Below are 288358 nucleotides of genomic sequence, written 5' to 3'. Positions count from 1 at the left end.
AATTTTAGAAAAATCTTTATATAAGGTTTTTTTTGTAAAATTTTCTGAATTTTTCCATGGTCAAGTCAGTTTTTTTCTAAAAATTATATTTTCGGAGTTATTTAAAAAACATCTAACTTCGCTGTTCATTTGTTTAATAAAAAATGAAGCACCCACTTCTCGAGTAGAACTTTTTGATATGTTGTTTATTAAACATTTCTTAATGAAATTACAAAAAGTTTTATCTTGTTTGATTTTTCCCGAAGTGAAAATCTAAATGCACTCCCCTAACAGTTATTTTTCAATTTCAGTTTAACTTCTTTATCTTTGATAGGTTTAGCAATATGCAAACTTTAAATTTTAACATACGTATATATCTGAAATTCTTTAATTTATTCTAAGATATCTATATCTAAGATATATATGGATGGATGCGTATTATAAAACGATGAACTAAAATGCGACTGAAAAGATTCGCAAGCATTCGTAGTACGAATAACAGAAGAATTTGCCTCTGCTCACAAATATGGGGAGAATATGGTATTTTCGTTCACATAAGTTTCGACTAAATAATCAACATATTATCTAAAATTTCATTTTCTGGTTTGCATGACATTAAATCAAACACAAAACAATCTGATACGTCTTCTGGTTTTATATATAATATGTAAGGCCAAAAGTCTGTTTGAGTCGCTTACCTACTTCAGAATCATTTTGTATATTCCGATGTTAAATCAAGAGACTGAATTTTTCTATACCAAGCTTGGTGTAGATGAAATCTAGAACCATGTATTTCAGTGTTCGGACACATTTGAATGATTGCATTATGTATAGCCTTTTCAAAATCTACAAAAATTTTATTAGGATTGATTGGGGGGAGGGCGATCAAAAATCTTCAAAAATTGCATTAGGTAATACGTGAACGCCCCATTACGGTGCGTTACATAGGGGGGAGGGCGGGGTCAAAAATCTTCAAAAATTGCGTTACGTAATACTTGACCGCCCCCAAACTCAATTTTGAGAGCTATAAAAATTTCTGATTTTAATAAATAAAAAAATTGTTGTAAGTTTCTGTTTTTTGTTTGGCAGTAAACAGTATATCTAATAAAGATATAATGCAAATATACATAATGCCCATTACTTAACCCAAGACTAGTGAATAATTGCAAATAATATGTGATACAGTAAGAAATGTACCATACATACGAGAGGGGCAAAATTATGAAATAAATTCATTTTCTCTAAAATGGATGATTTTGGAGAAAAATGCCGAAACAGGTCGATTTTTATTTTTAAATTACAATTTTTTGGCCTATATTTCATACTAGTGACGTCATCCATCTGAACGTGACCACGTAGTCGATAATTTTTTTAAATGGGAATAGGGGTCGTGTGGTAGCTTATTTGAAAGAGTGTTTAATTCTCTATTCAGTAATATAAACATTAACATATTTATTTGTACAGGGTGGCCAAAAAAATAATTCTTTGATTAAATTAATTGACACAAAAAGGAGAATGTATTTAATTTATTTGACTCAAAATTCAAAATACATTATATTGCTGCCAGAGAATAGAAAAAAATGTTTATTTGGCAAATGAACATTACTTTTCGCTTAAATTAAATGTTCGAATTACCAAGAGGCAGGTGAGAGGTTGTTTGAGATTTAATTTAAGTGAAAAGAAATGTTTATTTGTAAAATAAACATTTTTTTTCTACTTGCTACTCTGACAGCAGTACAATGCATTTTGAGTTAAATAAAGTACATACCTACATTCTTCTTTCTGCGTCAATTAATTCGATTGAAAAATTAATTTTTTGGTCACCCTGTATAAATAATGATGTTAATGTTTATATTATTGAATAGAGAATTATTTTACCTTTCAAATGAGCTATCAAACGTGACTAGTATGAAATATATGCCACAAAATTTTAATTTAAAAATAAAAACCAACCTGTTTCGGAATTTTTTTTCAAAATCGTCCATTTTAGAGAAAATGAATTTATTCCATAATTTTTACCCTCTCTGTATAAAATTCAATGTGGCTAAAAGTCTTATATTTGTTTCACAACTAAATACAATTATCTTACTTTTGACACAGTTTATAAAGAGAAAATTTTCCCCCTTGGTTGTTTTTTGAGCACAGCTCTTCACAAATTCTTGAACCTCATCAATATTGGAAGGAACTTGACCAGGCATCATTTTTCGTCGATAAATATATAAATATATTTTCTTATGTAACTGACATCAATCGTACTACCTAATTGTTTCAGTCCAATTACCTGCAAGCTCTTGCCGTATAATTTTTGCTGGTTTTTCAGTTAGATTCTCTTCGGATTTACGTTTACAAGAGTTAGAAACAATTTTTAGATATATCTTCTGACGATCTGGTTCATGATTATGGTGTAGGCTACTTCGAGATATTGTAAAATTTGCACCAATAGTAAACAATTTCGCACTACAAGTTGTTTTATTACACCTCCAGAACACTTCTTCACTTCTTAAAACTTTCATTTTTTTTAAAATAAAATTTTCAAATACCAGTAAAGGTTTACCACAATTACTTTCTATTAAACATGCCATTTTTGTCAAAATTCCACTAAAAATAAAATACTATAATCAATTAACTAATTATTTTTATAGGTACCTACTGTAATTTTATAGTAGATAAATAAAACCCTGAATGCATTTTAGTAAAATCTACCTGAACGAACCATTTCGGTTTTGGTGAGGAAAATACCTGTGGGATTATGACATACCCTTCCAAACGCAGGTAAAAATTTATTTTGGTGAGGAAAATACACCCGCCGCTAAATACAGTAGACTCGCGATTATCCAAGTCTGGATTATCCGAGCCCTTCGGTTAACCGAGGCAAAAGTCATAACTGGTGAGTTACAACTTTCAACTTTGGCACAACATCGCTGCCTCAAAAAGAGCAATGAAGCTTACGCAAAAATCAATCAAACACTTTTTAAAACAGTAACAATGATAAGGTAAATGTTTTTATCTTTTATAGACAGTACTGTATTAGTTTTGTCATTAAAATATCCACAGTTATGGTTATTTACGTGTTTTTCTATCAATATAACCAATCTCAGTGTTAACCGAGTTTTTCCGTATCCGAGGTAGTCACGGTCCCAGTTACCTCGGATAATCGCGAGTCTAGTATACTTTAAAGATGACACAGTAAAATGTTCAAGAGGAAATATTTACAGCGACCTAAGATACACCGAGGTAAATTTGAAAAATCATCAAAATTGATTTTTCGCATTTTTGCATAAAATTTGATTTTTGAACATGTTCCACCAATTCTAGATAAAAATAAACTTCATGTTCAGATTCAGCGATCTCGAAAACATAACGAACCATCAAAATTGTTCATTCACCCTAAAGTTGATTTTCGTGGTCGGTATAACGTGATTTTAGGGGTTGCTGCCGCTCGCCTATATAGTCCATTCTTTCACGGTTTTGGCTCTAAATTTTAAAGAACAGCTTGGATTGACATGAAATTTGGCATACGCATAGCTTACATGTCAAAGAAAAAAAGTGATATTGTGCCGATGTGTGCTTTTGCCCTGGGGGTGACTTTCACCCCCTCTTGGGGATGAAAAAATATATGTCCAAAACAAGTCCGGAAATGGGTAAACTGACTAATTTTAAGTAACTTTTGTTCTATAGAGCTTTTTCGCCAAGTCAACACTTTTCGAGTTATTTGCGAGTGAATATGTTCATTTTTCAACAAAATAACCACATTTTTAGACGGTTTTTCGCAAATAACTTAAAAAGTAAGTATTTTGTCGAAAAAAACGTTCTTAGCAATAATATAACCTATAAAAGAGTAAAAAAAATGGTGTACGCGTTAGGTCTCTGGATCTCGTAGAACCAGAGTTATAGCCAATGAAAAATAGATTCATATTCACCAAATTTCAAATAGAATATTTCGACGTGAAATATCCAAAAAATAAGGCACTTTTTGGGGAAAACCAATTATAACTTTTTTAAAGTGTTTAAAAAAGCTTTATTTCTGTTTTTACAAAAAGTTTCTAGCATTAAATTTAAGCAAGTTACGCTCAAAATAAAGTTGGTCCCTTTTGTTTTTGCAAAAAAAAAATCGGGAAGACCACCCCCTAATTAGCAACTTAAATGAAATTAATCGTTGCCGCTCCACAAATTATTTTACTTATATTGTGTTTATATGATCTGTAGGTTTCATCGATTCAAAGTGCTTATTTTTGAAAAAATTTGGTTTCAAAGTAAAATTTTTAAAAATTTAAATTTTGAAAAATATGCTTTTATTCAAAATAACTTAAAAATTGTTAGAGATACCAAAAATCTCGAAAAACAAAAAAAGTCTGATTTGCTTTTCTGAATATCATGTATTTTTTTGTTTTTCTGTTAGCCAAAAATTGATCAAGATTTGGTGTTTCTAAATTTGCATACATTCGTGATCAGTGACTCGTTCAACCCCTTTTAACTACAGCCCTTTCAATAATAAGAACTTTGAACCGATGAAACTTACAGATCATATAAACAATATATACACGAGTCAAGAAACTTGTGAAGTCGTTACGATTAAGTTCATTTAAGATACTAATTAGGGGGTAATTTTCTCGATTTTTTTACCAAAACCAAAAGGGACTAACTTTATTTTGAGCGTAACTTGTTTAATTTTGATGCTAGAAATTTTTTTTATAAAGCAAAAATGAAGCTTTTTTTAAACAATTTAAATAAGTTGTAATGAGTTTTCCCCGAAATGTGGTTCATTTTTGGTTATTTCACGTTAAAGTATTCCATTTGGAATTTGACGAATATGAACCTATTTTTCATTAGCTAAGTATAACTCTGCTTCGGGAGCGTTCAAGTATTACGTAACGCGGTTTTTGAAGATTTTGGACCCCCCCTCCCCCCTGCGCAACGCACTCTTATGGGAGTTTAATTATTGCGTAACGCAATTTTTGAAGATTTTTAACCCCCCCCCCCCCCCCCCTCAACCTGCGTTACGTAATACTTGAACGGTCCCTTCTACTAAATAAAAAGACGTGATATATACACCATTTTTTTAAATTTTTTATAGGCTATATTTTTGCTAAGAATGCTTTCTCGACAAGATACTTACTATTTGAGTTATTTGCGAAAAACCGTCTAAAAGCGTGGTTATTTTGTTGAAAAAATGAACATATTCACTGCAAAATAACTCGAAAAGTATTGACTTAGTGAAAAAACTCTATAGAACAAAAGTTACTTAAAATTAGCCAGTTTACCCATTTCCTGACTTTCTTTGGACGAATATTTTTTAACCCCCAAGAGGGGGTGAAAACCACCCTCAGGGCAAAAGCACATATCGGCACAATATCACTTTTTTTCTTTGACTTGTTAGCTGTGTGTATGCCAAATTTCATGTCAATCCAAGCGGTTCTTTAAAATTTAGAGGTTTTGCAATATTTTACCGTTAAAGAATGGACTAATATACAGATGATACAATAAAAACTACTTGAAAATAATGTTAAAATGTTAAACAACGGAATTTTTTGAGATTTTCCTGCGTAGTTTGCACCATAAAGACAGTTTTCTTGTTATTGCCTGCCCTTTCAACAATTCAGTAGTTTTTCTTCAGGTGTAAACGTTTTTATTACCCGAACCCTTTGTTGTCTTGTGGCTGTCCTATACCAACATACGCCTTGCATGGACCATCAGAGGGGCAAAACAGTAGCTACATTGGTCGGCTACCGGGTACATCAATGCCGCTTACCGCATTGGCTCGCCATCGCACATGCCCACATACTCCTTTTCCTTTTAGAACATACCGCGATGGCGTTTCTTAAAACATGCTCAAAAAATTTTCAGTTCAGATTAACAACAATAATAGGCCAGGCGTTGATGGAGGTAACAATAATTGATATCCAATTTGATATCAAATATGCAAATAATATTTTGCCATAACTGAAATTCAAGGACTTTATATGACAAATAATAAAATTATTTTTAATATATTTGAGTGTATCTATAAATAAACATTTATTAATGTAATGATATAGATTGATAATTTCCTAAAATAGTACGTTCTTTAAAGGTGAAATACATATTTGCAAAACCTCTAAATTTTAAAGAACCGCTTGGATTGACATGAAATTTGGCATACACATAGCTAACAAGTCAAAGAAAAAAAGTGATATTGTACCGATTTGTGCTTTTGCCCTAGGGGTGAGTTTCACCCCGATGTGGGGGTGAAAAATATATGTTCGAAGTAAGTCCGGAAATGGATAAAATTACTAATTCTAAGCAACTTTTGTTCTATAAAGTTTTTTCACCAAGTTAATACTTTTACAAAAAGTAAGTATTTGGTCGAAACAAAAATTCTTATCAAAATTATAGCACGTAAAAAGTGAAAAACATGGTGTATATATTAGGTCACTATACCTAGTAGAAGCAGAGTTATAGCTAATGAAAAATAGGTTCATATTCGTCAAATTCCAAATCGAATATTTTAACGTGCCATAACCAAAAAACGAAGCACTTTTTTGGGGAAAACTCATTTTAACTTTTTTAAAGAGTTTAAAAAATGCTTATTTTTGTTTTTTTTTTATTTTTTAGCATCAAAAGTAAACAAGTTATGCTCAAAATAAAGTTGGTCCCTTTTTTCGGTAAGAAATCGGGAAAATCACCCCCTAATTAGCATTTCAAATGAACTTAATTGTTACCAATTCACAAGATTTTTACTCGCATATGTATTGATCATATGATCTGTAAGTTTCATCGGTTCAAAGTCCTTATTCTTAAAAGAGCTGTAGTTAAAAGGGCTTGAACCAGTCACTTGTCACGAGTGTATGCAAATTTAAAAACACCGAATCTTAACCAATTTTTTTCTTACAGAAAAACAAAAAAATAAAGAATATTCATAAAAGTAAAGCCGATTTTTTTATTGTTCAAGATTTTTGGTATCTCTAACTATTTTTAAGTTATTTTGAAAAAAAAGCATTTTTTTCAAAATTAAAATTTTTAAAAATTTTATTTTAAAACCAAATTTTTTTCAAAAATAAGCACTTTGAATCGATGAAACTTACAGAACTTACGATGAAACATAAGTAAAGTAACTTGTGAAGCGGTAAAGATTAATTTCATTTAAGTTGCTAATTGGGGGGTGATCTTCCTGATTCTTTTTTGTCAAAACAAAAGGGACCAACTTTATTTTGAGCGTAACTTGCTAACATTTGATGTTAGAATTTTTTTTGTAAAAACAGAAACAAATATTTTTTTAAACACTTTAAAAAAGTTGTAATGTGTTTTCCTCAAGAATGCTTCATTATTTGGATATTTCACACTGAATTATTCTATTTGGAATTTTTCGAATATGAACCTATTTTTCATTAGCTATAACTCTGCTTTTGCTAGGTTTTCATAGGCTATAGTTTTGCTAAGAATATTTATTTCGACAAAATGCTTACGTTTTGAGTTATTTGTGAAAAACCGTCTAAAAACGTGATTATTTTGTTGAAAAGTGAACATATTCACTTGCAAATAACTCGAAAAGTGTTGATTTGGTGAAAAAACTCTATAGAACAAAAGTTGCTTAAAATTAGTCAGTTTATCCATTTCGGGACTTATCTTGGACATATATTTTTTCACCCCCGAGATGGGGTGAAAATCACCGCCAGGGCAAAAGCACACATCGGCACACTATCACTTTTTTTCTTTGACATGTTAGCTATGCGTATGCCAAATTTCATGTCAATCCAAGCGGTTCTTTAAAATTTACAGCGTAAAAGAATGTACTAAAACAAATTGTACAGAAATAGCAATTAATAATCGAACTAGTTTACACAATACGGAATAAAGAATACAACCTAACCCATATTAAAAAAGAAGTTGCAGAGTGACTTTCACCAGTTATAGTACCTACCATTCTTTTAATATGCCTAGCTGATTAAAATTCAATAATAAGATAATTAATAAATATTTTGATTATATTTAAATTTAGATAACACGAAAGATGTAATTACTTCTTTTTATTATCCTACCACTTCATATGCTTGATTATTGACGGATTTATACCTCTACAGTAGGTTGTCATTCCATGATTTGCGCGGTATTCCGATATTTCTTCTGCCGAATAGTGGTTTGTCTCCTGCTACGTTGCAACTTATTGAGCACTGGTTAATACAATGTGTTGTTTGTTCATTTTGGGTTCGTGAAAACTGTATCAAATTTGACATGTGTTATAAATGTGTCCAAAAAAAAAAAGAAAAGAGAAGAAAAGCAGAAAAAAAAAGAGTGGAGTAAACTATTGGTCATCATCAACTTTTGTAATGGTAGGGGAGCCCAAGCGGGGATTTTTGCAGTTACTCGAGCGCGTCAGATTATCATATGGGGAGAAACGTGGTACCCTGCAGATGTATCTCTGCCATATATTGGCTCTTAACACAGGGGAGTTCGTTTAGGGGGGCCCGAAAAAAAAATATCTCCTTAAAAATACTCGAAATTGTCAGATTAAGATAAGGTAAGTTAAGTACATGCAAAACAGTGTATATTTAAAAAATCTGACGATTTGAGCGGGGCGTAAGGGAATTGGTGAGTCACAAAGTTTCACAAGAAAAAGGCGAATATTTCGCGAAATGAACGTCAGATCGAAAAACTAAAAACTACACGTTCAATATTTTTCAAAAATTTATCGATAGATACCAAACACGACCCCTCGCAGAGAGGGGTGGGGGGTAAATTTTAAATTTTAAATACAAATCCCGCGATATTTAGCAAAATAAACATCAGATCGAAAAACTGCAAAATACAATTATTTAAAATTTTTGAAAAATATATCGAATGGTACCAAACGCGACCCCCCACGGAGATGGGGTGGGGGGTTACTTTAAAATCTTAAATGGGAGCCCCCATTTTTATTGCAGATTTGAATTCTCTGCATAAAAATAAGCAACTTTTATTCGAAACACTTTTTCGAATTATGGATAGAAGGCGCTATATTCGGAAAAAACGATTAATGGAAATGGAAAATTAAATTAAAAAATGGCAAGCGCCCGCTAAAATGGAAAATTTTTAGGACCTAATAATCACAACCCAATAGGTCCCCAAAGCGCTCGAGTGACTGCACATTTAGCATACTTCGCTCCCCTACCATAACGTACCTACAATGTGTAAGTAAATTAATTAAGTTGGTTGTGTCACTGATTGATTCATTTATAGTCTGGGCTGATTATCGGAGAATAGGCCATTTTTGGGAAAAGTTATTTACCAGCAATTTTATTGCTGGAATCGAATCTTATGATTATATATATTAATAATATAGATAAGCAAAGTCCGCAGATAGTGTGCTACTTTTTTTATAAACAAAATGGCGCCCGAAAATCGTTTTTTTTTCAATTTTTGCTCTATAACTCCAAAGATTTTAACTTTAGACCAAAAACACCCAAATAAAAATTCACCGCAATTAAATTCTGCATAGAGACGTGTTTTTTCCGATTTACTGCGATAAAAACTTTCCCCGGAAAAAGCGGGTTTTTCCAACAAAATCTTTAATTTTCAACTAAACTTTTAGATAAGTAGTTGTTAATAAATAATTAAATAACTTGGTAACGTAAAATCCCTTTCTGTATGTATTATAATTCCAGAAGCCGATGGAAATTGAATGAACAGCTTACCAACAATTGAAATGTAAATTAAAAATTTACGGTCACTATAATAACTACAATAATAATGACACATAAGAATAACTATGATTTTTTCATAAAAAGACACTATACCTATCTAATGTACTTTACAGAATTGAAATTGGACTATTTAAGCGGCCTCAGGAATATTTTAAAATTATAAACAATTTTTTGGCTTATAAACAAATAAAATATCTCGGGAAATATTAAACTAAATTAAATTGTGAAAACGGTATTCGAAAGAGAGCGGCAGAACGCTTCTTTTAAAAGAAAAAACGTTTAAATATGACGAGTGGTTCCTGAGATACAATCGGTCCAAGTTGACCGAAATTTACGGCAAAGATATAAAGAATAGGATCATAATTTTCAAACCCTCACCTTTTTATTTTTGTCCTCTTTCTCCTCACCAATTTTCATATCTTTAAAATGCTCATAACATATATTATTATAATAAAAACTATCGATAATACGTGTGAAAATTGCCAAAAATAGCAAAATTCAAAGTTTAAAATCGGTATACGTTAAAAAAATGCATTTTCTCGGCTTCCTATGGAGCAATTTCCTTCATTCTTTTTTTGTTCCCAAGTAACTCGAGTAGAGCCATCGAACTAACGCATTATTAAAGATCAAACTTGCTTTTTGTTTTGTTATAATAAATTAATTTATTTATTATAACACAATATTTTAATTTATTTAAATAAAAATTGTTTAAATAATTATACAGCTTTCAAAGGAGAATATTTATATTTTTAACTTTAAAAGGTACACTTGTAGTAAGTTTATCTAAAAAAAAGCCTACAACTGGAATAAATATGTAATTTTTTGTTCTTATAAATAAATTAATCTATTATAACAAAACAAAAGCAAGTTTGACATTTAATAATGCGTTAGTTCGATGGCTCTACTCGAGTTATTAGGGAACAAAAAAAGAATGAAGGAAATTGCTCCATGGGAAGCCGAGAAAATGCATTTTGTTAACGTATACCGATTTTGAACTTTGAGGGTTACATTTTCTCCAACCTAATTTTTGATTGGAATTTTGCTATTTTTGGCAATTTTCACACGTATTATCGATAGTTTTTATTACAATAATATATGTTATGAGTATTTTAAAGATATGGAAATTGGTGTGGAGAAAGAGGACAAAAATGAAAAGGTGATGGTTTGAAAATTATGATCCTATTCTTTATATCTGTGCCGTAAATTCCGGTCAACTTTGACCGGTTGTATCTCAGGAACCACTTGTCAAAATTAAACGTTTTCTCTTTTAAAAGAAGCGTCCTGCCGCTGTCTTTCGAATACCGTTTTCACGATTTAATTTAGTTTAATATTTCCCGAGATATTCTATTTGTTTATAAGCCAAAAAATTGTTTATAATTTTAAAATATTCCTGAGGCCGCTTAAATAGTCCAATGTCAATTCTGTACAGTACATTAGATAGGTATAGTGTCTTTTTATGAAAAAATCATAGTTGTTCTTATGCATCATAATTATTGTCGTTATTATAGCGACCGTAAATTTTTAATGAACATTTTAATTGTTGCTAAACTGTTCATTCAATTTCCATAGACTTTTGGAATTATAATATATACGGAAAGGGCTTTTACGTTACCAAGCTATTTAATTATTGATTAACAACTACTTATCTAAAAGTTTAGATGAAAATTAAAGATTTTGTTGGAAATACCCGCTTTTTCCGGGGAAAGTTTTCGTCGAAGTAAATCGGAAAAAACACGTCTCTATGCAGAATTTAATTGCGGTGAATTTTTATTTGGGTATTTTTGGTCTAAAGTTAAAATCTTTGGAGTTATAGAGCAAAAATTGAAAAAAACACGATTTTCGGGCGCCATTTTGTTTATAAAAAAAGTAGCACACTATCTGCGGACTTTGCATATCTATATTATTAATACATGCAATAATAAGATTCGATTCCAGCAATAAAATTGCTGGTAAATAACTTTTCCTTGTATTTTGCTAATTAGCCCAGAGTATTATGTTTTGCTAATTATTTATAAGTTACATTATAATTTTTTTCTGTAGAGACGTTTTATTAGAAACTGGCCTAAAACTGTGTTGCAGTAACATGACCTCTGAACCGTCAGGAGTAAGGGCAGCTCGCTACTAAAAGCCCAGAGGGTCTTTCCCAGCATTCCACCTATGGCCCTGGGAAGTTCTCAAGATGAATCACATATTTCTTCGGCGGCTGAATGTGGTTTACTGTAGGAGCGTTTCATTTTATATAGCCGATGACTAGAGGGCATTTTCTGTATTTTTTTCTTTAATCGGTTATGGGCTTCACACTGAGAAAAATTTCATTGGAATACGCAGATGAAGCGGTAATTTGCGATAATGTTTATACGTGATTGGAATTCGCCGAGTATCATTAGGGACGGTCCTTTGTGTTGATGAAAATGTGGGAAAATCGTCCCCAAAAACTGTAATCTGAACTTAATAGAAAAATTGAGGGGGACAGTCGTATCATTTACATGGCTTACGTATTCAAAAAGGCAACATGACGTTAATTTGGTTTATTGCCGTAAAATGCCAAGACCAGCTAATTGGTAGTTAAATATTTTTTCTTAAACCGATATTTTCTTTAAAATTTTTGCATTTTGTGTATAATGCGAAAAATATAAAAAGGCAAGAATGGCAGACAATACAGATAGCCTTGTCGGAAGCAGCGGAAAAGTGAATCGGAATAGTGCATATAAAGGGACCTCAAGAGTGGTTAGATGAAGAATAGAGAAAAGAAGAAAATAGAACAGCTAGAAAAGCAACTAAAAAACATAGAAGAAACCTTCATAAACAAAGAGGTAAAAAATTTTAACCATGAATTTAGGAAATCCAGAAAAACTAAAAACATACAAAGTATTGCACAAAGATTTAGTTCTAGGATATACAACAGAAAAATTAAACAGATGAGCTACTATCCAAGGATATACAACAGAAAAATTAAACAGATGAGCTACTTCCAAGATCCCCTCGAAGACGAACTAGACTGAAATGAGAATTGGCAAGATGAAGAAAGGACGTGCGAGGAACCAACTTTAAACGAAATCAAAGAAATAATAATAGACTTAATAGTCAAAGAAAAAAGTTACAAAACGACAGGAGAAAGTGGTATCCCAGCTGATAGCCCAGTAAATGAACGGGAAATACGGCGATACCGTGTAATTTTAAGGGGCAGCACCCAATTGCATGAAAATTAGGATTTAGGCTCTACTTGTCCTCTACTTCAAAGTTGAATTTGTGTCGTTGGTTGCTTTTTATTTTTTAGGGGAGGAAACAACCCATATTATAAAAAAATCGTATAATTGTAAATTAAAGCGGGTAATTGATTCAAATCATATTTTCAAACAAACCATGTAATTGAATACCATGTCGTTACTGATTTGCATTCAAATTTGGATTTAGGTTATACTTACCTTTTATTTCAAAATTTGAATACTGCCGTTAGTTGATTTTAATTTTTTAGGGGTGAAAACTACCCCTATGATAAAAAAATTATACGGTCACATTAAACTTATATTCCTTTACTGATTAAATTTTTTGCCACATAATTTCTACCGTTATAAAAATTACCCCTTGCGAAGAAATTCGAATAGTTGCATTGTGTATACAGTGTGGGCCAAAGAAAACAGTCCACCTTGATATTTGGCAGTATTTATTAGATTTTAATTTAACGAAATGACGAAACAGGTTGATTTTTGACCTAATGGGGACACATTTTTAGGGTACATACATCTGTCATTTGTCAACCCCTCCCTTCCACTTCCCCCACCCATTATCTTTAAATAGGGAATAGGACTCGTGTGGTAGCGCATTTGAAAGGTTATTCAACTCTCCATTCAGTAATGTTAACATTAACATAATTACGGAGTTCAATTGCTTGAATTATACATTATAAATTCGATGACTGAAATGATACTGCCAATATTTATGAGTTGCGTGGCTTCGACAACTTTATTGGAAGATAGTCCTTTCCTCTGTAAATCAACTTTAACTTTTGTAGTAAAAATTGTAGTATTTGATCAAAATTCTCGTGTTAGTGATCTCATAATAAGTCACGAGGGAAAAACCAGGAAAATAAACCTTATTATACTAACCCGGCATGGTAAGTATTTGGCCTTACATTAATTTACTCTCAAAATTCACTACAAACTCTGATTTTATATGTAAGTTATTTTAAAATATAAATGTATCCTCGATATGTTATGGACTTACAACGAAATGACAAAAACTATAGATAAATATCTTTTAAACTATCTCATATAATAGTACAAAATCCTTTATTTTAAGAGAAAAGATATCAAGGAGAATCCAAAAATGCAAAAATATACAGAGTATTCCATTTAAAAAAACATAGGTTTGTGTCACCCTGTCAATACGACTGGCCTTGTATATTTAAAAATATATTTAGGGTATGGTCCTATCTGTGCCCCAACTAAATAACTTTTTTCGTATCTCTTACTACAAACGAGTAATTGGACTTCCTAGCACTAATGCCCCATCCTGTATGTGGTTGGTTTTTTACTCATAACTAAGTTACTTTTTAAGCTATAAAGTGCTAAAAAAAACCAATTTGTAGGTTTTTCTAAGGGCAATAAGAGTACTTAAATATATTTTTTTAATCCCTTATTTTTTAAAATAGTTTGAGTTAAAAGAGCTTGAACGAGTTACTAATCACCAGTGTATGAAAATTTTGAACAGCCATATCTTACCCAATTTTTATCTTACATAAAATTTAAAAAAAACGGAGTGTTTATGCGAGTAAAAATTATATTTTTTTACTGTTTGAGATTTTTCGTAACACTAATACTTTTGAAGTTATTTTGAAAATAGTGTAATTTTTCCAAAATTAAAAAAAAAGTTTTTTTAATATAAAACCAAATTTTTTCAAAAATAAGCACTTCAAACCAGTCAAACTTACAAATCATATTTGCAATACATATATAAAGTCTGGTGAAGCAGTAACGATTAATTTCATTTGGCATGTTAAATAGGGGGAGATTTTCAAGACTTATATATAAAAAAACGGGCCAACTTTATTTTGAGCGTAACTCGCATAATTTTGATGCTACAAACTTTTATAAAAAATAAAAATAAATATATTTTTAGACGCTTTAAAAGAGTAGGTATTTATGAGTTTTCTGCGAAAAGTGCTTCATTTTTTCGATAAAGTGCTTACTTTTCTAGTTATTTGCGAAACACTGCCAGAAAACGTGTTTTTTTTTGTTGAAAAATGCACATTTTCACTCGCAAATAACTCGAAAAGTATTAAAGCAGTTAAAAAACCTTATAGAACAAAAGTTGCTTAGAATTAGTCAATTTATCCATTTTCAGACTTATTTTAAACATATGTTTTTTCACCCCCGAGAAGGGGTAAATTTCACCCCCCAAGTAAAAGCAACCAACGGCACAATTTCAACTTTGAAATATAGGGCAACATTTTAGTAAAACAATTTTTTGAAATGTAGATTGTAAATAAAAATAATAATAAGTCTACAGTCGGAAAAATGAAAGAATACCCATGAACGATCACATCAATCACTTATTTTATATTTGCTGTCTTTTTCTATAAATAACAAACGTTTGTTATAGAAAATGACAGCAAATGCAAAATAAGTGATTGATGTGATTGTTCATGAGTATTCTTTCATTTCTCCGACTGCAGGCTTTTTGCATAGTCCAATCACAAAAACATTTTTCTTTGTATAATTATGAAAATACATACACCTAACTAGCTCTCATAGTAATTAGTTACGAAATTTGTTATTAGTTGTTGATCTAGATATTACCTACTTCTTCTGTAGCTAAATTATAGTTTACTATTCACAGCCTACGTATCCTAAGGGGCCAATTTTAAAAAACTTACTTGCGTTATTTATATTTAATTTTAGTTAGCAATTATCGGCAAGGAAGCAGCACGATTTTTTCCAATGTTAGGTAATGCGGTAGTTTCAGATACTATTAGGTATAGTACAGTGCATGAAGGTCAAAATCAACTATTACCTTCGATTTTCGTGAACGTCCATCGATTTTTATGAAAATTGGTGAGTGGTTGGAAGATACCTATACAAACAAAAGCAGCATGTTGCCAACTTGCGCTTTTACCCTGGAAGTGGACGCCACCTCTCCTCGGGGATGCAAATAATAATTTTTTCGGCAAGTACCTACCCAAATCTAATTATTTAAGCTTAAGTAACGGGAAAACAAAGCATTCTATAAAGTAGACTTATTAAACATTTGTCAATGTACTCAGCAACACCTATCAAATGAGCTCCAGAAGGAGTTCATAGCAGCAAAATTAAGCAAGTTATGATGAAAATAAGAGAATCCTTTCGAATTCTTTAGGAAAATGTGAAAAATAAAACATACGCCATTTCTACAAAAATTAAAAAGTTATAGACTTTCCCTATAAGACTTTCTTTACTTTACCATAATTAATGACCTCAAACATTTTGACAGGTTTAGAATGCATATTTTTTTAAAAAAAATTTGGTCACAAAAAAACGAAATTTGAAGTTTTTTGTTATTAGCAAAGAGATTTTGCTTTTCTTTATTTCTGTAGAATAAAAAATAACAAAGATAGAAACGTTGAAAGTCTAAATTTTAGTTCGTGTACCATCTAGCCATCAGTAAATGACATGCATATTGAAGAAACCACCTCTTATAAGTACTTAGGGCATGAGATACGCATAGGAAGAGATAATCAAACATGCGGACTAAGCCGCCGCATAGAAATCACTTGGGTGGCATTCGGCAAGCAAAGCTATGTCCTTAAGTCATAACTGCCTATGTGTCTCAAAAGAAAAGTCTGTGATCAGAAACTTTAAGAAGTCTCTCTCTCTTGTCGTTTCACCATTACTGAGAATCGTGATTTCTTCCAATATTCATAACAATGTTTCTCCATTGGTCTCTATCTTCAGCTGCTCTAAGAGCTTCGCAGAATGAGTTTCCAGCTGAATTCTTTATTTGGTCGGACCATCTATTTGGTGATTGTCCTCTTGATCTTCTCCCCGGAACGCGTCCAGAAACTATAATTAATCTCTCCATACTATCGTCACCTCTGCGAACCACGTGACCAAAGAATTGCAGTATTCGTTGCAAGTTGCAGACATATTGTGGACAGCCTTTTTTAATCTTGAGTTGGTTTAGAATGGAAACGCTTGTCCTAAAAGCTGTCCAAGGTATGCGCATCATTCTTCTCCAGCACCACATCTCAAAGGCATCAATTTTTTGATGCTCGCATGAACGAAGAGTCCAAGTCTCTGCTCCGTATAGAAATATTGAGAATACAAGGGCATTCACCAGTCTCATCTTGATATTTTGAGAGATATACCTATCTGTCTTTCCAACCTTTAGTTAGGTGACTCATCGCATTTTTTGCCATACCAATACGTCTCCGAACTTCTGCTTCACAGTTACCATCGTTAGTTATACTAGACCCGAGATAGACAAAGGTGTTTACTATCTGGTATTCTTGTAACATGTTAGTCAGTTGAATAGTGTCCAATCTGTCGACCACCATTATTTTTGTCTTAGCTTTATTGATTTTTAGACCAACTTTATTGCTTTCGTACTCAACTCTTCGCAAGAGATCAAACATTTCTTGCTTATTTGCTGCTATAAGTGTAGTGTCATCAGCCAATGTTAAATTGGGGATTTTTCTTTTCCTTTTCCTACCAGCTATTGTTACTCCACCGGCCCATCCTTCTAAAACTATCCTCATGTCATGTTCACCATAAATGTTAAATAGGTCAGGTGACAACACTGAAACTTTAACAATAGTACCAAGAAAGTAAGAAATACAATTTGTGTTATCCAAAGAGCCATGGAACGCTCTATGTTAGGCATTTCTCGTAGGAATCGAATTACTAGCAAGGCAATAAGACGGAGACTAGGAGTGACAGATGCCATAGAAAGAATTATGACCCTAAAGTGGAACTGGGCAAGGCAGATAGCTAGAATGTCGAATAACAGATGTACACAGCGAATAATACACTGGAGACCAAGACGAGAAACATATCTAAGTAAAGGTCGTCCGCCAACAAGATATTCTAATCACACAAAAATTGTATGCAAAGCACAAAACAGAAATACATGGAAAAGACTCAGGGAGGCCTATATCCAGCAATGGATAGGTCCGGGTTAAATGATGATGATGATGATCATGTAGCCGGGGCCCTTTAACCTTTTATCTTAAAAAAAATAAGGGATTTAAATGATTCAATTTAATACAATTTTATAGCCCATGGAATTACTTTTCCAATGGTTTTTTGTTTTTTTATGAAACTGATATCTTAAAAATTCTTCTTCTTTTTCTTTTACTTCTTGGAGATCTTTTGATCTATTTAATTCTGAAGCTGACTCTGGTTAATTTCCTGGGAGGTAGATTGCCAACTATCCCTCCATCTTTTAGGTGGTATTCCGGGGGGGTCTTGAACCGGGCGGGTTGTTGTCTAGGGCAATTTTTAGGAGTATATTCTCATCCATTCGTCTTACATGGTTGTACCACATCCTCTTGCGCTGCCTTCCCCATCTTACAATATCTTGAATTTTGCATTGCTCTCTAATGTCTGTATTTCTTACTCTGTCTCTGCTTGTTTTCCCCACTATTGTTCTTAGGGTTTTCATTTCGGCAACTCTTAGCATCTGTTTCGTTTTGTTGGTGTCTTCGCGCACTTCTATGCCATTAGTCATGATCGGTCGTATGCAAGTCTTGTAGATTCTAATTTTACTATCTGTGCGCATATACGGATTTGACCAGACTATTTCCCGCAGACATCCTGACAATGCAGATGCTTTGTTGATCTGACTCCTCAGGTCCTTTACTGGGTCGTGAGTGCTTGATATATCTATGCCCAGATATATGAAATGCATCACCTGTTCTATGGGGTTGTTCTCAACCACTAACTTACATCTGAGCGGACCTTTTGCTATTGTCATACATTTAGTTTTGTTGGTAGAAATGTTCTTATTTAGTTGGCGGCTTACTTGAAAAAACTGAAAGAGCTGTCTCTGAAGATCATCTTCCGATTCAGCAATAATCGCTGCATCATCTGCGAAGCAAACCATACCAATTCTTTTGTTGCCCATTCTATATCTGAGATTAAGAGATGTTACTTTGTTTATAATTTTGCCCATGAGTAGGTTAAAGATGAAGGGGCTTAAACTGTCTCCTTGTCTAATTCCTCCCGGTGTTGGAATATTGTTAGTGAACTGGTCTTCTGCTCTAACTTTGGTTACGTTGTTGTTATTTAGGTTATGGACTACCTTTGTTATGCTGGTCGGTGTTTTATTTTCTATTAATATATTTAGAAATCTTAATAACGGATTTATTCTAACAAAACCAATACCATTTTTTGGAAAAATTTTTGGAGCTTAAGTTATGAAAAACTTTTGGAGTATAAATTTTGAATGCTATCAACTTCTTCTAGAGCTCATTTGATAGGTATTTCTGAGTACTTGGACAAGTCTTCAGTAAGTATATTTTATAAAATGCATCATTTTCCCGTTATTTACGCTTAAATACTTAAATTTGGTCCCCAGATTAGATTAGATTCCCAGGTCCAGATGGAATATACCCAGAAACGTGAAAATTAATCATTGAAGAAAATATCGAAATATTTGTCCCCTTATTCAATCGCATTTATGATACAGGAAAAATACCCCAAGTCTGGCTAGAGTCAATATTCATCCCAATACCAAAAAAGCCAAACCCACAACACTGCAATGAGTTTCGTCTGATAAGCCTTATGAGTCATGCAGTAAAAATCCTATTTAAAGTAGTACATAATCGAATCTACAGAAAGTGCGAAACACTCATCGGAGAATGACAGTTTGGATTCAGAGCCGGCATGGGGACGAGAGAAGCCCTCTTCAGTTAATACGCCCAAAAATACTAGGACCCACAGAAAGATATATTTATATGCTTTATAGACCTCGGAAAAGCATTTGATATAGAGTAAGACACGACCTACTATTAGAACGTTTGCAAGAAGTCGGTTTAAGTGGAAAAGACATCAAATAACTAAAAAACTTGTACTGGACTCAAAACGCCAGAGTTAGGATCAAAGCTTGCACATCCGCAGAAGTCGAAATAAGAAGGGGAGTTAGACAAGGACGTGTTCTGTCGCTTTTGCTATTTAATCTTAACTCCGAGTTTCTATTTAAAGAGGCACTGGAGGATTTCAAGGATGGAGACGAGATATATATATATATATATATATATATATATATATATATATATATATATATATATATATATATATATATATATATATATACAATCGGTTCATAACGTTCTACGACGTCTTCCGATTCCCAATCGCCATTGCTCTCGATCGTAGCAAATGTCTTCGTTCAAGCCTCTTTCTCTGATTTCCCTATGGATTCCTTCTATCCAGCTTTTCCTAGGTCTTCCTCTTTTCCGCCGTCCTTTTGGTGCCCATCGTAGCACTTGTTTGGGTAATCTGTCTTCTTCCATACGTTGTACGTGGCCAAACCATCTTAGTTGCTTTGTTTTTATATCGTCCATTATTGTATGCTTTACATCCATTATCTCCAATATTCTTGTATTTCTGATTTTTTGTATTCTTGATATACCAGCAGATCTTCTCCAGAAGTCCATTTCAGTTGTTCTGAGCATATTTTCAGATTTTTCTTTAAGTGGCCAAACTTCGCTGCTGTATGTTATAATGCTCTTAACAATGCTGTTATAGATGTTACGTTTATTTTCTTTGGAGATACTTTGGTCCCATAGGATTTTGTTCAATAATGCGATAGCTTTCCTTCCTTGTGTGCACCTTTCTTGGATATTCTTGTCCAACGTTCCATCTTGTGTAATTTTAAGACCCAAGTATTTATATTCCTGACCGTGATTAATAGTTATTTCATTTTCCAACGCTAGATCCTGCTGTATACCTCCAACGCACATATATTCCGTTTTCTTGGTATTCACTTCTAAACCCCAGTTCCGGTACTCTTCTATGATTTTTCGGGTCATATATTCAATATCGTGATAATCCTGGGCCATAAGAATCTGATCATCCGCAAAACATAGAGTGTATAGCATGTTATCATCATTTAGCGGTATACCCATATTCTTACATTTCCTTTTCCAGGATTTCAAAACTTGCTCTAAATATATTTTAAATAGTGTCGGCGATAGACAGCAGCCCTGTTTAAGACCCTTATTCACTTCAAATCCTGACGAGATTTCCTTGCCTAGCTTAACTTTTGCTATATTATGTTGGTATAGATTTTTTACAGCTTTAATGAGGTTCAGACTGATGTTAGTTTTTTCGAGGGCTTCCCAAAGTTTACTTTGTGGTACAGTATCGTATGCTTTTTTTAAGTCTATGTACACTAAATGCAGTTCTTGATTGTAGGCTATTTGTTTGTCTATTAACTGTGTTACACAATATAGGTGGTCAGTGGTGGATCTGCCAGCGCGGAAACCGGCTTGCTCTTCGGCCTCTAAGTCCTTGTATTCTTCTTCTATTTTATTTTTGATAATTTTTCCGTAAACTCTGCTGATGGTGCTTGTGACAGATATTCCCCGGTAATTATCGCATACATTTTTACTGCCTTTCTTGTGTATTGTAGAAATTACAGACAATTGCCATTCTTTTGGTATCACTTCGCCATTCATACATCTATTAAATAGATCTCTTAGGTATTCATACAGGGTGTTGCTACCGTATTTGAGCAGTTCTGGTGCTATGTCGCCAGGCCCTGACGCTTTTCTATTTTTTAGGGATTTGCATGCATTTCGTACTTCTTCCAGTCTTAACCGAATCGGTGAGCCACTGACAATTACATTGAAACTTTCGTGATCTTCGTTTTTAATAAAATCTTCTCTATTTTCTACTAGTAACTGCTTGAAATAGCCATCCCACTTTTCCAGAGTAATCGGTGTTATTATATCCCTTTTGGTATCTGTTCTCAACGTTTTAAGGAATTTCCAGCTCTCTGTGTTTCTTGTCCCCCCTATATAGGCGTTAAGTTGATTGCATTTTTTTGTCCACGTTTCGTTTTTCTTCTGTGTGATTTTTTTCCGCACTCTTGCTTGTGCTTCTTTGTATAAAACCTTATCGGAATCTTTCTGTGTACTCATATATTTCCGGTACTTTTCTCTCTTATCGTCTATTTCGGTGACTATTTCTAAGTCCCACCAGTATGGTTTACTTCTTATGTTGTCTTTGTACTCCCCCAATGCCTCATATGCGGCTTCGTGTATACATTGTGTTATATGTGTATGAAGATGTTCCGTATTTATAAATGTATATTGTCCTTTCAGTTTCTCGTCCAGTCGCTTTTCGTATAACGTTCTTATGCTTGTTTGTTGTAAGCTTTCTAGGTTGTATTTCTTTTTTGGTTCCAATTTGTTTCCTCCTTGTTCTCGTGGATTTAGATTTTTTTGAGATTTCATTCCGGGGAACAGTACTTCCGCTTTTAGAAGATGATGGTCACTGCCGCATGTTGCTCCTCTATAAACCCTTACATCGTTAATTTTCATTCGACTCCGTTGTTTTATCAAAAGATAATCAATTATACTTTTCTGGTTCATAGTAGGTTGGGTCCGAGTATATTTATGAATGCATCTATGCTGGAAGAAGCCGTTCATAATTCTTAAATTGTTCTGTTTACAGATGTTAATTATTCTTGTTCCATTATTGTTGAGTACTTCCTCGCCGTATCTGCCTACTACGTCATCCTGTTTTTTATTGCCTGTTCTGCCATTTAGGTCTCCTAATAATATAATTTCTCTGGCATTTCCTATTTTGACGATTTCATCGTTGAGCTGTTCATAGAACTCATCTTTGTTAGCTACCAGTGCGTCCTCGTTTACACCATATACTCCCAAAATAGTTATCCTATAGCCATATATGTTCATGTTGACCTTTATCATTCTTTCATTTATTCCTTCCCACGATGTTATGTGCTTTCTTAATGTCCTGCGTATGAAGATCGATATTCCTTGTTGAGCTCTTATGTGTTTTGGAACTCCACTATAAAAATGATCATAGTAGCCCAATTTCTGTGATCCTTGGCCTTTCCTCTTAGTTTCTGTCACTACTGCGATGTCCATTTTCATGTATTTTAGCTCTAGTATAACTTCATCCATTTTATTTGAGAGGCTTTGAACGTTCCACGTTCCAAAATTCATAGTCCTTTTTCGTCGCTTTTTTCGTTGCCGAGTGATCCGTCCATTCATCCGAGTCTGACTATTGGAGACGAGGTGAATGGCGTAAATATCAACAGCATCGATACACCGATGATACGGTGTTGAATGCGGATTCCCACTTGGGTCTACAATGACCCATCGACAAGACCAACTCGACCGGTGAGCAATTCGATACGAAAATAAACATTAAAAATCCAAACTGATGTTAATCCGAAAAAACCAAAACGCACCTCAAACTTGCACAATAAATGGGCATATTTTAGAATAAGTCAATAGATTTCAGTACCTGTGATGTTGGATGGATAAGCAGCTTAAATCCTGATCTAGAAATGAGATCGAGGGTAGAACAGGCCAAAAACTCTTTCGAAAAAACCAAAAAACCGCTTTGTGATTCTAGAATATAACTAGAAATTTAACTACGTGTGTTCTCTATGCAGTTGAGACATGGACCCTTAAAACATAAACCGTAAATAAATTGGAGGCCTTTGAAATGTGGATCCTACCGGAGAATTCTCAAAATTTTACGGATATCGCATACCACAAACGAAGAAGTTCTGCATAGAATACGCAAGGAAAGAAAAGTTTTCAACACAGTGAAAGTCAGAAAAACAGCATAATTAGGCAACGTACTGAGAAATAATAAGTACCAATATGATCAGCTTATTATTCTAAATGGGAAATAGACCACAATTTAATTTAAAAAATGATTTTATTAACGTTTCGACTTCCACTTCGGACGTCGTTGTCAAAATACAAAATGTTAATACATTAATAAAATATCATTATTATTTTTTATTTTAACAACGACGTCCGAAGTGGAAGTCGGAACGTTAATAAAATCATTTTTTAAGTTAAATTGTGGCTTATTTCCCATTTGGAATAATAAATAACATAAATTACTTAAATATCAGAAAAGAGATAGCTTCAGAACAATATGATCTGAAAGGAAAGATCGAGGGAAAGAGAGGACCAGGAAGCAAAAGACTATCGTAAGTATTGATTTACTGTAATAACAACAAATTTTTATTTTTAATAAAATAATTTTCATCCCGAGAAGGGGTTGGTATCCACACCCAGGGTAAAAGCGCAAGTTAGTACTATGTCACTTTTGTTCCTTGTGGTATCCTCTAACTACTCACCAATTTTCATAAAAATCGATGTAGGTTCGCCGAAATCGGAGGTAATAGTTAATTTTTACCTTCATTCACTGCACTAATAATCTATTATTCAGAGAGAGTGATTTATGAGATTTGTTATGGATATTTTTGCACGTTATTAAAACTGACAGCTTAAATATCTTAACTCACACCAGCTACGCATCTTACGTAATCTAATTTACTTAGTTAATGGAAGATACATCGTTCTCAAATTCCTAAACGAGCAGATATCTGCAGGCACTAAAATTATTAGCAGAATAAATAATAATAACAAGCACCCTTGACTCCCCATGGACCCCTATAAAGTATTCTAAGCAACAACTGCTACTGCACTTATAATTTGGTAATTATATAAATAATTGTTTTTTGAAGCTATACTTCTTTACGCGCAATATGAGGGTGAATTTTTATATGTTAAAACCTACGATCCGGGCGCATGCGCATTATAACTTTGTTCTGATTGGATGTTCAAATGACATGTCAAAAATTATTCAATATGGTGGCTCTGGCACAGCTGTGGTTTCATAGAGAAATAAAAAGAATGTTGTTTTTATTTCTCTATGTGTGGTTTGATTATTTATGATTGTTGCCTTTTGAAATTTGTGGGAAAAGAAACAACAAACAAAAGTTGGTTAATAGTTATACTGCCTTTTTAAATAGTTTTCATATATATTTTTGGACTTTTGGACAAGGAAAACTCATTCTAATTTGGTAAGTAGTTTTTATTATAATCATATTGTAATTATACATTTGGATTAGGTTGGAATAAATTTATTTTCTCAAGAATGGGGATCTTAGAGAGAAATCCGAAATTAGGTCCGATTTTTATTTTTAAATTATGATTTTTTGGCGTAGATTTATTTATCTAGTAGGTATGTAATGCTTTGATTTACACACTTAATTTGATTACCAACAAAAGTTCTACCAATCTTCATCTAATATATTGTTTTCTTACTGCTTTGTCATATTTTAATATTTTCTTCCACAAAAATCAAACTACATAATTTGATTAGGTAAATTCAGAACAACTGTCAAACAGTAAAACGTTCAGTTGCCCTATTTTTCCACATGACAAATAATGTGTAATTGGATGAGTGAGTCTAGGTTTCGATTACGAATCAAAGCGTCCCCAAATTCGCGGGTTTGAATCCCGATGCAAGTTTTTATTTTTTTATTTTTTTATGCATTTTATGATTGTAAGTATATTTGTTATATAATTTTTGTCAGAAAATGCGTATTTAAAATTTTTGCCAACAATTATTATCGTTCAGAAATCATTTTTTCTTTGTGGCATTTTTCAATGTGTTTGTGTGCGTTTTATTCTTTTCTTTTTAAAAATTTTTGGTATTGTCTTAATAAAAGTTTTTGGAAAGTAGTAAGTATTAAAATTCGTTTAATATTTAAATGAAATATAAATAAACTGTTTAAAGTACATTATATCAATTTCATTAAAATCACATAATATGTAATAGAAGTATAACTTCTTACGTGCGTACAAAGTACATGCACATTCTTTTTTTAAATAAAAATGTATACCATTTTTATTCAGTTGCAATGCGAAGGCAAAACAATCTTATTTTTCAATTAGAATACGGAGCGCAGTCCAGCACTCAGAATCGGCGATTTTCGACTCTTGTTGGAGTCATCCTCGGAGAGGCGTAGGCCTGCTGCTCCATACTCAAAGTGACCAACCATGAAAGCTTATCCCCACATTGCAACTGACGTGTATGACTAGCGTCATCCGGCAGTTAAAAGGTAAAGTTTTCAATCCTAATAGCAACATTAATAATATTGAAAAAAATTAAAAATATTACTAAAAGATTTTTAAATTGAAAACTTATTGATCCATTTCCTTGGTGACACCTCCAAGGCTTCTACAATATGCTTCTACAATATACCCTTCCAATTTTTTTTATTTTATTTGCTTATTCCAGCAGTAAAGACAGCAAGAAAAAAAGATATCCTCAATGTCTCACTCCCATTTTTGGTGGTGAAAATTCTGATCTTATGGTGAAAAGTAGAAGACGTTTAAAATGATATTGCCAATATTTACGAGTTGCGTTCCTGGGACGACTTTATTGTAAGATGATTAATTCGATTACATGAACAACTTTAAACTAAGAATATCCGTCAGAAAAATCGTAGCGGTTGATTTGTGAAAAAGACAACCACATGCAATGATGACAGTAAAATTCTCGTGTTAGTGATTCCACAGTAAAATCACGAGGAAAAAAACCAGGAAAAACCTCATGATACTATTCCGACATGGTAAGTATTTGGTCTTGCATTAAGTTTACTCTCAAATTAACACCAAACTGTGTTATTATCTATGTTATTTAAAAATATATGTATGCTTAATATCGTCGGCCTAATGTGAAAAATGTATAAGGCAAAAAAAACTGATTTTACAGGAGAGACAAAAAACGAACTGTGCATAACTCTACTTGTATATAATCAAATATAATGTGACAATTGCATAAGTCCCTAAACAATTTATATTCATGTTTTTAGTAACCAATTTGTTTAATTATCAAACAATATGGTGTGTCGTATTTAACTTGTACCGTTGATTGATATATTGGGGAGATACCTCTATAATATTTCCATCAACACTTGTACCCTGTAAGTACTCATCCATTTACAATGAAAAGACTTTTTATTGTACCGGGTGTCCCAATAAGAATGGCTCTCGGCCATATCTCAGGAACCGTTTATAGTACAGCTTTCAGAAAATATTTATAACAAACGTTGCCTCGGGAAAAGCCTGGAAATTATTTTCATAATTGTAGGTTCACCGCTATAGGGCGTAATTGAATATAAAAAATGAAAAAATCAAAATTTTACAAAATTTGCCTAATGAAAGGGCACTTGAAATCCGATCACCGTATTCTTCATAAAATTCTGCGCATATTTGATTTCACAAGTTTAAGTCTACCTGTGCACATAAGAGGCGGGGGTGAGTGGGAACCTTGTTATGAAAAAATGGCTGTCAGCCCAGTTTTGCTAAATCGAATTTTGCAAACTTGGTTTTGTTGAAAACAGCTCTTTTTCGTCAATGTAAGAGTTATAATTTTGAAACAGCCTATTAAGTAATATGCCAGCTAGGAGGCGTTATTTAATTAATTTCAGAAATCTAGTTTTCTTTGGAAAATATTAAATAGAAGTATGCATTTTAATCCTGTATTACAAAATTAGATTAAATTAGCAACAGAATAGCGAAAACCGCATGTCGATACCTTTTTTCTGTCTCGAGATATCTTAAGAAACGTGTAAATTTTACACCTAACCGTTACTGTCACCGGTAAACGAAGTTAAGGAAAAGTAGTGTGTTGTGGAAAAAACAAAGAAACATTTTCCAGCATAGAAATTACGAACACTCGATACGAATCGTATCCGCCATGTTTTACCGTAAGGCGCTACGGTAAAACATGGCGGACACGATTCGTACTTAAATGTTCAAATTATTGCCCATCATTTTTGATTCAAGCATTTACTCTTTCAAGAGTAGATTGAACAGCAGTCTTAATTTCTGTTCTGAAATGATTTGATTGGAGTTTCGTATTCTCTGGATCATTTTTTCTCGAGTAGGCCTAGCTGCAAAAACAAGGACTTTAATCCGTTCCCCATACCTAAATAAATGTGATATACCAAACCGTCCCCACTCCAAACAGTTAAATCTGGTGTAGCCCAGTCGGGATAGCATTTGACCTTGCATTACGAGCTGCCTCATATTTTATTTTTCTAGGCTTTAAGAAGGGTCAATATTAGTATAAATTTAAAATCTCGACTGAATCCCACCGTTGCGTTAGCCGCCATCTTGATTTTAAACGAGAACCGTTTTTGCTTAATATCTCCGCCATTTTCAATATTTCGACAAAAAGTGTTAACATTGAAATTGTTGAAAATGCGATTTTCTATAATTTCATTTATCATAATTTTTTTCGTGCGGTTGATATTTTCCGAGTTATGACGGGAAAATAGTGACAGTTGGAGCATAATTATTGAATTATTGAATTCTCTCGTTTATTGTTAGTTTTACAACAAATATCTACCTATAAAAAAATGAAGAGAATTAAATTTTGAACAATTTTGATGTCGTTCATTTTTTTGATTAAATTATTATTTAAGATAGTACGTTTGCGGTAAAAGTGCGAGCGTAAGACCTGAGTGATTTTATAGCAATTGTTTTTGTTCAATATCTCTGCCATTTTCAACTTTTTGACAAAAAGTGTAAGAACTGAAATTGTTGCAATTACGATTTACTACAATTTTTCGAGAGAACCAGTGGCAGGTCTACAAGGGGGGGCGGGAATGGGAAAATTCCCCCAACAGGCTTCAAAATAAAAAAAAATGTTGAAATAATAAAATATATTAGCACATGAACAACATTAGCAAAAACAACATGAAACTTAAAATATCGACAGAAATATTCAACCAATAAAACCCGCTACTTAATAAAATTAATTGAATTTAATGCATATAAGTTATTATTTATGTCTTTTATATACTTAGTTTGGTTGATGTTTCATTGGAAATTTCAAAAATTGTATAAAATATAATTCTCTTTATTTTTGTTTATGTATAATTATGTCGTAAAATTAATAATAAATGAGACAATTCAATAATTATGCTTCCCCTCCGCTTCCACTATTTTCCCACTTAACTCGGAGAATATTGATCACATAAAAAAATTGTGCAAAATAAATTGTAGGAAATTGCATTTCCAACAATTTTCTTTCCCACCATTTTTGTCGGAAAGTTGAAAATGGCGGAGATATTAAGCAACAACAGTTCTCATTTAAAATCAATATGGCGGCTAATGCAACCGCGGAATTCAGTCGAGATTTTAAATTTACACTACTATTGATCTATCCTAAAGGATAGAATTATAAAATTTGGGGCAGCTCGGAAACAAGATTCATTTCAATAATTATGCTCCCCCCACAACTTTTTACTATTTTCCCATGTAACTCGGAAAATATCAACCGTATGAAAAAAATTGCTTAAGATAAATTGTAGAAAATTATATTTTGAACAATTTTAGTCGAAAATGGCGTAGATATTGAACAAAAACAATTGCTATAAAATCAATCCGGTCTTACGCTCGCGCTGTTACCGCATACGTACTACCTTAAATATTAATTGTAGCAAAAAAATGAAAGAGATAAAAATTGTGTAGAATTTAATTCTCTCTATTTTTATATAGGAACATTTTTGTGGTAAAACTAATAATAAACGAAATAATTCAATAACTATGCTCTAACTTTCAATATTTTCCTCCATAACTCGGAAAATATCAACCGCACGAAAAAATTGTAATAATAAAAATTATAGAAAATCACATTTTTATCAATTTTGCTTCGTATACTATTTGTCGAAAAGTTGAAAATGGCGTAGATACTGAGCAAAAACGGTTCTAGTTTAAAATCAAGATGGCTGCTAACGCAACGGCGCAATTCAGTCGAGATTTTAAATCTACACTACTATTGACCCTCCCTAGAGATTAGAAAAAGAAAATTTGGGGCAGCTGCTAATGCAAGGTTAGGCCTGTTATTCGTCTAACCCGACTGGACTAGTGATAGTCAGATAATTAGACACTCTCTTTTCGATAATGCTAGTATTGGTGAACGCTATCTAATTTATTTAAGGAATGAATTGCCTTTTCTTCTTGAAGATGTACCGCTAGCAGTTCGTAGGTCTATGTTGTTTCAGCACGATGGTTGTCCCGCGCATTTTTCCAGAGTAGTAAGAGATCTTTTAGATGAGTCATTCGTTGATAGATGGATAGGACGTGGAAGCCTATTTTTTTCTAGCCAGATCACCAGATTTAACTGTTTTAGACTTTTATTTATGGGGCGGATTAAAGACCTTGTTTTTTTTGCAAAGCATCGCGAGAGCAGAAATTGAGACTGCTGTTGAATATACTCTTAAAGAGTAAATACTTGCATCGAAAATTATGGGCCACAATTTGAACATTTAAGTGGTCACTAAGTAGTTGTTTTTATTTCTTTGTTATATTTTATAGTGTTGTTTGTCCCATTGTTGTTTTAATTAATGCACGTTGACATCTAAAAAATGTTTCTTTGTTTTTTCCACAGCACACTACCTTTCCTTAACTTCGTTTACCGGTGACAGTAACATAACAGTTTAGTTTAAAATTTACACGTTTGTTAAGATATCTCGAAATAGAAAAAAGGAATCGACATGCGGTTTTCGCTATTCTGTTGCTAATTTGATCTAATTTTGTAATGCAGGATGAAAAATGCATACCTACTTGTATTTAATATTTTCCAAAGAAAACTAGATTTCTGAAAATAATTAAATAACGCCTCCTAGCTGGCATATTACTTAATAGGCTGTTTCGAAATTATAACTCTTACGTTGACGAAAAAGAGCTGTTTTTAACAAGACCAAGTTTGCAAAAATCGATTTAGCAAAACCGGACTTACAGCCATTTGTTCATAACAAGGTTCCCACTCACCCCCACCTCTTATTTGGAAAGGTAGACTTAACTTTGTGCAATCAAATATGCGCAGAATTTTATGAAGAATACGATGATCGGATTTCCAATGCCCTTTCATTAGACAAATTTTGTAAAATTTTGTAAAATTTTGATTTTTTAACTTTTGATATTCAATTACGTCCTCTAGCGGTGAACCTCCAATTATGAAAATAATTTCCAGGCTTTTCCCGAGGCAATTCTTATTATAAATTTTTTTCTCGAAGCTGTACTATAAACGGTTCCTGAGATAGGGCTGAGAGCCATTCTTATTGGGACACCCGGTACATATAAACATCAGAAAAGCACCGATACGTTTGAACTGTTTGGCTACTAAAAAGAGCGGACTTGTCGGTCTTTCGCAGATTTCATGGTTTTTAACATTAATGGACTTATGCAGAGTTCATTTTCACAATTTTAGCAAAATCTAGTAAACTGCATTAGAAGAAAATAGAGCCGTACATAGCTTTTGGATAATGCTAACAGATGCCATCAAAAGCCTAAAATTGAATATTTTGGACTTTGTATTTTTCATATTAGGCTGACGATATGTTATTGACTTTCTAATCGTGGTATTTTCTTTCTATCGATTTCCTCTTTTAATATCGATAACAGAATTTAGAAGGATGTGGTTACATATTAAAAGAGAAACTTAATAGAAAGAAAATACCACGATTATTCAGTCAATAACATATCGAGGTATGTTTTTTACAATAGACTTAATACTTACCCTGTCAGGATAGTATCATGAGGTTTTTTTCTGGTTTTTTTTCTCGTGATTTACTATGGGATCACTAAGACGAGAATTTTACTAATATCATTGCAAGTGTTAGACAAATCACATGCTACGATTTTTCCGATGGATATTCTTATGTTAAAGTTGATTTCATATAATCAAATGATTAAAGTCATCCCAGGAGGCCAGGAATTCAACTCATAAATACATATTGGCAATACCATTTTAAAATCGTCTACTTAAATAGTAGAGTTTAAATAAAATTAAATTATTAGTGATTCAATAAAATTGTGTTTTGACTAGGAAAGTTTTGGGGTAGTTCTGATTTCTTTCATTATATATGGATTTTGGGCTGCTGAATCCGAATATGAGGTTTGCGGACAAAATTTCTTGCCGGAACATTGAAAAAACTATTACCTTTTAGTAAATGTTCTGTTAACAGAAATATTTACTTTTTTTTTCAGATGAACAGTTCGGGCTAAAGTACAAGTTGAAAATTGCCAATTTTTAACGGTCTCGGCAAAACCCACTTTTTACATTCCAAAATTTTATTTTTTATTAGAATGCTGTCATTTGATCAATTTCTCCTAGTTTTCTGTACAAATAATAAATGTTAGTTCATAGGTATGGTATGTCTCTTGTGACAGCTTTCATGAATCCATTCCGTCCTAAGAGACCGGGAATGTCTCTGCTTTTCCCTTAGAGCCACAAAGGACCAGGCACAGATGGAGTCACAGTTTCAGTTGGTGTGAACATTTCATTCGGATCTGTTATCTTGATTTCTGATAAACCTTGAGGTTTTGTCCTTTTAAAATGAATTAGTTGAACAGCTCCCTGACTTCCATAAACCTCAGGCGCGAGTTTCTTTTTTATCCGAGGAATGGATTGCTTAGGAGTTACTGCATGTTTTGGCATGTACGTTAAAATCAGCGTTATCGTACACCTGCTGTGTAAAGCACGGCAAGCCATCTTTCTGCGGATCGCCTGCGAATGCTGACACTTCCAGGCGAACAGCTTCTGTATAGGATGAACAAAACCCCAAACAGAAAACTACATCAACCTATTTTCTTGAGCCGTACTTTTTCTAGAGAAATCGGCCAACCCTGCAAGGAATGGTGAGACCAACTATCTGGGCCTTACTGCCGCTACAAGACTTTAAGCAAGCGTGTTGCTTATCTGGAAGTGTCAGCAATCGCAGGCGATCCGCAGAAAATTGACCAGCCGTGTTTTACACAACAGGTGTACGAAAACGCTGATTTTAACCCTTTCTATGCCAGGCCTTAATTTGTATGTTGGTCTCTCAATCTCAAAGGTTTTTCATGCTTAAAGTTCCATTGCCTTATATATACGTCGAATATAAATAAACAAATAAATGACAAAAACATGTTTTTTAATGAGTTTTTTTTTAACCAACTTAAACGTTTTCTTTTCAAAGGTATACTCATCAGAGAGCAAAACCAACTTGAAAAAATGTAACTAACTTGAAAAAAATAATGTAATGTAAATTAACATTAAAAGTTTTCTTTTGTGTGGTACTCCTCAAAACATGACACTACGCAAAGGCCGACTCCGCATCTTGTACACATGTATCTCGATTCGCTTCTTTTTTTCTGGTCTTTTCTGTGGCTACAAACGCTTCACCTTCTAGCAGCTACCTATAAACGTTGCCACCAGTACTACAATATAGCATATATCTAAAATATGTGAACAAATATATACGGCAATGGGTCCGCATGACCTGTCTTAGGTGCCAACATTTTGAGGCTTTGGGAACAATAATCTAACATTTTCGGACATATTTCTACGGCATTGGGACAGCAATGAGTCTAAAATTTTATAAACAATGCATATTTTCGGCTTTGGTAAATTGAGACCATAACACCTTGAACGTATATATACGGCGGCTGGGAATACAGACCCACTTTTTCAAAAACATATATATGCAGCATTGGGACAGAAAGGGTTAACGTACATACAATCGACGGATACCACACTTTTTACGTCATGGATGGCATTTATTGTATTGCACCAAAACATGCAATGGCTCCTAACCAATCCATTCCTCGGCTAAAAACTAAACCCGCACCCGCACCTGAGGTTTATGGAAATCAGAGAGCTGTTCAACTAATACATTTTGAAAGGACAAAACCTCAAGGTTTATCAGAAATCAAGATCCGAAGGGAATGTTCACACCAACTGAAACTGTGACTCCATTTGTGCCTGATCTTCTGTGGCTCTAAGGGAAAAGCAGAGTCATTCTCGGTATTTTAGGATGGAATGGATTCATGGAAGCTGTGAGAAGAGACATACCATATTCATATTATGAACTAACATTTATTATTTGTACAGAAAACTAGGAGAAATTTATTAAATGACAGCATTCTAATAAAAAATAAAGTTTTGGAATGTAAAAAGTGGGTTTTGCCAAGACCGTTAAAAATTTATCAATTTTCAACTTGCACTTTAGACCGAACGGTTGGTCTGAAAATAAAAAGTAAATAGTGATATTTGTAGATAATTGTAAGTACTTTAATTTCTGTTAACAGGCCATTTACTAAAAGTTAATAGTTTTCGAGATTTGAGCAAAAAAGCGGAAAAAAGCTGAAATTTTTCGATTTTTTCGCGATTTTTTCAATGTTCCGGCAAGAAATTTTGTCCGCAAACCTCATTTTTGGATTCAGCAGCCCAAAATCCATATATAATGAAAGAAATCAGAACTACCCCAAAACTTTCCCACTAGGGAGCTCGTAGAGTACAAATTCACTGAATCATTAGACGAATTTTTTTACCAAGCAACAAAAACAAAATTTATTTATATACATAATTTATTTCATTTATTAATGTTTTGTATTTTGATAACCATTTCCGGAGTGGGAGTCGAAACGTCAAATAAATATAATTTCAAACTTAAATTGTGGCTTATGCCCAAATACTGTAGTTAAGTTCATAATATTAGTGCTACCTATAAGTTATACGTTCTATAAAATCTTTAAGTATATTTTGACAAAAAAAAACCTATCCTTTCTCTCAGTATGGGTGGTCTCTTCCTATCGTTACCCCTTTTACTGGCGTTTATGATTTTATTGTCGGTAAGGTGAGTTGTAGTTGTAAATGTTGGTGACTTATTTAAATCATTAAAAATAATCAAAGAACAAATGCAAAGGAATTTCCATGAAGGAGGTAAACAAGATAGTGAAAAAATTAAAAAGCTGCCTTAGTGACAGGATATTTAATGAGGTGTGTCTAACACTGTATGGCCAGGATACATGGGCGTATCAGAATGTACAGAGGTTTGATATTAATTATTTTATTGGACCTAAATGATTTTTTCATCATTCTTTTTAAATCAGGACTAATTTTTCTAAAAGTAAACATTTTATAAACGATTTAATCCGTAGGTGGTGCTAATAACGGACATGAAAATAAAAAAACAGAATGGGCTATTAATTATGTCCAAAAACAAGGGCATAAAAAAACTACAACGTTTAAAGGGTTTTATTGTTTCAAATGGTCAATGGACCCAAAAATATGGAAAACCCGCGGAGTGCTACCATTTAGTGGTGCGTTTGTGAGAAAGGGGTAAATTACTACCTCTGCACTAGGGTGTATTATGCGATATGGGTAAATTATATGCAGTTTTCGTACATATTCGTCTGAAAATTAAATTTCCTATCAGAGTGTGGATCTTCTAAAGTCATGAGTAATTTTTTTGTCAAAATAAATTTCAAAAACAAAGCAGAAAAACACGAAAAAAGCGATATTTCTTGTTCCATACAGAAAAAAAGTAATATCCTTCTTCTTTAAAATGACATTTGGCAGAATTCTTTATAATTCATAGTTTCCGAGACACAATTTATCAAAAATTGTCAGTCACAATTTTTTTTGGGACATTTTCCCTATTTTTTTTTTTGCAAACATTGAATAAGATATGAAACTCTCTTGAATATATTAAACACCAAAATCATTACTGGTAGAGACGTAAGTCTCATATAAAACGTATTGGAACCAAAAATCATTCATACAAGTCGACGGGAGTTGTGAAATTTGCCGACGGGATTCAAAGAGGTGTCAGACAGGTATGCATTCTTGCTCCGTTGATATTTAATAGATATGTATTCGAGAAATATTGAATTGCATAAGCTAGACAGGAAGGGAAATGAAAGGATGGGAAGCAACAAGATGAAAGAACTGGTATTACAGAATAATATGTCAAATAACCATTGGCAAAACTAGACAACAGACTCAGTAAAAGAAACGTTTAATTTAAATAAAAATATATTTTTGTAATCCAACAAAATAAAATAAAATAATAAAATATCTGGAAATAGGGATAAATATAATTCTCAATCTTAATTTCCTCGGCATCCTGTATGATTTATAATTTTTGAAAATCTCGGGAAGTTGTAACCAAAGAAACTATTCCACCTGTTGTCAATCTGGTGGTATGGGAACGACGTTTATTGTCGTTTTCTGTGCTACTTCGATTGATAACTTACATTCGTGACATTTCGTTCTTTGCAATTCGAAAAGGTCCAAAGTATGATGCCTGGGGAAATCGGAGAGAAGAGGATATGGGACTACTGATGAGGAGGAAAAAACCTTCGAAACCGGTATAGACTCTTCCTGCACTCTCCGATTTAACCAGAGTATTATGCAGCTGCTGCATTTTCGTGTTGCAAAGAAGTTGAAAATGTTAATACATTTTAAATATAATTTACCTACAAGACGTTAAAAGTACGGCGCTATGTTAGTTAGTACATTCACACACACTGCGGCAAAGGAAAGGAGCTGGCTATCAGGATGACGACAGGAATAACCGTTGAATAACCAGAAGATCAAATAGTTATATTCATCAAGGGTAAGAACCACTTTCGAATAGCCAGGACAAAAGAAATGGATGAACGCAGGACTCGTCTATTTTATTTTTAAACTTACTTTACATCTCGAGTTTACTTTTCTTCTTAAGCCCTTCATCTCTATTGTCTGATATTCATGGTTTTCTGGTCGTCTTCCACGACATCAGTAGTTTATTTCTCTTACTAAGATAATTTTCGGTAACATTGGTAGAATTATAATTTTGTAATTGTAATTTTGTTTAATGTAGTGTTTAATGTTGTTTTGTTTAATATAGGGCCGGCGTAGCCGAGTGCTAGTGTGCTAGGCTAGCGTGCCGGTGGTCCGGAGTTCAAATCCTACCGCCGGCAAGAACAACTAGACATTTTTAAAAATGTTTATAGGCCCCAGGTCGACTCAGCCTGAATAAAATGAGTACCTTGGGTAAAACCAGGGGTAATAATAGGCGGTTGAAGCGTAGCACTGGCCCTGTTACCTTCCTTGTATACCGTAGGCCCTAGATATAGCAGACTACCCTGCTATACTCCCAAAGCCACGTGAGCGGTATAAAATTGGAGACTATTATTATTAATTTTGTTTAATGTTCACAATATTACCAATTAACCCTTTTCCAAGAACCATAAAACGCGCCAATGTCAATCTTGCACGACCCGAAATCGATACATATAGCAAACAAAAGTGACTAATGGTGCTTTCAAAGAAGAAAACAATTTACCGACAGCTTCGTTACCTTCACAAAAGGTGTTATTTTGAAATATGTACTTACAAACCCAAAAATCATTGAAAAAATGGTATTCAAATAATGATGTAAGGAATCTATAGATAGAAGTGGGTCCTCGTTAAAAATCATTAGCCCAGTAAATGACCGTTTTGGAGTGTAAATTTTCCTCGTCATGAAGGATTTGGCCCAATTAAAACTGGCAATGGGATAAGACAGGCTATTCCCTAAGGCCTTTTTTGTTCAACCTGATTATGGATGAAATAATAAAAAATAAGAACTAAAAAAGGATACCAAATGGGAGAAAAACAACTTAAAATAATCTGCTATGCAGACGATCTCTCAAAGTGAAAATGATCTACAATGTATCATCTTCATTCTCTTTGCTTTATCCCTATGCGGGGTCGGCTTCCCTAATTGCATTTCTCCACACAATTCTATCTTGGGTCATATCAATATTAATCCCCCTTACCAACATGTCCTGCCTAATCGTCTCCCCCCACGTCTCCTTTGGTCTTCCTCTCCTACTCCTTCCAGGAAACTGCACTTCAGCAATTCTTCGTATTGGAGGATTAACGTCTTGACGTTGAACATGACCAAACCATCTCAACCTATGCTCTCTCATTTTGGCATCAATTGTTGCCACACCTAGACTTCCCCTAATATACTCATTTTTAATTTTATTCTTTTTTGTCACTCCACTCATCCATCTAAGCATTCTCATTTCTGCCACATGCATTCGTTGTTCCTCTTTCTTTTTCACTGCCCAACATTCAGTTCCTTACATCATAGCCGGCCTTATGGTTGATTTATAGAATTTTCCCTTCAACTCCATTGGAATTTTCCTATCACACAGCACACCACTCGCTTCTTTCAACTTCATCCATCCAGCCCTAAGTCTACTGCATGCATCTCCATCTATTTCTCCATTAGTCTGTAATACCGATCCCAGGTACTTAAAACTATTGCTTTTTACAATTTGTTCACCATCTAAAGATACCATTTTATTTGTAGTAACTCCATCTTTAAATGAGCATTCCAAATACTCTGTCTTTGTCCTAGTAAGTTTTAAACCTTTTTCCTCGAGAGCTTGTCTCCACTGTTCCAGTTTTTGTTCTAAGTCTCTTTTACTATTTCCTACTAACACGACATCATCAGCATACATTAAGCACCATGGAATGTTACCCTGTAGTTTCGCTGTTATCTGGTCCAAAACTAATGAGAATAAATACGGACTAAGCACCGAGCCTTGGTGCAATCCTACTTTCACATGAAATTTATCAGTCTTCCCTACACCTGTCCTAACACTAGTCGTTACTCTCTCATACATATCCCTCACAATCTTTACATATTCACCAGGGACTCCTTTCTTATTGAGTGCCCACCACAGAATCTCTCAAGGCACTCTAGCATATGCTTTCTCAAGATCAATGAATACCATATGAGCGTTTGTTTCTTTACTCCTGTATTTTTCCACCAACTGCCTTATAATGAAAATTTCATCTGTTGTTGATCTGCTCTGCATAAACCAAATTGATTCTCGGATATTTAGGTATCTTCACATATCCGTCTCACAATTACTTTTTCCCATATTTTCATGGTGTGGCTAAGCAGTTTTATAGCCCTGTAGTTTGTACATTGTTGTATATCTCCCTTGTTTTTGTAAACAGGTAGTAGTATACTGCTTCTCCATTCGTCTGGCATTTGTCTAAATTCCATAATTCTATTAAATAAACCTGCTAGCCACCTTGTTCCTGTCTCTCCCAATGCTCTCCATTCTTCCCCAGGAATATCATCTGGTCCTACAGCTTTTCCTTTCCTTGTTTTTTTTTGAAGCGCTTGAGCCACTTCCTCGTTTGTTATTTTGGTGACCATTGCTGCTACTGTCCCCGTGGACTCCACAGGCTGTCTATCAAATTCTTCATTTAATAAGCTGCCAAAGTACTTTCTCCATCTCTGTTTGACATCCATTTCGTGAACTAGTATTTTATTATGTTCATCTCGGATACATCTAATCTGATTAGAGAGGACAAGAAGATGATCTACAACGTATGTTGCACCAATTTAACATAACCGCCAGAAAATTTAACATGTTAATTTCCTTAAAAAGGCAAAATACATGGTTATAAAAGCAAATCAAATTAATAAGATGTAAATTAGAGCTGGACGGTCAGATAACAGAATAAGTGATGGAGTTTAAATATCTAGGCATCACACCATCTAGCTACGTGAAAGAAACACAAGTGGAAGATCTATTAAATAAAGCAAACAGAGCCGGAGGCTGCCTGAATGACACAATATGGAGAAATGAAAGTATCGGAAAATAAATGAAAGGCAGAATTTACATGACATACGCGGCAGAAACACGACCTGACACAGAGAGGACAAAAAGATTGCTGGAAACAGCGGAGATGAAAACCGTTCGAAAAATCGATGGTAAGACACTATGGGACAGAACTAGAAGTACAGATAGGTACACGACATACGACGGAGATGCAAGGTGGAAAACATTATTAACTGAGTAAGAAACAGAAGAGTAGAATGGAATGACCACATAAGCCGAATGACAACAAATAAAGTAGTAAGGAAAGCGAAGGCGGTTCCCCAATTGGAAGACGATCAGTGGGAAGACCACGAAAACGATGGAATGACAATTTACTGGAAGCACATTGAAAAAACCAGTGATATGGGAGAGAGGCGATATGACATGCAGTGAAGTAGATGGGATCGCTTTCACGGACACAAAGGGGAAATCAATATGGCGGAACAACTCTTTGATAGTATATTCTGTTCTATATAAAGTATATAAGTATAAAATTATATTATATATTATATTCTATAAATATACAGTGAGCACGTAAAGGTTAGAATAAATTCATTTTTTCATGAATGGGCAATTTTGGAAATAAATCCCGAAACAAGTCAATTTTTATTTTTAATTTACGACTTTTTGGCATATATATCATGCTAGTGACGTCACCCATCTGGGCGTGATAACGTCATCGATGACTTTTTAAACGAGAATAGGGGTCATGTAGTAACTCATTTGAAAGGTAATTCAATTCTCTATTCAGTAATATAAACAGTAACATAATTATTTATACACGGTATCAAAAAAATTTTTTTTTTTAATTCAATTTATTGACATAAAAAGAAGAGTGTGTGTAATTTATTTAATTCAAAATACATTTTACTCCTGTCAAAAAACAGGAAGAAATATTTATTTGATAAATAAATATTGTTTTTTGCTTAAATTCAATATTAAAGCAGCCACCCACCAGTCTCTTGACAGTTTGAACATTTAATTTAAGCGAAAAGCATTGATTATTTTTTAAATAAACATTTTTTTCTGTTTTCTGAGATCAGTAAAATGTGTTTTGAATTAAATAAATTACATACATTCTTCTTTTTATGTCAATAAATTTATTTCAAACATTTTTTTTGACACCCTGTATAAATAATTATGTTACTGTTTATATTACTGAATAGAGAATTTATTAAACTTTCATATGAGCTATCACACGACACCTATTCTCATTTAAAAAAAATCATCGATAACGTCATCACGACCAGATGGGTGACGTCGCTAGTATGATATATATGCCAAAAAGTCGTAATTAAAAAATAAAAATTGACCTGTTTCAGGATTTTTTCCAAAGTCGTCCATTCTCGAGAAAATGAATTTATTCCAACCTTTACGTGCTCACTGTATATATAATTAATAAGTTTAATAATTAATTAATAACATGTATTATAGTCCATATTTAACATATAAAAACCTGCCCGCCGCCATATTGTTTTACCATAAGTGTCAAATCAAGTGGTCCCATTTAGTAAATACAAAAGCATCGTTTATGTCATTTTCACTCCCTCCCACATCACTGGAAAAAACAGACAGAGTCACGTCTATATACAAAAAGAAGAAGAAGAAGAAGAAGATCAAAGATTTGCTTGAAACTTAGAATTTAGGTACATCTTACCTTCTATTTGACTTTTGGACTTGAGCCCATGGCTGCTTTTACTACTGTGGTAAAAAAACGTACACTCAACGAAAAAGGTACGTAATATCAATAAAAATGTTAATTCAGACAACAAACGCAATTCTTAAAATTTGTCCAATTCTTGGTTTTATTGGAACAACAAAGCGATGTTCATCAATTCATTATTTTCGTTAGTTGAGCCAATGTATTACGTTTATTGAATGGACGAACATTCATTATGTATACCATAATATCATTTTATTGATATTACGAACTCAGTTCATTGAGTCAACGAACACTATTTATTGAAACAACAACGTCGTTAATTGACCGACGAAGACCATTCGTTGTGCCAATAACAGTGTTACTTCTCCTAACGTATTTCGTTTATTTCTACAATTATTTCCGTTTATTGTTACAATTAATTCCGTTCATTGGCACAATAAATACGGTTATTCTTACAAGCAATTCTATTCATTCTTACAATCAGTTTCGTTCATTCCTACTATGAACGTATTTTATATTATTAATTACTGAATGCATTAGCCCAATGTATCATATTAGTTGATTAATAATAATTTTTTAAATCCCCTTTTTTGTCCTTAACCTTTAGGACTTTACACTGTGTGATTTCTCATAATTATTATATCGCTTATACAGTGCACTGGAATAAGTGTTACACTCCCCCCCCCTTATTAACTTATTTATTTTTAGTACATAAGCAAAACGCTCAGACAGGTCGATTTTTAAAATTATCAAAGTATATTATAACATCAATGTTTCGAACTTTACACGATCCATCTTCAGGTGACAGGCGTAACTTTGATTTTTTTTAATGGGAAAGTACATCATGTGACAGCTCATTTAAAAGTGTTTGAAATGGTGATTTCAAAAATGTATAACACTTTAATCATTTTTGAGAGCGCAGGGGCAAAATTTCGATCGAATTATTTTTAAACGCATTCATTTTTTGGAATCCTGAGAAAACTAATAAGTATTTTTGAAAAATTTAACCGCAGAATAAAAGACTACATTATTACTGAGGGCTGAAAGTCCCTTAGAATAAACAAAAAGTTTCTTTTGAATAGTATATTTGAAATAAAAAAATCATACTAAATTTTCTATTTTTCACCCCTGTGACTTATTAAAATAATCATTATAGAAGTTCTCAGGGACGTCAGACCCTCTATAATACTGTAATATTTTATTCTGCGTTTAAATTTTCAAAAATACTAATTATTTTTTTTTCATTCAGGATTCGAAAATTCATTTTCAGTTCATCTTATAAATAACATCACAAGACAATATTAAAAGTAAACACTTACAAACATAAGACACTGACAAGTTTATTTTTAATTAGAATGTTCTCCCGTATTTACCTTATCAGAAAAAACTTACTTTTATTCAAATATAAAAAATAAGTAATATCTTGTCTTTATCTTCCTTCTACTACGGACTACACTTGGAAACTAAATGCAATTATTATTCGGCACTTTCAAGGAAAAGCCGTTACATTTCAAATGGTCAAGCAAAACATTTATTGTCTCAACAACCACGATTATTGTCACAATTAACGCATTGATTGTGGGAATTAAAGGCAGTAGTAGATTAATTAATGCATTCGTTGGCACAACAATCAGTGTACATCTATTCAATAATCATATATTACTCTATATTAACAACATTTGTACATTGTTTTAATGAAATCTGTACGTTGTCACGATAAACCAAGGTAATTGCTTGTCATCTACGAAATCAAGAACGTGAGTTGCTGCCACAATTAACAGTATTTATTGAATATACGAAACTAAGTTATTGGCTGAATAAATTGAGTGTTATTGATTAATGTACTCTAGTTATTCTCACAATTATTATTCAATCATTGTGACAATAACCAAGTACATTCGTCAATGTCTAAAAGTTCGTTGAAACAACAAATTAAATTGTTGTGAGAACGAAATACTATTCAATAATCACTGTTAATCAATATTACGAACTAAATTTTTTTGAGTGTAGATACCTTCAAGATAAGTCCGGAAATGGACAAATTGACTAATTCTAAACAAATTTGTTTTATAGAGTTTTTTCACTAAGTCAATGCTTTTCGAGTTATTTGCGAGTGAAAATGTATATTTTTAACCAAAAACGCTATAGTCCAGAGAAGTAAGATTTTTCTCGTGACACATCCCCCTCTAAGCCAAAACCAAATTTTTTGAGTAGTATGGAAATCTATATTAATACCCCAGGCTGTGGGTGAAAAATACGTCGATTTCAGGATATAATTCAGGAATTTTTGAAACCTATCAGGTGTTGTAAAGGACGATGCCAGGAATAACTTCTACTAAAATGTAACCAAAAATATTGTGCGCTTTTTTTCCTATTGCGATTTTCATTTGTTAAATTTGCAATTTTTAATGATTTTTAATTTTGCAGCTTAGGATATTGATTTTAGAGAAAAACTTTTTAATAGAAAGTTGTAGTAAATTAAAAAACCTACAATTTGAGGTATCGTAGGTTTAATTTCGTTAATTGGTTATTGCAAAACAGCCCGCGAAAGGTCCAAAATGGCCGTTTTTTACAATTGCATTATTTATTGTACGAATAATTTTTTTTTATTTTTTAAAGCTTTAAAATGAAGATCTTTCAATTCCAAACATAAAAAAAATTGTAAAGCCAGATTAACGAATTTGTTGCTTAGATATTATAAATTGTTTATCCCAAGAGGTCAAATGTCGAAGGCTATAACTTTTTGAAAAAAAATCGTAGAGAGTTGGTGAAACATCCAATCTCCTTCTAATGAGTTATATTTTCATATTCTGATGTAAATAAATGCGTAAATCATTTTTAAACCTCCAATTTTTGGGTTTGAAAATAAGGGGGCAAATTTCGTTAAAAACATTTTGAGCTGAAGCGGCCCTGTATATCCTATGAGTTTTTAACTTACAGATTATTGTTGCTGAAGACGAAACGAAGATTTATAAAAAAAAATAAAAAATTTCTACGACCAACTGAAGCCGAGATAATTTTTGGGTTTGAAAATAAGGGGGCAAATTTCGTTAAAAACATTTAGAGCTGAAGCGGCCCTGTACATCCTATGAGTTTCTAACTTACATTTTATTGTTGCTTAAGACAAAACAAAGATTTATAAAAAAATAACAATTCTCTACAGCCAACTGAAGCCGAGATAATTGTTTTTTCTTTCTTAAGTCGTAGTGCCTTTATTTATAACAATTAAGAAATTATTTCACAGTCATTGACTAAAGAAAGACCTATGTTATCTTAAAATAAAAATTATTATAAAATATAATTACATTTAATTATTAAAAATTATTTTTAAAATCGGTGCTTTTGCTAGCGGCCGAATTTTGCAAATCGCCCGGCTCGCTTCAAATCCGCGCCGTCGAAAATTTTTACGTAATTTGTATTAAATTTTGACAGAACACAATTTAATAATATTACTATTATAATATACAGTCTATTTACCAATGTATTTATTTTTCTTGATAAACTTTTATATGGGAAATTTCATTTCTGAAGAAATAATATTACAAAAATGATACATAATATATGAAATATATAACTATATTTTTAATTTTTTCATTGTTAAATAAATATAATAATAATAATGTTACTTCTTACTATAATATACAATATATGATTTTTTCTTCTTGTAGTGACTATTCTTTTTGGATTTCACATATAAAAGTTTATCAAGAAAAACAAATACAGTGGTAAATAGACTGTATATTATAATGGAAATATTATTAAATTGTTTTCTGTCAAAATTTAATACAAGCTACGTAAAAATTTTCCGAGCGCGCGGATTAGAAGCGAGCCGGGCGATTTGCAAAATTCGGCCGCTCACAAAAGCACCGATTTTAAAAATAATTTTTAATAATTGAATGTAACTGTATTTTATACTAATTTTTATTTTAAGATAATACAATAAGTTTTTCTTTAGTCAACGAATGTAAAATAATTTCCTAATTGTTATAAAAAAAGGCACTACGATTTAAGAAAAAAAAAATTATCTCGGCTTCAGTTAGTTGTAGAAAATTTTTATTTTTTTATAAATCTTCGTTTCGTCTTCAGCAACAATAAGCTGTAAGTTAAAAACTCATAGGATGTACAGGGCCGCTTCAGCTCTAAATGTTTTTACCGAAATTTGCCCCCTTATTTTCAAACCTAAAAATTAGAGGTTTAAAAATATTTTACGCATTTATTTACATCAGAATATGAAAATATAACTCTTTAGAAGGAGATTGGATGTTTCACCAACTCTCTACGATTTTTTTTTCAAAAAGTTATAGCCTTCGACATTTGACCTCTTGGGATAAACAATTTATAATATCTAAGCAATAAATTCGTTAATCTGGCTTTACATTTTTTTTATGTTTGAAATTGAATGATCTTTATTTTAAAGTTTTAAAAAATCAAAAAAAATTATTTGTACAATAAATAATGCAATTGTAAAAAACGGCCATTTTGGACGTTTCCCAGGCTGTTTTGCAATAACTAATTAACGAAGTTAAACCTACCATAGCTCAAATTGTAGATTTTTTAATTTACTACAACTTTATATTAAAAAGTTTTTCTCTAAAATCAATATCCTAAGCTGCAAAATTAAAAATCGCAATAGAAAAAAAGCGCACAATATTTTTGGTTACATTTTAGTAGAAGTTATTCCTGGCATCGTCCTTTACAACACCTGCTAGGTTTCAAAAATTCCTGAATTATATCACGTTTTTTCACCCACAGCCTGGGGTATAATAACCTTTATATTTTCTGCAGCCGATTTTGATGATATACATAGTTATAAACAAATGAAGATCAAAAAACGGTAAATTTTCACTTTTTTCGTCTATTACTAAAAAGTGAAGCATTCTAAACAAATTTTGGAATAAGAAACTCATAAATCATATAAAAAAAAACTTCAATATGGCGTTCGCTGAATATGTCTATCCTTATTTTTTGCTTAGAAAATTGGAAAATAAGTAATAAATTTTGGGATTTTACAAATATTCATAACTTATGGAAAAATTAAGTTAGAACCTTCTTATTACAAGGAATGCTGAGATTTCTTATGCTTAAATTATATTTTAAATTTCAGAGCAATTGGTCAAATAGTTTAAAAGTTATTTAATTTATTTATCCTAAATTCATTTTTTTTGCAACACTATAAGTCAGAAAATTATGAGTTTACAATGATACTTCGGACAGTTTATGAAAGAAGAACATTTATACTATTACCTTAATTAAATAAAAATGACAAAAAGTAATTTTGAACAATGTAAAATTATTTTGCAAAAACATGTCGATTTTTTGCTTACTTATAAACAATTAGAATAACTTTTTAACCCTTACACGCAGAAAAATCATTTTTTATCTTTTAGAAAGACTGAATTTTTATACACATTTATAAAGAAAAACAATTGTCCTAGGACAATTAGGGACGAAGTTAGCCCCCTTTTTTTTAATTCACATGTTTTTGCAAAATAATTTTGCAATATTTAGAATTTTTTTGTCTTTTTTTTTTAATTAAATTAATAGTGTAAATTTTCTTCTTTCATAAACTATCCAAAGTATTACTGTAACTTCATCATTTTTTGAATTGTAGTGTTGCAAAAAAAATTAATTTGGGATATTCAAATTAAATAACTTTTAAACTATTTGACCAATTACTTTGAAATTTGGGGTACGATTTAAGCACCAGAAGTCTCAGCATTCCGTGTAATAAAAGAAGGTTCTCAGTTATTTTTTACATAAGTTATGAATATTTATAAAAACTCAAAATTTATGATTTATTTTGCAATTTTCTAAGCAACCAATAAGGATAGACATATTCCGCGAACGCCATATTGAAGTTTTTTTATACGATTTATGAGTTTCTTACTCTCAAATTTCTTTAAAATGCTTAACTTTTTGGTAATAGACGAAAAAAGCGAAAATTTACCTTTTTTGATCTTCATTTGTTAATAACTATGTATATCATCAAAATCGGCTGCATTAAACATATAGGTTATTATTATAGATGTCCATACTACTCAAAAAAATTAATTTCGGCCTGGAGGGGGTTGTGTCACCAACGGGATATTTTTTTCCTTATTTCTCTGAACTACTATGCTTTCAGACGGTTTTGTGCAAATGACTCAAAAAGTCAGTATTTTATCGAAAAATATTCTCAACAAAAACATCGCCTATAAAGAAATAAAAAAAATGTGTATTTATGAAGGTATTGGATCCAGAAAAGGCAAAAGTTGTAACTCATGAACAGAAGGTTCTTATTCATCAAATTTCTAAGCCAATATTTCAACGTGAAATAAGCAAAAATATTAAACAATTTTTTAAAAAATTCAAAACTTTTTTAAAGTGGTTTAAAGAAAGCTTTAATTTTGTTTTTTTTTTTGTTATAAAAGTAAAAACCTCAAAACTAAGCAAGTTACGCTCAAAATCAAATTAATCCCTTTTTTGGTAAAAAAAAAACAAAAAAAAACCCCTATTAGCATCCCAAATGAATTTATTCATTACATCCTTACAATTTCCCTACTTCTTTGTGTATTGTTTATATTCTGCTCTGTAAATTTTACCGGTTTAAAGTGCTTATTTTTAAAGAAATTTGGGTTTAAATAAAAAAAATTGAATATTTGGAAAAAAATATATCCTTTCTCCATAATAACGCAAAAAGTAGATATTAGTGATGCTAATAATCTCGGAGATTAAAAAAATGTTATCATACACTTGTAATTAGTGACTCGTTCAAGCCATTTCAACTACGACCCTTTCAAAAATAAGCTCTTTGAACAGGTGAAACTTTACAGATCATATAAACAATACGCCTAAGTAAAGTAAATTGTAAAGCAGTAACGATTAATTTCATTTGGAATACTAATTAAGGAGATGATTTTCACAATTGTTTTTTACCAAAAAAATGGGACTACCTTTATTTTGAATGTAATTTGCTTAGTTTTGTTTCTAGAAACTTTTATAAAAAAAAACAACAATAAAGCTTTTTTAAACACTTTAAAAAGGTTTGGATGACTTTTCCTCGAAAAGTAATTTTTTATTTTTGGTTAGGTCACTTTGAAATATTTGATTTGTAAGTTAACAAATAAGAACCTACTGTTCATGTTTTGCAACTCTGCTGTCTACAGACCTCGTACATATATAGGCACTGATTTTGACATTGATTTTTTATAGGCAACGTTTTTGCTAAGAATACTTATTTAAAAGAATACAAAAAAGACAAATATTTTGTCGATATAATGACAATTTTTTGAGTTTTTTGCGAAAAACCGTCTGAAAACAAGGTTTTTTGTGAAAAAATTAACATTTTCTTTCGCATATCTCAAAAAGTATTGACTTAGTCAAAAAACTCTATAAAACAAAAGTTGTTCAGAATTTGTCAATTCATTTATTTCTGGACTCATTTTGAACGTATGTTTTTTTAACACCAAGTAAAATCAACCAACGACGCAAGGTCAAAAGTGAAATGAATGATAAGAAATAAGAGGAGCCTAAGTAAAAATTTTTATGCAATGCGGCGGTGACACGGAAAATTACACGGTATCGCCGTATATCACGTTCATTAACTGGGCTAAGTGGGTCCTCGTTAAAAATAATGTGCGTCGTATCGAATTACTGACACAATGCATTAATAAAAGTGGCCGAAAACCACCCAAAATTAAAATCATCATAAACCACAGCAATTTGTTAGGCTGGACATTTATTTGAAAGTGTCGCTATTGGAAAGTTTAAAATATATGCCATGTCCTAGAGAAAATCGAGAATAATGACATAATAAAATAGCGAAGAGTATTTTTCCATAATTTTATTTTAATCAGCCATCAAGTGACATTTGCCAAGTTGTGTGACATTAATTGAACGTTTATGTGCTAATTTGGATAATTTAAAAATGGCTCGGTAGGTGGCACCAGTAACTTCTTTAAATGGTACTTTAATTTAAAAATGCGAAAAAAGTACTATAATTCCTTTTTTAATTTTTTGTTTATTTATTACAATAATAAATTATGGGGCATATATTATGTGCGAATTTCGAAAAAAATTATTTATTTTGTAATTTATTGTGTGAAATTTATGGTATCTAAGGTTTTACATTTATTTGGCTTAATATGCAAAATATGCATATCTTTTTTTTAAACCAATGATATAAATTCAGATTAAAACAAGACATGTCATTTATTGCACGGCTAGCTTTGATCCCAATAATTGTGGATCGCTTTTTATGAAAGTGTGCCAAAAAATAGTGCAAAAAAGTAAACCCCATTTAATATACATTGTTACTTCACGCTCACTTTAAATCCTTCACGCACTGCTATCTATAATGACAGTTTTCACAAACTAAAAACTTATGCATAATATGAGATAGAGTAGATAAAATAATTTTTACATATTAACATATGTTTATAATATTAGTTTCCTAATCAAATTCACTTTCTTTTTGGAACTCTAAAGCATGTTTGTAACCTTTTTCTAATGCGATTTATTGATGTTTATAATTAAATGGCAGTAGGCACTAGCAAACAGATTGAGCATATCAAATTCGAGATATTTTAATTATTTTTGCGAAATTAACAAATTATCACAAATATAGCTATATTATGTCAGAAAAAGACAAAGAAACAATAAATAGCAAATTAGCAAGATTATTTATGATCGATGCAATATTAGGAATCATGATAAAAATACGAAAACGCGTGTATAAAAATGCAGATTACAACATCCTTTACAACAGCATTAATCAAGCTTTAGCATTTTATGCCGACAATATGGTTATTATAGCTGGAAGCATAAGTCATTTAAGAAGAAGAAGAAGAATATGCGATAACTTGTAAAAAAGACATTACACTTTTATGGACTAAATGCACAAAAAGTTTCAAATTAAGTGATGATTCGCATTAATTCGTTTGGATAACATTTATTGCGATCTATAAGGAACTGGGGCTTTTTTAAGTAAAGACATAAAATGCGTTTGTGATTTAAAAATTGATCACTAGCCCTAAAGTGTTGCTATTTATCGATATTTTGCAAATCTTAGAATTTAAATGGTTTCGAATATACAGCGATGAGCGCGCTTATAATCGACAAGATGACGCAAAAGATGGAAAACATAATACGTTGAGAAATAAGAAGAGATGAAACTATTAGAGGTGGGTATCGGTATAAGCCTATAATTTACATTACCACTATGGAGAGTTTACACCTTTTAACGTTAGCTAGTTGACTTCAATCATAATTCTACGTATGTCGTTCTTTCTAACCTAGTTTTATTAGGTGATGTATGGTACCAAAAAATCCCACAAAGAATCCCTGGACAAATAATCCCCAGACAAAAAATCCCCACAAATAATCCCCGCACAAATAATCCCCGGACAAAAAAACTCCACAAAAAATTCCGGACAAATAATCCCCACAAATTTTTTTTGGACAAAATATCCCCACAAAAAATCCTAAAGAAATATTTCCTGTCGAATAGTTCTCTAATGCCTGGTTGTACGAACAGTACAACCAGGCAGTATTAAAGCCAGTGGCCCCAGTATTAAAACTTAAGCTGAGCTTAGCTAAGCTGGAGCTTAAGATCTGTTGGTGCAACCGGGCATAAAAGTTTTCCCGTGAATTTTTTGAAAATTTTTTTATGGATGCCCAAAGATTCTTAATTGCGTTTTTTTTAACCGGAAACCTAATATCCATAAATTTGTTCCCAAATGCACTAAAAAGTCCAAATAATCGAAAAGCTTTGTATAGGTAACTCTCCTAGCAATGCGTGGTTCTGGCATTGGAATTGAAATAAGTGGAAATTTCAATTGTTTTGATACATACAAAATCTTACACTGATAGCATTTATTTATTTATTTATTAATAACAGATACAAACAGGTTTCCCTACTTACATGTATCCGTATCTATAATGACAACAGTTTAGTACAACATGCAGATAATGTTGGTATGTTAAACAGTAAATGGTTAAGTTCAATTAGTTACCACTATTCGCGGTGTGCAAGTACTTGGAAGGGAATTGAGAAACGATCGTGCGCGAATAGCGGAGAAATATTGCAACTTTCTTAAATAATTCATATTGTCAATTGAAATTGTCAAACTGACGTACATTTCATATCTACTGTCATTGGAGAAGAAAAATTATATGTTGCTCCACAATATTGATATGATATGCAATTATTATATAAAGGTAAATTTAATTAATTGTATTTTGCTTGCAGTACTGCATTTTAATAACTAATTTTATTTACTACATACAATTGTTTACGTTTTAATAACATAAGCTGAATCTTATTTTTTCTTCTAATTATTTTTTTGGAGTATGGCCTTGACAATTATCCAGTAACCAGGACTAATATAATTGGCCAATACAATTAAAAGTGCGAATAAAGTTGCAGAGCGTAGAAATAGGTGTCGCTTTGCCGAACTTGCACGGTCCCAATAAACAGCCCGGATTAACCGATAATAGAGAGTTATCAAGTAACCCTAGGAGAATACGGTAACGCTATTTTACTGTATACTTTACATGTTATTTATAACGTTACCGTATTCTCATAGAGTTACTTGATATATCTCGAATAATAGTATAAAAGGCCCGGTTTCAGGTAAAATTTATTTTAGGCTTTATTATGGGAGTACCGTCTAGTCAGTGTTAATTGCAAAAGACCAACTCTGTCTACCTCGGTGGCTTATCGCTCCGGGTGGGTCTTAACAATGGGCCAGGTCAGATAAATTTAATAATATTTACGACCGCACTAATTGAACTCAAACCAATTATTGTTGAACAAACCATAATAATTCGAGGTAATAGAGACAAAAACGACAGATGTTTACCAGCAAAAACGTTAAAAATAATAAAAAAAAATCATCATCATCATCACGTAACGCTACAACCCTGGGTGGGTCCTGGCTGACTGTACAACTTTCTTCCAATTTCTTCGGTCTTCCATCAACCTACCTGCTTGGATGTTATCTCTCCATCGCATTCTGGGACGTCCGAGTGGTCTTTTGCCTGTAGAAATGGGAGGAATCTCCTCCCGTACCAGTCTTACAATTCTCTCGTTATGAAGTCTGTGCACGTGGCCTGCCCACCTTAGTCGCTGCGATTTAATTTCTTGGACAATATCGGTGTCATTGTAGAGTTCCTTTAATTCGAAGTTGGTTCTGATCCTATACTGGTTTGTGTTAATATCGTGATGAGGTCCGAAAATTTTTCTAAGTATTTTTCGTTCAAAACGTCTGAGCTTTTCTTAGTTTGATTTGGTCATGGTCCACGTTTCGCAACCATATGTTAGTACAGGTCTGACGATGGATTTATAGATTTTGATCTTGGAACTTTTTGTAAGATTTTTTGATTTTATAAGCTTATCCAATGGGAATAGACAGCGATTTGCTGATTGGATTCTGTCTTTTATTTCTTCAGTAACATCGTTGTCAGCTGTGATTACAGCCCCCAGATACTTAAAACGTTGTACTCTTTTGAAATTGAAGTTGTTGACCGACACATTTTGTCCTATCCTGTATCTTCATGTCGTTCTATTTATACACATATATTTCGTCTTCTCTTCATTAATCCTCAGCCCTACTTCGCTTGTTGCTCCTTCCACCTTGTTGAAAATGGCTTTTGTGGATAGGATGGAGTTTCCAACAAGATCAATGTCATCTGCGTATGCTAGTAATAACTTGGGACCTTGAACCGATAGCAGTTCTGTTTTTATTTCGGCCGACCTCATTTGGCTTTCTCTAATACAAGGTTAAAAAGTAGTGGAGATAACGCATCACCCTGTGGAGATAACGCATCACCGCATCACCACTTTTGATATGCCACCCTCCATACAGACTTTAGTCATCCGAATGAGTTTCTTTGGGATTGGGAACTCCGCCATGGCATTGCATACTTTTAAAGACGCCAACTTTCTACACTGTCATATGCCTGTCGAAAGTCTATAAAGAGATTGTGTATGGGTCTGTTATACTCCCATCCCTTTTCTAGAAGCTGTCTCAGCGTGAATAGTTGATATATTGTGGATCTGTTTGACCTAAAACCGGCTTGATATTGTCCTAGGACATTTTCAGCATAAGGGGTTAGTCTACTAAGAATGATGTTTGAGAGGATTTTATATGCCGTGTTTAAGAGTGAAATTCCTCTGTAATTCGCGCATTTTGTTTTGTCCCCTTTTTTGTGGATGGGCACTATGATGTTTTCCTTCCATTTTGCTGGTATCCTTTCTTCTAACCATATCTGTGTTATTAATTGGTGGATTTGGCGATGTAGTATCATACTGATATCGCAGCTCCGTAATGTTGTTTTCACAGGACCGACAAACACGAAAGGCACTAGTAAACGCGGCAAAGATTCTCGGAGACTCTCGGAGAAGAGTTATAACGCCATTGATGATGATGATGATGATGATAATGATGATAATGATGATGATGATGACTAAATATTTTTGACATTAAATTTACAAGAAAGAACAGGTTTTTTACATTACAATCAAGATTTGGTGCACGCACAAAACATATGCAAATGCAAAAACAAAATTCAATCACAACTACATATCTGGACCTAGGAAGTAAATTATACTGTCATTTCGAGCAACTGTGTTTAGGTTGTGTTTGCAACAAAGTTTAGAGCACTTAGGAGGTAAATAAAAATTCGATATATCCCATAATTGGTTGAAACACAATATGACTATATTTTAATGATAATATATAACCAATTTTTATAATCCAACTAATAAAATAAGTGTAGTTTACGTGTAGTTTACGTCCGAGGTCCAGATAGAGACTAAAATTTACAGGTCAAAAAATCCATTCAAGATGCCCATGAGCAAAAGAGATTTTAATCAAAAATCAAAAAGTTACCAAAAACGCTATTTTGATTCCTCAACAACAAAAATATATGTATCAAGGAAAACGAAGATGACAATATATGAAACAATATATAGGCCAACATTGGCGTACACAGCATAAAACTGGAACTAAAACAGAAGACCTTAGAGTAGGATACAAGCATTAGAGATGAAATACACCAGAAAAACAATAGGGACAAGAAGAAAAGACAGACTTAGAAATGAAGAAATAAGAAACATACTTAAAATCAAACTGTTATTGGATACAATAAAGGAAAAAAAATTACCATGGTTCGGTCATAACATGAATGGACAGTAACAGGCAAGTGAAAAGAGTGTGGGAAGCTAAACCGATAACAAGAAGAGGTAGACTAATAAAAGAGCAGAGGCATGGCAGATATATTACAAAATAAGGACAAATTATGGCAGGAAGCAACACAAATGGCGAAGAACAGGAAAAAATTGAGAAAATTCACAAAAGGCTAGAAGCACCTTCCTAGACACCTAACGGTAGAGGAGGAATAATTATGTATGTATGTATGTATGTATATTTGATATACAGACTTTAATAACTAGGCGAATAGATATTACATATTGCAAATCGACGAATTGCATAATCTGAATCTGAAATATTCAATAAAAATTATTGGATACTTACCTGAAATTTTAAAATATTCAATTAGACCAGGGCCGGTCTGTGGAAAAACGTCTATTTTTGGATGTGCGAGGTGGCATTCGGATTTTTGCAGATAAAGTTAGGTGACAATTTTAACAATAATAATTGACTTATGCTCCTTCTCAAATATTCCCGGAACATTAATAAAAAAATTAAAATATTTAAAAATTTCGAAAAACATCGATTTTTTTCTACTTTCTTTGCATATAACTTTAAGACGATTCATTTTGGAACAAAGTCGTATAAAAATAAAATAAAGCTAATTAAATTTTGTATGATAAACGTCTGGTTAAAAATGTCTTAAATTATTACCCTTTCTGAAAAATAGCAATATATACAAAATAAGGGGGCAAAATAAGCCTGTTTTTATCCAGTGTTTTTCAACCACTTTGGTTGCACTTAGAACTTTCGTAATTCGCTTAGAAAATTCTCACAACATACTTAAATTATTCACCAAATTTCATTAAAATTGACGTGATAGATTTTGCAGAATAATTTTGCAATCTAATTTTTTTTTTAAAAGTTCAAATTTTTTAAGAACTTTCTGAAGAAAAAGTAGATAATTTAGAAGTTTGCTAATTTTTTAACATATAAACACGAGCTCTACCTTTCTAGCACACTTTACAGAATTAAAATCGGATTATTTAAGCGGCCTCAGCACTGTTTTAAAGTTATAAACAATTTTTTGGCTTATAAACAAATACAGTGAGGACGTTAAAGCTGGCATAAATTCATTTTCTCGAGAATAGGCGTCTCTGAATTAAAAAAAAATTGGAATACATTAATTCCAATATTTAGATTACGTCATCACACCCAGATGGATGACGTCACTATTTTAGTATGATATTTATGCCAAAAAATTATAATTGAAAAATAAAGATCGATCTGTTTCGGGATTTATCTCCAGAGTCGCCCATTCTCAAGAAAATGAATTTATTCCAACTCAAACGTCCTCACTGTCTTTGTTTATAAGCCAAAACATTGTTTATAACTTAAAAACAGTGCTGAGGCCGCTTAAATCATCCGATTTTAATTCTGTAAAGTGTATAGTGTATTGGATAGGTAGAGAACCTTTTTATACATACAAAAAATTAGCAAACTTCTAAATGGTCTACTTTTTGTTCAGAAAGTTTTTAAAAAATTTGAACTTTTTTAAAAAAATTTAGATTGCAAAATTGTTATGCAAAATCTATTAGGTCGATTTTAATGAAATTTAGTGCACGGTTTAAGTATGTTGTAAGAATTTTCTAAGGGAATTATGAAGAGTCTAAGTGCAACAAAGTGGTTGAAAAACATTGACTAAAAACAGTCTTTTTGCCTCCTTATTTTCTATTTATTGCTATTTTGCAGAAAGGGTAATAATTTAAGACATTTTAAACCAGCCGTATATTACACAAAATTCAATTATCTTTATTTTCTTTTCCTACGACTTTGTTCCAAAATGAATCGTTTTAAAGTTATAAGCAATGAAAGTAGAAAAAAATCGATATTTTTCGAAGTTTTTAAATATTTAAAATTTTTTATTAATGTTCCGGGCATATTTGAGAAGGAGCATAAGTCAATTATAATTATTGAAGTTGTCACCTAACTTTAACTGCAAAAATCCGAATGCCACCTCTCACATCCACCTCAAAACAGATCCGCCCTTGACTAAATACCAAATTCAATATTAAAATATATAGAGATAATGAACTTATACGACAACTACAAAGTTTTATAGAAAAAATAGTAAACAAGGGGGCCATATTTACAAGGGTTTATGGATCGAAATAATTAAACACTGAAGTCGATAATTTTCATCATCGTTAGTATGCAATGGTTGTGCAATAAGAATTATTCATTAATGTTAATGAAGATTTCGTTTGAATTTGTTGAATTATTATAAAGTAGATTGCACTTTATAAACTTACGTCCATTGAACAAAATAGAATATGAACCTTATTTTTACAAAATTCTGTAAAAGTAATCTGTTTTCTAAAAAATGCTAGATTTGTTGTAAAAGGTATATTTTATTTTATTTTATTTTATTTTATTTTATTTTATTTAAAAAAAATAATTTAATTTTTTTAAAATATCAACAAATTACAAATCTAGTCAACAAATCTTACAACAAATCTAGTATTTTTGTGATTTATGGTATACGGCCAACTACAGGAAGTTAATTTTCCCCTTGTGAATTTTAATCTATTTTCTCTTCTTGTCTTCCATTAGTTTCTTAACTGCTGATTTGTAAGAGTTTTGTTTTTTTCTGTAAGTATTTATCTTAAGGCCCATTACATTGGAGTATTTTTCAACCTCGTCGATTTTTTCTGTATGATTGCCATCTTCGCTTAGGAGAAAAATGTCGTCTGCGAACTCAAAGTTCTCTAACTGATTGTGCAATGAGCAAGTTCCACCTATTACCTCTCTTTTATCGCTTACTTTCTTTCTTATCAGTCCATTATGATTAGGTAAAGTGTCGGGGACAGTACACTTCTTCTTCTCAGGGTGACTTGTCCTTCCGAACATTAGCGATCATTCTGGCTATGATTATTTTGTTGATTGCTATACGAGATAGTTGTGTTGAGGTTTTTCTATATCATGCTCTTAGGTTAGCAATCCAGGACATTCTTCTTTGTCCTGGGGCCACTTTTCCTTCAATTTTACCTTGCAAAATGCATTGAAGTAGCTCGTATCTGCCTTGATTTCATATTATATGTCCCAAGTACTGCAGCTTACGGCCCTTTACGATGTTGACCAAATCTGCGGTTGTGTTAATCCTCCGTAGTACTTCTCCATCGGTCACTTTGTCTGTCCGTGGTATCTTCAAGATCCTTCTGTACAACCATAGCTCAAAAGCTTGAAGTTTCGATAGAGTTTCCGCCTTCAATATCCACATTTTTGCTCCGTGTAGAAGCACTGAGTACACGTGACATTTAAGGAGCCGAATTTTTGTTTCCAGGGTGAGGTCATTGCCCTTGAATACCACTGTTGAATACTTGAATACATATTTTTGCCCTTTTGATGCGACATCTAATCTCGTGGGTATTCTCCCACGACTCATTGATGATAGTTATCAAGTAGCTATATTATGAGACGTTCAATTCTCATTTAGTTTACATACAGATTTGCTCCAGTTATGTTTTCCTTTCTTTGCTTAGGTTGGTTTTGCTTATATCCAGTAATGTTCTACTTGTTTCCGTTATTTTGTTCATTAAGTTTTGCAGTTCTTCTATGGTATTGGAAAACACTATTGTATCATCTGCATACCGCAGGTTACTGAGATGCCTTCATCAATATCTTTTAGAGCCTCTTCAAAAATGTGCTTTAAGTACAAATTGAATATCAGGGGTGAAATTAGGCACCCCTCTCTCACTCCCCTTAAAATTTTGACCTTATCTGTTTATTCTCCATCTATTCGGAGCACTGATTGATTCCAATAGAGGTTAGCTATTATTTTCAGGTCTCTTTCGTCAATCCCTGTCCTCTTCAACACTTCCATCGTTTTATCATGCCTGACTCTATCGAAAGCCTTCTTGTAGTCAATCAGGCATGCAAAAACATCAGAGCTGACATCTCTACATTTCTGAAACAACACCTGCAAGCTAAATAAAGCCTCCCTCGTACCAACGGCGTTCACAGATCCAAACTGATTGGGCATCTGTTCTTCACATTTTTAGTAAATTCTTTTGTGGATGATTTTTTAGAAACAGCTTCAGTAGATGGCTCATTAGGATTATTATGGTCCTATAGTCTTTACAAACTTTTGCTCCTGGTTTTTTGGACAATGGTACGAATTCAGATTTGAGCCACTCTTCTGGTATTTTTCATGCCTTGTATATGTCATTAAATATTTCAGCTATTGTTTTTATTTGTTCTGCATCTAATAGCTTCAGCAGTTCAGCATTAATTCCATTAAGTCTCGGTGCCTTTCCATCTTTTACTTGTCTGATGGCTGCCGCTACTTCTTCTGGTAATATTTCGGGACCTTACTTCTCTTCAATGGCGGGTTCTTGTCCTGTTCTAAGATCGTGGAAAAATTTCCCCAAGTATTCTCCCCATCTTTCTTTTCATCTTCTTTGGTTATGGCAAGATTGCCTTCATCATATGTTATTTTTCCGCTGTTGCGTTTTGGGAACTTTCCAGCTATAGTTCGATTAACATTGAAGTTATCATATCGACTCTGATACTCCTTTATTTCTTGACATTGTTCTGTTTTTTGTTTCTCTTTGGCTTCTCTTATCTTCCTTCGAAAGATGGTATGTATTCTCTTACATTCTTTGAGATTAGTACACATACAGACAGTACACGTCCTTGTTTAACTCCGCTTTGTACAGTTATATCTTCTGCCATTTCTCCCGCATGTTCCAGTCTGGTTCTGTATTCCTTCTATAGAACTATAGTTTATATAGTTTCAGAATCTTCTACATTTACTCTGTCTTTATATCATCGAAGTTCTTTTCTTAGGTCCTTAGGGCCTTACATTTATATTTCCTTGCCATTCGCTAGCTTGTTTCAAGATAATTGTTAAGTAAAGTACAAATGTGGTCAATATATATGTGAGAGATATACATTTGACTTATTGTTCCAGTGGAAGGAACAGACTGTTAAAATAAATGATATTAAATAAAAATAAAACGAAACAATATTATGTAAATGAATAGTGTTTTTATCGATTGACAACGTTTATTAAAAAAACAAGATTTCAGTAATATTTCCCGTAAAAGAATTGTAAATACCAGTATATACACCCGAACCCTTCAAACATGACACTCCTACATACACACACCCGTAGGTGCAATAAACAGTAGACAATAAATTAATGAAATGTCTTAATCTAACACTAAACTACCGTTTGTAGGTAGTTAATACAATAACACAATCATTTATTGCAACAAAACGGATAAAATTTATTCTAAATTTTTCAATATCCCACTTAACAACCACATGGATATTACCATACATTTATATGTATAGTGTAAGCGTTTATTAAACTTTTGCACAGTAGCTGTTTCCAATGTCATTTACAACTTTACAAGCGATTTCGTTTATAAATATTTATTAAATCGCTTCATCATACGAACATTTACATAAAAAGTTTCATAAATTAATTATATAGAAATATGGATGTAGATTTTTGATTTTATTTATGTTCAGAAGCTTCCGAAATTCGTAGGGATAAAAAGTTTTTCACAAGATATAACTTAAATAGGGTGTCGGAGATCTGGTAGGCTCAGGAATTGCTCAAACTCCAGGGAAATAAGATTTTTCTCGTGACACTGGCTCGACCAGGCAAACAACAGTTGTTCGGAGTACCTAGTATTATGGCAAGAACCTATAATATGTTTCCTGTAGCCGATTTTTTGGACTTAATTAGTTATTAAAAAATTAAGGTGAAGATAAATAACACGGAGATGAAGAACAACTTTGAAACTATAGAGCCATATCGCTTATTAGCAGAGCATATAAAGTTCTATCAATTATCTTGCTAAATAGGCTCACTCTGTAAAATTAGTGGAACTCAAATGTGTGTGGCAGACTCATATGCACAGGAAACATATAAATATGCATAAGAAGACCCCTTATCACCGTTGCTATTCAATTTGGCCTTAGAGTATGCAATAAGCAAGATATTTCAGCTGACAAAGGGATTTGCGAATCGAGGATCAAAACTATTGTTGGCTTTTGCTGATTATCTAGATGCAGTCGATCATTCTACAAGAGACGTGAGAGAGGTGTTTTTAGAACTCGAGGAAGAAACAAGTAGTCTGGGTCTTCGAATAAATGAAGAGAAGACAAAATACATGCTCGTAACCAAAACTCAAAGACCAAGAGTTAGGCAGAACATAACTATTAATGACCACAAATACTGGGGGTGGTACAAACAGATAATAACCACATAGAAAAAGAGGTCTCAGCAAGAATTCCTGCGGATTGTAGGGGCACAAGGGGCTTGTTGCAACAGGGGTAAGTAGTAACACGGCTTTTTCATAGGTTATTTGAACCTTTTTAACTAATTTAGCTGACTCAATCTTATTACCTTATCGCCCTGCAAATGACACTGTCCAGCAGTGGCGGCTCATGGCTTTAGGGACAGGGTCGGCAAGGTTTTTGTCTCCTCAGATAGGTATACCATCTAATTGAAAGGCTTCAATCACCATAGAAAATTTTTGATTTTTGGTTTTTGTTTTTTTTTTATTTATTTTTTTTTTGTTTTTTTTTTTGTTATTTTCACATTAGATTTAGATTTAGATCCTAAACATGTTTATAAATTAACTTTAGTCTATGTTGTTTGGACGTAGCAAAATGGGTTATAACATCATCGTAAAATTTATTAATGTGTTGGAGATATTTTAATAGTTTTTTTCTATTGACATTTGAGAAAAGATTGACATACTCTTTTGTGTCATGGTGTTTCGACAATACGTTTTAACACTTTTGAGACAAGAGAAATCCCGTTCATTTAAGAGGAAACAGTAGCGATCAACAGGTAGCAACAAACGCGTTCCAAGATTGCGGCTGTAATTTTGAATATTTTGTGGAGATATTTGGCACACTTATTCGTAATATATAATAAAGAATGACGATACAGAGCCCAATTTCAGAAATATGTGAAGTATGTGGAAATTACTCTAAAACTAAATAAAATATTGCAAAAAGGAGCATTTACCGAATGACGATACAGAGCCCAATTTCAGAAATATATGAAGTATGTGGAAATTACTCTAAAACTAAATAAAATATTGCAAAAAGGAGCATTTACCGCCATTAAGAAAGACAAAAAAATACACTTTCTTCAAATAAACTTTTTTATCCCGTGCCTAGACTTTGTGTCACATTGAAACTACCAAAAATCGATTTTTTTTTAACAAGAAATCGAACGTCACTGACTTGGCAACATTTCGCCCCTATCTGTATAAAAAATATTGTTTTTGATAGTATAAACGTCACTGTTAGTGTCGAATCACCGACGCACTGTTGCCTCACTTTTGAAAGTTCGTAGAACTTTCGGAATCTTGGACCGCATTTTTGTTGCTACCTGTTGATCGCTACTGTATCACCTTAAGGCAAAAGTTGGTAGCAATGAGAGAATTCATGATAATAATTTATTAATTTCGGGAACAGTTTGTTGCAATGAATTGCAGTATATAAAATTATACATATTTTGTAACTTATCCCATCTTCCGAAAATATTTGGATCAGCATATAAAACTTTTAATTCATTTCTTTAGTTGTCTATTTGATTAAAGAATGATGCATAGTTTTAATACACTTGTCTAATAGATATTTTGAAAATTCTTTGGCGTAACTTTTAAATTTTGCAAAGCTTCAAAAATTTGCAAATCTTCAAAATTTGAAAAAAAGGAGTATCTATTTGCACAAATAATAATAGTATCAATATAACAACATTGAATATCACATCAGTTTGGGTAAAAATATGTATCTTTCTTAAAAATATGTAAAAAAAATATTAAAAGAATAATCATTTAGTAAAGTTTTCAAACCGATTGTTTCACGAATCGAGATAATATCATCACTTGCAAAATTGTCGCCTTTTTTAATAAAATAAAATTAAAAACTTCCAAAAGCTGTTTACGAAAATCTGCTACAGTGAAAACTAACCGAGATTTAAAATTCCAAAAGCTACTTTATTTAGATTTACGTGGCTTGCCTGCTGCTGTGTCTACCTATCACCGATCGGCAGATTGTTTATGTGCCGGACCCTGCCATTCAAATACGGGTGAAATTTTGGTGAAATGTATAATTGGTTGTCTAATATTCCACAGCGCAGCGCTTCAAATCGTAGATCTAGGGACGGCTTGCCGTCGAAGCGAAGCTAATCTTATAAAAAAGAATTCATACAATCGCAATCGGATGCACGGCTGGGATTAGTTTGAAAGTTTCTTACGCGTAGGGATTACGTAACGTATCGGATTGATCGAATTCTTTTAAAAAGAATGAATTAAATTTAGTTTGTATTATCTCACAGATTTTTTTTTATTTTACAGAAACAAATATCATCAACTCTGGATTAAATTAAATATTTAGAAAATCTACAATGTGTCCATAATGTGTGGGTCGGCACTGCCGACCCTGCCGACCCTGACCGGCCGCCACTGCTGTCCAGCCAATCATCCTCCTATAGTTGCAAATAGTAGTTTGTGCATGTGCTTCATTTGGATGAGGTAATATAAAATTTGACACTTTTTTTTTCTAAATTTAGTTATACTTTGATATTGCTAAACGATTTTACGATTAGGAAGTTATTTTCACAGTTATTTTAATAAATATACAAAAGTGTGCTATGGGGTTTGTTGTAACAAAACGTTGGAGCTTGTTGTAACATGCTACAACTTGCGCTGAATCTTACTAAATTTATGATCTTCAAAATAAAAACGTATTATTTAGTTTTTTCCTCACAAATGAGACAATATTAAAGAAAATCAGAAAGGGCAACTCAAAGCCAGGAAGTAAGGTCTACTAGTTAGCTTCAGCGGAAGTTTTAGATAATCAATGTAGCATAAGACAAGCAAGTAAACCTTTGGGACTGTGTCAATCTCTGTACCGATATATAAAAAAACAAAAAACAATTAGAGTCTACAAGTGAGCTATACTAAACCAGGGATAGTTTTTACATCCGAAGAAGAACGTAAAATGGCTTCGTATATTCTGAAGTGTGCCGAAATATATTTTTGACTAATTCCCATGGAGATGCGAAAACTGGGTTACCAATGTGCCGTGAAACTCAGTGCTAAGCAACTTACTTCTTCTTGGTATCAAAATTATACAGTTGGTCCAGATTGAGTCCAAAATTTAAGCGTAGACACAAAATTTAAGCGTCTACATTTACCTTTAAGAACACCGGAAGCCACGTTATTAAGTCGAGCAACATCTTTCAACAGGACTAACGTTGGTATTCTCTTCGAAATAATCCCAAAAATTCGAATTTTCCTTCTGTTACAACCTGCCCCAATAGATGTTACAACTAGCCCCAAGCGCGGGGTAAGTTGTAACAATGCACTTTTTTTGGTAAAATGCTAGTTGATTAACAAATACCAGTCTTTTAACTTTTTTCAGATCAATTTTGTTTATAAAGAGTTAAACAAGTGTTTAGGGTTTAATTAGCGATAATTGGTAAAATCGCTGTCAAGATATATTTGATTTTATGAAAATTGTTACAAATAGCCCCTGGTCCCCTACGGCATTATACTCCTTTTCATCATTAAAATCTAAACTGCTAAAAAGCAAATCTAAATTAAGACTGTATATTATGTAAAATATTCACCCAGTTGTTATATGGAAGCGAAACATAGACTCTACATTAACGAAAAATGAATAAACTGCAGGTATTTGAAAGGAAGGTTCTCAAAATAATATTTGGCACTCAAAGAGATGGCACAGGAGGGTGTAAAAGGTACTGTATAGTAGTACCACGTAGTACTAAAAATATCGTCAGACTCAGACATATAGGTAAACGCTAACCGGTCATGTGTTAAGATCTTAGGAAGTCAGAGTGTTAAAGAGAGTATTATTTGGACGGTGGAAGATCAGTAGACGGTCCCAGGAAAAGGTGGAAGAATGATGCTGAAGCCGATTTATCTACAATTGTGGTACAACAATGGGAAATGGATAAGAAGATTGTAGAAGACGGTGAGCTATAATAGTGGTTGCGCCGAAGACTTAGGTACCCCGAGTCATCTCCGCAAAGTCAGTCAGGAAAAAGAAGAAAATATTAAGGTCAAAAACGGTCAACTCTCGCTTTTTTCGTCTATCAGCAAAAAGCGAGGTTTTTAAAACAAATTCTTTTCGAATCAAACATAAAAACCTTTAAAATGTTTTGAAATGTTTCAAAGTCGTTTTTTAAATATTTAGAAGCATGCCAATGGCCATAGTTGTCGAGGCATTAAGCTAAATAAAAAAAAATATTTAAATAATTGCAAATTCAATCAAAAATTTAGGTTTTTTTATAAATGTAAATAACTTTTTAAACAATGAACAGAACACCTTCATACACTCACCGGCACAAAAACGGGCACACCACAAAATGGGTCATTTTGATGGCTCGTATTTCCTAAACCTGTGGTCCGATTTAAGTGATTTTTTTAATATGTTATAGCCTTGTTCTTTAGTAATATCGATGTAATAATATTGTTGGTAGACAGGTAAATTTTCATTTTATACCGGGTGTACCAATTAAATTGTGTTTTTTTTCTAAAAGTTCGGAACACCCTGTGGAATATTCTAGTATTTATAAAATTCTGAAATTAAATCCCAACTATAGCCTCAGGTTTTCTTAACATTCTGCTTTTTGACTCATTTGCTTATGTGGGATGATAAAAAAGTTAGGTACTTTAACAACTAGCCATGTTCTTCATCAATACAGGTTGTTTCTAAATAAGTGCGACACACTTTAAGGGGTAATTCTTCATGAAAAAATAATGACCGCTTGCCTTGTAAACATATCGCACACCTAGTTCAATTGTGCCACAACTGCAAAAAATTCGAATTTTGGGTTAAGGCTGTAAAATATTGCCTATATAATGGCCCATCTAATGCAATACAGCCTGAACTAAAATATTGTTTTGGATAAGTATAAAGTAAGTTATTTCGGTATTTCACTGTAGAGTTTTTGGAGGTTTTGAAAATGCAATACGGCCATAACTGGGAGATGTGGCGATAATATACACTGCCACAATACAACCGATGTAATTCAATACGTTCAATACCGCCACAACTGCAAAAATCAAGAGAGATGTGGCGATAATATACACTGCCACAATACAACCGCTATAATTCAATACGGCCACAACTGCAAAAATCAATTGATTTTTTCATTATATTGCCGCCGTATCTCCTAAGTATTGTTTTATAAATGACTTTCTTCAAAATGCAATATCGCCATAACTACCAAAAAATAATAACGTTTTATTTTTAATAAATTGTAATTTATTCAGATTTGATCCAGACAATAAGTGTATAATTTACTACCTAAATTGTAATTTTGAAGCCAGTCACTCTCAAAATAAATTATTTACAGGGCATAACGCATTTACTACAGAACGTTTTGCTCATTTCTCGAGAATATTGTGTTTTGCACTTTTGGCACTATTGAACTAGGTGTGCGATATATGTCCGCAAATGATTCGTTTCCGAGATAGGTACGGGTTGTTGAATTTTTTCTTAAAAACTGACGATTTATTTATTGCTCTAAAACCGGTTGAGATATGCAAATGGAATTTGGTAAGTTTTAAGAGGTAGTTATTGCGCATTTTTTGACGTACAATTAAAAATTTTATATTCACCATTGGCGTGCATACGGGTAACATGACCGGGTAATATGACCCGTATGCACGCCAATGGTAAATATAAAATTTTTAACTGTACGTCAAAAAATGCGCAATAACTTTCTCTTAAAACCTAAAAAATTTTATTTGCATACCTCAACCGGTTTTAGAGCAATAAATAAATCGTCAATTTGTAAGAAAAAATTCAACATCCCGTATCTCGGAAACGAAGCATTTGAGTACATATGTTTATAAAGCAAACGGTCATTATTTTTTCATGCAGAATTACCCCTTAAAGTTGGTCGCACTTATTTAGAAACACCCTGAATTGATGAAGTACAGGGCTAGTTGTTGAAGTACCTAACTTTTTTATGATCCCACATAAGCGAATGAATCAAAAAACAGAATGTTAAGGAAACCTGAGGCTATAGTTGGGTTTTAATTTCAGTATTTTATAAATGATAGGATATTCCACAGGGTGTTCCGAACTTTTAGAAAAAACACAATTTGATTAATGCGCCCGGTATACAATGACAATTTCCTGTCTAGCAACAATATTATTACAGAGATATTGTTAAAGAATGAGGCTATAACATATTAAAAAAAAATCACTTAAATCGGACAACAGGTTTAGGAAACACGACCCATCAAAAATTTCCCATTTTTTGGGGTGCCCATTTTTCGTGCCGGTGAGTGTATTATATGGATTTTTTTTTTCCAAATTAAATTTTTGGGCAACAATGTAAGTTTATTTGAGGTTTTTAAGGGTGCGTATGGCATGGCCCATTCACAAAAAAGTGGCAAAATCAGATGTGAAGTCATAACGAAAAAGCTAAATCAATATACGGAAAATATGTTGAGCGAATATCAGGCAGGACTTAGAAGCACATAGGTCGACGACAAACCAAATATTTGCGGTAAAAGAAATCCAGACTACGTGCTACAAACATAACAAAGCAGCATATGTCTTATTCATCGTTAAGCAGGCGTAGGAAACAAAACAAAAAAGAATGCGTGTGTACTTTGTACGCACGTAAGAAGTTATACTTCTATTATATGATTTAAACGAAATTAATACACTTTTTATTTATATTTTGTTTAAATATTAAACTAATTTATACTTACTACTTCTCAAACATTTTTATTAGAACAGTGCCAAAAATTAAAATAATAAAAGAATAAAACACACACAAACACATTAAACAAGCCACAAATGATGTCTGAACATTAATTGTCGAAATTTTTTTTAACTAAATACGTATTTTCTGAAAATAAAATTATATAATAAATATACTTACAATCATAAAATGTATTAAAAAAAAAACAAAAAAGAAAGTTTCTATTGGGACTCGAACCAGCGCTGATAAGCGCGGTTGGTATTGGAATTCATTCGCCTTCAACGCTTAGCCACGGACACTATGTGTCATTATTTACGAAGATCGACTAACTAAACGGATTAAACTTGTGATATTTTGAAAATTGATCAAATTATTTTAATTTTGAATTGAAATGATTTAGAATTGAAAAAATACAACAAAACATACAGTAAGAAAACAATATATTAGGTGAATATTGATAGAAATGTTGATGGTAATCAAATTATATAATTAAAAGTATTACATACTATGTATTTTGGCAGATCAAATAGGTAGGTTTATACCCATGATACATTAACAATTATTACGTACCTGTTGCTTTTAAAAACTATTTAAATTCACAACAATATTACAAACTTTTTTGTTTCTGTCCTCACAACAATAAAACTAATATATTATACATTTGTTTACCTTTACCTCCAAACCACAGCTGTCCTACAGATGCCATATCGGATAATTTTTGACATGTCATTTGAACATCCAATCAGAACAAAGTTATAATGCGCATGCGCCGGGCTGATAGGTTTTAACATATAAAAATTCACCCTCTATCGCCGGTAAAGAAGTATAACTTCAAAAAAAGAAACAAAAAGTATGGAGCATTGCGATCATTAGATAATGAAACCCAAATATGTCTCAAGAAACACAAAAATTAGAATATAAAAGATAGTTACGAGGCCTACAGCTACATGCGAAACATGGGTGCTCAATCAGCATGCGAATCATGGGTGCTTAAAAAATGATAAATTGGTACTTTTAAAAAGACGGGAGAGGAAAATACAAAGAGCAATATATGAAGGTGTGAAATAGAAAATAGAAGATAGGTCAATGGAAAAGACGGAATAATAAGGAACTTGAAGAACTATGTAACGAACCAAAAATAACGACGGCAATCAAAACACGGAGAATATGATATTTAAGACACATTGGAAGAATGGGAAAGATAAGAATTCCGAAAATTGTACTATCACGAAAGCCAATACAAAAAAGGAGAAAAGGTAGACTGAGAAAGAGATAAAAGGACAGCGTATATGAAGACTTACAAAAAATAATATTAAAAATTGTAAAGAAAAAGGAAAAAGCATGGGACAGAAAATAATGGACGAAAGTTAAGAAATTTATCGAAAGTCTATACGAAATATTAACTGCATTTTATATATAAATAAATCTAAATAGTAATTGTATTGGAAAATGTAAACTTTTTAGCCCTAAGACTTCAAGGCCTGGTAAGCTTTATACATACATATTTCTAAAATCTGCTACAATAATCTGCTACAAATGAACATTTTTTAAGTTTCTTTTTCACTTTTTTTATGGTAGAGTCATTTATCAAAACTACACAGTACACACACCGGCAAAATTAAAGGAACACCTTAAAAATGGGACATGTTTGATGTCTCGGATTTCCTAAACCGGTTGTCCGATTTGAGTAATTTTTTTAGTATGTTATAGCCTTATTATTTAAGCATATCAATGTAATAATATTGTTGCTAACCAGGTAAATGTCATTTTATACCGGGTGTAAAAATCATACTGTGGTTTTTCCATAAAGTTTGGAACACCCTGACACCCTGTGGAATATTCTAGCATATTATATAAAATATTGAAATCAAAACTCAATTATACGCTTAGACTTTCTTAACATTTTCTCTTTTGATTCATTTGCTTATGTTGGATAATAAAAAATTAGGTACTTTAACAACTAGCCATGTTCTTCATCAATACAGGGTGTTTCTAAATAAGTGCGACAAACTTTAAGGAGTAATTCTGCATGAAAAATTAATAAACGCTTTGTTGCTTTATGTTTTGCTTTATAAATATATGTCCAGAAATGCTTCGTTTCCGAGATACAGGATGTTGAATTTTTTCTTATAAACTGACGATTTATTTATTGCTCTAAAACCGATTGAGATATGCAAATGAAATTTGGTAGGTTGTGAGAGGTAGTTATTGCGCATTTTTTGACATACAATTAAGAATTTTAGATTAACCATTGGCGTGCATACGGGATATATCTAAATGTTTATACCCATATGCATGCCAATGGTGAATATAGAATTCTTAATTGTATGTCAAAAAAGGCGCAATAACTAACTCCCGAATTCCATTTGCATATTTTATCTGAACTTGTTTTAGAGCAATAAATAAATCGTCAGTTTGTAAGAAAAATTTCAACATCCCGTATTTCGGAAACGAAGTATTTGCGGACATATGTTCATAAAGCAAACGGTCATTCATTTTTCATGCAGAGAGACCCCTTAAAGTTTGTCGCACTTATTTAGAAACACCCTATATTGATGAAGAATATGGCTAGTTGTTAAAGTACCTAACTTTTTTATTATCCAACATAAGCGAATGAATCAAAAAAGAAAATGTTAAGAAAGCCTATGCCTATAACTGAATTTTGATTTCAATATTTTATATATGCTAGAATATTCCACAGGGTGTTCCAAACTTTATGGAAAAAACACAGTATGATTGTTGCACCCGGTATAAAATGACATTTACCTGTCCAGCAACAATATCATTACACCGATATTCTTAAATAATAAGGCAATAAAATACTAAAAAAATCACTCAAATCAGACAACTGGTTTAGGAAATCCGAGACATCAAACATGTCCCATTTTTAAGGTGTTGCTTTAATTTTGCCGGTGTGTGTAATTAAGGCTTTTTTTAGAAACTAGTAGGTACCACTAAAAAGTTTAACTTGCAACCAGTCAAGTCACACCTTATCAGAAGCCTGAGATATGCCGAGGAAAGCTGCTGAACAATCTTTTACTATTCAGCTCCTTATTGATTTGATGTAGGTACCCATTTACCAACTTGCTCTATTGTCCCGTGTTGTGGAACCCGAATTGATGATTTGGAATTATCTTCTTTTCTCTCTCTCTCTCGTTCCATCCCTCCTTGTGGAGTATTGGGCGCTTATGCGTTTCTTGGCCAAAAGTGTAAGATTGCTGTCTGGCCGGGACAGCGCATCTTCTTTTGTTTTTATTCTCTGGATAAATTGTGAACTAATTCCCTCCACTCTCTTCTATCTTTTGCTCTCTTTTTGACTTCGCCCCATCTTAGTCCAATTTTTTCGTGTTCTCTCGTTGTTGTTCTTTTCCAGCTGTTGTCTGGTCTGCCCCTCTTTCTTTTTCCCTCTGGTTGGTATTCAAGTGCTTGTCTTGCTATGCTGCTTTGGTCTTTCCTTAAAGTGTGGCCGATCCATTTCCATTTTTTTTTTCCTTAACTGTAGTAGATACGTTAATTTGCTTTGTCCTTTCCCATAGTTCTGTATTAGTTATTTTGTTTGGCCAGTATATTTTCAGGATTTTTCTTAGAGATTTGTTTACAAATGTTTGTAGTTTTTTAGTTGTATTTTCGTCCTGTTTCCATGTTTCTGCTCCATAGAGCAGTATACTTTTAATGCAACTGTTAAAGATTTTAATTTTTGTTGTTTTCGATATTTCGTTTGTTTGCCAAATTTTATTTAAAGCGTTGAATGCGTGTTGCGCCTTTGTTATTCTCGTCTGTATATCCTTTTTACACCCCCGGCTCCTTTCCATGACAGATCCCAGATATGTGAACTTGTCTACCTCTTCTACTTCTTTACCGTTTATCATTATTTTATTATTTGGATGGTTATTATTTTTTAGAAGTTTAGTTTCTTCTGTGTTTATTCGAAGTCCGATCGTGTCGGAGTACTGTGCCAATTTGTAAATTTTTGCTTGCATATGATTTCGGTGTTCAGTTATCATGCAGATGTCATCTGCAAATTCGAGATCTTCTAGCTGTTTGAAAAGGTTCCACCTGATGCCTGTTCGATCGTCGATTACTTTCCTCATTACCCAATCTATCATAATAAGAAATAGGGTAGGGGATAGTACACAACCCTGTTTGACTCCACTTTCTATGGATATTTCTTCTGTTACTTCACCTGGATGTTCTAGTTTGGCTTTGTATCCTTCGTAGAAGAGTTTAATAAAGTTTATGATTTTTTGTGGTATCCCATATAAGCTAAGGATTTTACACATCTGTGCCCTATTTACACGGTCAAAGGCCTTTTCGAAGTCGATAAAACTCACATCTATATCTTTATTCCATTCATTTGTTTGTTCCAAGATAATTCTAAGGGTGCAAATGTGATCAATAGTGGAATGGTTGGAACGGAAGCCTGCTTGATTGTTTCTCAGTTTTTTATCTAGTTCCAGCTTCAATCTTTCCAAAATGATTTTGGTCAGCACTTTGGATGTGGCACTTAGTAGTGTTATTGCACGCCAATTGTTGCATTTGCTCAGGTCTCCTTTTTTGGGTATTTTTATTATCAATCCTTCTTTCCACTCCTTTGGCAATTCTTCGTCCGTCCATATTTTATTCAAAAGTGTATGTAGCATCTCTACTGACTGCTCGGTGTCTGCTTTTATTATGTCAATGGGTATATTGTCGATTCATCTTCTATGATTTGAGTTATTTCATGCTTCATCTTCTTTTAGTCTATTATAATTTTTTATCTTTTAACATAAAGCTTTTCAAAAACCATGGGAACCTTCTCTGGTTACACCTCCGAGGCTTCTACAATTTGCAAGCCATACGGATGCTGAGACTAAGGAAGATGAGGGAATTCTACAATTTACAATTCACGTCCCATCTGCTCAGCGTGGTAAAGTTCCAACGAGACTGGTTCCCTTCATACTCCACACAGAGTAAATGTAAATAAAAAAATGAATAACCATTTTCAATTTCGTTGCAAAACGAAAATACAGCCTAACCATATTCCAGTCCAATCAGAGAGTGCTGCAAGCACCTCTACCGGTTTCGAAACTTATTAGTCTCTCATCAGGAGGCACATATGCTGCTCTCCCTGATCCAACCAAAACAAACCCCAGCGTGCAGTCCCGAATTGCAACGAACGAAATGGCATAGATGCCGCTAGGGCATCTATGCCAAGGGCATCTATGCCATTTCGTTCGTTGCAATTCGGGACTGCACGCTGGGGTTTGTTTTGGTTGGATCAGGGAGAGCAGCATATGTGCCTCCTGATGAGAGACTAATAAGTTTCGAAACCGGTAGAGGTGCTTGCAGCACTCTCTGATTGGACTGGAATATGGTTCGGCTGTATTTTCGTTTTGCAACGAAATTGAAAATGGTTATTCATTTTTTTTTTTATTTACATTTACTCTGTGTGGAGTATGAAGGGAACCAGTCTCGTTGGAACTTTACCGCGCTGAGCAGATGGGACGTGAATTGTAAATTGTAGAATTCCCTCATCTTCCTTAGTCTCAGCATCCGTATGGCTTGCAAATTGTAGAAGCCTCGGAGGTGTAACCAGAGAAGGTTCCCATTGTTTTCATTCTGGTGGGATATGCTATATGCCATTAGAGTGAAAACTTAGTCTTTTGCTAGCAGTTGCCGCTAGGGCATCTATGCCATTTCGTTCGTTGCAATTCGGGACTGCACGCTGGGGTTTGTTTTGGTTGGATCAGGGAGAGCAGCATATGTGCCTCCTGATGAGAGACTAATAAGTTTCGAAACCCGTAGAGGTGCTTGCAGCACTCTCTGATTGGACTGGAATATGGTTCGGCTGTATTTTCGTTTTGCAACGAAATTGAAAATGGTTATTCATTTTTTTTTTTTTTTCTTTTCAAAAACCTTGGGAAAAATTGGCAGTAGAATTATCGGTCTTTTGAAGACAACTCGTCTATTTTCTTCCCGGGCTTCGGTATCATAACGATCTGAGCAATTTTCCAGATAGGGAAATAATTTAGCCGTAATACCTCTATATAAGTCTGCAGCGCGTTTCAGATAGTTCTTGGGGAATTTTTCCAGATACCAAATTTAGGAAACATCAGAAGCCTCTTTAGTCTAATTTGACAATCTTTCAACCTGTAAGTCGATACGAAAGAGAGTCTATGCACTTTAATGCTCCATTTTGACATCGTTTCAACTTGTAAGTCGAAACAATATAAAATAGTTTATTTCACAGATATTTTTGACCGGAAATAAGCAGCGACCACTACTTATTAGAAGCCAAAATAAAACATACCCCAGGCTGTGGGTGAAAAATAGGTCGATTTCAGGATATAATTCAGGAATTTTTGAAACCTATCAGGTGTTGTAAAGGACGATGCCAGGAATAACTTCTACTAAAATGTAACCAAAAATATTGTGCGCTTTTTTTGTATTGCGATTTTCATTTGTTAAATTTGCAATTTTTAATGATTTTTAATTTTGCAGCTTAGGATATTGATTTTAGAGAAAAACTTTTTAATAGAAAGTTGTAGTGAATTAAAAAACCTATAATTTGAGGTAAGGTAAGTTTAATTTGGTTATTTGTTTATTGCAAAACAGCCTGTGAAAATTCCAAAATGGCCGTTTCTTACAATTGCATTATTTATTGTACAAATATTTTTTTTATTTTTTAAAGCTTTAAAATGAAGATCTTTCAAAACCACACACAAAAAAAAATTGTAAAGCCAGATTAACGAATTCTTTGCTTAGATATTATAAATTTTTTATACCAAGAGGTCAAATGTCGAAGGCTATAACTTTTTGGAAAAAAATCGTAGAGAGTTGGTGAAATATCTAATCTCCTTCTAAAGAGTTAAATTTTCATATTCTGATGTAAATAAATGCGTAAAACATTTTTAAACCTCTAATTTTTGAGTTTGAAAATAAGGGGGCAAATTTCGTTATACACATTTAGAGCTAAAGCGGCCCTGTACATCCTATGAGTTTTTAACTTACAGATTACTGTTGCTGAAGATAAAATGAAGATAAAATTAACAGAAGTAAAACTCCCTAGTGTATTCGGGTATTATCCCGTTTTATTTTTTATAAAATGAAGATTTATAAAAAAATAAAAAATTTCTACGGCCAACTGAAGCCGAGATAATTTTTGGGTTTGAAAATAAGGGGGCAAATTTCGTTATAAACATTTAGAGCTGAAGCGGCGCTGTACATCCTATGAGTTTTTAACTTACAGATTACTGTTGCTGAAGATAAAATGAAGATTTATAAAAAATAAAAAATTTCTACGACCAACTGAAGCCGAGATAATTTTTGGGTTTGAAAATAAGGGGGCAAATTTCGTTATAAACATTTAGAGCTGAAGCGGCGCTGTACATCCTATGAGTTTCTAACTTACAGATTATTGTTGCTGAAGAGAAAACGAAGATTTATAAAAAAATAAAAATTTTCTACAACCAACTGAAGCCGAGATAATTGTTTTTTTTTTTAGTCGTAGTGCCTTTATTTATAAAAAATAAGAAATTATTTTACAGTCATTGACTAAAGAAAGACTTATATTATCTTAAAATAAAAATTATTATAAAATATAATTACATTTAATTATTAAAAATTATTTTTAAAATCGGTGCTTTTGCGAGCGGCCGAATTTTGCAAATCGCCCGGCTCGCTTCAAATCCGCGCGCTCGGAAAATTTTTACGTAACTTGTATTAAATTTTGACCGAAAACAATTTAATAATATTACCATTATAATATACAGTCTATTTACCACTGTACTTGTTTTTCTTGATTAACTTTTATATGTGAAATCTCATTTCTAAAGAAATAATATTACAAAAATGATACATATATACGAAATATATAACTATATTTTTAATTTTTTCATTGTTATATAAATATAATAATAATAATAATGTTACTTCTTATTAGACAATATAAAACTTTTTCTTCTTTTAGTGACTATCCGTTTTGGATGTTCTCGACCATCATGGCAATTTGGCAAACCCCATTTGGAAACTATTATTATAACAATTAAGAAATTACTTTACAGTCATTGCTTTTTACAGTCATTTTTTTACAGTCATTTTACAGTCGGTGCTTTTGCAAGCGGCCGAATTTTGCAAATCGCCCGGCTCGCTTCAAATCCGCGCGCTCGGAAAATTTTTACGTAACTTGTATTAAATTTTGATAGAAAACAATTTAATAATATTACCATTATAATATACATTTTATTTACCACTGTATTTGTTTTGTACAAAAGAAAATCTTCATTTTAAAACTTTAAAAAATAAAAAAAAAATATTTGTACAATAAATATTGCAACTGCAAAAAACGGCCATCTTTTCGCAGGCTGTTTTGCAATAACCAATTATAGAAATTAAACTTACCATAGCTCAAATTGTAGGTTTTTAATTTACTACAACTTTCTATTAAAAAGTTTTTCTTTAAAATCAATATCCTAAGCTACAAAATTAAAAATCATTAAAAATTGCAAATTTAACAAATGAAAATCGCAATAAAAAAAAGCGCACAATATTTTTGGTTACATTTTAGTAGAAGTTATTCCTGGCATCGTCCTTTACAACACCTGACAGGTTTCAAAAATTCCTGAATTATATCACGTTTTTTCACCCACAGCCTGGGGTAATAGGATAGAACCCCAAACCAGAGCAACAGAAAATAGAAAAAAGATGGAGTTCGAAACAATTAAAAACTATAAGCTTAGAGACAAACAAATAGCTCAAAAATATGAAGAACTGACAAACTTAAAAATAACAAACTTGATGAGACCAATAGAGATAAGCAATTTGGAACAAAAATGGCAACTACTCAAAGATATATTAATTGAAACGGCAAAAGAAACGTGTGGGGTTTAAAGGAAAAACAACAAAACTAAACAAACAAGCTGGTGGAATGATGAAATCAAAAACCATGTAAAAATGAAGAAGAAAATGTGGGAAAAGTATTTAGGGAACAAAACCGAGGAAAATTACGATAGATACAAAGAAGAAAGAAAGAAAGTAAGAGACATGATAAAAATAGAAAAAGAAAAGACCTGGATACAATTCGGACAACAGATGGAATACAATAGTAAAGAAAATCAGAAACTTTTCTATCGAACAATGAAAAATATAAGAATAGACAAACCAACAAGAGATACAAAAATAAAAAACACAGATGGAACAATAATAACAGAAGATCAAGAAATAATGGAACCATGGAAGCAACACTTTCAAGAACTACTAACTAGTAATGAAGTAAACAGAGAAGAAAACAACGAAGAAAGTGAAGAAAGAATAGAACAGGAAGAAAACACAGAAGAAATAACAAACGACGAAATAGAAACAGCAATAAAGAAACTTAAAAATGGGAAATCTCCTGGACATGATAGAATAACACCAGAAATGCTGAAGTATATGGGACTGGAAGGTAGGAAATTGCTCAGAGAAATATGCAATGAGGCATGGAAGAAAGAAGAAATACCGTCGGACTGGGAGATGGAAGTAATACTGCCCATACATAGGAAAGGAGATACCAAAGAATGTAACAATTATACAGGAATTACACTACTATGTAGGTACGGCACTGAAAGTGTACGAAACAGTATTAGAACAAAAGCTGAAGAATATAATAGAAACGACACTAGAAGAAGCCCAGAGTGGTTTCCGGAAAGGACGAGGGGTGCAAGACCACATATTCACAGTGAAGCAAATAACAGAAAAAACACTACTGACTAAAACCAAAGCGTACATGGCCTTCATCGACCTAAAAAAAGCATTCGACAGAGCAAAAAGAGAAACAATATGGAACAGTCTAATTAGAAGAGGAGTAGATAGAAAACTAATAGAAGTCATCAAAAGTCTATATAAAAGGAACACGAATTACATAATGCATAAAAATTTGAAATCGCAACAATTTAAAACATCTGACAAGGAGAAGTCATGAGCCCTACACTCTTTAACATCTTCATGGACGAAATAATGAAAGAATGTATACCACAATTAAAAAAGCTACATGTAGGTTACCGAAACCTAGAAAGAGTAGGAATATCAGAATGTGCATTTGCTGATGATGTAATTGTCATGGCAGATAAAGAGGAAGATCTAAGAAATAACCTACAAACATGGACTGAGGTATTAAATAGGCATGGGATGAAAATAAACACACGCAAAACAAAGATTATGGTAGTAGCACAAGAACAACCCGTATTAAACATACAAATCAATGGAGAAACAATAGAACAGGTAAACCACTTCCAATACCTGGGAGTAACAGTGGAAAACAACGGAAAACAACACAAAGATATAGAAGAAAGGATTAACAAAACGTCTAAGATATTCCACGCAATTAACAACAAATTTTTAAATAAAAAAGAAATATCCAGAAAAACCAAAATAACTGTCTTCAACACGATATACAGACCAGTACTTACATACGGGTGCGAGTCTTGGGTATTAACAAGAAGAATGAGGAGTAAGATTCAGGCACTGGAAATGAAATACCTAAGACGAGTAAAAGGAGTAACAAAAGGAGACAGAATAAGAAATATAGATATACGAGCGAAGCTCAAAACTAAACCACTCCTAGAATACATCGAAGAAAAACAGCTGAGTTGGTGGGGCCACATGAAAAGAATGAGAAGAAACATACCAGTAAGAAAAGTATGGGAAGCAAGAATACAGAAAAAAGAAACAGAGGAAGACCAACAGAAAACTGGGATACAACTGTTGCGAAGATTATCCAAAAGAAAGGGAAAACCGTAGTAGAAGCAAGCAGACTAGCGCAGGATAGAAAACAATGGTCAAAGTTTGTGCACACTTGAAGAGACATTAGTCCCGACACTGAAAAGTAAAAGGGACTTAAAAGACTATATATAGATATATATACAAATATTTTTGTAACGTTTTCAAAAATCAACTTCAATAATCTGGTACAAATAAAATCTTTAAAATTTTTGAAATTTTCCACGTTTCTTTTTCACGTTTTTTATGGTACAGTCATTCATCAAAAACAATTAAGGCCTTTTTTCAGAAACTAGTAGGTACCACTAAAAGCGTCCAACCCACATTCACCTAAACACAAATCCATAAGGCGCAAAATAAAGTGCCTACCTACCATAATTATTCTGAATTATTTTAAAAACTCAATCAAACCTCAACAATGTCATCCTCCTAAAACAAGTCTTTATAAGATCCATAATCCCTTACCGGCCGAGTGACTTCTGGTATCTGTTACCTGCTAACTTCGCCTTAATGTCAGAGGTTCTTAAGGTGCACCGCGCAGTAGGCAGTACCAGTGTCGGGAGGGGTACTTTGGTTTCCCATTCTACTCACTACTTGTTAGAATCATTGAGCTACCAGCCATAGTTTGGTACAGAAGCAAAAGTCAACTATCTCAGTCACTTTGTTATAGACAACCTGACGGTTAATTACATATTTTTGCCAGAAATCTACACTACCGGCCGCTGCTGATTAACAGGTTAGTGCATTTTCTGTTTTATAGTGATTGTGTTATGTATATGTGCCCTTTTACGATGATTTTTTAAGGTATTTCTCTACAAATTTTCAATTTATATATATTTTTTCATAACAGTACGTTTTTACATTAAGATTTGCAGCAAAAATTCTTACTTTTATACTCCGTATCGGATTTCATTATTTAACTATTTAATAGCTTTACTTAAACACACTAAACTTTGGCATTTACTTTGTAAATAGTTAAGTGTTACGTCCTTTAAAAAGGATCCTTATTATAAACGTACTTTATAGCTATTTTGATCATCAGTACGTTATGGTTTGTTTGCTCTGACATCTTTATTAGTAATAACTATTGTTTGAATGTTTGCTAATGTTTTGTTATGCGACGCTTGAAACTGTTATTCAATGACACTTTCTACAGTACTAATGACACAATTGGTCTGTTGTAGTTAATGTTTTAAAGCATTTTATTGTTATAAACGGTCAAATCTCTGTGAGTCTAGTAAAGGACTGTACAGAGATATCAACGCTCGGTTGGGACAGAAACCTGAAAACTTAATACTAATGAAGAAACTTTAAAAACTTGTGACAACTTGAACAAGACTTCAAAAGTATTTATTAGTAATATATATTTAAATTTTTATATGTACATCTTGATTTTCTATAATATGTAAAGCTTTCTTTGTTATACGTTTATGAGAAAAACATTAAATGTCCTTGCAATACGTATTTTTGTCGATAACACAAATAGATATCGTATTTAGTAAATTTAATCTCAAAATATGAAAAATTTGTTTGTTTATAGTAATAAATACATATATCTGCAAAATAGATAGCAATATTTCACAAAAAACTTATTGTACCAAAGATAAATACCAACATTAGATGAATAAATGATTTGACTTTTATAAACGTTTCGAAAACGGATTGATACATGAAAGATGGTGTTGCAAACAAGAATATTTGTCACAAAACAACTGTAAGTTTTACAAACTTACCTTTTAGAACTAAATTAAAAGTGTAGCATCAATTTTCAGTTCCAAAATTGATTTTCATAATAATTTCAGGTATTTAACGATACGCACATCATTTTTTTATATAAAACTTCGTATTACTGTGAATGTATTTTCTTAAAGACTATATACTGATAAATTTTTAAAACGAAATGTCCTAAATTAAGAATGGTGTCATTTATGCTTACAGTCTGTGTTTAAACACGATTCTTAAACAATTTGAAGAAAAAAGCCATTCAAGGTTTGAATTGCATTATTATAGTGATGTTTTTTGTGGATATGTTTTGAGCATCTATTTTTTACTGCCAAGAAACTGATTGTTGTCAGTTATTACAAGATGTTTTTATTTAAATTTTAATTTTATTTTTTTTTCTTTATTTTGTTTTTTATGCTATTTCCTCATATATGAAAAGAGATTTAGTGAGCTTGCTACTCACATTTAGTGTTTCGTCTATAATGGGAACAACATGGTTGTTTATACAATGTTCCCTGGGACTAAAGGTTGATAAACCAAGTTTCCAATTGATCACTTGAAGACTATTTAGCAGATAATAATTGTTTACCAGGAGTATGTTTTTCGGATATCGGCTAAAACACTATGATTGGCCTGTAATGGCTTAATCCTTGATTTTTCTTATTTCTCCCTAATTATGATGTTCCAGTTTGATGGGTGTTGTTTATATACAAAATAAGGATCAGTAGAATACGATTTTTACAACTACTAAATAGTATGCATATCTATTTGATCGATTTTTGACCTAATTTATTTTTTGGTGTTTTTTTAATTCGTATCTTGCCGTTTGATACCTTTGCTATAGAAATTGTAAGCTAATATTTATTGATGTGCTTATGTTTATTAGCACCATAATGTCTAATGGAATTACAATAACTACCAAGTTTTTACACCAAGTTTAGTTTTTAAATCTTTAAAAATATTCTGTTTGTATTTTTAAAGTTAAACGGTTTAATTTTGAAAATAAATGGGAACATAAGACTAAATGTGTTATTAGAACGTATTCTAGTATTTAACACAAAGCATTCATGAAATCCCCAACCACCAATTTTCTTTGAACAGATTCATTCAAACTGCCAAAAATATGGTTTTTGGTACTTATTATCTATATTTTCTATATTCTATATGTTTTGTTCCTAAAACGCGTTCGAAAGAACTTATTTTTGTTTAAAAATCTTATGATGAGCTCTAGATAACACAATAATTATTAAATGTATACCGTTGACCATTTATTTATCTCTAAATATTAATTTATTATCTTCCTCCTAACTTTATATAGGTACCTAAAAATTCAAAACTTATCTAATATACCTTCAATCCATCAAAAAGTCATTAATTTATTCGAAAAATACTTTTTGGCGACACTGTCACAAAAGTCTTCTTTATTTATTTATATCGTTAACCGTATCTTCTGTTCTTCGGTATATTTTCTCACACTTCATTTCAAAAATGCCGATTCCATAATCTTCCAAATTGAGCCATTATGTTGAAATACATATTGGAATTATTATAGTATAAAATGAATAACAATTTCTGACTTTCTGAGTATCTTTTTTGAATGCGAGTTTTCTTTTTATTTTGTAAACAATTACGAAACACATATTGGACATTCTTGTGTCTTGTGTTCTTTTTAATCCTCATTCGTTTGATTTTTTAATTCCTCTCCGTCGCGTCGGTCGCATAGGTCCTACAATGTATTCATATTCTTTTACCTATCTCAATCTACAGCATCACCTTATTATTTTAAGAGCTTCAGTTATTTTGTGCTTTTTATTTATTTATATTATTCCTTAATTTTGACATGTTTTTTTTCGAACTATAATTTTGATTGTATGTTCTATCTGCATAAATTATACTACTCCAAAATCTTTTGTTTCGGAGTTTCTACGTAAAATCAGATTAAAAATGTCAATAAATGATCATTTCACTAAAATTCTAACATTTTTCTTACACAATATCCCACTGCACATTCTGAATAACTACAGATTTTCATCATATAAAGCCCATCTTTATTTACCTTACAATTAAAATATATTTTAAATACAAATACTAGAAAGACAGTAGGTAAAAGTTATAATACAATGTCCAAACATAAATTATTAAGGACGTTGACATAAAGTGAAACCAAAATAAAGCGTCGCAAACATAATACACTGAAGACAACTCAACAGAAGAAAGAGAAATCTTCAAGCAGTGTCAGAATGAAAGCTCACACGACGACTGAGCTATAAAAATTAGAGATGGGCGGGAGCGGACAATTTTGAACCAAATAGGAATGGATATTGAGCATGTGTAATGTTAGAAGAGTCGTTATAAGTATGTTAAACATGATCATGGAGGTCGTGGCAAATTGTAGAAAAATCTTCTTTTAATTTGAGCTTGGTGTTACCAAGCTCAAATGGAACTGGGCAGAAAACGTCGTCAGGCTGAAGGACTCAAGATGGACACGAAACTAAGAAAATGAAGACCAAGAGAAGATAAACGTAGTAGAGGAAGGCCGCCCACACGATGGATAGATGATATCAGGCGGATTAGTAAAAACTGGCAACAATCAGCACAAAACCGTGAAGTGTGGAAACAATTGAGGGAGACCTATATCCAGTAGTGGACGTAAATTGGTTGAATGATGATGATGATGATGTCTGTTAATTTGCAATTTGGTTTTGTATGAAAATTCTGCAATGAGCTAATAAACATCATTTTATGTGACATAATGGATTTTTGACTTCATATCTGTCGCGTTTCGTATTGCGTGTAGTCCGCGTATCTGATGTTATTGATACATTTTTCGTTAATTTGAATTCCGGTCTCAACATCCTGTAACGTTTTTTAAAAGATTTCCTTAGAGTATATGTTGAACAGCAGAGGTGATAGTATACATCCCTGTCGGACCCACGCTTGATTATGATATTATCCGATTCTTCTGCCTCTTGACCGATATACTATGCTTGATGCCAGTAAATATTCATAATAATTATTGGATCACTGGTGTTTATTCCAATATTTTTAATATCTCCATCAGTTTCTCGTACTTCACTGTATTGAACATAGTTAAAATAGCACTTGTATGCTAAAGAAAGCTTCTCTCGTACTCACTGCATTTTGAAAACCAAACTGTTACCGCTGATTTTTTCTTCTTATTCTTCATCTTCTTCTTCTTCTTAAGGTTCCATTTTCTATCGAAGGTTGGTTATGGTTATCTACATGGCAATTTATATTTTACTTACAGCAGTCCTAAATATTTGGTTAAAGCTCAGAGTAAACCATTCCCTTAGATTTCGTCTTCTTCCTACAGCTCTTTTGCCTTTTATTTTGCCCTCTATAATCAAACGCAGCAGACTATAACGAGGACCTCTTACAATAAGTATAACCGAAATATTCAATTTTTTCTTCGCATAGTCTATATTATAACCTTTGATGTATGATTTTTGGAAATAACTTTAAAATATGGCTCATTAAGCTGATGGTCTGGAACTAACTGCAGGATACGGATTTTGTTCTTTGGTAAAGCAATAAACTTCGACTTTTGCTATGTTCTTGGTACATATTACTTCGCCTGATTATATGTCATTAAATATTTTTGTTAGGCGTTGAGGACCGACGGTGTTAATTAGTTTTGGAAGTTAAGCCTATGTATTGCCAGGTTCAGGAGCTTTACCATGTTTTAGTTGTGATATTGCTTTTTCCACTTCATCGGGTGTGATTGGCAAGTGGCCATTTATTACATATGTAGGATGGAGATTGTTCGGGCCTATTATCATCTCTCTCGATTGTCGTTTCCCCTTTACTGAGGATCGTGATTTCTTCCAATATTCCTAACAATGTTTCTCCATTGGTCTCTATCTTCAGCTGCTCTAAGGGATTAGCAGAATGAGTTTCCAGCTGAATTCTTTATTTGGTCGGACCATCTAGTTCTAGTTGGTGATCGTCCTCTTGAACGAATCGTCTTCTCCCCGGAACGTTTCCAGAAACAATTATTAATCTCTTCAAACTGTCGTCACATCTGCGAACCACATGACCAAAGAATTGCAGTATTCGTTGCAGACATATTGTAGACAGCCTTTTTTTAATCTTGAGTTGGCTTAGAATGGAAACGTTTGTCCTATGAGCTGTCCAAGGTATGCGCAGCATTTTTCTCGAGCACCACATCTCAAAAGCATCAATTTTTTGGCGCGCGCATGCGCGAATGGTCCAAGTCTCTGCTCCGTATAGAAATATTGAGAATACAAGGGCATTCACCAGTCTCATCTTGATATTTTGAGAGATAGATCTGTCTTTCCAAACTTTAGTTGCGACTCATCGCATTTTTTGCCATACCAATACGTTTCCGAACTTCTGCTTCACAGTTACCTTACCATCGTTAGCATGCTTACTAGACCCGAGATAGACAAAGGTGTTTGCTATCTGGTATTCTTGTAACCTGTTAGTCAGTTGAATAGTGTCGAATCTGTCGGCCACCATTATTTTTGTCTTAGCTTTATTGATTTTTAGACCAACTTTATTGCTTTCGTACTCAACTCTTCGCAGGAGATCAAACATTTCTTGCTCATCTGCTGCTATAAGTGTAGTGTCATCAGCAAATCTTAAATTTGACATTTTCCTACCAGCTCCTGTTACTTCATTGGCCCATCCTTCTAAAACCATCCTCATGACATGTTCACCATAAATGTTAAATAAGTCAGGTGACAACAAGCATCCTTGTCTAACACCTTTCTCGGTCTTGAATTGGTTTGAAACCTTATGATCTAGTCCTAGATTTATCCAGCACAGATTTATCCAGCTTACACAATCAAATGCCTTTTGATATTCAACGAAGCATATAATCATAGGTACTTGAAATTCGAAATTCTCTAGAATTGTCATCAAAGGGTTCTTTTATGTATTTGATCCACATGCAAGACTAGCTGCTTGTTTAAACCTTTTTATCCATAATCAACTTATCGTTCTGTAAATCCATCTCTTCATACTGTGATTTTAACCAATTATTTTTTGCCTTTCGTATCTCGGTTCTTATTTGTCTCAGAATATTGTTGTACATTCTTTTGATGTTCTTTGATTTTCTTGTTTCTTCTATGAGTTGCAACATATTGTCAAATACTAACTTTTCCTCTTTTCTTTCTTTTTTATTAGATGTTCTTTCCTGATCTTGTTAAAGGTTTCAAACATATTCTGTAGTGAAGACAGTCAATGTTCTGTAGTCAATGCTCTGAAGATTGCTTTGTGAGCCGAAAGCGCTCAGCTAGGGAGTTAAAAAACTTTACACACTTCAAAAATACTTTTCTTTTTCCATTCTTTCAGTTGTCATAAGTGTGTACAAATCATATCGTCTTTTTAATAGAAACATTAAAGAAGAGGTTCAAGAACAAATCAATGGCGGATCAACTGGGGGGAAATGAGGAAATTTCCTCCCCTTACAAGGCCAAAATTAAAGAATAAAACTCTTTAAAAAACTATTACCAGAGAACGGCAGTTCTCGTCAGTGGCGGACAATACCCCTACATGCCAAACCATATTATATACACGGAATTTTCGTTTTTCTAAATCTGACTGAATTGAAAATCGGACCAAATCTAAACTTAAAGTTTAGGAAAAGACTCGCCCATACGTATGTCAACTCTCCATTTTGGTCCAAGGTTGTCGATTTTACGGCCCTTCCCATTTAGGATCTGTTTTTCGTTCTCGTCCCTAAAACTCTCAAAAGTTTTAATAATTTAAATCCGACCTTTGCGGCTTCTAATAGTATAGTACTGTTCATTGCCTTTCCAACGCATGTCTAATTTTGAAAATCGGTTATACCATTCAAAAGTTACCGAGCTCAGAAGTATGACTCAATTTTTATTTAAGAAGTGGAAAATGTTTGTGTGTATGTACATATATGTGTGGTAAAGTTACAGCGATCTGAATTTTTTTTCTGTGTTTCATGGAGGGCTCAGGGCTGATTCAGAACCGGTGTAGTTTGTGACTTTTGACACCCATAAGCCAGCTATAGGGCTTGGTAGATACAAAATGGCATATTTTTTGGACGCATATATCTAAGGTTCAAGAGCAGACAGGAAAACCGCAAATACACCAAATCAATAGCGTTGAGTTAAGCTTTTAAATGGTGGCTAAGCGGTTAGGATCAGACATACACACGGCTTAGTATAGCCGAAAAACTGAAAAACTAAACTTTAAAAATTTTGGTTTTTTGACAATTACTCAAAATTTCAACCTACGAATTGCGCCAATAACTAAGCGTTTGTAGGAGGACTCTAGACGCGTCTAACGGTTTATATCTCATATCTGGGAAAATTCGAATTTTTAAGTTATAGGCTTCATAAATATGATCAAATCTATTTCTTCTGAGGAAACGGTTTTTCGAGTTCAATAATTCCTGTAATAGCTTCAGTTATCATACTTGACCTTGGATGCATCAGATACTATTTGTCAATACGTTTCAAACTCATGTTTATTGATCAAAATCGGTTAAGCTGTTCAGAAGTAATCGAGCTCCAAAAGTATAGTCCATTTAACTATTATCGCCGAAATGGTTTATGTAGTTGTAGTGGTTACGACGCTAATATTGATCGTGCAATCCGAGTTCATTTTCTGGCCATAATTATTAGGATAGCTGGGATATGAACGCGGATTGTCTTATCACAAGTCTGGTGTCGTAACTACTAGATCATTTGGAAGAGAATGCGACAAAGGCGACCATTTATAACGCTAAACGTGTAATCGAGAAACATTACATTTTACTTCATAAATTTAATTTATAAAAAACTTTGAAAAACTCCTGATACAAGAATAAAAAAACCGCCAAACGCCGTAAAAATGAGTGGCGCATACAATATTCCAGCTACAAAAGAGCTGATATGAGTATTACGTGGCGCGAAAATGTATTTTCATTTTGATTCTAGTTTTATTTTGAAAGATTTTTTCCATAATATTTGCTAAATTTGAAGTAAAACGCGCCACAAAAGAGCCTCAAAATGCAAACTGTATCAAAGTTACTCTTTTGTGGCGCGTTTTATTTAAATTTAGCAAATATTATGGAAAAAATTTTTTAAAATAAAACTAGAATTTTATTTTCCATCAAAATGAAAATACATTTTCGCGCCACGTAATACTCTTATCAGTTCTTTTGTATTTTGTAGCTGGAATATTGTATGCGCCACTCATTTTTACGGCGTTTAGCGGTTTTTTTATTCTTGTTGTTTATATGTGTACAGAAATGAAACTAAACTGAAAATGTGTGACATATCCGCTCATATGACTTATATCGTTACCGTAAAATCGACCATCTCTAATAAAAAGGTTCCAGACCTCGGGCTGTGCGTAACGCGGTAGGTAGTTCAGATGAACCGTAGGCGTAACTCCGGTAGCTCGACGATCACGTGTTCAACAACAGTTTATATAAATAATAAACGCTTGGTTCGGTTTGGCGCGATTTTTGTGCTGGATGGAGCGCTACGCTACAGTTACGCGGGGATTAGAGGAGAGTTGAGTACCTGGTTATTAGCGGCCGATTGGTGATTGGAATCTAATTACTGTTATTATTTTTAATTGCGTTACGCGGTAGAGCTTTATTAAAACCAGAAATTAGTGGTCGGGACAATTATTCTACTTAAAGATTTGGAACCAGTCAACAGAAGTATAAGGGAATAAAAAATAGTCCACACTTTTGTTAATCATGATAGATTTATTCTAGTTAAACCGTATTTTTCTTCTTCTAAAATGGCAATACGTAACTGCTGAACCATTTGCTTGGTCTCTATTTGACTGGTTAGTTTCTGACCATTATCACATCATTTTTTTAAGTGTTACTTATCTGTTTTTATCTAAATCCATTGATTTATATATAGACCAGTAAGGATCTGCGGAAAAACGTCTATTTTTGGATGTGAGAGGTGGCATTCGGATTTTTGCAGATAAAGTTAGGTGACACCTTCAGTAATAATAATTTTGACTTATGCTCCTTCTCAAATATGCCCGGAAAATTAATAAAAAAATTAAAATATTTAAAAATTTCGAAAAACATCGATTTTTTTCTGCTTTATTTGCTTATGACTTTAAAACGATTCGTTTTGGAACAAAGTCGTAGAGAAATAAAATAAAGATAATAGAATTTTGTATAATATACGACTGGTAAAAAGTGTCTTAAGGTATTACCTTTTCTGCAATATAGCAATAAATACAAAATAAGGGGGCAAAATAAGTCTGTTGTTATTCAATATTTTTTAACCACTTTGGTGGCACTTAGAACCTTACTAATTTGCTTAGGAAATTCTTTGTAACATACTTAAATTGTGTACCAAATTTCATTAAAATCAACCTAATAAATTTTGCATAATAAATTTGCAATCTAAATGTTTTTAAAAAAGTTCAAATTTTTTAAAATCTTTCTGAACAAAAAGTAGACCATTTAGAAGTTGGCTAATTTTTTTACATATAAAGAGGTGCTATACCTATCTAATACACTTTACAGAATTAAAATCGGATTATTTAAGGGGCCTCAGCAATGTTTTAAATTTATAAACAATTTTTTGGCTTATAAACAAATAGCTTTATTTAATAATAAAAAAATTAATTTTTAGCAATGCAAATGTTCTGTCAGCAGAATTGCTATTTTATTTTTTAATCAAACGTTATTCGCGTTCAAAAATTGCAATTTCCACCCCGTTTATCTCGAAAACTATGCATCCTACGAAAAAACTTGTCAGAACATTTTTTGCTGAGAATTACCCAAAAAATACAAAAAAATGTATTATTTTGCTAAAAATCGATGTTATGTAATTCCTCAAGTTCTTTGTTTATAACAATCTTATCGACATCCGGATCAACCGTTACCCAAAAAATTCGTGTTCTACGGGTCAAAATACATAAAAAAACTTGGGTAAGTCCATCTAAATAAAGGAGCCCGTAGCACCCCCTCCTGGTCACAGCAGTAATTTGTTTATATGCCAAAAAATTGTTTATTAACTTTCAATTCTGTAAAGTGCATTAGATAGGTGGAGTACTTCTTTATATGTAAAAAAAATGACAAATCTTTGTATGTTCTAGTTTTTGTTGTGCAAGATTTTAAAAATTTTTAATTTTTTAAAAAAAGTTTAGATTGCAAAATTATTATGCAGAATCTAGTAAGTCAATTTTAATAAAATTTGGTGTACGGTTTTAGCACATTACAAAAATTTTATAAGCGAATTAGGAAGGTTCCAAGTGTAACCTAAGTGATGGAAAATCATTGAATAAGGACAGGCTTGTTTTGCCCCCTTATTTTATATTTATTGCTATTTTGAAGCAAGGGTGATAAATTAAGACATTTTTAACCAATCACATCTGATAGAAAATTTAAATATCTTTTTTTTTATTCCTATACGACTTTGTTCTCAAATGAATAGTTTTTAAGTTATAATCAAAAAAAGTAAAAAAAAAACGAAATTTTTTGAAATTTTTAAATTATTTATTTTTTTTATTAATGTTCCGGGCATATTTGAGAAGGAGCATAATTCAATTATTATTAACGACGTTATAACCTAACTTTATCCGCAAAAATCTGAATGCCACCTCTCACATCCGCCTAAAAACAGATGCTTACTGGTCTAATACTGCCATTGCAATTCCACCTTATTTTTTATATAATTTTGTTGTTACTTTCCGTAGGATTGTTAGTTGCACTGAATCTTTTCTTAAACTTATTTTTGTGATTTTTATTTAATTTTTACTTTTTTTATTATAATTTTGTCTCAGTTCTTAATAATATAACACTGGTTCAAATAGCGCCCTACGCCGTCCGGTTCCTATTTTCCAGCTGCGTCGATCCATCTGATCTCCTGGTCCTAAACCTGGAGCAATGTCTCTCAGACATTGCTTTCTGGATTTCACTTATCCAGGTAGTTTGCGGACTGCCCCTTTTCCTGCTTTACGGGGGTTGCCATTCCATTATCAGCTTTGGGAGTGGATGTTGTCTCAGTTCTTCGATGTTTGTTTCTGTAGACAGTGTCTCTCTACATCTACATTGGAACATCTAGCTACTCTATTCACATTACTTATTGCACATAATTTGGTTATATATCTCTTGCTATTTTGAGGCTCTCCCATTCCATAACCATCATATGGTTATTCCATTCTTTTTCCTATTTAGTGTTCATTTGGATATACACTAAACGTTACATTTTATTCTAAAATCTTCACTCCTCGTTAGATCTGTCACCGTATTTTCTGTATTTCTTTTCAGTACCCTCGTTCCTGCCGGTTCTAGAAGTCTTTCTGATGTGACTCTATCTGATCTTGTTTCTGATTGGTTTTACACTGAATTTATAGATTCTTGACTTCATCTCATTGTTAAAATGTCGGTTTCGCCATATTATATTGTTATTAAAGTATACTGCCAGTCTATTTGCTTTCAGTACTTAATCCCTCACTTTCTTGTCAAGGTCTTGATAGCTGGATAGTCTAATACCAAGGTATTTTATTTTCGGTAGGTACTTGTTCAGTACTGATGCCATCGATTTCTGTTTACACATCTGATTGATTCTTGATTACTATTAATCTGATTGATTACAGTTATTTTAATTTTCTGAGTTAAGATTGACATATGTACTAAATTATTTTGCTCTTATGTTAAATCTGTGGACTAGTCATTGCAAACCATCTTCATCTTGGGCTTGGGCTATATTGCGTCGTCTGCGTAGCAGTATATTTTTATTTCTTTGTTTTCCATTATGTACTCTCTTTTGTTTAGAACACTCTTGATGATTTCATCCATGAATACATTGAAGAGCATAGGGCTCAATGAGTCTCCTTGTCTTATTCCGCTGCCAATGTCCATAGATTCCTTACGTTGTCCATCTACTCTGATTTTCATTTTGATATTTTGGTAGATGGTTTCAATAGTTTTTATGATATTTAGGGAAACTTCTCTATTATTCAGAAGATGGATTACAGCTTTGAGTTTTAGTTTGTCAAATGCTTTCTTTAAGTCAATCTGACACACAAATGCTTTTCTATTATACTCAAGAGATTTCTCAGTACAGTGGAACCCCGTTAACTCGGATTAATTGGGACCGCGGCCGATCCGGGTTATCGAAAATCCGGGTTAGCCGGAGAAAATGGTAAAAATTAATAAAATATGGTATGCTTACAGATAAACTCCGTCATAATTGTCACACAGACACTGGTAAACCACGTTCGCATTCCACACAAAACCACACATACAAAGCGTCGTCAAAAGTCTCATTCTTAGCTTTATTAGCTTTGCACCGATTAAACTGTCTTTTGTTATCATTTTGAAAAAAAAATTCTTCGATTTTAGTTCTATTTTTCTTCCAATCCGATACTGTAGATGTTTTTTTTTATAGCCTTTTTTTTCTATTCGAAATGTCGAATAAAGGCCTCTCCCATACTGTAGATGTACCGACTGTAGATGTACCGACACCATAATATAATGCTGCAAGATTCACCTTTATCAATTCTACTTAATGCTTCTAGTTTCTTTTCCATTGTCACTACAACATTTTTACGTTTTGTTGCCCTTATAGACAAAAGACACGCAAACACAAAATCTGAATAAATTTACGAACGATTACAAAACGGAAGCGAACAATAATACGACTTTACTACACACAATACCGTCTCTGATGTTATGTTATTTAATAACAGTGATGACTAAGACCATTGTTAAAAAAAGAATTTTAATAGTCTTTTCTAAACAATGCTAACACAGACAGTTTCAAAAAAATAAAGGATAATTCAGGTGCCTGTGGTTTTCGACAATGAATGTGGTGTACCATGAGTCATTTTTACTATAGTATATGTAGTTCAATCCGGTTCCATTATCTCTCAAATATTATATTACATAGAGTTGGTACAAAACCTCGTGAACCTTGAAAATGCGTATGTATAACCGAAATAAAATGAAGCCAAAAACATACGACTATTTTATTTGCTGCGAATTGCGCGACAGGGTCCCATCTGCACCCTGATATTTTCAGTAATGTCGGATTCATCAATCGTTTCGTTCGTATATTGACGTCACCAAATGAATGAATTAGGTTCACGAGATTTTGTAACAGCAATACATTTTTATTGTTGAAATGTTTGTCTGATAAAAATCGGTCCGGGTTAGCCGGAGTTCCGGGTTATCGGGGGCCGACTTATCGGGGTTCCACTGTAATTTGCTTTATGACGAATATTGCATCTGTACACGATATTCGAGAACGAAAACCCTGTTATTCATCTGCTAAACTTATCCTCTGATTCTTTAGTTATTGAAAAATTTTAGTTGTCAGTTTTAGAGTAGTATTTAACAAGTTTATACCTCTGTAGCTTTCTGGCTGCTTTTTGTCTCCCTTTTTGAATACATAATAGAATTAGTTCGCTCGTTCTCCATTCTTCCGGTATTTTATTGTGTTTTATGATTTTGTTAATTAATAATTAATAGTGTTAATTGTTCTGTCATTCTCCTCAACAATATTTCAGTAATGCGTTTGGTATTCCATCCTCACCTGCAGCTTTTCTGTTCTTCAGATTTTCAAGTATTTTTCAAACTTCCTATGTAGGTATTTACTTATAACATCTTCATTTGTGGTAATTACTGGTATTTCCGGTTCTAGCATCATCTGTTCTTCCTCTGCGTAGAGCTTTTTTAGATAGCCAATCCATGTATCCTTTTCTGTGTGTTTTGGTTCTATTAGTTCCTTTACCTCTGTTCTTTGACCTCTTATAAAGCGCCATATTTCCTTTTGCAGACCATAAAAATCATGTTCCATTTCTTTCGAAAAACGTTCCCAGTGATCATTTTTTATTCTTTTTACGACTGAATGTGTTTCGTTTCTTATTGTTTTATAATTATCGTATTCCTCTTGTGTCTTAGTTGACATGAACAAAAAACCCGTTTCTCTAAATTGTGACTGTGTTTCCTTCGTATTTTAAGTATGTACATTCGCCACATCTTGGATTACAAATTATTTCGTTTTAACGTCTACCGAAATGGAAAATCGTCTTACCGATTCCTACCACCTTTTAATCTTAATCCCACAACATTCTCACGCTATTCTTTACTGGCAACACGAGGATTACTCAAAACATTATTTTTATTCGTAAAAATCCCAGTAACTACGTGTATTTACCTGAGACAACAAAGTTAATGCCCACACAGACCGAACGCCGAACCAAAAAATCAAAATATTTCATAAACAAACTTGTTAAAACCGCATATATACGTGCATTCTTCTTAAGTCCGGTTATTATATCAAAAAAGAGGTGTCACCACTGTCACTCAGTCTTAACTGAAGAGAATATTCCCGAAAAATTTCCTCCGGAGATAAGATCTTGCTTGCTGTGAGGATTACTCATTATTTTCTAAATACGCTAACCGCTGTGGTTTTGACTACTGGTATTGTTTTGTTGTTCTTAGGCAGGTAGGAAGAAGCCCTACTGGCTAATGCTATTAGCTTTGATTTAGAATCCTATTATTGCAATATATACATCCTTTTTAACAGTAAATAGAAGATTTTGGGATTCTGAGAAAACCGAAAGTTAATTAACTTACGAAGGAGATTAAGGCGGTTGTCATTTTGAGACTTTTTGATTTGAGTTTCGGCTTTTTTGAATATACATATTCACAGTAATAATTTTAAAAAATGTCAAAATTTTGACGTAAATTTACAATATGATCAAGTTATTTTTCCTGTTCTTTAAGTGCCGCCAATTGAAGGTTGGATATAATCATCACTGTCTTTACTCTATCTACCATTGCTCCTAAGAGATCTACTGAACTGCATTGAATCAGTCCCCTAAGTTTTTCAACCATGGTATTCTCCTTCTTATATACTCCTTCCTTTTCTTATTGTTATCTGTATTATCAATCTTAGCATTTCTTATCGCTGTTCCTTTCCCATATCTGTATCTTTTTCTCCTCTTGTTGATTCATTACCCACGTTTCGCACGCATACAACACTGTGTATTATTGTTTCATACATTCTGATTTTCGCGTTTCTTGATACATTTTTTGCTTTTAATATCGTGTTTAAGGCACCCACAACTCGACTTCCCTTCAATAATCTTTTATCTATTTCTTTTTCTTCCTTTCCAGTATTGGTTACAGTCACTCCCAGGTATTCTAATTCTGATAGTTCCTTAAATTTATATTCATCTCCTTCTCCTTTCATTTTTATATAGTTATACTCTTTATTTATATCTCCTTTCATTACCATGTATTGTGCTTTCCTTGGTTGATTCTTAATTCATACCTTTTTGCTTCAGCTTCGAACTTTTGGAAGATTTTTTGGAGGTGTTCCTTTGTTCTTGTTAGGATGACTAGATCATCAGCGTAAGCTATAAACTGCTGTCTGTTGTTAAATATGGTAAAGACCTCATTGCTTCATATAGCATATCTCGGTCTACTGAGTCGTAAAGTCGTAAGCCTGTTTAAAGTCAATGAACAACAAGTGTAGTCCCAAGTTTTGTTCGTAGCTGTTATTCGGTATTAGTTTTAATAAACATATTTGATCTGTTGTTGATCTTGCTGGTCTAAAACCTCTTTGGTATTCTCCAATGCTCTTATTTACCTCCTTCTGCAATCTATTTCGGATGATTTTTGCAAGTATTTTATAGGCCACTTCTAATAGCGATATTCCTCTATAATTTTCGCAATTTGTTTCATCACCTTTTTTGTAGATTGGACAGATGAGTGCATTGTTCCATTGTTGCGGCATTCCCTCTTTTTGCCAGACAGTTAATATTAGTCGGAAAATTTTTTCTTGCAGCTTTTCTCCTCCTGCTTTAAAAATCTCTGAAGAAGACATTTTCCAAACTACTCGTTGGCCGTTTTGGTGATTAATTCTGCAGTTCTGTTTGTCTAAAATCTAAAATTTAAATTGATCAAGTTGAATAAAACAGTCTCTAATCTTCTTCTTCTTCTCATATCTGTTTGCCCTCTCAGTCGTCGAATTGGGTTTGCGGTTCTTGCTTTCCCCATTTTTACAGCATTTCTATTTTTGACCACGGTCTTTGATTCTTCAATTATTTTTCGTTTATTTCTTCCTATTTCTTCGATCTGATCTATTCATTACCTTCTGGGTTTTCCACTTTTTCTGTTCCTTTTAAGTCCCAATTCGAATATTTGCCTTATAATTAAGTATTTTTGCTTTCATTCTATTAATATGTCCAAACCACAACATTTGCTTATATGTATTTAAGTCTGCATATTTGATGATTTCTGCTTTGTCATTTATCTGATAACTTCATTTCTTATCCTGTCCCATTTTGTTTTCCCGCACAATTGCTCTCAAATTTTTCATTTCAGTTGCGTTGATTTTTTATTCACGTAATACGTAATTTCACGTTCACGTAATTCGTTTTTTATGAATTGTCCAGTTTTGGCTTACGTTTGTTATTATCGGCACTGTTATCGTATTGTGAATTTTTCTCTTGATTTTCATTTTTACATCTTTATGTCTTAGTTTTGTTGTATTACTTGTGTAGTATAATCGTGTAAATTTATTTTCTCTATATTTGTTCTGTCTGAATCTATTTTGCCATCATCAGTCACAATGCTGCCCAGATATTCTTATGTTGTGATTTTTTTTAATAGTTTTCCATTACATTTAATCTCCTTTTGTTTTGGTCTTAATTTGATTAACTATCATCGTTTTTGTTTTATTTATATTCACCTATGTTTTCATTTTTAGTATTTTTTCAGTCCACGAATATTTGCTAGCATTAGTATTTTATTTTTCGCTACCAGCTATATCATCAGCCTAGAGTAAATTCTGTAATGTTACCGGTTGGAAGTTCCTGTATTCTGTATCCAATTATTGTATTTATGCTTCTTCTTTACCTTTGAGATTTTTTATAATTCTGTCAATTATTATGACGAAAACCAATGGGTTTAAACTATCTTCCTCTTTTATTTGTTTAGTTATTTTGGGTTCATTAGATCTTTGGCATCCCACTTTTACTATTCCTCTGACTGTCTTGTATGTATTTTCTATGATTCTGACTGAATGCTTTAGTAACTTCTAGTTGTTCTAGACATTTCCGTATTTTTTTCTTGTAAAAAAGTCTTTCATAATTTGAATACTATCTAACTATTTGGATTATTGATCTAATAGAGTAAGAGCCGCTGTAGGTGAAACTTATGGACAGGATAAATAAATTAAAAGTTACCCTCCCTTACTACTAGAATTCAATTTTTTTATTTTATTAAGTTCTATATAATTAACACATAAGATTCAGCATAATTTTAACCCACCACCTCCTTCCCCCTGGCAGCACCATCAAAAACTTATTTTTTCACTTTTATTTTTTTTGTAAGATGCAATTAATTTTAAAATTTCAAAAAAATTAAAAGGTTAGTTGAGGCTTTTATAAAACATGTCTATTTTTTATAGACCCGTAGCTTAAGTGTACCTAACCTCAAAAAAAATTTTTTTTTTTTGGAAAAAGCCTACCTATAACTTTTTTTTGGGACAGTTGTAGATCTAATTTTTTCTTAATCTTGTGTATTTTATTAAACACTATTTTTAATTTTTTTCAGAAATTTCCGTAAGGCTCGCCACCTTCAAAAATCCGAAAAACTGTTTTTTTAGGGGGTTTTGGGGGATTTTCCCTATTTTATAGACTTCATTATAGATCAAATCAATTTCTTTTTTATAGGCTTTATGTAAATTGAAGTAACTTAGTCCTTTAGAAACTTAAAATTTAAAAATGGGAGAAACACGTTCAAACATCCCAAAGTCCCCTTAAAAAACATTTTTTTGGATTTTTGAAGGTTTGATAAAACACACAAGATTAAGAAAAAATTAGACCTGCAGCTATCCCCAAAAAAAGTTATACGCTTTATAAGTTTATACGCCTCAAAATAAATTTTTTTTTAAGTTATGAACACTCAATCTACGGATCTATAAAAAATAGACATGTTTTATAAAAGCCTCAGCTATGCGTGTGAATTTTTTTAAAATTTTAAAATTGATTGCATCCCACCAAAAAAAAAATAAAAATGAAAAATGAAGTTTTTGATGGTGGGGGCAGGGGAAAGGGGATGGTGGGTTAAAATTATGCTGAATCTTATGTGTTATTCATAAAGAACTTAAAAAATGAAAAAAATTGAATTCTGGTATTGAGGGAGGGTAACTTTTAATTTATTTATCCCGTCCATAAGTGAAAAGTTGGTTGCGCCACTGTCGACGCATGTGCCACTGAAAAGTGACGGCACAATGTTCCAACGTTTTCTTTTAGGTTCTACTATTTAAGTTATAGGCTCTTATCGTGCCTAAAATGATTAAGAAATTTCACCTTTAGCGGTTTTTACTCTATAAATTATTAACGTAAAAATCAGCAACACTTCTTGTTGTTTATTATTGTGACAGGCAAGTTTTAAATATAGTATAAAAAATAGAAGTCTTAATTGATATGCATAACTGCATAATTATATGAAATACCGAAAGAAAAAACATACGTTAAAAACATTTAAATCATTTTTTGTTCTCTACGTAAAAACTTTCAGGTAGTAAATTGTTTATAACATTTAAACAACCGTACATTTTAGCGTTAATTTATACTTGCTTGCATACTTTTTGCTTATTATTTATTTTATGGACTTCGTGTTTTGTGAATAATTATTGTGAGGTGAAATACAAAGGGGACCTTATTTACAAAAACACCGCGAACTGACATGTTACGGCTTGTCTAATTTTATCCTTCTTTAATCGATACATGCATGATTCATGTGTTTTTGTCTTCGGAAGTTTAATCAAAAATCAACATAATTATATATTCTGAGTTTAAAATTAGTCTGTCTCAGGTATTGGTATGTTCGCGATATTTATTTGTTGTAAATTACTTCGTTAGTCAGTTTAAATTTAGTTTATTATTTAATGAACCGGTAACGGTAGCTTATTACTCATTAAAGTGAAGTTTAGTATGCTAATTATTATTCTACCATCAATGATGGTAGTTTAAAATTACAAAATATAAAAATGATCTTTTTTATTTTATTAGTTGTTATAAAAAATTTGATGGTTCTATTATCATTTTTACGCAGATGGTTGGAATATTTTTGTTGCTTCATGCAAATATTTCTAGAGGTATATCTACAATTTTTTTAAAATACCATTGTCACGTGGCCTCAAAAAAAGAGTGTGTGTACTTTGTACACACGTAAGAAGATTTACTTCTATTTTTATGACTTCAACGAAACAAATATATTTTAAACAGTTTAAGTTTAATTGTATTTTTATTTAAATATTAAGCTAATTTTAATACTTAAAATAATACAAAAAATTAAAAATAACGTAAATACCTTATTTTTTATGAACTGGAGCGTCCCCACAATTGCTTTTCTCGTAGGGAATCGTATAAACTCTTAAAAACTTCGTTTCTCGACAAAAAAATTTATACTATAATTTTTTCTGGGCTTTCGATTTTCTGCTGTATTTTCGTCAAATTTTAAAATTATTAAAAATGGTAAATTCTCAATAAATAATATTAATCTGTTATTTTTTGCTTTTCCCTTGAGGAATCCTAGATTATCTAAAAAACGTCAGATTTTCTACACAGTTTTAATAGAAATATAACTTCTAACGTGCGTACAAAGGACACACACTTTTTTTCTATATTAATAATTCCAAAAATATACAGAAGGTAAATCGTTCAGCCGGACATATAACACAAAATTTTACGAAAACCTCAAAAAAAAATAAAGGAAGGATGAAAATTTGGGAATATTATATATTATTATATAATAAAAAGTTTACAATTCTACATCCCCTCCATTTTACAAAAATTGGGAAATACGGAGTGAAAAATATTTTCTCGGGAGTGAAAAAATATACGTTCAAACTACGCCCGGAATTGGATAAAATGACTAATACTAATAGGTCTGGATCCCGCGTATGAAAAAAAAGTTGATTAATAGCAAGCTGAAAATTTGTTAATAGCTTAAGGGTATCTAGTCGGACAAACTTTGATATATAGGAACACTGGAACAGGGGCAGTTTTAATTGTGGAACAGGTTAAAATTTTGGAATGGTCAGACCACGAAAACGGCCCATTTATTTTGTCCAACAGAATAGAATTAAACTCTCCGAACAGAGATTAAACTCTCATGCAAAAATCAGACTGCTATTTATCACCTGTCATAATTCCTGTCATTTGACATATTCTACATGTTCCACTCATTAAAACGCCCATTTGGTGATAAATAGCAGTCTGATTTTTGCACGAGAGTTTAATCTCTGTTCGGAGAGTTTAAGTCTGTTCTGTCGGACAAAATACATGTGCCGTTTTCGTGGTCTGACCGTTCCAAATTTTTAACCTATTCCACAATTAAAACTTCCCCTGTTCCAGTGTTCCCATATATCAAAGTTTGTCCGACTAGACACCCTTAAGCTATTAACAAATTTTCAGCTTGCTATTAATCAACTTTTTTTTCATACGCGGGATCCAGACCTATAAGCAACTTTTGTTCTATAGAGTTTTTTCACTAAGTCAATACTTTTCGAGTTATTTGCGAATAAATGTGTTCATTTTTAACAAAAAAAAAAAACATGTTTTTGGACGGTTTTTCGCAGATAACTCAAAAAGTAAGTATTCTAGCTAAAAAAAATATTCTTGGTAAAAATATAGCTTATAAAAAGTTGAAAAAAATGGTGTACGCGTGAGGTCTGCAGACCCAGTAGAAGCAGAGTTATAGCTAATGAAAAGTGGGTTCTTCTTCGTCAAATTCCAAATCGAATATTTCAATGTGAAATAACCAAAAAACAGAGCACTTTTCGGGGAAAATTCATTACAACTTTTGTAAAGTGTTTAAAAGAAGGTTTATTTTTGTTTAAAAAAAACCTCTAACATTAAAAATAAGTGAGTTACGCACGGCGTGCGGAAAAGTAAAATACCTTGTAATATGGCATTTTAATATATTTATAATACATGTAATAGGTAAACTAATATCTAGATATTATTTACTAATTTATTTCAAATTTATCTTATTGTGTTCGTCTTTTAATGAAATTAGCGCGATTATTTCATTCATACGAGATTCTGACCAATAGAAAGCTACAGAAATCTAAATTAGACTGATAATTTTTGATGATTTCCCGTCGTCAAGTATATTACGTCAGACGCCCTTCGTTGCTATGAAAAAATACATTCAGTGACATTAATGTCAATGTATGTTTTAAAAATTATAAAAGTGATGCCTTTCAACCGTCAAAAATTTCTAACTGTGTGTTTAATTGTACTAATTTGTACTTACATATAGTTATTTTCCTAACAAGTGCAGAAAGTCATTTTTTTCCGCACGAGACTTTCTGCAAGAGTTAGGAACAATATTTTTTCTAAGAGTCTTTAAAAAATTACCAAATCTTAATCAATTAATTTAATTAATATGAAAATACATACACAAATTAATTCTTTGACAAGGTTGTCAAAACCAAACTTTCAATATAATTAGTTAGCATGACGACGATCTTGATGTCCATGACGATGATTCAAAACGGCTGTTATTGTCTACCGATTTGACTTTCGAATATTATGTCAAAATAATTTTATTTCATCGAATTGTCGCGTTAATTTCATTAAAACAGGAACACAATAAGATATATTTGAAATAAATTAGTAAATAATATCTAAATATTAGTTTATTGCATGTATTATAATTACTTTAAGGCCATATTAACATATCTAAATTAACACGCGTGCGGAAAAGTAAACACCGCGTGCGAAAAAGTGAAACTTTCTAAACTAAAATGCGTGCGCGAAAGAAGAAATTTTTGCACGCTCGTAGAAAAAATAAATTACAATAAAATTTTGGTTTTGAACAGTTTTATTCATGAAATAATCGCAACAAATTGCACTCGATCTCTAAAATTAATATGGAATTTTAGAGCTCTTGTACAATTACTACTGATAATTCGATGAAATAAGTTATTTTGACATAATATTTAAACGTCAGATCCGTAGACAATTACAATGGTTTTGAATCATCGTCATGGAACATCGTCGTCGTGGTAACGCATTATATTGAAAGTTTGGTTTTGACAACCTTGTCAAATAATTAATATGTGTATTTTCTATTTGTGTATAACTCTATTTTTTGTGGCTTTTTTTCAAACGTACGGCCCTAGAAAAAATATTGTTCCTAACTCATGCGGAAAGTGTCTTCCCCGCACTCGACTGCTTGCCCGCACTCCGCTATCGCGTCGTTCGGGTCAACGGCAGTCTCGTGCGTGAAAGTATCACTTTCCGCACTAGTTAGGAAAATAACTATAAACCTTATAATGAGCAGAACGAAGTAGGAAAAAAATCAGAAGAGGTAGTAGAGAATAAATAAAAATAAAAAGAACCAAAAGTCAATATTTTTGTAGAAAATTTTGAAAACAAATCAGAGAAAAATTTGGTAAGATTAAGACTTCATTAATATAAAATTGTCTGCACTAGGTAAGGGCGGCTTCCTGAAAAAAGACTGTGTTATGTTCAAGAACATAATATCTTTTCTAAATATATATGCCTAATTTTTCCATATTTATGTCCATATTTATAGTTTTTAAAGAATTTTATAAGTACATACCTACTATGAAATCCGGTACTTACTAAGTCCGTTCCTGTTAATCAGATATACGACTCCACACCTCGGCCTCTGCGATGATCAAAACAGGTAACGAGAAATCAATTACCGCGAATGAAGACAGAACACTTTAATTTTTATTCAATCAAAATTGGATTGTTTGTTCATAGATGGCGATGATTGTACTTGGTAAAAAGAAGTACCTGCTTATGATATGACCTGCTGCTTGTGCTTATGATTTTGTGATTAGAAAAACTAGTTTCTTGATTAGATACACTGAACATTATATATTTAGATAATATAGATCAATTATTTTTAAACAGCTGAATAAATATGACATAAGAAACTAGTAAGGCTTTAACTTAATAAAAACCATAGAGTATAGGTACCTACATACGTACTGAAAATAATAAATGGCAAATATCAAAGATAATGAGTTTTTAACATTAGGAGAGTACAGGGACGTATCTTGCCATTCGTGCGCCCTTGGCGAAATTCAATGCACCCGCCCCCCCCCCCCTTCCCACAAAAAAAAACGAGATTCCCATTAATTGCACCCACAATTCACAGGACTGTAATGTAACAATTTTTAAATAGTTGTAGGCAAATTACTACAACTACTACTTTAAAATGTATTAGGCCTGGTAGCCAGATCAAAGAATCCAATATAAACCTGATCTGACCCCAAAAAATATAAAGGAAGGATGAAAATTTGGGAATAGGTAGTTGAAATTGTCTATTATTATATAAGAAAAAGTTTAAAAATATACATTCAAAATAAGACCGGAATTTAATAAAATGACTACCTAATTCAAAACCACTTTTGTTCTATAGAGTTTTTTCGCTTAGTCAAAAATTTTCGAGTTATTTGCGAGTGAATATGTTCATTTTTAACAAAAAAAAAACATGTTTTTGGACGGTTTTTCGAAGATAACTCAAAAAGTATTTTATTGAAAAAAATATTCATAGCAAAAATATAGATTATAAAAAATTGAAAAAGCCGGTGTATGCATGAGCTCGGTAGACCCAGTAGAAGCAGAGTTGTAGCTAATGAAAAGTAGGTTCTTCTTCGTCAACTTTCAAATTGAATATTTCAATGTGAAATAGCTCAAAAAACGGAGCACTTTTCGGGGAAATTCATTTTAACTTTTTAAAGTGGTTAAAAAAAGTTTATTTTTGTTTTCTAAAAAAACTTTTAACATTAAAAGTCAGTGAGTTACGCTCAAAATATTGTTGGTCCCTTTTGTTTTTTGGTAAAAAAATTCGCGAAAATCACCCCCTAATTAGCATCAGAAATAAATTTTATCATTACCACTTAACAAGTTACTTTGCTTATGTATTATTTATATGATCTGTAAGTTTCATCGGTTCAAAGTACTTATTCTTGAAAAAGCTGTAGTTAAAATGGCTTAAACGAGTAACTAATCACGAGTTTAGGCAAATTTTGAACAGCCTTAGCATATCCAATTTCTGTCTAGAAAGAAAACAAAAAATCAAAAATATTCAGAAAAGCAAGACGAACATTTTATTACTCTTAGAGATTTTTTGGTAGTACTAATAATTTTTAAGTTAATTCCATAAAAAATTCCATTTTTTTCAAAATTAATAAAAAATGTTTTATTTTAAACCCAATTTTTTTTTCAAAAATGAGTGCTTTGAACCAATGAAACTTATAGATAATATAAAAAATAGCGAGGTAAAGTAACTTGTAAAGCGGTAACGATTAATTTTATTTGGGAAACTAATTAGGGGGTGATTTTCGCGATTTTTTTAGCAAAAAATAAAAAAAGACCAGAAATATTTTAAGCGTAACTCACTTACTTTTAATGTTAGAAGTTTTTTTAGAACACACAAATAAACCTTTTTTAACCACTTTAAAAAAGTTGTAATGAATTTTCCCCGAAAAGAGCTCCGTTTTTGGGTTATTTCAAATTGAAATATTCGATTTGGAATTTGACGAAGAAGAACCTACTTTTCATTAGCTACACCTCTGATCCTGCTGGGTCTACAGACCTCATGCATACACCATTTTTTTCAGTTTTTTATAAGCTATATTTTTGCTAAGAACATTTTTTTCGCTAAAATACTTACTTTTTGAGTTATCTGCGAAAAATCGTCCAAAAATATGTTTTTTTGTCAAAAATGTACATATTCACTCACAAATAACTCGAAAAGTATTAACTTAGTGAAAAAACTCTATAGAACAAAAGTTACTTAGAATTAGTCATTTTATACAATTTCGAACTTATTTTGAACTTATATTTGTTCACTCCCGAGAAAATATTTTTCACCCCGCATTTCCCAATTTTTGTAAAATGGAGGGGATGTAGAATTGTAAACTTTTTCTTATATAATAATAGACAATTTCAACTACCTATTCCCAAATTTTCATCCATCCTTTATTTTTTTTGAGGTTTTCGTAAAATGTTGTGTTCCCTGATCGGGCTATGGGTTCAAAAAACAATAACAATAAAGGAGGTATTTTTGAAACATTATTTATTTTACTTACTTATAAAATTATTTTACTCACTAGTACTTTACATGTAATATTGTGATTCACAATTTGTGAATCTGTTAAATACATTCATGAGAAAATGTACTTACATACTTACATAAACTATCATAACTATGCACTTATGTTACATTACTTTAAGCGAAAACATATTGATATATAATAATAAGTAATAGCCTACAACAGTTCATGAAGTTTTGATTTAAAATTAAAATTTTTAGTCAATTTAATTTTGTTGAATTAACCTGGTATCTTTTATTATTGTTAAAATTTCACTTTGCGTGCTTTAATAGATGCTAATTCATTTATGACATCGTCAAAGTTAAGTTTTGAAGCTTAAAATCCTTTATATGTTACAATTATTTTTATAATATTACTGACACCGTACCGGTATTTATGTAGTCTCTTATCTTTTTAATTTTGCTAGAATACGGATCATATTTTTTTATCGAAAGTATGAAAAATGCTTAGTTTATAAAATTAAAATCTTGGATTTCCTAAAAGTTTTTCTTCCGCTAATTTTGCGCCCCCTCACTCTTGCGCCCTTGGCGGGCGCCTCTTTCGCCAACCCCTAAATACGTCCCTGGGAGAGTAGGCCTACCTAAATAAGCCTTTAATTTTGTTAATTATTTATAAATTTTATCGATCTCAATAGCCAGATAATTATTATAAAAATGCCTACAATAAAATGAATCGTTGAGTGATTTTGAACTCAAAAAAAATGTTCGACAAACTTACAGTGGCGGTTCTAAACCAAAAAAACGGGTGGGGGGCAAGGGAACACAACCGGTGAACAAGATAACGTGCCTTTTTAACGAAGATTATAGTACAAAAGTCCTGTAAAAACTGGGGGGCGGTCGACTCCCCTGCCCCAGACTAGAACCGCCACAAACTTAAACTCATAATTTATATAATAAATTAAAAGAACTCTCCAGGTACCGCTGTCGTCTAATAAAATAAATCTACAGGGTGTAACAAAAATACAGGTCATAAATTAAATCACATATTCTGCGACCAAAAATAGTTCGAATGACCCTAACTTACCTTAGTACAAATATGCACATAAAAAAAGTTACAGCCCTTTGAAGTTACAAAATGAAAATCGATTTTTTCGAATATATCGAAAACTATTGGAGATTTTTTATTGAAAATGGACATGTGGCATTCTTATGACAGGACCATCTTAAAGAAAAATTATAGTGAAATTTGTGCACCTCATAAAAATTTTATGGGGATTTTGTTTCCTTAAACCCCCCCAAACTTTTGTGTACGTCTCAATTAAATTATTATTGTGCTACCATTAGTTAAACTCAATATTATTAAAACTTTTTTGTCTCCTAGTAATTTTTCTATAAGGCAGTTTTTATCGAGTTGAGGCTTATTTTTCAATATGTTTACATAAAAATTTTATGGGGGTTTTGTTCTTTTAAACCCCCCAAATGTTTGTGTACGTTCCAATTAAAATATTACTGCGGTACCATTAGTTAAACACAGTGTTTTTAAAACTTATTTGCGTCTTTGTATTTTTTCGAAAAGGCACCTTTTATCGAGATGTGACTTCTTTTTTAATATGGTTCAAAATATCCCTAATAATGTAAATCCTAAATTAATGTTCATATTATTACCAAGTCTCCATAATCGTACTTAAATCATACAAATATGTGGTGGATTTGACAAATATTCGAAATATCTCGATAAAGACTGACTTTTCGAAAGAGTACTAAGAGGCAAAAAAGTTTTAAAAACATTGTGTTTAACTAATGGTAGTACAATAATAATTGAATTGGAACGTACACAAAAGTTTGGGGGGGTTTAAAAGAACAAACCCCCACAAAATTTTTATGGGGTGTCCAAATTTCACTATAATTTTTTCTTAAGATGATACTGTCATAAGAATGCCACATGTCCATTTTAAATAAAATATCTCCAATAGTTTTCGATGCATTCGAAAAAATCGATTTTCATTTTGTAACTTAAAAGGGCTGTAACTTCTTTTATGTGCACATTTGTACTAAAGTAAGTTAGATTCAATCGAATTATTTTTGGACCCAGAATATGTGATTAAATTTATGAGCTATATTTTTGTTACAGCCTGTATAATCTCTAATAAATATAAATGATCGTGTATGATTGAATAGATATCTTGATACGTAAATAAAATATCTTACACAAATTGTCCCGTCCGTTTTGGATTACAGACTTTCCCAACTCATTCAATCGATTTCTCTCTCGAGAAACATACTTCAAACTTTGTTCCAGCTATTTTTTCATCTCATCTCTACCATCTCTACCATCTCATTTTTGTAGCCATTTGGGCCATTGTAGCCATTTTGTCTCATTTGGGTTTGTCAATTTGTCTTGTGATAAGCTCGATTTTTGTTTTTGATTTATATACTAACAAGCCCCCTTGTGACGTACGGGCATGAAATCAGAGTTATGCCTATGCCCAGTCCGGTAGAATACACGTGTAAAATTTCATAAAAATCTGTTGAGCCGTTCTCGAGTTATTAACTCGACTAACTTAACTCGGTGTAACTAACATAACTCGACTTTCTTTTATATACAGTATGTCCCTGTAAGTTGTATCCATATGGAAAACTTTTTTATTATTAATTTTACGAAAAAAAATTATTCTTCATAAAAATCTCTGCTTGGTTCAAAACCTAAAGTTTAACCATCAAATATCAAATTTTTTGAATATTATACGAGGTATGTCAAAAAGTTCGAATTTCACTCAAGAGTAAAGTAGCATTATTTTTCACAATATTGAAAATTGCTATTATGAAAAGTTGTTTAGAATTAAAAACTATATTCTAGTATGCAATTACATCCTTCTAATTGAAAAAATTTTTTTTGAAAAATTTTGGATAACTAACAATATTTTCAGTTATTTTAATTCAGATAACTCTTTTATTATTAATTTTACGGAAAAAGTGATTCTTAATAAAAAGTTCTGCCTGGTCTAAAACCTTAAATACAACCATCTTATGTTAAATTTTATCAATTTTATACGAGGTATGTCAAAAAATATGAATTTCGCCCAAGAGTAAAATACATTTATTTTTCACAATAGCAAAACTTGTTATTATGAAAAGTTATTTAGAATTAAAACTATGTTTCATTATGTAATTACATCCTTTTAATTGAAATATTCTGAACTATACAGGTACTTTACTTTTGATCTAAATTTATCCTTTTTGACATACCTCGTATAAAATTGATAAAACTTCATATAAGATAGTTGTATTTTAGGTTTTAGACTATCCAGAACTTTTTATGAAGAATCACTTTTTTTCGTAAAATTAATAATAAAAGAGTTATCAGAATTGAAATAACTGAAAATAATGTTAGTTATCCATAATTTTTCAAAAACATTTTTTTTTCAATTAGAAGGATGTAATTGCATATTAGAATATAGTTTTTAATTCCAAACAACTTTTCATAATAGCAATTTTCAATATTGAGAAAAATAAAGCTACTTTACTCTTGAGTAAAATTCAAACTTTTTGACATACCTCGTATAATATTCAAAAAAATTGATATTTGATGGTTAAACCTTAGATTTTGGACCATGCAGAGCTTTTTATAAAGAATAACTTTTTTCTGTAAAATTAATAATAAAAAAGTTTTCCATATGGATACAACTTACAGGGACATACTGTATATAGATGTAAAATATTTAAATTGCTATTAAAAAATAACGGTTGAAGATAAAAAAGTGAAAATTTAGGATTGTATGTATCTTTTGCTTCTACATCATAACAAAATTAAGAAAAAACGGTTTGTCAAAAAATTAAAAAAATGTGTCAGGGAGGGCAAGCCCCCTTATGACGTACGGGCATGAAATCAGAGTTGTGCCTATTCCCAGTCCGGTAGAATACACAATGTAAAATTTCATAAAAATCTGTTGAGCCGTTCTCGAGTTATTAACGGTGTAACTAACATAACTCGACTTCTTTTATATGTATTATATAGATGTAAAATATTTAAATGGCTATTAAAAAATAACGGTTGAAGATAAAAAAGTGAAAATTTAGGATTGTATGTATCTTTTGCTTCTACATCATACAAAATTAAGAAAAAACGGTTTGTCAAAAAATAAAAAAAATTATATCAGGGGGGGCAAGCCCCCTTATAACGTACGGGCATGAAATCAGAGTTATGCCTATTCCCAGTCCGGTAGAATACACGTGTAAAAATTTCATAAAAATCTGTTGAGCCGTTCTCGAGTTATTAACGGTGTAACTAACATAACTCGACTTTCTTTTATATATAGATAACCGTAGTTGAACTGAGAAGCGTTGACATTGACCGATGCACGTAAATATACACAAGTTGACATTGTAAAAATCACGTCTAGTTGATAAAATTAAATATAATAATACAGCGTACCAAAATAGGAGGTACCTATTATTGTTTTCGTTACAATCTACAGGTAATATCTACGGGCTTTTTATGTAGAACCTAATAAATTGTCTTTTCAAAGTCTACAAAACATAAGTACATATCTTGATTCATGCTCATATGCATCCCTGTGCCAGCACATTCAAACCGAACAAAGTATCTATCTCTTGGGCCCATAACATGTCTAAAGTCAAATTTTGTGTGATTAATTTCATATTCAGGAGTTTTAACGGTTCTACTGTGTATTATTAATTTTCAAAAATGTTTTGTCTGTCACTCATTAAAGCTGCTCTTTGATCTAAGCATGTTGTTGCACTTGACTCTTTGGGAATTGGTACAAAGATCAATTTCAGCCATTGTCTAGGGATTGTGGCAGCCTGATAGTAAATTAAAGAGTTCAACCATTACATCAATAACATCTCACTATTTCTCTGAACTTATTTATATTTATTCATGTCTTTGCTTTATGCTTTCTTCGTTCTTCCATAAGTTCAAGAATTTCTACTGTCATCCAATGTTTTCTTTCTTCTCCAAGTGATTAGGGGGGTTTCTTTTTCAACCACAAGAACTGAAGAAAAAATATTACAGATAAAGTAAATGTTGCGCCGTTGAAAAGTCTGCTGTAGAGGATAAGGATTCCATTGAAAATTTTAGAAGACTTGTCAAAAATTTGTTTACCATTATGTAAACTTAGTCTTTTAATCGTTTTAAAGAAAAATTGCTAGTAGATTTGTTTATCCCTTTTATTATACATAGTCATAATCTCTCTATAGTCTATAGAAAGCCTACTGAAATACTGAACACAGATATACTGAAAGTTCATTGGTCTATGGACCATCGGATTCTCAGTATCGCCTTTTTTTGTTTACGATAAAAAATGCTTTAATATGATGCAAAACATGATAAAAATTAATTTTGACTATTTATCTCGTTTTGAACCACGGCTTTTTTGTTCAAAAGATGATTTGCCTTTTAAAATAGGGCACTACTTTGACAATATTTACTTGACTACCACTTTGAAAATAGAAAATTTAAAATTTCATATTACACACCCTGTATACCTACAATGTTTCAATCTAAAAATAATTATGGTCTTTTTATAAATACTTCCCATTGACGTTTCAATCAAGAGATTAATTAGTGACGTTATAATTAAAAACTGGGAGATCCTAAAGTCCTGCTCAGTGGTCCAGCGTGACGCAGCACCCTGAAGATGACTTAATGAATCTGGTTAATTGTTGGATGCAGCTTCCATAACTTTTTAATGATATAATGAATTGCTACTCTTAAGTGGTTATAATAGTATGTTTGCTTCTTTTATAGATTTAGATAATACTCGCGGGTTTCTGGATTGGATTTATAGCATACAATTATGGGATAAGTTTTAGGTATAGTGGAATTGCAGTAAGGGCGTTTTAGTCCAGAAAAATAAGATTTTTCTCGTGACACCTCCGTCTCAACTTTAATATGGCGGTCGCTGAATATGTCTATCCTTATTGGTTGCTTAGAAAATTGCAAAATAAATCATAAATTTTGAGTTTTTATAAATATTATAACTTATGTAAAAATTAACTTAGAACCTTCTTATTACACGAAATGTTGAGACATCTGGTGCTTAAATCATACCCTAAATTTCAAAGCAATTGGTCAAACAGTTTAAAAGTTAGATATTTAATTTGTTTATCCCAAATTATTTTTTTTTGCAACAATATAAGTCAAAAAATTATGAGGTTACAGTAATACTTCAGACAGTTTATGAAAGAAGAACATTTATAGTATTAACTTAATTAAACAAAAAATGACAAAAGTAATTTTAAACAGTGTAAAATTATTTTGCAAAACACGTCGATTTTTTGCTTTTTTATAAACAATTAGAATAACTTTTTAACCGTTACCAGTAGAAAACTTATTTTTTCATATTTAGAAAGACTGAATTTTTATACACATTTAGAAAGAAAAACAATTGTCCTAGGACAATTAGGGACGAAGTTACCCCCCCCCCCCCATTTTAATTCACATGTTCTTGCAAAATAATTTTGCAATATTTAGAATTATTTTTTGTCATATTTTATTAATTAAATTAATAGTGTAAATTTTCTTCTTTCATAAACTATCCAAAGTATTACTGTAACTTCATCATTTTCTGACTTATAGTGTTGCAAAAAAAATTAATTTGGAATAAACAAGTTAAATAACTTTTAAACTATTTGACCAATTGCTTTAAAATTTAGGGTATGATTTAAGCAGCAGAAGTTTCAGCATTCTGTGTAACAAGAAGGTTCTAAGTTAATTTTTACGTAAGTTATGAATATTTATAAAAACTCAAAATTTATGAATTATTTTGCAATTTTCTAAGCAACCATTAAGGATAGACATATTCAGCAAACGCCATGTTGAAGTTTTTTATACGATTTATGAGTTTCTTGCTTTTAAAGTTGTTTAAAATACTTAACTTTTTGGTAATAGACGACAAAGACGAAAATTTACCGTTTTTTGATATACATTTTTTTATAACTATGTATATCATCAAAATCGGCTGCAGGAAACATATGGGTTATTATTATACGTTCATTATATATATTATGGTAGGGGAGCAAAGTATGCTAAATGTGCAGTCACTCGAGCGCTTTGGAGACCTATTGGGTTGTGAAGAGTAGGTCCTAAAACCAAAAAAAGTTAAGTAACATTTTCCGTTTTAGTGGGCGCTTGCCATTTTTTAATTTAATTTTCCATTTCCAACAATCGTTTTTTCCGATTATAACGCCATCTATGCATAATTCGAAAAAATGTTTCGAATAAAAGTTACTTATTTTTTCGTAAGGAATCCAAATCTGCAATAAAAAATGGGGGCTCTTATTTAAGATTTTAAAGTAACCCCCCACCTCACCTCCGTGGGGGGTCGTGTTTGGTGCCATTCGATAGATTTTTTAAAAATATTAAATAAGTGTATTTTACAGTTTTTCGATCTGATGTTCATTTCGCGAAATATCGCGGGATTCGTATTTAAAATATTAAATTTACCCCCCACCCCTCTCCGTGGGAAGTCGTGTTTGGTATCATTCGATAGATTTTTAAAAAATATTGAGCACATATTTTTTAGTTTTTCGATCTGTCATTCATTTCGCGAAATATTCGCTTTTTTCTTGTGAAACTTTGGGACTCGCCCATTTCCTTACGCCCGGCTCAAATCGTCAGATTTTTGAAATATACACTCTTTTGCATGTACTTAACTTACCTTATCTTAATCTGACAATTTCGAGTTTTTTTAAGGATAGATTTTTTTTTTCGGGCCCACCTTAACGAACTCCCCTGTGTTCAGAGCCAATATATGGTAGAGGTACATATGCAGAGTACCAGGTTTCTCCCCATATGATAATCTGACGCGCTCGAGTAACTGCAAAAATCCCCGCTTGGGCTCCCCTACCATTAATATATTATTATGTGTATTATATATATTATATGTAGTATGTCCATACTACTCAAAAAATTTGGTTTCGGCTTGGAGGGGGTTGTGTACCAACAGGATATTTTTTTTCCTTATTTCTCTGAACTACTTTTAGGAGAAACCTTTTCGATTGCATTACTTACTTGTTAAAAATTTTCAATTAAATATGTGTTGAGAATTACTTTGTATTAAAGAAACTTGAGCAGGTGAAGAAACTGGAGAACGTTGAGACATTAGTAGACATTTTGATAGTACCTAAGGGTTGAAGCTTTAGAGGAAAGGATCAAACTAATGTTTTGTGACTAACTAGTTAAGATAACAATAATACTAGTAACTGGTCATCCAGTTGTGGCGAACAGGTCGTCTAGTCATTCACTACAGTAATACCTTAACGTTGTTACCATAGTTCATTGGACTTATGGATTATAGTGATATGGATTATAAATATATGTATATCACTATATAGTATTATATGGAATATACAGTAATATGAATTATAATTAGTGACTCTATAGTCAAATTATGATGGTTCATGAAGATGCTCTCGAAATCTAGGATGTAATACAAAGATGAGAATCTATTAAACTTTAATTCGACCAATAACATGTTATGGCAGTGAAGCCTGGGTCCGGAAAGAAACATCCAAAAACAAACTTGATACATTCGAAAAGAAAGTACTGAGGTGAATACTAGGACCTGTGAGGGAAAACGGAATCTTCAGAAGTCGATACAACAACGAATTTTATCAACTTTATAAGGAAGCACCCCTGTCAGACTTCATTAGAATACAAAGATTGCAATGGGCCGGACATGTGATAAGAATAGGAGAGGATAGGCTACCAAAAAGAGCACTGAATGCTAGAATGCAGGGAAAGAAACCGGTTGGAAAGCCAAGAAAGCGCTGGGAAGACACCATAAAAAGCGATGCACACGCACAAGCCCTTTTAGGAGTCCGTGTATGGAGATGATCAGCCACAGAAAAGCAAGGGTGGAGGCAAAAAATAAAGGAGGCCAAGGCTCAATTTGGGCTCTCAGGGCTGTAGTGCCGTAGAAGAAGAAGACTTATATTATCTAGTAGCGCGGCGCTTACTGTATACTGATTTTGGTGGTTATATGCCCGGTTCCATTGACTTTTTAGATCACTGTTTCAGGCATTAGATCAAATGACTAATAGTGTATTTCCCGGATTGGACTCATTATTCAATTCAATATCATCTTTATGAGATTGAATATGAATAATATATATTTTATGGTTTCACCCCTATTCAGCGGCCCCCATAATCGCGGTCCCCGATTGAGCGGTCTCAATACAGCGGTCCCCGTTTCAGCGGGTCCCCGTTTCAGCGGTACCCCGATTCAGCGGTGCCCGATTCAGCGGTCCCCATAAACGCGGTCCCCAATAGAGCGGTCTCAATAAGAAAATAATAATATGACAATGATAAGTAATTAGTTTTATTGTAGGATATTATTTTAACCTATTCTTGTTTGAAAATATACAGGTAATATCTAAGTATCTGGTATATACTATATACCCCAGTTAATAGGGAAAAAAATCATCAATTTCAGGTAAACATGTTCTACAGGGTTTTCAAAGTTTTAAACGTTAGATGAGGGATAACTGATGATAATTCCGTGAAGACGTACAGCTGTTTTTGCTTTTTTTTTAAACAATTGCAAAGAATGAAAAAAGCAGTTTTTTGACTATAAAACGTTTCTTGTACATTTTAGAGAAAAATGTTTCAAATAAATGTAGATCTTAAAAAGTTCTTTAATTTGGTGGTAAGCATATTGTAATATATAAACAATTGACCGAGATAATTGCAAAAAACCCTCATTTTGAAGTAAATTATAAATATTAATAACTTTATTTTTTGCACAATGACGTAAAATTTAATGACTTTAAATTATGTAAATTAATGAGTTATTTAAGTGTGCTAAATTTCAACCAGATCGACCAAATAGTTTATAAGTTATTCAATTTGTTTATCCCAGAGAGCAATTGTTTATACAACTGTTCTTGCCCTACAGTGACTGTGAGATATTTAGCAGATCGCAGTCGATTATTTGAGACTTTAATTTTAAGACGTATTAAAAAATTTTTAACATTTTATTGAAATTGTTATTAAAAAAACTGTTTGAAAAAGACCTGACTTTTTAGCTTATAAACAATTAGAATAACTTAGATATTTTTTATGTTCCGTGCTTGTATGTAGGCTCAATGAAAAGCTGATGAAAAAATGCATATAAAAAAAGAAAAAATAATTTTATATGTTCATTTTTTATTGTTAAAACTACTGTCCCCAAGAGGGTCCTGTTTTTACTCATTTTCCTGAACGATGCCTCTCAAATGGCATGCTGCAGAACCAAACGCCGCTGAAACGGGTCGGTGGAATCGAGAACCGCCGAAACGGGGACTGCTGAAATGGGTACCGCTGAACCGGGGACTGCTGAAAAGAGTCGGTGGAATCGAGAACCGCTGAAACGGGGACTGTTAAAATGGGGTCTTACCATATTTTATACGTCAAAGGTACAGATATTCTGTAACATTTTGTTTGCCTTCATAGAATCTTCTTCTTTAAGTACCGTACCCAAATTTTAGGCGTGGGTAGCTTCCATGACAATTTGCCGATATCGTTCTCGATCTTGTGCGGCATGTAATACTTGATCTGCTGATAAGATAGTCCATTGACGAAGGTTTCGGAGCCATGAATATGTCTTCCTACCAATTCCCCTTTTTCCGTCGATTTTTCCATTGAGTATTAACTACAGCATCCTGTACCTGCTACCACTCATTATATGCCGGAGATATTCAAGTTTTCTCTTTTTTATCATCTTGATTAAGTCACCTTCACCTTGACCTACTCTGTTAAGACTTCTCTGTTTGAAATGCGTTGAACCCAAGATATTCTGAGCATTCTACGATAAGACCATATCTCGAAGGCTTCTAATTTGTTCATCATGTTAACCTTCAAGATCCAGGTTTCACATCCATACAGTAATACAGGATACACATAACATTTTAGGAATTTGATTCTTAGTTGTAAATTCAGATGAGAGTTGCTTAGAACAGATCTAAGTTTCATAAATGCTCCTCTTGCAATTTCTATACGAGTTTTAATTTCTTCATCCGGATTTATTGTCTCGTTTATCCAACATACTAGGTATTTAAAATGGTTGACTTTTGTTAAAAGTTCATTATTGACAATTAGTTGCATAGGGCCGACGTCTTGTTTGCTAGTCACAAGTAACTTTGTCTTTATTGTATTTATTCCAAGTCCGTTATTGGAGCATTCTCTAGTGACTCGATCTATAAGGAATTGAAGATCTTCGATACTTTCAGCCATGATCGCGCTGTCGTCTGCATATCTGATGTTGTTAATAGTTTCTCCCCAGATTCGAACTCCACGTTGCCCTTCCAAGGCATCGTTAAAAATTATTTCTGAGTATTCGTTAAACAAAGTTGGGGATAACACACAACCCTGTCTGATACCTCTTTGAAAGCAAATTTTGTCTGTCTCTTTGCCATATACCAGAATAGAAGCTTCTTAGAATATAATCAAAAGCATTAATTAGAATAGGTACCTATAAATAGTGGTTTTTTTTCCTCCGTTTATAACAGTTTATCTTAGGCCAGGTTAATAAGACAAAAATATACCGTGTTCGTGACACTTCAGCAGCCAGGGTACTGAAGCGTTTTTTCGACAGGTAATACCTATATAGGAACAAATTATAACTATTTCCTGCGTAGGATCTGGCGGCCATTTTTATTTATAAACAATTAACTATCAAAAAATGGCATTTTCCCCTTTTTTCAAATCAACGGAAAACAGTGAAACTTATGATTTTTTTAGTACAAATATCTTCGAGATTATGGAAAAAGCTTTAAAATGACGTATTACAAAGTTTGATATACTCATTTATTGTTAATATAATTGCGAAAAAAGGTCGGAATTGCAAAAAAAATATTTTCTCAATAACTGTTGTAAAAATTAGTATACAGCTTTGAAATTTTTGTCAAATGAGGGTTCTTTGGTGCTTAATATGTGATAAAAATTTCAAAGCGATTCATTCAATTGTTTAAATTTTATTCAAATTGTTTATCCCAGAGAGCATTTTTTTGCAATAACATAAGTCAGAAAAAATGACCTTAGAACCATTCCACAGGTATTAAATGAAAGAGCATGAGCTACATTTTCAACATGGTTTAAAAAAGTGAATAAAAAATACATTTATTAGTAATAAATAATTATGCAAAAGTATCGTCAATTTTTCATTATAAACTTTTTGAATAATTTTTCCCAAAATATTAACTATTTTACCCGGTTTTAAGTGCACAACTACCAAGTAATGTTATCTATATCATAATTGATAAAAAATTGTAATAAATATGTATAATTTCTGATATAACAAAATAAAAAGTTTGTAAGGAAAGATTTACGATACTTTTGCATAATTATTTATTACTAATAAATGCATTTTTTTTCACATTTTTTAAACCAAGTTGAAAATATACTCTTTCATTTGACACATGTGGAATGGTTCTAACGTCATTTTCTTCTGACTTATGTTAGTGCAAAAAAATGCTCTCTGGGATAAACAATTTGAATAAAATTTAAACAATTGAATGAATCGCTTTGAAATTTTTATCACATATTAAGCACCAAAGAACCCTTATTTGACAAAAATTTCAAAGCTGTACACTAATTTTTACAACAGTTATTGCGAAAAAATTTATTTTGCATTTCCGACCTTTTTTCGCAATTATATTAACAATAAATGAGTATATCAAACTTTGTAATACGTCATTTTAAAGCTTTTTCCATAATCTCGTAGATATTTGTACTAAAAAAACCATGCTTCCCTGTTTTCCATTGATTTGAAAAAAAAAATGAAAAATGCCATTTTTTGACACTTAATTGTTTATAAATAAAAATGGCCGCCAGATCCTACGCAGGAAATAGTTATAATTTGCTCTTATAGGTATTACCTGTCGAAAAAACGCTTTACTACCCTGGCTGTTCAAGTGTCATGGAAAAAACCTTATTACCCTGGACTATCTGTCATTCGGTCTAACTCTGGGGTTTTGGAAATATGCTTTATTGTCATGAAAAATTTAACAATTTTATAGACAAAGCTTACAAGAATCATAAATAAGAACAATAACAAATAACAAATACAATTTACTAAAATGATATAAATCGTCTATATAAATAAAAATAATGAAGAGAAACAAAAAAAAACAGTAACAATCTATTGCAAAATTTAAAAAAAATTTGCAAATTGCATATTCTACCTTAAGAAAAAGTTAAGCTGCTGCATATGACACTCAAATATAGATTAAGATTATACTTATAAATAAAAATACTGTACTTTCTTAGTTATTGGTTAAGAAACTCTGCTGTTGAATAATATGGTCTTTCAGATAAATAGGCTTTAGTCATTTTACGGAACTTGGGGAAAGATGTTGCAGATTTAAGTTGTAGAGGGAGATGGTTGTAAAGTTTTTTTGCAGAATATAATATAGATTTCTTTACTAACTCACTGGACGGGATCGGTAAATAGATGTCAAAGGTAGAATTTCTGGTGGAATAGTCATGTCTAGGTCTTGCTGGAAAGACATGTAGATGTTTACGAATTAAGCAAACAGTTTCTAAAATATATAAAGAAGGTAGTGTTAGAATCATGTGATCTTTGAAGTAGCTTCTGCAATGTGTTGTTCTTCTGAGGCCAAACAGATATCTTATTGCTCTTTTTTGTAATTTAAAAATAACATCAGTTTGGGCAGCCGTACCAGAACCCCAAAAAGGGAGACCATATCGAAGATGTGACTCGAACAAAGAAAACTATGTTATTGTGGAAGAGGCTAAATTCATTTCCTTCGAAACAGATCTTATTGCAAAGCAAGCTGAGGATAGTTTCTTGCTTAACACATCAATATGAAGGGACCATTTCAGATTGCTATCTAAAAAAATACCAAGAAACTTTATAGAATCAACGATACTGATCTGGCTGTTATGAAGAGGTAAGGGTTGAAGAGCTCCTTTATAGGACAATGCTACTGTTTTATCTACGTTAAAAGAGAGTAAATTTGAATCGGACCAAGATTTTATTGTAAGTAGATCAGAAGTTATAGTAGCATGAAGAGTTGCGATATTTGAGTTGCTCCAAGTGATACTGGTATCATCAGCAAAAAGAAAAACTTTTCCATCGATTTTTAAGCTAGTGATGTCATTAATAAAGATAAGGAAAAGTAGAGGACCCAATACTGAACCTTGTGGTACCCCACATACAACATTTTTGAGACTAGAGTCTGTATCATTTGCTCTAACCAGTTGTTTCCTATTATCCAAGTAAGATTGAAACCTGTTCGAAGAAATACCTCGAATTCCGTAGAAATCTAGTTTTTGTATCAAAATGTCGTGATTCACACAATCAAAAGCTTTGGCATAATCACAAAAAACAGTGGCAGTGTGCAGATTATTGTTTAATGCTTGATAAACCTCATGTAGTACAGAAAACATGGCATCTGTGGTACATTTATTATTTAAAAAGCCGAACTGATTTTGTGATAAAATATTGTTATCAACGAGAAAGGACATAAGTCGGGCTTTTATGAGTCTCAATAATTTTGGAGAGTACCGGTAGTAATGCAATAGGTCTATAATTGCAGGCATTTGATTTTTCACCACCCTTATGAAGAGGAATAATAATGGCCGTCTTTAGACACTCTGGAAATTTACCTTTCTCAAAAGAATCATTAATTAGAGAGATAAGGACTCCCAACACACTGTCTGGGAGATTTGAGAAAATTTTTATGGATAGTCCATCGGTACTACAGGAAGATTTGCTTTTGATATCATTGATTGTCTGAATCAGTTCAGATTTATCAACCGGTCTTATAAAGAATGAATTCGAGACCTTTCCTGAATGGGATCTTGTTGTGACACAATAGTTGATGTTATATTTTTACTCACATTAACAAAGTATTGGTATTTTTTTATTTTCGTTATCTAGTGTTATTTATAAGATAATACGATAATATCTATTCGATTTTGGTAACTGCAGTATCAATTTGAAGCCTAATCTAGCAAAATTAATTTCAGTTAGATGCTCCACTACGATACAGAGTGTTGTGATAGTAATTTGGAACCATTTGTTTATTTTTCGATATCCCAACCCTGTGAAAAGCTTTTATCACCAAGACCTCGATGACGTACCGTATTTGAACAATTTCAATATTTTTGTCGCTCCACCATTACACGTCAAGGCAGTTCTGTGCCTTATACAAATAAGGAAACATCGTACCTACCGTCAAATATTTGCGAAACCAGCAATATTTTGTGTCAGTATTCCATATTTCAATGTTTTCGTAGCTTATCTCTGCCTATTAGTGAACACTAAAAGGTAAACACAGAAATATTCAGCAATTTTTCTAAATGCTTATCAGTTGTTTGGCGAAGGTGGTCACAGTGACAGAACATGAAAATTTTATAGTAATATCACGGATTATCTTAAGTGGTAATATAAATAAGATAATACTACAATTATTACACAAAAGAGAATAGAAAAATTATACGACTGGAATTATTAAATCGACTTGAAATATATTTATTTTTTTATTTTTCGATGTACATAATGTGTAAAATGTATAGTAAATATAAATATAAAATAATAATAGTAATGTGCAAAATGAGGACAAAAACAATCATAATTTTTGAAACCGAAAATCTTCTATCAAAAAATAAGGCTTGGTATTCGGTATATTTGACCTGTGCTAACACTTTGTATTGATATACTTACTGTTTATTTATTTATTAGATATTTTCATTTTGATGTATTTTCATTTTGATGCAAAACAAAATTCTAGTTTTATTTCAAAAGATTTTTTCATAATATTTGCTCAATTTGAAGTAAAACGCGCCACAAAAGAGTAACTTTGATACAGTTTGAATTTTGAAACTCTTTCGTGGCGCGTTTACTTAAAATTTAGCAAATATTATGAAAAAATCTTTTAAAATAAAACTAGAATTTTGTTTTGCATCAAAATGAAATTACATTTTCGCGCACCCGTAATATTCATATCAGATCTTTTGTAGCTGGAATATTGTATGCGCCACTCATTTTTGCGGCGTTTAGCGGTTTTTTATTCTTGTATCAGGAGTTTTTTCAAAGTTATTTATAAATTAAATATATGAAGTTGAATGCAATGTTTCTCGATTACCTACATGTTAAGCTTTACAAATGGTCGCATTTGTCGCATTATCTCCCAAATGATCTACTGTCCATCGAATGTACACTAGATTTTTTTCTATTCAAAATAGATTAAGAAAATATTGGGATGGTCAGTAAATATACTCGGATTGTCCGTTGCCAGATCAAATTTAGCGTCGTAACCACTGCAACTACATAAACTATTTCGGGAATAATCGGTAATTGGATTATACTTTTGTAGCTTAATATATAACTTCTAAACGGCTTAACCGATTTTGATCACTAAACATGAGTTTGAAACGTATTGACAAGTAGTATCTGATGTATCTAAGGTCAAGTATGATAACTAAAGCTATTACAGGAATTATTGAATTTGAAAAACCGTTTTTTTTTCATAGGAAATAGATTTGATCATACTTATGAAGCCTATAACTTAAAAATTCGAATTTTCCCGGATATGAGGTATACACCGTTAGATTCGTCTAGAGTCTTTTTACAAACGCTCAGTTATTGGCGCAATTCGTAGGTTGAAATTTTGAGTAATTGTCGAAAAACCAAAATTTTCAAAGTTTGTTTTTCAGTTTTTCGGCTGTACTGAGCCGTGTGTGTGATCCTGACGGCTTAGACACCATTTGAAAGCATAACTGAACACTATTAATTTGGTGTATTTGCGGTTCTCCTGTCTCTTATTGAACCGAAGATATATACCCCCAAAAAATATGCCATTTTGTACCTACCATGTCCTATAGCTGGCCTACGGTTATTCAAAATTTAAAAACTACACCGGTTCTGAATCGGCCCTGACCCCCTCTTCAAACACAGAAAAAAAATTCAAATCGGTTTAATTTTTCCACACACATAAAGATACATATCCACAAACATTCTCCTTTTTTTAAATAGAAATTGAGTCATATTTCTGAGCTCGGTAACTTTTGAATGGTATAACCGATTTTCAAAATTAGACATGCGTTGGAAAGCTAATGATTAGTACTATTAGAAGCCGTAAAGGTCGGACTTAAATTTTCGAAGTTTTTGGGAGTTTTGGAGACGAGAACGAAAAACAGACTCTAAATAGGAAGGGCCGTAAAATCCACACTATTGGACCAAAATGGATGGTTGACATATGAATGGGTGAGTCTTTTCCTGAAGTTTAAGATGGGAGTTGACCCAATTTTCAATTCAGTCAGATTTAGAAAATCGAAAATTTCATGTATATAGTGTCGCGTGTAGGGGGGTGTGTGTGCGCCACTGACGAGAACTGCCGTTCTCTGGTAATACGGATTAAATGACAGAATAACTTTTTGATTTACATATCCAAAAAAAGATGAAAGTTGTTGTGATTGGTGTATTGGATTGTAGTAAATATATGATATTAACTTTATTAAGGCACGTTAGCCACATAGTGGATACGTTGGTGCTACCGCTCGGCGCTCACCCTTTGCGATCCAATCGGTGGCGGTTTATATGTAGAGGAGCGCATGCCGTATCCATTGGAGCAGCTACATTACATTGATTGAGTCAGCCTTCAGATTCCAGTTTTCGATGCCATGAAACAATACTGACCTGATCATTCGTTGACCTAATTTTAGTTCAATCATTTGACCATTGATTTTCATTCCAAAGTTTTTATTCTGTAAAGCCTGTTTGAAACTTATATCCAAATAGATATTAAGTAACAACATGGTTAGAATGCATCCCTGTCTGACGCCTCTTTGAATCTAACGTTCGTCGGGTAATTTCACATCGACTCTTAGGACTGCTTCCAATACCTACACGTTTTCTATTATACGCAGGTCATGGTCATACCATCAATGCCTTTGGTTCTTAACATCTTCAAAAGTGATTCAAGCTGTACCCTATCGAAAGCTTTTTCCTATTCGATAAAAGCAACATAAATTGTATCATTTTTAAGAGTTCAACTGAGATGTTGTCTGGTACAGTTGCTGTCTAGGTTTTGGCTGGTTTTGTTACGTGAAGAAGTTCAGATTTTAATATTTCAGGTCCTTCAGAATATTATTCAATATTCATATATTAAACCTTATCATACAAACTTGTTGTTATGTCCCTGGTAAATACATCAAAATTCGATGAAATGAGATAAGACATTGCTGAGGTTATAATATTTATTTAAGATATAAACAACAATTTTACAGGACCTTCTAATGTTCATAAAAGTTATGATTTTCATAATCCAGTTTATAAAATAATAATCTTTACATTAATCTGTGAATCTTAATCTCTGTAGTTTAGTAAGAGCTTCTAGCAAAGTCAAATGTGTAGGTATTAATTGTTTTGTGATTATTAAGTCAATAGTAGACACATTGCTATATTACTTGTGTTAAGTAAGAGAGGTAATTATTACACTTAAGTCTGGTACAGTTGCTGCCTAGGTTTTGCCTGTTTTTGTTACATGTTTTTTCACCAAATACTTTGTAGATGTAGATAAGAGGTTAATAATAGAGGTCCATATTTGCAGCCTTTGCTTTTCTTTAGTAATCATTTAGAAGTTCGTGATAAATATAGCAGATATGGGACATAGGCATAGGCTTACCTAACTAAAAATTAGTGGAAATTACCACTAAATTTTGAGATATGATCTAGTGACCATGACAATAACTAATCATGATTTTTTTACTGCTATGCTAATTGTCAAATTTACTCAAACAAATATGAAATTCTCAAAAGTATTTATCGTTGAATAGTTGCTCAGTTATTCATGGTGTTAAACTGGTTCAAAAATCAGCGAACGATTTATAAAGCTGTAAGATATTGCTACGAATTTATAGTACCTACCGAACTGATATCAAAGCAATCGAAAAAAAGAATGAAGAAATCATTTGATTAAAAAAGAAAAATTGAGTATTTCATAAATCTAAAATATAACCATCTTCACCTTATCATTGAAGGAAAATAGGAAGAAATGCATATAAACGAAAAAGAAAGCGGAGTAATTCTTTTTTCAGGGCTATACGGCAATGATCCTACAAAACATCGATATAGTGGCCAGCATTACATAAAATGACATACTAATTTAGTTGCCAATAACTTATCGGATATGGAGTCCTAAGAGTCAAGAATAAAATGCCAATTTCTTTGGATAAACAGCATTAATCAGAGACTTTGTTCTATTCTTCTAGTCTAGGTTTTCAATATGAATTTATCATATTGTTAGGACTTTTAACCTTTATAAAAAATGGCAACGGTGGCAACACCGCGCGCGCCTCAGTGACACCTAAAAACTAGAATTCGGGAACTAATGTTGTTAAGAGTGTAGACAAGAAAACAGACTACAGACGAATACGCGAACCAAGAAGTGTATTTTATGTATTTTGTACCTCTTTCAATTAATTACAAGTATCATACAGTCCACTAGTGTTTATTTCGATTATCAGCGACAGGAAACGAGTAAATTCCAAACATTTTGGTCAAAAGAGCCGAATTTATTATCTATTAGCCGGCATGAGGCAATATTAGCGCCAAAAACTAGTAGACGCTAACCAAGTTAATAGTTCCAAGTTCTAGTGTCATTTCCAGTGGCCCAATTCAGCGAAAGAGAAGTACGTACAGCAAGGTACGCGACAAGCGACAGCTATTCATCAGGACCACTGCAAATAAAGGTCAGATCCTTCCATTTTTACATATTTCATTCTTAACCGATCATTTTATAATTAGTTGGTTTATTTGACAATAATTATAAACGATTTTATGCAATTCTATCAATATCAATCTAGTTAAATGATATTACCTTCTGTTTGCGATATTTGTGTACAATTATATATGTGTTTTCATATTTAATTTCAATAATAATCCATAGTTAAATTATAAGTACCTATTTGTCGAGTTTATCAATTTTATTTACTAAGATGGCGACCTCAAATGAAGTAGTAGTAGTAGACGATTTAAAAGATTTAGTTAGACTTCGTGGAACAAATAAACAAAAGTTAACTTTGCTAGAGAAATTCATTACTAAAACAAAAGACAAGGGTGACTTTGATATTCAAGATGTTCAATTTAGATATGATAATCATATAAACTTATTAAATGATTTTGATATAGTTCAAACAGAGATAGAAAAGAAATGTTCTGAGGGTCAATTACCGGAGCACTATTCAGAAAGAGAGGAGTTTGAAAATCGATTTTATGCGGCACAAGCATATTTAAAAACCATTTTAAGACCGGTAGCGGTAAACAGTAATAACGTACAATACGGTCAATTAGGTCAATCTAGTGAATTTAAAGCAGTGAGTGATCCCCTGCAAAATGTCCTATTACCGAGAATAAAATTGCAAACGTTCTCTGGGGAGTTTCAATTTTGGGTTAGTTTCAAAAATAGCTTCAATGCGACCATTGCGAATAATGCATCCCTTAGTGATGGGCAGAAGTTTCATTTCTTGAAGGCTTCCTTGCAAGGGTACGCAGCCAGTTGTATTGAAGGTTTAGAGAGCGTAGATCAACCATTTCAGAAAGCCTGGGATTTATTATGCGATAGGTTCGATAAAAAACAGTTTTTAATAGACAGCCACTTTAAATCATTACTAAATTTAACCATGATGCAAAAAGATAATTATAATTATGCTAGTTTTCGAAATATGTTAGACGAGATATCCAAACATTTAACTTCCTTGGAAGGTATAGACGTACCAAAAGAAAAGTTATATGATTCATTTATGATACATATCTTAATCAACAAGTTCCAGAAAAATACTATACGCGAATGGAAAGAAACTAAGGTTGCAAACGATTTGCCTACTTTAGAACATTTTATCAATTTTTTAAAAAATAAGACGGACATACTACAAAGTTTGGATGAATCTCAAACGGCTAAATCACAGTCTTCAAGTTCAAATAAGTATCATAACAGATCTAACAATCTAGTGCACTTTGCGGTTAAAAACCGATGTAATTTTTGTAGAAAGGAACATTCAATTTATAAATGTCCCACCTTTAAAGCGTTATCAGTCGAAGAGAGGTTTCGGGAAGTTAGAAAACTTAAATTATGCGAAAATTGTTTATTAAGTGGTCATGATAAGAGAAATTGTAAATTTGGTCCATGTCCTGTTTGTAAGACTCACAAACATAACACGTTGCTTCATAAAGATTATGCAGAAGTTTCAATTCGTGACACTAATCATCAAGTAAGTTCACCTAGTACTTTTGATCATAGAAATGATGGTGTAGAACAGCAAATAAGTATAAATTTTGCAAAAAATGAGAGTCAAGTTTTACTAGCTACAGTTATGTGTAATATTAAAGACCAAGATGGTAAGTTTCATAAGTGCCGAGCATTACTTGATTGCGGTGCACAAATGAATTTAATCACCGAACGCTTTTGCAATAAATTAAAACTACAATTAACTGATACAAACTGTTCAATTACTGGTATTAGTCAGCGTTCTTCTAACATTAGTAAAAAATGTTCATTAAAAATATCTTCACAATTTTCAGATTTCAATTCTAGTATATCATGTCTTGTAGTACCCGTTATTTCAAGTAGATTACCTGCTTATCCTATTGATATGAATAATATTCGATTACCTCACAATATTAATTTAGCAGATCCAGAATTCAATTGTCCTAAAGAAATTGACTTGTTATTAGGCGCTCACATTTTTTGGGATCTTATATTGCAAGATAAAATATCATTAGGTAAAAATCTTCCATTACTAATCAATACTCATTTAGGTTGGGTTGTAACAGGTACAGTTCCAATTAATTCAGATAAATATGTATGCAATTTTGTTGAAGTACACATCCCTGAGGATGATCAATTAAAAAAGTTTTGGGAACTAGAGGATGTTCAAACCAAGAATGAATTTCTGTCTCAAGACGATCTCATTTGCGAATCTTTATTTAAACAAGACACATCTCGTAATGAGAATGGACAATTCGTGGTAAAATTACCATTAAAATATTCTCCTAGTCTATTAGGTGATTCAAAGCAAACAGCTATTAAAAGATTTAAGTCATTAGAATCAAAATTCTCCAATTCCTATTTTAAACAACTCTATTTTGAATTTATTCATGAATATGAAAACCTAGGTCATATGAGTAAAATTTCTATTAATTCAGAACATTCCTATTTTTTACCACATCATGGTATATTAAAAGAGTCTAGTGTAACTACAAAACTTAGAACTGTCTTTGATGGAAGCTGCCAGAGCTCATCAGGATATTCTCTTAATGACCTTCAATATGTAGGTCCTAAAGTGCAAAACGATATTTTAAACATTTTGCTAAGATTCAGAATTTATAAATATGTTGTATCAGCAGATATTTCTAAAATGTACAGACAGATACTCATACATCCAGAACATAAATATTTACAACAAATTCTTTGGCGTGAAAATAATAATGAAGAATTTTCTATTTATCAACTGAATACTGTCACATATGGCACTAGATCAGCACCTTATTTAGCAATTAAATGTATCAGAACATTAGCTGAAGACAATTTAGACAAGTTTCCATTAGCTTCTAGCACAATTTTAAATGATATGTATGTTGATGATTTATTAACAGGATCTAATGATCTAAGCGAACTACAAGAAAGATGCAAATCTATTTACAATATGCTCAAATCAGCTCATTTTATTCTGAGAAAATGGATTTCAAATGATCAGCAAGTAATTACAGATTTTCAAGAATCCGATGTCTCAAATTCAGTATTAAATTTGGGAGATCACGATAGTTGTAAAACATTAGGTGTCCAGTGGCTAAATTCTTCTGATTCGTTTACCTTTAACATAAACAAATTACGTAGTCACGAACCATTTACTGAAAGACATATTCTATCGAATATTGCGCAAATATATGACCCTCTAGGTCTGTTAAGCCCGTCTATTATTATTGCAAAAATGCTCATTCAGCAATTATGGACTCTTCATATTTCGTGGGACACTCCAATCCCTTTGGATTTGCAACAGACTTGGTTACAATTTCAAAATAATATTAATATTTTTAATCAGATATCTATTCCTCGTAAAGTTGTCTCGAATACTTTACTTGACATTCATTGTTTTTGTGATGCATCAAAAGCTGCATATGCTGCGTGCATTTACCTTCGAAGCATCGATGATTCAAATCAATATCACATTAATCTCTTGTGTTCAAAAACTAAAGTTGCACCAATCAAACTTGTAACTATTCCGAAACTAGAACTCTGTGCTTGTTTATTAGGTGCACAACTAATAAACACCGTAACAGAAGCCATTCAAGTCAATGTTCCTATTTTCATGTGGTCTGATTCTCAGGTAGCACTAAGTTGGATTCATACGGATCCTAGTAAATTACAAGTTTTCGTTGCTAATCGAGTATCCAAAATTCAATCGTTGTCCAACACATTTACCTGGAATTATGTTAACAGTTCAAGTAACCCAGCAGATATTGCATCTCGTGGTATTATGCCTGAAAAATTAATTTCCAATACAATTTGGTGGAACGGACCACTGTTTTTGCAATTGCCACAGTCAGAATGGCCTAATGTGGATTTTAAGTTAAAAACTTCAGAACTGACAGAGTTGAAAAAGACTTCTAAAGTGTTTCAAGTTATATCAGTACAATTGTCAGATTTAATCACTAGATACTCAGATTTTATTACACTTCAAAGAATAACAGCCTACTGTTTACGTTTCATTTACAATTTAAGAAATAAATCTAATAAACGTACGGGTAATGTATCTATTGCAGAATTAGATGAAGCCCATATTAGTATCGTCAAACAAGCTCAATTAGAGTCATTTGCTGACGAATTATCCTTTTTCAAAAGGGGCAAGCAACTTCCAAAAAATAATAGACTTTCTTCATTAACTCCATTTTTGGATAATAAAGGAATTCTTCGAGTAGGTGGAAGACTCAACAATACGTATTTATCGTTCAATACTAGACATCCTATTCTTCTGTTATCCAAACACTATTTTACTAAGTTAATTTTCGAGTATAAACATAAGCAACTATTTCATCCAGGTCCTCAATTATTGCTTGCATCAGTAAGACAACGTTACTGGCCTATAGCAGGACGTGTCTTAGCAAAACAAACTGTCAAAAATTGTTTGACTTGTTTCAAGTTTAATCCTACACCCTTTTTAAGTCCAATGTCAAATCTACCAAATAATCGAATTAAACCTAATTTTCCATTTGATGTGACTGGTATAGATTATGCAGGTCCTTTTAATATTCTTAGTAAAAAGGGGCGCGGAGCTAAACTATTAAAATGTTATTTGGCATTATTCATTTGCTTTTGCACAAAAGCTGTCCATTTAGAAGTTGTGTCGGACCTCACAAAAGAGAATTTTTTAGCAAGTTTAAAAAGATTTACCGCTCGACGTGGTATACCTAGTACTATTTATTCAGACAACGGCAGTACCTTTGTAGGAGCCAACAATTATCTGAAACAGTTAGGACATTTTTTACAAAAAAATTACAATTCTATTGAAACGGCTACAAGCGAGCTACGAATAAAATGGATCTTCATTCCTCCTTATACACCTAATCATGGGGGGCTGTGGGAAGCAGCTGTTAAAAGCACTAAGCATCATTTGAAACGAATATTAATTAATAATAATGTAACATTTGAAGAATTTAACACCCTTATCGTACAGATAGAAGGTATATTAAATTCACGACCATTGTTTGACATGTCAAATAGTCCTAATGACTTATCTCCTATTACACCTTCCCATTTCCTAATTGGTAGACCTCTTACGTCATTGCCAGAGTATGACGTTCACAATATAGCCAGCTGTCGCTTAACCAGATTCCAACATGTGCAGCAGCTGTACCAGCAATTTTGGGGTCAATTTTCCAAACAATATATGTCTCAATTACATCAACAGTACAAATGGAAGGATCCAGCTAGCAAAATTCGATTAGGAACCCTGGTTCTTATTAAAAATGATTCTGTTCCTCCTTGTCAATGGATTACTGGACGAATCACTAAGTTATGTCAAGGTAGAGATGGAGAAACCAGAGTAGCAGAAGTAACCACCATGAAGGGATCAGTTACTCGTTCAGTAAGACATTTGTGTCCTTTACCAATGCAAGAAGACATCAAAAATTGACAATTATTTGTGTTTGTTTTATTTTTTGTGTATTTAGATATTTTACTATTCAATATTTTATGTATATATTTTTGAAGGTGCCCTTCAAAAGGGGGGCTATGTTAGGACTTTTAACCTTTATAAAAAATGGCAACGGTGGCAACACCGCGCGCGCCTCAGTGACACCTAAAAACTAGAATTCGGGAACTAATGTTGTTAAGAGTGTAGACAAGAAAACAGACTACAGACGAATACGCGAACCAAGAAGTGTATTTTATGTATTTTGTACCTCTTTCAATTAATTACAAGTATCATACAGTCCACTAGTGTTTATTTCGATTATCAGCGACAGGAAACGAGTAAATTCCAAACACATATATCACTGTATTTTTACATCTACTACGGAATGATTCTTTACACTGCTGTAGAATAAAATACTGCTCCAAATAAAATAAACTTTATTCTTTAAAGAAAATGATGCATGAATAAGATTTAAAAAATGGTGGAGGTTCTTATAAAATCCTTTATAAACTGAATTACAAAAAACTTGAGTATGTATTGGTAACTCAAAAATAGTAAAATAGTGCTTTGCACTTAAAGATAAAACAAGTGGATGAATTTGCCGCCATACTAATAGCGAAAGAATACACTGGACTTGACTGGACTGCGTTTAACTATAGTAAGGTCGTAAGGTAAAGATTGGCATGCGAAAACTTTATGTCAACGTAGCTCAAAGACAAAACTATACTAAAACTGCATCAGTTGGGAGCAGGCAAAATTACCCAGATGGTGTTCTAGAAATTTCTTATAAAACACGTTTTACAAAAAAATGTATTTTCGGCAAACGTACCGCATGTCAGTGGATAAGGGTTAAAAAATCCATGAATGGAAGGGATGATAAGTTAAATAAATTTTTGATCACCAGTTTGTTTATTTCCGCCATATAAAGAGACGAAAAAACGTTCGCTAACGAAAGTGAGCAACGATTGCTCGAGTTTCTCACTAAGAAATAATGATGTTTCGCTAGCTAAGAAAGAATAATAATAAAAACGATGAAATCCTTTATAAAAGGTATATTTGTTAAAATCCCTAAAAAGGGCTACATCACATAACTAGTTTTCGATCGGATGACCGATCATCATCAGTGTTTACCTAAAATGTGTATAACGTGATAAGGTAATGCAAAGTATTTAAAATTTTGACTACGGTTTTAAAAAGTTATAGGTAATACTCACATAAATCTAACATGCTAACCACCAAATTAAAAATATGTGGGTAAAAATCCTTTACAATTGATCCCTCATAGTAACATAGTAAATAATGTGAAATTAAACATGGATGTCTAAAATATCCAATGTATGTATTATGCTCTAGGTATCATTGAGCTCGAATTTGACTTGTTCACCTCATGACTATATGGTAGCAAGTGGCAGTGACAGCGGAAATTACGAACGATGACATGACAGAAATGACAGTTCCACAGGAAGTTAAAAATTTCCCTGTTAGTTATAAGAAATCTACTGAAAAGCTTGTTTAATAGGGCTTTTCATTTGTCATCCGATCGAAAACTAGCTCTGTGATGTAGCCCTTTTTAAAGATTTTAACAAATATACCTTTTATAAAGGATTTTATCGTTTTTGTAATATATGGTATACAGCCAACTTCAGGAATACTTTTTGCTCGTGGATTAATAATAATAAAAACGAAGAATAATCAATTTGCATACCCGGTGAATGTAATAAATATGACATATGACGAAATGGAAATAAATCCATAAAAAGAATATGTAAAATGTTGACATTGAAACCATTATCAAATTAAATAAAGACAGGAGAGAGAAGAATATACCTACAGGAACTAATTCAACTATCAGTTTCACATAGCAGTGAAACCAGGGTGTTAAATCAGAAGAATATAAAAACGCCAGAAGAAAATAACTTCAGAACTTTCCATGAGATCACTTGAGACAGAAAAAATAAGAAAGAATAATCATGAAAACAAAGAATAATCTATTTACATAGGTACCTACCTGGAACAGGGTGTAACAAATATAAAATATGTGATGAAATAGAAATAAATATACAGGAACAATATGTAAAATGTTGACGTTTCAATGAATATCGAGAAAAACAAAGACAAAAAACAAAAGAATATGCAGCACGATTAATGAAAATATTATTATTAGTGATATAATAGGCATTAACCTGGGTGTTAAATCAAAAGAATATACAATAGAAAGACAGGAAAGAAAAGTGTTAGGCAAGAGATAGGTAAAGTAAAAACAGAAATAATCACCAACCTAGTTGGGACATGAACTGAAGTACTGGATCACACAGAGATTAAAAAAATATTGATAATGTAGATAATAATTATGTAACCGCTGATATCAGATTATTCAAAATACCGGAATGGAAGAAGAAAACAAGACAGGAAATATGAATGGAAAACCTTGGTAAAGAAACTAGAAGCCATGCATGTAAAGAAACTAGAGACCTGAAGTGATGTTGTTGTCACAAATATGGACAATGTCATAAGCTAACAAACAGCATTTTAAAATTTTAATAGATAGTATTTCCTAGAATTTTGTTTATATAAATATTTTATTATCATCTCTGTTAATCTAACATGGTCTGCTGAATCCTCCAGCCCGCTCATTTCTTTACGAGATTCTCTTCTTAACAGTACTATTGGATCATAAATTTGCTGTTTGACACGAAAAGGACTTTATTTTGGTACCAATAAGTAGCATGAAGACTACAAAAGAGATTTATTTACTTAAATAAATTATGACTCAGTTGTCGCCAAGAATCACCCTATACAACATAACAATAATAGAATACAGAGATTTTTTCAACTTCTTAGGAAACAACTTTATTGTGCGGTGCCATAAATCTACCTCGCGGCACACTTCAAGGGATCGTAAAACGGGAAAATGACAGATAAGGCCAGCTATTATAGTATATAGCGATGCGAAGGATTTTTTAAGAAAACGTACCATGTATTTTAACGCTTAAGATATTTGTTTCGTGTGTTTATCTGTGAATAAAACATTGTCATCTTAATTATTAACAAATAAAAAGTTATATCGAATAAAGACATGTGGAGTAATATAAAGCCATAACACTTACAGATTTTCCTTCATGGAATTGCTTTCTTTGAAGTACCTATGTTACATATTTGTTTTATGAGTTGGTCAGTTTTATTGGATGTCGTGATCGCAGCATATTGTTGGTCTAAGAAGAGGTGCCAATAATCGAGAGAAACTTTAATCATAATTAAGTTTTAGTTGTTAATAACAAACAAAAAGTCTTCCTCAATAGTTTTAAATTGACGCTAGTCTTGTGACTGTGTTGAAAAAGATGAGGCAATTAAAATACAACAACTACAATAACCAGAAGAAAGAGACTTGAAAGTAAATTGACATTATATTGTTAATTCAATTTCAAGGAGAAAGTAAAAGAATTGTAAAAACTATGTTATACATTATTTATAAAACTGAAGTAAAACTAATAGTCCAGGGTAATAAGGTTTTTTCCATGACACTTGAACAGCCAGGGTACTGAAGCGTTTTTTCGACAGGTAATGCCTATGAGAACAAATTGTAACTATTTCCTGCGTAGGATCTGGCGGCCATTTTTATTTATAAACAATTAAGTGTCAAAAAATGGCATTTTTCACTTTTTTTCAAATCAATGGAATACAGGGAAACTTATGGTTTTTTTAGTACTAATATCTTCGAGACTATGGAAAAAGCTTTAACCCTTAACTACAGACATCCCAATATTATCACGTAACTACAGACTCCCGGTATTTTTTACCGGTCATTATAAAATAGAGTCAAAATATAAAGTTAATAATAAAAAACAAAAACGTTTTGCATTATGTGTTTTTATGGATTCTCTAGATATGGGAAAAATGGTAAAATGAGTGATTTTAATAATATAATACAAGATTTTTGAAGAATAATCTATTAAACCAGAATTTTGGTAACATTTTTGGTCTATTGAAACAAACGGCCATAAATGCTATGGACAAAAATTTAAACTTTTTTTTAACAAATAAACGTAACATAGAATCACAAAGGAAATATAAAATAGCACCCACGAAAATTTTTACATCCATGAAAAAAAATCTGCAAGGGGAAAAATTGTAATAAAATTAAATGGCAATTCCATTTTTGCAAAGTGGCCTCAAAATTTTTATCTTCAAATTTAACCTTCATTGAAGGTCCAGGATGTCTTCCACAGTCCATTTCTTTACTTTTTCCCCAAAAACACAAAAAAATAATGTAAACATTTCAGATTTACAAATATAGTATGTACTCATATAAAAATACTCCCTTAACACAGACATCCGGTAATTTTTACCGGTTAAGATTTTTGATGTGTACCAGAAAAGAAAATATTGACAATACACAATACACGCTTTGACTAGCATTGTTATACAAACTGCCCGAGAGGTACAGAGACACATGAACTTGTAAGTTGTGAGGTTACCACGAAATCCACATTTTGGGAATGCCCGCCGGTAAAAAATACCGGATGTCTGTAGTTAAGGGTTAAAATGACGTATTACAAAGTTTGATATACTCAATACTCATTTATTGTTAATATAATTGCTAAAAAAGGTCGGAATTGCAAAAAAAATTATTTTCGCAATAACTGTTGTAAAAATTAGTGAAATTTTTGTCAAATAAGGGTTCTTTGGTGCTTAATATGTGATAAAAATTTCAAAGCGATTCATTTAATTGTTTAAATTTTATTCAAATTGTTTATACCAGAGAGCATTTTTTTGCAATAACATAAGTCAGAGGAAAATGACTTTAGAACCATTCCACAGGTGTCAAATGAAAGAGCATGAGCTATATTTTCAACTTGGTTTAAAAAAAGTGAATAAAAAATGGATCTATTAGTAATAAATGTTTATGCAAAAGTATCGTAAATCTTTCCTTATAAACTTTTTATTTTGTTATATAAAAAATTATACATCATCATCATTCTCTTTGCCTTATCCCTATGCGGGGTCGGCTTCCCTAATTGCATTTCTCCACACAATTCTATCTTGGGCCATATCAATGTTAATCATATTTATTACAATTTTTTATCAATTATGATATAGATAACATTACTTGGTAGTTGTGTACTTAAAACATGGTAAAAGAGTTAATTTTTTTTAGAAAAATTGACGATACTTTTGCATAATTATTTATTACTAATAAATGCATTTTTTATTCATTTTTTTAAACCTTGTTGAAAATGTAGCTCATGCTCTTTCATTTGAAACCTGTCGATTGGTTATAAGGTCATTTTTTTCTGACTTAAATTATTGCAAAAAAATGCTCTCTGGGATAAACAATTTGAATAAAATTTAAACAATTGAATGAATCGCTTTGAAATTTTTATCACATATTAAGCAATAAAGAACCCTCATTTGACAAAAATTTAAAAGCTGTACACTAATTTTTACAACAGTTATTGAGAAAATATTTTTTTTGCAATTCCGAACTTTTTTCCCAATTATATTAACAATAAATGAGTATATCAAACTTTGTAATACGTCATTTTAAAGCTGTTTCCATAATCTCGAAGATATTTGTACTAAAAAAATCATAAGTTTCCACTGTTTTCCGTTGATTTGAAAAAAAGGGGGAAATGCCATTTTTTGACAGTTAATTGTTTATAAATAGAAATGGCCGCCAGATCCTACGCAGGAAATAGTTATAATTGTTCAAATAGGTATTACCTGTCGAGAAAACGCTTCAGTACACTGGCTGCTGAAGTGTCACGAACAGGGTATATTTTTGTCTTATTACCCTGGCCTACAATAAGCTCTCAATAGAGTAAAACACTTCGTGCATAACATTATAAGAAAGGCTTAAATAACAACAATATTTAATTCTTAAAATCCTATATTGGGAACAGAGCATCCGCGAGATTAGAACGCATGAAATATTTTATAAAAGGAAGTACTTCAGGGATTTGTGCTATCGCCTTGGTTGTGGAATATATTCATGACACATATTCGAGTGATCCTAGCTTAGATCGGACTAACAGCTGTTCCTAGATATCATCAGCTAACACCTGACTTAGATGTTAGAGTTTATATAGAAGAAGCAAAATCAAGATCAGCACTTACCAAGATGCAAAATCTAGTATGTAGGTAATCAGTCAGTCATCATTCTCAATTGACATCAGTAACATAAACAATGTACACAAAAGAATGATAAACAAACGTACCTAGATACTAATCCTGATGTTTAAAAGTGTTGACAAAAATTTCCGGAGAGCTGTAGAGTTGTAGAGGAATCAATATTATTAAACACTGCGCTGAAACTAACGACAAGACAACAATGTTAACCAAATTAATAAACTAAAGAATATCAATCGAGAATGAAAATAGATTGAAGTGAAATATTATGTACCTACATATATTATTTTTTTTTATAAGGCAAATCACGGAAAAAGCTCTAGAATACAATCGACTGAAGTTCCTTTGCTTGATTAACTCAAAAAAGCCTTTGACAGAGTAAGGCTGAAAGACGTGGTTCACCTTTTATGTTTATGCAATAGAATAGACAAATATCTACCATTTAGATATCATTAAACAAATCGAAGATATAAGATATAACAAGGACAACAGAATGCAGGTCAGGATAGATATTCCTGTAATAGGTACTTGTTTCTGCTAAAGATAGTTCGGATCGGAATAAACCTATGGTAATTTGTGTACCTACACTCTTTTTGGCGTTTATATGAACGGTTCCATTGACTTTTCAGATGACTGTTTCATTGCAAAACTGGAAAACCAAACCAAATAATAGGAACACCGAACAAGTGGGAATTGATTCTGGATAGTCAAAGATAAGGTAATTGAATGAGTAAAATAAATATATTTTTTACATTCTTTTAAGTACCTACTTTTGTAGTCAAATATTTTTTTTCTTGTTATTTTCCCACTATAGTCTTTCTTGCAATCCTGTTAATTTCCTTTTTTTGTGAATATTATTGTTAGATGATCCGCAAAGAAACATATCTATTTTTAAAAATTATTTTCCTTGTTTTTTCATCAAATATATTTTAACGATTATTTCAAGTATTAGAAAACAGAGTTTAATTCGACTGGTTATTGAACTCTAAAATATTGATGACAATTTTGTTTTAAATAGGTACCTGATGCTCTGCGTGAACACAATGATTAAAAATCATTGTTTTAGGTTTTCTTTGTCGTATTATTATAAGCATTCGAAAATTAGGATGAATTTGCAACTTGCGTTATTTGCTCCATAGGTAAGCGTTTAATTAATAGGAGCTCTAATTACTTTTATGATGCTATTAAAAGTAGCTAAAAATAGGGTTGTCCTTAAAATGGACCCTTGTTGAATTCCATTATTTTGAGGCACTTTTCAAGAACTTGTGATTCCATTTAGGTATTCTAATTTAACTTGTATTAAACGATTACTCAAGAATTTTTTTATGAATTCAAGGTAACATCCTTGTCCTATAACTACCAAATATTTTGACATTAAAAATCAGAAAGCTACATAAAAGAAAAATATTTCTTTAAAATCTGTTGTTTTAAATTTTTTTGTATTTAGAATCGGAGGTTAAATCAGAAAACGATAATAATGGTTTTTATATATTTATAATCTACTATATTATAAATAATAACTTTCAGCACATACCGTAGATGCTTTGGTTGGTCTGCGCCCTTCTTCTAAAGTACCATAATTACTTTGAAAACCCAAGGAGCAACTTTTTATGCCCCAGTGGAATATAGTACACCCAGTGTGTATAATTGGCGGTACGTTACCCAGTAGCAAGTCGATTATACTGAGATTGGTACTTACATGGCCCCCACTCAGTAAAACATAACCAGTAGCGACCCAGCGGGGTGTCGTTAAAGCTGGTAGCGACTAGAATTGGTGGCGCAGGCCAACGGTGTAACTTATTATTATGCGGTTCTTCAACCGCCCTAATTTTCCCATGGGTATTACACGCCAATTGATTCTCTCATGGTTTACTGTCATGATCCGGCGAACATGGGTGTCAGTAGTCTGTTTTTATTAACTATTAGAATTAGAGAGGTGTTTCCTTTGGCACACTCGAATGTTAGTATAAAGTAAGGTATAAAGCATAATGAAACGTAGGTATTACCTATCTCTCGTCACCTCTCGTAATGTGGCGTGTAAATTAAGTATACCCCATTCCATACATCTGTTTTGGATTATGGCGACAACGAATATTTTACTGTGCAAAATATGAAGAACGAAAGTAAATTGCAAATTATATTGTTGTTTATTGGGATAATTATTAGAGCAAAATACTTTCGTACTTCTTATGTTGCACACTAAAATATTCGTTGTCGCGATAATCCAAAACAGACGTATATTCGTGGAATACACCATAATACCGATTGTTCATCTCTAAATGGAATCACAAATGGTAAAAACCACATTTATAAAAATTCAGGGATCTTCAGCTTCATAAAATAGAAGAAGCGATATCTAAAGTGCGTAATAATACACAACTTTAAGAAAGAGTTGTGTACAAATCATTTTTAATGAAAAAACTTGATACTTATGGTAGGGGAGCCCCAGCGGGAATTTTTGCAGTTAGCTCGTCACATTATCACATGGGGAGAAACCTTGTACCCTATAAATGTACCTCTACATACCATATTTATATGGACTCTTAATAGAGGGGAGTCCGTTAAGGGGGGTTCGAAAAAAAATCTATCCTCAGAAAAACTCGAAATCGTCAGATTAAGATAAGGTACATGCAGAAGAGTGTATATTTCAAAAATCTGACGATTTTTGGAAATGGGCGAGTCACAAAGTTTCACAAAAAAGCGAATATTTCGCGAAATAAACGTTAGATCCAAAAACTAAAAAAATATGTGTTCAATATTTTTCAAAAATTTATCAACTGATACCAAACACGATCCCCCACGGAGAGGGGTGAAGGGTAAATTTTAAATACGAACCCCGCGATATTTCGCGAAATAAACATCAGATCGAAAAACTGCAAAATACACGCATTCAGTATTTTTGAAAAATCTATCCAATGGCACTAAACACGACCGCCTATGGAGGTGGGGTGGGGGGGTTACTTTAAAATCTTAAATAGGAGGCCCCAATTTTTATTGCAGATTTGGATTCTTTACGTAAAAATAAGCAACTTTTATTCGAGCCATATTTTAGAATTTTGGATACATTTTTTTTTAACATCCAACGTTTATTGCAATCTGTCTGATCACAAACAATAAGCAATACATATAATTATTGAAAAATAACACAGATGGAAGCCGCCCAGTGGCGAGCACCCAGTAAGACATATAACATTATAATTTTAAAATAAGACATAACAATTACTTGGAACATAATACATAGATAAAATTTAGTATAGTGGACAGTTCAGACAATAAAAATATGATTATTAAAAGTCTAAGGAACATGAATAAAAATACGAAAGAAGTTTAAAAAATCACTAAAACTAAAACATGATTATTTCACTGCACTATGACACTGCACTCTGTTGTTGCTCTGATGTCCAGATGTACTAGAGGTCCAAAGGGTCAGGTCTTTTTAATCGTCTTTCACGAGAAATGTTGAGCAGGTCCGTGGCGAGTGGATTTGGATGGCAGGATAGTCTGGTCTTGTATCTAGAATTTACAGCAGATATTGCTTCGCTAACTGTTGGGAGCTGTAGGTCGTAGTGCAATCTCTGGTTGGTTACATACCAAGGGGCATTGCAGATCTGGCGCAACACTTTTGATTGGAACCGTTGAAGTTTTTGAATGTTGGTATTACTTGCTGTTCCCCATATTTGTGCTGCATATAGCCACACCGGTTTTAAAATACATTTATAAATCATAATTTTGTTCTCCAGGCTAAGATTTGATTTCCTACTCATGTACCAATACATTTTCCTGTAGATTAGGCCGAGTTGAAGACGTTTCTTCCAGATGTGGGTGCCCCAATTAAGTTTACTATCTAAATGAATTCCCAAGTATTTTACGGCGGTATTGACTGGTAGTGGAGCGTTATTTATAGAAACCGGAGGCGCGACACCTTTTTTTAAAGTAAATGTTATTTGTGTGGATTTTAAACTGTTGACTTGTACTCGCCACAATTTAAGCCAGCTCTCTAGTTTAGTCAGATGATTTTGCAATACCTCGGATGCTTCTGTTGCTATAGGATTTGAAGCCATTATAACTGTGTCATCCGCATATGTAGCAATTGGTGTATTAATGGTGGTTGGATGATCCGATGTGTATATTAAGTAGAGTGTTGGTCCTAATATGCTTCCTTGTGGAACTCCAGAACATATTGGAAACAGGTTAGTAATTTCCCCTCCTCTTTTGACTTGAAAAAATCTATCTGTCAGATAGGATCTTAATAGTGAACTTACGGGATAAGGAAATATGGATTTAATCTTGGAGATAAGACCTACATGCCAAACTTTGTTGAATGCCTGTGAGACATCTAGGAATGCAGCTGTACAGTAATTTTTGTGTTCGAGCGAATTTCTGATAGTTTTTACTACCCTATGAATTTGCTCGATGGTACCATGTTGTTTCCTAAAGCCAAACTGATAATTAGGTAAAACATTGTTGCTGTCTAATGTAGGCTCTAGTCTTCTCAGGAAAAGCCGCTCGAACACTTTGGATATAATAGGCAACAAGCTTACTGGACGATATGAAGATACTTCCGCGTGATCCTTATTAGGTTTTGGGATTAGAACAATTTGAGCTACTTTCCATTGGAGTGGAAATTTGGATATTTGGATAGATGGCGCTATAATCGGAAAAACGATTGTGGCAAATGGAAAATTAAATTAAAACATGGAAAGTCACCCACTTTATGGGAAACTTAACTTAAATCTTTTTGGTTTTAGGACCTACTCTTCACAACCCAATAGGTCCCCATAACGTTCGAGTAACTGCAAATTTAGCATACTTTCCTCCCGTACTATCACGGACTCTAATTTAAAAGAGGGTGGAGAGACTGGTTCCGTTGTCCAAGCCATAGGGAACCTCCCAAATATACATTTTTTGTTGAATAAAACATTTAATCGAGGTTTACAAGAAACCCAAACAAGTCAAAACGTACTCCGGATCTCATACTTATTAAAATGATATGAAATTAATGTTGTATATCCTTTTAATGTTATAATAATTAATAACTTTAGTGCCATATAGTTTTGATGCCGACTGACAGTACCTACGATTATATGATGCCAATGACTTGTCGCTAGTTCTGGTACGAACTTTTACTTTCAAAATAGTACCCAAAAGTTTTGTACGTTTGGACTTCTGTTTGCGTTTCTTATAACCTTCAATTAAATATTTTACTTTTTATGCAATTATAGTGTTAGGTCTGGATCCCGCGTACGAAAAAATAGTTGATTAATAGCAAGCTGAAAATTTGTTAATAGTTTAAGGGTGTCTAGTCGGACAAACTTTGATATATGGGAACACTGGAACAGGGGCAGTTTTAATTGTGGAACAGGTTAAAAATTTGGAACGGTCAGACCACGAAAACGGCACATTTATTTTGTCCGACAGAATATACTTAAACTCTTCGAATAGAGATTAAACTCTCATGCTAAAATCAGAGTGCTATTTATCACCTGTCATAATTCCTGTCATTTGACATATTCTACATGTTCCACTTGTTAAAACGCCCATTTGGTGATAAATAGCAATCTGATTTTTACATGAGAGTTTAATCTACGTTCGGAGAGTTTAAGTCTGTTCTGTCGGACAAAATACATGTGCCGTTTTCGTGGTCTGACCGTTCCAAATTTTTAACCTGTTCCACAATTAAAACTTCCCCTGTTCCAGTGTTCCCATATGTCAAAGTTTGTCCGACTAAACGCCCTTAAGCTGTTAACAAATTTTCAGCTTGCTATTAATCAACTTTTTTTTCATACGCGGGATCCAGACCTATGTACTTATTCGGGGTTTCCTATGGCTTTGACAACGCAGCCACTTTCCCACTCTCTTTTAAATTAGACCTCCGTAAGTATCAAATTTTTCATAACAGAATGAATTTTGTTTTTCCAATTTGTGGTTTTACTAAGATATTAACAAGAGTTATTATTAAATGCTTTATGGAATGAATACCGCAATTTGCAGAAATACATCGTAATTATGAAATACTTCTCTGACAAAGAAAACTTGAAATAATGATTTTTTTCTACGCCCGTTTAATAACATGCTCATTATTCGCTATTTTTTCATAGATAATAGCACCCATTACTGTACCCGTGAGTAATAATTCATTACTTACGGGCTGAAGTTACTCACGGGTCATTACTCACGGGCTGATGTTAGATTCAAGTGGCGCATGCCACTTTTAATATTAATCGTATATAAACTGCAAATAAAATGACTTAAACTTGTTTACTTAATACAATTATTATTGTAATTTATACCAATAATTAACTTCGAAAAATTTTTAAAGGAATTTTAACTGTAACAATGTCAGTATATTTTTTACGTTTATATCTTGTTTACTAAAAATTTTGACGTTTATCATTTAATTTAGTGACAGTGACATTAGCGCATTTTGTTTATGTTAATTGGAATTTATAACTAATATTAATATTGTGTTTGTTTTTCAAGTTATATTGTGTTAAATATGTTATAACATATTATGTATAGTTATATATTATTATATTATATATAGTTAAATGTAAATATACATTATAACTATATATATATGAAATACGTCCACCGACAACAGACATTTCCTATTTATTAGATTCACTGACAGTAGGTACAAATTAAGCTTATAATTTTTCGGAAACGAATAGAACTTATATTGACTATTTCTAGTTGTATTTTTAGAATAAATAAGAATTTAGTAATAGTAGGCAACCAATTATTCAGCCACGTACTAGTGGTAAATAGCATTAAGGTATTTTTGTAAATTATTATAATTTAAATCTCGAGTAGTTGATAATTAAATTTTTTACTAATTAAAATAAAAAAGGTCGTAGAAAAAGTATAGTATTCTACTCGCATGTAATGGCTATTAATCACTCTGATGAATTACGACACTCGCCTACGGCTCGTGTCGCAAACTTCATCATCGTGAGTAATAGCCATCATTACATGCTCGTTGAATAATATACTATTAACCATAGTCTTCACAAAGCAATATTAAAAAATAGTCTTCAATATCTTAGAGTTCAGTAACCAGTTAAATCCAACTCTTTTTTCTACTAGTTGAAAGCATATTTAGAAGATAGACGATAAAAGACAAGGAAAATAGGAAAACGATAATTAAAAATAAAGTGTATTTGTAAATCATCTACCTAACATTAATATTATTAAAAAAGGGAAATTAACAGGATTATAAGAAAAGCTATACTGGAAAAACCAAGAAAAAACAAAATATTTGTCTACAAAACAAAACTAGGTAGGTACTTAAAAAATAATAATGTAATGATTAGGTACATATTTGAACAGGTCAAAAATTTTACGCATTTGATCTTATCTTTGACCATCCAGAATTAATTTCAATTTTTTCCTATTATTTAATTTGGATTTCCAGATTTACAATGAAACAGTCAAATAAAAAGTGAATGGAATCGATCATATGGATAAACAAAAATATTATTCCGATTCAAGCTATCTTTAGCATGAGCGGGTATTACAGGAATATCTATCCTGGCCTGGATTTTGTTATACTTGTATATATCCAGGGCCGGATTTACATGTTGAACCCGACTAGGCACTAATATTTCTGGCGCCCCACGCCTTGATCCCCCCTCTTCATAACCAACCAACTTTTGTCTTTCGCTGCTGATTATTTTAATAAAAACCCTAGTGTTCTTTTGCACTATTAACAATATGCTATAGTTATAAAAGAGAACTGTGCTAAGGATTGAAAATAATAAATACAAAATTACCGTAATTAATGTTTTCTAACACAGAGAGTCCCTACTTACAGTTTTCTTGAAAAACACCTAAATAATATGGCTACTTAAAAATGTTTGTTACTGGAGTCAAACCAGACTTTTCTTTTGCTAAGGTTTCTAATCGCCAAAAATCATTTCTAAGCTCTACCAAAAAACCGATAAAAAGATAAAAGATAAAAAAGATAAAAAGAGGAGCGACTGGGTAAGATCAAAAACAAAAGTCGAGGACATAACAACAAAAGTTGCCAAACTTAAATGGAGCTTTGCAGGCCACACTGTTAGACAAAAAGACCAACGTTGGAATGCCACGATACAACATTGGAGACCTTACCAAAGTAAACGACCGAGAGGAAGACCACAGATGAGATGGGTTGATGATATTAAAAGAGTAGCCGGAACGAATTGGAAATATGTTGCTCAGGATAGAGACCGATGGAAGGAGTTGGGAGAGGCCTATGTCCAAACGTGGACGATAGAAGGCTAAGAAGAAGAAGAAGAAGACCAAAAAACCAGCCAACGACTGGTAATAGTGGTAATTTCCTTTTACTTTACTTAAAGTTGTAGTTTCCTACTGAAGCTTAGTACTGACTTTGTGGAATCGTTCTAAAACGATACTCCAAAATATGGACAAAAATGCTGTCCCTAGTGATTCAAGGTTTAATCTTACAGCAGATGCATAACTTCGGCATGAAGGTTTTTCGTTCCTGTCATTCTCTATTAGTTTCAAATTTTCTATAATTACCGGCCAATTTTCTTTCAGAGCCCGACAGGCATCGTTTCTCGCTGACCAACGTGTTTTAAATAGGCTTTGAAGTACCACATAGCATTTGTGGTTCAAATACAGCTCCCATCGATGTGTTGAACTTATGAAAAAATTGTACAGTTCTTGAAGTAGACCAAAAAAAGAAACAGCAACCACACATGAACTTACGGCCACAGATCCTACCAGATTTAAGGAATGAGCGGCACATGGGACATACTCAGTAGTGTTGCCCAAATGCAAGACCAAGACGAGACTTGGACAGTCTTGGTCTTGGTCTTGCACCAATACACCTGGTCTTGGTCTTGGTCTTGGTATTGCACTCCCAGTCTTGGTCTTGGTCTTGGTCTTGCAGCAAGAGTCTTGCAAGTCTCGCAGTTACCCACTAGCATTTTGCTATTTATTAAATATTACTTTAGATCTTAGAACAACGTAAACGTATAGGTACATTTTCAACTTGACTTAACATAGACATAGTAAAAACCAACCAAATTAATAAATGTCTAAACAACTCACATTGGGTGGGTTTGAACCCACGATCTAAACTATCCCTGCCTATAGTTTAACGTCTAACTAACTGAGCTATCTACCATGTCCCACGGGACGTGAGTCAGTCTGTTTTTTAATAAAAGTTTGCATTTTGTGTTTAATGTCCTACAATTCAAAATTTACCCCCCCCCCCCCCAGCCCCTCTCCGTGGGTGGTCGTGTTTAGTATCATCCGATAGATTTTTGAAAAATATTGAACGTATTTTCGATCTGACATTCATTTCGCGAAATATTCGCTTTTTTGTGAAACTGTGTGACTCACCCATTTCCTTACGCCCCGCTCAAATCATCTGCTTTTTTAAATATACACTGTTTTGCATGTACATACTAAACTTACCTTATCTTAATCTGACGTTTTCGAGTTTTTCTAAGGATATATATTTTTTTCGGGCCTCCCTTAACGAATTCCCCTGTATTAAAAGCCAATATATGGTAGAGGTACATTTACAGGGTACAAGGTTTCTCCCCATGTGATAACCTGACGTACTCCAGTAACTACAAAAATCCCCGCTTGGGTTCCCCTACCATTAAATGCATCATTTTATTTCAATTTTTATAAGATATATTTTTGCTTGAAATATTTTTTTCGATAAAATACTTACTTTTTGAGTCATTTGCGCAAAAACCGTCGAAAAACGTGTGTTTTTTTTGTTGAAAAATGAACATATTCAGTCGCAAATAGCTCGAAAAGTATTGACTTGGTTTATTTGTAGATCAATAAAATAGAACAAAAGTTGCTTAGAATTGGTCAGTTTATTCAACCTTGCCTTATTTTGAACCTTTGTTTTTTAACCCCCCCAAGAAGGGGTGAAAGGTGAAACTCATCCCCAGGGCAAAATCACACATGCATCGGCCAATATCTCTTTTTTGGCGAGTTAGCTATGTGTACGCAAACATGTCAATCCAAAATTCAAGCGGTTCTTTAAAATTTCAAGGTTTTGTATTTAACATTTTACCGTGAGTGAATGGACTATACAGTAGTATACAGGGTAGCCGGGCATTATATTATCTAGTGCTTTTTCAGCAAAAAATTTTGTTTGGCCTATTGATGTAATATCTAATTGCACAGTCTGCAAAAAGTTTATAAGTAGGACGTTTAGTCTTTACGATATGGTATTATTCCCACTAACTGATAAGGAAAAACAATTGACTGGGTGTCCGTACATAACAGTGGATATGCTATTCGTTTTATATTTTTATCAACAAAGGCGACATTATATCTTTAAAAGTTTTAATACGATATTCTTATACTGTCGGCGGCGTCACACAACACAAGCAGATTATTTTATGAAAGGTATTCTCAAAATCTAGTACAATTACTTTCGGAGCGAAGGCGTTGTCTGATATTAGGAAAGAATGAAAACAAATATTTTATTTTTACATTGTAATAATTGACCTCTGAGTGTTCTTATATGGATATTTTAATTCGGTATATATGTTTATCGTATTGTTCATAATGCGCATAAATCCAATTTTCCAAATTTTTGTTATATATTTTTTTTGCGTCTCATTGTCTCTAAGCATATTAGGTCTGGATCCCGCGTATGAAAAAAAGTTGATTAATAGCAAGCTGAAAATTTGTTAATAGATTAAGGGTGTCTAGTCGGAAAAACTTTGATATATGGGAACACTGGAACAGGTGAAGTTTTAACTGCGGAACAGATTAGAAATTTGGAACGTCAGAACACGAAAACGTCACATGTATTTTGTCCGACAGAACTTCCAATTGATTTGTTACCCTTTCATTAAACTCTCATGCAAAAATCAGACTGCTATTTATCACTAAATGGGCATTTTAATGAGTGGAACACGTAGAACATGTCAAATGACAGGAATTATGACAGGTGATAAATAGGTTTAGGAGCGTTTAATAAAAGGGTAACAAATCAATTGGAAGTTCTGTCGGACAAAATACATGTGACGTTTTCGTGGTCTGACGTTCCAAATTTTTAACCTGTTCCACAATTAAAACCTTCCCTGTTCCAATGTTTCCATACATCAAAGTTTGTCCGAATAGACACACTTAAGCTATTAATAAATTTTCAGCTTGCTTGTTAATCAACTTTTTTTTCATACGCGGGATCCAGACCTATATTCCCGAACTAATGTATTCCATAAAACGACACTCAATACTAACTGCAAGACGCAAGAGTCTCGCAGGCTTAGTCTTGTTCTTGCTCAAGTCTTGCGCGGTCAGTCTTGGTCTTGGTCTTGCTAAAATAAGGCGGTCTTGGTCTTGGTCTTGGTCTTGCTAAAACGCAAGAACAAGACCAAGACTGCAAGACCAAGACCGATTTTGGGCAACACTAATACTCAGCCTGAGGACATAGTTTTTTTATTCTGGCTTGAACACCTGAGTATATCCCTGCCATATTACTGGCATTGTCATATGACTGATCACTGCATTTTGTGATATCCAAATCGAATTTATCAAAAACATCGATAATAGCATTTACTATCACTTCAGCTTTTTGTCTGACGTTCGGCAGAAAACACAAAAAGCGTTCTACGGGTATATCATCCCTAGTTATATACCTTAGTACCAACGTTAATTGGCCAATACGAGATATGTCTGGAGTGGAGTCTATCACAATCCCAAAATATTTTGCTTCCTTAGCTTCATTTAATATTTGTTTTCGAACATTTACAACCATAAGAAGGATCACTTCTTCATATGTTGACTTAGAAATGTATGAAGTTGTACCTGAACATCCATCGCCATATACTTTCAAATGCTCTTCTAGAAAGGGGTCAAACTCGGATAAAAATTGGATTGAACCTAATATTTTTTCTCGTATATTTAATGCTCTTATATTTTTTAAACTTTTAATGTGTGGTAAACTGTGCCAGCGTGTACTCGGAGATAGGCAATGCGAACAAAATCCGCCCGTTCCGCGCCCCTAACAAATTTGGCGCTCTAGGCCAGTGCCTAGTCGGCCTAGTGGTAAATCCGGCCCTGTATATATCTTCGATTTATTTAATGATATCTAATGATAGTTGTCTATTATGTAGAAGGGAACCACGTTCTTCAGCCTTACTCTGTCAAAGGCCTTTTTAAGACAATCAGGCAAAGGTACTTCGGTCGATTGTATTCTAGAGTCTAGAGCGTTTTCGGGGATTTGTCTTATAACAAAATGTACCTAATATTTTCCATTGTCGAGTAACACTGATGTGAAATGGTCACACGCAGGCGCGGATACAGAGGGGGGTTAACGGGGCCATGGACCCCTATTGTATTTAGTCTATAAGCATTTCTTTATTATTTATTATTTTTTCTGTCAATTCTTATTTTCAAACGATCAGTAAGTAAGTCTGGACCCCCTATTATGAATTTCTAAAAGCGGCACCCATCGACAAGATACACAATATCGCACAATATTGTTCAAAATATGGCGAGTGCGCTTATATCTTATTCTTGTGGCGTCTGCAAATTCATGTACCTTTTCTTTAAGATCAGCTAGAACCATAGACTTTCTAGAACTGTTTTTTCATGATTGAATTCATCACATCACAGCGTCCTAATCGGCAAAGGAAGTTACTTATTAGATATTTTAATTAAAGCTAAAATTCGATAAAACGAAAAACGAATAATACGAATGTGCCTAATTTTTTAACAATTGATCTTAAAATATTGTCTAAAAATTGTTTCAATGAAATCGTTTCATTGAGCCTAACCTCTATTATAAAATTTTGGTTTTTAAAAGAATAAATAATGTAGATTATTGAAACACACAAGCTAGTATACCTCTACAAATAGATTTTTTTAATTGTTCAGCAGTTGTTGTTTTTTACAAAGAAACCTATGTTAAGCAGCGGATATGCTCAAAAATATTTCATTTACAGTAAGTAGGTGTGAAGCAATTTTCATTTGTGAATAATAACCTTTGTTCCACTCCACATCAGATTCGTAAATCAAATAATGACCATACCTCTCTTATTTCTAAACAGAAATAATTTACGGTTTCTCAAAGAAAAACTTTATTTCCTTGCAACAGCACTATTACTGCCGATTTTTATAGCGATAGTACTAATGCTACGCAACTTCCTTGAGTCTACGTTAACACGCTATAAATCTCCTACCGTTTACTGCTACTCATGACACTTTATGTAATTTCACTTTCGTTTGAATGGCAGAAAAATCGCGGTAGTCTCTTTAGAACCCGCGATAGCTACGAGATCAAAACGATTAAGAGTTAGCACCTAGTAAAAGGATTTCTATTAAGTACCCCGTATTAAACAGTGAATGTAACTGTAAAACCGAGGTTTAAAAGCCACTGTGATATATACACTGAATATATCAACCTAGAAAAGAACTAATCGTATTCGAAATCGATGCTTTAAACAACAATATAGGTAAAACGAAGAAAAATACATAATAAAAACTAACAGATCTTATATTATCTATGAAATAATATTCCCTATTTTAGAATGGCACTTGACGGATTTGAGTTTGGCTTTAGGTACGAAATAGGCACTTTTGAGCATACAAGTTCTGATTCAAAGGCTAGGAATGTGAATAGTAACGTTTTCTCTTGCTTTTTGGACTTTGGAAAAGCATTTGATTGAGTTAACCACGAAATACTCATAGGTTTCTTAAAAACAACGGGAATACAAAAGCATGATATTAAAATCATAGTAGTCAAAGAGGAAAACAAGTACTCTGAGCAATTTAGGATACTACGAGAAGTACTTCAGGGATGTGTTTTGTCGCCGACGTTATTCAAAATCAACTCTGAACATCTCTTTCGAGAAGCTTCGGAGGTTATTGAAGATAAAATATTAAATATCGGGATTTCCATAAATAATTTTCACAACGTTGGGCGCCAGTTAGGATTTTGAAATATGTATATTAGAAAATTAAATAAAATTACTATTTTAATTCATTCAAACATAATTTAGAGGGAAACCAACAATGTCGAATTTTATAATTATTAAGATACTTATCTGAATATTTTTGATTTTAGATGCCAAATTATTAATTAGATTTTTATTATATCTCAGGGTTCTTATTTGAGTTCAGAAATACCTTTGTCTTTTTCTATCGTTCCATAACAACAGTTGTTATGGAACACTAGACAATGGAAATTGGTTCAATAGAATTCAATATCATGTTCAAATAACTTTTGAAAATTATCGTATAAAATTACTTATACAAATCATCATCGTTTCCCTATCGTGACAAATTAAACTACGCGGCCCAAATTAACTTAGCTTTAACAAATATCAAATACTACTTTACAGAAAATTAATAAAAAGAAAAACTACAAATTAATTATATTTTACTGTTTCTGTTCAAAACTTTATTCCTTTGCAATATTGTTCTCAAAAACCAGTTTACCTTTCAATTATTTCAACTCTAAAATGTTCTTTATATTTAAATATTAATTTAGAAATGCTCCTTTATCAAAACTCTCTAGCTCCTTCCTCTGTTCTGCTTAGACGGAATATATGTCTTTCCTAACAATCCTTCCTATCTCTTTTGCCTCCCAAAATATTCTTGGCCATGGTGCTCTCGATGTATGATAAAGTTATTTGTACTTACAAATACTGGAAAACTCAGATACTGTAACCCATTCCCAATCAGCCTTCCTTGTCCATAGCTGCTACCACTTTTGAATCTCTAACTCACAAATTACTTTTACACCGTTCAAAAAATTGCCAGCACTATTAGTTAACTTATCAGGATTCGATGCTTTCCTCTCAAAGGCAGCTACATATCACCACTGAGCTTCTTCACCATCTTCTAGTACAAAAATCCATCAAAATCAAAATTCACCTCACACCTTCTTTTTTCCAACCAATTATCATTTAGTCATTCAAAATAGTCCAAAATTTCGAGTTCTTAAGAAATGACTTTCACCTTTCTCAGTTTTGTTTTAGATAAAACTAACATAAGACTATGATTAACTTTCTACAAAATTTCCCTGAGTTTTGAAAACCGATACGAGACACGATAGAGACCGTATTGCTTATATTTTGATTAGTCAAATTGTGAAGAAACAGGTAAACGGTTTTTCCCATCATAAAATTGTTTATTGTACATATATGTATATTTTAAATCTAATACTATCCTAAATTTTACATTTTACCCTATATAAGTCTATGATAAGTCCCCATCACTTGTAACACACAAATAAATATAAACATGTGAATACAATTCATTCCTCTATTTTGATCTACATGTAGAAATAACCAATTAAAGGTAGTCAAATTAGAGCAAACTAATCTTGTAAAGCAAATAGATGGTCAAATTCTTCAGTTGTCATAAAGTTCCATCCATCACGCAAACCAAACAGTCACGCTGACTTAGAAAAATGCCCAATATATTGGCTTGATGACATCGAAAAAAAAGTTAAATATTTTTATCTGATCGAACAACTTTAGCGTTAAGATTGTTAAGAGAACGCTCCCTCAAAATGTCACCGGCCTGGTCGGCTCAAAAGCCCGACAATACAACATATATTTATGCTAATATAATCAATGACGATATCCGCCTCTCATTGTTGAAAGTTCATTGATATTCAACGTTGTCTGCGCTATTATTCACTCTCCGGAGAAAGATTCCACCAGAGATTTCTATTATTTTCGAAACAATCTGTTGTTGCGAAATGCCATTCGCCCAGATTTTGATGATGGCTCCACCTTCGCACAATTCTTTTCCTGTAAATCTTGCTTACCTACAGGGCGGCCGTTTTAACAATAGGATCTATATAAATATATGCTTTAATATAATGTGAGTTCTTAAAATGAATCCTAATTTTTGTGTCTATACTTGGTTTAGAAACTTGCTGGAAACATTTAAGGGCATCATGGGACAGAGAACAAATTTATCATTTAATCGCCCGTATCAACGTCTTCAAGGTTTTTGGGGAAGAATTTTTTCTTTAGTAGTGTCTTCTGGTCCTTTCTTTGACATATGTCTCAACTTTCTTGTGTTGTCCATATTCGCCTATCTTGACTGCAGTGGCGGCTCGCGATCTCAGTATGCGGGTAGGCTACACATATACTTCGGGTAGGCGACAAAAAATATTTTACAATTTGTAATACATTTTGAGCCGTCTTGCAATACTAAATGTAATCTATGAGCGCAACAATGTGTAAAAATTGCTTTTGGAGCATCTACTTTAATTTTTGATTGTAATCCGTTTAAAGAGCCAGCCATCGTAAAATTGAGCAATTTATTTATTTTTGTAATCATATGGCTCAAGCACGTTTGAAATTAAACTATATAGAGCGTCTGCAGATCTATTCTCGCTAACATTAAAAAACCCTAAAAATCTTTCTGTTACCTGACCAACTTTTTTAACAAAACGGATTGTTAAAGTACACTGTGATTTTTCGGTTATATCAGTAGTATCGTCCGCTAGTATAGAAAAAAATTGACTTTCATTAATTTCTGTTGAAATTTCATTTTTTACGTAATCGGCAAGGCAATCTATTAAATCATTTTGTATTGTTTTTGACAAACCCGTGAACATCCCTTCTATTTTTTAACATGATCCTGGATTTCCTGATCGCGTTTAACTACTAAATTAAAAATTTCTTTAAAATTACCAATGTTTGAAGAATTATGGCTCTCATCACGACCGCGAAATGCAGGTTCTTGTTTTACTAACAGAATTGTAACATCAATTTCTTCAACTTCTCAATCTTTTTCAACTTCTTCATTATATATCTTATTAGATAGACAAATTTGTCCAGCTAAAGCACTGTCAATAGTTTGTTTATTTTTTTCTAACCGTTTTAAACCTAAGCAATTGTTTAAATGTTCTTTCGAAGATTCATGTTTTATACACTAGCTGATAAATTTTTCAAATCTGAATATCCCTGACTCACCCAAACATTTTGCTTCAAATTTGAGAGCAACAGACAAGGCCAATAGAAAAGTGAATTTTTAAAATAACTTCCGCTTAGCCATTTATGATTTTCATACCATATTGTTTTAAACGATCTCGAAAATGGTCGACTGTCTTTTGTCTTATCTGTGGATAAAATTGTTAAATTTGGTAAAGGCCGGCCCATTGACATAATGTCTGACCTTTCTTGATTTTGGCGCCTTGAATAAGGCATCTCGATCAAACTGCATATAACATCGTTTAAAATATTCATATTCGATGACTAAAGTTTTTCCACCAATAAAACTAACACACCTACGTTTTAACAACGTCAAATATTACTTATTTTATTTTTGTATCAAATAATAATTTACTCTTCGAATAAATTGATAAGTTAACAATTAACCTCGCTTTAAATTTTTAATTATCTATAAATTCTAATAACACTTCTATCTATATCTATAAAATATAATGGACAACTGACAAATAACTATTCACAGATTAATTTGTCGTTAGTGAATTATTACTAAATTAATATAAAATTAAAATGCCCTTCAATAGACCGATCTCAAATTTACCTGTTTATTATTCAGTTTTCATAAACAAATTTAATTTGTCCTACCTAGTTTTATTCAATACTTAACCTACTAATAACAGCCAAAATCTAAAAACAAAATTATTTAAAACAGTTTCACAAGACACAAGAGAAGCAACTGATAAAATTTTGGAGGTCCGGCTATAAGACTCTGTGCCTATCCGCCCGTTCAAAATCGTAGAATACGCGAGACCTGCAGCAGGCCTGCTCGCGTAAACAGAGAGAGATCGCACGTCATTTCGGTGTTGGCGTCGTTCTATTTCAGGCTACGTTTTCAAGTGCCTGACCCAGGAAGAATATAGAATCTTATACAGTACTACTGATACTACAAGGAGCGTACAATAATTATAACTGCGGAGAAAATTTTTTGGATATTTTTACAAATAATTTGGATAATTTTTGCTATTTTATTGTAGGTATTGTGTCAAAATTTATAAATTACAATTTTGAAATAAGTAATTTATATTAATAATTTATATTATTGTACTACATTTGAAGAGGGTAGGCGGCGCCTACCTTGCCTACCCCGACGGGCCGCCCCTGATCTTGAGTGCCAGTTTCTTCCTGCCTTTTCTTTAATATCGTCGATCCATATTTTTGCAGTCTTCCTTTTTCTCGTTTATGTACTCTTGGTCGCCATTGTATTATTCTTTTTGCCCAATTCTCTTCGCTTTCTCTTGTCACATGTACTGCCCATTTCCATTTAGATTTTGCGATAGCTTCGATAACATCGTTAACTTTGGTTCTTCTTCTTAGATTTTCGTTTCTCATAAATATGTATAATCTCTCAAGCTAACATTTACTGTTAGAATATACAACAAGTAGATATTGCTCTATGGTTGTTATTTATATATTAACAGAATAGACAGTTATAAATGGTATGTCAAGAAATTATAATGTCAGTCATGTTCAAGTAAATTTTTTTTCTATTGTCCTGTAATTCTTTTTTCATTAAAGTTTTCTTTATGAAACACAAAAATGAGGTATGTACCTTCTTAGAAAAAATTTTAAATGAAGCAAATACAAATGGCCATGTTGTAAAGCAACTGAGATATGATGGAGGGAGAGAGTTTGACAATAAAAATGTATATGAACTTCTTGCGAGTAGAGGTAAATATATAGTATTGTATCACTCCACCCTATACACAGGAGCATCATTTGAAATTTTTGTTTGGGGGGTCAAGCACTATATATACAATACATTATATATGATGTTATGATAAATATTGATGTATTTTCTGTAAATTTCAGTCATTTTCAGGGCCAGGGGGGGCAAATGCCCCCCCTGGACGCCCAAATGACGCCCCTGCCTATACACCTCAGCAGAATAGTGTTGCTGAAAGGGAAAACCGTACCATTGTAGAGTGTGCTCGTTCCATGTTAAACCCATGCAAGTTATCCAAAGAATTGTGGGTAGAAGCATGTAATACTGCAGTGTATCTTCTGAATCGCACAGGAAAGCCATTAATTGAGAATAAAAGTCCCTATGAATGGTGGGGTAGAAAGCCAGTTGGGAGTTTGAAACATTTAAGAATATTTGGCACTGAATTTTATGTTCACCTAAACAAAAATTTTCTCAGTAAATTTGATGACAATGCGATACATGGTTATTTAGGTTGGTTACGTGAATGACAGGGATGGTTTTAGAATATGGATTCCATCTGAGAGAAGAATCGTATTGAGCCACAACGTACGATTTAAACCTGAGGTTACATGCGTTTTGCAAATTTTTAAAGTTAAAGCCGAATCAGTGAACCAGAATCAGTCGGAATGTTTTAATGTAAATGAAAACTCCGAAGAAGTGAAAAGTATCAATGAATTTATGGAATCTGAGAATATGGAAAGTTTAGAAAGTGTGAGTGAAAATCAAGAAGTGAATAGAGGAGAAAGAAGCGATGCTGGTGTTCAAGAATCTAAGCGTTACCCTACGCGTGTTAGAAAGAAGCCAACATTGTTTAGGTTATCTACTTTTCATGTTGAGGGAGAGTGTTAGAATATACAACATTAAAAGTAGATATTGCTCTATGGTTGTTATTTATACTGACAGAATAGACAGTTATATTGACAGAATAGACAGTTATAAATGTAATGTCAAGAAATTTATAATGTCAGTTATGTTCAAGTAAAATGTTTTGCTATTGTCCTGTAATTCAGTAAATTATAAATCGTTGTTGGTTATTTAGTTAGTTCATTTAACTTAATTTATAACATTTACAATCAGTCTCAATAGTCTCCCTTTGCCTTGTTCCAAGTATATTGAGATATTGGTTGGTAAGTGTCATAGTCTCTTTTCCATCAGTCATGACAGGAAGGATAAATGTTCAAAAACCTTTCGCTTTAAATTATCTGTACCGATTTTTGGATCTTTTATAATAAAGCTTAGTTTACCTTCTACTATCCAAGTAATTCTTATTCTTTTGTTATTTCTGCAGTTTGATTTCATTTGCCTTGTTTTATGTTATGTCCCAAGTATACATATTCTTCTACATTTTCTATCTATCTATTCTATCTATTCTTCTACATCTATCTATCGTCAAGAGTGACATCTAGGTCTTCTGTTAACATTACCTAAATTAGTTTCCTCAATATTCATTTTTACTTCTAGGTACTCTCTCCGATGTTTGTTTAAGTCTGTTAACATTTCTACAAGTAAATACCATTTAACTCCTGTACGCACACAAGTGCTAATTAGTATAATATAACAAAGTAAGTTATCAATCGAAGTAGCACAGAAAACCACAATAAATATCGTTCCCATACCACCAGATTGACAACAGGTGGAATACTTTCTTTGGTTACAACCTCCAGAGATTTTCGAAAATTATAAATCAAACAGGATGTCGAGGAAATTAAGATGAGAGAATTTTAAATAATTCACAACTCATCTGCTCAGCGTGGTAAGAGTTCCAACAAAAAGATTCCGTAATACTCCTACAAAAGAGTAAATGAATTAAAAATGTATAAACATTTTTAATTTCTTTGCAACACGAAGGGCTCAAAGTATGATACGTGGAGAAATCGGAGGGAAGAGGATATGGGACTACTGATGAGCGCGAAAAGGCTTTCGAAACCGGTATAGACTCTTCCTGCACTCTTAGATTTAACCAGAGTATTATGCAGCTGCTGTATTTTCGTGTTGCAAAGAAATTGAAAATGTTTATACATTTTTAATTCAGTTACTCTTTTGTAGGAGTATTAAGGAATCTTTATTGTTGGAACTTTTACCACGCTGAGCAGATGAGTTGTAAATTATTTAAAATTCTTTAAATTTATAATTCTGTTTGATTTATAAATTTTGAAAATCTCAGGAGGTAACCAAAGAAAGTATTCCACCTGTTGTCAATCTGGTGGTATGGGAACGATATTTATTGTCGTTTTCTGTGCTACCTGGATTGATAACTTACTTAGTTTTTCGGTAGATGGCTCTAGTTTGTCCGTGACATTTCTTTCTTTGCAATTCGGAAGGGCCCAAAGTATCATACCTGGGAAAGTCGGAGAGAAGAGGATATGGGACTACTGATGAGGGGGAAAAGACCTCCGAAACCGGTATAGACTCTTCCTGCACTCTCCGATTTAACCAGAGTATTATGCAGCTGCTACATTTTCGTGTTGCAAGAGAAATTGAAAATGTTTATACATTTTTAGTTTAATATAATTTGCAAATCGCAAGTGATTTAAGGAGCGTCCGTCACCGTCAATGTTAATACCTTTTTGTTCTCATTACATTTTTAAAAAAATATCCTTCAAAGCAAGTGTAACTAGCTCAGCCGATGTCGTGTCTCCTTGTCTCACTCCTCTCCTCATTTCAGTTATTTGAACTTTAAATGTTGCTATCATGTAAATGATTTCTAAGTGCTTTTTATATCGGGAGTCTATCCTGGCGTTATTTCGGAAGGAACTAGAATAACAACATTTTTGCTCTAACACATTTCGCAAATCTCTATAACATCGTGTCATCTCTTGTCTAAATCTTATAGCCAGTTCACCATCTTGTCTCTCGGATTCAGATAGAGGTCACTCTATAGTATGTAGATAGGTGTAATATGTTGTACTTACTCGTAAACTCTTTTCAGGAATGTGCGGTTTAATAAATTTCTACTTTTTTTTAAATAAATAAATCTCTATTTTCTGTTAAGCCTGTTTGGCGCTACTGAATTTAGAGTTTACTTGTAACTTGTTTTGAGATTGCGATTTCCACCGTTCTATCCATTTTCTTGTTGTGCATTTTCTAACTGCTGGTTTCAAGTATCAATCCGAGTATTACCATTTTGCTGTAGTTTATTTAATTGTTTTGAATATTTCATTGTTTTTCAATCATCAGGAAGAACTTGTGAGAAAGTCAAATGGAAAATTGAGAATAAACGATCTGTCTACTTGGAAATTATTATAACGCCATATATCATTGTACGCTTCTAGTGACCTCTATGTGAAGAAACAAGTAGTCAACAGACTTCTCATCGACAGCGATTTGAGTAAACTGCAAATCCGAGGTTACTAAAAGCCATAAGACGACGTGAGAAATACCTTTATTCCGAAATTACATCAGCAGGTTAACCATGCACAATTTTTGGACTATTAAATCGCTGACAGTGTGATATTTTGAAAATTTGGATATATTTATAGTGTATTTATAGAAACAACCCCCCATTCAGTAGCTGAAATGCAAGAAGCAGTTACCAGAATTAAAAACAACAAGTCACTTGGATTAGACAACATTAGCCCAGAATTAATAAAGGAAGGCGGAGACTCCCTATTAAATGCGATACACGAACTAATAGTAAACATATGGAATACTAAACAACTACCACAAAACTGGAATACCGGAGTAATTATTCCACTACATAAAAAGGGACATCAGCTTCAACGTAAAAACTACTGGGCAATAACGCTACTGACTGTGGCATATAAAATACTGTTAAATATTGTGTATGAGCGATTGAGACGATATTATGCGGAACAAATAGTTGGGGGATATCAATGTGCATGGTTTCTGAAGGCATAAGTCCACAATAGATCAGATCTTCGGCTTGAGGCAAATCTTGGAAAAGACTAGTGAATTTAATATAGACAGACATCATCTCTTCATTGATTTTGTGATGCGGTGCGAGAAGTATGGCATCCTGCGACTCATAAGAAGATTAAATTTTGAACTATACGCAGCATACAACGAACCCGACGTCATAACATCCATAAAGATCGGACGTCTGCGCTGGATGGGCCATGTTGAACGGATGTTGGAGACTGAAACACCAAAACATATAATGAGGCAGACACCAGTAGGGAAAGGGTCAAACGGAAGACCCAAACTTAGGTACATGGAACCAGCGGAACAAGATCTGAAAACACTTAAGATTACCAACTGGAAAAACAAAGCAAGAAACAGAAAAGAATGGCGGAATATCCTAGAACAAGCCAGGACCCCAAAAGGGTTGTCGAGCTACGGATGATGATGATGATGATTTTCTCTGGAAGGTGTAAAATATACCTATTTGTAGAAAAAATATAGATGAATTATTTTACAAGGAAATATCCTTTTACTGAAAGTGAGAGATAACTTAATTTTTGTTTAAACATACAATTGAAACGATGCGAGAAAATGTGTGATTAGGTTGGGTTTTTCTGATTCATTACTATCTTTACCAAACTTCGTTATACCTACGCTCTACGCTTTAATTTCCCTTAGAGCTTAGCTGTATGCTAACTATGAAGCTTCTTAAAATTAACAAAAAACATTAGGAAAAAGTACAGTCATTATTAAGTTATTAAAATTATTAAATAAAGTTCGTTATTATATCATTATTATAACAAAATGAGATTTATCTCTCAAAAAATCAAGATGAGATTATTAATTACACTTATATGCTCAAGACTTTTATACAAGCAGGTATTTGTACTCTGCTTGTCAAGAATGCCAAAAAATGTTTGCCTTTGAGATGTGGTGTTGGTGAATGTTGCACATACCCTGGACAACTCATTAGACAAACGTTTACAATCTTAACCAACATGACACTAGAGATAGAGAGAGGATGAAACAGAGAGAGAAAGAGAGAGAGAGAGAGAGAGAGAAAGAGAAAGAAAGAGGGAGTGGGAAAGAGAGAGAGAGAGAGAGAGAGAGGGGGGGGGGAAGAGAAAGAGAGATAGAGGGAGATCTATTACGTATTTGGGTTTTTTGTCCATATTGGTAGAGTATACATCATTGTTTGCTACATAACTTTTAAACCTTGTTTGTGCAAATACACTTTTTAATATTGTCTGCTTTTAATAGCATAATTATTATAATTTTGATGACATAAGAATTAAACTAGAATGTATTAGACGCTTAGTATTTTATGCGGTATTCCTCAGAATTTTTTTTAAGTTATAGAATACTAAAATGTATTTTAGGAATAATTTCATTCTCAAAAATTTTTATTATTGTCTTATTCTGGGTTAGATATATGTAAATGAATCTGAACGCAACGAAACGAAATATTATTTATAACGTTTTTAACATATTTTCGTAAAACACGACCCAAAGTACTGTTATAAAATGTTATTCATAAACCCCAATATTTTTGTTTTGTATTCCACAGTCTCTGTATTTTCTCACGTCATGAAAGACTTGTTACCGCTACAATTTGTTTCTCGTGCAAATTAACGTACGGTTGCAATGCTTCTGAAACACGAACATAATAAGAGACGCTCCTTGCTATTATTATTAAAAGGAGCGTCCCAAGCGACGCGAATTCTTTGCTTCTACTAACATTTTTTATAAAATTATTCTTACGCAATACGTTACCTAATAATTACTAATCTTAATGTTTTGTACTTGTTTTGTTTTATTATTAACACGTAAATGTTGTCACAGACCATTACAATATTATGTTTAATCTTGGTTTTAAGGTTTATAACTATAAAATGCTATAATGGTAACTTTTCTATGCTTAATTATAGAAAATTAATAGTAATAACTTTCTTCTATTATAATTTGCTGTTTATGCTTTGGAAGACGTCTGATCGTAAAATAATGAATTTAGAACCCTTTTTCATAAACATCATATAGTGCAGTCACTGAAGGTTTTCACCTCCGATTTCGTTGAACCTCCATCGATTTTCATGAAAATCTGTGAGTAGTTAGAGGATACCTCAAGCAACAAAGGTGACATGATGCCAACTTGCGCTTTTACCCTGGGGCTGGATGCCACCCCTTTTCTGGGGTGAAAATTATTTTATTAAAAATAATACCATAAATCGATAGAGGGACAAATTCTAAGCAAAATTTGTTATATTAAGTTATTAACATAAATCAATACTTTTTGAGTTAATAAAGATCAAAGATTTTATTTTTTCGTAAAAAATGCATGTTTTAAAGCTGTTTTTCACGTATAACTCAAAAACTATTAGCTTTTACAAAAAAGTTATTCTTATCAAAATTGAAGACAATAAAAAACTGAATACACTCTTTGCTCAAAGTACTTAACTTATGTTAATTCAAAGTCGGTTATGGGTAATTGAATGTATATTTTTTTCGATGAGTACTCAAATATAAGTATTCAAGCTTAAATAACGGGAAAACGATGCAATTTATAGTTTATACCTGCTAAACACCTATCAACGTACTTCAGAATATCTAACAAATAAGTTAGTTCAGAAAAAGTTAGTAGTATCAAAATTAAGCAAGTTATGATGAAACTAAGAGAAACCTTTCGAATTTTATAGGAAAAAGTAAAAAATAAAACATACTCCATTTCCACAAAAATTAAAATTTATAGTAATCCTTAAACAAATTTCTTTGTATTAGCATTAGTAATAATTTTAACAATTTTCACTGGTTTAGAATGCATATTTTTGAAAACAACATATAATTTAAAAAAATCAGAACTTTTAAAATTATCGTCATTTTCATTTTTTTTGATAATAACTATAAATATACTCAATATACGTAAAAAATTGTAAATAACCAAATTTTAGTTTTTTATATACCAAATATTATACTTTTTTTACCATTTCTGTATGGTGAAAAATAACCGAGATAGAAACGTTTAAAGCTTAAATTTTGCTGCGAGAACCATGTAACCGTGGCCATTTATTCTTTGATTTTTAAAAAAGTAAAGTGTCTAAAAGATTATTTTTAAAGTGTTGTAATAGCCTTGGCAATTACCTTTCAAACCGTTTTTAGGTGAACCTGATATCTTACAAATTAACGAAGTTATTAAAAAAAAACGATAACATTTTTTGGAGAAATTTTTAGAAGATAAACTTTGAAAAATTTTTGGAGCATAAATTTTAATGCTATTAACTTGTTCGGTATCTCATTTGATAGATATGTCTAAGTACTTTCACAAATGTTTTATAAGTTTATGTTATAAAATGCATAATTTTTCCGTAATTTAAGCTTGAATACTTAGATTTGGGTACTCGCCGAAAAAAATATATATTTAATTACCTATAACTCACTTTTAGTTAACACTAAAAGGTTTTTCTAATAAGAAGTTTATTTAATTTTTTATTAGATTCAATTTTGGTAATAATAACTTTTTTGTACAAACTTATAGTATTTGAGTTATCTATGAAAAATCGGTTAAAAACATGCATTTTTCTTACGAAAAATTAAATTTTTTGATCTTTAATAACTCAAAAAGTTTTGATTTATTGTAATAACTTTATAAAACAAATTTTGCTTAGAATTTGTCCCCCTATCTAATTTTGGGGTTATTTTTAATAAAATAATTTTCACCCCGAGAAGGGGTGGCATCCACCTCCAGGGTAAAAGCGCAAGTTGGCACCATGTCACCTTTGTTTCTTGAGATATCCTTTAATCACTCACTAATTTTCATGCAAATCGATGGAGGTTGAACGAAATCGGAGGTAATAGCTCATATCCACCTTCAGTGACTACACTAATACAGAGGAGAAGCGCCACGTAAACTTTACTTTAGCCATATAATTGGAGGATCTAAATAACATCTACTACGCCTTATAACAAAAGGACAAGTGAAAGGAAAGAGATGGTTTGGTCGAACGAAACTTTCATGGCTGCGTAATATTGGACAATGTTCAGTTTCAGAAATTATAAGCATGAGCATGATGACGGCCAACGTCTGAATACAGATCTATCTAATATCTAATATCTCTATCTAATTAGCCTTCTTCGGTCCATTTTTGGACATTCCAAGTCTCCCCAATCCTTTTCCATTATTCTCTGCCTGTCGTTACAGTCGTCCACCTAGAGTCCACCTGCTTATTGATATTATCATCTGCCCATCTCATTTGGGATCTTCCTCTGCTTCGTTTATATTCCCATGGTCTCCAATTTATAAGAATGTTGTTCCATCGGTCTTCTTTTTGTCTTATATTGTGTCCGGCAAATCTCCATTTCAATTTTGCAACTTCTGGTCTAATATCCCTCTCTTTTGTTTTCTCTCTTATCCACTCTTTTCTCTTTTTATCCATTAGTCTTATGTGCAACGTTTGCCTTTCCATTGCTCTTTGCGTTTATATGATTTTGTCCATGATTGCTTTTGTAAACGTCCACGTTTGGGAGGGAACCACAAGTGAGAACAGGGAGTACGCATTGATTCTACCTTGGTCTTAAGATGTTGTGGATATCTTTTGTTTTTAAAGATGTAGCTTAGTTTGCCAAATACGGATACGGTACCTAAATAACAAGAATATTTGGAAGAGCAACGATAAACTTCTTGTACTTGTAGGTCTCATGATCTGTTAATCACGTTGCTGAAGTATTTCCTGAAAATAGTTGAAAGACTGATAAGTTTGTACACACTTGAATGAATAAGGGAAAATGAAAATGTAGTATGTCAAAGTGTGTAAATAATTTATTTCCTTAGCTCAGCGCTTTCGACATAAACGTCATCATCGGAGCTAATGGTCAAATACTAAAAAAGTACCGCTACATAGAGGTGTAAACAAGTGCATCTTAGGAATGTAAATTTGATTTTTAAATTGTGAATGCTAACTTAGTCCTCCGTACAACAGCAAACAGCAAAAAAACAGAAAGAAACGGCCACATACACGTTGCACAAAAACATATAAACTTTTTTCATGGTACGGGTGTCGATATCACCCGTCCATCCTTGGCCTAGTAACAACAGCTGACTGGCCTTGTTACTAGGCCAAGGATGGACGGGTGATATCGACACCCGTACCATGAAAAAAGTTTATATGTTTTTGTGCAACGTGTATGTGGCCGTTTCTTTCTGTTTTTTTGCTATTTGCTGTTGTACGGAGGACTAAGTTAGCATTCACAATTTAAAAATCAAATTTACATTCCTAAGATGCACTTGTTTACACCTCTATGTAGCGGTACTTTTTTAGTATTTGACCATTAGCTCCGATGATGACGTTTATGTCGAAAGCGCTCAGCTAAGGAAATAAATTATTTACACACTTTGACATACTACATTTTCATTTTCCCTTATTTCCTGAAAGATATACTGTCAGCTATCCCTTCATTGACCGTCTGTGCTCGTCTATCCTTTTTACATGATCGTACTATTCTCTTCGTCTTTGCTCCATCATTCACAGCATTTTACCCTGATGATGGTTTTAATTCTGTCCATTCCTGTTTTCGCTGATATTGCTCTTAGTACCTGCATTTCGATTACGTAGGTATCATACTTTTGCTTTTCTTGGTATCTTCAGTTGATTTTATTCTATAGGTCATTACAGGTCTGATCTCCCTCTCTCTGTCTCTCTTGTCGCTTCCCCATTACTGAGGGTCTTGATTTCCATCAATACTCCTCACCAGTGCTGTTTTTGTAACAATAGAGGTTCCGGTATGCAATGATCCGGGGGTCTGCCCCTGGGAAAACTTTTTAAATTTAGCCTCAATAAGGGCGTTTTAAAGCTATTTGGAAGCAAGGAAAAAATTCATGAATTTGTCTATAATTTGGTTGTTTTTTTTTTTATTTTTTGTCCCAAGAGGTGCCGGTACGGCGTACCGGCGCGTACCGTCACAAAAACAGCACTGCTCCTAACCAATTTTCTCCATTAGTCTCTATCTGCAGCTGCTCTAAGGGTTTCTCAAAATGAAAGGCTCGCTAAAGCCTGAATTTGGTCAGACCATCTAGTTGGTGATCGTCCTCTTGATCTTCTCCCCGGAATGTTTCCAGAAACAATTAATCTCGCTAAATTATTGTCAACTCTGCGAACCATGTGACCAAATAATTGTAGAATTCGGTGCAGACATGTTGTGAAGAGCGTGTTTTATAATGTCAAGGTAGTTTAGAATAGATAGGTTTGACTGATGAGCTATCCAAGGTATGCTCAGCATTCTTCTTTAATACCACATCTCAAAGGCATACATTTTTTGGCGTTCTTGTCCTCTAAAAGTTTCTGCTCGTATTGAAATATTGAGAATTCAAGTGCATTTAACAATCTCATCTTGATTTTTAAGAGATAGATCTCTTTCCAAGCTTTAGTTAGGCGACTCATCATGTTTTGCAATAATAATGCGTTTTCGAACGTCTGGATTCCGGAGCTTCTATCTTCAGAGATAGAATGGATGATATATTATGTAATCCCTAATGAACAGACGTCAGGGAAAATAGTTTATGACTGGTCATATATCACTCACCCTGGTAGTGCCTAGGCAAGATGGTGCGAAAAGCTTGTGCTATCTCACGAGCAAAGGATGCGAAAAATCTCCGGAGTAACCAGCATATCAATATAGAGAATTACTGAAACTTTTCCTCTCTAGTAGAAGATCACATAAGAAACTATCTAGGGAGATCAGAAGAATGGGAGAAAATAAACAGATGGTTATCAGGTTAATTGGCCTACCACAAAGGATTATTCCACTACTGCAGAAAGCCATTTCAGAAGGTAGTAGATAAGAAGTATAAGACACATTTTAATTATAATTAATACAAGCTACAACCTTAAGGCTATGGGTACATAATTCGCAAATATTTTACGTGTATCCCTACGTTTTCTGTCTTTACACGGCAAATTACGTGTAGTAAAATTCACACTGGTATGGATATGTAAGCATTACTAGAATGTCATTCTACTTGAAAATGTCATCATTAATTTAAAGAGATGGGTTTTGAATGTTCTTGGATAACTGTTATTTTTATAATTGCAAATTATTAATTCAGTTAATAAATGTGAAAATTAGCGTCTCTTTCCAAAGACAATGACGTCGACTTTGCAAAGTAACAAGACACTTACTCAACACACACACTACACATTACTCCCCTGACTTAGTGATAAATTATACAATTACGTGGCTAAAGGTTCTAGTTCTAAACCAAAGCCAAAATCAGAGAAAAAAAAATGTGAAAATTCCACACCTGTAATTTTGAACCAATCAAAATACGTTATTTTGACAGATCACCATGGCAACGGAGGTATTTTATCGGAAATTTTTTGCTCGTGGGGTACCCAACAGCGAATTATAGTGGAAATTTTTTGACGTTTACAATAACAGAACATTTTTGACAGACTGGTTTTTATTTGTTTACATAATTTAGTTTTGATTCATTTTCTATCACTTATAGTTACTCAAAACTTATGTAAAATTGAAGAATATACTATTTTCTATCTTGAAATGGTATTCCCATGCAACTACAATGAGTAGAAATTACGAATTTGAAAGCCTAAATAATTGCTGACAAAGCTATGGCGCGCTATTAATCTGTTCATGCAGCTTTGGATTTTCAAATGCAAATTTGGTGTGGAATTTTCTTACCGAATACCACGCGAAGTCAAATTAATATCCGGAAATTTTTTTTTGATTATGAATATTTTTAGAAAATTTCCCTCTTCTACGACTCGGGAAATTTTCAAAATATTCATGATCTCAAAAAAATTTCCGGAAATAATTTGACCTCTAGTGGTATTACTAGTGATAATTTTTTCACTAACAATGTATTCAGTGATTGTAATAATTTATTTGTACAACAAAGACCAATACTCAATCGAGAAAAGAGGAAAAGTGATTTTTTAATAATATATTGTTATGGAACGCTTACAATTCTGAACATCTTTAACAACAAAATACTTGGATCACAGAATATATTATCCTAATGTATTCTCTGCTTGGATCTTTCACAAATAATACACAATAAATAACTTTTTAGTTCACGTCTTAAATCAATTATTTATCAAATACATGATATATCAGTAATATTTAATCAATAACTCAACATATTCCCGATGCAATGTCAAATATTTAAAATTGTCACTGATTGTCAGTGTCTGACTGACAATATATGCTGACAATATTATATTCGGCTGAGTGCGTTGTAAGACAAAGATAGATTTGGAAAATATTACCACGGCATTGTGTTTATTTTTTTCGAATCCTGAAAAAACCAATAAATATTTTTGAAAAATTTAAACGCAAAATGAAAGACTAAATTATTACCGAGGGCCGAAAGTCCCTTAGAATAAATAAAAAGTTTATTTTGAATGATATATTTGAAATTAAAAATCACACTAAATTTTCTCTTAGTTTTTCACCCCTGTAACTTATTAAAATAAACATTATAGAAGTTCTCAGGGACTTTCGGCCCTCGCTAATAACGTGATCTTTCATTCTGCGTTTACATTTTTCAAAAATACTTATTAGTTTTCTCAGGATTCGAAAAAAATGAATCCCCATTTGAATAGCATTGCAGCCGAAAATACGTACCGATCCTCTTAATCTCATAAACTTCCATAATAGGGTTTAATGACGACTATTTCACTAGACTGCTTTTAACTGATAAAACTTCATAGCAACGCACCGTTTCCTACTGACAAAACTCCTTAGCGACGTGATTTCTCAGCACCAAAATTATGACAGATCCGTCACGAAAGTGTCTGGTAATAACAAATAAATAAGGATTATATTTCGCTGATATGGTGCATCAATTGTCTCGTGAAATAGTCTTGTCGAATATCATTCGAGAGAAAATTATTTACCGGCAAAATTTTCTCCTGGTTTCATTCAAGTTCGTTGCCTTTTGGTAATTTTCGCTTATGAAATTTTGACAAAATCACTCGACTGACGTCTCGTGATTTAAGTCAAAATTTAATTCGCGAAAATTGCCAGGCAACAAACTTTCATACCAGTCGAAAATATTGCCGGCAAAATTTTCTCTCTTGTGATATTATATACGAAAAAACTAGATATTACAATGCAAAAGTAGGTAGATAACAAGGTGAGCCTTGCTGATGAAACTTCGAGGGGTAGAAAAGAAATACAGAGGTAGCTTGTTAAACTAATTATAGTAGCGTGGTCTCAGTATATTATGTATATTTTTCGATAAAAATCATTGCTTGAACTATATTTTTCTAGATACTTCTTGGCTGACGTTGTTGTTGTCATTTAATATTGAGCCCAAGTAGGAAAAGCTGGAGGTATAGGTATGGTTCAATACCTCTAGGTTCTCACATCGCTGCGATTTCGTGCACTCTTTATATTTTGTTACATTCATTAATATTTAGAAGCTTTTCGATTTATTCGTATTCTCGGATTTTTGCTATTTATTGCTTTTCACTCGTGGTCAAACCACTTTTCGTTTTTAGATCCTCATAAACTCGGGTCACTTGTATCCAGACGTCATCGAACTTTCTAATAATATCAAGTTTTACACAAGTTGCATCACTGTGTTGAATGTATTTATTTGGGTAAGGTATACAGTCCATTGAAGAAGAAATAGAGTCTGTGATTAGTTCACTTCTGTGCTCGTCATTCTATGTTTTTATTAGCAAACCCAGGAAGATTCAAGAACTAAATGAAATGTTACAACAATTAAACGAAGTTTCCGAAGTGGTAGGCTTAAAAATAAACATTAATAAAACAAAAATAATGAGTCAGAACCAGAAAAATGTAACAATAGTCATACCATAGTAACAATACTATACAAAATATTGAACAGTGACCTGAGCCATGTCATCAAACCTGGAGAGCCAAATCAAGATGCTGCTATCAAAAGAAGAACACAACTGGTATGGGCCGCTCTAAGTAAACTAGCATACATATATGTTGAAAAACATCTCGATTTATATAAACTGGACCTAATCCTAGATTAAATACAAAATAGAACAAGCAAAAGGCGCATTATCAAAGAACTATTATGCGACCCATACATCAACTTAAGACTTAAAGTAAGACTACTTAAATACTATGTTTGGTTAACTATGCTAGACGAAGCATAACCATTAACGCTCACAATACCAACCATGAACTAGATAGAAAGACGCAATTGAGATGTGGACTTAAATATTGAAGACTACCTGGACTAATCAAATAACAAATGAACAGGTTCTTGACCGTGTAAGCAAAAAAAGAGAGATACTCCACATCATAAAAGTCCGCAAAACATAATACGTTGGACACCTATTAAGGAATCAGAAATATTTTCTCCCACAAGTAGAGGTAAAATGTAAAATTGAAGGAAAATGCGGAGGAAGGAAACTTTCTTGACTTCTTAAGCGAATAAGAAATAGAAGCAGAGAATAGAGAAAAATGTGCTGAATAATTCGCCAGCATTCATTAATTTAATAGGGCACTATAACGATTTATTTCGATAACGTAGTACCTAATAACAAGAACAGTATTGAAGATAACCAAAAGAGCTTTCAAAGTAATTAGGACTAGAACTTTGTTTTAATTGTGAGGTGGCAAACAATACATTGTTGTGTTAATATCAGGGCTGGATTTACATATGGGCTGAATGGGCCACAGCCCAAGGCGGCAGAATTCAGAGGGCCGCAAATTTTGATAAAAAAGTAGAAAATAGCGGGAGGGTGGCAAATTGTGGATAGCCCAGGGACGGCAAAACTTCAAATCCGCCTCTGGTTAATATATTTCTGTTTACATAGTTGTTTTTATTTGTTTAAAGAGAGTGAAAAATATACATCTACATTTGTAAGCTTTTTAACAAAACAGGGAATAATCAATCATTTTAATCGAAAATATATCTGAAAGTCTGTATAAGATCCTTGAAAACATACCCACCTTATAAATAATCTCCTCTGCATATCACGTCGAAGTAATGCAATTGAAAAGTGATTTACATGAGAAACAAATGACGGTAGGTAACAAGTGTTTCGCATGATTTTGAGTTAAGGAGAGAAGACAAGAAGATGAGTAGTAGAGGGAAGGAAACTTAACAACGAGCAGCTCCTTTCACTCTATGCGGAATTCTGCAATCGGTGGCAAAATCCACTTATATTGATATAGGCGCCACTTTTGTAACATCTCTTGCGACTTCGCGAGATAACACTGCGGTCTTGCTTGGCGAGTGGGTGATCAGTACCAGTAGTGTCTTTTGCGAAATTCACTCGAGATTTGCGAGATTTTTTTAACAGTGAATATATTTTGTTTGGATATTTGTCCTGCAACGTGGTACGTAAATATTTTTGTTTTTCAAATATTAAATAATTTTTATGTGCGCTCTTGAGACGATGTTAGTTTTTATAGAAGATTTTTCTTAAGGCTTGATTATATTGCAATTTGTTTACATTTATTTACAGAGTAATTATTATGAAGAGTATTTTTCAAGAAAGACGTTTCAGTCTTAAGTTTCGTAGAATTTTTTGGTCAAATTTTCTTCAAAGATAGAAAAATCTTTTCTATTTTTATTGTTTCTTTTTAGAGGGAAAATCGTAATGTTTACGTCGTTTGTATTAACTTAAGCAATCTTGAGTTACCATAAGATAATGTTACCACAAATTAACTTAATTTTTTTTTGATTAAAGGAAGATGTGCTTCGAAAAAACTTATTTTTTTGGAAGCACACTTTTTAGGTTATATTTTGTTATACAGGGTGTAACAAAAATACAGGTCATAAATTTAATCACATATTCTGGGACTGAAAATAGTTCGATTGAATCTAACTTACCTTAGTACAAATGTGCACATAAAAAAAATTACAGCCCTTTGAAGTTACAAAATGAAAATCGATTTTTTCCAATATATCGAAAACTATTAGAGATTTTGTATTGAAAATGGACATCTGGCATTCTTATGGCAGTAGCATCTTAAGAAAAAAATATAGTGAAATTTGGACACCCCATAAAAATTTTATGCGGGTTTTGTTCCTTTAAACCCCAAAAACTTTTGTGTACGTTTCAATTAAATTATTATTGTAGTACCATTAGTTAAACACATTGTTTTAAAGACTTTTTTTCCTCTTAGTACTTTTTCGAAAAGTCAGTTTTTATCGCGATATTTTGAATATTTGTCAAATCCACCACATATTTGTATATGGTTAAGTACGATTATGGAGACTTGGTAATAATATGAAAATTTATTTATGATTTACATTTTTGTGTATATTTTGAACCATATTAAAAAAGAAGCCACATATCGATAAAAGGTGCCTTCTCGAAAAAAATACAAAGAGGCAAAAAAGTTTTAAAAACACTGTTTTTAACTAATGGTACCGCAGTAATATTATAATTGGAACGTACACAAACATTTGGGGGGTTTAAAAGAACAAAACCCCCATAAAATTTTTATGTAAACATATTAAAAAATAAGCCTCAACTCGGTAAAAACTGCCTTATCGAAAAAATACTTGGAAGCGAAAAATGTTTTAAGAATATTGAATTTAACTAATGGTACCACAATAATAATTTAATTGAGACGTACACAAAAATTTGGGGGGGTTTAAGGGAACAAAACCCCCATAAAATTTTTATGTGGTGCACAAATTTCACTATATTTTTTTCTTTAAGATGTTCCTGTCATATAAATGCCACAAAGGGCTGTAACATTTTTTTGTGCATATTTGTACTAAGATAAGTTAGGTTCATTCGAACTATTTTTGGTCCCATAATATGTGATTTAATTTATGACCTGTATTTTTGTTACACCCTGAATACATATGTTGTTTTTCATAATAATATTTTGGAATTACCATATGATGTTGCATCTTTTGCCAGCTATAAGAAACTTATTTATAATTATCTTTCAATAATTATAACTCTAATATTTTTAAGATGTTATTTCTGGGTATCTTTTCACAGGTTTCTTCTAGAATGTAATAAAATGCTACTTTTTCTCTTGGGTTCCTTCTTCTGCAGGCGTGTAGCAGTTTAGTATTGCTTGTTTTTTCTCTATTCTGAAATAAGACATCCTTCCATTAACTGTTTTGAATTAAACTCCTTTTTTTCTCAGTCTTCTAGTCACCATAAAGGCTGTCCCATATTTCTCCTCATTGTTTTCTCCCGAATAGTACATATTAGTAAAATTATTTTTCTCAATTTTCCCTTGATCCTTCCATCGTATTTCCTGCAGAGTTAAAATGTCTATTTCATTTCAGAATCTGATTTTATTGGACATTATTCTTATCCTCCTATTACGTTCCTTTTTTCTTCTGAGTGTCTTATTTTGTTATTCTCTTTAACGTTTTCTGTTTACATGTCTTTTGGCCTAGTCGTCATAATTATAGGTATCATCTCTGAATTCCATTCCGTATTAGTTTTTGAGCGTCCTCTCTCGGTGCGTTTGTGATCTTTCGGTCAGTTTACCAGTATCTTTATCCCATTTCAATTCTTTGCCGATAATATTTAGGCTCATGTATCTTCTTTTTGTTGTATTTTAATTATCTTTTTCTTTCTTTGCTATTTTCCTAATTAGTGTCTGTATCTTTCTTTCCGTTTTTGTCATGTCAGATTCTATATTTATGTTTTGTCCTGTTATGTGTTTGAGTTTACTTTTATTCTTCAGTACATACTTTTTATTTGTTATATTTTCCATTTCTACGAGAAATATTTTGATACCAATTTTACTTTCTTCGCGAGGTTTAATTTTTACCTGAAGATTTGTTTCAATGAATTGTTCTAATTTGTGCTAAGTATCCTTGTTATCGATTGTCTCCGTAATTAAGCCTTTAACTATTCTGTTATTTTTTTCTTTTGTCTCTCTAATTTGTTTTATTTTATCATTTGCTTCTTGAGTCCTTTCTCTTATTACATATTCTTCTCTTTGAACTCTCTGATACAACTCAAAGTCTCTTTTTGCTCTCTGCGCAGATTATTTTTATTTTGCTCATCATCGTGTCTTCACAAAATTTCAAGCATTATTTGCAACATGCCTTCATTTTGGACACCGCTCTTATTTGGTGAACTGTTCGTGGCTTCATGGCATCAATAGTAAGAGGGTCTATTTATAGGGTCAAAGGCTTACTGATTTCATGATTTCAACCTTTTTATTTTTTCATGTTATTTGTATAATGGTATAGCATTTTCTTCTGGTATCATTCATCACTCATCTCATAATTCCACAATATTCCTGCTTTTTAGAATTGTTATACTTTTATATAACTTTTATTATATCTACTTTTTAATAACAGTATATGCAAGCAAAATATTTACGGATAGAAAAAGTATACCTACATCAAAAACAGACGAGATAAATAATAAACAACTATCGTATAGAAAATGTACATACACATCGACGTTCGTTTCACTTTATGTTTTGACTTAATTTGTTTGAAAATTAATCGTGTCGCATAGGAAAAGTTATAGCGGACGAACTATATATTACCTAATATAAAGGAAGCAAAACTGCAAAGAACAGAAAAAATTTAAATAATAAGCAAGAAAAAAACAAATTAATATTAGCCGGAATAGCGATACATGCAAAAGAATAAATTAAAGGAAAAGGATATAAAAAAATAAAATAGATAGAAAGGTAAAGAGGAAAAATATACAACAAGAGAGAAAAACAAATTGATAAAAATATAATATCTTTTGTATGCAGTACAAATATTTTAACCGAGATGTCCCCAATATGAATAACCTGATGGCATTAAAACGTTTATGAGTAATTTATTATAATTAATAATAAAACTAGTAGCAATATATTATATAAGATTCCCACAAAACCAAAAATAAAACGGCATCGCAATCTCTTAAGATGACGAAGAGGAAACTCTCACTATGATTCATCTACAAGTAATTTCTGAGAACGTTCAAATATAATTTATAATAAGGACATTTAAGCAACTTTTTATTTGAGTCATGCGTTGCATATTTTAATTAAATAGGGCCATAGTATTCTTGTTAAGGTAAATCTACAGTTAAAACATATATAGTAATGAAATTTTATAAAGAGTGGCAGGATGAAAACGAAACAGAGGCCCTTACAACAGGAACTACGACATTTTTGAAAAACTTAGATAGGTCAATTTTTGATTAAAGGTTAAGAATCACCCCAACATTTTTTAATGGCAATGGGGTAAATAAGATATCATTTTAAAGCCCTTGTAATTCTCTATACACTAGTATAGGTACACTTACATTTTTAAATTCGGTTTAATACCTTATTTCACTTCTTTAAAAATATTTTTTAACTTTAAATGATCTTTACCTACTTAATTACTTAAATAGTTGATTTAGTACGGTAATGGTTTAGATTTTAATTTCTTTCTTTGCCTAACTTTTGTTTTTGTCACATTTGTCACACTAGGTAAGGGTTATGATATAACAACATAAAGAACATAATATGAAAGGATTTTCTTGTATGCATATACAGCAACTCCAAAAATTAAATGTATGGCTGGTGTTTTCGGTAATCGGCTGGTACTATCATTTTTTTCACGTGGTAAAGTTGCTGGATCACGTGGTTAAGTTTTCCTTCACTGATAATATTGAAAATGATCAAAAACATGATGAAGATCATTTGATTTCTCAACCGGACGGTGCTTCTCCGTATTATGCTTTACTGGTGCGTCAATATTTAGACAGAAGTTTTCCACAGCATTGGATTGGGAGGAGACGCAGTATCAAATGGCCTCCTCGGTAACCAGATTTGTCTCTTCTGGATTTTTGTATAGGGTCACCTAAAAACAATAATCTATAAAACATCACCCGTATCTTTAGAGTCCCGTATCTTCGAATCACTCCTCAAATACTTCGGAATGTAGAAAAACGTTTCGAATAAACTTTTATCATTGTACGGACGCGGAGGTCATCAGTTTCACCATTTGGTCAACAAAGAAATAAGGAACCAGCTAAAAATGTTAATTTCAGCATTTATTTTTTTCCTAATAAATAAAATAAAGTACTGGAACGAAATTAAAAATTTAAAGATTAATGTATAGAGAATTCCAAGGGCTTTCAAACGATATCTTATTTGACCCCTATTGTCATTAAAAAATACTCCAAACTAACGGAAAAATGTGTCCCTTTAATAAAAATTGACCCGCCGTCGCTAGTTTTTTTCAACAATAATGTCCTATACCCTGTATAGTACTGTCCAATAATTATTTTTAATTTTAAATCAACAGATGTTTCCATTTCAATTAAATTATCCGATAATAGTTCTTATATAGAATACAAAAAATACTTTTTGTTATGTACTGTTGTGTTATGACCTTAAAATCGCTAGCCCCTCTCATTCTGTAATCAAAACTAGCAACCTTCAAAATATAAAATATTCAACATTGTTAGAAAAGTTGATTTTAGTTTGAGATAATCCAGCCCTAAAATCATCTCACCTTTAGCATAAATAAACCATGTTTATAGCGCTTAATTACAACGGTTTGATTTAAATCAATTTAAAAATTACGATAGGCTTTTGCTTACCTTGTCGACGGTTAATTTAATAGTGCAGTCAATGTAGAGGTCTGACTGTGACATTATTAAAGGCAGTATTTTTTAAAATTATTATCATGTATAATAACATAACAAAGCCCAGCATGTTGTTTGACACATACAAAGATAAAAATGTCTGCAATGGGTGTGAAATGTGTGTCTTTTTCTTCAGCCTGTTTGCATCCTGGACAAAAGCCTCCCCATGAGTCCTTCACTCTTTTGTGTTTTGTGCTATTTGATGCCAGCTTTTCCACACTTTTGTTTTGATATAGGCTAGCTACCTTCTCTGTGGACTTTTTCTATTACTACTTTGCTCACGTGGTCTTCAATGTACAATGTTTCTCATCCATCTTTCGTTATTTTGTCTTGCCACGTGTCCCAGCTCCATTCCATTTGCCCAATTCTTCCAACTACATATTCCACCTTCATCCTGCTGCTTCGCACATCCTCATTTCGTATAATTCTGTTCTCTCAGAGAAACTCCTAAAGGTACGTATCCATACTTGGGTGCTCCGCGCTCGGTGTAGCTGCTCAAATGGATACGGCATGCGCTTCCCTACATATAAACCGCAAACCGGTTGAATCAAAGAGGGTAAGCGCCGAGCGGAGAGCACCAACGTAACGTATCCACTATGCTGCTATAGCACGAAGCACCTACGTATGGGTACGTACCTTAACGTAGCTCGTTAGATGACCCTCTGTGTTGTTATTAATATATTGGCTGATAAGTCTGTAAGTGTCATGGTCTCCATCCCGTAGGTCATACATAATGGTAGAATACAACTGATGAATTGATGACCAAGAAGAACACACAAAAAGTAGAATGGCAATGAAGCCACAAAAGAGCGAACACTTAACAAAAAAAAAACAAGAACCAGTGAGAAATTTGAAAATGGATGAAGACAGGGAAATTAAGGGCAGTGAAAATTCAAATACTTGGAATGCATAATCTTAACGAATGGAACCACTGAGCAAGGGATAACCAGTAGATAAGCACAGACAAGAACATGTATCAAACAAATGAATACGGTCTGTGGGATAGACAGATCAGAAATACAAAGAAGAGAATATATAATATCTTGCTGCTACGTAGTGTAATGACTTACCTACGGAGAAGAGAATTGGGTAACAAATAAAACAAACAGGTCCAGAATTATAGCAACTGAAATGGAGTACCTACATGAGAAGAAGCGGTGTAATAACAAATGTGAATTAAATATCGGTCTAAAAGTAAATGAAGATAAAACACAATAATACATAGTCGTTTAGAAACAACACAACGGCGAATAAGGCAAAATGTTACATACGAAACAAATGAAACACGAATAATGAAGGGAGACAGATCTGTATTTCCAATGCAACATCTAATGAGATCAAGACTTCTCTCACGAGGTGCAATAAACTAGATATAAAAACTTATAATATGATCAGCAGTCACGTATGGAAGCCAAAAATGGACGCCAACGAAAAAACAAGTAAATAAATTGCTGGTGTGGGTACATAAATTCCTTTAAGTAGTATGTAAAAGTAATCCAGAGATGGAAGCCCCAAGGAAATAGAACAAGAGGAAGGCCCCGTAAAAGATGGATAGACGACGTAGAGGCGAAACTTAAAACCATGAACATCAGGCAGTGGTGAAGGAAAGTATCCGACAGGGCAGAATGGAAGAACATTGTTAAGCAGGCCAAAACACACAAAGGGTTGTAGCGCCATTAGAAGAAGAAGAATATATGGCCCTTGCAGAGATAGCGTGACAAAAGAATGGAGGCGCAGACACAACAACGAGTTAGAGCCTCTTTTCGAAAAAAAAAAGAATGTGTGTGTACTTTGTACGCATGTAAGAAGTTATACTTCTATTATAGATTCCAATGAAATTAATATGTACTTTAAACAGTTCATTTATATTTTATTTGAATATTAAACTAATTTTAATACTTCCTACTTTCCAAAAATTTTTATTAAAACCATACCAAAAATAAAAAATAAAAGAATAAAACACACATAAACACCACCACAAATGCCACAATGAAATGATTTCTGAACAATAATGGTTAGCAAAAATTTTAACTAAATACACATTTTCTGAAAAAAAAAATTGTAGAACAAATAATATACTTACAATCATAAAACACATAAAAAAAATAAAAACAAAATAAAAAAATAAAATTTTGCATTGGGGTTCGAACCCGCGTTTATTCGGGTGCTTAGGATTTGAAGTCGAAGCCTCTACTCATTTTGCCACCTACACGTACCTGTCATGTGCGAAGATGGGCCAACTGAACGTTTTACTGTTTGACAGTTCTGAATTTAATCAAATTAGTTTGATTTTTGTGGAATTAAAATATTAATTAAAATACAACAAAACATAGAGTAAGAAAACAATATATTAGATGAAGATTAGTAGAAATTATGTTGGTAATCAATTTATGTAAATCAAAGCATTACCTACTAGAGAGGTACATACATTTTCCAAATAGGTAAGTACCTATGCATTTTTTATTACAATACTGAAACATTTACAATAATTACGTAGCTGTTGGTTTTAAAAACTATTTAAAAAGTCACTACAATTATAAACTTGCTTTTTTCTCTGTCCTCACAACAATAAAAACTAATATACACAACATTTGTTTACCCATAACCGACATATTATTGAACAATTGTTGACAGGTCATTGTAATTTCCCAATCAGAGCCCGTATAACGTTTGAGCTGCGCTCAAGACCAAGACTTTTGATGAGACCGCGCACATATAAATTTACTCCCAACGCGCCTAAAGAAGTATAACTTCAAAAAAATCTAGTGAGGTATATACAGTTCAATAGACTAAGATGGCAGATGTAAGAAGGTCTTTGGGATAGCCTTGAAAAAGGGGAAACATTTAGTCAGGATGAATCTGGAGAAAATAGGAGTGAGACAATGTAAAATAGAGACCAACAAATATGAAAGGCAATAATAAACGTGGCACAACTCACGAATAGTTGTAATGCAAGTGATGATGGTGATTGATGAAGATTAAATACATTTTGGACAATTGATATAAAGAAAATAGGAACCCATCTCTATACCCAACATTCTATAATATAAATATTGCAAAATGTTATGATTGTTAAATATGTAAACATATTACAGAGAATTTAAAAATGCAGTGTCTGATCCCGAAATGACCATACTATTACCCTTTCGACAGTCCATGAACGTCTGAAGTCTCACATATAATTAAAAACTTTCTCTAGAGAGCACACCCACACCTACACGGCCGTGATGTATCTCACCGCCTGTTACATCATTACTGGGCATTAATTTTCTTTTCTACAAACAATTGAATTGCGAATATCGTGAATAAATATGACGATGGGTCGATTAATTATATAAAAAACGACAAACGGTAACGCACAAGATAAAACCCGATGAGGTGGCCGGTTCCTAGACGTGGGATAACTGTGACTCCTCTAATGACTAGATGAAATTTGTTATTTATGATTTGCCATTATCAGCCGGAAAAATCTTTTTAAATTAAAAAGGCTAAAGTGTTTACAATGTGGTCTTAATTAAAGGAATGTTACATTCAGAGCATTTTAGCATGTTGGGTGTCAATTATACAGGGTGTTTGATTAATAATTGTCCATATAGTAACTGGAGAAACCTTAGCACAAAATACGAAGATTTAACCTAAAACACTCAAATAAAATGTGGCTCCTTACTGAGTTACAGGGTGTTTTACTTAAAAATTTAAAAACTATTTTTGCCCAGCATTTTAAAACTATTCGACGTATCCTTTTCATACTTGGCAAGAAGTATAGGTACTATACAGACTACTAAATTATGTTAAACAAACGTTTCTGGTTATTACCAGAGGCGTACGACGGGGAAAAGTGAATGGTTGACCCTTTCCAAATTCTACGCCACTGGTGAAATCGCTATTTTAGTTCAATTTTTGGATTCTCCAATACTTTCTATGAAAATAATATACTCCACATTCGTAACGATAAAGTCATTAGTTTTCGAGATCTTTGAAGTTAAAAATGAAACGACACGGTTATTTTGATTAATGTATTGTTTCGCTTCGTTTTTAATTTCAAATATCTCAAAAACTAATAATTTTATTGTTACGAATGAAGAGTATATTATTTACATAAAAAGTATTGCAAAATCAAAAAATTACACTAAAATAGCAATTTCGTCAGTGGCGTAGAATTTGGGAAGGTTCAACAAGCCACTATCTCCTGTCGTACGCCTCTGGTAGTAGCTAGAAACATTTATTTATCTTAATTTAGTAGGGTGTACAGAACCTATACTTTCTGCCAAGTATGATAAGAATACGCCAAATAGTTTTAAAGTACTGATTACAAATAATTTTTAAATTTTAATCACATGAATCATATCATAAATTAATCAAAATAACTGTGCCGTTTCATATTTAACTTCAAATATCTCGAAAACTAACGACTTTATCGCTACCAATGAATAGCATATTATTTACGTGGAAAGTATTGGAGAATCTAAAAATGGCACTAAAATAGTTATTCCTCCAGTGGCGTAGAATGGTCAACGTTGAGAAGGGTCAACCATTCACCATCTCCTGTCGTACGCCTTTGGTAGTACCTAGAAAAGTTTGTTTATCATTATTTAGTAGGGTGTCTAGTAGTCGCACTTTCTGCCAAGTATGAAAAGGATACGTCGAATAGTTTTAAAATGCATATTTTTTGTTACTACTACACTTCCGGTTTCACCGGAAATAACCTTAACTTATTTACTTTAAATAGGACACCCTGTATATTTTTGCAGATTTTAAAAGAACTTGTTATTTTTAATTCATACGTACTAAGTTTGGAAGAAAAAACTATTAAAACAAGAAATAAATCTCTTTACAGTTAAAAAATAGGTTAATTTATTTACGTTAAACCAATGATATTAAAAATAAAAAAAATAATTTCAAATGTTGAAAATATTTGCTGTTCACCTCCTGACAACTTGCAAGCCTATAAATAAATTCGTGAGTCACTTTTTGCAAGATTTCTACACGTATTCACATTCATCAATTATTCCTTGTCTCAAATCGTGCAAGCATGTTGGTCGCCTAACGTAAACACATGATTTTAGACAACCCCCAAAGAAAAAAAATCTAACGGGTTGAGGTCCGGAGAACAAACGGGGCACTCTATGAATACTCTACGTCCAATCCATCGATTTGGAAAATTCACTTCCAAAAAATGAAAATTCACCATAATCAATTATCATTAATATTTCAATACGTTTGTTTTTCACTTAAATGAACCATTTTTAATACAACTTATTTCTGTCAATTAGTTCAGTAACAGTTTTGCCTACTATACTAAATTCAAATAAGTCATACAGTGCATGTAAACAACAATTTTAGTCTACAGTATAGATGGTACTCGTTTATTTTCTACTACGTTGTATTAATACAAAAAATTATCTACAAACACTTTTTAACAATTTTTTTTCTACCAAATTTGATATGTATGAATTAAAAATGACAAGTTCTTTTAAAATTCGCAAAAATATACAGGGTGTCCCATTTAAATTAAATAAGTTAAGGGTATTTCCGGTGAAACCGAAAGTGCAACAAAAAATATGGCATCAGATGCCTTTTGCGTCACTGTACTTGCATGCCAAGTTTCATAAATATTGTTCTTTTCGTTTCAAAGATATTTGCTTGGTTCCATACTTTATCCCAACCCAGTATAATATAATGAATATCTTTCTGTAAATTTTTTGAAATAGAGCTTTAAAATGGTCAAGGTGCTAACTGGTGCGAGATTACGAAGTAGTCAGACAATTTAATTACATACTTAGGCTCCGTTATTACTAACAGTGGAGGATTTGAAGACGAGATCCGTTGACGCATCACAAAGGCCAGATCGGCAACAGCCAAACTCACAAAAATATAGAAGAATACTGACATTACAAAAAACAAAAAATTACGCCCTGTTCGAGTATTAATATTTCCTATCGCCACATACGCTTCAGAAACTTGGACCATCAAAATAGACGATTTGAAGCGTATAATGACATTTGAAAATGTGGGTCTGCCGTAGAATATTGCGCTTACCATGGATCGCACATCGTACAAAAAAGCAGCAATACTAGCAGAATATAACCAAAAAAACTAGACTCACCACAGATATCAACCAAAATATACTGAGATATTTTGGACATGTATCTAGAAGAAGAGAAGACATGGAACGACTGATAGTAGTTGATGGCAACGTAATGGGCAGAAGATCTAGAGGAAGATCTCCAATACGCTGGTCGGGCCAAATAAAGGACATGACTGGTTACTTCTCCGAAGCAAAACAACACGTGCAGGAGAGAGATAATACGACAGCAATAGTCAAATAAATTCGGAGGAGAAAAGATAGAGGAGAAGGACTCTACCTGGTGAAAATTTTCTGTTATTGAAATATCGCAGAAAAATAAAAAGTATATAAATATATGAAGAAAAACAAAAAATTTATGAAAACAGAAACGAAAGGTAACATTTTCAAACGGAAAATGTAGATTTCAAAAAAAATTCATTCTTGTGAATTCTCATTGAACTGCAAGAACTTGGCCTATAGCATACAGTAATAATTACTGTATATATACAGTAATAATTTATCAATTATTGATAAATTTAGTTGATCATTATAATTAAGAATGTCCTTAGAACATAACTCACAGTCACAAGCAGAAGATCAATTTTCCATATTGAAAAATACACATAGGTATTGTGACCTTTATACAATGACACAGCAATAATGATCATATTTTAATGTATGCAAAGTTAAATTTAAAAATCCCATTGTTTCATGTAATTGTCTTTCTAATAGCAATTAAATTCTTTGCAGGTTCTATCACACCGGATTCTTCTCTGCTGCCTGATTACTACGCAATACTATTACATCTTAAAATAATCGTGATTTGAGGTGATTCCGATTGATCAACCGCCTAATAATAAAACAAACACAAAAATTACAAATAGTGAGAGTAACAAAACCACTTACGTGTTCACATCCTAGTTAACTCATCGTTTTCTGGGATAAAGATTGAGATTATCAGATTATTATCGTTCAGCAAACAGGTTATAAAGATAAAAAGCCAAGATGTTTGCCATTATGCAGATTGACAACGACGTCAGTGGAGGTCAGTTCAGGAGAAAGATGAGGTCCAAGTGCGAGTTCGTCTGCAAGTATTGCCAAAGGAGGTTTACGAAGCCGTACAACCTCATGATTCACGAGAGGACGCACAAGAGTCCAGAGGTAACTTTCAGTTGCGAAATTTGCGGGAAGAGTTTTAAACGGCAGGACAACCTCAAACAACACAGGTGAGTCACAACTTTCTTTTTTTTTTCAAATGTTTTCAATATATTTATTGGTTTTAAAGGATAATTTAAAATATGCTACATTTTACGAAAACTTACTGTGTAGGTTAAATATTCAAATTAGTTGTCTCGGTGTATATATTATTCACAGGTAAACATTTCATTTGGAAAAGTTCTTTTTACAGTTTTAAAATTTGACTTTTTCTTCTCTTAAATTTTTTAGACAAGTACGGAAATGACAACATTTTCTTTTGTCCAATTTTTGATACTCTTCTTGTCTCGCATTGGTATTTTTCTTGTACTTCTCTCTTCTTTGGTTTGTATATTGCTATTTTCTGTACTCAGTTTTACCTTCTTTTCTTCCTGGTTTTACATTCTACTATGACTAGCCTATGCTATGATCCTATTTCCGCTTCTCTGCTTGTTTCAATTTTTTGTATTGCCTTTGTTAATTCTTTCGAATGTAGGGGAACAAGGGGCTTGATGTAACAGGGGTAAGTAGTAATACGGCTTTTTTATAGGATATTTGACCGTTTTTAACTAATTTAGCTGGCTCAATCTTACTCTCTTATCGCCCTGCAAATGACACCGTCTAGCTAGTCATCCTCCCATAGTTGCAAATAGTAGTTTTGTGCACGAGCTTCAATTGGATGAGTTAATATAAAATTTGACACTTATAAAATTTTGGTTATCGCTATTGTTTAAACGGAAATGAAACTTTCGGTGTTCATTTCTTTTCTAAATTTAGTCATACTTTGATGTTGCTTAACAATTTTACGATAAGGAAGATATTTTTACAGTTATTTTAATAAATATACAAAAGTGTGCTACGGGGCTGTGCGTGTGCTGAAATATATTTTAGATTAATTCACATGAAGATGCGAAAACTGTCTTACCAATTTACCGTGAAACTCAGTGCTAAGCAACTTCCTCCTTATTGGTATCAAAATTATAGAGTTGCTCCAGATTGGATTCAAAATGTTATGCGTAGAAATCTACATCTATATTTAAGAACACCGGAAGCCACGTTATTAAGTCGAGCAACATCTTTCAAAAGGAGCAACGTTCTTATTTTCTTCGGAATATACCAAAAAATTCAAATTATCGTACTGTTACAACCTGCCCCAATAGATGTTACAACTAGCCCCAAGCGCGGGGTAAGTTGTAACAATGCACTTTTTTTGGTAAAACGCTAGTTGATTAAAAAATACCAGACTTTTTAACTTTTTTTCAGTTCAATTTGATTCAGAAAGAGTTAAACTAGCCTTGAGTGTTTAATTGGTGATAATTGAGAAAATCGCTGTCAAGATATATTTGATTTTATGAAAATTGTTACAACTAACCCCCTCCTCCCCTACTATACACATATTGTATTTTTCTTTCTTCTGCTATTAATGTGTACATATCTTCTATTTTTTGGTTCCAATAGGTGCTCCCAATCATTAGATCATTTATTTTGTAGAATTCGATCATCTGTATTCCATTTCTCTTTATCGTTTCCTCTCCATATTTTTCTCTCGGCTCATCCCTCTAGTATGATTTTTTTTACTCTAGAATTCCAATCATTATTACTTATTATAACTCATTATTATGATTGATTCGTATTCTTCCCTAGCTTCATCTAGTAATCTAGTTCAATTTATAATCTGTTGTAATCTTCTATTACTTCCTTCTTCATCTCTTAAATATTGTATTCGACAAAATGTCAGCTTTTATATTTTGAAGGCAAAGGATATATTTTATTACATTGTTTACGTTTTATCGATAAAAATCTTTTTTTTTCCTTTCTCTCATATATATTTCAACATTTCTGGACCAACTTCATCGCTCTTTATTGTTTCCTATGGCTTCCTCTAGTTCTTCTTCCTGCTTGCTTAGCTTCTACTATGATCCTTTGCCTTTCCTTGCTGTCCGTTCAACAGAAACTTTTCAGTTTCTGGAAATATTCTCTCGATCTTTTCATTATATTCTTCGGTCATCGGTTCTTATATCCATCGGTTAATAGTGTTCTGTTTTTGTTCAATATTTGTTTTAGTTTTATCATTGATTATAGACACGGAGTCAGTGTCTATAATCAATGGTTTTATTTATTTGTTGCGTTTCTTGGGTTTTTCAGTGTTAGGTATATAAAATAATTTTACATTTTCTTTACACTTTCCTCTTTTTCTCCCAACTTTCCTCAGCTTTTCTTTTTCTCATTTTTCTTGCGTTTTGTCTTATACTTATGTATTATTTCCATCATTTCTGCGTTTCTTCTATTTCGAATTTTACCTCGTTATTCCACCATGGTGTCCACTTTCCTTTCCCATTATTTCTTGTTGTCTCATATAAAAGTTTTGCTACATTTATCATAGCATCTCCAAATGTTCCCCTTTCTTCTTCTACGATTTCTGTCATTTCGTCTTCTTTGTCTATTTCCTCCTCTAACTCCTCCTTATATTTGAATTTCGTGGTTTCTTCCCTTAGTTAATGCTTTTAAATTATTTCCTTGTATTTCTTATTCTTGTCTTCTGTGCTTTTTATTACTATTTCTTTTAATTGTTGGGAGTAACTTAGGGAGACCTAAGCTTGCTTGGCCTAGCTTTGAGAAACAGAATACGGAATGATGAGATACGGCGAAGAACTCTAGTAGAAGACATCATAACACGCATTACGAAGTTGAACTGGGATATTTTAAATAGAATAAAGGACGCTGATGCAATAAAGTATATTGACGGTCACTGTCGGACATGTAGTCAAATAGACCATTGAAGATGTTCGAATTTTTGATGATGTTCTTATATTATTATAGACAAACTTAACAAAAAGTGCAGAAGACAGAATAGCATGGGAAAGTCGGGAATACGCGTACCTATATCCAATATTGAATTAACAAAAAATACAAAAAATTGATGGCTTTTCTTGTTTTCTTTAGTTCCTTTGCCCTTTTCTGTTGCCATTTGTACTCGTTGTACTATTTAATTATCAACCTCCCTCCACCTTTTCAAAGATTGTACATTAATACGAGAATATAAAAATCAAACAGTCTCTTAAATCACTGAAAGTTTTGCTTAGGGAGATTTCTAGCCAACCTTTTTTCTGGTCTCAGTAATAACGAGGTTTTTTCTAGAACCTCTAAAATGGTTCTTTCCAAACCCCAACTATCAGAATCTTTCCAGAATTTACTTTTTCAGAACAAAATCTAATAGGCTTTATTTAGAACCTCTAATAAAATTTTTTGTAGAATTTCCAAGATGATTCTTTCCAGAATCTGATTACCAGAACCTTTCCAGAACCAAATTTTATATGGTTACTTTGAAACCTCTAATAGGATATTTCTAGGACTTTTAAGATGGTGCCTTCTAAAACATAATTACCAGAATCATTCCAGAATTTAACCTTTCTAGAACCAAATTAAATTGGTTTTTTTAGAACCTCTAAGATAGCTCTTTCCCGAAACGATTTATTATAAAATTAGTGTTTTTCTAGAACTTCTAAGATGGTCCTTTCTATAACCTAATTACCAGAACCTTTCCAGCATTTACTCTTTCCAACTGTTTTAATTTATTTCAAATTTCAATTTACTTTCTTTCATAAATAGTATGCGGAAATTCTTTGAACTGTTTAATATTTTGTTTAATTTTATTTTTTATCTCATTACTTAATTTTCGATTCCTGCTACATTATGTAAGTCGCGTACTTCGTTAGAAATTAGAAAAGGGAAAAATTCATTAATTGTTGTCTGTAATTACAAATGTTATTAGTGGGATAGTATATCCACGTGTGAAATATTATGAAAAGGAGATAAAAAGCATTAATTTCAATGTTAAAACTGGTTTAACTTGTTTATTTATTGTTGTTGGGACACTGGGAGATTTATAAGATCATTAAATTTTACGACCGTAAAATTCATCTGTCATTCACACGATTCGTTTATTAGCTGCAGCAGATTATTATATCATACAATGTTAAAATAAAAAACCAATCCAAACCAGAATCCAATATATTTGCGATGTCAGACAAATTCGAGACAATCTAATTATTATGCGGTGTGGTAAATGTTGAAAACATTTTTGTGTCTCTTCTAGACAGTTTGAAAGTAACACCAAGGTAACTTGGTGTGAAGTAAAATTATCATCCATACACGCATTCGGTAATAGCTATTTGTATAACAAGGGAGGAAAGTGCTACTTTTCCTCCCGAGAATGAAGTTTACTGCCCGACGCGTAGCGGAGGGCAGTAATCATTCTAGGGAGGAAAAGGCACTTTACTCCCAAGTTATACATATGGTTTTTCCACCTTCCTCAAATAACAAGTCATTTTTTTATTTTTACTTAATTTATTTATCTAACTAACCAACAAAATTTATTAGAACTAAAACTAACAAGTAGGTACAATATAACTGTCAACTGTCAAATATAAGTCAAATTACTAATGTAAACATTGTTAAATTAAAATAACAATTTAGTGTTTTTACCATTCTACAAAATACAGAGTGTTTTTAAATAAACGTTAAAATGTATAGATACTTACTTAATAGAAAATAGATATTGTACAGGGCGTCAATAAGTTATATTTCATGAATGAAATACCATGACGTCACTTTTACTTTTCCTCCCTAGGGAGGAAAAGTGAAACTTTGCTCCCTACAATCAGGTCCGGAAAAGTATACTTTCGGTAGAGGTAGGTGGAAAAATATTTTGTTCCTTTTTCCGGATGGCTGACTGAATCCATCCTACAACGTTACTTGCACTGTGTAAATCATCCTCACTGTGAGAGATTTCATCGTTTTTGTTCTTACTTTTTTATTATTTCATCTATGCTCAGCTTGAAAAATGGCGGGTTATGTAAATCCTCCTGTCTTATTCTAGGTTCTAATAAACATTTTCGATAGTTTTGATTAACCCTAGAGGTATACCTTTTGGTACAATTAGTGGATAACGTCCTTTAATTTGATCCTGTCAAATGCCCTTTTCAGGTTCATGAAACATCAATATGCTAGTTGTACTGTAGTGATTTCTCTTGAACTTATTATTATTATAAATATAGCGTCGGCGCATCACCTTCCCGATGTAAAGCCTTGTTGTTCTTCTGTTAGTGTTATAATTTCATTGAGTTTATTTGTTATCACTTTGATTGATAAGTTTATCATATTATACATTCTTACTACTGCACTATCATGTTACAGGTGTAATATTAGATGAGGAATGTGCCTTGCTTCCGCTGGAACATTCGTTTTTTGTGACTAATGAAATCGTACTTAATATTAGAATTAGATGTGAAATGTAGCTTTTTATGAATAATGAAATCGTATTTAAGTTCTTCTTCTTTGTGTCAAGCCATCTGTCAATTCTTCTTCTTTTTGGGCTGTCATGTTGCATTGATAAGTTTAGTCTTTTGTTTATAAGGTTGATTTCAGAGAGGTGTTTGCTTGATCTCTATTCTCGTGCTGTTGTATTTATTCTATTATTTTTTGGATTAGTTTAATTTAAATAATTGTGTGGTCAGATCTGATCCTCCTTACTTTAGTTAGGACGTTGTTCGGTATTCTGCCTCTCCCGGTGATTTATTTTTTTAAATTTTATTAATAATGTCTTTACCACTTCGTCCTCAATGTTTATATCCTCTTTTGTCGTCAGTTCTGGTATTGGTGGTTCATTATCGTCACCTAGGGATCGCAAATTAACATCGATGTTTAGAAAACATCGATGGTGAAGTTTGAAACATCGATGTTTTAACATCGATGCCAGGCTTAGATAAATAACATCGACGACACCATCGCCATCGATGGATACCGTTCGATACATAGAGTTAAATATTAGCATAGAGAGAGTGTCATTCAGAGCGAAGTGACGACACCATCTTTTTTATTTGGATTAGTGCTGTTTCACTCTTACGCATAGTAAAGCTGCTACAGTTGTCCTCCTCTTCCGTGCCTATATTCACACTGAATGTCATCATAGATTTTCGATACAATGTGTTAGAAAGAGATGCAGCAAACCAGTCCATGAGATCTTGTCGTCAGTAAGCGCGGAAGGTAGGCTCCCTCTATGTTAATATATACCTCTATGGTTCGATAGTGAGCGATGTTTGTGCAAGGTCAAGATGATGTGATGACAGATGACAGATAGTATAAATAGAAGTGAAGTTAGACGTATTTCTTTACATAACTTGACAAGTTACGTCAAAATAAGGAATCTTGAAATTCTTAAATACAGGCGGTCTGCATTTTGTTTTAGGACAAAAATAAAGGACGCAATACTGCTCATTTTTAGTTCAATAGGTTCAGTGGCGCATCCAGGGGTGGGCGATGAGGGAGATCGCCCACCCTCTCAAACCAAGTTATATATAAAGATTATAAAAACTTTCATTTATTCAATGATTTTTTATAGAAATTTAGCCAATCGGCCCCCCCTCTTGACGATGTTGGGTCCTGCTGGATCCGCACTGTATAGGTTCTATATCAAAATAAAGGATTTTTTATTACAGGCCTACGTAAAATACGTTAGGCTAATAAAACATGGACGTTTTAGAAACATCGATGTTTTAGTGACGATGGATGTATCGATTACATCGATAGTATGTTTCAATGTTTATTATTTCTTGCGATCCCTATGTCACCTAAGCAAATAGGAATCGAAACTATTCTGCTCATGTTTCCTTCTGAAGGTGCCTCGTATTTATTAGTTCGTTCATCTCTTTTCCTTGTCCACTGATCATTCTTTCATCTATTTTTGAGAAACGCTCGCAGTGTTCCTTTTCCTATTTCATTTTGGATTCCTTTATAGTGGTTGCATGCTTATTGTGTTTTGTACTGTAAAAAGGCTTTCTTCATTTCTTCACATTTTGTGTTTACCTCATTTCTAAACCATAGATCAGTGCATTAGAGATTGTCTTGCAAAATGAAAAATTGTGTCCAAGAAACTAACTAATGAACCATAAATCAGATATAAGCCTTATTTTATTTCGGTTTATTTTGCGTTTATTTTATATTTTGTTAACAGATTTTTGTACTGTAGGTATTGTTTAGATCAGGACTGAGTTCTAATTGTAATGCATACACATACAAATACGTACTTTGTTGAAGCATATTTTAAGTTTTCCTTTAAACTTCTTTAAAAACTATGTTGGATTTAGTAATTTCTTTAGTAAAATAATTTACAAAATATTTAACAAATATTAAACAACAAAAATGTTGCTTACAGCATCAGATAAAAAATTTACAAACCACTGAATATTTTGTAAATTAATTTATGAGTAAGAAATTATTATGTTTGGTTACAGAGGCTGTGAATAGAAGCAATAAATATTTTTTTATTAAGTAGTTGCATCAAAAAAAAAAATAATTTTTGTATAAAGTTGCGACTTTTTCTAACAAAATTTCGTCGTTTTTTACGTTAATACCTCTACCATTGCAAACATTTTGTAGATTGTAGAGAAAGATATCTACAGCAGAGGTTTAACTAACGAGATCAAGAAAATTGCTGTAGTTTTTAAAAAAATATACAATATTACCATATACAATAAGTCGATTGGATAGTTCAGCTGGCTGGCACTCGCGAAGCGTCCATTACCATTGGTAACAGTTTAAAATCTTGCAAATAAATATTTTATGACGATGAATAATTCCATTTACCAATATTTTTACCAATAGAAATATATTATTATATTATGTGTTAATAGTATCTACCTAATTCAGTAAATAGCCAACTACTCGTAGACACACAAAAATATTGGCGAGTTTATGTGACTCAGTTGCACTTTATTATGCTCTGTTACCAGTATCATTTGTGGTTACCATAGTTATATCCTCGCTGTCGCTCGGGACCGCCTAGTGTCTGAAAATTTTGAAGGAACGACGGCGTAAGCGCAAGCGCGCTGTGTAGTTATATCAGTCAGTAGCCCTGTTACCAGATTTAAATTTGGTTACAGTCCCTATAAAAAGTGTGCGTGCAGTTAACCATGGATGAGTGTCGCTGCGTAATCGATCAACTACTTGAAAAGTAGTTCTCCTTGTATAATTTTGAAGAAAAAAATAAGATTATTGAAAATGAAAGACCTATTTTAAACGATTTAAAAAAGGAATAAAAAAAAGTACAGTAGAACCCCGCAAATCCGAACTATCGGCAAATCCGAACCAACGGAAAGTGAAAAAATTTTTTAAAAATTCAAAATAAAAATTTAAAAACATGTTTATTATGTGAGAAAATAATTACGTAAGAGGCTAGCTACAGTATTAAACACTGCAACACTAATGGGTGAATAAAAGCGTCGAGTTAGACGAAACACAATCAATAAAGGAATGTGCATAATACACAATTCCCATGGTATACTATGAACTAAAACATTGAAAAAGATAAGAAACATGAGAAACATAGTGTAATCAATATCCAGATTACAAATTAAATGAATCATTTACATGGCCGAATTCCCATGTCCCGTGACGAAACAAAACTACTGGTGTTAGCGATTTAATATTTCAGTGATCTAAATATTTTTCAGCTTTAGAATATTGGAGGCATAAACGTGCGGATAAAGTTTCATAAAGGGATCGGTGGTAGTCCAAATCTTTTAAAAATCATCTTCGTTAGCTTCTTAGGCTAACTTTTGGGATAATCCGAACAGGCTGTCCCCCAATTAGTTCGGATTTGCGGGGTTCTACTGTAGTTCGATATTTTAAATTTAGTTGGTACAGTGAAAATCCTTGGTTATGTGGTGGCAAGAAAAATAGACTGTATTGTTGGCCATGTCTTCTGGTTTCTACAGAAAAATGGGTGGACCAGGTTCACGATTTAAATAATTTTAGAGTTTTAAAAAGGAGACATGACATTTCTCCGTAACCTACATGTAAGATTATACCCATTTTCATTCAGTTTGGCAAAACAAGAATCGAAAGTTCTCTTAACCAAGCTTTTAAAGCAAATATTGCTAAACATAATGAGTTTGTTAAGAAAATAGATAGGTATATCCTTAGCACACTTACATATAATATATACCGTGTGTTTTTTGGCCAAACAAGAATTAGCGTTTCGTGGTCATTTTGAGGGCGACGACTCTGACAATCGAGGCAATTACAGGGAACTGTTAACATTAGTTGCCAAAAAAGATCAAAAATTTTGCAAACATCTAGAAACATCAACTGTTTTTTCGATAGTTTCAAATGATGTCATGTCTTCATTTTCTTAAATAAGATTTTTTGCATGTGGTTTTGGAAACACTTTAGAAAAAGTCACGCGTCGCCACTGCTCGCTGGCAACTTCACTTTGACTCTTTGACGTTACTACTTTAATGGATTCGTCCAGCCCGATATCTTTCCAACACAGCAGTATTTCATTCAAAGTGGATCTGCTGCTTTGTATTGAAACTTGAGAGTGAATAGAGTCGGCCGATGGATGAGTTGTGTGGTTTAGTGCTATGTCATAAAGAAATTCCTGGCATTGAAATTTCTGAATTTTCTTTAAAAAGGAGCTAGTGCGCCTTTTATCGGACCAAAATCATTCTGCGTTATCCCAAAAAGTCGCAGCGTAGAAAAAATTCGAAATTGGGAAAAGAAACTGGGAGTAGTCAACTGGGTCAATATTCTAGATCTAGACTAAAAAACAAGCATAAAGGTTAGTAAAACCTTCTGCTCGCTACTCAAAATAATATTAAAGCTTAAAAAAAAATTAAATTATAGTGTTAAAATTAAAGAACTGTTCTTACTGGACAATACGAAGGATATACATAAAATATATTTAAGATAGCAGTGTATGAAGTCCCACAAGGTCAAAGATCCCTAAAAAATATACAATATAGGTTGTAAAGTCTCAGGTGCTGTGCAATCATAGTTTCGTTGGAACGCCAGAAAGCAGGAAATATTAGGAAAAAATTAAAAAGTAAACAAGAGTCTCTGAAAACTGCTAATTTTTGTTACATTAAGACTAATTATGTTTTAAATCTTACTGAAACTTTATGTTGTAAGGAAAATGTATGTGTTTATTTAATGATTACGTGATTATTTATATTTCTAGTGGATTAATAGTACTTACTTATCTACAAAATTTCCAGAGATAATTTTGAATTTTACTTAAAATCTTATCTTGCCAATTTTTCTCAGTTTAGGGTGCAAATGACTACTGGGTTTTTTTAAATAAATTCACCTGGTGCTGATTCATTTTTATTTGGTATTTGTGTATTTGTTCTGTTTATATATTGATTAATATTTGAAAACAAGGAACTATTGATTTCTGTTATACAATCAGTCGTCATGACAAGATTATTAATTCGATGGAAATATTTCGCTCATCAGGAGGAAAAGTGCCATAACTCAAAAAACAACCTTTTTCAGGGGAGACAAAAATTGATATTTATTGACCTATATTAAACTGCCAGTTTTAAACAAAAATTGCTAAAATTCATAAATTAAAAACGAAGAATATGGATACGTGAATATCTTTTATTGTGTAAGAAGCAAAACGCCGAAAAATACCTAATATGATACTCAGGGCCGCGTTTAGATCAATTGACGCCCTAGGCAATTCTCTAGTAGCCGCCTTTAAACATGTACCATTTTTGAGAAAAAAAAATTGCAAAAATTTAAATAAGAGTATACTAAAAATGGATTTAAACTACGATGTTTATATACGTATAATAGAAAAAATTGTCATTTTTCATTGAAAAAACTTCTTTTCAAAAAAGACTTTTCAAAAAAAAATTTGTTCTTGACAAAATCGGCAAATTGTTAACACGTTCTTGCGTCATACTTAATGGAAAAATATTTTTAATTCTTGACATTTTCGAAAATGACCTTTCAGCGGACACGTTGGCAACTGGGAAGCACAAATAAATGTGCAAAGCAATGTCAAAATTAGGGAAAATATCTTTCAATCCACTTAGTGCAGTCACTGAAGGTTTTTACCGCCGATTTCGTTGAACCTCCATTGATTTTCATGAATATTAGTGAGTAGTAAGAGGATACCTCAAGGAACAAAGTTGACACGATGCCAACTTGCGCTTTTACCGTGGGGGTGAAAACTACCACTTTAAGTGGGGGTGAAAGAAATATTACCATAAAACGATAGATACAAATTCTAAGCCTTTGTTATACAGGGTGTCCCGAAAAGAATGGTCATAAATTATACCACACATTCTGGGGTCAAAAATAGTTCGATTGAACCTAACTTACCTTAGTACAAATGTGCTCACAAAAAAAGTTACAGCCCTTTGAAGTTACAAAATGAAAATCGATTTTTTTCAATATATCGAAAACTATTAGAGATTTTTTATTGAAAATGGACATGTATAATTCTCATGTCAGGAACATCTTAAAACAAAATTATAGTGAAATTTGTCCACCCCATAAAAAATTTATGGGGATTTTGTTCCCTTAAACCCCCCCAAACTTTTGTGTACGTTCCAATTAATTCATTATTGTGGTACCATTAGTTAAACACAACGTTTTTAAAACTTTTTTGCCTCTTAATATTTTTTCGATAAGCCAGTTTTTATTGAGATGCGGCTTCTTTTTCAATATATTTACGTAAAAATTTTATGGGGGTTTTGTTCCTTTAAACCCCCCTAATGTTTGTGTACGTTCCAATTAAACTATTATTGTGGTACCATTAGTTAAACACAGTGTTTTTAAAACTTTTGTCTCTTAGTATTTTGTTCATAAGTCACCTTTTATCGAGATGTAGCTTCTTTTTCAAAATATACCTAAAAATGTAAATTATAAATAAATTTTCAGATTATTAACAGGTCTCTATAACCGTACTTAACCATATACAAATATGTGGTGGATTCGACAAATATTCAAAATATCTCGATAAACACTGGCTTATCGAAAAAGTACTAAGAGGCAAAAAAGTTTTAAAAATAATGTGTTTAACTAATAGTGCCACAATAATAATTTAATTGGAACGTACGCAAAAGTTTGGGGGGGGGTTAAGGGAACCAAACCCCCATAAAATTTGTATGGGGTGCACAAATTTTACTTAATTTTTTTTTAAGATATTGCTGTCGTAAAAATGCCACATATCAATTTTCAATAAAAAATCTTTGAGAGTTTTCGATATATGAAAAAAAATCAATTTTCATTTTGTAACTTCAAAGGGCTGTAACTTTTTTTGTGTGCACTATTGTATATAGGTAAGTGAGGTTCAATCAACCTATTTTTGACCCCAGAATCTGTGGTATAATTTATGACCAATCTTTTCGGGACACCCTGTATAAAGTTATTAAGAGGAAACAGTAGCGATCAACAGGTAGCAAAAACGCGTTCCAAGATTGCGGCTGTAATTTTGAATATTTTTTCGAGATATTTGGCACACGTATTCGTAATATAATAAAGAATGGCGATACAGAGCCCAATTTGAAAAATATATTAATATGTGGAAATTACTCTGTAATTAAATACAATATTAAAAAAACGAGCCTGTAGCGCCATTAAGAAGAACAAATAAATACACTTTCTTCAAATAAACTTTTTTATCCGATGCCTAGATTTTGTGTCATTTTGGAACTACTAAATTCATTAGTAGTTCCAAAATGACAGTAACGTAATATTACGAAGTTGGAAGTAAATATCTATGTGACACTTTTCCAGGGTAAAGTATAGGATTTGTGGAGCCAATTTAACAAGATAACTTGATTTTTGCATTTTTTCAGTTTTGTCGCTTCTCTTCCGGATGAGCAATTTGTATTTTTACATGACTTTTTTTTAAAAACGTGAAAGCAGGCAACAAATTTTTTCTGTCGACAAAACAATGCCGAGTTTTCTTCGGGCTATTTTTGACGTACCGTTTTCTCTATTTAGTGATCGGCAAAAGAATCCAAGATTCGCGACTGCCATAAAAGTTTTATTCGGTAAATTGCAGAAAACAGAATGATGAAGTCCACCCGACATCCTGCAGTTAGAGTTTTATTGCCGATATATATAAATCTACATGTCTTCGATGATGACAAAAGGCAGTTTCCTGAACCTCTAAAATCTTTTTATCAGTGCGGTAGTATTACAAAACAGTTAAAATACTTTTTATGTCATGAGGAAGTCATTAAAAACGCGATGATCTGTAGGTGTTCACATGTGGAATTTAATTGTTTTCTGTCGGTGTAACTGTAGCGACACTGAATAAAACACATGTAAATTAGTTTATGGTAAAATTGCCGAGGTTTTTAAGGAAAGTGTTGTAAGATTTTACGGTTATTTGGAAGCTAAGGTGTGTTAGATGTATCATCATTAATAAAACATATTATATGTAGGTACAATGTGACATGTTCTACTGAACTCGGATTCAGATGAACGTTCTTTCGTAACGTTTATTACTTTGGTTGGTTGTTCCTGTATTTGCTGCTGATGGCTTGTGTTGGTCCGAAACGCGTCCAAAGTATCTTATACTGTTTTTAATAAATTTTGTGGTTCAACTCGAAGAGAGTATATTATTACGCTTATTACTTTTAAAAGATTAAAATTAATATAAACACAACTAAAAACAAACAATAACGCCATCAGATATATTACATATCATCATTATCATGTTTGGATCTACATCCCATCGAGGATCTAATTCCATTCTATGATCAGTTTTCATTCTTTCAATAATTGCCTTCTTCTTATGGTGCCTATCCGTTACGGATGTTGGACACTAACATGGCTATTCTGACTTTGTTGACTGCTGCCCTGAAAAGTCCGGTAGTGGTTAAGTTAATCCATTTTCGCAGGTTATGCAGCCAGGATATTCTTCTTCGTCCTGGACCTCTTTTCCCATGCACTTTACCTTGAAGTATGGTCCGAAGTAGGTCATATCGTTCTTCATTGTGCATTATATGGCCCAGGTATTCCAGTTTGCGACGTTTTATGGTTACGACTAGTTCTCGCTCTTTACCCATTCTATGTAGAACTTCTTCGTTGGTAACTCTGTCTATCCAGGAAATCCTCAATATGCGACTATAGCACCACATCTCAAATGCTTGAGTCTCTTCAGTGATGCAAAGTCCATGACTCCACACCATATAAAATAACGGAGAATACGTAGCATTTTAGTAAACGAACTTTTATTTCCAATTTTATATCGTGGCTGTTAAAGATTTTTTTCATTTTGACGAAAGCTGATTTTGCCTTCTCGATCCTTATCTTAATTTACGTCGATTGGTCCCACTGTTCATTTAAGTTTGCACCCAAATAACAAAAGTTAATGAGTTGTGTTATAGGTTGTTAGTTAACTAGTAATTGACCAGGTGGTATCCTATTTTTGCTTATAACCATGTATTTGGTTTTTTTGATGTTAAAATCAAGCCCAAACCTGCTACTTACTTCTGCCACCCTGGAGACAAGTGTCTGCAGACCTTCAAGACTGTCTGCAAAAATGACAGTATCATCAGCGTATCTTATGTTGTTCAATCGTTCTCCGTTTATGTATTCCCTCGTCTATGTCTGTTAGCGTTAGGTTCATAATGTGCTCTGAATATGTATTGAACAATGAATGGGGACAATATACATCCCTGTCGCACACCTCTTTTTATCTTTATGTCGTCTGTTAACTGATCCCCTACTCTAACAGCTGCAGTTTGTTCGTAATAGATATTGTTTATTATACGGCGATCTCTGCTGTCTAGACCAATTGAATTTAATACTTTCATCAGTTCGTCATGTTTTATTCTATCGAACGCTTTCTGGTAATCAACAAAACACACATATATATCACAACACACATATACCGGGTGGTGAATTGGAAAACGAGCCATAGGAAACTCAATGTAAAATTCTAAATTGTTGAATTCCTGCTTCCCTTATTATTTTACATCAAAAGTCATGAGAAACTATTTGTAGGGGAATGATGAAATGGCTGCTGGTATGAGCACATTGTGAAATGCTACGAAATATTTGTAGGGGACTAAAATTTGTATTAAAAACAAAAGTTAAAATTGTTCTACGATTTAAAAACATTCAAAAATTTTGAAAAATATAATACATTGCCCATAGTAAGGAAGTGCCTAAAAGTAAGGCCACACGTTACTATTTCTGACAGTACGCGTACTATTGACTGAATAAAACATCTTTATTATTATGTACTACTTTCTTCTCAACTGAGGACATATTTTCAACTTTATGGTTTTTTAAACAATAATTGATAAAATAAAAATACTGACAGTTCAAAAAATTGTTAATATAATAATTTTATTGTGACCGAACGCCACCTTATACACATTATTGCCCTGTGTGTGGCCTAAATTTGGCAAATACTTTGATAAAATTTATTATATTTTACAAAATTTTGGAATGTGTTTAATTCGTAGAACAATTTTAACAATTGTTGTCAATAAAGATTTCAATCCTCTACAAATAGTTTCTCATGTCTTTTGATGTAGAATAATGAGGGAAGCAGGAATTCAACAGTTTAGAATTTTACATTGAGTTTCCTATGGCCCGTTTTCCAATTCACCACCCGGTATATCACAACAATTATATGCCAAAAAATTAAAAAAAAAATAAAAGTCGAACTGTTTTGGGGTTTATATCCAAAATGATCCATTATTGAGAAAATGAATTTATTCCATTATTTTGCCCCTATCTGTATAATAACGAAGCAATGGAAAGAAGAAATCTACAGGAAGAGGACTGGCAAAACAGAAAGAATTGTAGAGAAAGGTTGAGTGAAGGAATATAGTGAAAACTGTAGAAATCTTTAACAATTCTTAGCCATCTCAGTGGCATAGGAATAGGATTTCTTTTTCAAATGCGATCTTTTAAAGTGTCCTATTGCACGATCGGAATTAAATCTAATAAGGGCTATGGTCACTATTCTAGCGATATGAGGACGTGTATTAACGTGCATAAGGTGTCACGAATATGTCATATCAAATCAGGCCGGCAAATGGAAAACATGATCTTCTAAAATCTCTTTAATGTAGGTACATGTCAGCTACACAAGTTCGGTATGTCCTTTTAAAGCACTATATACTGCCACCACCAAAACTAATGCTCTCTATGAGGTTGCAAGTATTGGCATACCGTTCATTAACTCTTCTGTAGAAGAAAACAAGATATGATAGATATGAACAATGATGTCTACATGTGCTTTGTAGATTACTCGAAAGCCTTTGACAATGTGAGACGTGACCAACTAATCGAAATTCTGTAAAGCATAGGAATTGATGATAAGGACATCCGAATTGTGACAAGTCTCTACTGGAATCAGGCAGTCAGGGTAAAAGTCGGCAATGCGTCCACAGAGAGCATTGATATCAGAAAAGGTGAGCGACAGGGATGTATGCTCTACCCTCTCCTTTTTAATATTTACTCCGAACAAATTTAAAAAAAAGCACTGGATGAAGCAAACGAAGGCATAAAAATCAATGGAGAATTGACAAATAACATCCGAAATGCGGACGATACAGTCGTACTTGCCAGTAGTATCGATGAACTTCAGCATCTTACGGACAGGGTAAAAAGAACGAGTGAAGAAAGAGGACTTAACCTCAACATAAATAATACAAAATGGATGCTGGTCAGCAAAACTCAAAAACCTGCCAGACAATTGAAAATAAAAAACCAACTTATTGAACACGTTGACTCGTATATATACTTTGGAACAGTCGTCAACTCGAAATGGGATCAAACAACCGAAATGCGATCTAGAATTGAAAAGGCCAGAGCAACATTTAACAACATGAAAAATATATTCACCCATTCCGACATATCTCTCCCACTAAAAATACGGCTGCTAATGTGCTATGTATTTCCAGTCTTGCTGTATTGCGCAGAGGCATGGACACTGACGGGAACATTAATAATAAAGCTGGGGGCATTCGAAATGTGGGTGTATCGACGTATCCTCAAAATATCCTGGGAGTCAATTCTCGAGAACGATCGTTCGCTGAACGTATACGTTCGTGACGTAATGAGCGAACGTTTCTAAAAAATGCAATTCTGGAGGAATGAATCTTCAACGATTCGTTCGAAATCATCGCTCAAAGTGATCGTTCGACAACGAGTGGTCTTCATCATACGTTCGATAATAGTAACGGCGTTCTTCTTAACCTCAACTCTGTTTTTTGTTGTAAATAAGATTTTGGGAAAATGAATGTGGAAGATTTGATATTAGAAAATATGATGAGTGTTGTGAGGGAAGCTGAAATTTTAGTGGAAGAAAGTTTTAGTGGCCGCGAAAGACATTTTTATGATAGATTTAGGTTAGATTCCTGGTAATTTTACATTCTTTCAAAAATTGATTGGTACAGTAAATAAGTTATTTTTAGATATATGTAGTAATTATAAGATAATGAATGTAAATACACGTTATCCAGGCGCTACACATGATGAACTTATTTGGAATCAATGCAACTACCAAAATGTGCCACGAAATCTTTTTTTAAGATTAAGGTCATTTTACCTATTAGGTCAGAATTTATTTATAATATACCACAAGGTATGACCTGAGAATTGACCCTGAATTATTAGAATAAGATTTAATTAGTAGGTACTGTTATATTATTATGAATTATTTTCACTATTAAAGAAATAAATTGAAAATTTACTGACTTTTACTAATTATTAAACTGAAATCATTTTCCATTTTCATAAATGTAATATATTTCAATATTGGTGAATGAATGTGACAAATCAGGTTTTAAATAAACACCGAAACAGTTTTATCACATGGAACACAAACTTTTTAATAATATTTACCACGTTGCCAAATCTATAGATCTGTTAAAATGAGCGAATACGTTCATCGGAGCGAGTAGTTAAAAATATGCTCGAGAATTAACATTGCCGGAACTATACGTTCAATTTCATTCGTTCGTGAACGTGTACGCTCAGGGAACGATCATTCTCGAGAATTGACTCCCTGGTCGACTCACACCACCAACGTAGAGGTACTGCGCCGAATAGGAAACCAAAAAGAAATCTCTTACACAATTAAGAAACGGAAACTAGAATACCTCGGTCATATTATGAGACATGATAAATATCATATACTCCAAATGATAATATAGGGTAAAATAGAAAGCAAACGCAGACCCGGAAGAAGAAGACACTCATCGCTTCAAAACTTACGCCAATGGTTTGGACTAACAACGATCGAGTTATTCAGAAACGCCTCAAACAAAATTAAAATTGCTATGATGATAGCCAACGTCCGCAACAGACAAGGCACATGAAGAAGAAGTAGAAAAAAATCTCGCTTCCCTTTGAGAAACGTTATAAACGTGTGTGAACACGTTTGGAAAGTGACCAATGATGATTCTGATACATCTTCTATTTCTAAATGGATGTTAAGTAAAATATTTTGTATGCTACTGTTGTATGTAGTATCCAAAAAGCTAACCAAAATTGAGAAAACAAAATATGAACATTTTTTGTAGAATAATATTATTAAAATACGAGTATAAATTATGTGGTCCAAACTTTTAGACTCGACGCCTATGTCAGCTTTCCAAGGAAGACATTTATGAGCGATTTTTTTATTCTCAAACCTTTTGTCATCGACCGATGAGAATTAGTCACAGAAAATTAAAAGTGTTTCTACTATTGCCAAATAATTGGAGACAGTAAATTTTTTGAAAATAAATTCTGGTATAGACAAGCAACAGACCATGCCAAATTAACTTTATTACTAATAATAACCCGTTTTTCTGTTCGCATGTCACCTTACGAGCGACCAAAATAAAGAACATTAAAATGGACCCCTGGTAGAGGACCAATTTGTATTCTTTTATTATGCGCTCTTTTATGATCCAAAATATATAACACACGCGAAATGTAATTAGTCGCAGGACTCTAAACAATACTGAAATGACCATACGCAGAAAACTGTTGCATTTGACGGGTAGTCCAACCGATGAAATCGAATGAAAGTGTACTAAATCTTCTTGGAATTGGTTTGGGTTACATTAGTTTTGCATAACTTTTTAAGTAGATATATTTTAAGTAGTTACGGCGTGTAAAACGTAAACTTGCACGGGAATTTCACAAGAAATTTTTCGGAAATCACTGCCGTTTTGTGAAACTTCCTCAGCATGTTTTCCTAGTTCAAGAAAAGGTATCCGGGATACACAAATTGCTTGCTAATAGAGGAGGACATTTAGCACAAAATAAATAGATTTTTAAGTACAGCACCCAGAAACTTGCAATTTTCTTCGTTATGTTCAGGATGATGTTAAGAAAAAAGTCTACTATAGAAATATGTATGGAAATGCATAGTTGCATTTTAAAGAGCATACAATGCATCCAAAAGTGTATAAACATGTCAAAATAAGTGTATTATGTATGGGGCAGATTTTGTTACACGGGGGGTTTTGGGGTCGCTGAAGATGAAGACGCCAGCAGAATCTATCACCGGAGCACCTGGGGCTCTGCTAAGACACGTCATCTGGACTTTTGAGTGTTTTCGGTAATACATTTATGAAAACAGATTACTCGGGGGCTTTTGAGGTAGCTGAGCAAGAATACTGCTGGACTTCATTAGAATACAAAGATTGGAATACAATATTATAATACAATGGGCCGGACATGTAATAAAAATGGTAGAGGATAGTCTACCAAAAAGTGAATTGAACGCTAGAATGCAGGTAAAGAGACCGGTTGAAAAGAAAAGAATGCGCTGGGAAGACACAGTAAACAGCGACGCACATGCTCTTTTAGGAGTCCTTCTATGGAGAAGAGCAGCCACATAAAAACAAGGGTAAAGGCAAAAAACAAAGGAGGCCATGGCTTTGGACTGTAGTGCCGTAGAAGAAGAAGAAGAGCATGAATACGCAATCAGAACTGACCCCCGGAGCTCCTGATGTCCAGTGTCACTATTAAGACAAGTCATCTTCTGGAGTTTCGAGGGATTTTGGCATTACATTGAGGCAAACAGATTTCTCCGGTGGTTTTTGGGTTTGCTAAAAATGAATATGCCATCAGAACGACGCCCGGAGCACCTGGTGTCCAGAGTTACGCCATCTTCTAGAGTTTCGAGTGATTTCAGCACTAAATTGATGCAAACAGATTACACAGGTTTGCGGTTGCTGAACACGAATACGCTATCAGAATGACTCCCGGACCACTTGGTGCCCAAGGTCACTGCTAAGGCATGTAATCTGTTGGAGTTTGGAGGGTTTTTGGAGGTGCACCAGAGATGGTTCTGATTGCGTGTTCTTGCTCAGTAACCCCAAAAACACCCGAGTAATCTGTTTGCATTAATTTATTACCGAAAACCCTCAAATGTCCAGATGACGTATCTTGGCAGCATGAGGTGCTCCGATGATCGATGCTGATGGCGTATTCATCTTCAGTGACCCCAAAAACCCTCGAGTAACAAAATCTGGCTCATAATAGACTTATTTTGACATGTTTAATTATCTATCATTTTATATGGTAGAATTTTTTCTTGACATCACCCTGAGCACAATGCAAAAAATTGCAAGTTTCTAGGTGCTGTATTTAAAAATCGATTTATTTTTGCTTAACAACTTTTTTTCGAACTAGGAAAAATGAACTTTTTGAAGAAGAAATGAACAATGATTCTACCGGTGGCACAAGTAAGGGAGATAGTTTTTTTAGAGATAGAATTTTAAAAAAGTTTACAATGAAATTACAATAAAGCATTAGAACTTTTTTGCTATTTTCAGGATAAAAATTATTAAAAAAGTTACACAATGCCAAAAAAAGTTGCTCTACGATTATTCTGAATGAAGTTAGCCAATTTTTTAAATCGATGGTATCGAAAAATGATATATATGAACATTACACTCGAGCTATAAAATATCTACAGTTCTTATTGATGGATTTTGACGTTTCTTTCTATAATTTGTATGTACCTACTCTTTGTGTACATTACGAAAATGCCATTTGTTAATAAATATATTGTTAAATTACGCAATTTACGAAGTAAATTATAGTTTTTATTTTGAAAATGTTGATTTATATTTTGTATTTAACAAAATCTATAAAAAAGTTCACCGCCTCTGTATACTACACTTTAGACATTTGATTCTGAATTCTAGTTCTGTAAATACTGACTTGGTTGTATTTCTTTGGTTTTCAATAACAGGATATTGTACATATTTACTTATATTTACCTATTATTTTAGATGTAATCAGTGCTATTGGAGGTAAAGGGCTCCTATGGTTGAAAAAGGGCTAACCCAGTCCTTCTTAATTTTAAAAGTGTAAGGATCTTTTTAACACCATTTTTTTAATACGACTAATTCCTTCTTTTTAAAGACTGGTAAAAACAGATTAATAACAAAGCTAATCAATTAATATTGGTTTTATCTTTAAATATACATATTTTACTAGATTATAAGTATTGGTTGTTGAAAATTGTTAATAATCTTTTAGTACTGGTCAATTACTAAATCAAAATCTACTAAAATATTTTAACTGGAATGAAAATTCTTTCTTTTGTAAAATCGAGCTTGAGGAGTGATTTGTATTTTACAGTGGACGTTAGTCAAATAGTTTTTCAGATTCAAAATAATTTTTTATTTTGTTTGTTGTTGAAGCGCAGAAATATAAAAAAATCAATTTTTTAGTAACAATGTTACTACCTATGGTTACTGCTTGGAAAACTTAACAACCAAAAAATAGTACCGAAAATAATACACTACTACAAGAAAATTGATAAATATTCAAAGTGTTTTAAAGAATTTTAAAGCTTTTTATGTTTTACAAAAAAGTTATTTAAATAATTTTAAATTTTAAAGTTTATCATATTTTACGTTTTACAAAAACTCAGTCTATAGTTACTTCTGTTTACAGTTAGTTCTGTGTTAAAATAATATTTTTTCTAATTGTTTTCCAACAAGGCGATGCTGTGTTACTGGACAAATAGTAGTTTAGCTATTTCCATATTATACCATGTTTCCTGAAAGTTTAACTCTTTTTTTAATGTTCTTCTTTTTCTTCTTCTCCTTCTTCTTTCTTATAATCCTTAGTGCACTTCTGGGCGTCGGATCTTAAATGTTCTTAATCTTTTATTAACTTTCCTGGAGTGTCATATTATTTTTTTTGATACCTTTGTCAGTTTAGCCTATTTTACGTACCACCGTAAAATGAAGAAAAGAAGCATCATTAAAACTGTAGACAAACAATATATGCGAAGATACACAGAGAAATACAAAGGAAAATAGGGAAAGCAAAGGAAGCTTACCTGCATGATTAAAATATCAAGCAGGAAAAACTTTTTGGAAGCTTTGAAAGGCGACGAATGTCATGGCTTTTTGGAGCAGTTGTAAACATAATACAAATAGTCATAATAGATGAAGAAGAGACGGCATCTTAAGATGAAGAAGACGTGTCCCCGACATATTTTACAATAATACAACTTCTTTCACTGAATTTATTTTAATATAACTTCTTATTTTCTCCATAATAGAGACAGATATTTCTATTTCATTTAATTTTTGCGAAATTTGACACCATCAGAGTAATCTTAGATCAGTTTTCCGTTGGTTACAGCAATTGACATTTCTTTCTTTTTTATGTTCCATTGCAAATTTAGAGCAGGAGAGGAAAAAATAGAGAAAAAAGATAAAAATTAGAAAGCCTACTAGATAACATAAATCACCAAAAATATTAATGTAATATTTATTTCCAATTGAAAATAAGTCAATCAATTTATAAGTGGGCTACTTATCTATATAGTAAAAAACTGTTTGATATTTTAATATAATTTGGATATTCTAATATATATTTGCGTTTAGTGCAGTATCTAAAAAACTATTTGACTAATAATAAGAATACTATAGTTCCACCAAACATTTTTATACAATCAAAATAATTATGCAGGGAAACCAGAAATGGATACTAGCCAGTATATCATGCTCCTGCTCCAGTCATCCCTTATAGGGTATGTACTATTTATAATTTCTAAGGAAATGGCTAAAACTGAGTTTTTATTATTGATTATAGTTTTGTCATCCACTTCATATTCCATTACCTTACGCCATATATCTTTCTACTTTTTAAATTTTTTACATAACCTAGGAAAAACAAAAACAAAAATTTGGAATCCTTCGGTAGCTTTTCGAAATATTTGTGTTTGAAAATCGTTAATCGACATATGGCACCAAAAACAAGACACGATACAGCCACAACACAAAGACTACTGGAAACGGCAGAGATGAGAGTACTGGAGTAACGGAGACATTAGAAGACAATCTAACGTACAGTGTATAAACGAATGGACACTAAATAGAAAAAAACAATGGGATAACCACATAACCAGAATGGGGGAGACACGTGTGGTCAAAATAGCAAGAGATAAATCACCAATCGACCAGTTGACCGCGCAAAAGGTGGAGTGACAACCTTATAGAGGTATCTATCCGCCAATGAAAAAGCAGAATTGCTTTTAAACAGGAAGAAGAAGAAGAAGAAGAAGAAGAAGAAGAAAAAGAAGAAGAATATCGTTAACATGTATTAACTAGGAGATTCGGTACATTTTCATTACGTTTTTACGATTTTGTCATAAATTCACGGTTTTGAAAGTGTTTAAATGGTTTTTTTTCTTTGGACCTTTCTAAGAAAAATCTTATAGTGCATACTAATCGCCCTTCAACTTGTCTTTTGTCTATTCATCTATTACTCAGAGCAGATCATTGAAGAACATTGAAGAACATCTCACTTGGTATGCTGGCTTATACTACATATTTGTAGTTTTATTTTGGCATTGACTAAGATCAGTGGCGGACCAGAAACTGTGGAAAGGGCGGTCGTGGATCTTGAAGGTGATTTAATTACTTTTTTCTGATGTAAGGTCACTTAGTCTTACCACCCCTAGGACAAGTGGGTTTTTTAATGGGCCTAATTTTTTTTTGTTTGACAGTTCTCGGTTTTTTTTGTTTTTAGGATTATTGAATTTATATTTATTTTGGTTTGGGGGTGTCATGACCCCGTGACCCCCCTCTGGATCCGCCACTGACTAAGATATTTGAAGATCAGTTGCCTCACTTCTTGAGGCAGACCAAAAAGGGTCCTCATTTGGTCCGCTCATCGTGTTGTAAAGATATTCCTCTTGGTCTTTGGCCTTCTACTTTTCTTTTACTACCAATTTTACTACACTTCAATTTTTACGTTTACTTGTCTGTCTCTTCCAGGATCGGCATTTCTGTGTTCTGTCCAGTACACGCGCAGAATTATTCTGTAGACACACATTTCAAGTCTTCGATCTTCAATAGATTTTTTTGAGTCCATGTTTCGGCTGCGTGTGCAGCAAGTCTAAAAATAAGGGCATTAGCTATTACGCATAAGGGTATTCCTTGTTATTGTTCAAGTTTTCCGTATTTTAATTAATTTAGCTGTTGCAGTTCTGACTATTGCTAGTCTACACTTGATTTCTGCAGAGTAATCGCCATTGTTGATTATCAGGAATCCCAAGTATACGTACCTGTTTACTTCTTTAAAATTTGTGATTTGATGTATGTGCGATAAATTATTATTGGACCTGCCTACGATAATTTTTCGTTTTCCAGTATTAATCTGAACTCCGAAACTCTAAAACTGAAACTCTATTATTCTTCTTTATGGTGTCGAAGCCTGGACTATTAATGTTGACGTAATGAGAAAGCTGGAAGCTTTTGAGATGTGGCTTTTTGGGAAATTGTTGAAAATATCATGGACCGATCAATTTACGAACGAAATGGTGTTGCACAGAATAGGAAGAGACAAAGAACTTTTGACCACCATTAAGGCGAAAGACAGCATATTTGGGGCACAAACTTGGAAATGATAAGTACGAGTTGTTGCAGTTGATTATGAAGGGTAAACTCGAAGGAAAAAGGGAAAAAAAGAACACAGAACAGACGCTTTTAAGAAAAACAGAAGATAGAGACCAATTTGTAATGGTTATAGCTTATAGCCAACCTTCGTTAGTGGAGTCGGCACTAGAAGAAGAATCTGAAGTCCGAATTCGTTGCTTATCCGGCTTAGTTGTTCGGTAATGGTAATCATTTCGACTTCATTCGCTGCTAGTATAAGTGTTCCCCTATTTTCTGCCTCCTCAAGTGATTTTCCTATTTCCATACGTCTAGTACTTTCCTCATTATATAATATTCAGTATGTTATGTAAACCTGACAAACGTACCAGTTAAATCAGGACATAGCAGAATAACAAATGAAACTAATGATGCTGAATGGATGATGATTTCTGACCATATGACATCAAGATACAAGCCTGAAGTACCTTTTCAAGTGGACATTTGCCCACGAGACGAATGGGACAGAGGAAACTCTCGACCCAGACTGCAGGGTTACGCCTGGTATACGGACGGGCCTAAAACTGCAGACGGTTCGGGAGCAGGAATATTCTGTAGTGGTGGAAATTTCAACATTTCTATTCCTTTGGGAGAATATATCTCCGTATTTCAGGCAGAAATTTTTGCAATCTTGCAGGGTGCAAGAGAAAACAACCTGAGGGCATTCGAACTGCAGCTGGTTAACATATGCACATATAGCCAAGTAGTGATGTTGAAAAAGTAACTATTCGTTACAAAGTACTCGTTACTTACGAATACCGAAAGTAACGATTACTATACAGAGAGGCAAATCGTTACTTTGATTACTCTGATTACTTCGTATCAATCGTATCAGAGCGAGTAACGAATATTGTATCTACTTTGATTACTTCGATACTTCGTACTAATCGTATCAGAGCGAGTAACGACTATTGTATCTACTTTGATTACTCTGATTACTGCGTTACTTCGTACCAATCGTATCAGAGCGAGTAGCGACTACGACTATTGTAGTTGTTATATCGGAATACCTATACAAAATACCGACCTACTGAGAAATACGATTCTCGATATGATTACCGGTACTCAAATACAAAAGTAACAAAAGTAATCATAGTAATCAAATCATTTTTATCACTTAAACAGATCGGTGAAGGTCGTTGTTATATCGGAAAACCTATACAAAATACCTACCTACTGATTCTGGATATGACTACCGGTATTCAAACACAAAAGTAACAAAAGTAATCATACTAATCAATGTAACGAATACTGTAAAAAATGATTACTTTATACAAAATACCTACCTACTCAAAAATACGATTCTCGATATGATTACCGGTACTCAAATACAAAAGTAACAAAAGTAATCAAAGTAACGAATACTGTAAATGTTTACTTTATACAAAAGTAAGGATTTGTAACGAATACTCGAAAGTAACTATAATCAACATCACTATAGCCAAGCAGCCATTGGGGCTCTTATAGGCCCTAAGGTCTCTAGGCTGGTGTGGGAATGTCGACAAGAACTTGACAGACTGGCGCAACATAACAGTGTTATACTGGTATGGGTTCCAAGTCATCGGGGCATATACGGCAATGAAAGAGCTGATGCACTTACCAAGAGAGCATCAGCTACAAAATACCTGGGTCCAGAGCCGGCCGTGGGAGTGCCAAAAATCACCGTCCGCGAACGAAAAAAAGCCTGGATCCGAAGCCAACACAACTCACACTGGGAGAGTGTACCCGGTCAAACACATGACAAGATAATATATCGGACGGACATGTGTTAGTAGGGCTAAGTTACTGCTGAAAACAAGCAGGAATCAGCTCAGAGTCGTAACAGGTTTCCTCACTGGACATGCGTCAGTTAAGGGTCACCTGCATACAATGGCGCTGTTTCATGGAGATTTGAGCTGCAGACTCTGTAACAGACAACCTGAAACAGTCAACCATATTTTCCATGACTGTGAGACATTGGATCGGAGGTGGCACACACTTTTCGGAGACATCGAAGTGACTCCAAATATATATGGCACCCATCCACTAGACCTGTACGTACAAGCTGGTACAGGGTTCCAGAATTCTGGAATGGGTTTTATAAACGAATGGAAGGTGTACAATAAGCCAAGTAGCTGCAGTACAACCGGTTCACAACAGACGGCTTCCAGGAAAAAAAATGTTGTATAATAATGGTGATGTTATGCAGCCTTCTCTAGTTTCATTCTTTGTTTTGAACTCATTTGAATATATTCCGTGTACTTTATCTTTGGTTGAGTTTTTATCATACAGATTTCTTATTACGTTAATTAGGTCCTTAGGTACTTCCAATATTTTCCATTGTACTTCAGAGGGTATCCCATTTCACTAAATCGACAGCCTTTGTGTAATCTACGAAACAAAGCAGTATTGGTGTATTGTGTTCTCTCGAATTATCTATTATTCGCTTTCTCTATTATGCTAGATATTTGCTCTTGCATTTCATTTTATGGTACGAATCCGCATTGTTTTTCGGCTATCTCAGGAAGCCGTTCATTGAAAAGCAAAAGTTATAGCGTTTTCCAATAGGGTGATTATTTTGTTCCACCTTGTATCCATTAAAATTTAAATACCTCTTAATCGCTTGGATTTTACTGATTTAAAAATATCAAACTCTTATTATTAACTTACTAAGCTTAATATAATACATAAAAATAATCTAAAAAAAACTTTTTCTATAACATTGTTCTTTTTTTATTACAGGAGCATACACTACCCAGCCAATACAACATGTAGTTGTTTCAGTAGCAGATACTAGTATTAAGTCGCCTTTAAAATTTCTTCACACACAGTATTTATTGCGTTTTTAATGTTTTGTAAATATATCTTTAGAATTAATAATATTTATTATACAATGTATTATTAAACTTATTAGTTAGTAAGTCAAGACTACCGCTGTCTAGTCTAAATCTATTTTATTTTATGTATTAAAACAACTTTAACAAATGATTGTATGGAATACAATTTGTGATCATGTTAAGAGTGAGATAATTCATATACATAATTATTATTTCTAAACGTGAGTTGCCCGTCCATTAAAATTTAGTTTTGGTTGTAGATTAAGTATCCTACAAGTGCCATCAAACGTCATCGATTAGTATTATAACTTACAGCGTTGCCAGATTATTCAAAAGTATCAATAGTCATGAAATCGTCAGATTTTAAATGCAAATTATTATTTTGTTAAATCATATATGAAAAAAAAAAGGAAAGAAAAGGCAGTGTTATACTTACAGCATATCAAATTTAATATTTCATATATAATTTGATGTGTGTTTTCTACATTTTTTTCTTTTTAATTTCTTTCTGAAACTTAAAAATGGATAAGTGCTGAAAACGTTGCTAAATAAAAAAATATTTTTTGATAATAAATCCAAATAATTCTAATTAATATCAAAAGTTTTAAAAAGACTTTCAGGTCTAAAAGACTAAATGTTAAATTAAGCTTTAATATTAAGGGAGTAGGCTCAAAATCATGGTCCAATGTTGTTTAAATTCATTTCATATTCATATTCATTTTTTTTTCGAATCCTGAGTAAACTAATAAATATTTTAAAAAAAAATTTAAACGCAGAATGAAATATTACTTTATTACTGAGGGCCGAAAATCCCTAAAAACTTCTATAATGCTTATTCTAATAAGTTACAGGAAAAAAAGAGAAAATTTAGTGTGATTTTTAATTTCAAATATTTCATTCAAAGAAACTTTTTGTCTACTCTGAGTGACTTTCTGCCCTCGGTAATGATGTAATCTTTCATTCTGCGCTTAAATTTTTCAAAAACATTTTTTAGTTTTCTCAGGATTCGAAAGAAATCATTGCATTTAAATAGCATTGGACCAAGATTTTGCGCCTACCCCCTTAACTATATAAAAAAACAACCATTGCCGAAAAAACCGCATTTCAAAAAATCTCTTATAAATCGTTGTTTTTACACAAAACTTTTTAATTTTTGAACAATTTTACTTAAAATTTTTTTCTTTCTATTTATTTTGCAGTAAAATCTCACTCTTAATTTTAGGTGTAGTGCAATGACTAGGTTTAGTTTTCGAAAAATCCTGTACAGTTAAAAATAATATATTGCTTTTATAGTTTTTAACAACTTAAGAATAATATCTTGTGAGTTTTCTATAACCTTTATTGAACTGTGTACTTTTCGTGAAAATGCAAAGAGTCCTTCAGTTTTCTATATAAAAAATGAAATTGTAAAAATGTTTACGTACCTAATTGTAAAATAAAAATGTTTCTAATGGTTAAGTGTTTTATTATTCTTCTTTCCTTTAACAGCTATAAATTTAATCAGATCTCGCAGCTAGACCAAGAATATGACATGAGAATGTACCGTGAACTAAACCTGGATGGATATTCCTTTTATCCATCCCCAGAAGTTGGGTATTATTATGGGTAACGTAAAAATTATCCCAAAAGGGAAGAATTTAAGTCAAACGAAGAATTCCAGATTGAAATGTGTTCACAATGCAACCGGCTCTCATGTGTTTTTAACCTATTCACGGCCACCTAAGATAAGATGTTAATATCCATATTCCAGCGGAATATTACACCCATACAATGAATTATTTGAATTACGCGGGAGCCGCGTGGCCGAGTTCCTAACTCATCACCAAGGTTCGTCAAAACGCGTGAGACGCGTTATCGGTAGTCAGGCCCAGCCCTAGAGATTTTAGCGCCCTTGGCCTAATCGGCGATCGCGTTCTTCCTTTTTCACTTGGTAGACAAGTATTGGCTGTTCTCTAGAATTTGCCGCCTTGGGCAGCAGCTCAGTTCACACACCCCTGAGGCCGGCCCTGTCGGTACTCAATAGGTTAAGGACAACGAAGAGCGTTGTACATATTTCTCTAGAGGAGATATTGAAGAGTAAAAAAAGTGAATTGTACTAACAGAAAGGGAAGTATGTAGTTAAAAAAAATTGAACCAAATAAAAAGGACACCATCTTATCTTTTCTCTGAGTGACAAGGAAAACTTGAGGTTTCTATATGTTGAAAAATTCGTACAAAAATAATAAATACATATAACTACAATCGAACAAACAGGTTTAATCTTTTACAAAAATATCCGTTAACCTTCTTACATTGAGAGAAAAACTGAATCCGTGAATGAAGCTTGGTAGCCTGATCAGTAAACCTCTTTTGAAATGGAAAACAAGTTTTCCAGAAAATTCTTTTACTTTACTTGATGTAGTCTCTTTTTAACTCAACACGAGTCCATCGATTTTCCAGCTTTTATATGCTGTCCGAATAATACAATTCTGAAAGTTCTGCAAAAAAGTCGCTTGCTTCGTCAATTATCTCTTCGATTGAGCTGATTTTTTTTTATTTACGAGCTATCTGTTCAGATTTGGGAACAAATTAATAATAATCAAAGGGGCCAAATCAGGAGAATAAGTCGGATGAGAAGTCCAATTCATGAAATTTTGCCATTGTCATAACGCTCTTGTCAACAGGTGCATTGTTTTGGAGATATATTATATTTATCTTTTGCATTTGAGGCCGTTTCTAACCAAATTCTTGCTTGAATTTGTACCGTAATACACTTTCTTCAATATAGCCACTTAAAATTATAACTTCACAATCCCAAAATGGAGTTGCCATAACCTTTCTGCCACATTGAGCCACTCTTGACCGCCTTGAAGCACTTTTGCTAACTTCAATCCATGCCGTGCATTTATAGGGTCTCCTCAGGTGTGTAGTAGTGAATCCAGTTTTCATAAACGGTTAACAATCGACACAAAAAGTCCGCGTGACTATTCTTGAGGTACAAACGAGGGTTCTAGTAACAAAGTCGGCAATCTCCACTTTTACCAAAATTGAGTTAGTTACATCAAATCATTCGTATTTTAAAACACTATACAAAAATAAAGAGAATTAGAATCAAAAACGGTAGTATGTGCCTATAAAATAGCATATAAATTTAGCCTAAGAATCAAACACGGCAATCTCCATGAACGGTTTAGAATCAAAGTCAGCAATGTCCTTCTTTGACCAATGAGAATCCTCGCAGCGACCATGTGATATACAACTAGGAGTCGGTTGGAGTGGTTATTGTAATTTTGAAAACAAAATGTTGCTGTTTTATTTTTATGAGCTATCATAATTAAAATTATCTGTAAAACTCTCCAGGGTAATATAAAAACCTTTTATTATTTTCTTGCCGAATTTTAGTATCAAAACCGGCAATATACATCTTTTAGTATCAAAATCCGGCATTCTCCATTATCTTGTCAATTTAAAACAAAAACTGTTAGTAATTTAGGTAAAGTTTCTTCACTATTTGCTGTCATTTGCCATTGTCTTATAAATTAAACTATATTTGTTTCGATATCACCTAAAATTAATAGACCAGGAAAGAATTGTTTTTAGGTGGATGTGAGTGGTGGCATTCGGATTTTTGCGTATAAAGTTAGGTGATAACTTCGTTAATAATAATTGACTTATGCTCCTTCTCAAATATGCCCGGAACATTAATAAAAAAAATTAAAATATTTAAAAATTTCAAAAAATTTCGTTTAATTTTCTATTTTCTTTGCTTATAACTTTAAAACGATTCATTTTGGAACAAAGTCGTATAGAAATAAATCAAAGATAATTAAATTTTCTATCAGATATGATTAGTTAAAAATGTCTTAATTTAACACCCTTGCTGCAAAATAGCAATAAATATAAAACATGGGGGCAAAACAAGCCTGTCCTTATTCATTGTTTCTTTATCACTTAGGTTACACTTGGAACCTTCCTAATTCGCTTAGACAATTTTTGTAATTTGCTAAAACCGTCCACCAAATTTCATTAAAATTGACTTACTAGATTTTGCATAATAATTTTGGAATCAAAACTTTTTTTTAAAAATTTAAATTTTTTAAAATCTTTCACAACAAAAACTAGAACATACAAAGATTTGTCAATTTTTTTAACATATAAAGAGGCACTCCACCTATCTAACGCACTTTACAGAATTGAAATCGGATTATTTAAGCAGCCTCAGCAATGTTTTAAAGTTATAAACAATTTTTTGGCTTATAAACAAATTAGTGCTGTGTTCAGAACGGGGTGCTACGGGCTCCTTTATTTAGATGGACTTACCCAAGTTTTTTTATGTATTTTGACCCGTAGAACACGAATTTTTTGGGTAACAGTTGATCCGGATGTCGATAAGATTGTTATAAACAAAAAACTTGAGGAATTACATAACATCGATTTTTTGCAAAATAAAACATTTTTTTTTTGTATTTCTTGGGTAATTCTAAGCAAAAAATGTTCGTTTTTTCGTAGGATGCATAGTTTTCGAGATAAACGCGGTGGAACATTCAAAAAATCCAAAAATTGCAATTTTTGAACGAGAATAACTTTTAATTAAAAAATAAAATAGCAATTCTGCTGACAGCATTTGAAAGTTTAAGTCAAACTATACCGGTTTTAATTATTTGCATTGCTAAAAGTTAATTTTTTTATTATTAAACAAAGCTTTTTGTTGATAAGCCAAAAAATTGTTTATAATTTTAAAACATTGCTGAGGCCCCTTAAATAATCCGTTTTTTATTCCGTGAAGTGTATTAGATAGGTAGAGCACCTCTTTATATGTAAAAAAATTAGCCAACTTCTAAATTGTCTACTTTTTGTTCAGAAAGATTTTAAAAAATTTTAACTTTTTTAAAAACATTTATATTGCAAATTTATTATGCAAAATCTATTAGGTCGATTTTAATGAAATTTGGTAGACCATGTAAGTAAGTTATAAGAATTTTCTAAGCGAATTACTAAGGTTCTAAGTGCCACCAAAGTGGTTAAGAAACATTGAAAAACAACAGGCGTATTTTGCCCCCTTATTTTGTATTTATTGCTATATTGCAGAAAAGGTAATACCTTAAGACATTTTTGGCCAGTCGTATATCATACAAAATTCAATATTATTTATTTTATTTCTGTACGACTTTATTCCAAAACGAACCGTTTTAAAGTTATAAGCAAAGAAAGCAAAAAAAAATCGATGTTTTTCGAAATTATTAAATATTTTAATTTTTTTATTAATGTTCCGGGCATATTTGAGAAGGAGCGTAAGTCAATTATTATTACTGAAGGTGTCACCTAACTTTATCTGCAAAAATCCGAATGCCACCTCTCACATCCAAAAATACGCGTTTTTACAGATTAGTCCTGGTCTATAAGGCGCATCATTGTTTTGCGTTTTACTCAAAAGTCACAATGATGGAGATTGCCGACTTTGTTACTAGGACCCTCTAAACACTCTTTACTAATTGTTATTACCTCTGCTACCTTCTGCTAATTTTCGCACCTTCAGCTACCGATCAGCTAAAATGATTACATAAACATTCTTTCCATGTTCCCGTTTACCTCCATCGTAGGGGCGTCTAGCTAGTGGTTCTTTCAATGTAGGTATACGGCTACTAAGAAATTCACAGAACCAAAATTTGACAATGTAGTTGGGTGCCTATGTAGTTTGAAGGAGGATGATTCCGTCTCCATTTCCTTGGTCGTTTCATTCCCCAACTAATAATACCTATGTAATGAAATATCGAATGAGATGATATGCGTTACTTTTCCAAAAACTTCAACTTTATGCAGCTGTTGATAATATACTAATGGCTTCATCCTTCTAAAATTTGACATGTATGCCTAAAAAAGGTTTGACTATCCAGAAATAATTTAGATTTTGCATATAATTAATACTACAAAAATCAAAGCAAACATAATTTGCCAAGTCATTGCAAAAATAAGTTTCATCATAAAGTGCTATGTGGTAAGACCAATGTTGTACAAAATGGGCTAACTTCACAACTACTCAGAAGTAGTTCTAAAGAATGCCATAATATCGTGTGGATGTTAAGTGACATGTGTCATTCACAACGTTTTTATTAGTCTTCACAAAACTAACATTTTGGCACTCACCCCGTTATTACTTACGTGCTACATATTATTTATTATTTACATATGTGGGGATCAGAATTTTTAAAGAAGAAAGAATTGGGTAGTCTCTTATTGGGGGACATTTATGCCTTGGCCAGCTGGTCGAGATTTAATTCATCGTAGACACCTGTGGTGTTTAGTAGCTCAAACTCTGAAGGGTATTTGGGGTTGCTAAACAGGGTATAATATAAATTAATCATCTATTAATAACTCTCCAGCCTTACTGTTGGTTAATTTGAGACATGAAAGTTGGAAAAAAGTAAAATTAGTAATATTGCATCACAAGTCAGATAATTTCAGTGGCGGATTTAGACAAGACTGACAGTTTGTCAGTTTATTCTGTCAGTGGCATCGATTCCAAATGGTGGGTGCTTACACAATACTTAAAATTTTTTAGAGGCTGCAATAGTGCGTCATCAAAACGAAAAACGCGTTCCAAGATTGCGACTTTAATTTTGAATATTTTGTCGAGATATTTGGCACACGTATTCGTAATACAGTAAAGAATGGCGGCACAGAGCCCAATTTGAGAAATATGTTACTATGTGGAAATTACTCTATAATTAAATACAATGTTTAAAAAACGAGCCTATATAGTGTACAGCCATTAAGAAGAACAAAAAAATACACTTTTTTCAAATAAACTTTTTTATCCATGCCTAGATTTTGTGTCACATTGGAACTACTAAATTTTTTTTATTTCTAACAAGAAATCAAACATATTGATAACGTCATTTTGACAAACCTGCGTCAGATTTCTAAGTGTAATAGCACGATTTTCTTATCTGTTCTGTTATCTGTATCGATATCTGTTCAGTGCAGTAGTGTATTATTTTAAGAATTCGTTAGTGTTGATCCATGGGAAAATAGTGTTTATTTTTAATTCATTTATTATATTTTTGTGTAATAGAACTAAGTTGTTGGACTATTTGAAAAAATAGATTATTGTTAATTTTGAGTTTAACGTATAACTTATAGGTAAGTATATTTTACGTAAAAATATTTCGGATTCTAATGCGAGTATATAAAGTTTCAGGAGGATTTTTTTAAATATCATCAATAGTTTAAAGTTTAAATTTTAAAATTAAAAAAAAAACAAAATACACGTTTAATTATAATTTTCACCTATTTTGGTTTATTTTTATAAATATTTATTTACTAATAATAAAATTGTTTTCTAGTACTTGCATTTAGCGCGCCTATTAGTATATTGTCATAATATTGATCTTAGATAATGTCAAACATTGCCACTGTTGCCAAAGTTTCTCAGAACCTTTGGCATATCATACCCGAAAAGGGGTATGATACTCTCCCCAAAATATATTGATGACGCTTTACTGTATCCTCAATGTGCTTTTTCTAAAGTCGCAATGTGCCGATTATAGATGATTTTTCAATTTTACATAAAAAACTTTCAAACTATCCTCCTTGTTATTTTTAACCTAAGAAGGAACTTTTTCAATTTTACACACTTCAAAATATTTTTCTTTTTTCATTCATTCTTTATCGTAAGTGTGTACAAAAACATATCAATCTTTTTTAATTAATAATTATAAGGTATTGTATTTTTATATTCTTTTTTTTACTGTGTTAATTATTATTTCGTTTTGTTCTAGAGTCACTACATAAAATTATTATCTTTATGATCAGTATATTAACACACCATTAATTAATTTGAAACCACTATTTTTAAAAGATATTAGCAGATAAAAAATAAAGTAAAAAACAGTCTGAGAATATTATAAAACAAGAATAAGACTAACAGTGACATATCTACGCAGCAGGTATGGAGGTATGTATAATTCTTACATAGTAGAAAAATATGAAAGATCTTCGAAATAATAATTCGTAAAATGATTAAGGGACCCAAGAGAATCAACCAAAACGAAATAAGATCACTAATGAAGTTTGAAATATACTGAAGGAAGAAAACATTGTAAGAATAATAAAGGGGCAGAGAATTAGATGATACGGACATATTATATATATCCAGAAAAGGAAAAAAACATAGTTCAAAGAAGATTAACTGAATGGACACCAGAACGAAAAGGCCAAAAGGGAGACCCAAGATACGATGACAGGACCAACTTGAAAGAGATTTAAAAACACTGAAAATGAAGAATCTTACACAGAAACTGCTGGATACAGCAGCTTGGAGGTAAATGGTTAACAATGTCAGCAATTATCAGGACCTGTATGTAAATGTACCGAATGTAAATGTTATCAAACCAGTGGATTGATCCACCACGGCAAACGCTTTTAACAAGTTTGTCAAAATAACTACAATTTCTTTAGAAATATATAGCTTATAAATAAATAAAAAAATATGAAAAAAATATTTTTAAGAAACGCTTTTCTTTAGTTACGAGTGACTAAAATTAAACATATTATAAAAAAATCAACTAAAAAGCAAAAAATAAAAAAATAGAAAAAATCTAACACATTTGTCAAAGAAAAGCGTGGCGTGTCTTCATCGAATAAACGGTTTTCGCACCACGCTTTTCTTTTCGCACAACGCTTTTCTTTAACGAATGTGTTAAATTTTTTCAATTTTTTTTTTATTTTTGCTTTTTAGTTGAATTTTTTATAATATGTTTAATTTTAGTCACTCGTAACTAAAGAAAAGCGTTTCTTAAAAATATTTTTTTCATATTTTTTTATTTTCTACTTTTTAGTCTTACACTCTTCAAACATTAAAATATAACGTCATGTTTATTAAAATAGGAACAGTGGAGACAAGCTCTGGAGGAAAAATGTTTAAAACTTAGTAGGACAAAAACAGAGTATTTGGAATGTTCATTTAATGATAAAGCTACTACAAATAAAATGGTATCTTTGGATGGTGAAATTATTGTGAAAAGAAATAGTTTTAAGTACCTAGGATTGGTATTACAGAGTAATGGAGAAATAGATGGAGATGCATGCAGTAGAATTAGGGCTGGATGGATGAAGTGGAAAGAAGCGAGTGGTGTGTTGTGTGACAGAAAAATTCCAATGAAGGTGAAGGGAAAATTCTATAAAACAGCCATAAGACCGGCTATGATGTACGGAACTGAATGTTGGGCAGTGAAAAAGAAAGAGGAACAACGAATGCATGTGGCGGAAATGAGAATGCTTAGATGGATGAGTGGAGTGACAAAGAAGGATAAAATTAGAAATGAGTATATTAGGGGAAGTCTAGGTGTGGCACTAAATGATGCCAAAATAAGAGAGCATAGGTTAATATGGTTTGGTCATGTTCAACGTCGAGACGTTAATCACCCAATACGAAGAATAGCTGAAGTGCAGATTCCTGGAAGGAGTAGGAGAGGAAGACCAAAGAAAAAATGGGGGGAGACGATAAGGCAGGACATGTTGGTAAAGGGGATTAACATTGATATGATCCAAGATAGAATTGTGTGGAGAAATGCAATTAGGGAAGCCGACCCCGCATAGGGATAAGGCAAAGAGAATGACATAATGACATGTTTATTAAAATATGTATAAAACATATGATGTACAGACATGAAAAGTAGTCGGAATCGAAAAAAAAATTAAAACTTTATTGTTTATTTATGAAGCATAACGTAAACAATTAACGTAAAAAGTGAAATTATGTATAGTTCATATAATTAGCTACAATCTGTAAAAGTTTCAAGTTTCTTCATTGTAAAAAACAAGAGAATTTAAACATTTTCCGTAAAAATCGGTTTTTTAGTTAAACAATTAATAAACAAAAATTTTTTTTATTGACTATTCGTGTATTGTTCCCACGAATGCATATGTCTGCACATTTTTAGTCATTTGCATGAAGAAAAGGCAGTCAAATTAACGTCCAAAGATTTGGCCCAAACGATTGAACTAAAGAAAAGCGTGTAATTAATTAATACGACAAAACGAATTCTAATGTTAATTGTAACACAAAACGTCTCTACCGGTGGTTTTTCTAAGACTACGATAAAAACACAAATTTTTTGAATTTGAATTTTGGTTGAAGTTTTGTTTCGTATTGTATTGAAATTTGACACGAATAAACGCCGATTTATATATAAACAAATATATGAGCGTTCAAAATTTGAAACTTTATTGTTTATTTATAAAACATAACGTAAACAATTAACGTAAAAAGTGACATTATGTATAGTTCATATCATTAGCTACAATCCGTAAAAGTTTCAAGTTTATACATTGTAAAAAACAAGAGAATTTAAGCATTTCCATTAAAATCTTTTTTTTTTATTTAAACAATTAATAAACAAAAAAAATTTTTTTATTCACTATTCGTGTATTGTTCCCCCGAATGCATATGTCTGCAAATTTTCATTCATTTTCATTGAAGAAAAGTAAGTCAAATTAACGTCTAAAGATTTGATGCAAACTATTGAAGTAAAGATAAACGTTTAAAAAATAAAATAAAATATAAACAATGATTTGGGCGATTTACGCTGAGCGTTTTGTATTATAGGCAAAACTACTTCTTAGATCTGCTTATAAGTATCTCATCATAAGCCTTCTCTAAATCTAAATGACTTTAGGGGTTTCGAATTTGTTTGAATTTCTTTATTAATCAGTATTTACATTAGATATTATCAGTATCTTTAATACGCAATGTATATTATCTTTTTCCTAATTAAATTTGTGTTTAAACAAAGAATAAAACTTATTGTTTATTATACACATAAATGGCTAAATATTACAAAGCATACACAATGAACTTTGTTGCTTTTGAAGGCAAACGGCCGCCTTCAACAAACTACAAAACATTATTACGTCAAAGCTGATAGTCCAGGTTATGAGGCCGCTCCTGTATGAAAAATGTTTCTGATTAGGTTTATTTACGAATTCCTGTTCAAAAAGATCATTTTTAAACAATTCTGAAGATCCGAAGGATACCGGGCGAAATTGTTCACCAGAAAATTGTTAAACAAATTCCAGCCGTCAACTTTTTTTGCTCCAGCAAACATTTTTTTAAATCTTCTTGAGTAGTTTCAAATAAAAATGGTATCTTGTTATTTTTCTTCAAAATTAATGGTTTTCGAGTTACAAGCGATTTAAAATTTTAAAAATTTCGAAAGTTTTCGAGGCTTGGAAACTCGTATGTAAATTAGTACTTTTGATGTGGCCAAGTGGCTAAATTGAAGACTAAACATTTAATTTCAACATTCTGAAGAGTAATCGGGGCGTTTTTCAATTTGAATCGTTGTTTTTTAATTGTTAATTATGCGCGTCAACTCGATTTTTAAACCGAGTGGACTTAAAAGTCGAGTGGACGCGCATAATTGGCGGGTGTATGGGGAAAGGGATATAATATGCCAAAAAAGTATAATTTTGGGAAAACGGGTTTTTGTGATTTATGTGACGTAAATGCAATATTATTTTATTTTTCAATAAAATGTGTATTAGCTTCTGTGTATGACTTAATTTTGACGCAAGAACACATTTTATGTAGTACATACATAGAATATTTTTTGAAAAAAATAGAACATATGCCTCTTTCCACAAACATTTTTTATTAAAGCCTAGGTACAAATAAAACATATCTAATTATTACTAGTAATTTATTATTGTTAACTATCCTCTGCTAGTTTTCCTCGTGGTCAGATGCATCTGGCAAAATATCCTTTACACAATCTGACTTATATTTATTAACCGAAACGCAAATCAGAAAAAAATTGGAACGCTTTTGATCATATGTGAACATATACCCCTATTCACAAAAAATTTCATTTATTTTGACATATAAGTCTACATAAGCCCGTATTACTTTAAAAATCTCACTCTTAGTCAGTTATATCGTTTTACATATATCAAATCGCACGTAAATTTGTGTAGAATAACTTATATCTCTTTTCCTCTAGGTGTAATATCCATTTTTGGAATATATGGTGTACATTTTGCGCATTTTTCGACTTATATCCCTTTCCCCATACATCCTCCAATTAACAATTAAAAAACAACGATTCAAATTGAAATAAATCCCGATTACCCCGAATATATCCCCCGGGTATGTATGATACCCCGAATCATCAAACTTCAATTTAGGCGCTTAATAACTTCAAAAATAATAATTTGCACACAAGTTTTCAAGCCTCTAAAATGCACATTTTCGCATTTGACAGATTTTAAATATATGACAGTTAAAGAAACCGTATTTATTTAAAGTGACCCAAAAAACCTAAAAAAATATTCTTCGGAGCAAAAAGGTGATCTTTTGAATTTGTTTACAAAAATTATTTATAATATATCACATGCACCACCAAATAAATCTCATTCTCAAATCCTACATCAGCGAACGATATTTTCAAGTCAAAGTTAAGCCTCAACATCAAATATCTATTCTCTACGTTGTTGCAGAGTTGTAGTTACTTTCACAACAAGAAGCCAAACATGCCCTCAAGTCCACATCAATAATATTTCAATTCCACAAAAATCTGAAGTGAAATATTTAGGGCTGCGTCTTAACCACAAGGTATCTTGGAAAACCCATATTAAAGCCAAACGGACACAACTAAACATAAAAGTTAGACAAATAATGTACTAGCTACTTGGAAATAAGTCGTACCTCTCACTCGAGAATAAAATACTGATTTACAAGATCATCCTTAAACCCATTTGGTTTTACGGAATTGCACTCTGGGGTTGCGGTAAACCTTTCAACACCAAGATTCTACAAACTTTTCAGTCGAAAACCCTTCGAATAATAGCCAATGCTCCATGATACGTTTCCAACTATACAATACACGACGATCTTGGTATTCCATTCATAAGAGAAATCATTGACCTCCAGGGAAAGAGAGCCAAAGAAAGAAAATCCACAAAAATGATTGCTAAATCATAAGAGAATTATACCAACTACCACTACCAACTAGACCACTAGACGTCTAAACAGAACCTGGCCCGAAGACCTTGGGGATTAGGTGAAGATCTGGAGAACCGTTAATAGACGGGACCCACTACAAGCCACATACCATGGTTTACTTTTAAATTAAATAAAGGTGTACACCCAATACATGGCAACACTGCTTCCCAGCTTCTCATACCCGAGTCGCGCGGATTTATTCAGTCATTTCGTCGATTCTACAGTGGCAATGCAACTCGTTCTCATAAGCTATGTTGCCGATTTTAGCATTTTCTTCAGTCGCCTATCTCTAATAGAAAACTAAACATACGGTATAACTCATCATATTTATAAATACTCCTGTACTACTGAGTAGCTTGTAAATTAACTGTAATAAATAAAAAACATATTTAAACAATTTCTGCCCAAAAATGTTGCCAGGTACCCTTAAGATTTGTCCCTTAAGGGGACATTTTTGAACAGAAATCCGTCAAGAAACCGAATCAGAAACATTTTTTATCATACGGAAGCGGTCTCACAACCTAAACTATGATGATTTGTTGCTGAAGTCTGTTGAACAATAAAATTGTGTGATTACTTGGAAGAAAACCACAATATAGGATTAAACTAATAGTGTTCATAATATAAAAATAAATAATACCACCACAGTTAGGATAAAAATAAAGGAGGATCTCCTTCGTTTAGCGCGTGAGAAACTTGTGATGAATCAATCTCTAGCAATGGCGTAGGCGGCCAATTTGGTAAGGAGCACTATTAGCTTTGGCAATTTGTTTAAAAATCAATCATATTTCAATACGTGTTTGGTGATAGCTTAATTGGTTTTTGTGTTTTGGTTTTTAATTACGAAAATAATCATGTTCCTAACCTTTCTAGAATATATTTATATAATATGCTGCATAATTCACAGCTTATTTTTTTCAAGCTACACAAAGTAATAAAATAAAATGAAAAGAAAAATATTTATTTATAATTTTTTTAAACCCACCTTTAAAGATTTAGGCCCAAACAGTTAAGAGTTGCCAACAGGAAGAAGTGCTCTCTCCCTTTCTGTGGCAACTCTTGGTGAATGACCTGATCTCCTTTTTTCCTTACAGAGGGTAGAAATGCAGGCTCTTGTTAATGATCTAGTATTTATACTAGGAGAAAATTACCGTAATGTTCAATTACACACGCCAAATGGACATTAAATATCCTTACTGGGTACGACAAGAAAAAACTTTTAGTCAATCCTAGTAAAACGGCAGTAGTAAGTTTCAAAATGATACCAGATCTATATAAGATCTGGACTCTGGACACCCTCTCAGTATAGAGAAATGGTCAAAGAGGCAAACGAGGCCAGATATCTAGGAGTAACCATCTGGAAATAATATCCAAAAAAGGAAAGCTTCCTCTTTCAAACAACTGGGAATTATCCCAATATAAGAAATTTTATTTTGGCGTTCGACTTTTATTTTCTTTACTAACCGTATTATTTTTGTTACTTACTACTTATTTCATCTCTATTTATTTTTTTTGTCTTATCTTATCTTTATTCTTCCGTTTACGTAAACATGTTTCTACTCTAATACTCCTCCTCAATTATTCCATACAAGGCAGGAAATCGAGCCGTACTCTGTTCCTGAGATCCTTTATTAGCATTTTACTTCTGTCAATTTGTTTTGAATAAATCATTTAACCTTTCTTACCTACCTTTACCTACCTGTACCTTTAACTACATATTCCCAAAATAACCTTTTTATTTACCTCGATAGAGATATGTTGCAACTGGTTATTTTATACTTAACACACGATTTTTAATGAAGATAAAATGTGAAGAAAAGAAGAAAACATTTTTACAATACTGAATACAACAAAAATACCAGGTATACAACCACTTTAAACGAATCAGAAATAGTACGAATAATTTAGTTAGACAAATAAAAAAAAGAACACTGGCAAAACTTCTCGAAACAGATTGAACACAAGTTCTACGATACACAAAAAAAAAATTAGGGATCACGACCATAAGAAAAAGGTAAGAGTTGAATAAACTAGTAAAAATAAAACACATTCAGAAGGAAACATGGGCAGAATACTTTCGATCCATATTTGTTAAAGGTCACCAACACCAGGAGTGACAACAAACGACAAAATAAAAGTTAAGAAGGGAGAGGTGAAGAAAGCAGTAAGGAAATCAAAAAAGAGAAAAGTACCAGGAGAAGACAAAATACCGAATGAACTCATAAAGTACAAAGAACCAACTGAATGAAACAAATGAATACAAACATTAGAAAGTCAAAGTTTTCAACCTAATAAAAATATTAAAAATATTGAAAAATATCAAAAATATTCCTAAAAGATATTTAATTGAAAACTTATTTGACCATTTTCCTGGTACCTCCATGGCTTCTAAAAATTGCAAGCCAGATGGATGCTAAAGCGAAGAAGACAAGAGGGAAATCAAAAACTTACAATTCATGACCCCGTCTGTTCAGCTGGTAAATTCCAACGGAAAATGGACCTAGTTATATCACAATAAAAGTAAAAGCAGAAAAAAAACTGACCCAATTAAACCTGGCAATGGAATAAGACATGGGGACTCCCTGAGTACCTACTCTATGGTTTAACTTAATTACGGATGAAATAATAAAAAGAGTAAGAACTAAACGAATACCAAATGGAGAAATATACCTGAAAATTCCACACCTGTAATTTTGAACCAATCAAAATACGTTATTTTGACAGATCACCATGGCAACGGAGGTATTTTATCGGAAATTTTTTGCTCGTGGGGTACCCAACAGCGAATTATAGTGGAAATTTTTTGACGTTTACAATAACAGAACATTTTTGACAGACTGGTTTTTATTTGTTTACATAATTTAGTTTTGATTCATTTTCTATCACTTGTAGTTACTCAAAACTTATGTAAAATTAAAGAATATACTATTTTCTATCTTGAAATGGTATTCCCATGCAACTACAATGAGTAGAAATTACGAATTTGAAAGCCTAAATAATTGCTGACAAAGCTATGGCGCGCTATTAATCTGTTCATGCAGCTTTGGATTTTCAAATGCAAATTTGGTGTGGAATTTTCTTACCGAATACCACGCGAAGTCAAATTAATATCCGGAAATTTTTTTTTGATCATGAATATTTTTAGAAAATTTCCCTCGTCTGCGACTCGGGAAATTTTCAAAATATTCATGATCTCAAAAAAATTTCCGGAAATAATTTGACCTCTAGTGGTATTACTAGTGAAAATAATCTGCTATGCAGACGAGCAATACTAATCTCTCAAAGTGAAGATAATTTACAATATATGATGCACCAATTTAATATAAACACCAGAAAATTTAACTTGTTAGCTTCCCTACAAGAGGCAAAATACATGGTTATAAATAAAAATAAATCTACTAAGGTGTACATGAGAGCTGGAGGGTGAGTGAATGGAACAAGTGATGGAGTTTAAATATCTAGGAATTACAATATCTAGCTACGGAAAGCTCGAAACAGAAGTGGAAGATCAAGTGAATAAAGCAGATAAAGCTACAGGTTGCCTGAATGAAACAATATGGAGAAATAAAAATATGGGCAAAAAATTAAGAGAAGAATTTACAGAGCAGTCATCAGACCAATAATGACATACGCGGCAGAAACACGACCTGACACAGAGAGAACAAAAATAATGCTAGAAACAGCAGAGGTGAAAACCGTTCGAAAAATCGATGGTCACTATGGGACAGAACTAGAAGTACAGCATACGACAGATATGCAAGGTGGAGAATACGAAGAACTGGGTAAGAAACAAAAGAGTAGAATGGAACGATCACATAAGCAGAATGACACGAAATACAATAAGAAAGACGGCGAGAGATGGTTCCCCAATAGGAAGACGATTAGTGGGAAGAGGGAAGACCATAACAACGATGGAATGCCAACGGTTATCAAGTTAGCAGAACAAAGTCAGCAGAACACAGTTACTATTACACCATAATTAAGTGGAATGCCAACTTACTTGAAGCACATTAAAAAACAGATAAACAGAGTCATATCTACTCAATTTTTAGTTTTTTAATGGTATGAATACGAATGCTAATCATTCAGCCATTCGCAATCAGATTATAGTGTAATGTGTAGTGTGTGTGTGTGTGTGTTAAGTAAATATTTTGTTACTAGTCCAGGGCTCATCTGTTTTGAGATGGACGTTGAGAGGTGACTCAAATTTTTTTGCAGAAATTGCTTGAAAATAACTTAAATAATAATATGTGAGTTATCCTCCACTCAAAATGGTCCGGAACATTGTTTAAATAATCAAAATGTCAAAATATGAAGGAAAAATTTGATTTTTTTATTGGTTTTTTGATTATAACTTTAAAACTGTTAATTTCTGAGAAAAGTTTTACTGACATAAAAGTTTCGTAATTAAATTTCCTACAATATAGAATTGGTTAAAAATTTAAAAAATAGTCACCCTTGTTGCAAAATAGCAATACTTGCGAAAAATACCATACCAAAACAAGTATTCGCATTTAACTTTTTCAACCATTTATGCTATACTTAGGACCTTCATATTTTACCCAATAAAACTTTATGATATCATAAAACAGCACTGTAAATTTCATTAAGATCGGTTTAATAGATTTTGCAAAATAAATTTTGCAATCCAGCTTTCGCAAAAAAAAATTATTTTTTAAAAATGTTGCAGGACTGAAAATACAGCAGATAGTAAGTTGAATTTCTTTTGCTTATAGAAGTGTACTGTACTTTTCATTTGCAATTTGCAAAATTAAAATCGAATAATTACCACGGCGTCAGGAAATTTTTTAAATATACATTAATTTTTGGTGCTACGCGCAGGACAGCGGTGTTCGATTCACACAAGTTGATTTCCACCAAAATTTCTTCTAATCTTTATCTAATATATTATTTTCTTCCTCTATATTTTGTTGTATTTTAATATTTTAATTCCACAAAAATCAAACTAATTATATTATTGTTTGTGAAATATTGTTTAAACAATTGCATATGTTTAAAAATAATAAACTTTTATTCTCTAAGTTAAAATATATGAACAAAGAAAGTTTTTGCTAAAAAAAGAGTTATTTTAAAGGATAAAGTATGTGTTTTTATTTTGCAATACACAAATTTATTTATTTATATCGAAATGTAATAAAAATTAAAATGTATCAATCATTATTAAAGGTCATTGAAATGCCCAATCAGAGCAAACTATCCGCTGTCCTGCGCGTAGCACCAATAATTAATGTTTACTTAAAAAAATTCCTGACGCCGTGGTAGTTAATCGATTTTAATTTTGCAAATTGCAAATAAAAGGTCCAGTACACTTCTAGACGTAAAAAAAATTCAACTTGCTATCTGCTTTATTTTCAGTCCTGTAACATTTTGAAAAAACGAATTTTTTTTGCGAAAGCTGGACTGCAAAATTTATTTTGCAAAATTTATTGAACCTATCTTAATGAAATTTACAGTATTGTTTTAGTGTATCATAAAGTTTTTCTGAGTGAAATATGAAGGTCCTAAGTGTAGCATAAATGGTTGAAAAAACGTAAAATGCGAATACTTGTTTTTGTATAGTTTTTTCGCAATTATTGCTATTTTGCAACAAGGGTGACTATTTTTTAAATTTATAACCAATTCTATATTGTAGGAAATTTAATTATACAACTTTTATGTCAGTACAACTTTTCCCGGAAATGAAAACTTTTAAAGTTATAATGAAAAAACCAAGAAAAAGTCGAATTTTTCCTTCATTTTTGACATTTTGATTATTTAAACAATGTTCCGGACCTTTTTGAGAGGGAGGATAACTCAAATATTATTGTTTGAGTTATTTTTAAGCAATTTCTGCGAAAAAATTTGAGTCACCTCTCAACGTCCAAATGTACTAATATTTTTACAGATTCGCCCTGGTCTATACTTAGTAAAGTCGACTTCATTGTCTTTACAAAGAGACGCTAGTTATATCCGAATTTCTGCGGTCTCTCAGGTGAGCAATTTTTAGCTTAGCACTTGTTTTTTGCATTAAGTTTTTGCTGAATGGTTCAATTTTTTAAAATAAATAACTGTTGCCTTACTTCCTTATTTAACTATATAATTTAAATTATTCCAAATCACCTTTCGTGCGCCAGTGTATTTGCCTTTTGCTAATAATCGTGATTCTAACATCCGTATTAAATCCACAGTCATATATTAATGATTATATAGAAAGAAATAAATTTGTAATAAAATGTTAATAGAACCTCGATCTCGTGAATGTATTATTTGTTGTTTAAATACCAGTAGTTGCATGAATTAATGTTATGGGAACATGGAGATTACGTAATACGGTAAGTGTAAGCGCATTTATAATGTCAATCTTTTATGAATCATTTATTTTAGAATGCTAATAGTGCATACAAATCGATATTTTAAGATTTACTTTCATTTTATGACATTAAAATATATCGGAGAAACTGATTTTCTATCACATATACTTCACACCAAAGAGAGCGGCACCTACACAAACAAAAATTAAAGTCGAAGGACTAAATACGGAATCCACGCAATACTTATATCAGAGAAGATTACTGAGACTAGAATATTAAAAAAACAATAATATCGAGGAAAGCTAGGATGACAAATGAAGAAATAAACGTTGAGGAAGGAGAGGAAGGAAATTTAAGAATAGAACATGACCAGGAGAGGACAAAATATCGAATGAATTCCTAAACTACAGAGGACAAGAGCTGACCAAAAATAATAGAACAAAACAGAATACCAGAATGATGATCTTTCAAGCATCCTAATACCTGTATTCAAAAACGGAGACACATCAGACCCGAAGAATTACAGAGGAATTAATTTAATAAACACAACATTGAAGTTAACAACCAAAGTGATAAAAAACAAAAATACTTATACCTAATATTATTAGCAGCAGAATAACAGGACTTTATGTCGGGAGGATCATGCAGGGACGCTAACTTTATAATGAGGCTGGTTCAAGAGAAATCATTAGAATACAACAGACCAGCATATTTGTGATTCGTAGACCTTTAAAAGGCATTTGAGAAGGTTAAATCAAAGGACGTTATTCATATATTTTATGCAAGAGATGTAATTCTAGAAAGAATTAGGAGGATCGAAAATATCTACCAGAACAACACAATAAAAGTAAAAGCAGTAGAGGAACTAACTGACATAATTGAAGCTGACAATGGATAAGACAGGGGATTCAGTGAGCCCTCTTTGGTTAACCTGATCATGGATGAAATAATAAACAAGTCAGAACTAAAAAAGGAAGAAAAACAACTTTAATTGATCTGCTATGCAGACGATGCAATACTAATCTCTCAAAGTGAAGATGATTTACAAGGTATGCTGCACCAATTTAATATAACCGCCAAAAAATTTAACATTGTTCATTTTCCCACAAAATGCATGGTTATAAAAACCAATCTACTGAGATGTAAATTAGAACTGGAGAGTCAGATAATAGAACAAGTCATCATCATCACGTAGCGCTGCAACCCTGGGTGGGTATTGGCTGACTGTACAACTTTTACTTTATCGTACTACATACGCAGTATGAGTATAATAGATAAAGTTATAGGATCGTGCAAAAAATTTTTTTTCAGATTTCACTTTTTTTCGACGTTTTGAGTCCCCCTGAGTCTAAAAAGCAAATAAAAAAAAACATGTCTGAAGTATGTACGTATGTACGTACGTATGTCGCCACCGCCCAGCAAAAACTACTGGACCGATTTCGATGAAATTCGGTATGAGTAAGTTTAAGGGCCAATTTCTCATATCGAGTTCAACTCCAGTTTAACCTGAACTTCTAGTAAACGTCAGTTTAAAGTCAAAATCGTCTTTCTCAATTCTCGTTCAACCGACGGCAGTTTAAACTTGAACGATGCTTGAACGGTGGAATTCGGCCGTTCAAAGATTTCAGAACTCAGTTCAGATGATTTCATGGACTACGCATGCGTTGTATTAACACGAAACGCTGTCATAATATAAATATATCCTATTTTATTATATTAAGCCTAACGATAAACGATAACATTATTTGTGTTTTTATAATATTCATTTATAATTATTAAAATGACTATTTGACTATAAATACTTAAATTTAACTTTATTCAAAAACAGCATAAAAAAGGTAGTTCAAAATGGCGACAGTTTTTTGCCTTTTGCCATCTATTGGCATTTCTCGAAAGCTGTAGAACGAGCACTGACATGAACGCGCAATGAGAAATGCATTCCAAACAGAACCGGAGATCACCCGTGAACCCGGTTCAACTGAACCATAGATTAACGCAGGTATGAGAAATCGACCCTAAGAGAATTTTGTCGAGAAACTAAGCTTTTGAAAAAACCTCTCAAAGGGGGGCCGAAATAGGGGGGTTATTTGGGGCTTATTTTTGCAAATTTTGACCGAAACGAATTAAATTTAACTTAAAGTTAGCTCATCGATAGGTAAATAGAAATACGGAATTTGACATTTCCAAATCCAAAATGGCGGCCAGCATGGCCGACCGCCCACCCGATACATTTCCCTACCAATCTAAAAACTTGTTTAAGATAAATTTAATTTGAAAAAACATTTATAGAGCCTAAAGATGGGACTATAACAAGAATATTATCATTTTTCAGAAAAAGTTATGGGTTGCCTATATTTAATGGGTCAAAATTTTACATAAATTTGAACTAAATTTTCTCAAAAATGACTTCAAGGAATTTGTTTATTTTTTAATATATTTTTCGTATCCTATCGTTAAATTGAATAACATTGGTCAAATTTCTTAACTCCTCATAGGAGGGGAGTTATGAATTTTTTTATAAAAAAATATTCGAGTGCCCGTAACTACCTCTGTAATAGAAACTAAAATTTGAAATTTGGCAGACGTATATAGTACTTTGTTATCTATTAGCACAATAAATTTTACCTACAATATGGCTTCCAGTTTAACCGGAAATGAAAAAAATCTTAATTTTTTACATACGCCCTTGTATATTCTTACATATTTTGAAAGAATGTAAAATTATATTTCCAATGTCATAAAACTCGTTGCTGTAACTCAAAAACTCGAAAAGTTACAGAAAATTGAAATTTTGCTAGAATCTTGTGTGTGTCCCCTCTCACGCGATCATAGCAGAGCATTATTATAGGGCAGTCAATGAGGGTATTTGGCTCCGAATTCCATCCTACTACATCGATGTACTTGATATTTTCACAGTAAGTAGAGAATAGCTCAAGAAACAAAATCTACCCTATATACTATGGCGCTTTTATCTTGGGGCAATTCCCACCCCTTCAAGGGGGTGGAAAATTTATTGGTCAAAATAAGCATGGAAGTGGCTAGAGAACCTATTTTTAAGCAAAAACTGATCTATACTTTTTTTTGAGAACTCAATACTTTTTGAGTTATGCGTAGTTGAAAATTGGCCATTTTCATTTAAAAATGACACGTTTTCGGACGGTTTTTTGTGAATACCTTAAAAACTATGCAACAAACTAAAAACACTATATAACAATTTTTTTTAATTATAAATGACAAAGAGATTCGTTCCTTCGTAAATTTTATATTTATAATACAAAAAGAGATATGGTAGGTAAAAAGAGTTTGTTTTTTGGTGCATGCTCAAAGTGCTCGCTTTTGTAGTGTTTGAAAAGGCCTTTAAAACGAGCACCGTTAAATGTCGGTTACATTCAAACTAAGCGAGATATGGTGCAAAAAAATATATGACTAATGTACTTTAGGGAAAAATGAGAAGTACATACATACATTTAACCCCTCATTCACCAGAATTTAAATGCATCGTTTTTCTTTTGCAATACCTCTTAATATAGTGTTATTTCTACTTTAAAAAAGTTGGACGGGTGAAAAAAATAAGATCAAATTATAGAGCGCATTTTTAAATTTTCTTAAAATTCTTCCTTTTGCTCCATGTAATTCGAAAATTAAAATGTTCTATCCCCGAGAAGTGGTGAGAACCGCCCCCATGATAAAAGCGCCATAGTATATAGGATAGACTTTGAATTAGGAGATTGGGCTACTCCCAAAATTTCATTACAATCCATGCAGTAAAATGTAAATATTGTAAACTATTAATTTCTCAGAAAAATGAACTAATTTGAAATGAAAGTATGACTAATATTCTATTGATTTATGCAATAATCTATAGTGTGTCCCCGAACATTTTCTCAAATGCAGGAATTAATGATGCGTAGAACCATAAAATATTTTCAAGTATACAAGGTGTTTCTAAAATATCAAAATAACGAGTAACTTTGTTATTTTTATAGAATGCCAGTATCTAGTACGATAACGATAATAGATCGGTACGATAAAGTTCTCGGGCGGCCCTTCCGTCCAGTGTTTTTTTCCAATTTGTTCGGTCTTCCATAAACCTAGGGTCAAATGGAATGCTCATTTTCCGGAGATCTGCTTGGATCTTTTCTCTCCATCGCATTCTGAGACGTCCGAGTCATCTTTTGACTGTATGAATCTCCTCCCATACGGGTCTTACAAGTCTCTCGTTATGAAGTCTGTGCACGTGGGCTGCCCATCTTAGTCGCTGTGATTTAGTTTCTTGGACAATATCGGCGTCATTGTAGAGTGCTTTTAATTCGGTATTGTTTCTGAGTAATTTTTCTAAGTAATTTTCATTCAAAACGTCTGAGCTTTTCTTCTTTTGCTTTAGTGATGGTCCACGTTTCGTATCCATATGTTAGTACAGGTCTGACGATGGATTTAGAGATTTTGATCTTTGAACTTCTTATAAGATTTTTTGATTTTAGTGCGGAGAGACAGCGATTTGCCATATGTTAGTACAGGTCTGACGATGGATTTAGAGATTTTGATCTTTGAACTTCTTATAAGATTTTTTGATTTTAGTGCGGAGAGACAGCGATTTGCCGATTGGATTCTGTCTTTTATTTCTTCAGTAACATATTTGTCAGCCGTGATTACTGCCCCAGATATTTAAAACGTTGTATTCTTTCGAAATTGAAGATGTGGACCGCCATAGTTTGTTCTATTCTGTCTCTTCGTGTCGTTCTATTTACGTAAAAGTCCTGTTCCAACGTGTTGCTCTGGCGACCGAAATAGCACAAGGGTCAGTATTGTCACCCCTACTTACTGTACAGAGTATACACAGTTGACGTTCCAAAAGCACCTGGAACTCACCCGGAAGTATAAGAAACTGGATATAGCCGTGAGAAACCTACAGACAATAGAAGACTGGCGTATCCAATGAAAAATATTTTTCAGAAATATAAGAACCTGGATGTAGCCATGAGAAACCTACAGACGGCAATTCAACGGCAATTGATACAATAGATTACTGGTGTATCCAATGAAAAATGGCAATACATCCATAAAAGAATAAATCTTCAAAAAGAGAGGGGATAACCCAGAAGTACAACTAATAGTACAAGACAGGCCAATCGAATGGAAAAATGAAGCCAAATTGGAGGCACATTGGTTAAAGGCTTACTAACTGTAAACGCAACAATCCAAAAGACAGAAGACAACAAGAGCGTCGATCAGAGTACTCACAGGGAAGCAAGTAAATTAACAACTAAAACAAAGATCATACTAATAAATAGCATCATACTACCTATAATCACAGCAAAAGAAACAGAAAGAAGATACAAACAGCCACAACAAATGCTTGAGACATCTAGCCAAAGTGCCCAGGTACGTAGTTGAAGGCCTCCTGTTCAGAAAACTGAATCCAGTAAGAGTACTGGAGATGGTGGAAGAAAAAGCCAGGGAATAAATCGCTGAGCTTGAAAATCGCCCAATCCAGATCCTGCGAGAATCAATAGGTTATGGTGTATTCTATAGATGGAAACAGAAGACCAAAGCAATAAAAAATAGCAAATAGTTAAACAAATAATAAGATAGGAAAATAACAAACATATCTAACTGAAGAATTCATGAAGTTCAAATCTTTAACCAGAGTCAGGCATCACAAAGATACATAGATTTAGAGAGCCACTTCCAAAAAAATAGAAAAAACAAACAAAAACTGGCTTCGGCCAAAAAACCATCAAAACGGCGCAAGCCACAAAAAAGTCCCAACCCAATGAACTGTAACACCTAGTTGCCATTTTCTAAGGGATTTGCATGTCTCAGGCTGGGTTCGATTCTATTGCTTGCTTACTCCCTGCAACTCCTCTTCTCCTCTTGTATAATTAATTACTGATTACTTTTTTTTATTGTTATAAATAATTCTTTACCCTTTTAGTTGATATCAGTTGTATACCGGGTGGTGAATTGAAAAACGGGCCATAGGAATCTCAATGTAAAATTCTAAACTGTTGAATTCCTGCTTCCCTAATTATTTTACATCAAAAGACATTAAAAACTATTTGTAGAGGATTGAAATCTGTATTGAAAATAACTGTTGAAATTGTTCTACGAATTAAACATATTCCAAAATTTTGTAAAAATGTAATACATTTTTCAGTTTTTCAGCCCAAAATTAGGCCACACACAGTGCAATAATGTGTCACAATGAAGTTGTTATTTTCACATTTGTGAACTGTCAATATTTTTATTTTATCAGTTATTGTTTAAAAACAATACAGTTTGTAAGATACCCTCAGTTGCGGAGAAAGTATTAATAATAAAGATTTTTTATTCAGTCAATGGTGTGAGCACTGTCAGTTAAATAGTAACGTGTGGGCTAACTTTTACACACATACCTACTCTGGCAAATGTATCATATTTTTCAAAATTTTGGAATGCATTTAAATCGTAGAACAATTTAACTTTTGATTTTAATACAGATTTCAATTCTCTACAAATATTCTCTCATGACTTTTGATGTAAAATAATTAGGGAAGCAGGAATTCAACAGTTTGAAATTTTACATTGAGTTTCCTATTGCCCGTTTTACGATTCACCACCCGGTAGACGTAATTGTTGAATTAATATTTTTTTTCTCCAAAGTGTTAAAAATGCAATTTCTAGCACTCCATAGGAGCGTTAAAAATGCTACTTTAAAGCACTAGTGCTTTAAAAATTTTAAGGCACTGCAGTTAAAAGTGAATTGTAAAATTCTGAAACGTCAAAATATTTATATTTAATTTATTAACATTAATATTAATAGTACAACTTGCGCAATTTGAAAAAGGTGATTTAAAACGTTTTTTAAAATTTAATTTAAACTGTATTATTGCATTTTTAACACGTTTGTAGAAAAAACTATTAAAATTTGTTAGAATATACAACAATAAAGTAGATGTTATTCTATAGTTGTTATGATTTACGTATTGACAGTATACGCTCTGAGCTTCGCTGGTGTCGCTCCTAGCGGATTACTATTCAACTTTTACCGGTAATTTTTAAATTTATTATTTAATTGTTATCGCTTAATATTTACAACGCTAAAAAGTAATTAAATTGTAATAGATTTTTTTAAGATTTTGCTAATCACTTTGACGTTCTATTGATGAAATATTAATTTCTTACTTCGGATACTTTCACAATTATCGTGTAGATGGCACTAAGATTAATAGATTAATTTATAATTACATATTACGGAACATTAAAAAAACGTAAATTCAGTATTTAAAACGTAAGTATATTTAAGGTAAAAATATATACCACAGCTTTGACCAACTAATATTTTTTATAATTAATGTTTTTAATTAATCACTTTGACATTTATGTCAAATTTCCGGTAAACGTTTACAGACTTGTCACTACTGGCGCTCGCGAATTTATAAATATCCCCTCTACGTACGAGCTCACAGCGTATAGGCAGTTTTGATGTAATGTCAAGAAAAATATAAAAATGGAATGTCAGTCAAGTTCAAGTAAAAGTTTTTGTAGGTATTGTCCTGTAATTGAGAATGAATAAACTATAATTGTTGATATATAAGACGTTTGTAGAAAAAATATTGAATGATATACGTGTTAAAAAGTACATTTTTAAGGCAATCATGTGAAACTTTCACATGCGTGCCTTAAAATTGTATTTTTAACACTTATATCATAAATAACTATTAAATACTTAATACAGTTTTTACTTAAGTTTTTATACAAAAAAAGTTTATTTGAATACCACCTACGCAAATTCAGGAACCGATTCTGGACGATTACGGGCAAAGTTCTGCGCGCAGCGTGAATCGTTTCCATAAAGCAAACAGGTATTTTACATAAATGCACAGCATCAGCAGAAATTTTTACTTTCAGGAAAAAAGCTTTTATCATGATTTATAAAAAGGCTTCCGCATTGCCAGTTAATTTTACGGTATTAAAGAGAACTCGAAACGCTCAGGGGTTCCCCGAATTGCCTAAAGCTTCCTGAATTCTCCCGAAGTCGTGTTCTAGTTCCCAGCCCACTGTGATCACGACGTGACCTTTTCATTTACAAACTTGATTGTTCTCTCATCACAGTGTAAATGTTTTTGTGTGGCTCTTTCTTTTCAGAAATGTACATGAGAAATTGCCATTTGGAATATATTATCATCATTTTAGTTATATTATTGAGACGATAAATAAACGGTAATTAAAGAAAGTTGAGTGAATTAATTTATATTTAGGCACGGCCCATAAATTTTCTTCCGCAATAGGATGAATTATGATACTTTATACAAGTATTATTGTGTATATTTAATAATCTATAACAATAATAGTTGAACTAACTTGTTTACTAGAGGAAGTAACTTATAGTAGGGGTCATCGCATCTAAAATTCGCTTCAAAATGATACTACGAGGGCTTATTGATGTGTTTTTACAAAAGAAAGCTTAAAACGAAAACGGAAACATATGCAATTCGAGATATATAGGAAGATATGCCGACGATACAGTCATAATCACGCGCGGATACGGGGGGGGGGGGGTCAACTGGTCCATGGACACCCCTATTGTATTTAGTCTCTAAGTATTTTTTTATTATTTATTTTTTTTTCTGTTAACTGTAAACTTTAAGACATCAGTACAACACTAGATTACACGACAACCGCTTCCAAAGAATTGAAAGAAGCCATAAAATCTAATAAAACACCCATCTCTGAAAAATAATCTGCAGGCGCATTTGTTTGGGTACCGGTGGAACCATAAACAACGGAACTATTTTTCTCAATTCAAAGAATAACAAAAATGATATTTTAAAATGCAAATACATTACACTGGGTATAAACCTAATCTCACGAAAAGTCACGTTTCAAATTTGCGATACAATAAAGATATAAAAATTTGTATTTTACTAGATAATCCATGCGTACCTAGCCATTGATGGTAGAAAGGTTAATCTTTATGGTAAAGAACGACCAGTGAAATTAATAGTCGTGAATTGTAATCCTTTTGATACCGCGTAGGTATCTGGGACTATATATTGTATTTTCTCCTTAGAGTAAGTGTGAGTCGTATGGCTAAATCTGGAAAATATAATATTTATTTGAGGTAAGTCTGCTCCCCCCCCTTATTATGAATTTCTAGATCCGCGCCTTGTCATAATAGCCGACAACTTGGAAGACTTAGAAAGAGTATGACTAATGAATAAAATATTAAGATATAGTGGAGAATACGAACTCTCTCTTAACTTCAAAAAAACCAAATTTTTGAAAATAAGCAAGAATAACAATACAAACGAAATATTAACGGTAGGCGGCCAGAAGATTGAGTGAGTAAAAAAATATACTTACTTGGGAACGGTAATCATAGAAAATAATGATTTAACTGCAGAACTAAGATTGAGAATTGAAAAAGCCCGTGCCAACTTCGTGAAAATGAAAAAGATTTTATGCAGGAAAGATTTTACATTGGCCCTGTACACAGTGTATTATGTTATGTAGGTGTTACAATTCATTGGGTTGGGACTTTTTTCGTGGCTTGCGTCGTTTTGATTATTTTTTTGGCCGAGGCCGGTTTTTATTTTGTTTTTTCTATTTTTTTGGAGGTGGCTCTCTATATCTATGTATCTTTGGATGCCCTACTCTGGTTAAAAATTTGAACTTCATGGATTCTTCAGTTAGAGCTGTTTGTTATTTTGCTATCTTGTTATTTGTTTAACTATTTGCTATTTTTTATTGCTTTGATCTTTTGTTTCCATCTATAGAAAACATAATAACCTATTGATTCTCGCAGGATCTGGATTGGGCGATTTTCAAGCTCAGCCATTTTTCCCTGGCCTTTTCTTCCACTATCTCCAATACTCGTACTGGATTCAGTTTTCTGAACAGGAAGCCTTTAACTACATACGTACCTGGGCACTTTCGCTAGATGTCTCAAGCATTTGTTGTGGCTGTTTGTATCTTCTTTCTGTTTCTTTTGCTGTGATTATAGGCAGTATGATGCTATTTATCAGTCTGAACATTTTTTTGTTGTTAATTTACTTGCTTCTTCTGTGAGTACTCTGATAGACGCTCTTGTTGCTTCTGTCTTTTGGATTGTTGCGTTTACATTTGATAAGCCTTTAACCAATGTGACCCCAAGGTATTTGGCTTTATTTTTCCATTCGATGAGCCTGTCTTGTACTATTAGTGTACTTCTGAGTTATCCCCTCTCTTTTTAAAGATTTATCCTTCTATGGATTTATTGCTATTTTTATTGGATACACCAGTCTTCTATTGTATCCATTGCCGTCTGTAGGTTTCTCACGGATATATCCAGGTTCTTATATTTCTAAAAAATAGCAATAAATCTATGGATTTATTGCTATTTTTCATTGGATACACCAGTCTTCTATTGTATCCATTGCCATGTGTAGGAACGTTAACTGTATGTATATACGCTGTACAGTAGGAGTGGCAATACTGACCCTTATGCTATTTCGGTCACCGGGGCACCGTGTCAGAACAGGACTTTTACTATCCTCACCCTAAACCTCCGGTTGCCAAGGTTGAAGGTGGCTAGTTTTGTCACGGCCCTGCTGTATCAAAATTCCCTCGTTTTATATACCAGCCTTTGATCCTATGCTTTGTTAAAGGCTATGCTTACATCCAGAACGCTTATGTATACTGTTTATCTTTGAATCCAGCTGCAATGTATTTGGTTAGTCGGAGTACCGTAAAATGGGGTGACTTTGACCGATTTTGTACTTTAATCCTATAAAAATCATATTTTAAATTTTGCTACATTTTCTATATGCAAATATGTTATGGGTTTAGGCGTCTAGTTTCAGTAGCTTAGATTATAATTACAAGAAAATAATCATGACTTAGAAATAAAAAATGCCTTTGGCATTTTTTTGACATACCCCATACGACATACCCCATCTGGGGGGAAGTTGACCGTATATGCATTTTGCCTGTAAAATTATTTTTCTTGTAAGTGGGGTTAATTTGATCGTTTTTTAAACCATTTTTTCTTAATTCGTTATATCGGTGGATTTAACAACGCTTGGAATATTAATTCTTTTTTTTTAATTAAAAATGAATTCTTAGATATTTATAAATTTGAATCGTTAAAAATAATTTTAAAAATTGTACAGGGTGGCTGAAGTATATCACAATAGATATTTTTCTATGTTTTCGGTCAAATTCACCCCAGTGGTCAAAGTAACCCCATTTTACGGTACCTGCTTCATGTTCGCGGAGGTGCTGCGCTCTGAAGCCAAATTGTGCTTCAGAAATTATCCCAAGTTAGGTTGTTTCTGTTTGAAGTCTGGTTTGTATGACTCTTTGTACTATTTTGCTGACTTCTGGAAGTAAACTAATCGGTGTGTAATTTTGCGGGAAAATGTTTTTCTTCCCTAGTTTCCAGAAGCGTCATTTGAAATTTTGATAGGAGGGGCAAGCATTATATATACAATACATTTATATGCAAACATAATACAAAATTGATCTATTTTTTGTAAATTTCAGTCATTTTCAGGGTCAGGGGGGCAAATGCCTCATGCCTATCAAATGACGTCCCTGCTATTTCTGAATCATTATATCCGTCGAGTTGGAAAGAGCATGTACCTCAATATTACATTTGTAATATTTGTTAAATAAACTATGGCTTTGACTGTGAGATATTTTGGAGCCCAGTTTGTTTATTTTGTCGGAACCAGGTGCCTTTTTTGCTAGTTTTCCCGATTAATTCGCTTATTTCCCTTCGAGATATTGGGATGATTATGCCCTCTTGATCTGTAGGCATTTCTGCTTGTGGTTCTTAGACTTCTTCGATATTAGTCAATACCTTCATTATGATGATAATTTAAGGTATAGTAGTCCTCTTTCACACACTTTCACAGTCTAAGTACACACTTTTCAGCACAATCAGGTTAAGAGTGTCGTCTTTCAGGATTGGACACATCTTTCAGAACAGAGAAGATGTAGCATATCCAATGGCGTACTTATCTGCTTGTTGGTCCATTCTTTATTTATTACGTTGCCGAGCTAGTTGTTGTAGTGCGTCACTGTTTCTACAGGGGTTTGGTTACGCATATCGTAATATTCATTAAATGAGCTGGCTGAGTTGGATGATATATATGGGAAGAATAGAAGAAGGCGAAATACCAAACAAAATAAGCAAACAAGTGCCACTAGGAAAAAACAAGGGGAAGATCAAAGATGAGAGACATCGAACAAATAGAAAATGATAAAGGAACCTTATAAATAAAAAAATTGATTAAATAGTATAAACAGATAAAGATGAAGAAGAATCCTGGAATAGGTCAAGACCCAAAAAGAGTTTCGAGCCAGTGATAATGATGATGATGAATCTGATAACAAAAAAAATGTATATCAACCATCTAATTCAACTAAACTTACGTGCATAAAAATCGGCCCACTTAAAAATTTGGTCATTTTGATGTCTCGTATTTTCTAAACCTATTGGCCGATTTAAGTGATTTTTTAAATATGTTATAGCCTGAGTATTTAACAATATCGCTGTAATAATATTGTTGCTAAACACGTAAATTTTTATTGTATACCGGGTGTACGAATCAAACTGTGCTTTTTTCTCAAAGTTCGCATCACCCTGTGGAGTATTCTAGCACTTATAAAATACTGAAATTAAAACCCAACTACAGCTTCAGGTTTTCTTATTATTCTGTTTTTAGATTTATACGTTTATGTTGGATAATAAAAAAGTTAGGTGCTTTAACAACTAGACATGCACTTCATCAATACACGGTTTTTCTAAATAAGTGCGACAAATTTTAAGGGGTAATTCTGCATGAAAAAATAATGACAGTTTGCTTTATAGACGTGTGTTTGCAAATGTTTCGTTTTCGAGATACGGGATGTTGAATCTTTTCCTACAAACTTTGACAAATTTATTTACTGCTCTAAAACCAGTTGAGATATGCAAATGAAATTTGGTTGATTTTAAAACGTAGTAATTGCACATTTTTGACAGAGTTAAGAATTTAATATTCACCATTAGCGCGCTTACGGGTAATATGACCGATCATATGACCCGTATGAACGCTAATGGTGAATATAAAATTCTTAATTTTATGTCAAAAATCGGCAATAGCTATCTCTTAAAACCAACCTAATTTCATTTGCATATCTCAACTGGTTTTAGAGCAATAAATAAATAAATCGTCAGTTTGTAAGAAAAAATTCAACATCCCGTATCTCGGAAACAAAACATTTGCAAACATAAGTCTAAAAGCAAACTGTCATTATTTTTTCATGCAGAATCACCCCTTAAAGTTTGTCCCACTTATTTAGAAACACCGTGTATTGATGAAGAACATGTCTAGTTCTAGTAGTATTTACCTAACTTTTTTATTGTCCAACATAAACGAATGAATAAAAAACAGAATGTTAAGAAAACCTGAGGCTATAGTTGGATTTTAATTTTAGTATGTTATAGATCCTAGAATATTCCACAGTGTGATGCAAACTTTGAGAAAAAAACAGTTTGATTCGTACACCCGGTATACAATAAAAATTTACCTGTTTAGCAACAATATTATTACAGCGATATTGATAAAGAATCAGGCTATAACATATTAAATAAATCACTTAAATCGGTCAACAGGTTTAGGAAATACGAGACATCAAAAACGACCAAATTTTTAAGAGGACCGATTTCTATGCACGTAGGTTTATTATCTAAATTGTTACAAAACCATATAAAATAACTTTACTGTTATTCGATAAAATCAAGATGAAAGTTTTGCGTCCATACTATTACATTAATATACATCTACTGTTATACCTATACTATTTTTAAATTAAGTTCTTCACATTCACACACCTATGTAACAATACTCTTTTTTATTAATTCAACATGAAACAAGTCAGGTCTTGTCGTTTTTCTGATAGGTGATCACGTACCTTTATGTTTATACGTTATTGCCTTCAGCAAAATTCAGTGTATTTTAAAATTCATGTAGAACTTTAGTTATAGTCAAAACAGATTTCATTTACCTCCGAGACATCACGATTCTTCTAAAAAGAACAAATCTCTCACAAATGCTACTATTATTAATTTCTAAAGTATATTCTTGTTTAATTGCCATGAGAATTACGCTAATTAATATTTCTATTCAGAGTTAGGCAATTGAGCAAACGAATATTTATGCGATGTTAAGAGATTCGACGCTCAATTAAATACAAATTGCAGGCCAAAAACCGTTTCAAAAGGTGTTTTTTAATAAAATACATATTATTGACATTTTCATTGACATTCAGAAAAAATGTAGAGGACCTTTTTCTTCTTCTTGCAGTAGATATTGTTTTTGCAACCTCCTTGCAGTAGATATTGCAACCTCCTATCGGAGGTTGGCTACCATCACAGCAATCTTAACTTTGTTGGCTGCAGCTTTGAAAAATTGTATTAAACTGCACCCTGATGATGAGTCTTTGCAAGGAGTACTTTTCCCCTCTAATTATGTGGCCTAGATATTTCAGTTTTCTCTTTTGTATCTTTTTTATGACTTCGCATTCCTTCCCCATCTTCAGAAGAACATCTTGATTTGTTACTCTCTCTGTCCATGGTATTTTTCACATTCTCCTGCAGCACCACATCTCAAATGCCTCAATGTTTTTGATGTTTATATTTTTTAGTGTCGAAGCTTCCATGCCGTACATCAGAACGGAGATAACATAGCACCTTAACATTTTCATTCTCAATTTCAAAATGTCTCGGAGGCATAGGAACTTTTTCATTTTGAGAAATGATTGTCTCGCTATTTCTATTCGCCCCTTAATTTCTCTTGTCTGGTCACTAGTATCAGTGAACCATACCTCTAAATATTTGTAGGACGTAACTATTTCAAATTGCTTATGATTTATGGTTAAATTCACATTGGTGTATAGCTTCTTTGTTACAATCATAAATTTAGTTATTTAAATTAATATGTATTCTTATGATAGTATGGATAGTACTGAATATGTATTCTTTAAGACCCATTTTAATTTCCCAAATCCTGCCTGGCCTGTTAGTATAAAAGCAATGAATTATCAGTGTTGTAGTACCCTTTTTGTGTAAACTAGTAAGTGGTAGAAGTAGGTATTTTGCATCGCTTTCTTGGTAGCCTTAGATCCCAAGGTTGCCACATCCCCACATCTCTACATTCAGGATATTCGTTAATAGTGACTTGTATATAGGAACATAGAACCGGTCAGTCTAGACAGTTTTATAGGGACCTTCAAACAATGACGGGCAACACGATCAACAGCCCAAGATTTATAAAAGACGATGCAGGACAATTGCTCACAGACGACGAAGAGATAAGCCGCCATTGGAGAAAGTATTTTGAGCAACTCTTAAATACAGAAAACCCCACAACGACAGGGCAACAAAGACAGTATCAGTTAGCGGAACCTGAAATACCAGGGTCCACACTAGCTGAAGTAAAGTCCGCAATTTCGTCCCTAAAAAACCATAAAGCCCAAGGCCCAGACGGCATATAGGCGGAACTACTAACAAAAAGGGGAGACAAACTACATCTTGAGATATATCATCTTATAAGAGAAGTCTGGGAAAGAGAAGAAATACCGAAACACTGGCATGAAAGTCATATAATACCTATTCACAAGAAGGGAGACAAACAAATATGTCGGAACTATAGAGGAATATCGTTAATTAATACAACATACAAGATTATATCCATAATACTGTTTAGAAGATTAACTCCATACGCAGAGGAAATAATAGGCGACTACCAAAGCGGATTCAGACCTGGAAGGTCGACTATAGACCAGATCTTCGTCCTACGCCAGATGTTGGAAAAAACTGGGAATTCAACCGCGATGTACACCAAATCTTCGTGGACTTCAAACAAGCTTACGATTCTGTTAGCAGAGAAGCATTGTGGGAGACTATGGTATAAATTCGAGCACCTGGAAAGCTGGTACGATTAGCAAAGGTGAGCAAGGAGAACGCTTCCGCACGAATCAGAATTGGCAGCACCACGTCGGAGGAATTCCTCATTGACACCGGTCTTAGACAAGGAGATCCTCTCGCCCTCCTGCTGTTTAACTTCGCACTGGAACATGCAGTAAGGAAAGCTCAGCCGCAACTGACAAACGGATTTGCCGCCCAAGGATCAAAAATACTATTAGCCTTTGCGGATGACGTGGACACAATTGCACAATCCACCAGAGATGCAAAAGAAGTTTTCACCCTATTCGAGAACGGAGCCAAGGAAGTTGGTCTTAAGGTCAACGAGGACAAGACCAAGTACATGGTGGTTACGAAGAACTCAATACCAAGGGTTAGACAAAACGTAACAATTAATGAATACAATTTTGAAGTCGTCAAAGAATTTAAGTACCTGGGAGCGATCATAACATCTGAAAATAACTATGAAAAGGACGTGGCAGCCAGTATCATTGCAGGAAATAGGGCATATTACTCATTAAGGACCCTACTTAAATTAAAAATACTCTCAAGACCAGCAAAAATAAGAGTATATAAGACAATAATTCGTCCCACAATAACGTATGGAAGCGAAACATGGACTCTGAATCAGCGGGAAACAACAAAATTACTGGTACTTGAAAGAAAGATACTGCGAACTATCTATGGGCCTTGCAGAGAAGAGACAGCAGGAGAATGGAGAAGAAGACACAATGATGAACTCCAGACAATATACGGATATGAAAACATAGTACACTACATTAAAGCAAACAGAATACGATGGGCGGGACACGTACTAAGATCAAGTGACGAAAGACTTCTAAACGCCACATTCTGGGAAAGGCCCGATGAAAAAAGTTCAGTTTGTCGCCCAAGAAAGAGATGGAAGGACGCAGTAGCCAGTGATCTACGCAAAATGGGAGTACAGCAATGGGAAATAGCTGCTCAGGACCGACAACAATGGAGGGAAATAGTAAACGCGGCCAAGACTCACATAGAGTTGTAGAGCCAAATGATGATGATGATGATGATGACTTGTATGCACAAGAGTGTACACAGGCATTTGAAAGACATATTAACTAGTAAGTAATATTGTATTTTTAGGATTTTGTTTCTGTTTATGTTCTATGTAGTTTATTTGATTTTTTTGTATTCCTCTCATTAATAAATTCTTCGTATCTTTGCATAGTTTTTCGAACGGTTAGTGTTCAAGATATTCCTAAATTACATGTACAGAGTAAGGTATTTCTATCCAGCATCCTATGTTATTCTCTCTCCCTCTCTTCCTCTCTCTGTTTCTCCTCTCTCTCTCTCTCTCTCTCTCTCTTTCTCTCTCTCTCTCTCTCCTCTCTGTCTCTGTCTATCTCTCTGTCTCTCTCTCTCTCTCCCCCTCTCTCTCTATCTTTCTCTCTTTCCCTCTCTTTCCCTCTCTTTCCCTCTCTTTCCCTCTCTTTCCCTCTCTTTCCCTCTCTTTCCCTCTCTCTCTCTCTCTCTCTCTATCTCTCTCTCTCTCTCTCTCTCTCTCTCTCTCTCTCTCTCTCTCTCTCTCTCTCTCTCTCTCTCTCTCTCTCTCTCTCTCTCTCATTTAGGGCATTTTTGATGTTTGTTCTATTGTGTAGATTGATACTAATTTTATCTACATGTGTTTCCCCTAGTAACTTAGTATCTCTTGTTATAAAAAAATCATAAAATATTTCCTCTGCCTCCTTTTATATTCTAAGTCGTGTAAGTATAGAATCAGTAGAATTTTGTGCTTAAATATAGTTTTTCAACATAACGACCAAGCTTTATATACTGGTTTGACGTAAGTAGTATTTACAGACAGTATAGTAAAAAATGAAAAAACAAATTATCCTGTGAGAAACTACCTGACTTAAGTAAAGAGAAAATACCGGTAAAAAATTAAAAATTATTTCGTGTACACGCATAAAAGCTGCTGAAAGGATCATACTCTGTATATACAGTTATTTCAAGTATAACAACTAATTTATAGAGAGGTGCGTTCACTCAAAACGTCAATATTTTCTGAAAATGTGCAATTTTATTGTACGTATTGCAAAAGACATTACTATGATTTACGTAATTGTTTCGCATTTACATAAAGAGCATCAATACTGAAATATTCTCAACACGTTTTCTGAATACCCAGTAGTTTAAGCTACTGAAAACAATTTTTAATTCTCACGAATTCAACCCACATTTATCCTCATGGTCTTATTTACCTCGTTAAACGTATAACTGGCTACTAAAATCAATTGTTCTCGTGCAGATCCGTTTTAAACCTTTTTGCGTTTATAAAAAAAAAAATTTTTTTGAAGAAACTTGGCTAAGATTTTTGGAAAAAGTACCATTATATACAGTGCGTTCATAAAGTAATGAAAAAATTCATTATTTAGTAAATAGGAGAATTTAAGGAATAATCCCGACAGAGATCGCTTTTCTTTAGTTCAATGGTTTGGGTCAAATCTTTAGACGTTAATTCGACTGCCTTTTCTCTTTTCTTCAATGCAAATGAATGAAAATTTGCAGGCATATGCATTCACGGGAACAATACACGAATAGTCAATAACATTTTTTTATGTTTATTAATTGTTCAAATAAAAAAACCTATTTTAATGGAAAATACTTAAATTCTCTTGATTTTTACAATGTAGAAACTTGAAACTTTTACAGATTGTAGCTAATTATGTGAACTATACATAATTTCACTTTTACGTTACTTGTTTACGTTATGCTTCATAAATAAACAATAAAGTTTCAATTTTCTTGCCGATTCCGACTGTTTTTCATGTTTGTACATCATGTTTATAAACATCCTAAGCGGCGAAGATTTTGAACGCTCATATCGTTGTTCTTCAACCAAAACTGGAATTCAAAAAATTCGTGTTTTTAACGTAGTCTTAGAAAAACCACCGGTAGAGACGTTTCGAGCTACAATTACATTAGAATTCGTAATTCGCGAGAAATTAACAAGGTCTACACCGTTCAATAGTAAAGCATTAGGGACCGTTCAAGTATTACGTAACGCAGGTTGGGGGAGGGGGTCAAAAATCTTTAAAAATTGCATTATGCAATAGTTAAACGCCCATTAGAGTGCGTTACGTAGGGGGGAGGGGTCAAAAATCATTAAAAATCGCGTTACGTAATAATTGAACGCTCCATTAGAAGAGATGCAAAGACTGCAAAAACTGTAATAGGTGTAAATAATGATTTTGATTTAAGAAATGTATGAAGAAATTACAGAAAATGTACAATGTATGTATCAAATGTTGAAATAAATGCAAAAAATATGTCTATCATATATATCCATTTTAAACATGACGATATATTTTAATGTTTGAAAAGTGTAAGACTAAAAATTAAAAAATAAAAAAATATGAAAAAAAATTTTTAAGAAACGCTTTTCTTTAGTTACGAGTGACTAAAATTAGAAATATTATAAAAAAATCAATTAAAAAGTAAAACATAAAAAAATTCAAATTCGAAGGATTATTCGAAATAACTGTTAGACAGATTAAATATACAAAAATCTCACACATTCGTTCAAAAATTAAAAAATCTAACACATTCGTTGAAGAAAAGCGTGGGGCGGGTCTTCATCAAATAAACGGTTTTCTTTAACGAATGTGTTAGATTTTTGTATATTTAATCTGTCTAACAGTGTTTTTCGAATAATCCTTCGAATTTGAATTTTTTTTATGTTTTACTTTTTAGTTGATTTTTTTATAATATTTTTAATTTTCATATAAGCTTTTCTTATATAAATCTTATATAAGCGTATAATAAAAGCGTTTAAATCATACTAGTGACGTCATTCATCTGGGAGTGATGACTTATTCCAGTGGTTATCAACCTTTTATGTCTAGCGACCCACCTTCTGATGTTTTTTCATATTCGAGACCCATCCCTCACCAGTCATGATGGAAAAAATAAGGAACACAGTCACTGTACGCTACACAGCTACTGTAAGAGGCACGCCGCGATCCACCTAAAATCCGCCTGCGACCCACTAGTGGGTCGCGACTCACCGGTGGGAAACTCTGACTTATTCGATGATTTTTTTAAATAAGAATATGGGTCGGGTGATAGCTTATTTGGAAGGATATTCAATTCTTTATTCAATAATATAAACATTATTATTGTACAGGGTGTTCAAAAAATTTTTTTAATTAATTTAATTGAGTCAAAAAGAAGAATGTAGTTACTTCAAAGCCTCTCAACTGAAAATCATAAATTGTACTTTATGGACAAAAAACTATTTATAGCAGTAAATTGACGGTAAAAATCTATATCTTTTTTTCCTTGCTAAGGTCTTAACTTAAGGCAGAATGCTTTTATTAATTTTTATTTAGCGTATGGCTTAAGTACATCACAGAATATATTTAGATTTATGCATTATACAATGCATCACAAACATAATATGTCTATTTTTTATATATTCGATTAACCCTTCGGTTGCCCTTACAAAGTCTATAGGGTCGCCAGTGTATGCTCTGCGTGGGCAGTCCTGAATAATAATAATAATAATAATAGAGTTTATTTGCAGCAACCTAGTACATAATAAATAAACCCAGTTTCTCACTGAAGTTGTTAGTCACATGAATAATATGTCTGATCGTCTGTCTTGCAGCGCCGCAGTCAAAAGAAGGCGAGGGAAGTTTACTCCATCTGTAGAGGAAGTCGGCGCATCTTCCACGAATTCGATTAAGGGGGGTACCCAAATCTTACGGGGATGTTCAAATTCGCCAGGTTTTTCTATGATGTCCGGTAGACTATGGTAATGCGGATCTGTCTTACTTTCCCAATCTTCTCTCCGTCGGGTATTTAAGTCAAAGTTGGATTGCTTCAGCGCTTGAGCAGATTGTAGAGGGGGTAACCTGGATCGGAGACGGTTTCCAAGAACATCTGGGATGTCGTTGTGGACTAGAAGCTGGCGACTGTCCATTATTTTGTTATATTCTTTAACTAATGCATGATCGCGGCGTAGGTTGGGTGGTGCTATTATTACTAAGGGTAGGTAGCCACATTGTAGGGGTGTGCTTAATTGTGCCTGTTATCATACGCACAGCACGGTTTAGTTGAGCATCGACCAGGTGGGTATGCCTGCTATTTAGCCACACTGGTGCACAGTATTCTGCCACCGGATTTATCAGGCCAAGAGCAGAGGATCTTAAAGTTGATGCTGTGGACCCCATGTAATGCCGCAGAGTTTCTGTATTATATTGTTGCGTGTTTTTAATTTTGCTGCTGTTTTCGTCAGGTGTTCTCTGAATGTGAGCGTTCTGTCTAGAGTAACCCCAAGGCATTTCGGATATTTATTGTGTTTCAACAGCTTGTTATTAAAATACACTCGCAATTCTCTGTTTGCCAGCTTGTTGTTGAGATGAAAAGCTGATACTTCAGTTTTTGTAGTACTTGGTTGTAGTCTCCATTTTTTGGTGGAGAAAGGTATTCGCTGAGGATGGATAGGTCATTTGTGAGAGTGATTTCTGTAGCTTCTAAACATTGGTGGCTTGTTGCAAGGGTCCAGTCGTCAGCATATCCAAACTTCCGACAGACCCCTGTGGAAGGCCATTGTTAAGTTGCATCTGTCTACTCGTCTCCTTTACCATTATAACCTGGAAGGCTCTGTAGGCAGAATGCATTAAAAAAAAGGTTACAGGAGTTCTGATACACAAAAAAGGCCATTATGTGAAAAACGAACAAAAACAGTTGAGATGTTTTGGAGTTTAGGTATCGGCATGTAATTTATATAATTCAAAATACGTTTTACTGTTGTCAGAAACCAGAATTTTTTTTATTTTCAAAAGAAATATTCTTTTTCGCTTAAATTTCATGTTAAAGCTGCTACCCATCTGTCTCTTGGCAGTTTGAACAATTAGTTTAAGCGAAAATCAATGTTTATTTTTCAAAAAAAAATTTTTTTGTTTTCAGACAACAGTAAAATGCATTTAGAATTAAATAAATTACATACATTCATCTTTTTGTGTTCATCATCTTTTGCTCTTTTTGTTCCCAATTCCCAGTTCCCAAATGTACCCGGGCCGAAAAAATAGATTTTTATAATTTGCTTCAATTTTTTTTTAAATAAATGTAGCAATAACTCCGAAATTATGGTCTTTAGGTATAGGGAATATAACATCAAAAATAATCAGTATTTATTAAGAACTTCAAAACGCAAAATATATACAGGGTCTTCCATTTGAAACAAGAAAGGTAATTCGATTTTCAGAAAAACGGAAGATCTGACAACAATGTAATTATCACTACAATATCGGCCGCATTAGAAAACCTCGACCCACCAAAATCTATAAAAATCGTGCAACCTGTTTCCGAGATAATTGAGGGTTTCCATACATAAAACTCACTCTGTCTGTATATACCAACAAAATAGGGATATTTCAGTTTTTCTTCTGACTTTTCTATTTTCTAGACTGGTTGTTTCATATTCTCTACTACTACAAAGTTTTTGACGGCGCACGTGCAATTTGAATTTAAAGCAGGATTCCGAAACCGACAGCGATAAAACGAGCGAGCGAGCAAAAGTGTGAAAGTAAAGAGCTAAACTATCATGTGGTATGGGGACATTAAATAAAACGGTGAAGAAACTTACCGTGAAATGCAAACCTGCTCGTTGTCATCTACTAAGATGACCACCAACGAAAGAAAGATATAGTTAGCAATCAATGTCACAACAAAATGAATCTTTGGTAATAAAATAGATGTATAGGCAGTGTCGGGCTAAAACGAAAAACTTTATTGTATACAGGGTGGATATTGGGACTGCACGGAATTTTACGCAGTTGTTTTCATTTCAAAAGTTTTGGAAACTATATATACTATTCATATTAAAGAAAATGAACATTGCATTTAATGATTTTTTTGTACTTGACATAATATTCAAAATGAGTACCAATGCAGGCCATCAATGTATAATGATGTTGCAGTTTATTCATACTCGAAACCTATTATACGATTTTCCTTAACAGGAAAAAGAAAGTTACAGAAAATTTTGGAAAAAATTTTTAACGAAAGATATCTCTTTTTTAACCAATTATACAATTGATAAAAGGATTAGCAAAAAAAATCTTAAGTGCGTAGATATTAAAATTTATAAAAGATGTAACAATAATGAAATTTGCTTATTATATAGATAACACGAGTTTCTGAAAATTTCGTGTAAAAAAATTATCACCAAAACAATCACATAAAGAAAAATACGAATCTAGATTTAACAATGAACTCTTTGAATATCGTCTACACACGCTCTGACAAAACCAACTGACTCTCGGGGCAGAAAACGTTGGGTCTGACGCTGCGTTGGAGCGTGTGTAGGCTTATCGCACGAAAATGAGTAATCCACATGACAGTCAGGCTGACGGATTTGGTCGAGTGGTCTTGCTGCATCCTGACAAAATTTGTCGTGTCAGGACGTGTGTAGCGTTGTTAGCCTGACCTATGACTCCAACACGGATGAATAATTGTTAATAATCAATACCGGTGGCTTTTGTAAAGCGGTTGACAAAAATTACGTGTTAACTATAGTCCAGGGTAATAAGGATTTTCTCGGGACACTCAAATATCCAGGTAGCTGATTACTTTTTTAGTTATTGTAGACCTATAAGAAGAATACCTATCTGTTTCCTGCCTAGAGTTCGCGTCCGTTTTTTAATTATTAATAATTTAGTGCAAAAATCGCGATTTTTTAGATTTTTTGCACCCCATTCAAAAACTAAATAGTTGACATTAAATTACAAAATTCAGTTTTTTAGAATATTGTAAAACCTTCAAAATGCCGATTTTTGAAAAATAAAAAGTTAATTTGTTGTTACGCAAACTGCAAAATAAGTGAAAATCGTTATTTGTTAATAACTTTTACTAAACCTACCTTAAAACTTTAGTGTTTCACCCAAAGTTGGACATTGAGGTACTTAACAAACCCTCAAAATTTGAGACCCATCCATTAATTAGTTTAAGAGTTATTCTATTTGATTTTCCCAGAGACCTTTATTTTGCAATAAGATAAGACAGAAAATAATGAAGATAGTGCAATTCTGAGTATGCCAAATGAAAGTAGAAGAGTGATAGTATCAAACTGTATTAAAAAAGACAAAAAACAAAATTAACATAGTCAAAAATCGTAATACCAAATTTTTAAAATTTTGTAGTTTATAAACATTTAGAATAACTTTAAAAATGTTGTCTGTAGAAACAATCTTTTTATATATTCGAAAAGATAGTATTTTAACACGAATTTTCAAATAAAAAAATTTAGCCTGGGCTCATTTGGGACAAAGTTAGCCATATGTTTTTTTTTAATTCTTAGCTAATTTGTTTATAATAATTAAGGAATCTCATTAATGCCATTTTAAAGAATGGGATTTGTATTTTTTCTTAAAAAAATTGCACAAACGTTATACCTTCACAGCACCCTCTACGATTTTTCAAAAATGTAGTGCAAACGATTACTAGGGGGAATCTACAAATCCAGCGAGTTAAAATACCGAAAAAGCAATTTCAAACGAATATAATTTTCTGTATTTCCGGATCAATTCAATGGATTTTGATCTTTCTTTTTTTAATTGGTATGTAATTTTTACGTACATTACAAATATGCAATTTGCTTATAAATTTATTAATTAATAAACAGTCTAATTTGTTTTAAACAATTCTTCAAAAAATATTTGTTTTACAAAAATCCATTTTTTTAATCATAGTATCATTAATGATCACAGAAAAAGTTAAAGTACACTTTAATAAATAAATGATTTTTATTAGATAATTACTTATTGAAGATAATTTATTTATTAAAGTATACCTTAACTTTTTCTATGATTAATAGGGATAGTATGATTAAAATCATGGATTTTTGGGAAAAAATTATTTTTTCAAAAATTGTTTAAACAAATTAGACTGTTTATTAATTAATAAATGTCTAGACAAATTGCATATTTGTAATTTACAGAAAAATTACATACAACTTAAAAAAACGATCAAAATATATTCAGTAGATCCCGAGATATAGAAAATGCTAGTAGTTTTAAGTTGCTTTTTATAGTTTTTGAATTCGTGCATTTGTCGGCTCCCAGCTCCCCCATTCACTTACCACGACTAGTCACCAATTAAACTACATTTTTAAAAATTCGTGTAAAATGCCAGCTTTTCTAATCTGTAAAATGACTTTTTCTACAGACAATATTTTTAAAGTTATTATAAATGTTTTTAAACTACAAAATAAGTGCCAGCGAGTCTCATTCATTTTTTTAACGTGACCGAACCATGTCAGTCTATTATAGTTTTTTCCACCTTCATATGTTCTCTAATTATTTCATTTCTTATATGTTCTAATCTCGAAACCTGACAACTTCTCCTCAAAAAATCCATTTCTGTACTAAGTAGCTTCTTTTTATTTCTTGCACCTATGTCCCAAACTTTTGCACCGTAGATTGTAGCGCTCGTCATTATACTTTCATATATTCTTCTCTTTGTTTCCTTTCTGATATATTTGTCCCATAAAATAGAATTGGGGGATCTAGTGATGCTTCTACCTTTATTGATCCTATGTTGTATTTCCTCTTCACTATTTCCTCGTTTGTTAAATATATCTCTCAAATATTTGCATTGTTTCACACCAACAATATGTCCTTGTTCCAATGGTAGGTTTTCAATGTCTTCGTTTCCCACTATGAAGTATTCTGACTTGTCCATATTTATTACTAATCCTGCCTGTTGGTAATGTTCATTTAGCTTCGGAATCATATAGCTTAAGTCATCTTGATCTTGGGCTATAACATTTTGGTCGTCCGCAAAGTATACTGTAAATAGGGAGGCGTCTCCCACTTTCAGTCTATTATGGGGACACTATCATAGGCTTTTTCTAGGTCAATAAGAGCGAAGTGGGTTTCCTGATTTCTCTGTATTCTTTTTTCTAGTGCTATTTTTAAAGTGAAGAGATTGTCTACGGTTGAACGTTCCGAACGAAAACCAGCTTGTTCTTCAGCTTGCTTTCCTTGAATTTCTTGTTCTATTTCATTTCTTAATATCCTCGAGTATACTCTTCCAATGGTGCTGATGACTGCGATTCCCCTATAGTATTTGGGGTTATTTTTAGGTCCCTTCTTATGTATGGGAGTAGTATGTGATGTTTGTTAAGCATAATCCACGGGGAAAATAAACTTCCTATAGCTGGCTGTATACCATAAATCACAAAAATAATAGATTTGTTGTAAAAGGTTTATTTTAAAATACCCTAAATAAGGGCCACAATAATACAGAACGTTTTCGGATTAAGAAATCCATCATCAGCGTTCTAAAAGCCCTAAAATTAAGTATAACCTAATAAATTGAGAAAAATTTTAAAAATTGAAAGAGGTTTTCAAAAACAAGAGGCCATACTTACAAAAAATAGCATGCCTGCGCCACCAAAATGTGTTGGGTAAAAACCCTTTAAATGTAAAAGATCATCTAATGTTATATTTATATAAAATGCAAATGATGTTCTAGCTATGCCTGGATATTATCCAGGGCAACACAGGACTCTTCCCACGTGATTGGATTTTTTTTTTTGGAGAAAACCTCACATATTGGATTTTAATGGCCAACTGACAACTGAATTCAAGAGCAACCCAGAATGACGTTAAAAACTGTCAATGTAACCTAGTTGTATTATTATTTCAGCCACAACGTTAAAAGATTATTTTATTATTTGAGATAAAGAATAGTATCAAATTTACATATGTTAGAGTTAAAGTTATTCGCAAATAGATGAAAAAATTCTTTAAAATAATAATAATGTTTATTTAGGAATAACAATAACGATTTCCAAAAAAAAGAAATAAAAAGCATAATGAGTACTACCTAAATAAACCTCTACTTTTCCTTATCTTTATTAATGACACCACTAATTTAAAAATCGATGGAAACATCTTTCTTTTTGCTGATGATACCAGTATCACTTGGAGCAACTCAAATATTGCAACTCTTCATGCTACTATAACTTCTGATCTACTTACAACAAAAACCTGGTCTGACTCAAATTTACTCTCGTTTAACGTAGATAAAACAGTAGCATTGTCTTATGAAGGAGCTCTTCAACCCTTACCTCTTAATAACAGCCAGATCAGTACCGTTGATTCTGTAAAATTTCTTGGCATTTTTTTAGACAGCAACCTTAAATGGTCCCTCCATATCGATTTGTTACGGAAGAAACTCTCTTCAGCCTGCTATGCTATAAGATCTGTTTCGAATGAACTCAATTTAGTATCTTCCAAAATAACATATTTTTCTTTGTTCGAGTCACATCTTCGTTATGGTCTTCCTTTTTGGGGTTCTGGTACAGCTGCCCAATTCGATGTTGTTTTCAAATTACAAAAAAGAGCTATAAGATATCTGTTTGGCCTCAGAAGAACAACACACTGCAGAAGTTACTTCAAAGATCACGGAATTTTAACCCTTCCATCTTTGTATATTTTAGAAACTGTTTGCTTAATTCGTAAACATCTACATGTCTTTCCACCAAGACCTAATCATCACTACTTCACGAGAAATTCTACGTTTGACGTCTATTTGCCAACCCCGTCCTCGGAGTTAGTAAAGAAATCGATATTATATTCCGCAAAAAAAATGTACAACCATCTCCCCTACAACTAAAATCTGCACCATCTTTTCCCAAATTCCGTAAACTGACAAAAGCCTACCTGTCTGAAAGACCATATTATTCAGTATAAGATTATTTTATTTAATAACTAAGAAATTACAGTACCCTTTGCACAAGTAGTATTTTTATTATTTTTTTTATCTATATTTGGGTGTCATATGCAGCAGCTTAACTTTTTAACTTTTAAACCTTTTCTATTAATTATTAGGTAGACTATGAATTTGCAATTTATTAAATTTTTGCAATTGATTATTTCTGTTTTAACTTCGATTTATTTATTTATTTCATTTAACTTATTGACGATTTATGTAATTTTAGTAAATTGGATTGTTACTGTTTTGTTTTTTTTTACTATTTATAAGCTTTGTCGATAAAATTGTAAAATTTTTCATGGCAATAAAGCATATTTCTATTCTATTCTATTATAAACATAAATAACTCACTGAAGTTGAGCTACCCTGTACATATATTACTAATATACATACAAAAGTAGCACCCCTTGTGCGTGAGACTTAAAAATATAATATACTAATTTACAGATATAAACAAACACAAAAAATGTTTAACAAATGTATAAATGTATACAGTTATAATATGGAAATTTATAAAAATACTGAAAACTCTAACATTAATCAAGAAAAAATAAAAATATAATAATTTTAATATAATTTGTGATATAAATGTGGCCATCAATAATTCAAGAAATGTTGCAGTTGATAATAAAAATCTATTTAGATACAATTTTTACTTTCGTTTATTTCTTATTTAAGTTTATTTATTACAATTATTTTCCATTAATAAGTTCTTCGCAGAATTTTGTTGATTTGTTCCCAATCCATTGTTTAATTTTATATTTATACCTATGTTTTTTATAATTTTTAAATTGTTTTAAATTATCCGGTAGCAAATTGTACAATTTGGGCCCTATGTAACCAACATATCTTTGGAGGATGGATTTATTACATTTTGGTAGAATTGTATTATGTTTTATATATCTAGTTTGGTGGGCATGACTGTTAAAATTTAATATTATCTTTTTTTCATGTATATGTATAAGGGCTTTATAACAGAATAATTTACTGTTGTTCTGAAGCTATTTTCCTGTGGCATTTTTACAATTTTAATTTTTACAATGGGAAATAAGCCACAATGTTATTAAAAATGATTTTTATTAACGTTTCGACGCCATTTTATTATTTTTTGAGAGTAAATTAAATGTAAGACCAAATACTTACGATGTCGGGATAGTATCACGAGGTTTTTCCTGGTTTTCCCTCGTGATTTACTATGAGATCTCTAACGCGAGAATTTTAATGTCAACGTTGCATGTGGTTGTCTTTTTAAAGACAGATCACATGCTATGAATTTTTTTGTGACGGATATTCTTGAGTTGGGGTTGATTTCATGTAATCGAATGAACTATCTTTCAGTAAAGTCGTCCCAGGAACGCAACTCATAAATATTGGCAATATCATTTTAAAGTCTTCTACTTTAAAATGTATCATATGTATCTGAATTGCCGATATAAATGAGACCAAATTTTTCCCGTATATAATTCTAATTAGCCATTTCTGAATAATATTTATAGAATGTAAGTAATTATTGCGTATTCCACCCCATCCTAAAAGGCCATATGTAAGTTGAGATTGTATAAGTGCATAATAAAGAATTCGCAAATGAGTTATTCCTAAAAATTGTTTTAAAAATTTAAATCTTGATAAGAGCCCTCTTAATTTATTTACTATATTATTTGCTTGGGTGTTCCATCGTAAATGTCTACCAATTATTATACCATAGATATTTAATCTCGTATGTATGTGGAATTTCATTTTTTGCATCAATTTTTAATGAGCCAAGATTTGCGAGGTTATTAACATATGATGTAAATGATATATTTTGTTTTTTCTATATTTAAGGTAAGTTTATTAAACTAAAACCATTTCTGAATTGTAGCAAAATCTGTTTCAGCTTTTTTTTTAATTATTCCATGTATTTGCATCATAGAAAATAGCTGTGTCATCTGCAAAACTTATTATCTTACCTGTGACATTCAGTCTGAATAGATCATTGATATAAATATTAAAGAGAATTGGTCCCAAGACTGTTCCCTGTGGTACTCCGTAAGATATAATTCTTCCTTTACTGATTTCTCCATCTATACAAACATGTTGTTGTCTATTTAGCAGATACCTTTCTAGGATGTTATATGCAAGTCCTCTTATACCATATTTTTGAAGTTTATTTAGCAGTATTTTATGTGAAACTGTATCAAATGCCTTTGCTAAATCTACAAATATACAAAGAGATGGTCTTGCATTATCAAGAGCTTTGCAGATGTTAGCTGTTAGAGCACAGATTGCATCTTCGGTTGATTTTCTCTCTTGAAACCCATATTGACATTCAGATAGTATATTAAATTTTTTTAAAAAATGTGTGAGTCTTATTTTAATTATTTTTTCGAATATTTTGCCTATATTTGAGGTTAGGGTTATAGGCCTATAATTTTGACAATATATTTCTTCGCCAGATTTGAATAGTGGTTTAATAGTTCCAATTTTTAATATACATATCTGGAAAAATGGTTAAATACATGAATTTATTATGTATGTTGAGGGATTTGAAATCTGTTTTGTTATTTATTTTAAAGTTTCAGATCTAATATTATCGTGCCCTGGTGACTTTTTATTTTTTAAAGATTTTATAATTTTAAAATAATCCATTAATTAAGTAATCAAGTGGGAAAATAAAATGTTTACGTTATCAGAAGTTATCGGTATTATTGACTGCATAACTTCTGCTAACGTAAACATTTTATTTTCCTACTTGATTACTTAATTATTAATGGATTATTTTAAAGAATTTTTTCATCTATTTGCGAACAACTTTAACTCCAACTATGTAAATTTGATACTGTTTTTTATCTCAAATATTAAAATAATCTTTTAACGTTGGAGCTGAAATTATAATACAACTAGGTTACATTGACAGTTCTTAACTTCATTCTGGGTTGCTCTTAAATTCAGTTGTCAGTTGGCCATTGAAATCCAATATGTGAGGTTTTCTCAAAAAAAAAATTCAACCACGTGGGAAGAGTGCTGTGGTGCCCTGGGTAACATCCAGGCATATCTATAACATCATTTGCATTTTATATAAATATGTAACATAACATAATCTTTTACATTTAAAGGGTTTTTACCCAACACATTTTGGTGGCTCAGGCATGCTATTTTTTGTAAGTATGGCCTCGTGTTTTTTAAAACCTCTGTCAATTTTTTAACTTTTTCTCAATTAATTAGGTTATACTTAATTTTAGGGCTTTTAGAACACTGATGATGGATTTCTTAATCCGAAAACGTTTTGTCTTGTGACCCTTATTTAGGGTATTTTAAAATATACCTTTTACAACAAATCTAGTATTTTTAAGCATATCCCATAGTTTGGGTGGTCTATATCTCATTAATTCAGGATTAATTAATTTCTCCAGCCCCGGGTGCTTTACGGGATTTCATAGTTTTAATAGCTTCTTCCACTTTGTTTTTATCTAGTTCTATTTCGTGTTCTCTCTGTATATCATTCTCTTTTTCTTGTATTCTTGTTATGTATTGTGGTCCTTTTTCTACTAATAATTCCTTAAGGGGTTACTTAGGTCTTGCGGGTAAAAAAGTGACTTTTTAAAAATATCATATCTCGAAAACTAAAAATTATTTTTACTTATAATCGGAACAAGTAAAAGTATAGTACTTAAGGTACTCTTAAAAAAAATTTCAGCCAAAAATATTAATTTTTGTAGAGTTGACTGCAATTTTTCGATAACAGCCGAATTTTGCGGTGGGCAGCATAACTAAGTCCAGTCTCATCTGAAATCAAAAAATCAAAAAGTTTCTTGTAGTTTATACCTCTGGCTAGTGAATAAACGAAGGAATTAAAAAAAAAATGAAATTCGACCCAAATTTTTGTCATTTGTTCAAAAATGACCATTTTTAAAGTAGTTTTTTTTTTATAAAACAAAAACAACTTCACCTAATAAAAATTCCTTCGTTCATTCGCTAGCCAGAGCTTTAAACTACTAGAAACTTTCTGATTTTTTGGTTTCAGATGAGACTGGATTTAGTTATGCTGCCCACCGCAAAAAGGGCTGCTGTCGAAAAATTGCAGTCAACTCTACAAAAATGATTATTATTGGCTGAAGATTTTTCTGAGAGTACCTTAAGTATTGTCCTTTTCATGAGCATTTTTCAGTGCGTAACAAATGATAGGAAAAGGGGTAAGTCCGTGATAACACACATTTATGACATTTATTCTAACATGACATTTTAGTTAAATCTGACAGTTGTCACATTTTATTTTCAATTTGGAATAAAAACAAATCAAATGTGTTTCTTGCATTTATAAAATGGTATTTTCTTTGATTTGTATAGTCTTATAAATTATACAGATTATATTTGTAATATTTTTATATAATTAAAAACAATTATTTTTTTATTATAGCGCCATCTATCGACAACTAGAATAACTAGAAAAAATGTTGTAAATGTCTGTAATCACGGACGTGCCTTTTTTTCTGTCACATACAATTTAATGCGTTAGAAAGAAATCGAAAAACTGTGACGCACTGAAAGATGATAATGAGAAAAAGAATACTATACTTTTACATGTTCCAATTATAAATAAAAATCATTTTTCTACGAGCGTGCAAAAATGTCTACTTTCGCGAACGCATTTTAGTTTAGAAAGTTTCACTTTTCCGCACGCGTGTTACTTTTCCGCACGCGTGTTACTTTAGATATGTTAATATGGCCTTAAAGTAATTATAATACATGCAATAAACTAATATTTAGATATTATTTACTAATGTATTTCAAATATGTATATCTTGTTGTTCCTGTTTTAATGAAATTAACGCGATTATTTCATTCATAGGAGATTCTGACCAATAGAAAGCTACAGACATGCAAATTAAGGTGATAATTTTTGATAATCTCCCGTCGTTAAGCATATTACGTCAGATGCCCTTCGTTGCTACGAAAAAATACATTCAGTGACATTAATGACAAATGTTTTAAAAATTATATAAGTGATGACTTTCAACCGTCAAATACATATTTATAACAACTGTTTGTTTAATTTCACTAATTGGTACTTACATATATAAATTACAATAAAATTTTGGTTTTGAACAGTTTATTCATGAAATAATCGCAACAAATTGCACTCGAACTCTAAAATTAATATAGAATTTTTGCCCTCGTGACACTTTGACATAATTTCACTCGCCTTCGGCTCGTGAAATTAAAACTGCCAAAGTGACACTCGGGAAAAATTCAATAATTTTAGAGCTCTTGTGCAATTACTACTGATTATTTCATTCATAGGAGATTCTGACCAATAGAAAGCTACAGAAATCTAAATTAAATCGATAATTTTTGATTATTTCATTTATAGGAGATTCTGACCAATAGAAAGCTACAGAAATCTGATTTAGATCGATAATTTTTGATAATTGCCCGTCGTTAAGTGTATTACGTCAGATGCCCTTCGTTGCTACGAAAAAATACATTCAGTGACATTAATGACAATTAATATTTTAAAAATTATAAAAGTGATGACTTTCAACCGTGAAATATTTATAACAACTGTGTGTTTAATTGTCCTAGTTTGTACTTTCGTAAATAAATTATAATAAAATTTTGGTTTTGAACAGTTTTATTCATGAAATAATCGCAACAAATTGCACTCGATCTCTAAAATTAATATAGAATTTTTGCCCTCGTGACACTTTGAAATAATTTCACTCGCCTTCGGCTCGTGAAATTAAAACTGTCAAAGTGACACTCGGAAAAAATACAATAATTTTAGAGCTCTTGTGCAATTACTACTGACAATTCGATGAAATAAAATTATTTTGACATAATATTCGAAAGTCGAATCGGTAGACAATAACAGTCGTTTTGAATCATCGTCATGTAAACCAAGATCGTCGTCATGCTAACTAATTATATTGAAAGTTTGGTTTTGACAACCTTGTCAAAGAATTAATTTGTGTATGTATTTCCAGTAGTAAGTGCACAAGAGCTCTAAAATTATTAAATTTTTCCCGACTGACACTTTGACAGTTTTAATTTCACGAGCCGAAGGCGAGTGAAATTATGTCAAAGTGTCACGAGAGCAAAAATTCTATATTAATTTCAGAGGTCGAGTGCAATTTGTTGCGATTATTTCATGAATAAAACTGTTCAAAACCAAAATTTTATTGTAATTTATTTATGTAAGTACCATTAAACACACAGCTTTTATAAATATTTGACGATTGAAAGTCATCACTTTTATAATTTTTAAAACATTAATTGTCATTAATGTCACTGAATGTACTTTTTCGTAGCAACGAAGGGCATCTGACGTAATATACTTAACGACGGGAGTTTATCAAAAATTATCGATTTAATTCAGATTTCTGTAGCTTTCTATTGGTCAGAATATCCTATGAATGAAATAATCACCAAAACAATCACATAAAGAAAAATACGAATCTAGATTTAAAAATGAACTCTTTGAATAACGTCTGCACACGCTCTGACAAAACCACCTGACTGTCGCGGATGGCAATGTTGGGTCTGACTGTTGGAGCGTGTGTAGGCTTTTCGAACGAAAATGAGTAATACATATGAAAATTTTTAAGTTTTTATATTTTTGATAATATCCATTTCTGCAGGAATCACGATCTATTAGACTTTTAGCATTTCTTTCTTGTGCTTCAAAAGTATATCTGTCCTCCATATTTTGATACCAGAATACATTTCCAATTTTTAGATTGGTATTTACACAAAATTTTATCGTCTTGTCATTTCTGTTCTCAACTTTTCTCCATACTGCCCAAGACCAGTCCCCCATAACAATTATGTTCTAACTCTCTTCTCTTACTTTGTCTGATGCTGATTGGAGTTCGCTATAGAATTGAGACATTTTCTGTTCTTCTGTGCCCTCGACTGTCACATATATATGTATTATGATAACTAATTCGTCTAGTTTTATACTTACAGTAATTATTCCAGAGTTTGTTGCTTGGTATCTCACAACCCTTTTACTCAAATCATCCTTGATTATAAAACCCACTCCCACTTTTGCTCTTTCCATTTCTTGTACACCTGAGTAGAAGAGCTTGTAACCATCGCCACATCTCTTCCACTTCCCTTTTTCTTCGTTTCACTCAGCCGAAGAATGTCAATTCCGTATGTTTTCATTTTCTCTGTCAATTCGAATTCTTTACCATAAAGACTTGTAATATTCTAAGTACATCAAATGGCCCAAGAATCCTAAAAAATATTTTCCGGAGCAAAAAAAAGATGACCTTTTGAATTTGATTTAAAAAATTGTTTAAACAATGTCTGTACAAAAATTGCGCCCGTTACCCTCATGACTTGTTTAAAGGGGATATTTTTGAACCGGAATCCGCAAAGGCCCCGCATCAGAAAATTTTTCATACGGTAGCGGCCTCACGAATTGAACTATTGACGCTTATTTCGTTATTGAAATCGTGTCTTCTTACATAAATAATAATTAGACTCTTTTTGAGATGTACTCCACTGTCTAATCGCTCTCACAGATGAATGGAAGTTTTTGAGTGATTCGGTGGCCTAAGGCGGCAAAGTCGAAGAAGGCGAAGAACGCAACCACAACCTCAGCAACGTCCGACAGCGAACCGCGACGCGACGTTGTGAACCTGGCGCACGTCGCATTCTCACACCCGCACGCTTTCTACTCTTTACCTTTTCTTCTGTGCCTCTGACTATGCTTCAGTGCTTCACTAGTTTGTTCTTTCTTTAATTATTCGGATTCAACTCATCGAGATCATCAGCGATATCCTAATTTCGTGAGAGCAGATTATCATAATGCTCGCCATTCGATTATGTAATTTTGTTAAAAGATATACAGATATAACAACTCGATCGTACCATTATGTTTATAGTTCATACTCTTTCTATGATTAATTAAATATGTATAGCAGAACTATAATAATAGACAGGGCGCATCTGTAAAAATATTAGTACATTTGGACGTTGAGAGGTGACTCATATTTTTTTACAGTAATTGCTTGAAAATAACCCATATAATAAATATTTGAGTTATCCTCCCACTCAAAAAGGTCCCGAACATTGTTTAAATAATCAAAATATCAAAAAATGAAGGAAAAATTCGATTTTTTTCTTCGTTTTTTGATTATAACTTTAAAAGTATTTATTTCCGAGAAAAGTTGTACTGACAAAAAAATTGCGTAATTAAATTTCCTACAATAAAAGATTCGTTAAAAATTTTAAAAATTGTCACCCTTGTTGCAAAAGCCATAATTGCGAAAAACCCATAAAAACAATTATTCGTATTTTACGTTTTTCAACCATTTATGCTACACTTAGGACCTTTATATTTTACCCAAAAAAACTTTATGATATAATAAAATAATGCTATAAATTTCATTAAGATCGGTTTAACAGATTTTGCAAAATAAATTTTGAAATCCAGCTTTCGCAAAAAAAGTTCATTTTTTCAAAATGTTGCAGGACTGAAAATAAAGCAGATAGCAAGTTAAAAAAGTTTTTTACGTATATAAAAATACTGTACCTTTCATTTTCAATTTACAAAATTAAAATCGGTTAACTACCACGGCGTCAGGAATTTTTTAAATAAACATTAATTTTTGTTGCTACGGGCAGTACAGCGGTGTTCGATTTACACAAGTTGATTTCCACCAAAATTTCTTCCAATCTTTATCTAATATATTATTTTCTTATTCTATATTTTGTTGAATTTTAATATTTTAATTCCACAAAAATCAAACTAATTTGATTACTGTTTATGAAATATTGTTTAAACAATTGCATATGTTTAAAAAAACTTTTATTCTGTAAGTTAAAATATACGAACAAAGACTGTTTTTGCTAAAAAAGTGTTATTTCAAAGGACAGAGTATGTGTTTTTATTTTGCAATAAATAAATTTATTTATATCGAAATGTACAAAAAATCAGAATTTATCAATCATTATCAAAGGTCATTGGAATGCCCAATCAGAGCAAACTTATCCGCTGTCCTACGCGTAGCACCAAAAATTAATGTTTATTTAAAAAAAGCTGACGCCGTGGTAGTTAACCTATTTTAAATTTGCAAATTGCAAATGAAAGGTACAGTATTCTTCTATATGTAAAAAAAATTCAACTTGCTGTCTGCTTTATTTTCAGTCCTGCAAAATTTTGAAAAAAAGATTTTTTTTGCGAAAGCTGGATTACAAAATTTATTTTGCAAAATCTATTAATCCGATCCTAATGAATTTAACGATTTATAGTATTGTTTTACTATATCATAAAGTTTTTCTGGGTGAAATATGAAGGTCCTAAGTGTAGCATAAATGGTTGAAAAACGTAAAATGCGAATACTTGTTTTTTATGGTTTTTTAGCAATTATTGCTATTTTGCAACAAGGGTGACAATTTTTAAAATTTTTAACTAATGCTGTATTGTAGGAAATTTAATTAAGCAACTTTTATGTCAGTTCAACTTTTCTTGGAAATGAATACTTTTAAAGTTATAATCAAAAAACGAAGAAAAAAATCGAATTTTTCCTTCATTTTTTACATTTTGATTATTTAAACAATGTTCCGGGCCTTTTTGAGTGGTAGGATAACGCAAATATTATGATATTAGTTATTTTCAAGAAATTTCTGCAAAAAAATATGAGTCACCTCTTAACATCCAAATGTACTAATATTTTTACAGATGCGCCCTGGTCTACATGCCTTATTTACAAAATCATTACAGATATTCACTCAAAAGTGTGATATCAGTATCGTGATTTTTGAACTATACTATAGAGTATATTCAACCCGACATTGAAAAACTTTCTCTGAAAAACGGCATCAAACTAACATTACATGAAGTGTGGTTTATTCAATTTAAGACCATTGTTTTTGTTTTAAGTGTTAATGTTAATTTTTTTTATTGAGCTTGAAATTACAGAGATTGTGATTGATAGTCTTCTCAATAAATGTTTTATTCAAAAGCGATGGTTTTGTACCGAATACTTTTTTTAAGTACCAACTAGGCGTATCTTATGGATTTCTTGTGCTAAGGGGAATCGAAGGAGCTACATCGGTTTTGTTATCATTACCAAGGGTTTAATTGTATCAAAAGTGTAAAATATCAAAACAACTACAAAAGAGATTGCTGTATATTCTAACTGTTCAGTTCAAAACGCTAGTGATGAGCAAAACAAGAACAAGACCAAGACCAGGCTAGTCTTGGTCTTGTTCTTGCAAGCTTGGTCTTGGTCTTGCCCTTGCAGCTAAAAGGCAGTCTTGGTCTTGGTCTTGGTCTTGCACTGACCGGTCTTGTTCTTGGTCTTGGTCTTGCTGCAAGAGTCTTGCTGGTCTTGCTTTTTTGGTAGTAATAATTTTAACCAAACAATTTCGAATAAAATGTACATTGAAATAAATAAAGATGTCAATAATGAAACTATATTTTTTGCTTTAAAATTTTAAAAGAATGTAGAATTTAGTTTCAAACGGATACCAATTTTAACATTATACATTCACCTAATTATTTCATTAAAAAGTATAGTTTTCAAATATAAAGGTTTATTTTCAAATTTCAATTTTAAGTTGAATTGAAACACAACCTGCTTTTTATACATTCAATAGCATATGATATAAAAGAAAAAATAGTGAAAAAATAAAGAAGAAAAAAGAAAAAGTTATTAGTTACATTTTATTTTATTTGGAGGAAATACGCGCTTTATTTAATTATACATACTTATACACAAGGCAAAAGTAAGACTGTGTTTTTTATGTGGACTATTTCACTAGACTGTTTTTAACTGATAAAACTTCATAGCAACGCATCCTTTCCTACTGACAAAACTCCTTACCGACGTGATTTCTCAGCGACAAAATTATGACAGATCCGTCACGAAGTCTGGTAATAACAAATAAATAAAGATTATATTTGGTTGATATGGTGCATTAATTGTCTCGTGAAATAGTCTTGTCGAATATCATTCGAGAAAAAATTATTTCCGGCAAAATTTTCTCCTGGTTTCATTCAAGTTCGTTGCCTTTTGGTAATTTTCGCTTATGAAATTTTGACAAAATCACTCGACTGACGTCTCGTGATTTAAGTCAAAATTTAATTCTCGAAAATTGCCAGGCAACGAACTTTCATACCAGTCGAAAATATTGCCGGCAAAATTTTCTCTCTTGTGATATTATATACGAGAAAAAATTTAAAAAACATTCAATTTTAACCAGATGTAAAATTCCTATTGGAATGAGTATCGAAAGTGAACACTGATTTCTCGTTAAAAAAATTATTTTCAGTTCATATGAACGTTTAACCTATAACGTTTGTACATTGTACACATACTTAGTAAACATTCTGCTGTATATACAGGGTGGCTGTATAGTGTGACAAAGCTCGATATCCCAGAAGCTGTTCATAATAGCTCTGTGAAGTTGGCACCTCTAAATACGATTTTTTCAAAAATTTTTGTTTTTTTAATTGTCCATCAAATGTCCACTCTTGTCCAGTAAAAAATTTTTTTTGTCCACCTTTTGTTTACGAGATACTAAAAAAACGTGAAATAAGGCCCAACACCCCGAAGTCAAAAAAACGTCGTAAAAACTGATACGTTTGATTGTCCAACTGTTGTCCACACTTGTCCAGGCATTTTTTTTAATTGTCCACCTTTTATTTAATTAAATTAGCAATAATCATCGTTTGTTAAGTAGTAAAAATGCCAAAAAATGAGAATTTTTGGAAATTTTTTTCACGTTTGATTGTCCATCGAATGTCCACCCTTGTCCAGCAAAAATTTTTTTTGTCCACCTTTTGTTTACGAGATACTAAAAAAACGTGAAATAAGGATCAACACCCCGAAGTCAAAGAAACGTCGTAAAAACTGATACGTTTGATTGTCCAAGTGTTGTCCACACTTGGCTAGGCATGTTTTTTAATTGTCCACCTTTTATTTATTTAAATTAGCAATAATCATCGTTTGTTAAGTAGTAAAAATGCCAAAAAATGAGAATTTTTGGAAATTTTTTTTCACGTTTGATTGTCCATCGAATGTCCACCCTTGTCCACAAAAATTTTTTTTGTCCACCTTTTGTTTACGATATACTAAAAAAACGTGAAATAAGGCCCAACACCCCGAAGTAAAAAAAAAACGTCGTAAAAACTGATACGTTTGATTGTCCAACTGTTGTCCACACTTGTCCAGGCATTTTTTTAATTGTCCACCTTTTATTTATTTAAATTAGCAATAATTATCGTTTTTTAAGTAGTAAAAATGCCAAAAAATGAGAATTTTTAGAAATTTTTTTTCACGTTTGATTGTCCATCAAATGTCCACCCTTGTCCAGCAAAAATTTTTTTTGTCCACCTTTTGTTTACGAGATTCTAAAAAAACGTGAAATAAGGCCCAACACCCCGAAGTCAAAAAAACGCCGTAAAAACTGATACTTTTGATTGTCCAACTGTTGTCCACACTTGTCCAGGAATTTTTTTTAATTGTCCACCTTTTGTTTATTTAAATTAGCAATAATTATTGTTTGTTAGTAAAAATGCCAAAAAATGAGAATTTCTCATTTCGTCTTCTGTGATTGGTAGATGCCGCGTCAAAGAATATCGTTCTCCTTCCACTCATTCGCTTTCTGTTCTATGCGTCTCACTCGCATTGCAGCAGCCTCTGTTTCCCCTTAAGATGGGAAATATTGCTTGCACCAGGAATTTGATTAAAACTTGCAGTTTACATTTTTCGTTTATTAAAACATTTATCACCGACACTTACAGAAGTATATCAATAAAACTTATTAATTGTTAGTCGTCTAATTGTCTATTTCTCCGTGATTCTCAAACCTATGTTAAAAACGATATTTTATTCAACAATGTGTGAAAATGCGAATATAACCTTTCCTACACGGCGTTGAATAAAAATATCATTTTTTGGAATTCGCATTCATGATCCATTGTTGCTACCAAATTAAAAAATATTTCTGAGAAAAAACCAATGTTTCACAAGTAATGAAAATGTCTGAACACGAATGGACAACTTTTGGACAATCCAAAGCTGTTAGTCCTGACAACTTTTTCTCGAATTCGGAAACTTGTACTCCTTCCCTGTCCAAAAAATTTTTTTCAACTATTTTTTTCAAAAAAGGTGGACAAAAAAAACTTTTTGTTGGACAAGGGTGGACATTCGACGGACAATCAAACGTGAAAAAAGATTTCCAAAAATTCTCAATTTTTGACATTTTTACTAACAAACAATAATTATTGCTAATTTAAACAAAAGGTGGACAATTAAAAAAAATGCCTGGACAAGTGTGGACAACAGTTAGACAATCAAACGTATCAGTTTTTAAGACGTTTTTTTGACTTCGGGGTGTTGGACCTTATTTCACGTTTTTTTAGTATCACGTAAACAAAAGGTGGACAAAAAAAAATTTTTGCTGGACAAGGGTGGACATTCGATGGACAATCAAACGTGAAAAAAATTTCCAAAAATTATCATTTTTTGGCGTTTTTACTACTTAACAAACGATAATTATTGCTAATTTAAATAAATAAAAGGTGGACAATTAAAACAAATGCCTGGACAAGTGTGGACAACAGTTGGACAATCAAACGTATCAGTTTTTACGACGTTTTTTTGACTTCGGGGTGTTGGCCTTATTTCACATTTTTTTAGTGTCTCGTAGACAAATGGTGGACAAAAAAAAATTTTTGCTGGACAAGGGTGGACATTCGATGAACAATCAAACGTGAAAAAAAATTTCCAAAAATTCTCATTTTTTGGCATTTTTACTAACAAACGATAATTATTGCTAATTTAAATAAATAAAAGGTGGACAATTAAAAAAATGCCTGGACAAATGTGGACAACAGTTGGACAATCAAACGTATTAGTTTTTACGACGTTTTTTTGACTTCGGGGTGTTGGGCCTTATTTCACGTTTTTTTAGTATCTCGTAAACAAAAGGTGGACAAAAAAAAATTTTTACTGGACAAGAGTGGACATTTGATGGACAATTAAAAAAAATCAAAAATTTTTGAAAAAATCGTATTTAGAGGTGCTCACTTCACAGGGCTGTTCATAATAGAGAATAACTGAAAATAGAAAAATTAAAGAAAATTTCAAAAATTTCAAAAAAATGTCATTAGTTTTAGCTTTTAAGTTCCAATTCGAAACAAATATGGCTTTCACTCGAACACTGTAGTATTTATTCCACGAGGGTAAAATTTAAGAACATAAGAAATTAAATTGTTTTAAGAGAACACAAAAATCAGATATTTTTTTTACTTTATTTAATATAATTAACTTTTTTTATAAACTAACTAAAACGTACTTTTTAGTAAATACATACATATTTACCATACCTATTTATAGACCTAATACTATAATATAATAACTAAACCTAATGGGGAGTTATAAACGCTTAATTCTGTAACTTGTTATCTTGCAGTTCTTTAATTTTATTTAATTTACATTGCTCTCGTAGCACGAGTTATTCGCACTTTTTATTTTCACATATTTTTGGATTGAATACCCATTATGACATTTAAAAAGTTGAAAATATTCGGATGTGGGTAGTAGAAACTAGAATTTAAAACACACTGAAATGATTCGCATGCATTTCAAGTGCGGCACATACTATTTGTAGTACTGGCCCTTTCTGGGGAAAACCTAGATTCTTCCAAATAGTTTTCAACTATGAAATCAGTAAAATTCTTTACGCATTTGTCATCCGGGATCTTCACAAATAATTCAACTTCCAAGTTTTGTTGATTGTAAAATATTAATCCAAAAAATAATTTTAAAAATTTCTCAGTATCGGAATTTTTGTTCAGGTTTATTACAATGTCAGTATATATTATTGAACTAAAAAAATAAAGTCAAATAATAAAAAACCAATTGTACAAAAAAGTGCAAGAGTCTTGCAGGTTGGTCTTGGTCTTGCGTAGTCTTGCAAAGTTCGGTCTTGGTCTTGGTCTTGGTCTTGGTTTTGCAAACCAAAAGGCGGTCTTGGTCTTGGTCTTGGTCTTGGTCTTGGTCTTGCTGCAAGAACAAGACCAAGACCGCAAGACCAAGACCAGTCTCGCTCATCACTACAAACGCGATCCTGGCAGACGACAAATGACATGGCTGAGTAAGATCAAGGAATGGATATAACTATACTTTCAAACCTTAATAAGAAATTCCCAAAATAGGGAAGAATTTGCAAAAGTCATCGCCAACCTCCACTAGACTCGGTATCTACAGAAGACTATGAGTATAAGGTTAAGGTGGACAGGTCCCATCCAACGAGAATCAAATAAGGGATGGTCAAAACTAGCTGGGTAGTCTAATTCAGGAAACCAGAAAAAAACTACCAGGACGACCAAACGTATAGAAAAAAGCTATGTAAAAACCTATGTAAAAACTATGTAAAAACAACGTAAAAACTATGTAAACAAATATTTCTATACAATAGGAAAAAAGTTTTTACATAGCTTTTTTCATCATTCATTTATTATTAAAATTTTTTCTACATTTTCACTTTTTTAAACTTCTTAGTGATATTCCATAGTTTTTCATTATACTATAGATAATTATAACTTCACATTACAATTGGTTTAATTTAATTTAATTTACTTACTGCATTACCTTAACACAGCTTCAACTCTGAGTCAGTTATGAATGATTTTAAATTTTGACTAATTTTGGCAATTTTAATATTTTTTAAATATAAAAAAGTTTTAACAAATTACTACTGTTCAATTTTATATTCAACTACAATTTTTTAAACAGAGAAAATAAATATTCACAAACAGATCATATTTATTACACAAACGAACAATTTTTCTTAAAGTCGCACACCCAACACAACATCTAACTATCAAATAATAAAAGCTACATTTATAAATAAGATAACATCACCATAGATATAATTAAAATAACATTACTATATTGGCAAATTGGATCATCGGTTTAATGTCGTATTTTCCTACTAAACCCTTCAAGACCCCATCGATGTTTAGTTAATATATTACATTGAAATATTTCCCTTCACCAACCATCCCTCTAGCAAGATGCATGAAAAGTATGATATTGAATACTACTATCTACGTTTTCCCCTTATACCGGAAAGTAAGTATATATCTTATACTTGACATACTATAGTTTGCAGCTACACATGGATGCGTGCATGTTTGTGAGTATGAGGATTGTACACCATGCGCGCGTACATGTGGGTATTCATGTGCATGCTTTGACAGATGTACAGTGGAACCCCGATAAGTCGGCCCCCGATAACCCGGAAGTCCGGCTAACCCGGACCGATTTTCATCAGATAAACATTTTGATTTTCAATATTTTGTATTTTTCAATTTAATTGTGGCTTATTTCCAATCAAAATAGTTAATTATCAGACAATCCTTTCAACAATAAAAGTGTATGTAATATAATATTTGAGAGATAATGTGTCTAGACTCTCTGTGTCGTGTACTTATGTGTGTAATTTGAACACGAGATTAAAAATTACTCATAGTACACGCCGCAGAAACAACAGCCAGCTGTCTGTAGTATCTATTCCTTTTTATTTCAAACTGTCAGCATTGTTTAGGAAAGACTATTTAAAAAATTCTTTTATAAACAATGGTCTTTAGTATTGTGTGTCTTGTATTGTTTGGGTTTGGTGTTTTTTTTAGAATTGTAATGAGTAGGTAATATGCAGGGCCGTCTTAAGCATACACGGCACCGGGGTGCAAGACTCATCTTTGCGCCCCCTTTTGTCAGAAGATTATATAGGTTATAGGTACGCTAAAATTAAAACTAATTATACTTGCTTTCTTTATTTATAATATTTAAAAAAAATGGTTTCAGTATCCAAAAAAGAACAATCTTATAACAGTATATTTATATCAAAGTCTACTTTTCTAGCTTTTTAAGTTGGCAAAGATTTTTATTACTACGGTGATATCTATTTTTACTTGCTTTTCTATACTTATTAAAGCCAGATTTGTTAATTTGTCTTGACCCATTCCATTGTTGAGCGCAGATCATTTTTGATCAATTTAAGTTTAGAAAAAGACTTTCGCTCCTCCGGCTACTGTTACTGGAAGTGTTTAATATACCCTGAGTCCTGAGACATGTAAAAACTTGGGAAAGCGAAAAGTAATTTAGTAGAAATATTTATTAGAAATATAACTCAAAATATCGAGTGGAGTTGTGTCTTTATTTATAAAAAATATTGGTAACAATTCTAACTCATGGAAAGATATTATCTATATCAGATCTATTTCCGTACGCTAATTTTTTTTATAAATTTAAACATGGCGTGCTTTTTAAGTTTTCGTATGAGTTTCTCCAACTCAATACATTTTCCAAGTAAGAAAAATATCTTAAAAAATATAATGTTCCCTCAACATTTCAAATCTTTTACTTAATTTTCCAATGGCAATGTTCAATAAATAATAAGATAAGTTAATTTTAAAATTTGTTTTTGGGTCTAAAAGAGGGGTCTAGGACATTTCGCCGTCGCCGTTTCGCCGTCGCCATTTCGCCGTCGCCGTTTCGCCGTCGAGCCATTTCGCCGTCGCCGTTTCGCCGTCGAGCCATTTCGCCGTCGCCATTACTTGTATATAAGTTTTGAATGGTTTTCGAACGATTATTTTTCGAACACTTTTGCATAATGAAGTTTTTTATTTTTGATACAGTAAAAACAATTGAAATTGAAATACCTTTTCTCAATATTGTTTATTTCCGGGAATCTGATAACAGTCGTATTTTTAATACTGTAAGTATTTTATTTTCCAGACGAAAACAATGTATAGTTGAATACGAAAATATAACTTGGTTTAACTACCAACATCAGCATTTTATTTACACTGACATTTAGTATAAAAAAAGTTAGTATGTTATCACGTTCTTGTAAACTTAACCAATGCCGGGATGGCGACGGCGAAACGGCCGACGGCGAACTGGCTCGACGGCGAAACGGCCGACGGCGAAGTGGCTCGACGGCGAAACAGCGACGGCGAAATGGCGACGGCGAAACGGCGACGGCGAAACGTCCCAGTCCGCTAAAAGAGGCTGGTTACAGCCTCGTAAATGAAATGTCTTGTTCTGGGACGTGGATGAACAGTAAGTACAATAAAAAATGTACAATGTACAAAATGTATAAAAAAAGTTGTACATAAAATGTCAGTACGGTTGTTGGATAAATCTTTACTAACTTGATCCAGCACCTATAAGAGCTTCCGAAAAATAATATCGCTCGTTCGCATAGTTTTGCTGACAATATTATCCTTGGCTAAAATATTGTACTATGTCACGACAGAGCAGATAAGTTTAAAGTTCTTAATTTTGTTATCAATGAGCTTGCGATGTTTCTTTGACATTGTCGTATTTGTTGTTGTCAAAAATTGAGTATAATGCACTATAAATATTTTCCATATTAAAAGGAAGTATTTTTAATCAGTCAATTCTACTTTTCAATCGCGTATTTGAAAGCGGTTTTAATGTAATAGAATAGTGGGTATCTCATTCATTATGATTATGACATTCCACCGTAATATTGAGGCGCAAAAAAACATAAATTTCTTGAACAATCGAAAAAAATTTTGTTATTTCCAATGAGCACTTAGCAGCATCATTTAGCACTAAATTCAGGCTGTAAACCGCACAAGAAACACAAAATGCAAGAGGATTTATGTTAAAAAATTTTTTGAAGGCCAATATTTTTTCTTTCATTTTTGCTCCATTATCATACCCTTGGCCTCGTAAATTATCTAAATCAATGTTCATTAATTTCAAAAATTCTAACAAAAAATAATATGCTAACCCTTGTCCGGTAGTATCAGTAACCGGTAAAAAACCTAGAAAATGCTTTCTAACTTCGGCAAGCTTTGTCGACGAATTGAGATAAACAAGAATAACAACCATAGTAAGTTGTTTTAAAAGATAAACAATGATGCATTTGATTTTTTCACCAATTTCACTTACAATTCATTTTGATTATGTCTACGATAATGAGGCATATGATGCTGAACACTTTGAATTCGTACAATGTGTTCTGATAGCGGATTATCAAAATTGGAAATACATTCGATTAATTTTAAAAAGTTACCGTTATCCGATTCATACAAACTTTGATGGGTTCCTCTTAATGATAAGATTTGTCCTGCTAAAAATTACCTTTTAATTAGCATCCTAAATGAAATTAATCGTTACCGCTTCAGAAGTTACTTTACTTATAAATTGTCTAAACGATCTGTAAATTTTGACGGTTCTAAGTGCTTATTCTTGAAAGGGCTGTAGTTGAAAGGACTTGAACGAGTCTCTAATCACGAGTGTATGCAAATTTTGAACAGCTATATCTTAACCAATTTTTGTCCTACAAAAAAACAAAAAAATTCATTGTCACTCGACATACGACATAGTGTAACCGTCACCTTCTGGAAATTATTTTCGGAATAATCTAAATGGGTTTCATATTTCATTTGCATATCGCAGGTGTAGTAAGCAATAATAGCCTTTGTAAAAAATACCGAAAGTGCACTTGTACTTATATATGTGTATGGTATTTGTAGTTTTTAAGGACAAGAAGAGCAAATTAAGCCTAGCGAGTGTTCGGCTTGCGCCCCTAGGACTTGGCGCCCGGGTGCCTCGCACCCCTTGCACCCCCGGGTTGAGACGGCCCTGGTAATATGTACTGTGCATATTTATAAAAATATTTCATGTTATTTCAATTCTAACGGAGTTTATCTGTAAGTATACCGTATTTTATTAATTTTTACCATATTCTCCGGCTATCTCGGATTTTCGATAACCCGGATCGGTCGTGGTCCCGATTAATCCGAGTTATCGAGGTTCCACTGTACTTTGATATTGGCTGTATCATTAAAAATTTATTCAAACCAGACCACCTAACTAACTCTGGTTTTTTGTTTTGTAGCATTTGATTTTACTTTAACCGGACCTGATGATGCTGTATAAATTGTAAACAGCGAAACCGGTCGTCAGTAGTAAAATAAATTGTTTGTGAGAACGTCTCTCTTTTCTTTACTACACGAAGAGAAGGATTCAGTCATGTAAAAAGAATGGAGGAGCACAGACTACCAAGAATTGCTCTAGAAGGAAAACCAGCTGGCAAGCCTCCACCGGGGAGACTACCAAAAAGATGGAGAGATAGCTGGCAGTCTACCTCTCAAGAAATACTTCAACGTCGGAATTAACAGATCGACAGATCTACAACAAGTATAAGAAGAAGAAGCCTTAAATAACGGGTCTATCACGCATCGAGTGAAGCCAATAGGCTGGATCAATTCCATGGTATGGTGCTAATGTCTCGATATTTACAAACTTGGATTTACTTCCCCCGAAATTTGGATGCAGTCGATTAGATCGACATTTTCTGCAGAACGGTGTAAATACCCTCCCAGTTTCGATAAAGTGATAAACCTTTCTTATGTTTGAAATTGTATAACCTTATTGGTCACCTCTTTCGAAAGTTGTCCCGGTAGCATTCACGTCGAGTCTGGCCTTGCTTTATCACGTTGAAGCTGCAAACTTTTACTAATAAATTCGTAAACTTTTCCAATTTTTCTTTCAAATTTTCGATGTGTCAGGGATGAACTATCTTCTTCGCAGAAAGATACATAACGCTCACATTCAGAGAAAATCTCACGAAAGCAGCAGCAAAACTGAAAACACTTATAACAATATAATACAGAAACTCTGCGGCACTACAAAAGGGTCCACAGCATCAACCAAGAACCTCTGCTCTTGGCCTGCTATATCCGGTGGCAGAATACTGTGTAACAGTGTGGTTGAATAGTAGGCATACTCTACCTCAGATAAACCGTGCTATGCGTATGATAACAGGCACAGATATGCCCACCCCTACAATGTGGCTGATCACGTTTAGTAATATAGCACTACCCAACATATGCCGCGAACAAGCATTGGTTAATGAATATAACGAAATAATGGACAATCGTCAACTTCTACTTCACAACGACATCCCCGATATTCTTGGAAACCGTCTCCGATCCAGGATATCTCCTCTAAAATCTGCTCAACCGCTGCAGCAATCCAATTTTGACTTCGGTAAATACCCGATGGAGAGAAGATTGGGAAAGTAAGACAGATCCGCATTGCCGTAGTCTATCGGACATTATAAGTAAACCTGGAGAAAAAAAACTAATCTTTCAGTCTAATAGCACATAAAATAATATTAAAATTATTACTCTACATCCCACCACATTGAAAACAATAGGAACCTTCTCTGGTTACACCTCCGAGGCTTCTAAAATTTGCAAGCTATAACCGATGCTGAGACTAAAGAAGATGAGGGAATTTTACAATTTATAATTCACGTCCCATCTGCTCAGTGCTGTAAAGTTCCAACGAGAATGGTTCCCTTCGCATTCCAATCAAAGTAAACATTGAAAATGATTATTCATTTTTAAACCTGGAGATTTTGAACGACTGCGTAAGATTTTGGCTGCCCTTAATCGAAATAGAACAAACTGTAGAAGGTGCGCCGACTCCCTCTACAGAATGGGGTAAAGGACATCGCACACATCTTATGGAAAATATAATGTCACTCAAATTCAATAAAATTTATATGAATAGATTCGTTTCAAATTAACGGTCAGTTCTTATCATTGCGCCAACTCTTAATTTTCAATAATAAGAGCAGAAATTGATATAAATCAATCTGAAATCAAATGGGTAGGTACATAAGTTAGAGAGAGAAAAAATATTTTAAAATACCCAGATTATCGGTAACTTCCTAAATCTTCTCGGGCTATTAAGCATCTTATTATAATAGTTTCACTAATCCGCTTAGGCCCAGCGGGGTTTAAGCTGTTTTGAATAGCACCCAGAGCAATAGTGATTATAACTGACACGTTTATGAACTCCAAAAATGTGATTTCGATAAACTTTAATTGCAATTTGCGCCGTAATTAATCATAATTAAGAGTTGGCGCAATGATAAGATTTGACCGTTAATTTAAAACGAATCTATTCGTATAAATTTTATTGAATTTGAGTGACATTATATTTTCCATAAGATGTGTGCGATGTCCTTTCCCTCGCCTTCTTGTGACTGCGGCACTGCAAGACAGAAGATCAGACACATAGTTCAGGACTGCATACTCAGAGCATACACAGGCGACCCTATAGACTTTGTAATGGCAACCGAAGGGTTAATCGAATATACAAAAAATATGGACATATGTTTGTGATGTATTGTATAATTCACAAATCTAAATAATTACCTATTCTGTGATGTAAGCCATACGGTTAACAAAAAAAAAATAAATTGGCAGAAAAACAATCTTCCATGTCGAACCTGGCCTTGGTTTTATCATTTTGAACCTTCAAACGAACCTTTAACGAGTCAATTCTGTGTAGATTTTTCCAATTTTTCTTTCAAATTTTCACTGTACATCAAGGATAGACGTTATTATTTGCATGGATGTAATATTCCAAATACATACTCCAATTTTCCCATACTTTCCTTCACAAAGGAAAATATGAAAAACATGACCAAGACTCAAAGAGCAATGGAAAATCAAATGCTGGGTATAAAGCTAAGTGATAAAAATAAAAATACATGGATCAGAAATAAAACTAAAGTGAAAGACATAAACAGAAATGCAGCTGCTCTCAAATGAAAATTTGTAGGACACAACAGCAGACAAAGAGACGGAAGATGGAATTTAGCGATAACCCACTGGAGACCTTAGGACCATACAAGAGGAAAGGGCAGAACACAGATGAGATGGTCGGATGACCTAAACAGATACGCAGGGACAAGATGGACAGAATTAGCACTGAACGGAGAAGAGTGGAAAAATAAGGGGGAGGCCTACGTTAAACTTTGGACAAATATAGGGCAATTGATAGAATATTCCAAAAATAAGACCTTGAGGAAGCAACATTTCTCTTCTGATGATCATCATCGATGCAAAGTAACCTGTGGCTTCATACTTCTCGGCATTGCATAGGATAAAAATTGCATAGTGTAAAACACCTTAACAGTTGCTCACAGTGGCGTACTGAGCATGGTTCCGCGGAACCAGGGCCGGGCCCCGCAGAGGCCCCTCTAACACGCTTTTTGCTTCTTTTGTTTCTTATTTTTTTGGGACATTTTCAACTACACAAGTAGACACTACGAAATGTAATTGAATAATAAATTTTAATTTTTGTGTAGGTATTTATAAATAAAAACAAAAAATATCTATTCATAAAAAAATTTGAAAACAAATTTATTAAGAAACGCAGAGAACTCTATTGTAAGGGTAAGGTTCCTTCATTTTACCTGCTAAACAAAGCCCTTGTCTCCACACCTGTTAGAATTACAGCCAGTGCCTGCCTAAACACGTGTTAACACAAACACTTTTGTAATTTTTATATTAGCATGATCCATAAGTTGTAAACTGCAAAGTTCGGAAACAGATATTCAATGCAAGTTCATAAAAATAATCCCAAGACGCTCGATGCATCTTTTGTTCGTATTTATAGCAACCTCATAACACTGCATAAATGTAGACAATTATAATAGTGGTAAGCATACTAAGGATAAAATATAGACACTAATTTATTTTTAAGAAAATCTCGTCGTTTGATTGATATCAACCTCCCTGATCCAAGGTTTTTCTTTATATTTTTTTATTTAAGGGTTTTATCTCCCTAGAGATTTGTATGTAATTATTTAACTTATTAATAAATGTATAATATCCAATTTGAGAATCTATTTTGTTGATATAAATTTCATTCCAACGTTCATTTTTTAAAAGCAGTAGTAGTTTTCCGATATTGGTTTTTAACTTATTATGACTGGATATTGTTGAGTTTTATTATTTATAAAAACGGCTGGCGTAAAGTGATCAGTCATGTCAGTATGAAAAACGATAGAATTAGTATTAATTTACTGCTTTAATACTCCATTCACTCACGGTAAAATATTGCAAAACCTCCAAACCAAACAAAATTAAAGAACAGCTTGGATAGTCATGAAATTTGGCATACACATAAGTAGCTAATATGTCAAAGAAAAAAAGTGATATTGTGCCGATGTGTGCTTTTGCCCAGGGGTGACTTTCACCGCTTCTCGGGGTGAAAAAATATACGTTCAAAATAAGTCCTGAATTAGATGAACTAACTAATGCTAAGCAACTTTTTTCTATACTGTTTTTTCACTAAGTCAATACTTTTCGAGTTATTTGCGAGCGAAAATGTTTATTTTTCTACAAAAAAACCACACTTTCAGGCGCTTTTTCGCAAATAACTCAAAAAGTAACTGTTTGATTAAAAAATACTAGTAGCAAAAATATAGCTTATCAAAAAGTGAAAAAAATGGAGTATATACATATAAAAAGTATGTAGAACCGTATATAGAAGCAGGGTTGTAGCTAATAAAAAGTAAGCTCTTACTCGTCAATTTCCAAATCGAATATATCAACGGGAAATACCCAAAAAATCAAGCAATTTTAGCGGGAAGACTTATTTCAACTTTTTTTAACTTATTTAAAAAAGCTTTATTTTTCTTTTTTAAAAAGTTTCTAACATGAAACGTAAGTAAGTTACGATCAAATTAATGTTGGTCCCATTTTTGTTAGTAACAAGAATCGTGAAAATCGCCCTCAATTTAGGATGCGAAATGAAATTAATCGTTACCGCTTCACAAATTACTTTATTTATCTATTTTTTACAAGATCTGTAAGATTCATTGGTTCATAGTGCTTATTATTGAAAAGGCTGTAGTTAAATGGGCTAAACGAGTCACTTATCACGAGTGTTCACAAATTTTGAATAGCCATACCTTAACAAATTTTTATATTCAGGAAAAAAAAAAGTCCAAAATATTGACAATAGCAAAACTTATATCTTTTACTACTTGAGATTTTTGGTAGCTACCAATAATCTTTAAGTTATTTAAAAAAAATCATAATTAGAAAAACAATTTTTACTCAACCAATTTTTTTTTCAAAAATGAGAACTTTGAACCAATAAAACTTACAGATCATACCTATTATATACTGTTGTGATCTTGATTATTGATATGAGATAATATTCTTATATGTCACTTAATGTAATCAATGTATTAAAACTAATCCAATTAATTAACCAGATCACATATCAATATGTTTTCAATCTCAGGGCGAATTATAAATTAATTACTTACTTTCGTGGCTTCTAGTATTTCTTAATGGTTCCTAATCGGGATAGAAAAGAAAAGAGCAAAAAAAAAAAAAAATACACATATGGGTTACAATTATAATCAAAATATTTTTTATTTTATTTAAAAAAACAATCAATGCTTAATATTTGCTATTTCTTACTATTCTTAAAAATAACATTTGAAAATGGGAACCTTATTTCCTTTTGTAAATCAATTGAAAGTTTTTATTAACATTTAACTATTAGGAGTTATTATTAACAACTCTATTTAAGTTTGATGAAGCTTTTCTGATATTATTGATTATGTTATTCACTTTTTTATGTGGAATTTATTACGAAAAACCCATACATTCATGTCCAAATAAATGAGACTGACCTTTTCCTGGTGAAACTGAAAATGTCCTCACACAAAACCCGTTCCTGCTATCCTTGGCTGCGATCAAACCTCGTCCTGGCTTCCATTAATGTACTCCTTTGAAAAACTAGCTCGAATAGCTCTCGTCCCTGCTTCGGTCGTGATGCTGTGTTCTACCTTTTTCGAAACTGCTATCAGCTACCGGAACACTCTTGGCTCAAGGAGGTTTTTTTACTCTCAACCTGGCCTACTTCTCATTCCACGATAGATACTCCACACTCACGGAACTACCGGCTTTCTCACTCTCCGTACACTACCGTCTACTCGACTTCACTTCTCGACAGCTCAAAACATTTTTATCTCTATTTGTCATTCATTCCCCTACTTTCTAAATATCCCTTCCAGATTCACAAATCAAAATTCCACCACCAACTTTCATTCGCAGTATTCCTCAAAACCAATTTTTAAACTTTCTAAATATGCTTAATGGATTTCAAAGAAAATAGTTAATTCCCATTCTAAAATTACTTTCTACTAATTACAAAATTTAATGATCTATTATCTACTTTCACTAAGTCTTCTTTAGCATCGGCTAATGATTGCACCTTCCGCGAACAACGATAATGACCTATTTTCGATTTCACTTTAGTTTTATTTTAAGCGCATTGTTCCGAGTATCGTTTTAATCACTTCTTAAAATTAAATATAACAATTTGTTGTATACAGGTTGTTCTAAATTTATATGCCCGTGGTTGAGAAAATTGAAAATATTTTATATTAAATTGAATTTTGTCTATAATTATCAAATTTTAATTTTCATATCAAATAGAAATATAACAAATCCCCGCCTTGTATTCGATAAAATTTATCTGCATTTTTAAATAAATTTTCTCGAGGCAAAACCAACTCCCTGTATATTTCCTTACTTTAATCTACGTCTTATATCCTAACTTACTATCTACTTCATGTAATTCTGTCTTTTATTCGTGATATTTGTATACATCGTGAATATTATAAATTCCTCGGATCTTTTCCGAGTTCCTGTGCCTCAACTCATAACTATTTATCCCATTTTCATTATTCACGATGTACGGGCCTTCGAAAACAGGCATCAACTTTGCGCAAATGCCACCAGGAAGATTTGATACTCGTAATGCCCTCACGAGTACTTTTTCACCCTTTTGGAAAGTCACTGGTCTTCTTTTTCTATTTTGTTCCTGTCTTTGGATATATTTTTCGTTGCTTCGCCGTAATCTTCTCTGTACGGTTTCAATCACCTGTTGATATTCTTTTGGCTCTTGGTCTTCCCATGGCCTTATCGGCAATACACCCTTCATGATGTATTCTGGGGTCTCTTTTGTTACTGTGCTCGGAATTGTATTTAGATACCTTTCTATTTCCGCCATTTTCCTGTCCCAGTGGCGATGTTGACCATCTGTTGCAATGCGAAGAAATTTCGTCACTTCCTGTATGAATCGTTCCGAAGGATTACTCTGTGGATGCCTGATGCTGACAAAATTTGTCTCTATTCCTCGTTCTCGAAGTTGTCCCTTGAAACGATCATTTCGGAAATACGTTGCATTGTCCAGTAGAATCTTTTTTGGTGTTCCTACTATGGCTATAAAATTGTCGATTTTTCTTAATATTTCCTCCCCCTTTGTGGTGCGGCAACTATATAATTTTACGTATTTTGAAAACACATCCACCATTACCAGAATATGTTTGTTCCTTTTAGTGGTCATAATTAGATCGCTTAACATATCTATTGCTACAATGTCTAGTTTGTTTCGGGCTTCAATATTTTTGGCAACATTTTCGTTTTTGAAATTCCGACTCTTATATTTTTGACATACATCGCACTTCTGGGTAATTTCCTTTGCAATGCGGTAATCCTGTCGGCTGATGTAATTTTCCCTAAAAACGAGCCAAACTTTTCTGCTACCGATATGCCCATTGTCCTCATGTAATTTCTTTATTATCTTTTCGGCCAATGTCTGTGTCACTAAATATAGTTCCTTTCCGTCTATTCTCTTAAAATATATGTCATTTTCTATTTCCGCTCTTCTTTTCTCTCTTTCCTCTAGGTCTTCTTGGTTTGTCCTTATCTCATTTAACGAATATATCCCTTCTTCTTGTATTAATCTATTTAGTCCCACCTGTAAAGTAATTGTTTCCTTTTTTCCGGTGTCCTCATCCCGTGTTAGAGCGTCGGCTATTATGTTGTCTTTTCCTTTTATATATCGGAACTCAAAATCATACTCCTGTAATAATAGAATGCCTCTATGTATTCTATTATTTACTAATCTATTCTTCATGATATGTACTAAAGCTGCATGGTCTGTTTCGATTGTGAATTTTGCTCCCAATAAGTAAAACCTCAATTTGTTTACGCAATATAGTACACTGGCAAACTCCAATTCTGTAACACTATATTTTCTCTCATGTGTTTTAGTCACTCGCGATATAAAACATATCGGCACTTCTTGGTCGTTTTGTATTTGAGACAGAACTCCTGCAAATTTTTGTATGGACGCATCAGTTCGGAGTATAAAAGGTAAATTGTAAATGGGGTGGTATATTTTCGTTCCTTTTGCGAATTCTCGTTTTAATGTTTCGAAAGCTTCCTCCTGTTCTTCTTTCCAATTCCATTTCATTCCTTTTTTAAGCAACTTTATCAGAGGGATTTCCTTTTGGCTCAAATCGGGAATCAGTTTTTTAAAATAATTAATCGTGCCAAGAAAACCTCTCAATGTTTTCAAATTCGTTGGTCTTGGGTATTCATCTATGAGCTTGACTCTGTCTTCGGATAATCTTACTGTTTTGGTGTCCAATTGAAAACCCAAATAAATGACTTCTTTTTGAAAAAATTGACATTTTTCAATGTTTAATTTCAATCCCGCTGTGTCCAATTCTTCCAGAATTATTTCTATGTGTTTCAGATGACTCTGAGTATCTTGTGAAAAAATTAATAAATCATCGATATAATGAACTATGAAATCTTCGTGGCGATTCAAAATGGTATGTAGAGCTCGGACGAGTGCAGCACAAGCACTCTGCAATCCAAACGGCACTACCTTAAACCGGTAGACAATACCATCAATAGAAAAAGCGGTGTAGTTTCTACACTTTTCAGCTAACGGTATCAACCAAAAACTGTGTTTTAAGTCAATTTTCGAAAATATGTGTGACCCGGTGATTCTTCCAAAAATGGCCTCGATGTTTAGAGGTGATTCATATTGTGATACAGTGTGCTGGTTGATATTCCTGGCATCTAAACATAATCTCAATTCTCCACTGCTTTTCTTTACTATCACAATCGGGTTAACATATGGTGAATCACATCTTTCGATGATTTGATCTTCCAACATTTTATTTATTTCTTCTTTCACCTCTTGTCGATACTTGTATGGAATCGGGTAAGTCTTTGATCGAAAATTTCCCAAGTTTTTCACCTCAAATGAATGTTCGTACTTTTTAGCCACTCTGTTTTCCTCATTGATCAAATTTTCGTAGTTTCTTAACATCAACCGCAATTCTTTTTCTTTCCCTTCTCCACATATCAATTTTCTGTCTTTTTTCTCAGATTCTTCACACATGTTTACCGTGCATTCTGCATCCTCGTTTGCATATACCTCCTCTTCAAATACCACTGTTTCAATCATATTCTTTTCACTTTCATTTTTGAGCTTTATTTCTTCTTCTCCTGAGCCCGTCTCTTCTTTTGAGGAATCCCAGGTTTCCTTTGTTTCTGATACTCTCAAATTTTCTTCTTCTGGGCTCAACTCTTCTTTTGAGGAGCCACAGGTTTCATTTTCTTTTATCTTTTTCTGCCCTTTTCTCCTTTTTCTTCTTTGTCCTTGCTTCGCTGCCAAATTCATTTCCACTGTTTGTTCTTTACCTGATTCGTCCGTATTTTGTTTCTCATGTTCCTTGTCCTGTTCTTTTTCTTTTTCTTCTGTTAGTTTCATCGTATTATTTTTAAAATCTATCACTACATGTTTTTCTGCCAATTCGTCCACTCCTACTATCATGTCATGTGACATGTTTGGCATTATTACACATTGTAGTGCATACATATTCTTGCCCAGTCGTACCATTACTCGTATGCCTTCATTGATAGTTGCCAATGTCCGTTTGTTTGCGCCCACTAAATTTACCCTAGGTATTTTATAAATTAAATTCGTTAAGTTAACTTCTTCTATTAGTTTTCTGTTGACCAATGTTATTTCAGATCCAGTGTCTATCATAATTTTAATTGGTTTCTCATTGATAAATCCATCCACAAATTTTAACTTAACTCCATTTTTCTTTTCGTTGTTTCCTGCCAATTTAATAAACTCCTTGGGGTGACAAAAGATTCCTGTTTGATTTTTGGTTTTTAGTGAGCGCCGTCGTGAAAAGACGCCGGTTGCTCATCGTTGTTTATATTTTCGTCATAATGTCTCTCTCCGTCATATTCATCTGTCTGGGTATTATTTACTTCTCTTCTATTTTCTCTTGGTCTGTCGGATCTGTTTCGGTTTTCTCGATATCCCTGTTCATTTTGTCTACCATTATTTCTGTTTTCTTGATTTGAGCGTGTGGTGTTTCTATTCTGGTATTCTCGATTTCTGTCCTCATTCCATTGCCTATTTCTTTGTTCATAATTTCCTCTTCCGTTGTCTCTATTTTCGTTTTCCCTTCTGGGATTAAAATCTCGTCTTGTATAGTCCCTCCTATTTTGATTTCTATCTCTGTAATCTTGTGTTTCTCGGGGCCTGTAATCTTCTCGCGACTTTCTTGATTTTCTTTCTCTTAGACGTGATTCTCTTATTTGTAGGAATTGGCATAAACTATCTATGTCTTTGTAGTTTTGCAATGTGATATGGTCTTCCAGCGTTTCCTCGAAATGTCTTGCAATCAGTTCGACTAATTGTTCCGATGAGTAATTATATTGTAAATGTTTTGCATTATTGTAAATTTGCAAAGCATATGTCCTTTCTGATACACCCATCCTATCATTGTATTTCCCATTTTGCAATTCCTTGTTAATTTCCAATTGTTGGACCTTTCCCCAGAAATAGTTCAAAAATTTTTGTTCAAATTGTTGCCAATTGCCGAATTCTTCTTCTTTGCTATCGAACCATAGGCTTGCTTCATATTTGAGATGGTTTCTGATAGTTTCTTTTGCTGTTTCGAAATTTCCGATGTGCTGTATTTTCTTTTTCAGGCTATTTATGAACGGCACTGGGTGTAATCTTCTTACATCCCCGCCAAACCTTATCTTCACGTCATCTGTGCTATGTATAACCATTTCTCTTCTTTCTCCGACATTCTGTTGCGTCCTGTTTTCGGTGACTTGTTTTTCTATTTCTGTGATTCTTTTTTCCACTTCTTCTCTGTCTACTTGAATAGCATTTTCCAACTTATTTTCCAAATTTTCTATTTCCTTTTTCTGGCAATTCGTTACCTCCTTTATTTTGATTTTGATTTCTTTAATTTCTAACTCCTGTTTCTCGCTCCTTTCTGCAATCTCTTCTATTTTTTTAACCATTTCCTTCTTAATACTCTCTATATTTCTGTTGTTTTCTTCTATGGCTTGTTTTGTTTCCTGTTGATTGTCATCCATTTTTTTCTGTGTTTCATCCATTTTTTGATCCACTTTATCCATTTTCTTTGATGTTTCTTCCTGATTTTTATCCATTTTTTGTTGTGTTTCATCCATTTTCTGTTCCATTCTTTGTGACTGGAGTTGCATCATTTTTAATATTTTATCTATTCCTGATAATTCTTGCTGTTCTGATGCCATGATTGTCTTGTCTAAAATATCTTCTTGGCCTGAATTATTCTCTTGATTTGAATGTTCTTTTTGTTTTTTGTTGTCTTTGCTTTGGCTTCTTGTCACAGACATTTGTTTTCAAGAAGTACTGTCCCCGCCAAATATGAAATTTTACTAGTATGTTACCAAGACGACTTTTTCTCACCCAAATATTATAAATTGTCAATAAATATATCAAATGTAATATCGTAAAAATAAAATATTAAATCAGTTATGTAAAATTTGTACCTAAAGAGATCTAAAATTTTATGTTATCAAATGTAAGTATCTCACTTTTTACCACAGGCATATAAATTTTCAAATACCGGCTTTACTCTTTCTATCCTTCAAATTTGCCACTAGAAATACTTTATAATGCCCTCCACGTTGGACGACAGTTGTTGTGATCTTGATTATTGATATGAGATAATATTCTTATATGTCACTTAATGTAATCAATGTATTAAAACTAATCCAATTAATTAACCAGATCACATATCAATATGTTTTCAATCTCATGGCGAATTATAAATTAATTACTTACTTTCGTGGCTTCTAGTATTTCTTAATGGTTCCTAATCGGGATAGAAAAGAAAAGAGCAAAAAAAAAAAAATACACATATGGGTTACAATTATAATCAAAATATTTTTTATTTTATTTAAAAAAACAATCAATGCTTAATATTTGCTATTTCTTACTATTCTTAAAAATAACATTTGAAAATGGGAACCTTATTTCCTTTTGTAAATCAATTGAAAGTTTTTATTAACATTTAACTATTAGGAGTTATTATTAACAACTCTATTTAAGTTTGATGAAGCTTTTCTGATATTATTGATTATGTTATTCACTTTTTTATGTGGAATTTATTACGAAAAACCCATACATTCATGTCCAAATAAATGAGACTGACCTTTTCCTGGTGAAACTGAAAATGTCCTCACACAAAACCCGTTCCTGCTATCCTTGGCTGCGATCAAACCTCGTCCTGGCTTCCATTAATGTACTCCTTTGAAAAACTAGCTCGAATAGCTCTCGTCCCTGCTTCGGTCGTGATGCTGTGTTCTACCTTTTTCGAAACTGCTATCAGCTACCGGAACACTCTTGGCTCAAGGAGGTTTTTTTACTCTCAACCTGGCCTACTTCTCATTCCACGATAGATACTCCACACTCACGGAACTACCGGCTTTCTCACTCTCCGTACACTACCGTCTACTCGACTTCACTTCTCGACAGCTCAAAACATTTTTATCTCTATTTGTCATTCATTCCCCTACTTTCTAAATATCCCTTCCAGATTCACAAATCAAAATTCCACCACCAACTTTCATTCGCAGTATTCCTCAAAACCAATTTTTAAACTTTCTAAATATGCTTAATGGATTTCAAAGAAAATAGTTAATTCCCATTCTAAAATTACTTTCTACTAATTACAAAATTTAATGATCTATTATCTACTTTCACTAAGTCTTCTTTAGCATCGGCTAATGATTGCACCTTCCGCGAACAACGATAATGACCTATTTTCGATTTCACTTTAGTTTTATTTTAAGCGCATTGTTCCGAGTATCGTTTTAATCACTTCTTAAAATTAAATATAACAATTTGTTGTATACAGGTTGTTCTAAATTTATATGCCCGTGGTTGAGAAAATTGAAAATATTTTATATTAAATTGAATTTTGTCTATAATTATCAAATTTTA

General features: G+C 32.6%; 1 protein-coding gene across 5 annotated transcripts; it reads left to right on the top strand.

Annotated features, from left to right (window-relative positions):
* Nucleotides 1–78027: 78027 nt before the first annotated feature.
* On the top strand, nt 78028–209840 carry LOC114331522 (protein drumstick). 5 transcript variants are annotated; one of them, XR_003652664.2, is made up of 5 exons: nt 78028–78164; nt 180397–180872; nt 201906–201983; nt 203605–203665; nt 208293–208375. XR_003652664.2 is itself a non-coding variant. In XM_028281116.2 (4 exons), the coding sequence occupies exons 2-3, from the start codon at nt 180652–180654 to the stop codon at nt 203624–203626; spliced, it is 243 nt and encodes an 80-aa protein (XP_028136917.1). In that variant the 5' UTR covers nt 78028–78164; nt 180397–180651; the 3' UTR covers nt 203627–203665; nt 208293–209840. The 5 variants fall into 5 exon arrangements, 3 of the variants coding, with proteins under 3 accessions (XP_028136917.1, XP_028136915.1, XP_028136916.1); XR_003652663.2 differs by lacking the exon at nt 203605–203665 and having other exon boundaries at nt 208293–209840; XM_028281116.2 differs by lacking the exon at nt 201906–201983 and having other exon boundaries at nt 208293–209840.
* The last annotated feature ends 78518 nt before the right edge of the window (nt 209841–288358 follow it).

The sequence above is a fragment of the Diabrotica virgifera genome, chromosome 7 (genome assembly GCF_917563875.1).
Source record: "Diabrotica virgifera virgifera chromosome 7, PGI_DIABVI_V3a".
Classification (NCBI taxonomy): domain Eukaryota; kingdom Metazoa; phylum Arthropoda; class Insecta; order Coleoptera; family Chrysomelidae; genus Diabrotica; species Diabrotica virgifera.
Note: the sequence above shows the minus strand (reverse complement) of the source record. Positions and strands in the feature narration are given on the sequence as shown.

Coding starts and splice junctions, on each gene's coding strand:
- LOC114331522 (XM_028281114.2), top strand. CDS start 180,652: ATGTTTGCCATTATGCAGATTGACAACGACGTCAGTGGAGGTCAGTTC. Junction 180,873..208,292: donor GACAACCTCAAACAACACAG/GTGAGTCACAAC, acceptor TTTTTATTACAG/GAGCATACACTACCCAGCCA.